Source organism: Misgurnus anguillicaudatus, chromosome 8 (assembly GCF_027580225.2).
Source record: "Misgurnus anguillicaudatus chromosome 8, ASM2758022v2, whole genome shotgun sequence".
Classification (NCBI taxonomy): Eukaryota; Metazoa; Chordata; class Actinopteri; order Cypriniformes; family Cobitidae; genus Misgurnus; species Misgurnus anguillicaudatus.
This window is the reverse complement of record NC_073344.2, coordinates 35344363-35612641: the sequence shown is the minus strand read 5'-3', so window position 1 is coordinate 35612641 and position 268279 is coordinate 35344363. Positions and strand designations below refer to the sequence as shown.

Here is a 268279-nt window from a genome sequence, read left to right as displayed (position 1 = left end):
TAAGGCATTTAAGCAACATACAGAACAATATATTTTGATCCTCACAATAAAATCTACCGTAATTTTAAGTTTAAACAAATGGCCATTTTAGTGAGAAATTTTAACAAAATAAATATTTATGCAATTCCCTTTAAAGGAAATATTTTCAATTTGGCCTTGACAATATGCCTAGTTAGCTTATTCATTATATCCAAACATAAGCAGGAAAGGAATGTGCATTTAACACTTTCATGTTAGTGTAGATGTGATCAATATGAGATGTGTCAGGATTTGAGTGAATGTACTGTAATTTGTAGGTTGACTGATCTCTATTCTCCAGTTCACCGGTCACAGTGACACGAACAGAAAACTGACTTGAATTTGAGCCAAAAATCTTTTTGCTGTCAAAGAGCAATGTTTGGATGAGATTTGTTTCTAATTTATGATCTCACCTCAGTCTTCACCTTCTGTAGGTGTTATTTTGAAATATTCCTGACCCTGTGATTTGTCCTTTCTTTCTGTCCTAAAGAGAAAATGGATGTCAGTGTTATGTTGTGTTAAAAAAAAATGTGATTATCCATTTGTGGAAAATGGTAAGTAGTCTACTTCTTATTTACTTGATACTGCACATGTGTAGTTACAGGTGGAGAGAACATATCATTATATGCAAAACACATTTGAAATAGCTAATAAGATGAGAGTATAAGATACATTTGATCACATATTCTAAATGAGTTTAGCAAATCTGGTTTCTTATTTAACCATTTTAACATTACATAACCTCTATAAATAGCTATACATCAATTTAATATTTAAAGTTATTTTTGAAGGTATGTTTAAAGGTATGGTGGTGTTTGTTGCAATTTATTGTTTTGGGAGACATAAAATGTAGAACATGAATAAAGGAGTAACCTGTTGCAATAGGCTATTGTGGACAGGGCCAATGTAGGGGACTTTGGCTGGGGACAGAGTTTATATTATAAAACTATGGATGCAGAAAATCCCACTATATTCATATCTTTTTCATAGCATTTGCACATTTACAGGTTATTACAAAAGATGGAAATCCTTTGGAATTCACCACACCCCCCCCTGCCCAAATTCACTCTATGGACTTAGTCACCTGAGTCCTCTCTGAAGAAACATGGAACTCCATCCATTATGAAAAGCTTACAGAAATGCCAATCATTCTGACAGACAGGTGGGCCTTTCCACACCAGTTTGCTTTCCCAATAGGACAGTATATGCAAATAAAATGTGAGAACAGCTGGTTATAAAATTTAGTGAGAATGCCAACAGTTTTCCTCATATTATTTGTGTTTTAAAGGGGCCATGGCACGATGTCAAATAAATCTTTGTTGTCCCCAGAGCACATATGTGAAGTTTTAGCTCAAAATACCATATAAATGTGGTATTTATTTTAGCATGTTAAAATTGCCACTTTGTAGGTGTGTGCAAAAATGTTCCGATTTTGGGTGTGTCCTTTAAAATGCAAATGAGCTGATAAAATTCAAACACTGATCACTATGATGGTGGTTTGTTGCAATTAAAACTCAATTGTGCTTTTCTCTGCACTAAATGGCAGTGCTGTGGTTGGCAGATTAAGGGGTGGTATTATAATAATAAGAGCTCCTTATGACATCATAAGGAGAGCCAAATTTCAACTACCTGTTTTTTCATGTGCTTGTAGAGAATGGTTTACCAAAACTAAGTTACTGGGTTGATCTTTTTCACATTTTCTAGGTTGATAGAAGCACTGGGGACCCAATCATAGCACTTAAACATGGAAAAGTCAGATTTTCATGCCATGGCCTCTTTAAGCGCTGAATTTTCTTAATAATGGTGGTTTGGACAAAGTGTCAAACTTTGGAGGTCTAACATTGCATTCTTTCAATGTTCATCGTGACATAATTAGGCCGTAATCAGGGACATAAGCAATAGCGTATAAGATCTTTTTAGTTAGGGTTAGAGTAAAACCATGCTAGATAGTAGTCTTCCACGAGTAGGATTGGGTAGGATAGATCCCAGCTGATAATGGGTTCCTATTAGGCAACAACCTAGCAAACCTGAATTAACGTAATATAGCAACAACCAACAAAGGACATATTCTAAAGAAAATATAAAAATCATATGCATACACTTAATAATCACCAGGGGGAGCTAAAGTGTTTGAACCTAAACTTCATTATGGGTCACCATGATGGGCAGTTGTAGCCTAGTGGTTAGAGAGTCAGGCTTGTAACTGGAGAGTTGCTGGTTTGAGTCTCACAGCCGGTGGGTTGCAAGGGAAAATGTGGTGCCCTTAAGCAAAGCACCTTATCCTAATTGCTCCCTGGTTGCCAGTTAAAATATGGGTTAAATGCACTTTCCAGTGTTGTTCTGGAGGTCACCTGTCCTGCATATTTTATTTCCATCACCTGCCTATAATTTGTTTGGCAGCCCTGAAAAACTTAATTCGCTCAAGTGTGTTTGTCTGGGGTTGGAACTGAAATCTGCAGGACAGGTGTCCTCCAGTAACAGGGTTGGAGACCCTTGAACTAAATCATATTAATTATATAATGCAATATGGAGTGTAAAATTCCTAAATTATTTTATTTGTTCCCCCTATAGTATGTCGTTTCATACAGTACATCATTGAGCAGATATTAACATCTATCTTAAAATTTCTCATATTCGCTATATCAGCAAAGTTCATAAAATCATGTCTGCTGAAAACTTTGTTCATGTAGGTTAGTTGGTAGAGCATTGCATTAACAGCACAAAAGGTTGTGGGTTCAATCCAAGGAACATATTGACCATATTATATAGTGAATGCAATGTAGTCACTTTAGACTCAAATGCATAATGATGGTAAAGTTAAATATTTGTTCGCTTCTACTTTTTAATTGACTTTATAAAAGCTAAATAATACGACTGTGATGGATTTCCATTATCCAATATAAATTGTGCTTTATGATGCAGAACAGAACTAATGATGTATAGTGTTGTACTGCAATCACTGTAAGCAAACCATTTATTCACCTTTTGTTTTGTAGTGATATTTTTTGTTATAAAGTATTCATGTCTCAATTTATTAACAAGACCTCATTTAAAGTTTAGAATGAATTCAAATGGATTTCTCAATGCTATTTGCTTTCTCCTTCTCCCTGCTATATATCAATCCCTCTTTAAAAGGCTGTTGTACAGGTCTTAACCATCTTGAGTTTGTCACCCTATTCGTTCAAAAGAATTGGCTGTATTACATTAAAGAAATTGAGCTTTAACAACAAGTAGAACTCTAGAAGTATTTTCAGAGTTCAGAAACCTGTGCAAAATTAAATAAATATTTTAATCTAAATTGAGAGATTTTGTTTAACTCTACCTTCATTATTCTGTTCAGAGAGCAAGAGAGACTCAACGTGTCATTCATGTGGTGAGTCATGGTGAACTTTCATCAAAAAAGACACAACTCTTGCTCTGTGCAAGAAACAGAATCATAGACAGGAAATGGCATCCCTGAAATATTTCTATGTTGATATGAGATGACAACGTCAAACAAACCCAGGAATAGATCCTAGATCCCATACTGCAAAGTCTCTGGGTACAGTGCTTATTCTTAGGGTCCCGGGCGATCAGCACACAGCATCGGTACAGAGATTTGGCAGAATTAACCCATTCAATTCACTGCAGTAAATCATATTTACATCATCATCATATCATCATCATCACTGCATATAATAAGCAAATTAACTTTTTTTGTTAAGGTTCAAAGTGCTTAAAATCCTTGACCTCTGCACAGTGCATTCATAAAATATTTAGACCCTTCAGTTTTGCAGGGATCCTGATAATACATTCGTTCAAATTATTCATTAATCTACACTCAGTACCTCATAAGGACAAAGTGATTTTTGAAAATTTTTACAAATGTACAGTTTATACAGTTCATGGAGATATGTGAGATCAAACTGAAGACCAATTTAAACCACCCAACATATCATTTTTTATTAGGGAAGGAAAACAAATGGAACTAAATTATTTGAAAACTTTTGTTATTGTTGTTTTGAACTGTGTGTTGCTAGTCTATAGTACGTTTGAGCCGGTAGAGACATGGGCCACCATATGCCGCGGTCCCAGATGTTTATTGATGCTCTATGGCTGCCGTATCCACAGGATATGAAGCAGCTGTTGTCAGGCACAATCAGCAAAGCATGTCAAGTCTCTGCAAACCCAGAATGAATACTACCGATCTGTCCTGCAGCAAAAAGTCATTTTAATGACTTCCCGAAAGCGCCGGAAAAGAGCTGGGATTTGGAGCGGCTTTAAAGGATAGTGGTACAGGAGGCCGTGTACGAAAAAGATCACTGATTTATTAAATGCTCCGTGGTCATGACAACAGCAAATCGGTAACAGCAGATGCAGATTTTTATTTCCAGTAGAGTAATTTAAGTAAAAAAAAATTGGCCTGTGCCTATGTGTAAAGTGTTAAGGGGGTCTCACACTGGAGACTAAAAAAATCGAACACATTGTTTTCTATGAGTATACACACACCGGCGCCGACAGGTGGCGCCTGTCCGCGGCGCCCAGCTTTGACTCAGGAAGTTGCTCAAATCCCTGTCGCGCCACAGAGCGCCACTCACATAGTTTAACATTAAATAACATCGTATTTGTCCCAAATTGTTAGCGATTAACATTGGCTGCTAACGTATAGTTTGCATTTTGAAGTAGACGCTAATAAGCTCGCACTATTTAATGTCCACTGCCGGTGTACGAAACCTCTGAGTTGTCCTAGACGCGACTTGACGAGGCGCTGTGCGGCACCCTTATATTTTTCTTTAAATTAAATACATTGGGCCCTATCTTGCACCCAGCGCAATTGACTTTGTCAGTGACGCATGTATCATTTCGTATTTTGCACTGGCGCACAGCGGGTTTTTCCCTCCACAGACGCACGTCGGCAAACTTGGGAATGAACTTGCGCTCCCTGGGCGGTTCAGCGCAAAACAGGAGGCGTGCTCCGGCGCAAACCATCTCTTATGCTATTTTGCAGTTTCAAAAAACAATTGCGCTACTAACCAAAAAAAACTAGTCTAAAGTCAGTGGCGCGTTGCGCGTGGTTCATTATGCTATTTTAAGGGCGCATGCTTGACCATAATGTATAGCGCGCACAACGCGCATTGCTTATCTAATCTACATAGATGCAACAGTTATTTTTGCAAATCATAAATTGTTACAATAAAAAATATAAGATAAGGGAAATCATTAAATCATAAATTGTTACAATAAAAAATATTAATACATGAGATAAGGGAAATCATTGTGGTGAGCATTGTGGTGATAGTTTTTATTTATTTTGTGTGGCAGCGTTAAACAATTATCATGCAAATAACCATTAAAATATTTTCATAAGTTTGTTGTGTGGCTGTATTACGTTTATTTTATCTAAATAATAATTAAAATGTTTTCATAAGAAACCTTCATGTATGTGAACTTGATTTGTAAGTGTACTTTGGGGTTGAACCTTGCTTGCGTTTCTTGTGTCCGATTTCAAAGCCCCCAAACCCTTTCAGCGGTGAGGGCGGACGCAGCGATGTCCTCCTGTGTGCCCGGCGTGCCCGATTTATGCTGGCAAGCTTGGGATCCCCCCGTCTCCTGACATCATTGTAGTGCTTGGCGCAGCTGATGAGACAATTTCGGCTATTTCCTCTCACGCCGGTTTAACCGACGCTGATTTGGGCGGGTTTCTCCCATCCCCATACAAAACAACTTCTCTCTCTTTGACTGCTCTTACAAGAACGTCGGTCTCCTCGGCTGTGAACCGCTCCTGGCGTGCGCCTGTCAAATCCGTCATAATAATAGCAACCCACCATGGAACTTGCGCCCTTGCGTTTAAAGGGAATGTTGGATAGCGTTCTGATTGGTTTATTTGACGTTACGCCCAAACCACACCTATGAATAATGAACCTACTTCAGACCAACCCCTTATTGATTTGCGCCCGGCGCAAGACTTATTTCTCCCGCCGGGAAAATAGCAACAGCGCCCAAGATCCGCCCACAAAGTCACTTGCGCTTTGCGCTTCGGACTTGCGTTTCAGATCGTTAAAATAGGGCCCATTAACTTTTGCATGCAAGAACACTTAATTCAATACACATATTATCAGCATGGTTGAGAATTTGTTGTGTTATTTGGGAAAATTATATGCACTGAAAAAATTATTAATTCAGTTTACTCAATTTTTTAAGTTATGTGGTCGCAATCAATTTATTTAAGCTACATTAAAAAAAAATTTTGTTTTGTTTTTATAATTTTTTTGTTTAAATGCAGCATAAATAAATTGATTCAGTGTGTTTAAATAGCTCTTGTTTATTGTTTAGACGCATAGTCAGAGTTTCGCGTTTGTGCTTGGGAGGTACTGCATGCTTTGAGATTAGTGAGAGAGTGCAGCTTAAAATTATTTTAGCCTTAAGTTACTCAGTCTACCCATTAAAATATTAAGATTAGAAAAATAAAATGTTAGTTATTTCTATTTCATTAATAGCTCAAGACAAAATACCAATTGGCTTTGGTGTGAGGGGGCAGTGCCCCCTGTCCCTCCAAACCCTGCCTATGTTTAGACAAAATCCAAACAATTTTAATGACTTGTTTGGCACAAAATTTGTATTGTAAACTCATGATTGCTCTGTTTCAGCTGCGTTTTGTCGAAGAAAAGCACAACAAATCAGCACAAGCAAGTCTGCACCAGTATGCATGTTTGGATTAAAATGTGAGGAAGAGAAAAATCTAATTTTCCTCTGAACAGCCCGGGATCGTTGCCCTGTCTTAGCTTCATGTGGCAGGTGTTGACGCTAGCTGAATGGATTTCTGCATGAGAATCATCGCAACAAGAACCGTGGGCCATCACAATAAAACCTCTGGAGACACCGACTGTCAGAAGTGCGGCATGCTGGGTATTTTTATCCACTTTCCCCGTTCCATGAATAATGGAATTTGGTAAAGTGCCCTCTTATATCACGTACCAGGCCACCTCTTATAGCAGAACTAACCATGGCAACGAGGCAAGGCACTTTGCATGTGCTCTGTTGATTATCATAATGAGAAAACACGGCACATTCGTAATCGGATGATTGGTTGTTGTCTGTTGCACCCTGATGAATTATTTATGAATGTGCATAGTGATGTCTCAGGCTTCATTATGGGTTCTCTATCTTATTTGCCTAAACAGTGTCTCTTGTCATGGTGCATCAGTTACATGGTTTAAAATCATGGTGGCGTGTAATTGGCAATAGCGGAAATGATTTGAAAATTAAGATTATTACTTTACACAATTAACTGTTTGTTAGTTTTTTCGTTTGTTTGTATTATGCTGTCTGCTGTGAATGTAATAAATATCAAGGCGTCTAAAATAAATATATCCTTCATTTACAGCTGGATTGTCAGGATTTTTCAGGCCAGTGGCTGTATTGTTTTATTGCAGCAACAGGCGCTGCCTGTTGTAAATTGATTCATGAATATTCATGTTTTGGAGATAACGAGGCGGAATGGGATTTGGGTATCCGAAGGCATGTGCTACAGAATTGATCTGTCTCTCAGAAAGACATGAGGTGACATACACACTGACTGTTGTAAAAACACAGGCTTTTGCTGTGCTGTCAAAAGGGAAAGCCTCCAATCCCCCGCACACCGTGTGACTGCGTACATTCTTTTTGAAGGCTGTGAAGGGTTTTTGAAAGCGAGTTAGAGAAAGTGTCATATCGCAAATACGACAAGAGAATATACATGACACAAATAAATATATGGATTTGGACCATCTTACTTTGTTGTATATGTGAGTGTTGGGGTGGTTTCAATTTTGTGGAAATGTGATCTTTTTCTTAAACACGAAACATGTTACTCTTGTTCTATAAATAACATAGCTAACTTACTGGTGAGTCTAACTTGAAAATGAAAAATTTTATATTCCAAATCTTCAGTTTAATGTTATGTATGATATCTGATCTGATATCTTGTTTTTGCAATGTGACCAGTTAAGGACAACTGGTCATCAAAGATTACACCAAGGTCTCTGGCAGTTTTAGATAAAGTAATGGTTGTGTTGTATCTTGGGTTGTGTCAGGAATACAGTACAGTAAGGTTCATCTGGAGGTGGTGTTTCTTCATCCAAGCTGAGATGTCTTCTATACAGGCTGTAGGATCATGTAGGATCATTTGGGTGAAATGAGAAGTAGGTCTGGTTGTAGGAGAAGCTATGCGCCTGTGTAACACAGTCTCACACCCATGGCGTCAATATTTGACGACACTTGACCATTCGTCAATATGTTGACGCGGAGGGTATACCTTTCGCGTCATTTTTTGACGAACTGGGGACTTCAATACTATTAGGTACGCGAAATTAAACAGTTGTCGCCTGGCATTGGGGTTAGGGTAAGGTTTGGGTAGGGATGTCATTATGTAAATCTAACCCTAAACCGACGCGAAAATGGTAGAAAATGGTAAGAAAATAGGAAAGGGAATGCAACGGAGTTAAAAGGATTGAAGTCCCCAGTTCGTCAAAAAATGACGCGAAAGGTATACCCTCCGCGTCAACATATCTATTGACGCCATGGGGTGAGACTGGGTTGGCCTGTATGATAGATGGAGTAGATGGAGAAAAGGAGTGGTCCAAGCACTGATCCCTGAGGGACCCCACTTTATTCTACAGTATACATGCACTTATACAGTGTATTAACAATGTATACCCAACAAAATACTGGTAAATCCATGTACTTAAAATGGGTTAGGTTCATCCCTAGTAATTACACAGTTACACAAAAGTAGGTAGTATGTACATGTTGAACTGGACTGTAAACTAAAGCACTACTGATTTTTATCTTTAAAGGCGGAGACCATGATGTTTGAAAGCCAATGTTGATATTTGAAATCACCCAAATAAACACGCCCCTACCCCAATAGAATCTGGACCTTCTGTTGATAGACCCGCCCCACACATACGCAACCCGGCATTTGATTTGATTTGATTGGCTATAAGTGTGTTTTGGTAGTCGGCCCGTCTCCTTTTCCAAAACGTTTTTCAAACATCGTGGACTCCGCCTTAAAGAATGTTACAATAAATGCATAAACTATTATAATACCAACCAACATCAATATAAACACAACAATTGGTCTGCACCAATTAATTTACAAATAAATGTAATTGCTATGGTTTGGCCATCCATTGACACTTTTGGAAAAGATTCTGGACCCCAAGCATCCACCTGGAAAGTTCTGATGATAATAATGTCACAGGAAATCAGTCACAGAAAGATACATTTTGTGATGGCTAAAATCTCCAAACTTTCAGAATAAAGGTACAAAAGCTGTCACAACCGAGTGGATGTTATTTACCTCAGAGGTACATATTGGTACTAAATGTATCTGTACGTAAATGGTACATAGTAGGACCTTTAGAAAGGGCACTGGCACAGCATTTTTTACCTTTTTACTAAGAGTGTACTTTCGGAGTTTCCGAACTGCTCCAAAACCTGAAGGCAAAACCTGAAATCATGGCCATAGCCAGCTATGAAGTCACCAAGGTCCGGACCTCGCCACATTATCATATTATAAAATAAATGTTGAAGCTTTTGGAATGACTAATTAAAGGCAGGGTCTATGATCTCTGAAAGCCAATGTTGACATTTGAAATCGCCTAAACAAACACGCCCCAACCCCAATAGAATCTGAACCTTCATTTGATAGACCCGACCCACACATACGCAACAAAGGCAACAATGTTGTTTAGTAGACACGGACCTTACTGCTGATTGGCTACAAGTGTGTTTTGGTAGTCGGCCCGACTCCCTTTTCCAAAGCATTATTCAGAAATCATGCACTCCGCCTTTAAGGGACGGTCACACTACACCTTTCGTTCCATTGACTTCCATTCATATTCATGTAAATGTGTCAGACGAAAAACGCAAGTTTGTGCAAAGATATTTTACTGCATACCAAAGGTCATGTCTGGTGAACTCTGACCTGCAAAGTTTTTTAAAGGGTACTAAACTTGGTACCATTTTTGGACCATTTTTTTTCCGGACATTGTAGGACTGTTGCACAGCTGGGTCAATATTCAGGGCATTAAAGACAGAACCAACCTTCCGAGATCCTGTTGAGTTACTACCCCAACTCCAGATTCATACTGGGATCATAAATTAAACAGAAGAACAGAATTTGAGTCAGGTTGTGTGAGTGGTTACTGTAGTAAATATTTTATGAACGTACTTTTTTTTACAATTCTGTGTTAACATAACCAGTGAGTCCAGTGTTCTCATTTGATTATTCCAACACAGACTAGAATGAAGATACTTGAGTTGAAATGTTGCCATTTGTAAAGAAAGGAGAAAGTCAGTTAACCTGAGATGCTGTACTGAGGTTTATGGTTTGATTATGGTTTGATTGTAACAGCAGCTGAGGCAAATGAATGCATCTAGGGCTAAAATTGTATCTTGAATTAGATTTTTCATTCTGGCAGCTCGAGATGGACTGGCGCTGAAAACAGCCTGGGATCTACGCCAGCCCATCACCACCAACTGCAGATTATCCCCATTTATATGTATAACATATGCATATAATATTGTTGCCTACTGCCGAGTTTGCCAAACTGGGATTTGTGAACTCACGATTTGCAGGGGGTTCGTAAGTTGATAAAAACAATTAATTTATTATAATGAATACAATTAATTCTAAAAATATTCAATTGAAAATCTTGGTAATGGTTGTTATTTGTTTGGTATCACACCCTGTGGCCCTGTGTCGCGCTCATATGCCAACCTAAAAGTCAAGTGTCATTCTTTTCGCCTCTCTTTTTGAGTGCAAGGCACTTGAACCTCTGCATTCACGAGTTCAAGAAGGATTTTCATAAACCGACGCACGTACGTACGCTGTCATCAAGATGACAGTGAACAACTGGATAAAGGCTACAATTTAGAAGTGATTACTCAGAAGGATCTGATGTATAATTGTGGTTTCAGGGCAATGGGAACGAATGGCAAAAGGTTAACACTACAGCGCTGATGTGGAAACCTGTGAAATTGTTCGAATAATTAGAGTCTTTCAATACTTACATAGACTTCCATTATAAACCACACAAAGTGTTGCTTTTTACAAAGCCTTTCAGTGCTACCAATTATGCCTGTATAGCTGCAGTCAAAAAAGAAAGTGAACCCAATAGGTTATTCAATAGTAGACCATATCACTGAGCTCACATTTAGTTCGTTACACTAAACTAAAAGCTAAGCTTTATATGAATAAAACAAAAGGCTCTTTTGTGCTATATCAGAAAGGGTTGCCATGAGTAAACTCTTTGATGCAACCCCTGTCTTGATTCACACTGTAAAAAGTTATATCAACTTAAAAAAATGGTAATGACTAAAAAACCTGTATGTTTAAGTGAAAAATACTTTAAGTGAAATATGTATGTTGAAACAACTTAAATATTGTTATTTTTTAGGTTGAATTTATTTTAAACTTTTCATTTTTTACAGTGCAGATGGCTCCGCCCCAACTGTAAATATGAAAGGGATATTCAACTTTTTTGTCAGCCAAACCCCCTTGACCTAAATCATTTCTTTTACCATTTCTTTGAAGTATCCCTGAGTAAATATTTGAATAATTTAATTTTACGTTTGCATGTTTAACATCCGTTTTAAAGTTTTTGTATTAGTTTTATTTAAAAGATTTATTGTTTCAACAATAAAAAAAGTTTTAAAAAGTAAGTTACCTGGTTGCATTAAAGTTTTGATTTAATTCAACTTCAAAATGTTAGTTAACAAATTTTTTTGTAAATATAATATTTGTATTAACTTTTGAGCTAAATTAACTCTAAATTTTAGAGGAAACCAGGTAACGTTTTTAAGTTTAACCAACTTAAACATGATGAAGTGCTGGGCACTAGTGACCAGTGGAAAAAATAGTTGAGGTGCTCATGAATCCTGTTTGAAAATGTAGCCCTAAGATGACATTGGAGTAAAAAATCTAAAGTTTCGTTTCGCATGCTCACATGAAACTTTGCGCCTGCATGTGAAACTTTCACGCGAACACGTGAAAGCGATACTTTCACGTGAACACGTGAAAGCGATACTTTCACGTGCACGCGCGATAGTTTTACGTGAGCACGCGATAGTTTAATGTGCGCACGCGAAACTAAACTCGATAGTTTCACGTGCGTCTGCGAAAGTTTCACTTTATTTAATTTTTGCTCCATGTCCCCATAGGGGCTCCATAATAATGGTCATTATTTTTGCATATTTTAAAATGTTAGTAGTTCTAAAATTATATCTCACTAAAACCTTCTCAAACCGGCACCTGGCAACTGCATAACCTTTCCTCGGGAGGGCCGTGATTGACAAGAAGGGTTATTGGTGAAGTGGGTGCAGAGGCACTAAAGCAGTAACTTTTCAAATGAAGACGACTTGTTGTGGTGTCAATGATGTGAACTTGCAACCTACATGATAATTGGCAGAAATCTATTCCAGACGAAAACTTCAGTGGCACATTTTGCGAAAACCAAATAGGACTTTCCAAGACACATTTAAACCCCACTGTGTCTGATTGGATTCCCTGCGTAGTCTAAAAACACCACAATCAATGACAAGCACCCACCTGCATAGACAGAAGCAATTTTGCCTTCTAATGGCCAGATCACACTGTCTGCATGGAGACATTATTGTTAGGCGACATGCCACATGCGAAGTTGGGTGAATGGGAGAAACGATTGCCAGACCATAAATCTGGAGGGCTACCTAGCGATTATTTTAAGAACACTGTGTGGACACCCAACCACAGTAGCACTTGTAGAGGTTCCAACATTGCAACAACCAATAACATTAACTTTTCACATGTTTTATCATTTGAACGACTAAAGGAAATATTCACATGCATGAAAGGTCAGTTTTTTATAAGAAATTTAATATGAGGAAAATAAATTCACGTTTTTCTCTTTAAAATTGTATTTTTGTTCAAATCATTTTTTTAATTTGAGATCAAACAATTATTGATGGATCTACTGTAGCACCGCTGTTAAAAACTCTGTTTGAAATGTTTTCAGAAGGCATTATAAAAAAAAATCACACATAATGCATCAAAACAATTGGCACCAGGACTCTAGCCTCCTGCTGTACATCTGAATGATGAATAATGTACGTTTGCTTTTGGTTTTGTTAAACGGCTGGCGGCTACGACAATGCAATCATATGGTTTATTGTTCACATGTGAATCTGAGAGAGGAACAGGGCAGAAGGATAAATTCTTATCACTCAGCGTTCAGCTTCACTGAACCCATATGTTATCACCACAGGGTGAGAAGACGACAAACAGGCATTTTTTGGGACTGTGGCACCAGGAGAAGAGAAAGAGAAATGGAAAAAAGAGAAATGATTTATAGCCAGAACTGTTGCATGCGGTCTGTAAGCCATTATGGCTCTTTCATAACAATTGCTAAGTGATTTTTGAATTGATTTTATTTTTGTAACAACGTTTTAGTGCCAAGATCATGGGTGTTACTACAAAAGCATGCTCAAAGCACTTACAGGTTTTTGAGGTACTAAAATTACAGGGTACATCTGCACACAATGCATTTACACAGATACATGAAAAGAACATTGACTGAACTTACTTTAGGTAAGACTGAACTTACTTTAGGATTTTGAGGTAAACGTCGTCCACCCAACACAACTAACAAATTGCTTATTGCATGCAGATAAAATTTTAACTTCATAATTGAGTGAAATAATAAAATGATTTTCTGGTCACTTAAATTTTGATGATCTTTTGTCATCTTGAAAAGTTACAATAAAGGCTTTCAAAGCTTGTAAAACATCATGTCCATGTTGGCATTTACATAATATGATGAGCTTCTACCATTTTATGAATAAGTTTTTGTAAATTGTGACAAAACCATTAAACACAGACACCAACAGCAAAGATGTGAGATATGTAAGTAATAATTGAGAACAGGCCGTTTAGTTATTCGGAAATAAGATGTTCTTATGCACAAAGCGTCTCTATACACTTGCCCAAGTTGTCTCAGCCACATGTCTCATATTATTCTGATGCCAAGATATGGCTGGCAGACACATGTGTACATTGTCTCAAGTCAAATCAGCTCAGACCCTTATATTCTGGTGCCTACTTTACACATGAAAACATTTTCCGGCCAATGACGCTTTCCTGATGAGTTTTTATGGTAATCTGTAATTCCGCTAGAGGGTATGCACGTGACGTCACTATCGGAGAAAGTGAATACGGTTATGCCCACTGAGTGGCAAAAGACAGAGCGGCAGCATTTGTGTACAGTGTGAAATCAGCGAAAACACCGGGAAAACATGTCTGAATGGGAAAAAGCTTTTGTACGATAGACTGTACTAACAGATTTAACAAGAATTCGGAGCTATCGTTTTACTGACTGCCAAAAACAACAAAAGGAGAAGTAAATTGATCGTTCATGCCAACGTCCACAGACCAAAGGTGGATTGACAAGTTTCTAGGGCCCCTAGCAGAGGTTTTACTTTCTATTTAAATTTTATTTTTTAGGTATTTGTATTTTATCTGTTTTTCTTTGGAAAACACATTCCAAAGCATATTATCATAATTTTTACTCCATTACATTTCATAAATACAAGTTTTTGTTTTACATTTAAAGGTGACATAGAATGATTGAACTGAGTATTTATCCTTGTTCTGTGATGTGACATGTAGACAAAACATTTTTTGTTTGGGTCTGTAATGCCTTAGAAGCTTTCTGAAAACCTCTCTCAGATTTTAAACAAGTGGTTTTGCAACTATTTGGCTCCCCCTACTGGCTTAACTTGCAATCTCATTACTGATTGGCTGACTTTGCTGCCACTCTGTAGCCAATTATTTTAAAGTGGAGGGGCAGTTAGATACCTGTGATGTCATAAGCATCAGTTTTTCAGATTGGGCTGTTTTCTGACTGACATTTCTAAAAGAGGAATTTCTATGAGACTGAGATGTTTAGCATGTTTAGCACTTTTTGTATGTTTGTGAATGCGGGTAGACTACCATTATTCAACAAAGACAAGGTAAAAATGGTTTTTCATTCTCTGTCCCCTTTAATATTTAAGTACATTTACATATTTTTACTCAAGTAAAATGACACAATTTTAATGTAATTAGGTATTAAATAAAGGTACTTGCATTTTTGCAGCAGTTGCTATGAAAACCAGCCATTTTGTTGAACGTTTGCCACTCAATAGGCCATGCTCCAGTCACAGTGTGGTCACGTGGAAAAGTGACCTCAATGCATAACCTCTATTATCCACTATTACCTAATTTATAAAAAACTGAAGCAATTCAAAATGCAATTATTTTAGCTTTTTGATCAAAAGATAGCATGAAACGTTGTTTTCCGCCATTTTGTTTGTTTGTTTGAAAGCAGAGAGTCTGTTCTTTCATTTGATATATTTGAAGAGTTTGGTTTCAAAACGCGATAAACTGCATTTTTGAAAAAAATGAGTTATTGCCAAAATCAGTATTATATCACGTCAGTATATTTAAAAGTAAATTCTTAATTTTACGCAAAATCCAATATCCACCGTGTTATTCTGTCATCTTTTCTCCCTTTTTCCCAAAATGCGATAAACGCCACTCTTCCTTTTTTACAGAATGCAATAAATCTTCTCCAGAAATTACAGCGCACCATTCCACGCAATGTAAACAAACAATGGCGGCGCGTTGAGTACACGGAATCCTAGTTTCCTCATCTACTTTGTACTTCGTGATCAACAAACAAAACAAAATAATACTTTAATTGCATTGATAAACCTGTGATGGTTTTCTGTGACGGGAAAGAAACGACATCAACATCCAATAACTTACGCGAGAGGCACTCGGGAGACGGGTTCTTGTTCTCCCGACAGCATCAAGCTTCTCATGCTAACACATTGACCCCAGGGGATCTTATGAAAAACTTTACATTATTTTACTCGAAGTCAACGAAAATCGAACAGGACCAAAACATTTTACAGCTGATCGCTGTGAAAAAAGCTAAGCGACGATGTCAAGTATAACCGCAACAATGACAGTGCTTTTAATATGACAAAGTAAGTGTTTTTATTAATGCCATTAATGTTTTTTTTTTTTTATCACTGTGTACAACTAGTCAACTAAATGAATATAAAATGGCAAAGAATGCACATTGATTGAATAGATTTCTAGCATTTTGAAAAAAAAACTGTCATGGATTTTTTGCATTTTGTGGAAAAAAAGAATTCGTTTTTATAATAAATCTTTGAAAATCAAGTTATGGATTTTAATTTTTATGTTTTTATAACCTAAAGATGCTATGTGAAAGTTTGTAACAGAAAATAGTGGTTTTCATCTTGTCACTTTCTTGGTATAAAAAAAAAGTTTTTACTGAAATTTGTCCAAATGGATTTATTGAGTTTTTGAACCAAACTCTTCATTTGTATGTTTATATATTTATAGACGGTTCCACAGTAGTAACAACATAAACAACATAACAGTAACAACATAAACAAGCGGCTTTCATGCAACACACGTAAGTTCCGGTAAACTCCCCTAAGAATAAATAACAACAAAGTCCTTTTAAAGTAGTTTATTTATATAACAAGCAAAATAAACAACACGTTTTACCTAGGAAACCAAAACACTTGTTATTTTCGACGAGGTATTTCTTCAAGAGTTCAGTTTAGCAACTAGTCAGACCATTAAAATAACAGAAACCGGAAGTAAAGTTCCGACTAGACCCGTAATCGCGTCACCGCACGATGAAAATTTTCCTGGAAGGCATTTTGTGAAACTTTAGGGAAAATCACAAAAAAAAAACCGCTGGCATGCAACTTAAAAGAAAAGGCTGGGGAATAAGTAAAAGGGACAGTTCACCCCCCCAAAAAACAGAATTTCATACAGGTTTGTAGCAACTTAAAGAGGAAATGAAATTCTCATTTTAAGTGAACTATCCCTTTAAAGGGCACCTATAATGCAAAACCCACTTTTTCAAGATGTTTGGACTAAAATATGTGTTGGCAGTGTGTGAACACAACCATCATACAGTAAAAATATCCACCCACTTCTTTTTCAATCCTGATTAAAGCAAACATCATAAGACATGTCGTCATTTTTATTCTTGTTAATGTGATGTCATAATACATGCCCCGCACACAGCCACTGACTGACAGTCCGGCATTACCAAAGTTTCTACCCTCATTTGATCGCTGTCCGCCAGAGAGAGAGAAAGAGAGAGAGAGAGAGACATCTGTTGATTTAGGGTTAGGTTAGGAATGCAAAGAAATCCACATGCACCCTTATATAATTCACCACCCCTAATAAATTACAAACATTGCAGATTAAAGCCATAATTCAGTTCAGTTGAAGAACAGCGATTTTGAGGTGGTGGCAGGCAGAGAAAAGCTGTGTTTTTGTGGAACAAGTAAATCTTACAAAGTAAGCTGAGATAAACACCAGTAAATACCAGTTTAAACCAAATACAGCCCACCTAACAGAAATTAAATTCTTCTATCTGGATATAAAGTATAAACAATTTCTTGCACATGTTTTTGCAATATCATTATCAGAAATTCATGTTTTTCAAAGCTTATTCAAAATGCCTCTGACTGAGTGCTCCAATAGACCTGTAGTGTCGGTTTTCACCTCCTGCTTCAGAGCACACTTTCAGATAAGTGTAAATGAAATGCCAAGATTTGAAGGATGCTTTTGAACGCCGAAATTGTTCTTGCACAACTAGGACAGAGTCCAAGGGACAACACTTCTAAACACATTGTTCTAAACAATAAATATGCACATGCACGTCAAAGAGATCAGATCTTAAATACGAAACAATTGATATGCAAAACAGTGCTTTGAGTTTATCTTCTTATTTTCTATGTGGCATTCTTTCTTTTGAAAGGGCAGCCCCGTCGAGAACAGGTCTCTTTTTTTTTACAAAAGCTCAGCTATTTATAGGAGAATGTGATAGAAAGGCTCAGGGCAAAATATTTGATTGCACTAACTGCTATCTGACGGGAGCCCATGATTGTGATCTGTCTTCCTGTGTGGCACTATAAGGGACAGAGGCCTGGCTGCTTTATCGTCCCTTTTGTCTCGTATCATTTCCCAGAAGCTCCGCTGAAACCGATACGGAAAAGGGGAGGAAGAGGATCGAGGGAAACAGAACTGAAGCTAATGATGTTCCACAGAGTTTAAATGGCATCATTAGCCATGCAATGTGATGCAATTTTCCGACACCCTGCTGCCTGACTCCTCTGTGGAGAACGAATCGATTTTAACCTGCCAGACTAAAGCTTTTTGTACCGCGTTGAGAGTTAGAGCCATAACAACTCAAAAAATAGATTGGAGTCGTGCTGTAATATGTCGTGGCTGGATTCAACCAACCTGCGATGGTGTAGTCAGCTATTTAATTCAGTTTTCAGTCCGACTGCTGTGAAGAGATAACTACAAGCTGGAGAAACATTTTCAAGAATTCTTGTGATGCATATTAATAAGATTAAAAAGTTTTTATATCAATTTGATATAAATATATAGCCTAGTATTCATCAGGTTGTGTACACTGCCATATGATGTAGAAGGAAAATACAGTTTAAATCAAGTGTATTTTAAATTACATTTCAGATTAAAATGTTAACAAGATATTTAAGTTTCATATAGTCTAAATATGAGATTAACTCTTTCCTCGCCATTGACGAGTTATCTCGCCAATTAAGAGAAAACATTTGCATGAAAAAAACATGTTCCTGGTAAGATTTTATGTTAATCTGTAATACCGCGTTTATCCACTAGATGGATAACCTAATTTATAAAAAACTAATTTTAAACTCTGTGTATGTTTTGATAATCGTTCTGAATCTGATCTCTAACAAAATTACTTCACAAAATGCTATTATTTCAGCTTTTTGCCAAAAATTATAAAAATACCAATATTTAAGAGTTTATAAGCAGAGAAACAATATAGATAGGGTGAAACGTTTTTTGTTTACTGTTTGTTTGAAAACAAAGCGTCTGTTCTTTCATTTTATATATTTGTAAGTTTATATATTTCTAGAAGAAAAATTTCCTGGAAGGCATTTTGTGAAACTTTTGTGAAAATCACAAACAATGCTGGCGGGCAACTTAAAAAAAAAGGCTGGTGGGGAATGAGTTAAAAGAATAGATCACCAAAAAAAAAAAAAACAATCTGTGATTATTTACTTCGCCTCACATTGTTCCAAACCTGTATACATTTTTTGTTCTGTTGAACACAAATGTAGCTATTTTGAACATTTTTATTAACCGAATATATAACTGCACTATTCACTTCCATGGTATTATTTTTTTCCAACAATGAAAGTCAGTGGTGCCCCAGATTTGCTTGGTTCCAAAAATTCTTCAAAAAATCTTCCTTTGTATTCAGCAGATAAAAAGTTTGTAACAAACTAATGGTTAGTAAATGATGACAAACTGTTACATTTTTAGTGTAACAGAAAACCCTTAAAGGTGCAATGTGTAATTTTTAGAAGGATCTCTTGACAGAAATGCAAAATAATATACAAAACTATATTATCAGGGGTGTATAAAGACCTTACATAATGAACCGTTATGTGTTTATTACCTTAGAATGAGACCTTTTTATCTACATACACAGAGGGTCCCCTTACATGGAAGTCGCCATTTTGTGCCGCCATTTTTTACAGAAGCCCTTAATTGGACAAATTTTTTTACTAAGTTGTCTCCGACGATGACATGTTTGTCCGGTAGTGGCTACCGTAGCTTTTCTATGTGTTTCAAAAAAAGGCGATGGGGTGAGCAGTGGACTGAGCCGTTGGTTGCAATTCGCAATCTCACCTCTAGATGCCGCTAAAATGTACACACTGCAACTTTAAGAGCAAAATTTGATTTCAGATTGATTTCAATTCTTGAAATTGCTTTACTCAGTCAATATTAAAAATATCAAGGTTATATTTTCACTAAATGTTCCTAACATTATTTTAAATGAATTTATATAGAAAACAGTAAAGCCAGGCACTTATTTAAAAACAGCTGAGCGCTTTGGTTGCTATGATCATTTGCTATGACTGTACTCCTCTATTGAACAGCTCAAAGCAGAATAAATGCAGAGCGCCTTAGCTCGCCTTGGGGTGCACTCATACACTCTTAATAATGCAGTTTTTTCTTCAAAAAGGTACAAGCCCAGCCCGTTGGGTTGTAATTCAACCTATGCTGGGTTGTTTTAACCCATTGTTGGGTCAAATGCAAACACCTTCTGGGTTAATTTAACCCAACAGCTGGACTCGTTGCTTTTTGACCCAACGCTGGGTTGAAAATAACCCAGCATTTTTTAGACTGTAGCTAGAAAATATCCTGGACACGAGACCTAAAGCACAAAAATGACTTTAAGTAGATTTTAGCATATTTATAAGGCTTTCTAATATCAATAGCAATAAATTATAGCTATGTTCATTAGGTTTTATCCATCCATAATGACTTCTGTCATTCCTGTCGGTTTCAATGATTATCAGCCTGATGTGTTTTTAAATGACAAGCAGTGGCAGAATAATGAACCAGACTCCTATTAGCGGACCGTTTTAATGGACTTCTTGTTTATGAGCTGTCTGATGCAAATGAATGAAGCTGGTAAATAGGGTTGCTCTAGGCGGATCTTTAAAGAGTTGTGACCGGAGAGAGACATTCCTTCTGATTAACTGCTGTCTTCCCATCGGCTAACATGAGCTCCTTTCGATTATGTACATCTGTGTTTAATGTGGGCTCATGCGAATCAATATGCAAGAGTGACAGCTATAGGCACATGTGGTGCTTAAATCCATTCTCACTTTAGACACCATATGATCTATTATAAACATGAGGATGTGGTTATTTTCACAAAATGCATTGCGCAGTCTAATTTACCCTCAAAATGTCATAATTTTCCCTTAAGCATCATCAAACTCGAATACATTTGGAAGACATAGTACATTTTATCAAATCTACACTTTTTTCCATCAGGATGTGTGTTCTGGGGATCAAACACATCTGTGTTGCTAATGCAATACACTAAAAATTGTGATGCATGACTTTTTAAATGAAATGCAGAATGAGGTGGTGGATGATAGTGACTGTCAGTGGCGGATGCAGAACGTGACATATGGGTGGGCATGGATTAAGTCCGGGTGGGCCTGAATCTATGGGTGTCACTTTTGAATAAGAAACTATAACAAGTCTATAAAATTCGTCAAAACTTCAGGAATCACAAGCGTATTGGTGTGAACACTAATTTAAACAGCATACACACACACCCGAACTGCACGTCACATTTTTTACATTATTGATATACTTTAAATTGTAATGCAACATGACATTAATTAAGCCTTTTTGGTAAAAAAAAATTTATTGGGCTGTCATAGCCTACAAAAAAAAGAACCTTCACACAGTGACAAGAAATATAAATGAACACAAAAAACCTAATACTTTTTAAAATAGCCTATTAAAACTGTTTAAATAAATTAAGCTACTAAATGCTTAAAATGAAGCTTCTAAAATCATATTCTCTTCATGCAAATCACTAAAAATATATTTTAGTTCTCACTAAAATAAGTTATTTAGTTAACTTACTAAATAAAGAAAGAAAAAATGAATTGCTAGAATAATGTTTGACTCTGAGGTTAAACGAAATGACAAATAAATAAACATTTAATATACTTTTGATGAGCATAAGAGCAAGCGGGTAGCCTACGCGTGAAGAGCGGAGCGCGCATATCAGACGTGAACACGAAAGGAAGAATGGGTTTAATTATGCTTTTACTTTGCTTCATTTCCTGACAGTTTTACTTGTTAGTGGGGATAGTAATGACTAACAAGATGACACCGAATTACATACAATATAATTACCTAACTAAATCTGAGAGAATGCAAACACATTACAATATTTTTTCCTCCGCCCGACGGGCAGGGCGCAGATACATTTTCGTAGAACGACAGGAATTCGCCATAGCCCCGGGACTTCGGGGTAGCGATTTTGCGAGCCCTGCATAGGTTTGTTTTGTAGAAAGACTTTCTTTAAAGTTAATTTCGTTTTGTAAAAATTGTATCTTAATATTAATCAATGTTTAATCAAACAATTGCCTCGATTTAATAAATAAGAAGCAAACCAAGAACGTCTGTGGTGTGGATTGAAGTGAACCCACTATATTTCCGCAGCCTACGTCTTTCTGCTTTTAATGCATTTCTTAAATTAATGTCTCAATTACACAGTAGGCTTATAGGTTGTTATGATAGGTTATTTGTTGCTTAAAAGCAATAGGCTATATTGTATAAAGTGTAGAAATAAACGTGGCGTGACTTATAGTGCTGAGTTAGAGAGCTGGTAGGGTATATCAAACAACATCACTGTGATCAGATCTTTTCTTTCTATTTTTTACCCCGCTGTCATATTTGTTGTGTGTTTATGTTATTGAGAGGAAAGCACGTAGCACATATTTATAACGTGTTGTTATTCAAAATACGTTTTCCACTTGCTTGCAAAAAAAGTTATCGGGAATATTTTTCTCATTAGAACCATAATGTAACGCAACATATAACTTCTTTATAATAGTTTTTAAATAGTTATCAGGCTTCAGTGCCGGCGCCAGCCGAGCGCTGATGAGGGGGCGTCTTAAATACCAGAGGGGGCGATCACACAAAATGCATTTTATTCCCCAAGCTAGAAAATACATATAGCTTTGGTACGTCCCTTAAGCTTTAACGTGTTATAAACAAACATCTCTGTAATACAACCACAAAAACTACAGCTATAGTGAGCAACGTACATGATCTGAACACTTTTACTATATACAACAACAAAAAAGCATACCTAATGTTACTTAACAGCACAACACTGCTCATTTGAAGTTCAGACCCAGACGTAGTCCGTAGTGCAAATAATTTTTACGTAATGGTGGGGGACAGTGTTTGCAAATGGTTTCTATCGCAAAAAACGGTCCAAACGCAACATTTTATCAAAATTTTGGTTCAATTTGATCATTTAACGTAGTTATTTTAACTGCCACAAGTAATGCACCATAAGCTAGCGATTAAACACCAGCAGATAGAGAACCACAATAGCAAAATGACAATAACTCGTTTACACATTTAGCTGCTTTAGGATAGACTAATTCAAATACCTATTCGTTAATTATAAATTCAATGTCTGTTTTTTATCTATTAATATTAATAATAATACACGTATTTTACTTCTGATAAACAGGTGTGTGTGAGAGAGAGATCGTATGCTTACCTTTAACGTTAAATGCAGAACAATAATAGGTTGTACTTTAACTTGCAAGGATGCTGAAGAACATAAACATCTGAACTTTTGTACAGTCTGGCTGAACTTCATGGTGCCAGAATTGACATGACAGCCGAACATTTGGTTCTGTGCACCTGAAATGCTCCGATAATAATCCACGCCACGGCATTTATTGATGTGTGATAATCCGGAGTCCGGTTTGCAGAATTTGCAGCGCTATTTTACATATATCCATTGCTACAGGGCAGGCCCGAGTCACTCTCCCACTCCTTTCTGTAACTTTTGATATACTTTCTTTCGCACTTCGACATCTTGATTTCCCGCTAAGACTGAGAACGCGGGCTCATTGTCGACGTGTGTCAAGCCGTCAACACAAAAGGCTTGTTAAACTCCATGCGGCGCTGCAAGAACCGACAGCCGGATGACGTCAAAGTACCGCGAGAACGATTCGAGAATCATGCAAAGTGTAATTTCGTCTCGCTCTCGCGGCGCTTTGACGTCATCGCATCACAGTTCTAGTGGCGCCGCTTGAAGTGTAACAAGCCATGGAGTGGGCGTGTGTTTATTAATGTCACGGTAGAATACATGCACACTTGATTTTTTTGTTTTGTTAAATAATTAGACCGTAAAATCCACTTTAGGAAGACAATACACAAGGCAAATGTGATTTTTAAATAAAATATTATCATTAAAATCCCATTCAACATTAATGGTGATCTGAGGGGGCGGGAGAGTGCCGATGAGGGGGCGACGCCCCCTTACGCCCCCTCGTGGCGCCGGCCCTGTCAGGCTTACTTATAATTTTACTGTTTTTAACATAACATGCAATAGATAAAATACACCATATGAAGTGTATCCATTTCTAACTATACAGAGTACTATTTTTTTTACATTTCTGATTGGGCGGGCCAGCTGTCAATCTGTTAATTATGAATAATGAATAATGAATAATGATTACCCTGAATCTAAACAGTAGATTAGTTATTGTGCTTCATTAACAGTCGTTGGGAAAAATACAAGCACAGAGCAACCAACACCTGATGCGTGCTAAAAATTCAAAGAGATCGGAGTAGTTAATGACAATTTAAGCTTTGTGGGATGTTAAACACAAAATTATAAGTTATAATTTCAAGGCTTAAGATATAATTATATATTACATGAATATGCATACTGTAAACAGAATACTAGGCCTACATAAAAAATAATATCATGTAGCTGGAAGGTTTATAGATTGTACACTGTCAGAAAAAATGGTACAAAAGCTGTCACTGGGACAGTGCCCTTTAAAAATGGTCCTATTATGTACCATTTAGGTACAGTACATACAGTGGCAAGAAAAAGTATGTGAACCCCTAGGAATGAACTGGTTTTCTACAATGATTTGCCATAAAATGTGATCTGATCCTCATCTAGGTCACAACAATAGACAAACACGATGTGCATAAGCTGACAAAACACAAATCATTCTAGTTTCTTTTGTCTTTAAAAAAACATTAAATGGACAATAAGTAGGATTTACCCCATCTAGTGGTGAAATTGTATTTTGCATTCAAACGAATAGTGCTCTCTAGCGCCTCGCTTTTCCAAATGTGTGTTGCAACTACGGTAGCCGTTATGAACTCACTGATCTCCTTGTCCGTTTCAGCTAGTTCACGTGTTCTGAATGAAAGCATGTTATGGAAACGCGTTGGTAGGCTAGTGCTTTTTGTCCCTCTCTGTTATTATAGTTTATCAGTATGGCGGAACGACATGGAAGCCTTCTTGGACTTACCCGTATAATGTAAATAAAGAGAAGAAATTCTTAGCTTACAAAGAAAGTCAGATCACTGGCAGAGGTCATTAGACACCAACGAGGACATATTTATGAACAAAGACATTGATTTTGACTAATAAATCACTTAAAACCCTACTTACTGTCCCTACTTACATTTACAGTGCTGGAGAAAAATGTAAGTCAGCCCATAGACTAATTACTTTATTGCAAGCTAATTTGCGTCAAAACTGGCTGCTTGTCGCTTGATGTATGTTATGCCAGGCATTATCGTCTTGCTGCCCCTCCCCGATCTGTGACTAGATGCCATTTATTGGGTGCTACGAATGTCTATCAAATCCGTCTGTACGTAGCTCATAGCCACTCGGTGTGTCACATAGACGTTGTCATCGTCTTGCTGCCCCCTTCCCATTCTGTGATTGGTTCTCTATTTCAGGCGAAAATTTGGGCCATGGTTTCCATGCTAAACCTGCAGTGTGAATAAATTTGCGCATGGGGAAACCCAGGCTACAGTAAAGGGGGTCGCACACTGGCTGCGCAGCTCAGCGTCGCGCCGAGTCGCGTCTAGGACAACTCAGAGGTATCATAAACCGGAAGTGCACATTAAATAGCAAGAGCTTCTTCAGATAATGTCTACTTCAAAATACAAAATACATTTTAGCAGCCAATGTTAATCGTTAATGATTTGTGACAAATATGATGTTATTTAATGTTAAACTATATGAGTGTAGCTGTGACAGGGATTTGAGCAGCTTCCTGAGTCAAAGTTGGGTGGCGCAGACAGGCGCCACCTGGCGGCGTCGGTGTGCGTATACTCACAGAAAACAATGTGTTCGATTTTCTTAGAACGGTGCGGCGCTGCGCTGGCTGAGCTGCGCATCCAGTGTGCGATCCCCTTAAGAGCCCTAACTTTACAAAATGATGTTACTTGGTGCCATGTAAAAAACTTTAATATAATTTAACTCTTTCCCCTGCCATTGATGAGTTATATCGTCAATTCGCAATACTGCTATTATCCACCAGGTGCACTTCCGCAACTTATAAAATGCGAAAATATCGCCCTAGGGCAAATAGCTGTATGTTGGGTGGCGCGGACAGGCGCCACCTGGCGGCGTCGGTGTGCGTATACTCATAGAATACAATGTGTTCGATTTTCTTAGAACAGTGCAGCGCTGGCTGAGCTGCGCATCCCGTGTGTGATCCCCTTAAGAGCCCTAACTTTACAAAATGATGTTAGTTGGTGCCATGATATAATTTAAATCTTTCCCCTGCCATTGATGAGTTATATCGTCAATCCGCAATACTGCACTTATAAAATGCGAAAATATCGCCCTAGGGCAAATAGCTGTATGTCCGTCTTTTTGAGAATCGCTCTTCATCTGATTTCTATCAAAAGTCCTTTACAAAAATGTAATTATCTCAGCTTTTTGCTCAAAATCATGAATAATGCTGGCGGGGAAAGAGTTAATGTCACTTCATGGTAAAAGCAAAAAGGCTAAGGTAATGTTTTCAGATCATCCACTTCTGTTGTCAGAATGTACTATTTGCTTAGATATATACATTTCTGATCATTTACAGCTATGACTATGAAACCCATGCAGAAAAAGGGTTAAGAAGCATCAGCTCACAAGAAGGAGCTCTCTAAAGATATCTGATCAAGAGTTGTTGCACTTCGTAAAGCTGAAAAGGGATACAAAACAATCTCAAAATCTTTAGACATCCATCAGTCGACAGTTAGACAAACTGTCTATAAATGGAGACTCAGAGTTTAATACTGTAGCTACCCTTCCTAGAAGTAGATAACTTCTATACTCTCAGAAATAAAGGTACAAATGTTGTCACTGGGACAGTACCCTTTTAAAAAGGTACATCTTTGTACCCAAAGAGTGCATATGAATTCTTCAAAGATACATATTGGCAGTTCAAAGATACATATTTGTACCTAAATGGCACAAATTAGGACCTTTTTTAAAGGGTACTGATCCAGTGACAGTATTGTACCTTAATTTTTGACAGTGTAAGGCACAATGCAAAATGCTCAATGAAGTAAAGAACCCACAAGTAACAGCTAAAGGCTTGAAGACATCATTTGAACTGGCACACATCTCTCTTCATGAGTCTACCATACGTCTTTCAACAGGAACAGTGTCTATGGCAAAACACCATGGAGGAAGCCGCAACTCTCCCGAAAAACATTGTGTTTGTCTATTGTGGTGACCTAGATGAGGATCAGATCACTTATGGCAAATCACTGTAGAAACCCAATTCATTCCTAGGGGTTCACATACTTGTCTTGCCACTGTATGTACCTTTGAGGTATCCATATGCACCCTTCAGGTACAAAGATGTACTTTTTAAAAGGGTAATGCCCCAGTGACACCTTTTGTACCTTTTCTTGAGGAGTGAATCAAACAAATCCACAGAAATCTGCTGTTTGCTATTGCATAAACATCACATTTACATAGTTCTTCAATTAGGCTGTCAATCATTAGTTTTCCAAACAGCATATTTTCTTCCATGCTGAATAAAGAAGCATTCTAAACACAATCAATCGAACACTTGAGACTGCTCTGCCTCAGTAAACATGTGCTTTTCTTTTGGCACTGAAAGTTAATTGATTACAAATATGTTGTGGCTGACAAATGACAAATGGAGTCCAGGTTTTGTATCATTCTGCCCAAATTGCAGACACCATTGATTAGGCACACAAGCTGTAATGGGGTTTGTAAAAGGAATAGGTCACCCAAAAAAGAAAATTGTTCTCATCATTTTCTCACCCTCATGCCATTCCAGATGTGTATTTCCCATTTTTGCTTCAGCTGAACACACACAATGTTTGTTTGTTTGTTTTTAAATCGCTTTATGTTCATATACAGTAGGTCCTAAAATGCTGATGATTCAAAAAGTGTTTGGATTTAATTGTGCAAAAAATCTAAATATTTTCACTCACGCACACCTACAGTATGATCTTACTACAGAAGACGTTTATTAACCATAAACTGTAAAAAATATGGACGTAGTGTCTGTGATGTCACCCATAGATTTGTGAATGAGCATTTTTTAAGCGTAAAGTAGGCGGTGCCTGCCGTCGCCATCTTGGCCACGCGTCACTGAGCATCACTCGCAGAAAACTGAAAATGGGTAAAGAGGCAAGACATGGGTGAAGCTAAGGTGGCAGTTCACCTGTCACTCAAGTGGCCACGCCGGTAATTATGCAGAACTGTAATGCTGCGTTTACACCCGCCGCGGTAGTGGCGGCAAGAATGCGATAATGCGGGTTTCACATAGGACGGGGTGTGCACTGTGCTGTGCAATAAAACCCATTAATTTCAATGGCTTGCGCCGCGCGAGGGCGGTTTGTTGTTGCATCGAGCAAAGTTTAAAATAGTTTAACTTTTGTGCTGCGCTCTGTGACAATTACCCACGTGGCCAATAGAAACGGGGCATCCAAACAAATTGGACGAAGAGCTTATACTCTAAATTTCCGGAGCTCCTACAGAGACATTGGAAGGAAAGCCGTGTCATGGAAACACGTAGCAATTCAAGTTGGCATGTCAGGTGTGTTTTAATTCAAGTAGTTTGTTGTAGGTAGGCAGCTTACAGTTACGTGAAATGGAGAGGGGCAACAGCAGTCTCTGTATTCCTCATCCACTATTTAACCCAAATATAAACACTTAGTCATTTATTGAAAACCCCGCTTACTTTAGTCTGGCCAGCAGAGCACAAATTGCTTAACTGCGCTGAACCTTGCAGCGAGCGCAGCGAGCGCAGCGCACACGGCTTCCTATGTGAAAGCGGCTTTAGGCATCCTGCGGCGCGATACGCATTCCGCGCGAATTGAGCTTTGCCGCGGGAAACGCGCGAGTTGAAAAATATGAACTTTGGCGGATTTCCGCGCCACGTTAACCAATCAGGACCTTGATGTAGTAGTGATGTGATTCCAGGAAGCGGAGTCTCAGCAGAGTCGCAGAAGCCCCTCCCATGACGCAGATTTCCACGTGAATGTCTCGAATAACTAGAATTTCACGCATGGCTTTCACACGCGAATGAAGCGAGTAAAGTCAAATGTTCAAGTGTCCAACTACGCGCGAATAATGTGTTTTTGCGGCGTCTACCGCGGCTGGTGTAAACACAACATAAGGCTTATCATTTAAACGGATGGGTTACAAAAAACTTTACCCTCCTGACAGTTGTCATGAAGGGTAAAATTAGCTATATAGACCAAAAACACTTTTTGTACCAGGCTGTAAACCTATTATTTTCTACTGTAAATTTGGGCATTATAACATAGGGGTCTATGGGAACTTACTTCCTTTTGGAGCCAGCCTCAAGCGGCCAGTCGATGAATTGCAGTTTAAGTCACATCCGTATTGGCTTCATCAGAGATCGGAAGGTTGCCCCTCGATATTAACCCATTGGAGTAATTTGGATTACTTTAATGATGGACTGGTAAGCAAACAGCTGCCATATCCATAGTAGGACAACAAATATTATGGAAGTATCGTGATAAATGATGAAGAAAATATTTTGACAAATGATGGTAAGCACACATTTGACGGTTAGGCTACCCATTGAATTTTATTGTTTTTGTTTATCTCACTATATGGTCGTTGATTACAATCAGCTGTGTGCTTACCATTATTTATCAAAATATCTTATTTTGTGTTCATCAGAAAAAAGAAATTCATACAGGTTTAGAACAACATGAAGAGGAGAAAATGATGACAGAATTTTCTTTTTTAACCATCCCTTTAACGAGAGATTATGCAACCACTGATCTAGTTTCGGATTTGCATGCAATCATTACACGTTTAAAATTGTGACAACAGGTAGATTCCCTTTAATGAGTTACAATGGATTTAATAGCCTCCATAGTGAGTCACAGAAATTAGGATAAATGATATCATTGACATTTCCAATACATGAAACTTGTTTAATCAAAGAGATACCTTAACAAGTGTACTTCTTTTAGGTGTGCAGAGACGAATATTTGCATTCCGCGGACCCTTTAAGACAGAGAGCATGTCGTGCAATCTTGTGAAGAGAGCGGCGTTTTAAATGCTGGAGTGACGTCACTCAACTTTCAGAGCGGCTGGAGTGCGCGCGGAGGGGAAGGACACATTCACGCGCGCTCAACCCGCGAGGAGCTGCAGATGCGCCTGGACAAGCTCACGCTTACCGGGATTAACTACAAAGCCCTCGTTCCTTGTAAGAGAACTTACATTTCTTTTCATATATGATTTTTGCTGCAAACAAATATCTTCTGTTTTACTTTTACACATTCTGACGCGTAAGTTACACTTATTGTGTTATCTGTTGCGCGTTGTTGGTGTGATATACTATGTTATCTTTATTCTGTAATACTACTACTATATATACACACACATACTTCATATCATATAGCCTACATAAATACCCCCAAAATGTGTTATATATATACTTTTTTACATTAAAACATCCCACATAAGTAGCCTACATTCTGTGAAAATGTAACCTTGATAGATCTGATATTGACCGAGAATGAGCAATAGATAGACAGCATGTTTTAAGTTAGTTGTGTTGAACTGTTGGTTTCTGCATTGTTGTGAATTAGCTAAATGCACTGACCCAAAGCTCAGCCACTGACCCCAGGTGTGACACAGACAAATAATGTACATAACGATATTGCTGACGCCGTGTCCCTTGCCGTTTGCTGCCCTTCAAAGAGGGAGAGCAACACAGCCACATACTGACATTGTCTGAGCAGCCCATGTTGTTATTGTTTAACTGATGCTGGCAGATTCTTTAATCAGACTTATAATTCAATCGCCTCTGGAAGTCATCTTGAAAATAATGTATGCACCTTTAAAATTCTGTCATTGTTTTTATGCATTGAAAACATATAGTGACTAGTGGTTGGACAGATTTAAAATGGTTTAAAATGGTCTTCTGAAACATATAATAGCTTTAACATAAAAATAAAACTTGTCACCTTAGATTTTTTTCACTACAGCAAGGTGAAAAGTTTTTGTTGTGAGTAATCATAAAAATTGTGTTTGAAGTTTGTAAACTGGGCTGCAAAAAGTAGTGACTATTTTTTCCCGTATCATGAGTGGTCACACTTTAGTGCATCTTTAGCTGTCAAATGGAGCAAATAGAGATTTGTTTTCTGCTTACACCAGTGCGTATATTGTGCAAAATATCTCCTGTCGTGTTACGCTGAAGAGAGAAAAGAATTTGGATTTCATACAACAAGAGGGTGAGGAAGTGGCCACCGAATTTTCATGCTTGGATGAACAATTCCTTAGATTTGCAAAGGTGTTCCGTGAGGCTGAATAAATTGTGGTCATATTCTTCAGGAGCCATGTTCCATTAGCATTGCCGAGAGATTTGCATAAGGCTTTGATAGCATTTCAATTGCTTGATTATAAGAAGGAAAGTAGTTTTTAATGTCACTAATCTGTAGATGTCACTCTGTCAAATAGTTCATAAAATCATATTATTGCTTGAACAGGAGATTATGTACTGTATGTGAATACTAAGAAACCTTATAGTGTCACATAGTTTCCTCCTCGACAGCGGATACATATCTGTTTCCAGATTTAAAAAATCTATACTGTAAAGACAACGTGATCCTCACCTTTCTCGGAGTACTTCCAAAGTAATTGAGCATGTTTAATTGTAGTTTGACCTTTGCTTTGGCCACCGGAATATAGCTAAATAAAATAGTCTTATACTGGACATGAGTGATGTGGTTTAGGTAATAGAGATTTGATTTTTTGATTTTGGGTGAGTCTAGACTAGGTCTAGTTTAGGATGGGGTTATTGAGTCTCTGGCCTTCATAGAATCCTCTCTGATTGGCATGCTGTTTGCCTGTGTCTTAGGAGAGTTGACATGGCCACAGGCTATTGATTATAGCCTGTAGATACAGACTAAAAGGAAGCGATAATACTCTCTGAAAAGTGCAGACATTTTAGAGAACATATTATTCTTGTATAAATAAGAGCCTTTTAAGCTTCTTATGGTGTTTCAATGATTTTATGAAGATAGACATGGAGCCAAAATAAATCAGGAATATTTAGCGTTCAGGAAAAGTTTGTGGAATTTGCTTAAAATGTAAAATACTTTTAAATTTAAGTTTAATATGCATGCAGAGACAACTATGCGTACAATAGCCATTTAAGACAAAATTAAGGGAATGAAAAATTAAAATAATGTTTCTTGTCATGCTGCAAAATCTTGTCAAATTCGCTTAGTGTGAAATGTTTACCGACTGTTTTTGGAGTGAATCGCAACACAAGCCTCTGATACGCTGTAAGAATTGTTGACAGTAAAGTATGGCTCAACATGATGACTGCAAAATATGGCTGAATATGGTGACTGCGAAGTATGGCTTAATGTGACAATGGTAAAGTATGGTTTAATATGAAGACCGTGAAGTATGGCTCCTTAAAGGTCACGTTCTTCGTGATACCATTTTTTAAACCCAAGTTAGTGTGTAATTTTGCTATACTAGCATAAATAATACCTGTAAAATGATAAAGCTCAAAGTTCACTGCCAAGCGATATATTTTCTTCAATAGAATTCCTCTTTAAAAGCCTACAACGAACGTCCGGTTTGGACTACAGCCCTCTATTTCCTGCTTTAATGACGTCAGTAAAACAGTTCGTTGACTAAACTCCGCCCACATGAATACGTCAGTCACCAGCTTTGGCTCAAACGGCTCTGCTATGCTAAGCTGCTATCAAATCACAGCACACTAAACAAACTACACATTCAGAACTTGTTACGTATTTCTGAAGGAGGGACTTCACATAACAAGGAAGACATCAGCCTGTTTTGAGGACGGTGAAAACAGCGCTATACAGATAAGTAAATTGTGTGAAAAATACTGTGTTTTTTTACACGTGAAACATGAACACATGTTATATTGCCCACTATAAACACAATCAAAGCTTCAAAGTCACAGACAGAACGGGAGCTTTAAGATAATTGTGAAGTAAAGCTGAATATGACTACTGCGAAGTATGGTTCAATGTGATAACTGTAAAGGATGGTTTTATATGGCGATTGTGAAGTACAGCTTCTTATGATGATTGTGAAGTATGGTTCAGTGTGAAGACTGTAAAGTTTGGCTCACTATGATGACTGCAAAGTATGGTTCAATGTGAAAACCATTGAATTATGGCTACCATGATGACTGTGAAGTATGGCTCAATATGCCGACTGCACAGTATGGCTCGATTTCACGAATGCAAAGTATGGCTTAATATGATGACTGTGAGGTATGGCTCAATATGATGAATGCAAAGCATTGCTTAATATGATGACTGAGGTATGTCTTAATGTGACAACTGTAAATTATGGTTCAATATGCTGACTGTGAGGTGACTCAATGTGACGACTGTAAAGCGTGACTCAATTAGGGCTGTGATGGTCGATGGCAGTATTTTAACACTGCGATGGTAATGCATGCACCACAATGCACCGTGGTGTATGTGCATACACACATTGATGCATATAGATCTTATATATAGTGCATACATATTTTTAAATATAAAAATGTAAGCGAGGAGATATACATTTCTTAATAAATGTCTGTGTTCATAGGCGCCAATTTCTTTTTCCGCTGGTGGGTGCTCGTCACAATGTCAAGCAATGACACTCTGGAGCGCCAAAACGCTTTGAATAGGAGGAAAGTGGCACAGTCACATTTTCTGCATTGTTTTAGATGCGAAGATCTGAAGTAAATGTGAAGCAACTGATAATATGTACTTTGTCATTTTGGTGGGTGCTTGAGCCTACCCCGGAGCACCCATGGGATTGGCGCCTATGTGCATGTTTATTGTAGCAAAACAAGTGAAACAAGTGAGGAACCTTTTTGGGGTTAAAATGTTTCCAGACGTGCTGAAAATGCATTTTGATGGTGTACTGGTAGCACAGATTAATACTTTTTCGCACCTTTGAGTGACCAAGAGAGAATATCATACCATAGTTCCGCCCCCAAGCCAGCGGGTCATCTCCTTGCAAATAGCGCACTAAGTGAGTCTGCTGGCTGTTGTGTTCACTTGAAGGGCAAGATTGTACTTTATATTTTTCATAGTTTGTGACGTGCACAGCACCGGTCGCACTTATGACAACCGTCACAGCCCTAGACTCAATGTGACAACTGTAAAGCGTTTCTCAATGTGAGGACTGTAAAGCTTGTCTCAATGTGATGACTGTAAAGAGTGACTCAATGTGACGTCTGTAAAGCCTGTCTCAATGTGACGACTGTAAAGCTTGACGTGACTCAATGTGACGACTGTAAAGCGTTTCTCATTGTAACGACTGTAAAGCTTGTCTCAATTTGATGACGGTAAAATGTGTCTTAATGTGACGACTGTAAAGCTTTTCTCAATGTGACGACTATAAAGCTTGTCTTAATGTGACGACAGTAAAGCATGTCTCAATGTGACGACTGGAAAGTGTTTCTCAATGTGACGACTGTAAAGCTGGTCTCAATGTGACGTCTGTAAAGCGTATCTCAATGTGACAACTGTAAAGTGTGAAGTGATTCAATGTGACGACTGTAAAGCTTGTCTCAATGTGACGACTGTAAAGCGTGTCTCAATATGACGACTGTAAAGTGTGACGTGACTTAATGTGACGACTGTAAAGCGTGTCTCAATGTGACGACTGTAAAGTGTGACGTGACTCAATGTGACGACTGTAAAGCGGGACTCAATGTGGCGACTGTAAAGTGTGTCTTAATATGACAACTGTAAAGTGTGTCTCTATGTGACGACTGTAAAGTGTGACTCAATTCGACGACTGTAAAGCTATGTCTCAATGTAACGACTGTAAAGCTTGGCTTAATGTGACGACTGTAAAGCCATGTCTCAATGTGATGACTGTAAAGCTATATCTCAAAGTGATGACTGTAAAGCATGACTCAAGCATGGATAAGTATGGCTAAATGAAGTTCGTGAGGTTCAGGCCTGTCAATCATCATTAGGAGCGTATATAAGGCAGCCTCCATGCCTCTGCGCCCAGTGGCCTTTTTTCCGGCATCCCTCCTCCTTACAATCTCCTACTTCACTTCTCTCTTTCTTCCTCTGTTCAGTTCCGTTGCAGGGGGGTTGAACTTGGGGGCCGAGCCTCAGGTTTGCTCTCTCTGAAGGTTCAGAGCTCCCTTGAGGACAGCAAGCAAAGTTTATTTACCATTAATCTTAAAGACTAAATGAACAGGCGAACTAGTGAAGTATGATTAGGATATAATAACTAATGATGCTCTCTGACATAAATACTGTTGTTGAGTCACACTGTTCCATTGCTTTTACCCAAGATCTCATGTCATACAGTCTGACAAAAAGACAAATAAAAACACTAAAAATTGTACAGTGTGTTCCAGGCCATTTATTTCTTGATTTCCTCGAAAGGTTTAAACACTTTGGCTCTATTAAAGCATAACTATCTCAACCATCTCGATCTAAAACTTAAACTTTGTCTCAGCCAATGATATTGAATTCCGGGTGAGTTTGTCTGCTTAAAAGCTTCAGGCAAACTGTTTGAATACATCAATCATTTTTGCAATAATATTTCTTGATAAATCACATTTCAGACAATAATGGAATGTATTTGAATAGAAAATAAGATACAATGTTTTGTTTAGAGTGAGCTGAACCACAGAATTGAGGTAATGTTACTTTTCCTTTTTTTCAAATGATGTCCTTACACGCAAGTTTTACCTTGAGCAAATTACTGATATGTCCTCATTTGCCCGATAGAAACCTAATTTTAAACCTAATTTTAGTAAAAGTTGAGTGTTCTTCCTCTGCTGATGTGTAGCTTTTATTGCCACACGTTTTGCAACTTGCATGCAAATTAAAGATATGAAAATTTTTTTGAAGCAATGACAGACCGAGACGTATTTAATCTAAACAGACATTTCTGGATACATGATCTCTAAGAAATATACAAAATGACATATTTCAAAGTCCCGCTTTATTGCAAGACAATGATTAGTAAATATCTGTTAGTTGGAATAAATAATATTTTTACACCCAGACAGAGAAAATGAACTCGACCGCATCTGATTCTTCGTTTCCTGTCAGTGAATCTGTGTCTGTATTTTATCACTTCCAAATTAGATTTCTGTTTTATTCACTATATTTGTAATTGACTGGGGCAGGTGCATTGTGAGTCTAATGGGTTGTCTATTTGATTTCACTGAAGCATAGAAACCAGCAGGCTTCCCTTTTAGCTGACAGTATGAATTTCATATGATAGCAACAGTTTTAAAGCTTTAATGTGAAGAACAGTCCCTTATCTATTAGATAAACACAGAAATGATTTGATCTGTTTCAAAGTTGGTTGCTCTGTTGTATCGATCTAATTATAAGTTGGCCACTTTATCATTTTTATTTGTCAGCTAAATACCGTTTTGTTATTTGAAGTGTTGTATTAATTCATCAGGGAAGTGCAGTGTGAAGTATACAGCACATTTGTTTGTGTGATGCGTGCATGCACCATTAATTGTGTATTTAGGTTGTGGAGAGGATGAGCTCAGGTTGAGAGCAAACAACCTGTGAAATAATTTGTATAGTGATGTTTGCATGGTAGGCCATTAAGGGAATGTACAGGGTTGGACACAAATGAAGCTACACCGACACCATCTGTGGCATGCTACCGATTACCACAGAACATAGTTTCGAAAGGCACTTGGTGCTTGTCCCAACAAACTTCCATTATAAGTGATCTTCTGTACACATTTTTTTCTGTGCTGGTGGATAGTTGTAATTGGAGCGAGATATGCCCATTTTTAGATAGCATTCTATTGGATAAAGATTTGTATGTGCCACTATGTACAAGATGAGTCATTATTATTTTTGGTTTGTTTATGTGGATAAGTATTTTTCATCATTAAGCCTTCAGAAAATGCTGTTGTACACAAGCAGAATGGACTAGTTTTATTTATAATACTTTAGTGGTATTTTTGGGTTATTCTAGTAGAAAAATTACTGTTGTGTTCTACAAAAGTTAAACAACAACAAACACGTTTTTAATGACATGACAGTATACATATATACATACTAAAAAGCAAAAATTTAGGTGAATTTTTTTTATTCAAACCTTTAAGGTGCAATACGTAACTTTTGTTACTTTTTTCAATAATGAAAATAGTGTTCAACGAATGTCATTATCGATTAGTTTGGTCTGTGATGTCACATCCCCACTGCCCCTTTGCAACCCAAGCGGTTATAAAGTCAGGTGCATGTACCGCAAACAAAAACGTCAAAAATCGCATACTGTGACAGATGAAGTACCTACTCATCGACCATAGAGACAGAGCGCAGTTATGCAAATTTGAAAAACACGCCCACCGGGGGGGAATTCAATCCAACCCTCTCCATTGACTTTGTATTGCGAGAGGCCGCCTCCTTGTCATTTCTGGCTTATAACAAAAAACAGATTAATGCCTAAAAGCTGCTCTGTGACAATATGTACAGCTAACAAGCCAAAGAACCCAGAAATACATTTTTATAAACTGTCGAGCCGTAAAACCCTGCCTTTGAGGAGAAAAAAGTGGGTCGCCGACTACGTTTCCCCCTAGTGGACGCAGTTCTACTAATATGAGTACTATGAAAAGTTGCATGTTTCCACTTTTCTGTCTGTAAACGCTAGTTTTTTGAGCTCGACAGCTTAAAAAAGCTTATTTCTGGGTTCTTTGGCTTGTTAGCTGTACATATTGTCACACAGCAGCTTTAAGGCATTATTCTATTTTTTGTTATAAGCCAGAAATGACAAGGAGGCGGCTTCTCTCAATACAAAGTCAATGGAGACGGTTGGATTGTTTTCCCCCGGTGGGCGTGGTTTTCAGGTTATGACGCGCTGCGCTCTGTCTCTATTAAGGGGGACATTTCACAAGACTTTTTTTAAGATGTAAAATAAATATTTTTTGTCCCTAGAGTACGTATGTGACGTTTTAGCTCAAAATACCATATAGATAATTTATTATAACATGTTAAAACTGCCACTTTTGTAGGGTTTTTGGGTGTGTCCCTTTAAATGCAAATGAGCTGATCTCCGCACTAAATGGCAGTGTCGTGGTTGGATACTGCAGATAAAGGGGCAGTATTATCCCCTTCTGACATCACAAGGGGAGCCAAATTTCAATGACCTATTTTTTCACATGCTTGCAGAGAATGGTTTACCAAAACTAAGTGACTGGGCTGTTCTTTTTCACATTTGATAGAAACACTGTGGACCCAATTATAGCACTGAAACATGGAAAAAAGTCAGATTTTCATGATATGTGTCCCCTTGAAAACAGTATGTTCTATATAGTATAAATATTGGATAGTATAAATAAAAATCGTCCGTACTACATCCACATAACAAGAAGTGTGTAGCAACCTTTAATGACGTTAAACAAGCACAATTTAACCACAAGGGACAGGGGTTTTCTATATTTATTTGCATTTGAAAAGAGCCTCATTAACGCATTGCGACTGTCCTTCTTTTCATTGGGTGACTCCTCTCCCGGGGACTCAGTAATGTCAGGAAAGTAAAGTCCAACGAATGCAGACTACAAAATCTTGCCAAACTTAGTAGGTCATCCGGGTACTTTTGGCATTATCGATTTCGGGCCGAAATAAAAAATCCAGCCGAAAATGTAAACCGAAAATGAACGTCAACCGCGCCCCTCCCATCTGTGCGCTAGCACTTGGGTTTCACTCACGGTGATCACTCGTCTCCCACCCCTCCCCTTTGTGCTCAAGCAGGTTTCATTCACGGTGTGGAGCGACTGTTGCGCTGTTTGGGATTCACCCTCAGTCTCTGTGTGTGCGCGCGTTTAAGTGCCCTCAGTAGTGCACATACGCGAGAAACGCGTTTAAAAAAAAACAAGCAAACATAAAATATCTCTGTTATTGACAGGGCACAAAACAAAATTATCTCCACAGTATTCTTTTTCTAAAAAAAACATTTGTTTATGTCTTAAGTATATGTATACATTACAGTCAGATTAACCTACTTAAGTCTGTGTCATTAATGTTAATCAAACAACCCATGAAAAAAAGACAAATAACTCTAAAAATTAATAATATATTTAATTTATTGTGTTATGATTCATTTAATTTGATTTCTGTACCTAATGCTAATTTCAGACCTTATTAATGTACAACTTTGTTCTTTTTTATAAATGTTTGCAATTTCTTTATTGTTTATTTTTTTATCCGTCACACACCCCTAGTAAAGTTAGTACACAGTGATAGCCATAAATGCAATTGTACTAATAATTGGCATAATAATTTCTTTCGGTGTTTCGGTTTCGGTTTTTCGGCCTTGGTTTCCTTTTTTTTGGGTTTTCGGTTTCGGCCAAGAATTTTCATTTCGGTGCATCCCTACCTACTATATAGTATGGAAGTTGTCGATTTCGAAAGCAGTGAAAGTCACTTATATTAAACAAAAAATTTAACTTTTATAAACAAACATTGCCCTTTTGGCTCCACCATAGTCCTATTAATCGCTGCGTTCACGTCATCATAACTCTCATTGCTCTGTGCTAATTGCTGTATAGTGCAGACATGCCTTTGCATAGCTTGCACTGTTGTCATCATGGGACAGAGGGCACGTGACTTCATAGACAAATCTTATCATTAAATCACATTCATTGGACACTATTTTCAATTATACCACGGGGCTGTTGAATGCTTAATTTGGACTGGTTGAGAAATGTCAAGTGTCTTAAAATAAACATCAGAACCATGTCTGCGATTACCAAATTATAAGCGAAATAATTGACGACGGACTGTTAAATTATTCAAAAATATTTGCATTGTGCATTGTTTTCTAATAATTCACAACTAATCGAATTCACAACTAATCAAACAACTAATTGAATATTCCTTAATATTCCTTACATATTCAATTAGTTGATGCAGCCCTAGTTACTTAACAAACTTATTTTTATGTGGATTGACTGCAGTAAAATGACGGCAAACTGACATTTTCTGCAAAATCATACCCGACAGCTCAAAATCATTGTTAAAAGCTTACTGTTGTGTTGTAATATAATGGAACCGTTTTGATCATTGTTTTTTACTTACTTTAAAGCTTACATAATAACACACTGCATGTCTGATGTTAATCTGGAGTACCTATAGAGTAGTATTACATCCTTTATATCTTCGAAGAGTTTTTAGTTTAATCAGATTTTTAAAAGAAAGATTAGCTTTACTGAATCTTTCCGATAACGTATGAAAAAATGAAGAAGGATGAGTTACTACCGCGGGAGGAGCGAGTATGAGTCATGCAACCCTATACAACACTGTTTAACTTATGATTCACTACATGTTCGTTTCATTTATATAATATGCACGCGCCTATTTCCAACATAACACAGAAATCTTACTTATCGCATGTAACTCATGACCCGGTTGGGACTTTTCAATGAAATCCAGCGCATCAATCACACATTCAAAACGCCGCTGCTACCCCGGATAATAAACTATATCCATTGTTTTCATAAGGCTGGCTTTCTTCTCCTTACATCCAAAAACACAGTTCTTCTTTCGTGCCATTGTTGAGTTTTGAAATTAAACAAAGTTGTGTCGCGTGATGTGATGTTTGCAAGTTCTAGCGTCTCCCGCTGATTGACGGGTGGGCGGGGTTTTCCGGGGGAAGTGCCCATAAAAAGAAGTGATACGTATAGAAACCTCTGAAACGTCAGCTGGACCCGTAATCTAAAAAAACTTTTCTTAACTTGTACGAACCTTGGCGAAGTGCATTCAGCACAGAAATACAGTAACACACCCAACTCCTTTTTTGACACTGTGCCTATGTTTAGCATGAGGAACAACTCTATAACTGTATTAAAAGGTCGAAATGCATGAAATACCATTGAACCACCCCTTTAATACATTTTTGTTTATTTATATCCAAAAAAATTACAGATTGCAGCTTTAATGTGTTGCCACACACAAAACATATTTATGATTATTGTATTATCTCAAACAATGGAAATTCTACTCACTGTTAATGGTTTTATATAATTTTGTTGAAGAGACAGAGTCTGTTATGGGCCATGATAGGATTCATTAAAGCTTGAATTCACACATCATTTAGCCACCGATTTAGGATTTTTATATGCTAATTAAGAGCCTTATAGCTCTTGCTAGTTTAACTGAAGTAAGAGAGAGATGCTGAAGGGATTTAATTGGATGCAAGTCATACGGCTTACGGAAGTAGAAGTGAGAGAGATTTCGGTGCATCTCATTGTGTGATTGGTTTTGGATTTTTTTTTCGTTGTCAGTGTTCGGTTTCCCTGTGACCTCTCGTATGGCAGTGAAGTGAACATCTGCTCTGGGTTGAATCTCATGCATTTTTTCTTGAAGAGAAAGTGCTGTGCCCCCGCTGTGAAATAACCTGATTTTTTGAGTCATGCAACTAGATATTGTGTCTGCGGTCTTGAATTGTCACCAGTTTCATCATAGACCTGTCATTATAACGTAATAATTCTGTCACAGACAACCTCAAAGTGAGTTATTAAAGGATAATTCCGGTATTTAACACTTTGAGTCTCATTTCTGGTTTGTTTTGGATGAACTACAGTGATGGACAATGGGTCGTGTCTTGACTTTTCGACTTATTTAGACGCGTCTCTTGACTGCTTCAGAATGGAAGTCAATGACCATGCACTAGGGTGACCACCTGCTAATAAGCCCAAGGAGGGACAAGGGGTGTGTTTCTGAGGTACAATGTGGGACACTCCCTGGCCCGGCGGTGCACCCGACCCACGGGCCGACTTATTGATAGTGGTTTACCCATTTCTAGCACATACCACCTTACACTGCAAAAAACTTATTTTCTAGAAAAAAAATCTTGTATTTTGTCTTCTAAAAATTCTTAAATGAAGGTGCTTTTTCTTGATGAGCAAAACGACCCAAGAAAATAAGTCTAGTTTTTAGACAAAGAATATCAAGTTTAAGTGATTTTGTGCACAAAACAAAAAAATCTGCCAATGGGGTAAGCAAAAAAATCTTGACATTTTTTCTAAAACACTAAATTCAAGATTTTTTCCTTGTTTTGTGCACAAAGTCACTTAAATTTGATATTTTGGTCTAGGGACTGGACTTGTTTTCTTGGGTCGTTTTGCTCCTTAAGATAAAGCATCTTAATTTAAGAATTTTTAGATATTTTTACTGAAAACCAGACAAAAATACTAAGACATTTTTTTCTTGAAAATCATTTTTTGCAGTGTACATGGCATATTAATAATGGCCTATTCCCCTAAACATGATGTATGCTCATGAATAGGCCAACCAATGTGTTTTTTTTTAAATAAAGATTCATAATATTTTGATCATTCAATGATTGACAGATGCACTTTCATTTACGATTTACTTTAGCTATTTAATTTATTTTTCATTATAATTTATTCACTTTAAATAAATTATAATATAAAATTATAGAATTAACATGAATTGAAGTTGCTCAACAACACAGAAACAGTTAAAAAAAGTCTTAACTCACAACTCCAGGGGTTCACGGAACGAGAAGAGGGAGGAAGGATGGTGAACTTGCATGTTAGTAAAGGCAGGCGCAGGAAAAAAAACTGTTCAGTGCTTTGGAGACACCTTTAGGACTTTCAGCGACAAATATTTATTTTCCCAGTCTTTCTTGTACCCACACCTTCTCTTTTTAATTGATGATGGCGGTGCAGAGTCAGACTCAGTCTCTTTCTCCATTTTTCGAATTGGAAAGCGCGCATCTGAAAGGGATGCACGTGCGTGGCTGCGTGCGGACTGCGCTGTCATGACAACAATGAAAAGTTGACAACAACCTAGTCAGCAGTTCAGATGAGGGGCAACAGTAGCGTGCGAGTAGCGAGTGGCGAGCGAGCCTGAACTGTCTAGTAATGTTCGTTTGGCTGCCTGGGGCTCAAGGATATAGAGCGACCAACTTTTAAGCAAGCATTGATTATGCGTGACACGGTCTCAGTTTGCGGGACGCATGAATTGGGCTTCAAACGCTGTGCGTTCACGCGCTATGCGGGACGGGTGGTCACCCTACCATGCACAAACATGTCATTAAAACAACACTTAACGTTCATTTTCAAAACTGTACTACTCACCGAGTGGTTCGTGGTGTTCATTGATTATTAAAAACAAATATATTGGCGCAATGTATGATTTCAATCCGTGTTATTTGCTATAGTGGAACTATTTTTTCAGATACCTCACAACCGCGTATATACTTCCGCTCTATATTTGAGTCTGAAGCATGAATGAACGTAGTCCAACAAACTGTAATAAAACGGTAGCATATTTTCAAAATCAAGTTTATTTATAACACTTACACCATCCAATATGTTTTTTTCATCAGCAGAACAATAAAGAAGATATTTTGCAGAAACCCCGGTGCTCCGCCATGCAAGTCAACAGATCCGCACACTTTAAGAGCTAAAGCATATATATCCAATACAACAGTAATCCCCCATAACTCCGTGTGACATATTGACGTCTTGTGAAGCAAATCAATCAGTTTTTGCAAGAAACTGAACATTATTTACAACACTATTAGCGTGAATGCCAAAGCAGCAAGCACGCTTTCCGTTCGAGGAGATCTCTTCCACTGGTGCCATTTGGTGGCTATTGGCTATGGATGTTGTTCTCTCTGCGCCATCTATAGAGTGGGAGCGTGAAGCGCACTTCCTGCTTGGCAAAAGCTCTGCATTAACGCTGTAAAATATTTATATATATATATATATTCGAATCTCAAAACTGAAAATCGAATGTCAACCCACGGAACGAATATATTCTGGTCCAGCCCTACAAATATGGGAAAAATTTCTTCTGAGAGAAACCGAGCGAAAAAACTACAACCACATGTAAATAGACCCTTTTCTGTTTCCCGGCGGCGGAGTGATATATCAGCGAGCAATGAGTCTTCCAAGAGAAGTCAATGTAATTTTACAAAATGCCAAATAAAACACGACAGAAACTGTATTTCGCTACACAACTTGTTTTTAATCATCAACGAACACCACGAACCACTCTGTGAGTAGCACAGTTTTGAAAATGAACGTTAAGTGTTGTTTTAATGACATGTTTGTGCATGGCCATTGACTTCCATTCTGAAGCAGTCAAGAGACGCTTCTAAACGAGTCAAAAACTCAAGACACGACCCATTGTCAAAATTTCTGTGTCCATCACTGTAGTTCATCCAAAACAAACCAGAAATGAGACTCAAAGTGTTAAATACCGGAATTATCCTTTAAGCTTTGTTTTTCATGTTCACAGCAAAATATATGTGATTTCTATACTGCTTCTGCGTCAGCGCTAATAAAGCATTTTTATGCTAGCTAAAAAAACTCAAAAATTGTTGTGGTCTCCTACTGTAGTGATGCATACATGTTAGGAAAATAACTATTGTTTGATTCATGATTTTACATTTCCGTTGGTGTAGGTGTGTATTAGTACTTGCAAACAGACAGATTGTAGGAAACAGTTTACTTCCTTGGCCTGTTGACGTAGACAAGACCGACATTATCCTAATTCCTCCTGCTTCGTACTCACAGCCTGTAAGTTAACTCCTGTTAGCATTGCATTGTTAGCAAATCTTTCAAACATGTTAAGGAGCATAACATTTCCGGCCAATCACAACGTACAGATTAGCTGGCCAATCAGGGACAGCACTTTTCAAATCGATGTGTTTTGTACAAAATCAATGCGTTTGAGGAAAGCAGTATATCTGGAGCTATAAAAATGTACGGTATGTGGAAAATAATATGTTTTTAACCGTAAACCACGCGAACACATTGCATTAAAACAAATACACAAAATAATATTTTTTTAGCAATGAAATAGGTGCACTTTAACTCTTTCCCCGCCATTGACGAGATATCTCGTCAATCAAGAGAAAACGCTTCCCCGCCAATGACGAGTATTTCCGTCTTTCCGCAATACTGCTATTATCCACTAGGTGGCACCCTTCCGCAATTTTTTAAACTTTAAAACCGGAAGTATTGCCCTATGGCAAGCTGCTGAATGTCCGTGTATGTTTTAAAGTTCGCTCTGAATGGGATCTCTATGAAAAGTCCGTCACAAAAATGGAATTATCTCTGCTTTTTGCTCAAAATGTGGTGTTTTGAGCTTTTGTGAAAATCATGAAAAACGCTGGCGCTGGCTGGCAACTTTTTTAAAAAACGCTGGCGGTGAAAGAGTTAACATTTCCTCATGATCACAAACTTGAGTCTTTTCGTCTTTGAGTTAATAAAGTCATGTCAGCATTACTAACTAGGTCTATGTAGAAATACTTTCTTAGGAAGTTTTTGTATGAATTTGCATCTTTAGAGTAACATCTCAGGTCATCAGATGGTGATGAGTTAGTGGATTTTTAAGATCTCAGAAAGAGGAAATATCAATAAGCTTGCATATCCCATGCCATGTTTTCAAAACATCCTAGTCTAAAATGGAGCCACGCAATGGGTGTGAGGTGCTTTAGAGGAACATAAGTTACAAGAGATGAAAGACGTATGGTATTGTAGTCTAAGGACCTATACAGGAAGAGATTCAGGGTGTTTTGTGAAGTGTCCGCCCTTAGACTTCCTGGGAGTGACTGTCTGGGTGCGGTCCAAATAAAATTGTCTCCCAGCCAAAGTCTATTTTGCTCTTGGAGACGCCCACCGTCTCCTTTAGAATGCACTCATTTCACCATTTCCTCTCAAGGGGAAAACAGGAAGAAGTAAGGGAATGAAGCTGAGATTAACAAATGTTTCATTCCTGCTGTGACATACATTTTGCATGACTAGAATTATCACATGACTTTAAAGGGTCAATGCACAGTTGCTTTTGATCACAGCAGGATAATATTCATTTGTGGAGGCAATGCAGTGTGGCCGAATTGCACTTAACACTTGAACTCATATTGAACTCTATTTATTCCGAGAGAAACTGCGCCTGACCTCATCTGTGCTGTTGCACGGAGATATTACACAGAATATTTTATGGATGAAGACTCTGGGGATGGATGATAAATCTATGGATATGCAAATGGTTGTGTTTGTGGCAAGCTTGGGCAATAGAGTATTGATTTATATTGCTTTGCTGTTGACTTTTAGTAATATTGTATTTGACTGTAGGCAAATAAAGCCTATCTGCCTGACATGTAAAAAACACACTGAAATTAAAGAAATTGAAAACAGGCAACATGGTCAGGGTACTGTATATATACTGTTGTTGACAAGACGGGGTTCAATTCAGATGAACCTTCTGTTCTTTACTGACTGTGGACATTGTTCAAATTAACAGCATTGAAAATGGAGTTGATTAATGGGGTGCAGTGAAATCATTAATAATACATATGAAATTTATTGTGTTTTGCCTTTACATTCCTAATTTTTAGATGCTGAAGTTGGCTTGTCAGGGTATTAAATTAGGATGTAAATTCTGGGCCAGCAGAGCAGTTTCAACGCCTTATGGGATTTCCTCCTCTCCATTGATTCATTTTTTTCTGGAATGGCTGTGAGTTTTCATTTTATGAGTAATCGATATTTAGACTGAGTGTTATCTGATTATGCTTTAAGAGGAAGTACACATGTGAGGGAAAAGCAAAGTACACAAAAAAATGTGATTATGTGCTTCCATATATAATTCATTGTTGAACGATTTCAACATTGCAGATATGTTGATTGTTTCCATGAAAATTAATTTTAGTCCTGTCACAAAAGGAGCAGCAGGACCGTCTCCTAAAGTTAATTAAAGGACACTCCACTTTTTTTGAAAATAGGCTCATTTTCCAGCTCCCCTAGAGTTAAACATTAGATTTTTACCATTTTTGAATCCATTCAGCCAATCTCCGGTTCTGAAACTAGGGCTGCAACTAACGATTATTTTAATAATCGATTAATTTGTCGATTATTATTATTATTTTTTCAATTAATCAATGAATTGGATAAAAAACAAGAAAAGCATTCATTTCCAACCCCTTATTCAAAACAGAACTAAAATCTTTAGAAATTGCACAAACATGTTGCTCCTTGAACATACCTGAGCTGTTACAATAATAATAAAATAAAATAAAAATGGACTAACACAAAAATTACACATCTCTACATGTTTATAAATATATAGATTATAGATTATAGAAATATATAGCCAAATATATAGACTTTTTTATGATGCATTTCTATCTTTTTGATCCAATCAAGAGAGGCTTCTTGATGGAAAAAGATAGTATACGAATACACTCTCAGAAATTAAGGTACAAAAGTTGTCGCTAGGACAGTACCCTTTTAAAAAGGTATACCTTTGTACCCAAAAAGTGCATATTAGTACTTTAAAAGTACATATTGGCAGTTCAAAGATACATATTTGTACCTAATTGGTACATATTAGGACCTTTTATAAAGGGTACTTCCCCAGTGACAGCTTTGTACCTTATATTTGACTTCATGTGTTTTCTCTGATCGGATAGCTATCTCATTTGTTAAAACTGTTCCATTTACATTTGGCCACATAAATGCGTCTTGTAAAAACGGAAAATGCGTCTTCTGCTCCCCAGCAAAATGCAAATACACCATTCATTATTTCGCCTTAAAAAATTTAAGACGATAAGTTTATGCAAGAAAGGCGGCACTTACTGTATGTTGTGTTAGGCCGGGCACGTACGTCTCCTTGCTCGCCATGAGCTGGAGCGCACAGTACAGGGCAGCAGGAGACTGGCGGTGCGATGATTTAGCGTACAGGTCCACGACGGGGAAAAGCGTTCATGCAACTCTCTCTCAAAGTTTTATTTCTTTGTTTAATATCATTGGAGTTTGTCATTGGACTTTTTATTGGTTCTAGAAACGCTGTCGTCACTCCATAAAGCATAAGCGTGTCGTCTTTGTTTGTTTACCTGTTCGCCGGCTAATTCCAGGTGACACGTTTACGTTTGGGAGGAGTAAAACACTGACATGTGGTTTTCCTCTACCTCCGCTGTTTTTTTAATCTTTTCTCCGCCCTGTCTATGATGCGCCGAACTCTGCAAGCAACAGTGCGCGAGAGAGACCGAGTGTGTTCACTCCGCTCCGCACTTAACTGAAGTTTTTCTCTTTTTTTAAATAATTAAACGTCTCTGCGTCATGCGACACAACGAATCGATAATGAAATTCGTTGCCAACTCTTTTAGTAATCGATTTTTATTTAATCGATTCGTTGTTGCAGCCTTATCTGGCACTACCACTTTTAGCATAGCTTAGCATAATCCATTGAATCTGATTAGACCATTAGCATCGCGCTCAAAAATAGCCAAAGAGCTTCAATATTTTTCCTATTTAAAACCTGACTCTTCTGTAGTGTAATAAGACCGACAGAAAATTAAAAGTTTCGATTTTCAAGGCCGATATATGGCTAAGAACTATAGACCGTTTCATTGGACGCACGTGCGGTGACGCGATAAGCATCTGGTCCGAATTCTACTTCCGGTTTCAGTTTTTTTAATGGTCTGAGTAGATGCTAAACTGCACCCTTGAACAAATACCTAGACGAAAATAACAAATGTTTTGGTTTCCTAGGTAATCTACGTGTTTTTTATTTTGCTTGTTAAAGTACTTCGTTGTTATTTATTCTTAGCGGAGTTTACCGAAAGTTACGTGTTGACCACGAAAGCCGCTTGTTTATTTTGTTACTGCTGAAACCGTCTATACTCTCATTCTGGCGTAATACTCAAGCTCTTTGCTGCTGTACCATGGCTGCAGCACGCGCAATGATATTACGCAGCGCCCGAAAACAGTCTCATTGGTAACTTTCAATAGCAGGGGACTATTTTCTGGCACTGCACTGCAAAATGTTTCATTATTACGGTGGAATGAGAGTATAGTTCCTAGCCATATCGGCCTAGAAAATCGCAACTTTTAATTTTCCATCGGTTTTAGTACACATGTAACTACAGAAGAGTCAAGTTTTAAATAGGAAAAATATTAAAACTCCTTGCTTATATTTGAGCGTGATGCTAATGGTCTAATCGGATTCAATGGATTATGCTAAGCTGAATAGATTCCAAAATGGTAAAAATTACATTTTTAACCCTTGGGGAGCTGGAAAATAAGCCTATTTTCAAAAAAGTGAAGTGTCCCTTTAAGCTGCGGGATCAAGGCACCACCAGCGCAGAGTTTGCTCAGGAATGGCAGCAGGCAGATGTAAGTGCATCTGCATACAGGCACACAGTGAGGCGAAGACTTGGAGGATGGCCTGGTGTCAAGATGGGCAGCAAAAAGGCCACTTCTCTCCAGAAAAAACATCAGGGACAGAGTGATAATCTGCAAAGGTACAGAGCATTTGTGTCAAAATTGCATTTTAATTAGGCTGCCCTTGAAAGCAGCTGCCTATGTAGACAATAGACACTATCTTTTGGAACACAGCCACAGTACGCTTTTTACAGATACAGCCTTTTTGCAGTAACCTGAAGATAAAACCTTTGTTAGAGGGCGCAGTGTTGACAGCTTATTGATCAGCCTAGAGTCTTCAGTTAAAGTATCAACCCATATCGGATCCACCATACCATCACCATAATGATCCTACCTACAGTAACTAATGATCCAGGTATAAAGCAGCCAGGTAAAGACCATCCTTTCTGTGGATTCAATGCAGTGCATGCTGCGTTTGTTGGTGTAACCACCTGCGTCTTTAGATAGATATATTGTTGCCCTCACTTTTTATGCAACCACAATCCATGGAAACAGATCACAGGGTGTCTTTACAGGTGTTTTGTGTTACCTGTGCAGAAGGGGAAGAGGCTTATCTCTGTACCAGACCAGCACCAGAAAGAAAGGGCCATAAATATGCCAAGCATCCCCTGTTTAGTTGCTCCATTCACTGTTTTCTATCAGCACTTCTCAGCTGGTTTACTCATAATCTATAGGAATTTATTGTCTATAATGATGATCTAAATGCAGTGTGATCTCTAGTAAAGTAAGGTGTGCTTGTTAATACAGAAACCTTTGGTTTTTTATAACCGCAATGTTTTTCCCCTGCAATTTTTCTTTGAATTAAATACAAAGATTATATGGTTGGTTAGACTTTATAATCTACTGGTTACATAGTTAATTTCTCCATTATTAAGAAGCGCTTTAGTATATCTGTATTAGCCAGTGAACAAAATTTAGAACTGGTGCTTTTGATGTATACAGCTGGACTGGTTCTGGTTCATTGTCCTAATGTCTTCTCTGTTTTTTTTATCTCAACACAATAGTCATACAGTATGTGTGTGCATGCATTCGACAGCCCTATCTGCGGCTGGAGATGCTCTGGTTTGTCTTTGGCATTGACTGCAGCCTGCTTTTCTTCCTCATCGAGAGGTTTGCAAATGCAGACACAAATTTATTCAACAGAATCTTAAACCTTATTAAATTGTTGCGTCCCTTTTTTTAGCTGTACAATAACCCAAATGAAATGGAAAAACCTGCATCGTTCGTAAAAATGTATTTTTTTTTGTATTTAATTATTTTTGCATTAGCATTATTTTTGCAGGGGAACTATTAGTTTCCCTTTCTAAAAATAGTTGGCACTCCCCATTATACACGTTTTATAAAAAAAAAATCTGCTGCTTGTACTACCAGACAGACATGACCCAGAATCAGACTTAATTTTCTTATTAAATCTTCTAAGTTCGCATCATTCATTTTTAATGCAAGAAAAATGGCATTCAAAGCCGTGCACAGTACTGCGCTGTGCTTTACCCTTTAAGTTGGTTATTTACATAACTCAAAATGCTTTGCGAGGTGTTAACACGGTATTTATTCCAAAGCCAGACTGCATTATATTTGCAGATAGAGCTTATTTTAGGGTCTTTTCATTATTCAAAAAGATGAATCATAAATTGTTGCAATTTGCTTTTTGACATTACGTTGATTTCGCTGCAAAGGGGATGTCGGCATGCAAAGAATCATCTGAAGTTGTTTGTTTATGTCACGGCGTTGTGACATTGTTAGTTTAAATTGGTGTTGGAAAAAAATTGCTCATTAATGATGTGTTTGTCTCTTTGTTCATGCCCTCGCCTCATCAAAAGGTGCATCAACATGACTGACTAAAATACAAACTAACAACACATTAGGACCAGGGATTAAAGTAAAGAAGCAAAATATTCTGCCTACAGGCTGTGGCTTGTTAGAAAATAAGAGAAACTCATTTACTGGAGCTAAACACATAGGGATAATGTGGCAATTCATTTGAAGGGATTTAGTATATTCAGTATATGTTTGCAGGCTTTTGGCTTTGTGGTTTCTTTTAGGAAATAAATATATACTGTATTTTCGAAAAAATCCAACCTGAATATGTCATTTGCATTTAGTCAGAGTTGTCAAGAAGAAACAGGGTGCATTTGCATATATGCAAGTCGTAGAAGTTGAAATGTAAACACACAGATTGTATTGATTTGTTTCAATATGGCAACCAAATTTTACACTCATTATTGGCGTCATTACCGGAAGCTAGTTGTTTTTGTTTGTAAAGTTTTAAACATTGATATTTTTCTTACAAAATTGCATTGATTACCCTCAGAAAACCTAACCCTAAACCTGGAGCCATGTGGATTGTTTTTGTGAAGGATGGATGCATTTTTTTGCCTTCAAAGTCAGAAGTTGTTTCCTGGCCCCTACTACACTTATAAATCTTGGAAGAGCAAGGACAAGTATTTCTAAAATAACTCCAATTGTTTTCGTCTGAAAGATGATGGACATGTGTATCTCGGATGGCTTGAGGGTGAGTAAATCATGGGGTCATTTTCATTTTTCACTGAACTATCCCTTCAAGGTTGGTTCAGAATATCTACTACAGTGCAAATACATTACCTCAGATGTGCATGTTTCGTGTTCAGCGGTCTGATGGTAAGAAGCAAATTGGAAATGCTCTGTTATTCAATTCAGACAATAATACAAATATAGGCTGGTCATGCTAGACTCACTTTTTCTCTTAGCTCTGTATCAACTCATTTGTAGGTATAAGTTAGGTATAAGTTTATGCATTTGCCAGACTATTTCATTCAGAGAACATTAAAGTGCATTCCATATACAGTACATTCATCTATTAGTTTACATGTTCCCTTAGAATCAGACGTCTGACTAATTTACCATGTAAAGGATGCACTCACTCACCCCAAAGGTTCCAGGTACTGTACTGTATGTTCCAGGGGGATGTATTTACAAAGATTTTAATTTAGCTTTTTCAAATATGAAGCTAAATGGAAGTGGATTAAAAGCTATTCATTCTAGTTTTCCAAAGATTCCCCTCATCTTACCGGTCGTGTAAACTGATATCCCCACCCCAAACTCACGCATTTAAGCAATGCTTTGACAGTTTCATAGATTCACAATGTTTACACTTTTTTAGGACAAGCAAACATTATCCTAGATTGCCTTAACCCTCATAACCCCCGATTTTCCTGTTTACATTAGAGGTCATTTAAATTGTTTTTAGATATTGATCTAGATGTTATGCGTTGAATTCGGTCATCTGGCGTTTAAAAAAAAACATAAAACAATTACAGTTTAGGAATTAAATAATTTTGACCAGCAGAGACCCATTTATTTCACTGGATGTGACCAACTGCTCACATCACTACTTTAGTGATTTTGTGAACTTTTTTGTAGTTTTTGATGCATTTTGAAATGTCTGTTTTTACAAAATGCCACAGAAATTTGACTGCGTGTGTGTGTGTGTGTGTTTGTGTGTGTTTGTGCGTGTGTGTGTGTGTGTGTGTGTGTGTGTGTGTGTGTGTGTGTGTGTGTGTGTGTGTGTGTGTGATTGAGCATGTCTATTCTATATTGCATTTGTGTTCTAGTACCAGGCCTTCTTTTCAGATTTATTCTAGACGCATTGTTTTGTTTGTTTTTTTGATTCATTTAAAAAAAATTGCATTTCCCATTCATTTTCAGTTGATCCCCAAGGGCCTCTGTTGTAAATTTTTACACATCTTCAGATCGACTGAATCAAGGGCAGTTTTTAATATGAATATTGACAGATAATCTAGAAAAGTCACAAAATCTTAATCCACTGAGATGAAGGGAACCATTATTTTAACTAAAGAAATGTGGCTTGGGGGTAATTTTGACCCCAAGGGACTTATAAGTGTTCAATCCATAGACTGTAAAAAAGATGGATGACGCAACGTCGCCTCCTTCCATTGTATTGAATTAAAGTTAAAAAAGTTCGACCATGGTCGCCGCCATGTTACGTAAAACATCAGTTTGGAGCCAAGGCATGCTCAGACGGAATCATACGTGGAGCAGGAGGCGGAGCCGCGGTATCAAACTTCCGCCCAATTCAACCACGCCAATCATAATGACGCACCCCGTTTCTATAGCATCAAATTACTAGCTAAAAAGAAACTTACACAAAAATGAACAATTGAACATATATCAGCGTGATAACAAGTACCTTAAAGTAACACTAAAGAGTTTTTTTTACCTTAAAATAACATTTCCAAAAAAGTTTCAGTCGTTCATCCATTCGAAACAGGGTGAACGGCACTTTCACATCCGCTTAGCAGCCCTCTATCGGCCAAAAGCGCACTAAAGAAGTTTCCAACCGCCGGGTCGCGGTCCTGTATTTCGAGTGAAAACTACAAAAACTTGCTTTATGGCAGACCTATAATCCAATCCGAGCCAGCTTTGCTGCAGTAGGTTAAATTATTTACGACATGTAACGAGTGGAGTAGTGCTACACCTTTAAGAACGTGTGACCCCTTTAAGAGCAATGTGCCTTTGCTTTGTTGTTGTGTATGTGAGGTGAATGTGCGCATGCGCTAAGGGTGAATTCTTCAGTTTTTAACACATGTATGTGGAAGTCTGATGCTATGTCCGTTGTTCCTATTACTTTTATTTTTGCTCATGCCAAATTAGTGTTTTGTTTAGTAACATGTCTTAACGGAGGTTTTACCTGTGTACGGAGAAATAAACCGGTTTTTGAGTGATGCGTTTGTGAGTTCTCCGTCATTGTTGCGCGCATAATATTGAACAGCTATCCTTAATCTCCATAAACGTGTTACAGACAGTGATAATGGACAATTTTGCTTCCAACCTGTAGGGGGAGCAAAAAGCAAAAATTCTTTAGTGTTGCTTTAAAAGACCAAAACAATCTTTTAGAAATTTTTATTGGAAGTGTAAATAATTTTTTTATTTAGAGCAGAGTCCCATTCGTTTGAATGGAGAGGGTGGGGTTTATGACTTATACTGCAGCCAGCCACCAGGGAGGGATCAAAAAGTCAGAGGCTTCACTTTTCAAGACATATGAGGCACACCCGGTTCAATCAATTAATGTTTATTCATAAAGCACTTTTAAAAACTGCCAAAGCAGACCAAAGTGCTATACAAAGCAAAAAGGTTTACACAAATAAAAATAATGAAAACATCCATAAAAATAGAGAAAACTCAAAAAATTAAACCCAATCATAAGATCAGGGAATGTTAAGAGCCATAGAAAATAAGAAAGTTTTAAGTTTAGTTTTAAAAACTGACATATCGCTTTCCTTTAAGCAGTGTAGCAGCAGCATCCTAATAGACCTCTAGGATTATAAAAAGAAAAAGAACAATGGATTAGACTGTCTACACCAGTTACTGTTTAATGTATTAATGTGAACTCCAATACGGTCATTGTATATTCAAGTAAACATTTGTTTCTTTAAGAGAACTTCAATAAGTCTCATTATCCGACATTCCTTTGGTAAATAAGAACAAGCTGTTATGCCATTGGTGGGAGTGTTTAGCTCGATCAGCCTTGACAGGAGCACTTGAACATCAGATGCAGACAGAGTTTGCCTTGGCTGCTCCTGCCTCTCACTCATTTAGATTCACTTGCAGAAAAACAAGCCAAATGATTGAAATTAGTTTAGTCCGTCCTTGAACTGCTGTACTGCTTCACATATGGGACATGAGGAAATGGCCGCTTGGAAATCAATCCCTAACAGTAAAATATGGGCATATTTTAAGCAACCGGAGTAGTTGCAGCATTTCACCAAGGGAAGTCCTTATCATGCAGAAACAGCCATGAAGATTAGAGCAAAATTATAAAAACTGGTTTAACTCATGCTCTAAGTCACAGCCTAGGATTTATAAAGCTGCCTCATTATTCCAAGTGCTTTGTCTTGTCAAAGTAGGCACTGCCCACGAGACCTGCTGCGGTGCTGCCTATCGTGTGTTTGGTTTGATGTTGAACCCAATATATGTGCCAGTGAAGTTCATTGATACACTGTAATGTAGATTTGCTGGGCCGCTGACTAATTCATTTCCCAATTCATTTACATTTATGCATTTGGCAGACGCTTTTTTTCAAAGCTCCTTTTCAGTGGTTTTAAGTTACATTTATCATTATGTGTTCCCTGTGGGGGATAGAAATTCAATTTGCACTTAAAGCATGATGGGCCCTATTTTAACGATCTACGTGCATGGTCTAAAGCGCATGGCGCCAGTACGCCAGTCCAAATCCACTTTTGCTTGTTTAACAATGGGAAAAATGGTTTGTGCGCCTGGCACACAGTCTAAAAGGGTTGTTCCCATTCTCGTAATGAGTAATGGGTGTGTTTTGGGTGTAATCCTCAATAAACCAATGAGAGTCTCATCTCTCATCCTCTTCAAAAGCCAGTTGCGCTCACCCCAAGCGGGATTGATTATTTACATAGCAGAGTTTGTAAGTGGAAAAATTGTAAGCAGAGGAAGAAGCCAACTAGTTTAAGATTGATGTTAAAAAACTGTGTTGTGTTTTATTTATTGAAATGGTTATTTTTGTAATTGGTTCTCTTTAACCGTCCTTAATTCAGTAATGGAGTAATAAGTAAAAAAAACTGTGTTTTAATTGCTGATATAGTATGATCACTGTAATCTAAAAAAAAATGTATAAGAATAAAAAGAGTAAAAAGACTTTATTTGTAACAAACAGAAGATAAAGAATTTATAAACGTGAAGAGAAGCATTTCGGCACTCTGACAATGCCGTGAGTGTTTTGAAAAATATTACTTAAAAATGTTTCTCATCTTACCATATCCAAAGGTACAAAATCATAATATACAATAAATCCGTGGGTTAGCATTAAGAAAAATGAAAATAGATGCAATATTAGCACTTTTTAAAAGCAAAAAAACCCTGCTTACTATTTTAATTCTTTAATTTTTAATATTTAAAAAGTTTTTGCGCTGCTGCACATCCATGCGTATAAAAGGCAAATGCATGTTTTCGTCCTATTTATAGACTCATGCTACTAACGCGCTCTTTGAATAATAAAATTAAAATTAAATAATATTGCACCATTGACTTTAGACCAGGTTTAAGTTGGTCAATGGCATAGTCTATTTTAGTTGCATCTAAATAGCAACACCTGGGTGCACAAATGGGCATAAATGCATTTGCTATTTAAACAACGTTATGCTAAACGTGAAAATGATAACTGCGCCGGGCTGATGTACTCCAGTCAATGGGTCTTGTTCACTAAGCATGCGTACGCACAATTTTTTCAGAAATTTAGCAGATTCGACAAAAAACTGTTGTACTAAAAATGTACGAAAAATGCAAGAGCAACTTATACCACATGTACGCAATAATCACGTAAGCTGTTATCAAATACTATAAGTAAAATATATATATATATTAATATAATATAATTATTTTCTACACACATGTAAAAATGCGTATAATGCCAATCCTTCAGGCTTTATCTGTGGACAAGCGCTACGTTGCGGAATTCAGAACAATCAAAACCCATGTAAGAACGAGAAACAAATCGGAAATCTTTTGTGAGAGGTACAAATGTGTGTATAAATAGGTAAAACTACTATTAGTCAATTGTTCTTAAAAAACTTGTAAAGAAAAGTGTTTACAACATGCCTTGTCTGTAAGAATTGAAGATGAATACTTAGTTGTTGTCATAAAATGTCGTATTGTATGACTATATAAGTGTTTTATTAAAGAAAAGTAATGTTAACGTGTACGTTAGAAACCAATTAGCCAACGGGCTAATAACTAAAACAGATTTATTGTACACAAATTTGGGGTGACCATACGTGCCATTCTTCCCGGACGCGTCATGGCCAGGATTTCGGTGCGTCTTCTGGAAGTCATATTTGTTGACCGCATACGCCATTCAGTTAAAAACATAAGACATACAATCGTAGTTTTATTGTTACCCTAAAATGTAACAGTTGCTTTTCTGTAATAATAATAATAATAATCCTCTATGACGTATGCGGTCGACAAATAGGACTTTTGGAAATTTAAGAACTAATATTTTTATGTTATTTATGTCTATTTTGTCTTAAAGTTTTGCTGAGACTTTGTTGCGATTATCTTGCAAGACGTCATGCTTCATATTCGAATGATTCTGTCTGCTGATTTACGGCTTAATTGGCTTTCTTAACTTTCCTGATAATGAGATTATGTGCTTCACAGAACATCATGTCCCTTTTGGTTCCCATATCTCTAATGCCAAACTTGTTTGGCTTATGAATAGCTCTGTAGCGGCATTGATGAATCTGAATATTGGAACCAGCTAAGACTGCTCATAACTGTTTACTCTTTAGAAGACATAAAATGAAGGCGGGTTTTTTAATTGTAAATATTGAAGCTTATATTGTAAATATTCAAGCTAACTATGTTTACTGGCTACAGATGCTTTTTATGGTGGCCAATAATTTTTCATAATGGTCTATAGTTAGTGCTATGGCATTTTAACAGGTGTACAAGTATTTACGTAGCTCATCAAACCAGCAATGTGTTTATGATGAAGCCCAGTAAAGTCCTGCTGGTTAAGCTACTTAAAAAACATCAGCATATCATTTTTCCATACAAGGGAGTGCAAACACAACACATGCTGGTTATTTCTTTTCAAAAAGCAAATTTTTTTTTCTTGACCAGCTTTTTCCTGAGTGGTTTTTTAACCTTCCCCCAGGTACTATGGATGACATTCAGTCCAACAGGAGCCTGCAGTGTATCTGTCATTGTGATAATGCATTTGTGGCTGATTGATTGCATAACTTCCAGTAAAATCAGTTTATGTCATTCAAAAAATGGAAGTGGTATAGTGGGTAAATACATTTTTCTTATGAAAATTAATAGGAAAACGTCCACAGATGAATTTGTGCACAGTAAGATTAAGAATGTGTATTGGAAAGCCAATAATATCAGTTTTGATATCACGACTGCCTGTCTAGTGCTAGAAAATGTAGCTTTGTTTGCTTTGATCGTTTCAAATAGTGGTCGCATTTTCTAGCACACAGGTGGTTAGATGGAAGGATTTGAAGCGTGTTTGGTTTTTTCCCTATCAGACTGACGTCATTGGAAAAATGAAAACGTTTCAAAGTTATTACGTTTTGATTAAAGATTACAAGACAAACAGTTTTGATGTATCAAGAGCATAGGTACAGCTTTGAGAGTACAGACCATTAAAACTTCATAAAGATTCAGAAGATCAGCTTCTGCTGCTCAAAATCTGATCCCTGTGACAAATACTTGCATGCAGGTGTGTGTGTGCGAACACATTGCACTTTGATCCTTGGGAGTCACTGAACTTATTTCCAGCACCGTTTAATATCTGCAGCTAAATGCGATTTGATGTGTATCCTGAAATGGAAGATGACTGGAATGAGATTGGTTTCTGTGCTCTCTCTCCTGGTTTGCACCTTAACTTTAAATGAGTTAGTCAAAAATGTTTCTCAGATACAGGCCACTGAGCCGTTTCTCATTTTAGAAATATAATTAAAGCCATTATCTCACCTTTTGTCAAAACTGTGCTTTTATTTAAATATATTAAAATACCTTACTGCTCTTTCTGTCATTGGTAACGTGATCTTTCACCTTTGTTAAGAAGCTAGCGTGAAGCTGAATGGCTTGAGAAGCTCATTTGAAGGCGGAAACGGAAAGTAAAAATTAATGGCCCTGAATTGGTTATGGCTGGTGGGTCTATGGGTCTTGTCATGAATGGTAATGCTCCTTAAAAGAAAAAACGTCATGATTTTATGTGAATAATAATCTCTTTTGTTAGCTTGTCACACTGGGTAAAAGCACCGTATTTAGTAGGCTGTCTGAACAGATCTTTAATGGCATTTACTACACATACCTGTATATCTTTATCGCAAAATATAAAGTCTTATTGCTGATCATCTTGGAATAGCATTTGTCTTCAGTGAGTTCAGTTAAAATCGAACTGTTATGCATCAGTGTCATATTTATACTCATTTTGAAGGTCATGCTTTGTGACTTTAGAGTGATCTTTTGTATTGTAGTAGGTTGACCTTTCAGCATTCAAAACATAAACATCAGTCTACTAAGACATTCAGCTTATCTTTCTTGATCTGGATTTTGCATACAGTGGCCCCACAAAGTGTTTGGAGCCTTTAAATATATGAATATCTTTTGGCGCTTTTCCATTGCATAGTACCCCAACCGAGGTGGTACGAAAAAAGTATCGGGTACTACGTACTGCACCCAATGGAAAAGCTCCCAAAAGTAAGCTGACCCGACCCAAACTAAACCAAATTTTGTATTTATATTGGGGTTAAAAAGGGACGAGCACAGCTCGTTGTGTTGAAATTTAACTGGGTTGTTTTAACTCATTGTTGATTTAAATGTAAAAACCATTTAAACCCATTTTCTGGGTTAATTTAACCCAATGGTTGGTCTGTCCCATTTTAATCTAATTTTGTGACTCTGTTTAAACTGGAAAAAATAAATCAAATAGACCTGTAAGTTATAGCAAGGAATACAAAACAAAAGATTTTTGGTTTTAACAAATAAACAATAGAAATTCTGAAAATGTTAAAGAGTACCAATTATCCGTTTCACAATTTTACATTTCCTTTGGTGTGTAAATGTGTATTAGTACATGTTAACGATATGCAAAAGGTACAAATCCCAAAGTAAACGATGACGCGAGTTAACATTTCCAGCGTAAATCTCTTTTCTTGGACTACAACAAACACGCGGATTGTAGGCTACAGTTTACTTCCTGGGCTGGTTGACGAGGACGTGACGGTCATTACCATAATTCCACCCGCTTCTGACTCATAGCCTGTAAGTCGTCTATGTTTTCATATTTAAACTCTTTACTACTGATTAAACCATGATGTGAGGGATTTAGACAAGAAACGAACTCAAATGCATACGTGACAATGAAAAGGATTTATTAACAAACAGGGAAAAATAAAACCCACGAGGGGGTAAAACAAGGCAGGGAAAACACGACACTAAACAAAACAAACAATAAACACTTCAGAACATTAAACGGATTACGACTGAGATATCAAACAAAACTTACAAGCAGAACAGCCGGGTATGTGACAAGACAAACGAGCACAAAACATCAAACACAAGGACAATAAACAGGGACAACTAATGAGGGACACAGCTGAAATCAATAACAAGTAAGGGAGCGGGTAAAAAGTGACGAGACCCGAGAAATGCGTGGTCAGAATAAACCAATACTAAAACCACGCATTTCCCACATAAAACATGGAACTGCCAGGACCCTGTCACAAAGACTAGATATAATAAGACCTGATTCCGACAGGATCCTGACAGTACCCCCCCCCCCCCCCTTAAGGAGAGGCTACCAGACCCTCCTCAGGGGGAACACTAAACATGGGACATAACAGACTGGATACAAGACAGGAACCACGAGAACATAACAAACACTAACAGGGGCAAACAGGCAATAACAATAATAGGATTGGGGTGGGACAATAAAAATAATAAACAAGAAAGGGGGGTGGGGGAACACAACAGTTCATAGGGGGTGGTTCAGGATGGGAGTGTGGGGAAGTAGTCCGGGTGAACTTCGTATAAGTCCTGGGAGGGGCATGACAGGAAGGGACAAAACCCGGCTGGGGTTGCGCTGGCTGCGCACACGGCTGGGGTTGCGCTGGCGGCTGCGTCGGAGGCTCCGGGCACGCTGGCGGCTGCGTCGGCGGCTCCGGGAGCGCTGGCGGCTGCTTCGAATCTGGCTGCGGCTGGTCAAGAGTACCCCTCCTCCTCTTCTTTCGCGGCCGCGGGGCAGAAAGTGGACGAGGTGCAACCAACTCCGAGGAGGACCCCCCCGACCAAGAAACCCAGGAGATCCTCCTCTCTCACTTTCCTCGAAGGGACACAGGTGGGGAGGAGCTCTCTGGAGATGGAGAAAACAGTTCTGAGTGGCCGAGCCCCAACATTCCCAAGACATGTCCCTCGGGAATAGATGACAGTGGAAGGGGCTCGGCGGTTCTGGTCGGGTTCCACCTGGAGTTAATCCCGGGTCCATACACAAGTGGATCGAACCAGATAGGACCCGGTTCACACTCCAGGCGATAACTCCGACCCCTCCGTGCAGGACGGCTGTGCATGTCTGCTGGGTTCAATTCTGGCTCGTTCGTAATTTGAGGGATTTAGACAAGAAACGAACCCAAATGCAGACGTGACAATGAAAAGGATTTATTAACAAACAGGGGAAAATAAAACCCACGAGGGGGTAAAACAAGGCAGGGAAAACACGACACTAAACAAAACAAACAATAAACACTTCAGAACATTAAACGGACTACGACTGAGATATCAAACAAAACTTACAAGCAGAACAACCGGGTATGTGACAAGACGAACGAGCACAGAACATCAAACACAAGGACAATAAATAGGGACAACTAATGAGAGACACAGCTGAAATCAATAACAAGTAAGGGAGCGGGTAAAAAGTGACAAGACCCGGGAAATGAGTTGGCAGAATAAACCAATACTAAAACACAGGATCCTGACACATGAATCAAACACGAATTTTGTGCAGTGTAGAGTAGCACTTGTTGTTTGATGTTTCTACGATCACAAATGCAGACATGGTTTTAATGTTTTAGTATCTTTACTTTACCAATCTGTTACAGTACCGTATATAACCGAATATAAGACAAGGTTTTTGTACTAAAAATAGACTGAAAAATTGGGGGGTCATCTTATATTCGCGATATAGACAAAATCACGGCTACATTTGAAATGTACAGCTGGCTTATTTGAAAAAACGCAGAGGTTCCACTGGAAACAATTGAAAACATGCGCCGGACGTGGGTGTAAAAACGTTGGTGTGCATGCCCCCTAAGAGTGTAGCTGCATGCTAAGGCTAACGTTGTTAGTTGTTTATATAAATTACTTGTTGGATTCACTGCGTTTGGATGCCAATGTAGGTACGCAAGGCATTGACTATTAATAATAATGCAGCATCCAACATCGTTGATGGTGTGTTTGTGTTTGCCGCTGCTGCGCTAACGTTACTGGGAAAGATGAGACGTATACAGTGACATAAGACTTGGCTCTGTGGTGGCTCTCTAGCACATGCAAAGGCAAACCGGTTCTTAGAAGGCTCGCCAGTCGAACCAACTCCGAACTAGCAAAAGCACTAGCTCTGAACTAGCACCTTGTTCTTGCTGGTGGGTTGAGAAGCTCCCTGGTTGAGAATCACTGCTATTGACACTTTCTGGTTGTTGCAATCCTTTTAAACCCAGTGCTTGGTTAAAAAGGCACAAACTGATCCTGTTGGGTTGTAATTTAACATATGCTTGGTTGTTTCAACCCAAAATGCTTGGTTGTTTTTACTCCTCGTTGGGTCAAATACTGTAAAATTGGCCTGGCACCGTCTTTCTTGTGCGCTCCCCCTCTATTTCTAATATGATCTACTTCTTATTCGTCATATACCCCTCCTGCATATTATGTTGAGGGCGAATCACGCTCCTCTCTCTCTCTCTCTCTCTCTCTTTCTCTCTCTCTCTCTCTCTCTCTCTCTGTCTCTCTCTCTGTCTCTCTCTCTCTGTCTCTCTCTCTCTCTCTCTCTCTCTCTCTCTCTCTCTCTCTCTCTCTCACTACTTCTTTTGTTGTAAGTGATTTAAGATTTATGATGTTCAGTTTTACATCCTGTCAGTGTGATCCTGCATATATACTGATATCCTTGATATAAGCTCTGGATTTGACACCATCTGCCATGAAATACTTATCTTTCGCCTTTCTTATGTCGGCATCACTGGGTGTGCTCTCTCCTGGCTCATTTTCTACATCAGCAGCAGAAATGATTACATACAAGGGTATAATAGCATATAATAGCAGACTATGCGTACAGTACCCAAAGTATTTAATATGTACTTTAACTAATGCTGGCTTTATGTGACCTCATGTAATGTGTGTTCTGATCAAATGTATTATGAAAATAACCATGTAAAGCAACCTTGAGCTGCGGATAGACGCTGTATAAATAAAACTTCTTCCATTTCTTTCTCTGAGGACTATTCTTGATTGACAGTCTGAAGTTCTGGCAAAGCAGGCAAAAGTGTTTCATGCACTCAGATCAGTCTGAGAGCAAGGCTTTGACTCTGAGAAGAGTCGTGCTTCCCTGTTGTTCAGTGCTTTTTAGAAGCCACTTGACTCTTGCTCCCATCATCGAAACTCAGTATCAAAAAATCAAGTGCAAAGATCTCAGTAAAAGACGGCATCGGAATAAATGAATTCCACCATTTGTATTTAAAATTGCACTGAACACTATATATGCCTCTACTGTTTAAAATTTTATATGTATATCTATATGGGTTTATATATATATTTGTATGTATTTATATATATATATATATATATATATATATATATATATATATATATATATATATATATATATATATATATATATATATATATATATATATATATATATATATATATATATATATATATATATATACATATATATACACATTTGCAATTGGCTAATTTAGTATTGTGTATGTTTCGTGTTACATTTTTACATTTTATGCTGCTAGAGGATTCACGGAGTAAGAATTTCATTGTATAGTGCAATAAAGTGTTTCCTGTAGGCTAAATATGATAATAAACTCTTTAATCTTTAAAAAAAAAACAGGAGACAATGTGCTTTGTATGGCAAGGAGGTGAAATGATTGCGAATTATTAAACACAAAAAAATGTATTTGTTGTGTTGGTGGTGAGTTTGTTCCAAGGCTTTGAACTGGTTCAGGGAACAAAAACGGAAACCAGAAACTTTTGATATTTTGCAAGGAACAGAAACGAAACCAGAAACTTTCAAAAAATATATTTTCCGGAACAGAATCGTTTATTTAAAATAAAGGTAATCGTTTAATACGTTATTTTTTTCATTCTTAGACAAGATTTCTGTGGATTACTCTGTGAAGTTCACTTTCGGTCGTCATTGACTCATCGGAGAAATAAGAAGCTTGCCACCAGCAAGTAGCCTACTCAAGCCCAAGTCTCTAATGCTCAATTATAAGAGGTAAAATTGTAGGCTACCAAGTATCTCAAAATGTTTGTTTTTTTAATACTAATTAGTGGTGTAACGGATCGTGCTTGCGATTCGCGGATTAATACGCAAATTAAAATAGGGTGAAAGTTGATCATTTGCATGTGTTTCAAAGACTTGCAAATGTTAACACTTTTTTAAACAATTTTACAGCAAAAAGGCGCTAAAGTGAGCAATTTTCTGTACGCACAGCCGCACATGCGGTTGAATGTGTCTGGTCCAACTCCAATCAAACATGATTATCCCTATGCACTTTAAAGATCTGAACTCTTGATGTATAAACTTGAGAGAGAGTTGCACTACTGTGTCTCATAATGTAGTCCATTAAAATACATTTGCCGATTAAAGCACTAAAAAACAACTTAATTTTCACTTTATGTGGAGCGACTGTTTATGCTGCACCTTCTTCCCGAAGCGCCATTTGGTATTCGTCCTCCGTCTGTGTGCGTGCGTGTGTTTAAGTGCACTCAACAAATGTAGGCATGTTAGAATTACAGTTATGCCGCTTACATAATGTAGCCTTTTTTAATGTTTGATGACAAGATAGAGACTTAAGGAAAATTATGTAGACTAATAAATTATGTTTAATGTCCTAATGATCAGCCTACTTATTTGTATGTAGCTGAAATGGAACATTATTAACCGGTTCAAGAACTTTATTTTTTTGGTTCTAACCAGTTCAGGAATGTCAATTTTACAGTTAAACTGAAAACCGGAAACATAAAATACGGTTTCTGTTCGGAACGAACCAATTGGGGAAAAAAATCTGGTTCAAAGCCCTGGTTTGTTCATGTGCAGGAGGATCGACCCCTAAATAAGTTCATTTTTGTTCTTGAAAATAGCAGGTTTAGTTCAGTTTGGCAGTCAGTTTTTCTTAAAGGCTTTGATCCCTCTTACTTCTGTGTCATTTCACTCACCATGTTCAACATCAACCGAACACTTCACGGCAAAAGTGGCGATTGACGTCACCCCATTGTCTGAGGAGGGATATGTTCTGATCCACAGAAATCCTTATTCTACATAGTACATACCGATGAATCTGTGCAAGGAAACACGTTTAAGTGGCTATAAAATATTAGTCGGCTTTGCACCGAATTGTCTTTCACACCGAAAGTGAAACTGACATACACTAAACTAATTGGCAGCACAGTCTAGCTGTAGCAAACTCCACACAAAGTCAAGCATCGTGCTCAGGGGTGCGATTCTGACTCCAGGATTGGATTGTAAACGTAGTAACTTGCAGCACGGGTCTACATAAGGTTAAATCTGTAATCACCTTCACCAGTAATCTAGTGACTCACAGTTCCCCAAAGGAAGATCTAGTTATCCATATTGGATTACATTTTATGGCAATTGGTAAATAAATTGTTTGGCTCTTTCAACAATTTTAATCATCTTTGATATTTTTCAGGTGGTGTCTCATCTGACTCTGTCTGCGCATCACAGGCACATCTTGAAAACTGCAGAATGAACAGAGCTTTTAATAGGAGAAAGGGTAAGATGTTACCTTGTCAATATTCCAATAATGGGTTTTGACTGATGGGGATGAGGGACCAGCAGGTGGTCCTCATCTATTGTACAGCTAGCATGGTCTTTCTTTTGAAGCTGATTGACAAAGGAGATCTTACTGGTTAAGCTAGTTAAAAAGCCTGTTTACGACAGTTACGTAAATACTTTAACCTCAAAAGGAAGATTAATAATGTTAATTCTGATATTTCCTAATACAACGGTTGTGTTTGTCCTTATTTTACCCAATTGTGGTTTGAAAAAACCACAATTCACAGATCAGTATTCACATTGTAGGTGACATAGTTCCCGTTCGCGGTAAACCTCCTACTTCCACTAAAAGTTTGCCTTCCAGGCTAATGCGTTATTAATGACGATGACCGGAGTGCTTCTGAACCCGCCGGTGTGGTCACAGCGCATGTTTGTCAAGTTTATCTCTGCCAGCAGATGCAGCAGTAAGTTGGCTTGAATATTTCATAGTCCTCAAGTGGAATTCACTCGTTGGCTGAAATTATTGCTAAGCTCAAACACACTCTTTTATACATGAGAGCTCTTCTTCAGACGGCGATTGTGCTGCTTAATGAACTAGAAGTTACGCGGGACTTCTCGTTCATTGACCTTTACGACTGCCGAGGGACACTTATCTCTGTGTAAACAGTATTTTTGCTGAATGCATTGGGTTGATGGCAAATGATTTAGGGGGAATATTAAGGTTATGAGGCATGAATAGATCAGCGAATTTGAATGATTCACGGGTCCCCATTCAAAAGTGGACATTTCACAAGACTTTTTTAAGATGTCAAATAAATCTTTGGTGTTCTCAGAGTATGTGAAGTTTTAGCTCAAATAAATACCATATAGATAATTTATTATAGCATGTTAAAATTGCCACTTTGTAGGTGTGGGCAAAAATGTGGCATTTTGAGTGTGTCCTTTTAAATGCAAATGAGTTGATCTTGGCACTAAATGTCAATGTCGTGGTTGGATAGTGCAGATTAAGGGGCGGTATTATCCCCTTCTGACGTCACAGTGAGTCCTTTGTGAGTTCTTGGATCTGAATACAACCCAATTGTGTCAGCCACATGCATCACAGCGCCCCCTAATTTCTTCATTTTTACATTCTGACTTTTATCACTTGCAGAGTTTCTAGTTGTATCTTTAGTGATTGATTTCGCAACTGTTTAATACGTCTTGTCCAAAGAAGTTGATTTTTTTAAGAAGTGGAGGTTTTTGCTAAAAAAACCTTGCATGCCCTTAGAGGGTTTTGCAGAGAAAAGGGACAATAAGTAGGATTTTAAGTATTTTATTAGTCAATGTCTTTATTCATAAATATGTCCTCGTTGGTGTCAAATGACCTCTGCCATTTATCTGACTTTTCTTTGTAAGCTTAGAATTTTTTCTCTTTACTTACATTGAAGGGTAAGTCCAAGGAGGTTTCCATGTCGTTCTGCCATATTGATAAACTATAATAGCAAAGAGGGACAAAAAGCACTAGCCTACCAATGCGTTTCCACAACGCGTCTTCATTCAGAACACGTGAACTAGCTAAATGGACAAGGAGATCAGTGAGTACATAACGGCTACCGTAGTTGCAACACGCATTTAGAAAAGCGAGGCGCTAGAGAGCACTATTCGTTTGAATGCAAAATACAATTTCACCACTAGATGGTGGAAAATCCTACTTATTGTCCCTTTAAAAACAATACCAATGAAATGACTAAAGCGACATTTATATAAAAAATAAGGCATTAAAATTACTGACTAAAGCTTTTTGATTGCAATTTAAGTGAAATTACTGAACCGAAACACAAGAGGCTGCTTAAAAAATAAATGCTCATTTACAAGAAAACATGTCAGACACACTTAAAGGGTTTTGCATCCAATCCTCATACGTCTTCTGCTAAGTGAAACGATAGAGGGTATGCATTGACGTTACTTTTCCACGTGACCATGCCGGAACTCACCCCGTCGAGTGGCAAGCGTTCAACAAAATGCCTGGTTTTTACAGCGGCTGCTGCGAAAATGCCAGTAAAGCTGACTATTATTAGCTTAAATAGAATTTAGTTGGACTTGATAGCAGAAGTGGACAAGACTTAGTTACATTAGTTACCTTTTTTAAGCATCTGTGCTTTATTAGGGTGTTTGTATTGGGAAAAATGTTACTTCACTACTTCTAAAGCATACAATCATACTGTGTATTCTTTAATATTGCATATTAAAATTGATTTAATACCTAATTACAATTAAAATTGTGTACATTTACTTGATTAAAAGTACGTTAATGTACTTAAATATTAAATGTAAAGTAAAAACTTTATGAAATGTAATAGAATAAAAATGATGATAATATGCTTTGGAATGTATGTTTTCCAAAGGAAAACATGGATAAAATACAAATACTTGACAAAATACTTTTAAGTAGAAAGTAAAACCTCTGCTTGATAGTGCATACTAGCAACTTGTCAACCCACCTGATGTCTGTGGACGTTGGCATGAATGATCTATTTACTTCTCCTTTCGTGTTTCTTGGCAATCTGTAAAACGATAGCTCCGAATACTTGTTAATCTGTTGTTAACAGCTTTTTCCCATTTAGACGCGTTTTCCCGCGTATTTTTGCTGATTTCACACTGTACCCAAATGCTGCCACTCTGTCTTTTGCCACTCAGTGGGCGTAACCCCTGTAAGAATTTATAGTCAGCCTTGACAAAGATTCTACTCCAATTTAGCTGTTGAATAAAGCTCATCCCTCCAAAAGGCTTGATAATCATAAATGGTAATCTCAGTTCAAGCAATACAATAATATAACCTGAAGTAATACTTCTTAATAGTAGTATGGGAGCAAATGTGAGACTTCTTGAACCAACACAGATCAAAGAGGGTTCATGATAATAAAAGACATCTATCTAAACATTATCTGACCACTTGGTTGAGCACACAGTTGGATACTACAATGACGGATTTGGGCACAGTGGGAGATATAGAGGTCATTTGTAGTATTAGTCTTAAATTACATTTAAAGGGATACTTCATTAGCATTAGGGGTGGGAAAACAGGTTTGAAACTATAAAGTGTTAAGACTGACTTTGCTCAGGGTTCAATCTGACTCCGCTGAACCCAAAGTATGACGTGCTTTGTAACTGCTACCACAATAAACTACTTTCATCAAGATTTTCTACGTCCTCCTCATTTTTTTCTTACACTGGCGAGCCAAGCAGCGAGGGATTTCCAAAAAAAAAAGCGGGGAAAGGTAAGAAAGACTTTTTCTTCTTTAATGCTGTTTTTTTGTTTTAGGGAACCCCCTTGTTTAAAAAAATCTAGAAAAGAAAATTGTAAGGAGAGGAAGGAATTTAGTTTGTTTAATTTAGCAGGAGGAGTTCTTAAGCCTATTCTATACAATTCTGTTTGAGATTCTAACGAAACTGAATTAACCCGACGCAGTGTGGTGGCAGAGTTGTATTGGAATTTTTGTTTCTAACGTAATTGAAGCAAAGTGTTTAAGTTTGTGTGTTTCTAAAGTAACTGAAACGTGGTGTTGTGTTGTTATAATTTCTGTTAAGATTCTAAAGTAACTGAATCAACCCGACGTAGTGTGGTGGCAGAATTATAACAAAAGAGTTTCTAAAGTAACTGAAACTTCTTGTAGTGAGAGCCCGACGCACGGTGGCTCTATGAAGTTTAAAACTAAAAACCCGAAGCAGTGTGGTTTTGCTCGACGTACTGTAGCAGAGTTTTAAACGTGATATATGGTGTTGTAAGCCCGAAGTACTGTGGCTAGATAGTTTTAAAATATAACACAGAAGCCCGACGTATGTGGTTTTGTCCGATGTTCTGTGACAGTGTTACATTTTAATCTATTTGTGAGGGTTGGCGTAGCAGAGGTTTAGGCCCGAAGAAGTGTGGCCTCCAAAGTAGTGAGACTTTCAAGTTAAAAGAAACTTGGTTTGGAATTGTTATAATTTCTGTTAAGATTCTAAAGTAATTGAATTAACCAAACGTAGTGTGGTTGCAGAATTATAACAAAAGAATTCCTAAAGTAACTAAAATTGTTGTGTAGAGAGCCCAATGCACCGTGGCTCTGTGAAGTTTAAAACAAAAACCTGAACCAGTTTGGGTTTGCTCGAGGTATTGCAGCTGTGTTTTAAACTTGATAACTGTTGTTACCCCTGAAGTGCTACAGACTGTTGTAAAATATAATACAGTGTGGTGTGTCCGACGTATTGTGACAGTGTTATATTTTAAACTGCTTGTGAGCATTTGTGTAGATGAACTTAAGGCCCGACGGACTGTGGCCATGTCTGAAGCAGGAACCTTCAGGTTCAGAGGCCTGACATATTGTGTTGTTAATTCATAAGTGTCCGACGTACAGGAACTATGAACAAACAGACTAATGAATATCTTAAAGCAACTAGATAACGTGTAGTCATTGTAAGAGTAAGTTGTAAATACCTATTGAATTATTGCACATAATTCAGTAAGATGTTTGAAATGGAAAAGCTGATTGTTAAATACATTACCAAGCACGGTTCACAGGGATTATTTGATGGAATAGAAGACGTTGTTGATAAGCCATATGAATGGGCTATCTCTAAGTTTGAAACTTATCCTAAAATGCCTAAAAATGAAAAAGGAAAGATTGCCAATGCGCTTCAAGCGGTTTTTGCCTCATACAACGTAATTAGGAAGAGAGTAGATGAGTTAAAAGCTGAAAATGAGCGGCTCAGTGTTGAGGTGATTTCTACCAAAAATTACCAGGCCATTGAAACTATTTGGAAAGAAGAAAAGGTCAAGATGCAGAATGAAATTGCACTGCTTAGAACTAACAAAGACATGCTCAAATCATCTGTGGAAATTTTGGCCAACAGTTTGGAGGAAGCACAGACAGCTTGTCAATGTATGATAATGAATGGCACAACTGAGAAAAATGCTAGTAAGACATTGTTAGATGTTACAGTGTGTAGTCCAGTTTCAGAAATGCCAGATTTGCAGGAAAAAAGTTCTGAGGGTTGGGAAAGAGATTCTGAGTCATTTAGAAGTCAGTACTCTGACTCTACAGTTAGATTTCCAGTGGCACCAGTTCATGTGACTACAACAATGCGTGCTAGTGAAGGAAGGGAAGAGCATATGACCTCTACCATGGTCAGAGCATTTAATCCATCTGAACTAGAAATTGTGATCAAGAACATTGGGAAATTTGACCCTGCCAAGCAGGATCCATTAGATTTTCTAAAGAATCTTGAACGATATGCAGATCTGTATAATTTTACTGATGGTGATGCATGTGTTGTGCTAAAAATGTGTTTGCCTGATACTTTGTCTGGAGCCTTAACTCAGAAAGTAAAGAACAGAATATTCTAGATTAACTGATGGCTTCCATCACAGACAAAGGAGATTTGCAGGAATAAATTCAGGTGTTATTCTTTGCTATGCATGTGGAAACGCCGGTCACATTGCTAGGCATTGTCAAGACAAAGAGAGATATCGAAACTTTGTCTGTCATGCATGTGGAAAAGATGGTCACATTGCTAGGCATTGTTCAGAGAAAAGATGGAAAGATCAGGAAGTTGTTTGCTTTAGATGTGGAAAGACAGGACACAAGGCAAGACAGTGTCATTTTTCACATAAAAGACAGATGGGCTTTTGTGATTTGCTTAAGAAAATAGACAATTTAGAAACCCAGTTAGCACTGTTGAATGGAAAGAAGGAAGAAACCTTGCCAGACACATCACCGTGTGAACAACATGACTGTAGTCACAAGCAGATGTTGATGTGAACTAGAGAATTGTTTTATGATAGTAGCACATTTTAGAAAAAAAAATGTTTACTATCAAAAGGGGGGTGATTCTTGAAGATTCATGAAAAATTATTTAATTGAAGATTCATGAAAAATGATTTAATGTGATTGATATGTAAATTTATTTAGAAGAAATGTTTTAATGCCAATAATTAAAAAATATATATTTTTTAAAACATTACTGATGTTTGATGTTCTGTGCTTAAACATATGTGACTTTGATGTTTTGAATGTGAAAAGTTCTTGTGGGGGAAAAGGGGGGCAACCTCTTCTATTCTTCTTGTTTCAGGTGTAAGCATGGAGATGTCTAAAATGTGTAACCTTAGGGAGAAAGACGATTTGGACCAGAAGGCCAACAGGACAAGTGATGCCAGGGTACTTCCTCAAGAAAGAGGAACCAGGACGTCTCTAGAGTTACTACTGGAATAGGAAATCCAGACATTTCCAAACCTGCTAAGATCCAGAACGACAGGTCTAAAAGATCCTGTGACATACGAATCGGAACAATAGCTATGAAAGATTCATCTAAGGAACTGTTTTCAAAATTGAAAAAGATTGGACAATCGATAGGAGAAGCACAAATAAATCAAACTATTTCTAGAGAGTATGGACAGCAGTCTTTCTACCAAGGTGGAAAACCATATTATGAAGACTCACTACACATGACACTAGAATGAATGTATGCTATGCTTTAAACAATTTTCCAGGAGCAAGGAAATTTTGAGTTTGAGAAAATTCTAAAGGTGGACAATCTTGGAACATTACAGGAACATACTCTTAAAAGAAATGAAGAACCTTCCTAGATTTGCTGCAAAGTTGTCATCAGAAGAATGGCAGGGAATAAACACAGACTGTTGTGACAAAACCCCATTTGGTTTCATGTGTGAGTGTGACATGGTGGAAAAACAACTATTGAAGCACCAGAAACAGACTTTGATGCTTGTAAAGTTAAACTCACTCATATGCAGAATCATTTCTCAAGGATAATAGTCACAGATGAGAGAAATTGTGTTACTACACCTTGTATATGTGAATGTGACCCGACAAATACTATCCTATTTTAAGAAAATATTCCAGAATTGATTTTAAATTGCTAGTATTAGACAATGTGTTAATGTCATTGATCTTAATGAGAAAGATAGGGTAATGGGGACTTAGCTATTACATATTCAGATTTACTTTGGGATGTAACCTTCAAAACAGTGTGCATATCTTACTCATTGTTTGTCAATGTATTATGCTATGCTGTATGTGTTCTCTATTAAGACGCCAGATTGCAGATACTTCAATGATCACCTTAGGACGTTCCCGTTGGCTGTGATGGTTCTTGAATATTTCTCTCCCAAACCAAAGAAATGTTTGTTTCATATTGCCAAATTTTAGGAGAGACCTTATGATAATCTTGCCTAATGGGATGGAGTGATAACCAGTGTGCATGAGGTGATGACCCAATGACGGGTAAGATTCTCCAGTGGCCAGATGGGGGACAACCTAAGCCAGGGTATTGCCGCCACTGGGCACCTGCCCTAATATTAATGGGAGGTGTAATCTTTATGAATGGAGTGGATGTGATGCTTCTCTGCCAAGAGCATCAAACGGGGGACTGTAAGAATTTATAGTCAGCCTTGACAAAGATTCCACTTCAATTTAGCTGTTGAATAAAGCTCATCCCTCCAAAAGGCTTGATAATCATAAATGGTAATCTCAGTTCAAGCAATACAATAATATAACCTGAAGTAATACTTCTTAATAGTAGTATGGGAGCAAATGTGAGACTTCTTGAACCATCACAGGTCAAGACATCTATCTAAACATTATCTGACCACTTGGTTGAGCACACAGTTGGATACTACAATGACGGATTTGGGCACAGTGGGAGATATAGAGGTCATTTGTAGTATTAGTCTTAAATTACATTTAAAGGGATACTTCATTAGCATTAGGGGTGGGAAAACAGGTTTGAAACTATAAAGTGTTAAGACTGACTTTGCTCAGGGTTCAATCTGACTCCGCTGAACCCAAAGTACGACGTGCTTTGTAACTGGTACCACAATAAACTACTTTCATCAAGATTTTCTACGTCCTCCTCATTTTTTTCTTACACCCCAGTCATTTTCGCCGAAGGTGACGTCACGTGCATACCCTCTATATGCTTGTGAGATAAAACAATTATATATATTTTAATTGAAATCTATAAACAAATACGTTCAAATATGGCTACACGTTGAAACATTAAATCTCTTTGGTTCTTGCACATCGTGTGACTAGCTGTCTAGCATGTGACTAGCATGTTTCATTTGTGTTCAATTTTGGTTTAGTGCATTGTGTCCCAACCAGGGGGCCAGCGCCCACGGGAGGCTCTACAGAGTTCCAGGGGGGCCTTAAGATGGCTTAAAGTTATTCAAAAAATAAACATTAACCCCTTAGCATTTCTGAAAAAAATGCCATTTAAAGGACACTAATTGTACCCGCTGTGTTAATTGTATCTTAAAAGGGTTTACATCATTCGAATCACAAAAATCTCAGCTTTCCAAAGATATGTTTACCTTTTTGTTTTTGTCAAATAATGCAGTGTTCCTCCCATGTATACATTGAAATTTTAGGGGTTAAAATAAGCTTAAACAACCAAAAATACATTTGCTTCTTATTTGTTTGTTTTTTGTAATGAACATACATCTATCTAGTCATGCCAAGTTCTAGAACATTTCTTTGGTAGAAGTAGAGTGTGTGTGTGGGGGGGTCTTCAAATGTTGTTTTGGGGAATAGGGGGGCCTTGAAGTGAAAAGGGTTTAGAATGTTAGTGTAAGGGCTTTAAGATGTAAAAGCAATGTCTCTACGGATGTTAAAAGCATAAAATGGACTTAAAAATAGACTTTATTTGAACTACATCCTAGTCTACTCCCCTCCTGCTGTGTTGGAGCAAAATGAGAAATGCTGTGTTTGAGCACTAAATTAAACTATACTGTATTGCATGGTAATAATAATCACCTTGACAGAGGTTGTTTTTAACACCTAATTTAATGCATATTAAGTGACCTTGCCTATGGTCTTGTTTTCTGGATGTTTACCCTTTATGACTGTTAGCTTATAAACTGACAGCCAATGGGTCGAAGCATAACAAAATGACCTTTTATCCTAAGCTGTGGACGAAGACTTCCAGCGGTGCAGTAACCTTTTTGTAACTCAGTGAGGTAAAGGGTAATGCTAAAGATGGATCTGTTTCCTCTTTGCCACCTTTATTATTTTATAGTTCAAAGACCAATGAGCTATATGGATCTGTTAATTTGGAGCATTTTAATATTTCAAAAGTTGAATGACCTACAGTAGTAGTAAATCACATTTATTTATTGCACAAGTCTGCATTTCCTGTAAACTAAGGACTGCAAGCTCATCTGTATTTTGTGAAGTATTGCTTCCTTTCAACAGTCGCATACGGCAGCATTAGATTACAGACCCCTAAGCATTACCTCATATCTTGCCGGTTGTTAAGGATACTTGTCTATGTCCCTTAACACTTTAAGACTTATGTTTTGGTCTGCTGGTCAAAAAAAATCTCACAGACTTAAAGTATGCCTAATTTGCACATTTTTACAAGATGTAATTCTCAGGTGTGCCTAGAATGGGTCTGTGAAGTTTCAGCTCAAAATACCCCACAGATAATTTATTATAGCATGTCCGAAATGCACCTATTTGGGTGGGAGCAAAAACTGTGTTTGTACCTTTAAATGCAAATGAGCTACTGCTCCTCACTCCCTTACTAAAAGAGACATTGAGCGCTTTCAGTTAAAATAGATCTGATTCCTTTGAAAACAGTCTGAGACCATATAGTATCTGGCAGACAGGGTAAAACTCGCTGAGGGTGGAAGCTATGGTAACAGCACTGTCAGTCAATGGCCGTGGGCAGGGCTTTATCAGTATAGAGACAGAGCGCAGCGCGTCATAACCGAGGGGCAACCTTCCGATCTCTCTAATGAAGCCAACACGGAAGTGACTTAAACTGCAATTCATCGACTGGCCGCTTGAGGCTGGCTCCAAAAGGGAGTCAATTCTCATAGACTCCCATGTTAAAAATGGTCAACTTTACAGTAGAAAATAATATGTTTACAGCCTGGTACAAAAAGTGTTTTTGGCCTGTATAGCTAATTTTGCCCTTCATGACAACTGTGAGGGGGGTGAATTTTTTTGTAACTCATCCGTTTAAATTATATTAAGCCTTAAACTTCAGCATAATTAAGGGCGTGGCCGCTTGAGTGTCGGTTGAACAGCCACTGCTGTTACTAGACTCGCGCTAGGCGGGGAGTGGTTTCACCTCAGCTTCACCCATGTCCCGCCTCTTTACCCATTTTCGGTTTTCCGTGAGTAATTCGCGGGGACGCGCGGCCAAGATGGCGACGGCAGGCAACGCCTACTTTAAGCTTCAAAAGCGATCATCACAAACCAATGGGTGACGTCACGGACACTACGGCTTGTTAGCTGTACACCCTGTCACACAGCAGCTTTTAGGCATTATTCTGTCTTTTTGTTATAAGCCAGAAACGACAAGGAGGCGGCCCCCCGCAACACAAAGTCAATGAAGACGGACGGACCGTTCCCCCCCTGGTGGGCGTGGCTTTCAGGTTATGACGCGTTACGCTTTGTCTCTATGACATCACATTAATGAGAATAAAAATGGAATGTCTATTAAGACTGTTTTGCTTTAATCAGGAGTAAAAACGGAGTGGATGGATTTTTTTCACTATAGGAGAGGTTATAACACGCTACGAAAAATATTTTTGTCCAAACATCTTGTAAAAGTGAATTTTGCAATATAGGTGCCCTTTAAAGGGATAGTTCACTAAAAAAATAGAATTCTGTCATCGTTTACTCTTTAAGTTGCTGCAAACCTGTATGAAATTCTGTTTAGAGTTTGCTTTTTGGGGTGAACTATCCCTTTTAAGGGGACATATCATGACTTTTTCCATGTTTAAGTTCTATAATTGGGTCCCCAGTGCTTCTATCCAACCTAGAAAATGTGAAAAAGAACAAGCCAGTAACTTAGTTTTGGTCAATCATTCTCTGCAAACATGTAAAATTTGGCTCCCCTGTGATGTCAGAAGGGGATAATACCGCCCCTTAAAGGGATAGTTTGGCCAAAACGATATTAAACCCATTATTTACTCACCCCCAAGCTGTCCAAGTTGCATATGTCCATCGTTTTTCAGACAAACACATTTTCGGATATTTTAGAAAATATTTTAGATCTTTCTGTTGATTAAATGTAATGTTACGGGGTCCAGCAATAGTCCACGACCTTCAAGTCCAAAAAAAGTGCGTCCATCCTTCACAAATTAAATCCAAACGGCTCCAGGATGATAAACAAAGGTCTTCTGAGGGTAATCCGTGCAGTGTTGTTGTAGAAATATCCATATTTAAAATGTTATTAACTTTATTAACTACCTTCCGGTAGCGCCGCCATCTTAGACTCAGGAGAGAGTATTAGCGTAGTGTACGCAATTTTCTTAGTGACGTATGACAAATTCGGAGGGCGGGGGACAGAGCAGCAACAGAGAAACCGCTGTATGCTGCGTAAGCGCTCATCCTGAATGCGGATGGCTCTAAAATGGCGGCGCTACCGGAAGGTAGCCAATAAAGCTAACAACATTCTAAACATGGACACCTCCACAACAACACCGCACGGATTACCCTCAGAAGACCTTTGTTTATCATCCTGGAGCCGTTTGGATTTAATTTGTGAAGGATGGACGCACTTTTTTTGGACTTGAAGGTCGTGGACTATTGCTGGACCCCGTAACATTACATTTAATCAACAGAAAGATCTAAAATATTTTCTAAAATATCCGAAAATGCGCTTGTCCGAAAAACGACGGACACACGCAACTCGGACAGCTTGGGGGTGAGTAAATCATGGGTTTAATATCGTTTTTGGCCGAACTATCCCTTTAATCAGCACTATCCAACCATGACACTGCCATTTAGTGCAGCTCATTTGCATTTAACAGGACACACCCAAAACAGCACATTTTTCCTCACACCTACAAAGTGGCAATTTAAACATGCTATAATACATTTTCTACATGGTATTTTGAGCTAGAACTTCACATATGTACTCTGGGAACACCAAAGATTTATTTCACATCCTAAAAGGTCTTGTGAAATGTCCCCTTTAAAGGTTGTGTGCAGTCCCAGTCATGTATATAGTAGGCACCAGAATATAATAGAGTAAAGGGTGTGTGCTGATTTGACTTGAGACAATGTACACAGGCCCCGTCGGGGCCCAGAGTCTGCCAGCCATATCTTGGCATCTGAATAATATAGAGATATGTGGCTGAGCCAACTTGGGCAAGTGTATAGAGATCCTTTGTGCCTAAGAATATTTTGGGAATCAGGGGTTACATTTTCAAACCAACTCAATGGTTGTACAGCGGCAAGTTTAGTGTTTTATTCTGAAACCGTAAGAAATACAGAACTTTCATATTTAAAGAACTTTGTGACATTCAAAACTAAAACTAGCTGTCTTTGAATGTTCTTCAACCATTATTGCGGCAGGGTCTCTCTCTCTCTCTCTCTCTCTCTCTCTCTCTCTCTCTCTCTCTCTCTCTCTCTCTCTCGTCATGCATTAATTGGTGTGCAGTAGGAGCGTTTGGCTGATTAAAGTGTGTTTGTGTGTGTGTGTGTACCCGCGTACGGCACTGAATGCTGAAGAGTCCGTGTTATGGAGGTGCTGTGAGGAAGGTGTCAAATAAACATTGAGAGAGCTGTCTCCTACTTGGCAATGGATTGGATGGCTTGTCAGCTTCATTATGTTATTGGTTTTTGTTCTTATATTCTAAGGACCATCTCTCTTACTCGCTATCTCTTGGGCCCTTCATCTTCTTTTATTCTCTCACTTTCTCTGTCACTCATCCTTTCACCATTGTTTTTCCCTGTTCTTTTTCATTTTTGGTGTAAGCTTGACCTGCTGAGTCAGATCTACATCAGCGTGCCCTGACTACAGAGGTCTCCTCCTGCCAATTCATCAACACACATCACCCTCAGTCTGTACATAACAATACAGAGGAGTTGTTCATCAACACCTACACGGCCAATGGCAAATAAAGTACCGCCAACACAATCTCATGGCAATACGTGACTATTTTACGAGGTGGCTAATTTGTATGAAATTGCTTGATCTAATTTTTTACGTTTTATTTACATTACAGAAAATTATTACATTATTTTCTGTTACATAAAATGACATCCTTACTGTGGGTTCACACCAGCCGCGTTTGAGGTGTCAAATTCGCATCTACCGTGTCTAGTTTGGCGCTTTAACATTTTGAGTTTACTCGCTTCATTTACGTGTGAAAGCCGCACGTGAAATTCTAGTCATCGAGACATTCACGCGGAAATTTGCGTCATGAGAGGGGCTTTTCTGCAAAGTTCAAATTTTTCAATTCACTTGTTTCCCGCGGCAACGCTCAATTCGTTTTGAGGTGGAATGACGCCCTTACCATGGCTGGTGTAGACGCAGCATTACCCAAACCTAACTCTAAAGGGGGTCGCAAACCGGACACGTAGCTCAGCTCCATTTTTAAAAAATCTAACACGTTGTTTTCTAGGAGTGTACACAAACTGGCGCCGACAGGTGGTGCTACGAATCAGGAAGTTACTCAAATCCCTGTCACACCACAGAGTGGCACTCACATAGTTTAACATTAAATAACATCATATTTGTCCCAAATCATTAACGATTAACATTGGCTGTTAATGTATATTTTGCATTTTGACGAATCTTGCGCTATTTAAAGGTGCTCTAAGCGAATTCACGCGTTTTAGAACATAAACATTTTTGTTACATACAGCAAACATCTCCTCACTATCTGCTTGCTGCCTGACCGCTGATCAAACTTTAAAAAAACGCGATCTCTATAGACAGCCCAGGCTCCACAAACTGCAATAAAAACACAGTGGCCAAACCTACCATCACGAAACATAACAAAGTGTTCCAGTCAATAAAAGACAAGAAGGGTGGGGGTTGGGCGCATTCATGAAAGCACGTAAGGGAGGGGGAGGAGTTAGCTACGCTCCGTTTGTTTGAAAACAGTTCAAACATCAACAAAAAGTGATGTTAAACAGATTCGCTTAGAGCGCCTTTAATTACGATACCTCAGAGTTGTCCTAGACGCGACTTGACGCGGCGCTGAGCTGTGCGTCTGGTGTGCGACCCCCTTGACCCTAACATCAGGCGACAATGGTATAAAATAGTATAAACCAATACTTAAAGTAACATCCTAACGCAAACAGCAAATCTAACCCTAAACCGAAGCGACAGCGGTTTAAAAATAGGAAAAACAGTTGAGTAACCAATACGTGAAACTAACACGAAAAGAAAGGTGGAAATGGCGGAAATACGTGACAATGACAGAAAAATTAGCAAAATATTTTGTGATTATTTCACGCAATATGTGAGATCAGGTTGATAAAGTACTTTGTAACATTATGCTCTCAACGCTGCAGGAAAGACACGAAATTAAGTCAGAACAGGATCTGAAACATTATCACTTTTACTGGAAACACACCTATCAGCTGTCCGTTTACTTACTACCTGAATTCATTTGCTTTTTCTCTGCTTTATTCCAGATAAACCGAGCCTGCACACACCTGAGGCCTTGGTGCGAAGTCACGTTGTGTATAATGCAAAGGTACAGATACAGTTTGTTTCTTTGGTCATCTAATCCACCCTTCAGGTAGATATATACTGCAAATTCCTACCACTCCAGCCTGCAGCGAGTATTACAAACAGTACAGCATGCTTTGACTTTGAGGTGTCAGAGATAACCTGACCCACGGCTGGAATGATGGATGTGCATGAGTTGTAGCCTACATAATGCACTTGGGAGTGTTTGATTGTGTGTGTGTGTGTGTGTGTGTGTGTGTGTGTGTGTGTGTGTTTGTGTGTGTGTGTTTGTGTGTGTGTGTGTGTGTGTGTGTCTGTGTGTGTGTGTGTGTGTGTGTGTGTGTGTGTGTGTGTGTGTGTTTTGGAGCTTACTGTACTTTCTTTGACCTTCATCATTAGGGGAGAACCGGGTCAAAAGTAACACGGGACGAAAGTAACAGAGCGATTTTCTCTGAGCCCTGATAACATTTACACCCCAAACTATGACAACATCTTTAGCACACAAACACGTTATGTACTCACCGTTTTCTGCGTGTAGATCCAGAAAGGTGTTTTCAACCATGATAAGTAAATTCTTAAAGCGGTCATTATTTTCATATAATGCGTTGTGTTTTTCGTTTCATGTCTTAAAGTACAGATCAATCTACAGGTTATTTAGTGATGTAACACATCCTGAAGTTTGACTTCTCAGAGTTTTAAAAAAAAAAAGTACATCGCATTTAAATGTGAGGAGATCCTGTTGGGACGAAAGTAACACTTGTTACTTTTGTCCCGCTGCTAATACTGTATATGTTGAAAATGTATTTTACTCTAATTTGATTTGATTTAATTTTATAGTGTTCAAACTGTTAAAACATGTTTTATTCTCAACAATTTAAGTTTTTGTACTGTTGGTTGCTTTTGAAACATTTTATAAAACTGAAATTAAAAATTAGAATGTAATTTCATTATTTTTTACAAAGATAAATTACAAAATATGTTTGCAGTTACATATTAACAAGGCCGTAGTCATGTATATTTAATAAAAACACGTGTCAATCTTGTTTTGTTGTGTTACTTTTGACCCACCTGTGAGTTACTTTCGTCCCTGCAGGTGGGGTCGAAAGTAACAATTCACTACTTATGTTTAAAGTGAAATTATACTGAAGTCGTTTTACTTTTTTTTTTAATTCCACCTGGTATTGATAGACCACACTTGTGAGTTATTGACCACAGCAAAAATATATTGCTGTCTATAACATTATCTTTTAAAATAAAGTTTTTCTGAAAAATTTTACTTTCGCCCCTGCTCTCCCCTATACTTCATCATTATACTTCTTCATAATTATACGTATTTCTAAACCCAAATGGAGCGTGTGTTATAGACCATTTCAAATGATGTAAACAACACTGGTCCAGAAACACTTCCTGTTACAGTTTGTGACAGTTATTTTTTTATTCCACATATATCATTATCTTTAAGATGTTTGTTAATTCAGGTTTATATGTTCTGTTGGTTTATTTTATCCCAACGTTTATCTAGTGTTAAAAAACGGAAACAGGAAGTGCTTCTGGACCAGTGTTGTTTACATCTTTTGAAATGGTCTACATGGAGCTGTGAGTACTACCCACTTTTTGGTAGTTGAAATATGTGTAGTATATAAAATGAAGAAGATAAAAATATGTGCCTCTAGTGTACCTATCTAGTAGATCATGACTCTAGTATAACACTGGGTTCAATTCCAAACAAACTAATAAAATGTATTACCTTAGATGCTCTGTAAGCTGCTTTTGGATAAAAGCACCAAGAACCTAAATGTAAATATGATGTTAAAAATGACTAGAAATTGTAAAACTGTAAATAAGACTTTGTGTCCACTGTTTGCAGTTCTTGGGAATCACAGAAGTGGATCAGCCTAAAGGGACAGACATGGTCCGTGTGGCCGTCAGGAAGCTGAAGGTATTTGTCTCCGCAGCGTTCCGCTATTCTAAGCATTTATGAGCTATAAAATGTGCTCACAGTCCCCTCATTCCCTGTTTATGGACCAGAAACGACTTGTGTTAATTAAATGTCAATCTACAGACATTTTAATAGGAACAAAGTTTCCTTTCAAAGTCTATATAAGAGACTCGAGTTGAATATAAATTAAATGAGATTGTCAGTAAACACAAGGTGAACACTGGTAGGATAAACAACTATGTGATTCAAACAAATCATCTGTATTTTATCCTTGTAATTTATGAGAACAAAAGAGATTTATTTAAATATGAAAAGAATGCACTCCTGCTGTTATTCATATTATGGATTCAAACTTTATATAAATAATATTATTTACAGCACAACTCACTTAAACTGTGCACCTTTTTGGTTGGAGGTGTACTTTAAAAAGTAATTGGAATTATGATTTTCACTTAACAAAAAATCTCATAGATGTTGAAAAATAGGCTCAAGACCACAATATTATACTTGAGAGTGACCAGCCAATTTCTGTAGAATACCAAAGAAACCACACAGCAATGAGTTAAAAACCATATAAGCTACATACCCTGTGAGTAAATATGTACCCAGCTGTCACCCTTTTAAAAAGTACAGCTTTGCACCTAAAGAGTTCATACTAGTACCTCAGAGGTACATATTACCAAAGAGTGCATATTAGTACCTCAGAGGTACATATTGGTACCAAAGAGTGCATATTAGTACCTCAGAGGTACATATTGGTACCAAAGAGGGCATATTAGTACCTCAGAGGAACATATTTGTACCAAAAGCCCTATTCGGACGGGATAAGTTTTACAGGGGGACCTCTGAGAAAAACGTGCTTCTCAGAGGTCCTTTGTGTTTTTTATCCCGTCCAAATCGGCCATGTCTGTGTTTTTCTCTGACAACCTCCGTAAGAATTACAGAGCAATTTACCTACTGTTTTTCGCCGAACTCAGAGGTCCTCTGAGAAATTTAATCCCGTCTGGATGCAAATGTCTGTGTTTGCCTGCAATATCTTTTGAAAATGTGGTTCATTTCGTGTTTTGGCCAACGTGATCTGCCGTAAGATTTTACTAATGTGCGTATATTGTATTTCCCGAGTCCTATTCATTCAGATATGGATATTTTTTCCCATTCGGTGGAAAAAAATAATTAAATCAAGACGCATGAAACAGACACTACCATCTCTGGAATAGACTGTGAATTTTAATCCCGTCCGAATCGGTACATAAAATCACAGACGTCCTGGGGGACACGTTGTTTGGAAAACTAATCCCGTCCGAATAGTGGTAAAGAGTGTATTATAGTACCTCAGACTGACATTTTGGTACGAAAGAGTGCCTATTAGTACCTCAGAGGGACATATTTGTACCAAAGGTGTATAATAGTGCCTTAGAGGGACATTTTGTTACCAAAGAGTGCATATTAGTACCTCAGCAGGACATATTAGTACCAAAGAGTGCATATTAGTACCTTAGCCGGACATATTGGTACCAAAAAGTGCATGGTTGTACCTCAAAGGTACATTTTGGTAACAAGAAGTGCATATTAGTACCTCAGAGGGACATATTTGTACATAAGACTGTATAATAGTACCTTAGAGTCCGGTTTCACCGAACTTTACTTCCGGTTTCGTTTTTTTAATGGTCTGACTAGTTGCTAAACTGATCTCTTGAACAAATGCCTCGACAAAAATAACAAATGTTTTGGTTTCCTAGGTAATCTATGTGGGGTATATATACATGTAAACGGATAATGAGATTAATCGGGTTCTGTCGGTGGTCATTGGTCAGGCATTAGCTGGGCAACACGTTGAAGGACGGCCAGTAGATCAGAGGTGTGCCGACTTTCACATTTACCGGAACTGGGTCTCTTGGTCTCATTGTCCTCGGGGTCGGGGACGAGACAGGGAGAGAGAAACAAAATCATATTAGCGTAGGGGCCGTTCACATGTAATGCAAGTGTCACACAGTGATGTGGTTTAAATCAGCTTGGTTCCAGACAGGCTAACTACTGCGGCATAAATATGTTACCCACAGTTGAAGATTTAGCAAATTGGGGGCCCAATGCGAAGGTACAGTATCTATGGTAACTAAGGGTCACCTTCCGATCTTTAAAAGAAAATGAAAGAGTACGAAAGAGTGCCTATTAGTAGGGGTGTGCATTGGCGAATTTGGCCCTGCCCTCACAATTCAATTCAATTACGATTCACCAGGTAATGATTCAATTAGATTCTACGATGAATTGCGATGCATCAGAATTACACAACAAGGCAAATTTTTTATCAGTCAAGTAGTAAAGTCAAGTGCAACTATTCTCAACAAAAACGGAAGCTTAGCAGCTTTAAGACAATGACAATTATATACCTGAGATGAGAATTTTACACACAGCGTAAGTCTTTTCTTGTTTCCCATAAACTTTATAGAATCAGAAATGTGCCCATATGTCCACTTTCCATGGAAAAGGGTGCGTTTTTATTTACCCGTCTATCACGGTCATCTCTCTCCGCCTCAGCCATCTTGATTGTTGTTGTTATGCCCCCGGAAGTAATTGAAACTTCACAACTTTATTGTCCGCTCGAGGCCAGAAAATAAACAGTGACATAATCGATTATGGCGCTTTGCTACATCGATGCTGAATCGTGCATGCGCACATTGCAATGCATTGCCGAATCGATTATTGTTGACACCCCTACCTATTAGTACCTCAGAGGGACATATTTGTACCAAAGGTGTATAATAGTACCTTAGAGGGACATTTTGGTACCAAAGAATGCATATTAGTACCTCAGTGGGACATATTGGTACCAAAGAGTGTATAGTAGTATCTCAGAGGGACATTTTCGTACCAAAGAGTGCATGGTAGTACCTCAGAGGTACATTTTGGTACCAAAGAGTGCCTATTAGTACCTCAGAGGGACATATTTGTACCAAAGAGTGTATAATAGTACCTCAGAGGTACATTTTGGTACCAAAAGTGCATATTAGTACGTCAAAGGAACATTTTGGAACCAAGAAGTGCATTTTAGTACCTCAGCGGGACATATTGGTACCAAAGAGTGTATAATAGTACCTCAGAGGGACATTTTGGAGCCAAAGAGTGCATGGTTGTACCTCAGAGGTAAATATTGGTACTAAAGAGTGCATATTAGTACCTCAGCGGGACATATTGGTACCAAAGAGTGTATAATAGTATCTCAGAGGGACATTTTGGAACCTAAGAGTGCATAGTACCTCAGAGGTACATTTTGGTACCAAAGAGTGCATATTAGTACCTCAGCGGGACATTTTGGTACCAAAGAGTGCCTATTAGTACCTCAGAGGGACATACAGTATATGTACCAAAAAGTGTATAATAGTACCCCAGAGGGACATTTTGGTACCAAATAGTGCCAATTAAAGTGTATAATGGCACATTTAGTATTAGGAACATTTTAAAGGGTACTACCCCAGTGACAGCTGGGGTTCAAATTTTGACAATTTTTTCTAACAGTGTAGCAACTGGCAACCATTGACCACATCCTGCATCAGGCAATGAAATTTGCACAGGCTTTGATTTAATAACTAAACTGGACACTTATTTAAAAAGTTGACAAAAAACTGTGCTTTGTAAGTGAAACTGTGAGAATAAAATAATACGCTGACTCCTTCACAGCATGGGGATTTTTAGAGGAAAGATTAATGTAGCAATGTTTTCTTCCTGAGCGATTTTCTCTTGCCCAATTTCTGTCCAGTTTTTCGACTTTCCACAGGTGATTTGCTCTTGAGGCGTGTTTGGTAACATCTCATTTGATCCGAAGCACTACCGTTCTCAGTGTTTTTAAAAAAAATCAACACCTCTGCCTGCAATTCTCTTGATAGTGTGTACTTGTGGTGAATCATCTTTGTTGTTCTCAGTTTCAAAGGCACATCAAAAAGTCAGAAGGACAGAAAACACCTAAAGTGGAACTTCACATCTCGATATACGGCGTAAAGATACTGGACCCAAAAACAAAGGTGCTCTTAAAGTCTTTTGTTTAGTCGTAGAAAGTTTTATTTGAAAAATAAAAGACGCTGATGAGATTTCATGCATGGCAAACCTAATTTAGACTTTAAATATACAGCCTGTGAAGTACCCCATTATCCACCTTACACCTGGTCTGACAGAACAATGAAATGCAATTTAGGAGAAAATTAAATGTGTTGCCTTATCTTTCATTTACTGTTTAATGGCGTACCAATTAAGTGTTTAAAGCACGACTGACAGAGTTATTTCATTCTAATACTGAGCTAATTGAACTAATTTACAGTTAAAGTAACCAGTTAGGACTTGATTAATGCCATTAGATGTGTTTGTTCAAAACAAAACAGTCTTGTCAATAGTTCTGCCTGGAGCTGAATAGATTGTTTGTGAGCCATAATTGATCAATTTCCATAACAAAGAAAAATGATTTTTTTTATAGTGTACTAGACAGAAATGTAATTAAAAATCAGATGCAGACTTGGGTCTTTTGTTTTTCAGATTTTTCACCTGATAAACAAAACTAAAAATCTCATGTGATGCAAATTTAACACAGTTTTTTATTTGTTTTTTTCCAAAGTTTGCTTTACGTAAAATAGATCAGTCAAAGCAGTGAACTTTTCATCTCAGACCTGCTCTCCTTTTTCCTGTTTCCAGGAGATGCAACATAACTGCCAGCTCCATCGAATGTCCTTCTGCGCAGACGACAAAACGGATAAAAGGATATTTACGTTTATTTGTACAGAACCCGAGACAAAGAAACACCTGTGTTATGTGTTTGACAGTGAAAAATGTGTAAGTTGCATTGACAACAGTAATATTCGACAGATGTCACAATGAGCCCTGGTCCGCAACATGTGCCAATTTCTTCCAGGCAGAAGAGATCACTCTTGCTATCGGACAAGCCTTTGATCTGGCCTACAAAAAATTCCTGGAGTCCGGTGGAAAAGATGTGGAAACGAGGAGGCAGATTGGAAATCTTCAGAAACGAGTAGGGTCATGACCGTGGGATGCTATAAATGATATATGATGTAGACTGTTTTCACACATTTGATTTGATGCCAACCTGAGTTGTCTAAAGCCTCACTCACAGGAAGTGATGTCAGATAAAAGCAGTGGTGCTGATGGAAATGCATGGGAGATCTCACCCTCTCTTTGATGTTTTCTTTTTGTAATGCTTTTTCATTCTCCGATGAGATGGATTTTATCTGTCATGTAAAAAGGTTTATTATACGGTACTTTGGAGTGCTTGATTCTTATTGGCCAGTGCAGACATTTTGAGGTTTGTATAACAACCGCCTGTAACTAATAACAGCCTCTACTGCGAGTCATCCTGACAGGTGAAATTTAATACTTAATCAAACAATTAGAGATTTTAAAGAGATTTACAAATGATTAAACCAAATTAGTCTTGTTTGAACTTGTTTAAATGCATCTTGATTTAAAGCAACACCAAAGTGTTTTTTTTACCTTAAAATAACGTTTCCAAAAAAGTTTCAGTTGTTCATCCACTCAAAACAGGGTGAACGGCACTTTCAAATTCGCTTTGCAGCCCTCTATCGGCCAAAACCGCACTAAAGAAGTTTCCAACCGTTGGGTAGTGGTCCTGTAGTTCAAGTGAAAACTACAAAAACTTGCTTTATGACAGACCTACAATCCAATCAGAGCCAGCTATGCCGCAGTATTTACGACAGTGGTAATGAACAATTACGCTTCTAACCTGTAGGGGGAGCAAAGAGCAATAAGTCTTTAGTGTTGCTTTAAAGCTGCGAGGAAATGGTTTTCGTCGTGGACAGTATTCAAGGTTTACAAATAAGCTATTAAAATATCAAATCAATATTTTGTGTACGTATATTTACATATATGAGAAGTAACCGTGTATTAATTTGGGGTCCTGATCAACCTGTTTGAGGCAAATAGTGCGTGTTCGCGGCAATCACTCTGCCCAATTTGCATTATTCGCATCACCCCAGGCGGATTCACGTATAAGCATTGACTTTGTATGTAATCTACTTGTGTAAATAGTAAAATTCACTTTGGGCATACACACCAAACACAAATCGGGTATTCGCATTGCGTTAGTTACTGGATTTAATGTTGAGGCAGGCTATTTTTTGGAAGATGCGTTTAAGGCAAATAGCAAGTGTTTGCGGCAATCGTGCTGCCCAATTTGCATCATTCGCATACACTAAAAAAATAATTCATTCAATTTACTAAATTTTTTTAAGGTAAGTGGTTGCAATCAATTTATTTAAGCTACATTTAAACAAAAAGAAAAAACTTTTGTTTAAATGTAGCTTAAATAAATTGATTGCAACCACTTGCCTTGGGAAATTGGTAGATTGAGTAAATTTTTTTCAGTGTAGCCTCGCGTGAATTTGCATCTATTCACATCTTGCATTGACTTGTATGTAATCTACTCGTGCAAATTGTTAAATTTTGAATTTGCCAAATTATGCTGCGTACATACCAAGCACAAAGCATCGCATTCCTTGCTCTATGTTACTTATTATCAACTTGCACGAAGATGCGTTTTAAGTGAATAGCACGTGTTTGAGGCAATCACACAGCCCAATTTTCGTCATTCGCATTGCCCCGTGCGAGTTCGCGTCTATTCGCATTGCGTTCCCTGCTCAATATAACTCGCTGGATTTAATGTTGGGTCAGGCGAATTTTTCACTCAGGTTAAATTTTTTCAACTTGTGTGGAAGAGGTGTTTTAAGCAAATAGCGAGTGTTCGCGCAATCGCGCTGCCCAATTTGCATCATTAACATAGCCCCGCGCAAATTTGCATCTATTCACATTTTGCATTGACTTCGTATGTAATCTACTTGTGCAAATTGTTGAATTTGCGTTTAGTATGTACACCGCATTATGCTGCGTACACACCAAACACGAAGCATCACATTCCTTGCTCCAGGTTACTTGCGGAATTTAATTTCGTGTCATGTGATTTTTTTTGCTCAAGTTGTATATTTTTAACTTGCAAGGAAATGCGTTTTAAGTGAAAAGCGCATGTGTTCGCGGCAATCACACCGGCCAATTTACGTGATCTGCATCACCACCCGCGAGTTTGTGTCTATTCCCATCGCGTTCCTCACTCAATATTACTTGCTGGATTTAATGTTGGGTCAGGCAAATTTTTTGCTCAAATGTAATTTTTTTAACTTACATGGAAGATGCGATTGAGACGAATAGCGTATGTTTGCGGCAATCACGGCACCCAATTGGAGTCATTCACATTACCCAGCGCAAATTTTCATCTATTCACGTTGTTGCATTGACTTGTATGTAATATACTCACATAACTTGTTGAATTCGTGTTTGGTCCCATTAGACTTTTACCATTATTTCTTACCCTCATATAATTCAAGTGAAATATCATTTATCAATCCTCAACACATAGTAATTCTATATTATTATATGAAAGTGTTTTCATTGGATGTGTTTTTCAATAAAAGATTCAGGATTTGGAGTTGGAGAACTCAAAATTGAAGAAGAAACTTAAAGAACTGGAAAATCAGCTGATGGATTCTAGCTGTTCATCGGTATGTTCAGTATAGGAAGTGAGATTTGTGTATTTCTGTGCTCCGCAAATTATAGTGATCATGTTTGCTTTACTCTTATATTAATTCTTTCAATAACTCTTCTCTAAAAAATAAAGGGTTCTTAAAAGGGCTCATCACAGTGATGCTATAGACAAACCCCAAATATATATATATAGTTACAGCTATTAACCTAATATATACACTCACATAAAGGATTATTAGGAACACCTGTTCAATTTTTCATTAATGCAATTATCTAATCGACCAATCACATGGCAGTTGCTTCAATGCATTTAGGTGTGTGGTCCTGGTCAAGACAATCTCCTGAACTCCAAACTGAATGTCAGAATGGAAAAGAAAGGTGATTTAAGCAATTTTGAGCGTGGCATGGTTGTTGGTGCCAGACTGGCCGGTCTGAGTATTTCACAATCTGCTCAGTTACTGGAAGTCTCACGCACAACCATTTCTAGGGTTTACAAAGAATGGTGTGAAAAGGGAAAAACATCCAGTATGTGGCAGTCCTGTGGGTGAAAATGCCTTGTTGATGCTAGAGGTTTAGAGGAGAATGGGCCGACAGATTCAAGCTGATAGAAGAGCAACTTTGACTGAAATAACCACTTGTTACAACCGAGGTATGCAGGAAAGCATTTGTGAAGCCACAACGCGCACAACCTTGAGGCGGATGGACTACAACAGCAGAAGACCCCACCGGGTACCACTCATCTCCACTACAAATAGGAAAAAGAGGCTACAATTTGCACGAGCTCACCAAAATTGGACAGTTGAAGACTGGAATAATGTTGCCTGGTCTAATGAGTCTCGATTTCTGTTGAGACATTCAGATGGTAGAGTCAGAATTTGGTGTAAACAGAATGAGAACATGGATCCATCATGCCTTGTTACCACTGTGCAGGCTGGTGGTGGTTGTGTAATGGCTGGGGGATGTTTTCTTGGCACACTTTAGGCCCCTTATTGCCAATTGGGCATTGTTTAAATGCCACGGCCTATTTGAGCATTATTTCTGACCATGTTCATCCCTTTATGCCCACCATGTACACATCCTCTGATGGCTACTTCCAGCAGGATAATGCACCATGTCACAAAGCTCGAATCATTTCAAATTGGTTTCTTGAACATGACAATGAGTCACCAGATCTCAACCCAATAGAACATCTTTGGGATTGGTGGAACGGGAGCTTCGTGCCCTGGAAGTGCATCCTACAAATCTCATCAACTGCAAGATGCTATCCTATCAATATGTGCCAACATTTCTAAAGAATGCTTTCAGCACCTTGTTGAATCAATGCCACATGAATTAAGGCAGTTCTGAAGGCGAAAGGGGGTCAAACACAGTATTAGTATGGTGTTCCTAATAATCCTTTTAGGTGAGTGTATATAGGGTTGGGGAGTAAAGATTGTAACTATTCTAGATATTTATATGAAACATTTGGTCATCTTTATTTAACCTTGAAGCATATTAGTACCGCCTGACCTAGGAACTTTTATCCACTACAGAGACATTTTCTGCAACAAAAAGGTTTTGTGGATGTTAAAGTTACAGCATGACAAAGAACCTTTTGGGAACCTACATTTTTAAGAGTGAACCTACCTACCAACTTATCTGTATACCAATTTATCTCTATTTCAGCACTCGCATATTAATGTCTCTAACAAGCTGTGCACTTTGCAGAGAGAGTCTGTGTTGTCCTGGTGTGGTGATGATGTCACATCACTGTCCAGCCTTGAGATCTCCTCTGTCACTCTAACACCTGACAGCTCACCCGATTCCAGCCAATCAGCGAGCCTCCTCACTCCGTCTCCTGATAAGCTCACCCACTCACAGCCCACAAGTGGCTACATCGTCCCACAACCTAGTGTAAACATCTCAACACGAAATATAATAATGTGCACTTTGCATGTGATTCAGTTACAGCTATTAACCTAATCTAACACCATAACATTGGAATTTCTTATAAATAAAAGGATATCATGCTTTTTTATCCTTTACAAACACTTTCCACAAAAATGGGTAAAACACTATGAATAACAGACAGAAACAAGTTTGCTATTGTACATTTTTTGAAGGCACAGTTGTGTGAGCAACATACAAAATGGTACAAGTTTCAAACCTTATTATGTTAATACTGAAAATATTGTCATTATATGACATTTTCATTTGCATATGCTTAAATAAGTCACATTGAGATGCGCCACACCAACTTTAACATCTCTGATCCTGAACAGCACGTGTTCAACCAATTATGACTCTCCAAATTTGAATATGCAGACGCGTGAATGACATTTTAAAGCAGTGGTTTTCAAACTGGGGGCCGTGAGATGGTGCCAGGGGGGCCCAAGTTTTATGACATTTTATGAAATACATTAATTTATCATGAATTCTGTGTAATTAAACCTAAAAAAATAGTCTACTAACCAAAAGCACTACTTTTTTGTATAATTTAATGTTTTTTTTATTAAAATGTTGAGTTTTAGAACAGTTTTTGTCACAATTTTTTTTTTGGGGGGGCTGCGAAGGAATGCACTGTACACAAGGGGGGCCGAACTCTGAAAAAGTTTGGGAACCACTGTTTTAAAGCACTCTTGGAAATAAAGGTTCAAAAGCAGTCGGACATACCCTTTCAAAAAGGACACCTAAATTGGTACTTCAATGATACGTATTGGTACTTCAAAGGTGCTTGTACTTAAATGGTACATATTAGGATCTTTTTAAATGACACTGTGACAGCTTTCGTACCTTTATTTAAGTGTAAAGGTTAAAAACAACATAAACAGGTTTGAAACAACTTAAATAATGAAAGTATTTTAATAGTCAGATGCAAAGGTATGACTTTACTCTGTGTTTTATTAATAACTTCTTCATTTTGGTCCGGACCGGTACTCACCACTCACTGACTGATTTGTGTCCATTCATCAGGCTGGAAGCTTACAAGCTAAGGCGCCCTCTACTGACATATTTGACATGGTTCCATTCACCTCTCAGTCTCCAATATCAAGACGAGTGAACTGTAACGGGAACTCATCTCCATACCACCGAAACGAAAGAGGTGAGAAATTGTTTCTCTCTGCCGTCTCGCTCAAATAAATTTCATACATTTTTAAAAAGGGCATATCATGAAAATTTTCCATGTTTAAGTGCTATAATTGGGTCCCCGGTGCTTCTATCAACTTGGAAAATGTGAAAAAGAACAAGCCAGTAACTTAGTTTTAGTAAACCATTCTCTGCAAGCATGTGAAAAAATAGGTCATTGAAATTTGGCTCCCCTTGTGATGTCTTAATCTGCGCTATCCAACCACGGCAATGCCATTTAGTGCAGAGATCAGCTCATTTGTATTTTAAAGGACACACCCCAAAACGGCACGTTTTTGCTCACACCTACAAAGTGGCAATTTTAGCAGGCTATGGGGGTACTTTGAGCTAGAACTTCACAAAGGCACTCTGAGGACACCAAAGATATATTTGACATCTTAAAAAGTCTTGTGAAATGTCTCCTTTAAAAGCAAATTAACTTCAATGTGTGAAAGGAGTGCGATAGGAGTGATAATTTTGACCCATACAATGTATTGTTGGTTATCAACCAGCTGTGTGTCGCCCGTCTCTTTCAATGAGGCGTGTTTAAATCTGGTTGTCATAGACAAATGAGTACCATCCACGCCAGTAACTGACGAGAGAAGGATGATGTAAACTCTACTGCTTCTTTCTCATTGGTAATCACTCCCGAAATTCGCTCAACATTTGCATAAAGTTATACTTTTCTTAACTTTCTCGCGTCGCTTGACACGCCCATACGGTCGCCAACGGTCACTTTCGCTCGTGTCGCCGGAAGTCGCCAGGTTGAACCAGGTGTTTTTTCCAGTAATAAGCTATGAGTACAGTGTCTGCCAGAAGACAAATAAGTAATTAGCTTGTTTGGCTGTTGTAGATATAGACTTGTTTGGAGCAGAACCATTCGACCCATTCATCTGTGGACCTGCGGTCTTCACCCCAGACATCCAGTCCAAATTAGATGAGATGCAGGTGAGCCCATCATACATTTTATACATTTCAATTAAATTAAGTTTGTCGTGAAGCTGCTGAAATCTATTTAAGTTTTTTAATGCCACACACAAATTGTCTTATCATAGCTATCACTGTCAGACTCATGTTAGCCAATCAGTGAATTTTAAAGAAGCTCTCTGATGTGCATTAGGGCGGGGCTACTTATACTTCTAAATTTAGTCTGCATGATGCATTAGTTGGGATCGTTTATAGTCCTTTGAAACTCCATTGAAAAATACTGTTGCGTGTTGAGTTAGGTGTTAAGTGTTGGTGTCCATTGAAATGAGAATCCTGCGATGTTTTCCTCAAAAAACATAATTTCTTCTCGACTGAACAAAGAAAGACATCAACATTTTGGATGACATGGTGGTGAGTAAATTATCTGGATTTTTCTTTTAAGAAAATGGAATATTCCCATAAATGCGACATCAGGTTGTCGCAACCTCCGAAATGAGCTGATGAGCAGATTGAGTTTTTAAAAATCCAAACGAGCGTGTTTGTCATTTGCAGACAACAAAAAAAACATTGTAATAATCAGCAGATAAACTTATGCTTTTCATCATCAGTTGCGCTCCTGTACAGAATATGTCTGGCAACCCCAGAGAGGGGCAGGGAATAAAACGTCTCCAGTATTTTAAATTTAGACTGCAGTTCAACCCCTAGAAGTCAATTTTACATACAGCTCCTTTAAGAGCACAGATAAATCATTTATAAAAAGCACTACAGTATTACATAAAAATAGTCAATTTCAATGTGACTTTAAATGGTGCAACAAATAAATATTTTGTTAATACTATATAATGTTTCTGGATGCTGTTCACACATGGGAAAAGAAATACTGTATTTTGTATGTGTCATTAAAAAACAGCCGAGTCTGCCAGCATGACTGTCAGACAGTATTATTAGATCAAAGAAATTGTACATGCATGCAGCATTTGGCTGGTAGGATTTGTCTCAATGCGTCTTAATTCTGATTTCAATCATTTCAAAAGTTTATTATTTCTGAGAACATTTAACCTTGGACACATGTATTAAGTATTATACTTTTGTGTCTATAAAACCTGTAATCCTGGATGATTCAATTATCTCCATCTCTCCTTTTATCCTCAATGCCTCCCTCAACCTTTCAGCGACAGCGATGGTTTGTAATTTTCATTGGTGATTCACCTCGCATACAAATTCTTTAGTATTTTCAAATGCTTTTTGACGTTCATATTTGTGTGCATGAATTGTGTACTTGTAGTTAATTTATTTATTTAGTATGACTTTCTTTGTTCTGTGGAACATAAAAGATGTTGGATGTTCATGCTGGTTTTTACTGTAGTAAACTGTGAAATGTAAGTTTATGAAAAATCCTGTAGCTATCTAATGTCATTTGTGTTATTGAAATATATTCAAAATCAAATTCAGCACATTGCAATAAGTTATGATTCAATTGGTGTTATTGATGTCAAACCCTAAGTGGCACATTTTGTCTCACCATATCGAAAAGTGAATGATATTTGAGATCTATAAATTTTTGTGGTTTTAGAATCTTGACAGCCCCATGTCACCGTTCACTTTAATTGTATTGAAATGATCAGCATGTATTTGTGTTTTATTATTATTTGCAACTTTTTGCCTCCCACCTCACAGTGTAGCCCATTTGTCATGTCTGTTTGTTATTATTGCATGCAATATACATTAAAGCTGCAATTTGTAACTTTTTAGGTTCAAATTTGATGAAAAGAAATGAAATTATTAATTCATTTGACTGGAAGAAAATAGGTGTTTGACTTTCAGCGCCACAAAAGCCAATAGGCGGATGACATCATAGTACTGAAAAAACGACTCCTGCGTATTATTTATTGAATCGTTCTAGCAGGTTCTTGTGGCGCCTCACAAAAACGAACACACGTAATATCTCCTTAATAAGTAACTCGACATTTTATGGCTGAAGAATTGTCAATTATTTACACATATGCGAGGGTCCACATACAGGGGGCGTGTCACAATATTCGTTATCAAAAGAGTGCATGTGTACTGTACACGCACCGCCGATCTCTCTGGCTGTATCTCAATTCCAAGAACACAAAGAATGGACTTGTGTTCTCATGGAGATCGGTCTTGCCAGGTGACCTTGGAAGAACGAACTCAAAAGGTCATGAGAACACAGAACGCACTTGAAAGAATTGAGATGTGTGCGATCTTCCTGTTGGTCACCTGACCTCCGCCATTGTTTTGCCGCAATGACTTCTGGGGCGTAAATCGATTTCAGCGCGCAAGTCTGCACTCAATGCATCCTCGATATCAAGAGCACATCTGGGTATGAACACAAGGACGCAAGATCGCTGAAGAACGCATATTGAGAAACAGCCTTTGATGAAGCCAATACGGAAGTGACTTAAACTACAATTCATTGACTGGCCTCCATGTTAAAATGCCCAACTTTACAGCAGAAAATAATGTGTTTACAGCCTGGTACAAAAAGTGTTTTTGGTCTATATAGCTAAGTTTGCCCTTCATGACAACTGTGAGGGGTGAATTTTTTTTGTAACTCATCCGTTTAAGTTATATTAAGCCTTAAAGTTCTGCATAATTAAGGGCGTGGTCACTTGAGTGACGGTTGAACAGCCACTACAGTCACTAGAGTCGAGCTAGGTGGGCGTGGTTTCAGCAACCAGCCACCTCAGCTTTACCTACGTCCCCCCTCTTTACCATTTTTGGATATCCGCGAGTGATGCACGGTGACGCATGGCCAATGCTATTGGTTTAAAAAATGATCTTTAGAAACCTATGAGTGACGTCACAGACACTACGTCCATCTTTTTTATAGTCTATGCGCAATTTTTTTTTAAAAATCTCGCATACATTGTACACGTAGGTCGCGCATACAGTATGAAGTATGTAGGCCACGAGAGGAATTGCAGTTTGTCAAACATCAGCGTACGTTTATGAGTCAAATTAACTATGCTTTGCAAGGCTGTCCACGTACGCTCGCGTATGTGTAAAGATACATTTTATAAAACGGGCAGTTCTGGTTCTTCATTATGATTGGTTGAAACGCGTTCTAAGCCGTGATAAAATACCCCGGTAAACCCGCGGTTCAGACCGCATCACATAAGTATCACTGCGCCACTGTTGCTGCGTACTGATTTATGAAAATAAACACCACAGTCTTTAATCATATTTTAATTTGTCTACAATTGCACAATTAATGGCGATATCCAGATAAATGTCAATATGTTGAGTCATCTCGTCAATAAAGAGAAAACATTCCTGGAGGAGTTTCTACCTTAAATTCATACGTCCGCTATCCACTGGGGGGCAATCTTATCCAACTTAAACACTGACACATTCACTCAACACTAAAAAGACCGTTGTGTAAGTTTTGATCGTGGCTCGGAATCTGATCTCTTACAAAAGTTCTTCACAAAAATGGAATTTTCTCCGCTTTTAGCTGAAAATTTGAGAAGTGATAAGAGAACAAATGAAGGTATGATGAAACGGGGTGTTTTCAAGCGGAGAGTCTGTTCTTTCATTTGATATTTTATGTTTATTTAAAGTAGATCATTTTTCTGTAAGGTATTAAACTAAAACTGGGTGGCAACTTAAAAAAGTCGTGCCTAACAACGCCCCTTAGCTGATATAAAATGCACTGGTAACCCACTGCTTCTTGGGGCTTATTGCTTTAATACCCATGGTCTTGGTTTCAAACAGAGATGGCGCTAGAGAGGCAAAAGTTACCAATTGCTGCTTTGAAGGATCTCATTTTGTGTGGAATGACATGACGGCGTTTTTACATTTACATTCACTTATTTCGCAGATGCTGTTACATTAAGCTACTTACAAATGAGGACACATCAAATGCCTTTGTTGTAAGAGTAAAGAATAAATGTACTTCACATTGACAAGTTTATAATACAAGCTGGAATAATACACAGTCTATAGCACAAGCATAAAAGCAGCAAGAAATCTTTTTTTTTTCGGAGATGGCTTAAGATGCTTATGTTCATGGATTAGTCAAGTATAGACAAAATTGGTTCGACCCTAGCGGTTCATTTTTGCACATTTTCAAGGTTTTATTTTGATGTTTTGCTGTTTTTGGCAGGAGGGGTTCCAAATGGGACTGACTCTAGAAGGAGCAGCGTTCACTGCGGATCAGACGGATAGCCGGTGCTGACCCTGGATCAGACGGAGAGCAGGTTCTGGTTCTGGAAAGACATTTTTTGTATATACTGCGATTGTTGACCTCAAAGCTTTCAATGAAATGATCACAATTTTTATTCATGTTTTGGATTGAATATGAAGGAATGACAAAAGGCCACTTCTATTTTTATATAACAAAGCATATGTTTGATTTATGTATTTTAACTTCTAAATCTTACTAAAATTGTTCAAACTTTTCTAGACGTTTGCTAGAATTTAGACCAAATTTTTCAAATCAAAAAAAATGCATTTATTCACAGCTGAAAGTTATAGTTTGAATCCTTTGATACTGATGTTTAGACTAAAGGAAGAGCTCATGTTCAATACTGATGTAAACTATAAGGTTGTCTTATAATATTTAAGATATTTTACACCTCGACCTTAAATGATATATACAGTGATAAGTGGCTACAGTAAATTACAAACAGGCTTTAGATAATCTACTGTACACATTGTGGGTCTCTCACATGGTTAGAAAGAATTTTCCCATTTCTGACATTCACATTCACATTACTGTCATTGATGGATGTTTTGTTTTCATGTTAAATGCTCTGTTAAATCACTGTCGCTCTTTAATGATAAATAAATGAAACAATAGCACACTACATTAGCTTTGTGCTTCTTCACTCAAAAGCAATACGTTTGAAAATGTTTCATTTGGATCATTGTAAGATATCGGTGGGAGGGTTTGTTGAAATACTGATTCATAGCCAACATGCTTTTTCTGTCAAACCTTAGATAAACACTTGAAAGTTAACCCTGGGTTATTCTTTTTTTTTTTAGTTCTATTTTTCGTCCATTTTTGCCTTTATTTGACAGTGATTAAGGAGAGGACCAGAAAGTACAGGTAGGAGAGAGGGGTATGGGATTGGCAAATGACCACGAGCCAGGAATCGAACTTAGGTCGCCGAAAGTCTGAAAGCACCACATGTCAGAGCGCTGCCCACTACACCGTCAGCTTCGACTACCCGGGTGATTCTCACGAAAACTTGGTTTTAAAAATGTCAAGCATGAAAATGTAAAAATTGCTTAAATTTACTTTTTTTCCCACCAGACATTGAAAAACAAAGTCTGGAGTAAATGGGAACATTAATTTAAAAACTTTTACTTATCATTTAACACTTTTTGTAACATAATTTAAAAAATTAGTCCTAAAAAATCTCATTACCGCAACAGTCAGAAAACATCAACACTGACATATTTTCAAAATGACATGACAAACCTGAAAGAACATAATTTGGAGATTCTGCATATGCATTTAAAATCAAAGTATTATGCTTCTATTAATTAATTTAACATTTAATAAGCATCTGTTGCGGTAATGATAATCAAAATGTCGTGTAAGCATTCTGACAAGACAATATTTCAAATTAACTGTAAAAAAATGATCTTACCTGGTAGCCATCTTGAAGTAACTGGTCCATGTGCTTGGTCACTCAAAATCAAACTTTATTAAAATTCTGTATGTGTGCTTAAACTGTTCTCAAAAAGTGTTGCGGAGGATGAGAACATCAGGCATGGACACATCATTTTCCTAATTTTTCTTCATTATTATTATACATGAATATTCAGTAAATATTTTTTCTGTCATCTAAAGTAGTCTAGCAAAACATCCATTTATTTTTTTTCTTCATATTTTTGTGTTAATTTGATTAAATTACAACATAACGCATGTTCAAACACAGCCGGACACATTGCGGTAATGAGAATTTCAGCAGAAAATAAGATAAAATTTCCAATTATAAATTCTTATGTTGAAATCACACATTGTGCAAGGTAGAACACAGTATTGTGTTAATTCTGATGCTTTTTAATGTTACTATATTACACATTTTAAAGCTAAAATCATTAGTGCCGTGGTGTTTCAATGGTTTCGTGAGAATCACCCACCCAGGGTTATTCTTAATTAAATCCTGGGTTATCTGTTTTACACTGTTCGTACTAAACCAGGGTTTAGGAGAAATCATATCATGAAAACCTGAGTTTTTTCATGCATAAGTGCTATATTGGGTCCCAGTGCTTGTATCAACCTAGAAAATGTGAAAAAGATCAAACCAGTAACTTAGTTTTGGTAAACCATTCTCATGCATGTGAAAAAATAGGTAATTGAAATTTGGCACCCCCTGTGTTGTCAGAAGTGGATAATACCACCCCTTAATCTGCACTATCCAACCACGACACTGCCATTTAGTGCAGAGATCAGCTTATTTTCATTTAAAAGGACACACCTGAAAGTCACACCTACAAAGTGGCAATTTTAACATGCTATAATAAAATATCCATATGATATTTTCAGCTAAAACTTCACATATGTACTCTGGAGACACCAAAGATTTATTTTAAATCTTAATAAAGTCTTGTGAAATGTCCGCTTTAAAATCAAACCACAGGGGGACAGTTTGGGAATTGAACGCCAAGTCGCCAGCATTTTCCCAGAATGAGATCCCACTTTAATACAACACAAACAAACCTTCATCGCTGGCACCCAGATCCACTTAACCTTTAAAATCCATTTCATATTACAATAAGACTTGAGGGGAAATGTGACAAAACGAACAACATCGACAAAACATCATACAGATTAGACAGGCACAGTCATAACTTTTTCAATTAAAAAACAACGTTTCCCATTCTTTTAATAACATGTGGCGTATTACGTATAAATTAAAGGGTCCGTACAGCGTCTCTCATGCACTCAAACCAAATCCTTCATTATGAAATAAAGGTCAGAGATTCCCCAAGGCCCTTAAAAACCGTCTTGAACAATAAATACTGCATTGGCAAAGCGCTGAAGTCCCAATGGTGATGTTTCAATCTGGTTTCATGAGAAGCACACTGGGCCGATATCAATGCCAAACTCTTGATCTTTGCCGCCGACGTCCAACGGAGCCAAATCCACGATCGGCAGTCGTGACAGTGTCTGCGTGCGGTACTCCAAGACGGCCTTACCCCATTCACCGGTATGTTTCTGGAGAAAGACGAACAACGAGTATAACATCACAAGGTTTCTATTTCATGCAAATAACACAGAATGAAAGTGAACATACAGAGCAGCTGTCCTCTGTCACGGTGTACTTGAGACGGTTGCTGCTGTACGCTTTGATCTCCTGTCCATCGGAAGCCTTCAGGACCAAAGCTTTCTTCAGATTGCTGCTCTTCTCATCTTTATAGGCCACGCTGTTTTTGCAGTGGTACGTGATGTTCTGCGCCGCTTCTTTCGACAGGAGGCGGAGGAACCTCAGCTGCACCGATACGGTGTTAACAGATGCCTCCTTGCTTCCGTAGGTAAACTGAAGTGGAGAATTAAAAGATCAATGTTTTGTTTATTTATTTTGATAGAAGTGGCGTTTATTTTTTACTGTTATTAACCTTGGTTCCTCGGTTAATGGTTGTTCCGAACCAAACTGGTTTAGGCATGCTGGACCGTGAACTCCACCAGTTCTTGCGTGGGATGCTGGCAGGGTTGGCGTGTATACAGGTCTCTCCCATTTCCATGTTACAGTAAACCTGAATGGCATCTCTAATGCTTCCCTCATTCGGATCTATCCAGTACTCACCTGCAAAACATAAAATGAGTGACATCCTCGCAAATCTATTCAGTCTTTAGTTGCCCAGGGATAAAGAGTGAGATGAAAAAAGCAAGTTTGCCCTTCCCCACATCCTCTTTTATTGCATATATATCACGATGGATTATTCCGAGTCTCGTTTAGTTTTATTTGTTTTGCATTATAGATTTCGGATATTGCAATCTTCCCATACTCCTCTTCATCGGAGCTGTGGATGTCTTCGAGACAGCATCTTACACAGCCCATTCCTTTTTATTACTTTTCTCAAACAGTACAAACACTTTTACAGTGGCACGCTTGGTTTGTTTTATGCCAGACTTGAGATCTTGTTTGGCTTGTCTGTCTGACTCCTATTCTGAGAAGTTGGCGGGAGATGACTATTTCCTCTCGGCTAGCAGTGATTTCTGCCTCCCTGCTCTCCAATTGAGCCGAATTTAGTTTGTTTTCTGGTCGTGAAACATTGAGCTTAATGGGTTGAATCTCTCTTGTCGTTTCAAACCAATTTAAAGAGGTAATTACTTACATGATGCCAGCTGGTGTCGCACTAGTTTGTCAATGAAGTTGGTTAAAAGGAATTCTTTTTTGGTTGAAGCATTCGGTGCAAATCTTTTTAAATTATCAATTAAGTTTTGCTTTTTTGTTATTAAAAATGCAAAAAAAATTGCTATGTTTTATCCAGGCTAAAGTCTCATAATCTTATGCTGCCCTATAAAGGCAAAGTGCAGTAACTATGCAAATACTGAAACTGAGAGAAATGTCTTTAAAGTAGGGATGTTGAATATAATTGTTCATATTAGCATTGCAATGCATTTTAAAAACTATTACTGCATTGATGCGTAAAAACTTAAAATCGATTATTAAAAAAGCAGGCTTGTGCACGTCGCTCTCGCGTTTCTCTTGCACGCCTCTCTCGATGAGGTGAGTGTGCATGCAGGTGACGGTGTAAGGGCCCGATCACACCAAATGTGATTTGCTTTTTTATTTTGCATTTTTTATTTGGGAGGTTTTGCTGTCGCTGGAGGAAGCCAGTGCTGTCCAATGACCGGAGTAACATTAAATAAGTATTGGAAGCGTTAACAAATATGCCCCTTAATATGACAGAGACGCGCATTTGTATCTAAAATAAAACGGACAGGAGATCAAGTGATTGAGGTTTGGACTTCTCATTACATTTACATGATGTTTACATTAGGCATCAAGCAGATGCTTTCATATAGAGATTTAAAAAGTGAGGAAGGAAAGCGTGAAGATTTGTCATTACGTGGATCTTCTTTATATGTGTAGAAAAAATAAGTAGGCTATAATAATTTATAATATATAATGTATATAATAATAATAGAGATCATGTATAATATATATAAGACATAATTATATTTTATATTTTATATTTTATATTTATTATAAACATTATAATTCTATCCTAGTATTTGATTATAGCGTACGTGATTCTTGTGTTCAAGTGGTTTTAGGGTTTCTTGAATTTTTGCATACATTTACATTAAGATATTTTGATTTTTTTGTTGAATTACAATTTGTTTGTGAAAACATCCGTACGCACATCTCATGCACAAATTTGGGCATACGCATGCTTAATGAATGAGACCCAGTGTTCGCTACGCCAGAATGTTTTGGCAAATGCATTTCCATCTCCTATTATTCGCATTTACTCTTTTTCAAAAACCATAAAAACTTTTTTGAGAATTAAATTTTTTATTCAAAATTTGCAGTTTCCATCACACGTATGCTATCAAAATGTGCATAAAATCAATGGGATGCAAACCCACCTACTGAAGCGCATATTGGGCTCTATCATACACCCAGCGCAATGCACGACGCATGTGTCTTTTGCTAGTTTCAACCCAGCGCAATGATAATTTTCTCGTTCAGCGCAAGGTTGTTTAAATTGCAAATGCACTTGTGCCCAATTTTGCGCCCATGGGCGTTGTGGTCTGAAAACGAGGTGTGTTCAGGCGCATTGTTGGCACGTTGCTATTTTGAGGCAACTAAAATAGACTACGCCATTGACCAACTAAAACCTGGTCTAAAGTCAATGGTGCAATATGTTTTTTGTTATTTAAAGAGCGCGTTAGTAATATGCGCCTATAAACCGGACGACAACGCGGGTTTGCTTATCACATACATGGATGCGCTGTAGCACAAAAACACTTGTAAATATGAAAAATGAAATAATTAAAATGTAAAAGATTATTATTGAGTCTCTTGGACATAAATGAGGACCGATAATGAGACGTTAGAAGGCGTAAAGAGCTGCTTCACCTGTAGCCTGGTAAGTAAATAAATGTTTTGCTTTAAACAAATGCAACTATTTATAAATGTTTTTAAAATGCTACCCCACAGATTTATTGTATATGATGACTCTTATTTTTAAGTAATTGCTTTTTAAACAACCCATGGTGCTGCCCGAGTGCAGAAACGGCTCTCTGCACGTTTGTAAATTCTTTATCTTTTGTTTGTTACAAATAAAGTGTTTTTTAGAGTACAAACCTTTTCTTGCATACTTGCAAACTATTTTATGAGATTACAATGATTATGTAGGATATCAATATATTTACAGCAATTAAAAGCCTGCTATTTTTACTTCTATGACTGAAAGAAAACAGCTTTTAAAGGTTTCAATCCAAAAAATAACAATTTCAATAAAAATGAAAACAACACAATTTTTTAACATTATTCTTAAACTGGTGGTCTTTTCCCTTCACTTAGTTTTCATTTATATAGGGATTAGGCATGGCGCCAGGTGCAACTGGCTTTTAAAGGGGATGAGAGCTGAGACTCTCATTGGTTTTTTGTACGTACGCCCAAAAAACACCCATTACTCATTAGGAATTTAGGAACAACCCTTTTAGGCAGTGCGCTTGGTGCATAAACCATTTTTTTTATCATTAAATTAGCAAAAGTGGAATCGGACATGCCCATTTAGACCATGTCCGGGCGCTTTAGAACGTTAAAATAGGGCCCTATATATTTTTGAACTTGGACCGCTGTTAAAGCAACACTATGTAGTTTTTTTACCTTTAAATAATGTCTCTAAAATTATTTCAGTGATAGAACAACTTTAACTGGACAAATTGTACTGTTACTGCAACCTGAGCAGCCTCCTAGCTGCTACAAGCACACTCTGAAAGTGACGGTGGAGGGTAGGAAACACCGCCCCGCCCCTCCCCCTGCCTTCAGAAGAGTGTCTGATACCAGGCACTGTTGTGCTTTTCAACCACATGGGGGAGCTGTAAGTCATTTTACATGGAAACTACATAGTGTTGCTTTAAGGATAACATGAAAAAGATGTTGGATTACTTCAAGACACTAGGTTGTATACAGAGATCACTTTAAAAGTTTTTTAGTATGTAAAGCACTCAATCAACACGTTAAAGATGTCACATTACTTCTTATAGTTATACAAAGTGATACTCAAAGTGATACTAAAACTCTGGAGCAAAGTTTTAATGCAGGACTTTGACAAGAAAGACGACAACGAGCCGCAACAGTAAAAGTGTGAGGGAGACAGACTTGTGTAGTAATATTAAAAAGTGAGGAGGCATGCATTGGGATATCGGATCGAATCATAATCAAATAGAATCGTGAGACGATCACAGCCCTACCTTAAAGTTTTTACACCAGCCAGTCATGGCTGCAATGTTACTGCAATTTTGACACTAACTTCTCTGAAATGGGACAAAATTTAACCATGAGACAGAAAGGAAACATCAAGCCTTAACTCAATTAAGACCAAATATGTAGTTACTGCGCTTTGTCTTTGGGGGCAGTATAGATGTCCTGTGATCTTAAAGTCCCTCGCAAAGTTATTTTTCAAATTTAAGTGACATCACAGCAAATAGGTTCCTGTAAGCTTGCCTGCTTTCTGTAAGCTATCAAGGCATTTTCCAAAATTGCAGCTGGACGCTATAACGGCATTATTATATGAATATGAATGTGAACCTACATCATTTGTTTGGACTTTAAACATCACCTGATATCTGTCTCTGATCTGTATTTAAGTACTGAGTAACTTTTGAGCTTATTGTGTCTCTTAATCTCACTCACCGCTCTTCTTGAGAGGATAGCACTGTTTTAGGTCCTGACAGTTGCGAGCAGGATATTGGCGGCTGCCATCCGGACTACGCATGTTGTCTAACTGACTTCCCAAGTTCTTGAGAGACAAATGAACCTCGCTGTCAGCCTGCGCCACTTCAGAACCTTTATTGGGCTTTGCCTCATCCTCATTGAACTCTGGCGGGGGAGGCGGGGGGGCCTCAGGCTCCGATTCGCCATCGGATTCGAAGTTTGCACCGAAAAGGTCATCGACAGCAGCGACAGGTGGACCGGGGGGTCCAGGCGGTCCAGGTGGGCCGGGTTCCCCTTGGGGTCCCTGTAGACGAAACACTGATTGAATGCTGTTTATCTGAGCGTGTAATGTTTGTAGGTTTAATCACATTAGCAACATCTGGTAATTAATCATCATTATGAGTAATAAAGGACAAATTTATCATCCGATTAGATTGGAAAATTGGCATTTGACAATCACATTGGGGTTAATTGAGCATGAATTAACTGAGCCCGCTGTTATTGCAACTTATTTGCTTGTGTCGACTGCATGGTACAATTCCCACTCTACAATAAAGTGACCTTTAAACTCATGCCTCACCTCAGGTCCAAAATCTCCATTAGCGCCCCGAGTTCCAGGAGCTCCAATTGCTCCAGGTGGACCCATATCACCTTCTTTTCCTGGCGGTCCAACGGGTCCAGGGGGTCCCTAGAAATGGCATGCTTGGTATTACATTCAAGTATGCATGTTTGTCACCACTAGCGTTTTAAAATATAGATTTATTCATATACTGTATAAGTGTGTAACTTACTCTTTGCCCGCTGGGTCCAACAATTCCTATTGCACCATCATCTCCTGGAGCTCCCTTAAAACAATGACATGTTATTAAAAAGATGAAGGAACAGTGCATTTAACGGATGACTCATGACCGGTTACACTTACTGCCGCTCCAGGTAGCCCATGAAGTCCAGTGAAGCCACGGTGACCCTTCTGACCTCTTTCACCTGTGTCGCCTTTGTCACCATGGTCTCCCAAAGGTCCTTGTGGTCCCTAAGATTAATTTGGAGATGTCTGGTAACCTTAACTATTACTTTACGTGTTGTGTACTAATATGGGAATATGCAGACTTACTTTTTTCCCTCTGGTTCCTGCTGGACCATCGGGACCAGGTTGCCCTCTTCCACCCTGTGAGGAAAATCAACCAAAGAGGAAATAAAATGAAAATGTGGTAGCTAAACTACGGTGAAATACATATTAAATTTCATTTCATGAATGAAAGTATATAAACGTCTAACTAATTACATTAATGATCAAAAAGTTTTTTTGCTTGGGAAATGGTTCACAATAGGCAATACTTCAAAAGATTATAGCACTTTAAACAGCTTTTGGATCCTCTATTCTTCAGAAATGTCAGTCTCTACATAGTTATTTTTTAACAAGAATGAATTTGATATTCATTAATGTCACTGTAAATGATTGAAAAATGGAGAACAAACCTGATCTCCTCGCTGTCCTGGATCTCCTGGAGCTCCGACGGGTCCTGGTGTTCCTGGTGATCCTTGGCCACCTGCCAGACCCTCTGGTCCTGGGTTTCCTCTTTCACCTCTGAGATAAACCACATATAAATGAATGATTATTATCTATAATGGAAAAATTATTTTTCATTTAAAAAAATTTAATTCAGGCTTGTGGGTCCTTACTCTGACTCCAATGATGCCATCGGCTCCTGATATGCCATCAGCTCCAGGCAAACCCTAATTTGAAAAAGAATCAAGATAAATGTTTTAATAAATTGATATTTAATATTAGTAAATATGAAAATCACATACAACTATTGAACAATTTAGGATAACTTATTCTTAATAATTTTTCTACATTATTGAATAACAATGAACTCATCAACTATGGACTAACACAAATGTAACTATGAGTCATGTTGTGGTGATGATCTTTTATATGTTGTTATAAAAAGAAAAAAATCAATATATCGCCATCTTCAAAGTAGCCATCTTTCACCTTGAATTTGCAAAATTGTCCTTCTTGAGGCCTGTTCTTTAACAGCATTAGTGTTACTATCTATTCAAGGCTCCTATTCGCTACTTTCTATTCGCCTTTTTGTCCAAGTCATTGATTTAAAAAAAAGTATATATATATATATATATATATATATATATATATATATATATATATATATATATATATATATATATATATATATATATATATATATATATATATATAGGAGCCGTTATACTCTTCTCCACATTATTAAATTTAAACATTTGGACATACGCCTTCAGATAAAAAGGTTTTTAAGATCATAAAAAAAAAGAGTACAGTCAAGTAACCCTAAACGTTTCAATAGTCCATTTATTTCCAGAATAAAATCCACACCTCTGGACCAGCATCTCCTCGGGGTCCAGGTGCTCCTGGTAAACCAACAGGTCCGGCAGAACCTTTGGTTCCCTGGAAACCTGGTGTGCCATCCTTTCCTGGTGGACCCTAGAGAAACAAAACATTTATATGTTTTCTACATGAAATAATGCTACATAATGTAAAGAATATTGTAATACTGACTGAGTGAGCTCATGTCAGAGATTGAAATCAATGTGAAATCAAACTTTGATGCTGGTAATCTCATTATTAGATTACACTGAAAAAAATGATTCATTGAATTTAATCAATTTTTTTAAGGTAAATGGTTGCAATCAATTTAATTAAGCCACATTTAAACAAACGTTTTATATTTTATTTTACTTTACTAATCTTTTTTGTTTAAATGTAGCTTAAACAAACTGACTGCAACCACCCACCCCAAAAAAATTGCTTAAATTCAACGAATCATTTTCTTCAGTGTATGGGATTTTAGCCTGGAGTTCACAGAGCGGGTCACATATACTGTATAATATTCACTTTCAAGATAAGAGGGTAGAAGTGGTTATTTACCGCAGGTCCAGGAAGACCACCCATACCACGTTCTCCTCTCATTCCAGGAAGACCCACAAGCCCCCTCTGTCCTGGAGTTCCAGCAGGGCCTGGTGGTCCAACTGGGCCCTGAGAAATTAAAAAAAAAGTTATGGGGTAAAGCATTGAGGTGTCACATTTATTCTGTAGTACTACATTTGTATTTAATTAAATAATAAAGCAGTTAGTGTTTAATTGTATTAATATTTTACTTCAATTTTGTTTTTTTTTAGAATTCACAAAAGTAAAAAAATTACATAATTTGATACTGTACACTGTATATAATCTGACATTTTTATTAAAGGAAACGACCACTGTTTTTTAGTGTTTTACTATGTTCTTACCTCAACTTAGACGAATTAATACATCCCTATCTTTTTTCAATGTGTACACTTAATCTTTGTACAGTGCGTTGTGAATGTGTTAGCATTTAGCCTAGCCCCATTCATTCCTTAGGATCCAAACAGGGATGAATTTAGAAGCCACCAAACACTTCCATGTTTTCCCTAATTAAAGCAACACTATGTAGTTTCCATGTAAAAATGACTTACAGCTTCCCCATGTGGTTGAAAAGTGTAACAGTGCCTAGTATCAGACACTCTTCTGCAGGCAGGGGGAGGGGCGGGGCTGTGTGCTCTACCCTCCACCGCCACTTTCAGAGTGTGCTTGTAGCAGCTAGGAGGCTGCTCAGGTTGCAGCAACAGTACAATTTGTCCAGTTAAAAGTTATTCTTTCACTGAAATAATTTTAGAGACATTATATAAAAGGTAAAAAAAAACTACACAGTGTTGCTTTAAAAACTGTTACATGAGTAGTTACACGAGTAAGTATGGTGGCACAAAATAAAAGAGGCGATTTTTTAGGCGGCCATTTTTAGCACTTTGACCTCGGTGCACAGTAACATCATCACTCCTGACTACTCCCCCTCTCTCGCTCAAACTTCCGTCAATATTACTGCGCCCGAGGATGAAGTGCTACAAACTAAGTGCTCTTTCGCCATACAAAATACTTCTAATTTAGAATTTATGAGAACTCACTGGTAGTCCATCCTCTCCAGGTTCAGCTTTGTCTCCAGGACTACCGGCAGGTCCAGGGTTTCCTTGCTCCCCTTGTCGTCCAGGGCCCCCAGGTTCTCCGCGAATGCCAGGTGGGCCCCGTTTACCCGGGGCACCTATAGGACCTGCCTCGCCCACTGGACCCTGGAAAAATATTAATGTAAACCAGTTAATCCAGAGTCCAAATAATGTATTAAAATCGAACACATTAACAATTCAAACTTCTTGGAGGTCTAGCTGTTAAGCTCTTCTTTGTGGGATAAACCCTGATTAAGGAATTACTTACAGCGGAGCCTGCTGGGCCGACACCTCCTGGTAAACCTGGGAATCCGCTGGCACCCTTTTAGTAGGAAGATAAAACCAAATAGGATTCAGCACCAGTAATTGAGCTTTTCTGGGAATTTTTAAGCTGAGGTTATGATAGTATAATTTTGGATATCACTTACGGCAGCTCCCTGACTTCCTCTTGCACCCTTAAGACCAGTAATTCCAGCTAATCCCTAAAAAGAAGTACTATGCCATGTTTATACACATTTCAAAAGGACTCCATATGCTAAATTCACATTAGGGTCAATAACGTCTACATACATGTACTTTCATGTAAATACTTTTTCCTTCTTTCGACTCTCTTACCTGAGAACCAGGTTTTCCTGCCGTTCCCTGAGGTCCTGGAGACCCCGCCTCTCCCTTCGCACCTTCTTCTCCAGTTTCACCTTTAACTCCAGGTTGACCATCAGGACCCTAAAAATATGACCATATATACTTTCATTAGACTGAAACATATAAGAGCAAAAATATGCTCTTGATAGGAATGAGAAAGGATGGATGGATAAATGGTTAGGTAGATAGATGGAGTGATGGATGGAAAGACTTACAGGAGGTCCAGCAAATCCAACAGGACCAGTTGGACCTGGCTCACCAGGTGATCCCTGAAAGATAATACAGTATGTATCATATCATGTCATGTTCCTGCTAAATTGTATACAGAATGCAGATACTGTACTCACAGCCATTGCTCTTGATCCTGGAGATCCAGATGGACCTCTTGGGCCTTGTTCTCCCTGCCAATAAACAATTGTTTTAGAGGGCATCTACGCGAGCAAATTTACTGAAAATTTAAAAACATCAAAGTCTAAGCATGGCTAAATAAACCATCATGGGGCGGATGACTCAGAGGATCAAATTAGCACTTTTAAAAAATTTGGAAACATCATCTAACCTTCTCCCCAGACGGCCCAGCTGGTCCATGGGGTCCAATAGGACCAGGCAATCCCTACAACACAGCAGAAAAACGTATCTTAGCTGTCTTCAGTGTTCAAAAGCATGAAAACAAATATCAAAACAGAAATGTAGACTGTTGAAATTTGGGCTTTTTAATACAAAATGATTGACTGGTAGGTTCAGTTAGACCTGTTGAGTATGTAACCCCATTCACACAGACCTTTGGTCCCAGAAAATACCCGTAAAATTGACAGACTAGCGTCTGTGTAAACACAAACACTTCTTGTAAATCTTCTGAGATCGTTGCCGGAAAGAGGACCTAGTAAGATACACGGAAAACCCTCTGTGTGAACAAGAAGCCGAAACAATGCCGTAATGGGCGTGTCGTAGTGAGGACGCGACCGTCATCACAACAAAAGATATGTTTCAGCTCTTTAAAATGAGAGATTTACATGTATATCAACATACACCACGAGAAATGTTGCAAACTAGATTGAAGCAGTTATCAGGAAATGATAAATGAGACACATAAACAATGACGCGCGTGCCGTAGTGTGGACGCGCGTGTCATGGCAACATGAAGTTGGTTCAACTCTTTAAAATGAGGGATTTACAACATTCACGACGAGAAATGTCAGCAAACTGGACTAAAGCAGATATCAGGTAAGTTAGCTCGTCACTTACTGCGCTGAAGCGGAGTTCATTCAGCAGCATAAAAGAATATCGTGTCACGTGCTCATTTGAGCTTATAATAAACAAAAATGCCCGTGCTTATCCCAACAAGATATATCGTTCAGCTCCTCAAAACAGGGTTTTTTAAATGCATATTAACAATCATGGTGAGAAATGTCTGAAAACTGGATTAAAGCAGAGATCAGGGAGCTCGTCAAATATCCACTCTTAAGCTGAGATCATTCACCAGCATAGAACGAAGCGTCACGCGCTTCTTTTATAGTCTTATCATAAACAATAATGTACGCGAGTGGTTTCTGGAGAGAGAAATAATAAACAATATGCAAACGTCAGACGCTGCGTAGAAGATAGGGCAGGACTTTAAACAGGTCACGTGTTTTTCCGGGACCTTGCAGATGCCGGTAAATCATTGGCAGTCTGAATGAACAAAAAATCTAACGATCCCAGAAAAATCCAGGATGCATTTTTCGTGTATTTTTCGTGTATTTTCCGGAATGTCTGTGTGAAAAGGGCTTGTGTTACTCACTCGAGCTCCATCGCTGCCGGCCGCTCCTTCAGCCCCTCTGTCACCCACTGCACCCTGAGAAAATTAAGAGCATCTAAAACATCTGCATAAAGTTTCTGGAAGATCAACAAAAAAATTAATTTAGCCTTTTATATAAAAATGTTTTTATAAAATAAGTTTTTTATGCATGTGGCAGACACTTTTATACAAATGACTGAATACGTTGTGTACATGTGTGTTCCTGTATTCAAATCTATGACATTTGTAATACTTTGCCAGCATAGGTGGAGTTTGGCGTTCGTGCGTGTGGGGCACCAATCAGCAAACAAGGGTACTGATATTTTGAGTTTAAGTTTTTTAAAAATGGTTTAAATAAATTAAAACTATTTTAGCTTTAAGTTAATCGGTCTACCTATTTAATATTAAGATTAGACAAATAAAATATTATATTTATTAAAAGCTCAGACAAAATCAAAATTGGCTCTGGTCTGGGGGGGCAGTGCCCCCTGCCCCCCCCCCTCCAAACTCCACCTATGTCTGCCAGCTCAACATAGATGAAAATTTTTCATCTTCAATTATTATGACAAATCAATTGTTTAATTATTTTATATTACTTAATCGTTTCTAATAGAGAAAATGAATGGGTGATATCCAGTGGCGGTCTGTGACTTTTTATTTTCGAGGGCGCACAATGTGAAGTTCGTCACAACATGTATGTAGCTCGTCATGTGTGTGGTTCGTCATTTAAAAATATGTGTTCAGCGCATCGAGTGAGTCCATGTGCATCATGTGTCCCGTCAAAATAAGTGCCTGCTGCATATGCGTCTAAAGGGTTTATGATAAAAAGACGCTTACATTTGCTAGATACTCACATAATCTCATGCATAATCAAAGCCTAATTTACTGTTAAGGGAGTGTCTTGCGTGTATTTTGTGAACGTGAGCGTCTTTTTTATCATAAACGGTTTTGACGCGTGTGCAGCAGGCACTTATTTTGACAAAACACGTGATGCACATGGTTCACATGACCCAACAAAGACATATTTTGGAAACACAAGCAACACACATGACACTCCGAACACTTATTTTGAATTTGCGCCCCTCGGAAGAGCCGCCCCTGGTAATATCTTGTGCTTTTCCGTGGATGCTCGCCCATTCAATTGATCTTGGCCCGTGTGTTCAAATGTGGCTCCCTTTGTTTCGCACTGGCACAATTTTTTGGCTGATAATCTCTTGCGTCTTTTATCAAAGAATATTAACTCCCTGCCAGAAAATATTAGCAAGTTGTCTAGATTATGAAAGCCATCGTGCCTCGCAGGACCTGAGTCACAAGGCATTTAATATATGCAATATTGTTGCAAGGACGGCAATAGCATGAAAGTAAAATTGTAACTGCACTTTTTATGCAAAGTTTCAACATATTATGCCAAAGTCTTTGATCAAGCAGACCCATTTTCTCTTATCTCGCACAAGCACACGTACACTTTCTCCTTTAGGCCCGACCAGTCCAGTTATTCCTCTCTCTCCTGGCATGCCCTGTAGGCCTGGCGGTCCTGGTTCTCCTACACTTCCAGCTGGACCTGCTTTTCCCTGCACAGGAAAAAACATATAAAAGAAATTACCATCAATACTATTTCATCCAAACTGGGTGTGACATTACAAGTTTACATCCTTATTATATCAGAAATGAATACACGATCACGCGCTAACTCAAAAATCATTTTTATCATCAAGACGCTGTGTAAGTGAGGAAATTTCTGTTTCTAACCTTGGGACCATCAGGTCCAGGGCTTCCTGGGCTTCCTTTGGCTCCTGGCAACCCGTTGGGTCCTACTTCACCTCTCTCTCCAGGGGTTCCACGCTCACCCTACAAGAATCAAGATATATTGGGTTACTGTTTATGTGCACTTCAGACATGTGCTGCATTATAAGTTGAGTAATAAACTCACCCTTGGTCCAGTTAGCCCAGGGCCACCAGCCTCACCATGGACACCCTGAGGTGATCAGATAAAATACATGAATTCCCATTCTATGTGTTAAAGACACGTAAATGAGCTCAAAGAAATTCCACTTACCTCATCACCTGGTTTTCCTGACTCTCCTGGTGGGCCTGGTGGTCCAGGCAAACCCTATAGGTTTATCACAATGAATAATGCATTTAAGCCTTATAGGGATAAATCATCAAACGCTGTCAAAATTTGTGACATCATGTGCTTGGCTATGTTGTTATTGTATGAAAATTAATCAATGAACAACTATGCTGTTAAAGGAATATTCCATTTTCTTAAAAGAAAAATCCAGATAATTTACTCACCACCATGTCATCCAAAATGTTGATGTCTTTCTTTGTTCAGTCGAGAAGAAATTATGTTTTTTGAGGAAAACATTGCGGGATTTTTCTCGTTTTGATGGACTTTAATGGGGCCCAACATTTGATACTTAACTCAACACGTAACAGTTTTTTTCAACGGAGTTTCAAGGGTATATAAACGATCCCAAATGAGACATAGGGGTCTTATCTGGCGAAGCGATTGTCATTTTTGACAGGAAAAATAACAAATGTGCTCTTTTTTGAACCACAACTTTTCGTCTGGGTCCGGTCCAGCGCGACCTAACGTAAATGCGTGGTGACGTAGGGAGGTCACGTGTTACATATATAAAACGCACATTTGCGGACCATTGTAAACAATAAACTGACACAAAGACATTAATTAGTATCAGTTGACATACAACAACGTAGGAACGGTCCTCTTTCAACACATTTGTAAACACTGGGGCGAAGTTTTGCGTTCGTCCTCTGTGACCTCTTGACGTCATGGCGTATTGCGTGGGGTCATGCTGGCGCATCACGACCGGACTTAGACGAGAAGTTGTGGTTTAAGTGGACATTTTCCATTTTTCCTGTCAAAAACCACAATCGTTTTGCTAGATAAGACCCTTATGCCTCGTTTGGGATCATTTATAGTCATTTGAAACTCTGTTGAAAAAAACTGTTAAGTGTTGAGTTAAGTATTAAATGTTGGGCTCTATTAAAGTCCATTAAAATGATAAATCCTGCAGTGTTTTCCTCAGGAAACATGGTTTCTTCTCGACTGAACAAAGAAAAACATCAACATTTTGGATGACATGGTGGCGAGTAAATTATCTGGATTTTTCTTTTAAGAAAATGGAATATTCCTTTAATGTCTTTTTTGATTGAAAGCAGAACTTCGACATACTTGAAAGCCATTAAGTCCAGGAGGTCCCTGCTCTCCTCTCTTCCCAGCTATTCCCTAAAAAGTCATAAAATATTTTTTATTATATAAAATAATTGTTTATTAATTATTTTAAAATGTCTGTGTAACACAAATTTCTAGATGGCAAACTAGCTTATAAAACATACAGGTGGTCCTGTTGTTCCTGCAGGACCTTCTTCTCCATCTTTTCCATTGGGTCCCTAAAAATGTGTAATACATCATATCAAATTATTATCATGTTGTCTTTAAATCACAATGCTACACATAACACATAAATGCTTTATTCAATCAGTACTATATAAGTCATAACTACAACACATTGCACATAATTTTGGTTAGACTTCTTTTTAACTTAGTAATAAATACAGGAAGCTTTCTAAGTAAATCCCTCTGTGTTTATTGTGATCATAAAAATGATCAGGCTGAGCTTACTTCAATGCAACATAAGTTGAATGGCAGGACTTACTCTTTGTCCTGAAGCCCCTGATGATCCGATTTCTCCGGGTTTTCCTGGATCACCACTGGATGTTGAGAAAAAAAGTATAACTTAAATGCACAAGCTGATCACATTAGTACACCGCATACCCAAGAAAGTCAATATAAAACATATTTTTTATATACACTACAATATGCATACACTCATCAGTACAATATGACACACAACTGTAATATTAACTATTATCTTCTTGCTCTTTTATAAATATGTATATATTGGTAAATTACACTGAAGCCTTTAGGTCCGGGCAGACCCATAGGTCCTGATCCTCCTCTGGTACCAGTTGACCCAGCCGGACCTGGATTACCGTCATCTCCTGGTGCTCCCTAGAGAAAAGTTTAGTGGACACCAAAAATGTTAAAATTTTAACCATTGCTATTAGTGACAAATGTCTTTTGGAGGTGATTTCTTGTTTTTTAACAACGAAAAACATGGGTTCATGGTGTCTGCCACAATACATATGAGGGTGCTATGGCATGTAAACCATTGTGTTCTTGATCCCTAGTATTTTACCTGTGGTCCGATCTTTCCTTCTGCTCCTTGCATTCCCAGCACACCAGTCAGGCCCTAAAGAGACATGACATATAACAAACACGACTCAATATTATGAGATGTCCCCATTTTGATAAATGAACTTTAACCTTTGTTTGCAAAATAAGGATGGATAGCCTTTCAGCAAAATATTTACTACTCATTGAACCACAACATAAAACTGCACCGTGAACTGTGTGATGCGTAACATCATATGACTATTGAGAAAGAATATATATAACCTACAGTATTTAAATATATATAAAATAAAATAAAATATTCTAACCCTGGCTCCTGGAATTCCTGCTTCTCCTGTTCGACCAGGATCTCCATTTGCACCTTTAGGTCCTGGTGTGCCTGGGCCACCACGTTCACCTTGAGATCCCTGGATGCATTAGGGATTAGATTCAGAAAATATGAGGAATGTATATATCTACACTACATAGGCATTGTAAATATCAGCACGTACTGTACAAAGCACATTGGTTGATCACTATTTGTATGTTACAAACCTTTTGACCTGGCAAGCCATCAGCCCCTGGAAAGCCGCGGTTACCTGGAGCTCCCTTGAAAAATGAGTGTAAAGAATAAAAAAGTAAAACAGACACAAAACACACATCTATGAATGTTTTACAAGGCCACAATAATGAAATGGCACTCACCTGTTCTCCAGGTGGGCCCTGGGATCCAAGTGCCCCTGCGTCTCCTCTCGGACCTCGCTTTCCTTCCTCTCCCATCTGCCCCATTTCTCCCTGAGCTCCAGGTGGGCCCTAATAATAACAACAGGTATACCACAATATCTGTCTCACGGGACAGTTCTTACTGCTAACAATTAAAAATAAATCTGAAAACTTACAGGCTCTCCTTTAATTCCAGATTCTCCTTTAAATCCAGGGGACCCCAAATCTCCCTGTGAAGTACAAATAAATTACAGTATTTACATCTGGCATACATCATTCCTGATTCACATTTTATCAGTATGAGGATTATCTAGCAATCAAACCAATGACTTAAATTATGCCATTGCAATTTTAAAGGTCCACTGTGTAGATTTTTAGTGACTCTCATGTAAGCGGACCCGCGGCGTATGTAGATAAAAACGGCTCATTCTAAGGTAATAAAAACAATACAGTTAATTATGTATGGTCTTTATACACCACTGATAATATGGTTATGAATATTATATTGCATTTTTGTCACTTACACAATGCACCTTTAAAGTTTCAATATTCTGTATGTTAATAAAGTGCAATATATTTATCACAGATTGTAACTTTAGAAATAGCCAAATATTAACCAATCGGCATCCAGCATTTGATCTGTTTTTAAATATTATAGAATTTGTCACATTACTTATCATTTTATTACCAATTGGCCTTTAGGTCCCGGAAGTCCAGTTGATCCTTGAGGTCCAGGTGGACCAGGCTGTCCAATCTGTCCAACAGCGCCCTGCACACCTGGAATGCCCTATAAAAATTACAAATGATAATATAACCCATAAGTAATACCCAATAAACAATACCTGGCTTTTTACATCATAAAATTACAATCTTGGATAAGGGTTTTAAAAACGTACAGATGGTCCTTTGGATCCGGGAGCACCATCTGTTCCTGGTGGTCCCTGAAAACGACATTAATGTTAAAAAAACAATAATATTGTAAATATCAAAGCACAAACTTTTTAAGCCTGTACCTGGTTGCCCTGTGCTCCTTGAGAGCCCTGTCGGCCTGATTCTCCTCTAGGGCCTTGGGGTCCACTGGTACCTCGAGGGCCCGTGGCTCCTGCTTGGCCCTTCACAATGTTGATAAAAATAGTACATTTCATCCCTCATTCCTGTTTGCCATTGAAGAGGCACTCCACTTTTTTGAAAATATGCTCATTGTTCAGCTCCCCTAGAGTTAAACATAGCCATATCTGCCGAGAAATTGGCAACTTTTTATTTTCTGTAGGTCTTAGTACACGATGTAACTACAGAAGAGTCAAGATTTAAATAGGAACAATATCAAAACTCTTTGGTTATTTTTTTTGCGCAATGCTAATGGTCTAATCAGATTCAATGGATTGTGCTAAGCTATGCTAAAAGTGGTACCGCCAGACCAAGAGAACAGCTGAATGGATTCCAAAACAGTAAAAATCAAATGTTTAACTCCAGGGGAAAATTAGCATATTTTCAACAAAAAAAAAGTAGAGTGTTCCTTTAACAACTTATTCTAACTAAATACTAATTATGTATCCAATGTCACAAATTACTGTTCGTACACTCTGGGTTATTTTTAACCCAGCGTTGGGTCAAAAATGGGACGAGCCCATCCGTTGGGTTAAATTAACCCAGAAAATGTTTATATTTGACCCAACATTTTGGGTTAAAGCAACTCAGCATTTTGAGTTGAAACAACCCAGCATTGGTTAAATTACAACCCAACGGGCTGGGCTCGTCCCTTTTTGACCCAACGTAGAGTGTATACAGTCACCATAAATCAGGCTTACCTTCATGCCTGGGCCACCAGGAAATCCCGGGGCTCCATGAATTCCCATTGGTCCCTGTGAAGAATATAAGTTTCCTGTTAGATATTACATCAGTGTTTAACTGATACAAAAGTGCTCCACATCTTTGACCTTAAAGGCAAATATCTATCTATTATAATTTTTTCTGAGAAGCAACCCAGCAAGCATTAACCGAGACAGTTAAATGACGGCTAACTATAGACCCAATATAGTCCGGCTATGCATAACCCACTTCTACCCTAAATTACCTTAAATTTGGTTGCATGCCAGTTTTTTTATATATTTTGCGAGATGAATGATATTTTATCAAGTAGGGAAAGTCAACAGGTGTTTCACTGACAGCCCAAATTTTGCCTTGTTTTAGCCAAGATTGCTTGCTGGGAATACTTTCACACAAGCAGAATAAAAAATAGGGGCTAAAACTATTTCTCGTCAACACACGCTTGATAAAAATGTCATTTTGTGAATCAAATTCAATTTCCGCTGGTTTATTTGAATTTTCTAGAGTTTGCAAATGTAACCGTTATGAAATACAGTTTAAAAATAAATTAACCTTGTATAATTAAATTGGAAAAATAATACAATACAAAAAAAAACATGCCAGAATGGGTAAAAAAAAAGGTTACAAGTAACAGGGTTGCAAAGAAGCTTACATGTTGTAAGGGCTAGCTAGTTTGGGACCTAATGCTGGTTTGTAGTTTTGGTTTTGCTAAATGGTTTATAAATGACAAGCATCCTTGTCTGCTTATTTTTTTATTCAACTTGGGTTACATGGTTGAAGGCATAGACTGTAAAAAAAAGATGGACAACGCCCGTTTGCTCTCTTCCATTGGTGAAAAGTGAAGCCGCCAGTGTCCCGATACGACGCTGACATCTTGGGTCTTGAGTCTGCACAGCAGCGTTTTCAGGACCCGTCCTGCGCACTAGTGAGCAGGAAGTGAAGCCGCCAAAATCAAGACCCCGCCCTCGCAGAATGCGCATATCACACAATATCACAGCTGTCAATCATGACGTGACACCGTTTTTATATCATTAAATAACTAACTAAACACAAACTTATTTTAAAAACAAACATTTTAATTTACCTCAGCATGATAAGAACTACAGTAAATGACAGAAACCAGCTTCGGAAAAAAGATAATTGAAGTGTAAATACATTTTTTAGTTGGTCTCAAGTCCCATTGAATAACATGGGGAGGCAGGGTTTATAACCTATACTGGGACCAGTCACTGGGGGCGATCGAGACGTTTTGGCTTCACTTTTCAGGGCTTTTGCGGCACGCTTGGTTAAAGAACTGAGCTGGAGCAAAACAACTACACAAAAAAACTAAATAATAGGAACTAGATATTTACTCGCCTTGTCCCTGTGATAGTTTAGAAACCAAACAGAATTAAAGATGAATTTTACTTAATAGATTTCAAGATAACATCACTTTAGTGAAAATTAAATATTGTGACAGTCATATTATTCAGTAATTAATTTGTGAATAAAAATCCATTTATTCCTTCTCCAAACCCGCTTGACCCTACGCAACGTTGCAGAAGGCTTGGAGCCTTTCTGGGAATGTAGGTAACATTTAGGGACCACATGTTTCATTTTCATGGAATGTGGTGCTGGGAGTAGTTTTCTTTACTTACCAATGGACCTGGTTTTCCCACGTTTCCTGAAATACCACGTTTTCCCTACAAGCAAAAAACAAATATTAATAATCAAAATTCATTTTTTAACAAGCCAAATTTGCACAAAAAAAGTCTGTACTCTTACCACAGGTCCTCCTGGACCAATGCGTCCTCTCTCTCCAGGCATGCCGATAGGACCCTACCACCAAAAAATATTATTAGTAAAAAGTAATGTAATCGTAATAAAGCGTCAACATTTAAAATCAGAAAGTACACCATACCGGTGGACCCACAGGACCCATGGTACCAGGAGATCCTGATCCTCCCTTTGAAAACAAAACAAAAACATTTACCAAAAAAATCTAAACACAGATATGGTTATAAATTTGTTAGAACTATCATGTCATTTTATTGGTCTCAAATATGACCTCTGACCTTTAATCCCACAGCACCTATCTCTCCTTTCACACCCAGCACACCTGCATGACCCTACAATAGATATGGGATATGTACACCTCAAAGTGGTAAACAAATGAATGTAGGTATATGTATCATTTTTTAGCATTAGTTATCAGATGCCTTTATCTAACTCACCTTTTCACCTTTCATTCCAGGCTGACCTGGTAACCCTGGAAACCCTCTGGAACCCTAGAAACCAAAAATAAGGATGCAGATAAATACACATACATCTTATATACATTGAATGTGCAGAAAAAATGGTAGAGATCTTTAACATTTTTTCAGTTTTTTTTTTTTTTTGTGATTGCCTATATAAGAATCAGATAATACCTGATTAATAATCGAAATGTACAAATAACAAAAAAACTGCAGCACTTTTAGGAGCTACAAATGCATGTATGCACCTGCAAGTACGATTATTCTCCGCTGTTCTGCAATCTTGTCAGGTAATAATAACTTTGACTTACCGGAGAGCCAGGGAATCCTTTTTCTCCCATATTTCCAGGGGCTCCTGGGTCACCCTGTTACAGAGATAAGAGGAACAGGTTTGTGTTAACATAAGTTATTTTCTCATAACTCATGAACGACTGTTTAATGTAAATCATGAAATGCGAGTCACTGGGTGAATTTCTGAAGTACTTACATCAGGGCCTGGTTTTCCTGGAGGTCCATCTGGTCCCCTTGGACCATAAGAGCCCTTCAGAGAAGAAAAAATAAAGTACTCTTTACTGCACTGTAAGTGACACTTTTAACTTTCCCAACCTAAATGTATATTTTTCTGTAATGGATTTTTTATCAAGCACTTAATATGTTTCTACATTTTTGGTCTTACCATAGGTCCAGGTTCACCCATGTCTCCTGGGGCACCCTGTGCTCCTGTTGGTCCCTGAGTGGCAAAGATTTAAATATATACTTAAAATAGTTTTCAGCTGTTATTAAATAGTGGGCATAATAAAGTGAACTTACAGATGGACCTGGTGGACCTTGAGGACCTCTTGATCCGGCTTCACCCTGATCACAAAATAAATACAGTTGATCTATTCCTTACATTTCTTAATTAATGGCTTTTATTCAATATGGCTATGGAGCTAAATATACATCATAAAGTAATTTCTGGGCATGAAAAGATCCTTACTGGTGCTCCACTGAGCATCCCTGACGGTCCATGTTTTCCATCCTGGAATCCAGATGCCATCTGAGATGCAAACTGACTCTGTAAAATATTGATGTAGTTGCATCAAACAATTTTACAAATTTCTAGGTTCATGACTGATGAACTTATTTGAACTTTGCCATATTAGGTGACCTTTAAAGGAAAACACCGCCATTTTTAATATTTTACTATTTCCTTACCTCAACATAGACAAATTAATACATACCTATCTTTCTTTTGCGAACACTTAATTTTTGTACAGCGCATCGTGAATGTATTAGCATTTAGCCTAGCCCCATTCATTCTTTAGGATCCAAACAGGGATGAATGTAGAAGCCACCAAATACTTCCATGTTTTCCCTATTTAAAGACTGTTACATAAGTAGTTACATGAGTAAATATGGTGGCACAAAATAAAAAGTGATTTTTTTAAAGGGAAACTTCACCCATTTGCATTAAGCTTTGTATCGTTAGAACCCCAGTCATGTTTTTGAATGGTTGTGCATCATTCCCTCAGTTTCCCCTGAGACGGGAAAAATACTAGTTTCAGTAAAGGGCACTTCCTTCTTTCAATGATGTAAAAATCATAATTTTGCGTCATTGAAAGAAGGAAATCCTGTATGTTTTTTGAATGTGAAAGACTACAGACACTCATTCCTCATTTTTCCAAGTTGGGGGCTATGGGTGGGACCCACTCACGCTACAGACCTATTACAGATCAGTGGGTGGGACTTACGAAAATATACGAACACAGACGGGGAAAAAAAACGATCTGCCGCCATCTTTATGCTAAGTTAAGCTAAACAGAAGTTGTGGAGCGAGCCAGAATTCATGTTACAATAACAGTGGAAGTTAATCAATATTATATGGAAGAGGGTGATTTCGCAAGTGTGATGATCTAATCCGCTGTTCATTGCACCTTTATGAGCCACAATGCAGCAAAGCGCTCAGGCAGACGGAGGAACAGAAGCCCGAGGAGTAGGCCGGAGCCTGGGCTTCGGCTGAGTAGAGGAGCCCAGGGAAGACGCCGCAACCATCGGCCTCTGCTGCGTAGAGAAGCTTGGACAGACTACTGCCTGTATTCTCGCTGTGTGCTTGCTTTATTACATTTCTGCATCAGATAAGGATATGGACGTTTGTTTGGTGGATGTTTCCAGCCAGGCAAGAGAGCAACTTTGCGAGTGTTTGGACATGTTTATTTCACAGACGTGTGTCGGCTTACGAGCAGACGCGCTGCGGAGCATATGAGCTTGGGCGGACTCTCGCTGTGTGCTTTCTTTTTAACATTTCTGGATCAGATAAGGATATGAACGTTTGTTTTGTGAATGTTTCCAGGCGCGTGCTTAATTTAAAGACGTGTTTCGGCTTACGAGCACAAGCTCCAAGAGCTGAGGCAGCGTGTCTGTGGAGATATTGTGCAGGGGACGCGTTTGTGTGGAGGATGCAGGGATAAACGGACATCTGACTAAAGTGAGTGTTTCTATTTTCTTTGTTATACTAACGTGGCATTTATGTACACAATAGCATATCTGAGCGGTGTTTTATATGTCTATATTGTGAAAGCAATGAGGCTGATATAACACAGATGTAATTACAGTAAACAAGAGACAAAAAGAAAATTGGTAAAACTCATTGAACATTTAAAATGCATACCCTTTTTTAAGTACTTGAAAAGACATTTGTACTGCAGATCTGACACCTCACATTACTGTTTGAATAAGACTTTGCTACACACCAGACCAGAGTGTTATTGTGTGTAACACACTTAACATCACGTTTATAAGTAAGTCATGATTTTGGCATTTAACTTGGCATTTATGTACACAATAGCATATCTGAGCGGTGTTCCGATTAATGGGAGTGGCTTGCAGAGGTGCATAGTGGGAGTTGTAGTTTTTCATACAAATGTGCTCTAAAGTCACGTTCTGTCTTTTCTCGGTCAAATAGGCACATAATTCTAAATTTATGTTACATTTCGACTACAAATATGACCAACTTTCCATAAAGATTAATGTTCCTATCGATGAAATGGCCCTTTAAGCGGATACAAAATAAGAACTATATTGTATGGCGCAAGAGCGCTTAGTTTGCAGCACGCTGTAATATTGACGGAAGTTTGAGCGAACTAAGTTCTCTACTGCCATACTTACTCATGTAACTAACTACTCATGTAACAGTCTTTAAGTATGGAAAATAAATATGGTTGCTTCTAAATTCAGTTTGGATCCATAGGAATGAATGGGGCTAGGCTAAATGCTAAAACATTCACAACATGATGTACAAAGTGCACGCATTGAATAAAGATAGGTATGTATTAATTTGTCTAATTTGAGGTAAGAACATAGTAAAATATTGAAAACCGATGGTTTTCCTTTAAAAATGCCAGAACTTTTTTAAAGAAATCAAATTTTTCGATTGCATGTATTTGTTTCAAACCCAGCGTTTGTTTTTTCCCATGAACACACATTACCCTTATACGGTATATAATTATTGGTGTAATACTGACACTTAAGAAAAAAATCAAGAATACTACATAAAGGTAATATTACTCACCCCTGGAAGTCCAGTGCCTAGAGGACCAGGGTCACCTGGCATGCCTGGGATACCTGGTTCCCCATCAAAACCTGGTGGACCTGAGACACCCTTCACACAAAACAGCTTGCGTCAGTTTCGATTTTACTTTGATTCCCAAATTATGAGATCCATTAGCTCAGATTAACAAAGCAATTACTGTAGCATTGATGAGACATAATTTGTATTTGATAAATAAAAACGGCCTCTATTTATACATAACTTTGGTCTGTTGCTACAGTCAGATAGCCATGTAACAGAATTTAAAGGTGCAGTGTGTAAATTTTAGCGGCATCTAGTGGTGAGGTTGCGAATTGCAACCAACGGCTCAATCCACTGCTCACCCCTCGCTTGTGAAACGCATAGAAGCTATGGTAGCCACCACCGGAAAAACATGTAATTGACAGACAACTTAGTTTGTCCGTTAAGGGCTTTTGTAGAAACATGGCGGCACAAAATGGGACCCTCTTTGTATGTAGATAAAAACGTCTCATTCTAAGGTAATAAAAACATAACAGTTCATTATAAATAGGTCTTTATAAAAATAAAAATTACACACTGCACCTTTAAACTACTACCATATATTATTTTGTATAGTTAAAGTTATTTTTTCAAATACTTTTCTTCCTTTGCTTCCTTGATATCCTGGTCGGCCATCTGCTCCTGTGGGACCCTGTATGATATGACGTGAAATATAATGGATCCACTTTCATTTGTATTACAATGTTATTAGGAGTATAAATATTAGAACTGCATCTATACTGTTTGTATATGCATGTGACACAAAAAACTGTTTTCTTACCATTGGTCCAGGACGTCCAGGTAGGCCTACAATCTGGATATAAAACACCAGACAAAATATTAAAATAGTTTCTGTATAAGCTACAGTATAGCACAATTACTATAACTGTTACCAGGAATAATTCATTTCATAGACTCACATAAGGAATGTCACCAGGTTCCCCTTTTTGTCCCTGAAAAAACAAGCAAACTTAAACTAAACAATTAAATGTTATAATGCAATCCATATGAATAAATAATTTATGTACTGCATTGCATATGCATGTTAATTTATATGCCATAATAAATAACATAACATTATTTTAGCATTCACATACCTTCAATGCATATGTTTCTGAAAACACAAAAGAATCACAAAATTTAGTTGAAATTTTTCGTATTCATACTACATACCAGTTTATATAATAAACCTGACAGTGACAATCTTTTAAAATTGAGGGTAATTCACGTCTGACCTCTAGCGGTCACTGTGGGTATTACTCACCGATTTCCCCTCGGGCACTGGCGAATGTTTGGCACACGGGACAGCATTCTCCCTCTGGGATCACAAACTCCTCGCATGCTTTCAGGTCCTCACAGCGGATCTCCTCACAGATCACTCGTCCATTATCACATACACACATTCTGCATGGCTCTGGCTTCCAGATCTCATTCTCTGAATAAACCTGATCACCTTCTTTACAGTCTTTCGTGTTCTCTGTTCAGAGATGGATAAAGACAAACACATTTTTGTTTGCTGCTTTGAGTGCTTTCTATAATTATTATATTCTCTTATTTTCCCTGCCTATATAAAATAAAATAAAAAAACACATCTGTAAAGAAAATTCTGTAAATATATAACCATGATGATATCTACTGACTGAGTAAAGAAATCAAACTTTGATGGTGCGCATGTCCTAAAAACTTTAGCATGGATTTCTGTAGGAAACACATTGCCGAGATTTGTATGGTCAAAAATTATACACAAAAACACACACGAAGAAAGTATGTACTAGAATAGGCTACTTCAGTATTTACTATACTAAACTAAAATTCCTATGTTACAGTGTTTTTGAACCTTAAATACTAAAGTAAACTGCAGCTTTGCAGTTTAACAATTTATTATAGATAAACGATAGTAAACTATGGTATTAACGCGTGTAGTAATTACTATAATACCCAGTATACTACAATAGTAGCCTAAATACTACAGTATACTATACTAACTTATTCAAATTTCATGTAAGAAACTCGCCAGCAGAGGTCAGTCTCTGGTTAGAGCAATGTAACATCATGTTCCCAGTAGGCCTAAACAATCTAGATTTATAATATTTTTTTAAGCTTACTACTACCAGGATTACGTTAAAAATGTTTGTTTTTTGGGAATGGAGCTTTTAAAAACGCTAACCTTTTACCATAGTAACCCACTAAAATATTATAATTACTACAGACAGCAGTGTAACTGTGATAAGTTGGTATTAAACACAAAACCCGAAATCTTACAGTATTTGTAGTAGATGTCATATTAACGTTCCGAAGCGATGTAGCCTATCAGGGATTCAATTTAAATGAAATAAATGATGATGATGATGATGATGATGACCGTTAAAAACACTACACTAGTTTTGTTCCCGCCCCAAACGCATGCCATTGGCTGAAAGGCGATTCAGAGTTTTTTAATTGGTTAGGCTGTCAAGGACGCGGACAGAATTTTTTATTGTCATGTACATTTAGCAGACGCTTTTATCTAAGGCTGGGTCTTCAACAGGGGTCCCTGGTGGTATCCTCGAAATATTATTTAAATTTAAAATGTTTTTAATAATGTATTAATTGGCTAGTAACAAAATTAAAGTTTGATTAAAGTAAAAGTATCACATTAAAATATATTCCGAAAATTTAAAATGTTATGTGAAACGTGTGACTGTGTAAAACAAAATTATTATTTTAATGTCTTTGTAATGTAACTATCCATCCCAAAATATGTAAATCCAGTCTTAATTTGATGCATGTATTGGGGCTCCTCCTTCATTAAGGGGTCCTTCGCCTGAAAAGGACCTGAAGACATCTCCAAAATGTGCGTAAAAATAGGTGGATGGAAACATAGCTATTGTTAAAGCTGAGCCTCAGTCTAAGGCTAAAGATAAAAGTTTGATTAAACTGTAGTTACTATAGTATGTTAAACTATAATTAACATCGTACTGTATTTTACCTTTTCTACTGTGGACTGGCTCCATATAGAGCTGAAGGTCCCTGGTACTGTAAGTAACATAACTAATATACTGTAGTAACATTGAACATTGAACATTTTAGACTCTGAGAACTACAGTAGACCATGGTCACCATGCATTCTGTTTGCCTTCAATTGACTGGTAATTACATCATACGCCACACCCTATAATTGAGGTCTGCAGGCAGCTAGAGACCTTCAGCCAATTTTCTCTCAGCCCATTGAGAATGCACCCTCAGTCCAACATTTACTGTACCACATCAAGGCTTCTTTCAAAAGTACTAATCTGAGAAAATGGGAAGGTCTCATTCGCTCTACACTTTTCTAATGTTGTTTTTAAAGTTACAGCTTATTCCCCTTGTATTCATGCCTGAAACAAAAAATATATGCAACATAAGCATCTCTGCCGACGTATCAGTAGGTAGGCTACTACTAAATTTAGCAAACCTAGTATGTGCAAACCAGTTTATATAAGGAACACTTGAGCTCGTTCTATTCAGAAGATTTATTTTAATTTCTGTAAATTTCCGTATTTGGCTATTGAACCTTTTCCATCAAAAGGATGTTTATAAACACATTAATATGTTATTGGGGCATGTTGTCACATTTTATAAGGTTGTCGCAATTAAACAGCCTGTCAGGCTTATATTATGCAATACAAAAAATGTATAAAACAATTAAAAAGATAAATGTAAACATAAAAAATTATCGCAAACAAACAAGGTTTTTATTAAAGGGAGCCCATTAAAGGGCACATATTATGCGAAATGACAACGTGACCATAAATTTGTTGGTATTGTGTGAACACAACAACCCTACAATATAATTATCTTGTTAATGTGATGTCACACAAACAAAGCCCTGCCCACGGCCACTGATTGACTGGTTAATCTTACCCAAAAGCGTTTTTATATGTGTTTGTTAGCATTGTCTCAGACTGTATTTACAGGAATAAGATCTATTTTTATCCAAAAGCGCTCACTGTCTGTTGGTAAGGGAGTGAGTAGCTCATTTGCATTTAAAGGTACACAGTAGGGTTGAGCCGATAAACGATAGTATTGTGTATCAACAATCGTCAGACATATTGCTAATAGCGGGCTTTCATGGCGATAGTTGGCGAAAGTTATTATTATTATTATCAAAGTTTCACATTAACATGCACATTGCATTCTTTTCCTTGCATGAGAGGGTTTGTGGGCTTCACTTTGCGTGAAAGAACATACTTGTAATGCGCGCAGATTCCTTATCACATGCACGTGGTTTCAATGCGCGTGTCTTGGACTTTTGCCCGGACCTGAATGCGCGCGACATGGACTCCTCCTAGCACCTGAACTTGTAATACGCGCGGCTTTGACATTTCCTTGCAGGTTGTTAGGCACGCAGAGGGTTAAAACCGGCGAGTTTGTTGTTCCCACTCCCTGGCACGCAGGAAATTTTAGAGCGCTTGGACTTAATGACGCGGATGAATTAATGGCATCAGTATTGAGAAGGTTGCAGTCATAACAGTGTTGCCCTTGCTTCTTTTTTGTCCACCAATCAAGTGACTTGGAAAAAAAATGAATAAATTACTGCCGATACCGATACTATTGTGTATCGGCGACCTCAAAGGCAGACGATAGGACAATCTCTAAATGGGGCATATCACCCAACACTAGTACACACACAGCGCTTTTCGCTCTCACCCAAATATATGCATTTTGGACATCCTTTAACAAATGATCTGTGGGGTATTTTGAGCTAAAACTTTACAGAGACATTCATACCTGAAACTTTTACTACATCTTCTAAAAATTGGCATAATAGGTGCCATTTAAGGTCTCTTATGGTAAAGCCTAGTCAGTATACTAGGCTTTACCATAAGAGACCTTAAAGGGCACCTATTATGCCAATTTTTCAAAGGAGATTGGACACAATTTTAAAAATTTTGAATTTTGCTCATGGCCTTACAAGCAAATATTGTAATTCATACAGCCCTTTGTGACAACTAGCCCCAGTTCCCCTTTACTGATGACCCTGTGACCCTGACCAGTAAAGACGAGGATCGTTTTTAAAACGTTTTATAATGGAAATGCTCTCTAATGTAAACAGGGCCTATGAGACCTACTGTGAGATCAGCAGTGAGTCTATAGCTCACAGTTTTATGACAAACACACCCAGTTCAACATTCTGCTTTCCTTCATGTCTCTTTCAGGCAGTGATAATACTTGATTAGATGCTGTAGCTCGACAGACAGAATAAATATTGTTTTTCATTCTGAAAGCCTTTCGCATCAAAGACTAGGTGTCTCTGTGGTGCTATTATAACATCAAGTGATAATGTGCATGACTCTATGAAAGACCTTTAATGTTGTGTTAAGAGTTATGAGAGTGCAGACAGCTTTATTCAAGGTTACCATTTTTGGAGACATTTTTTAGCCCTTATTTAATCAAAGTGGCTGTGATTGTTTGATAAAGCCTAAAATAATGTCTATAAGTGAAATTCCTCTATAATTAAACTTTGACTGAAACATATACATGTATAAAAAATATACATGTGTAAAAAACATCTTTTAAAAAGTTTATTTTTTCTCACAGTGACAAAAAATAAAATAAAATGTGTTCCATGCATGTGGCTCAATGGGTAATGGGTACTTTTCTAGATTTTGATCCCAGAAAACACTATTAAACAAATAACTGTATATAAAATGCACTATAAGACTCTATAAATTAAAGCATTTGCCAAATGTAAAAATGTAATGTAAAATTGGTATTATTAATAACAACAAAAATTTGATTTCTTATAATTTAAGGTCCAAAAGAACATATAGCTAAATAAGATAGCTAAAGAGGGGTATCACTAACTAATGATGAATAACTAACTGATTGTTAAACAAAAAAAATGTAAATGAACACAAATATAATCTGTGAAATTCAGCTCAAAGCATGGCCTATGTGGATTGTGAATTATGATTTAGTTTTGTTCTGTACACTCTCAAAAAAACAAAAACAAGTAAACAAGCTGTTACTGAGAGGCGTTACCTTTTTAAAAAACGCATTTACATGTTTGTACTAAAAGAGTGTAAGTAAACGTAATACAATAATAAAGGTATTGGGTAGCTCACATGTACATATTTTTTAAAGGGTACCATCCCAATTGGCATTACTTTTTAACACACAGGGTACCGTCTGGCATTGTTTTTTTAAAGCACAGAGAGTTTGGCTTATCCGTCAGATCAACACACCAACACTTTTGAACCTGAGAGTGTATCATCTTAAATTTCAAGTAGGTTATAGTAATTCCTCAGAATTGATCTTTCAACAATTAATGTTCTGAATGATCACTTTCAATCATGACAAGAAACTAAAATAAAAAAAATTCTAAATTGACTATGGTATTTGAGCAGTGAATCTACAACCAGCAGTACAACCAGCACAGTTCAGAAAAGCAAGTAAGTGCCAATTTAGTGCAAAAGCACAGTATTTTAAGGAAACCACAGCCGCCTCTATTACAGGTTTTGCTTAACTTTAGCCTGCGGGCAATTTTATTTCTGTCAAAGCGTATAAAGACACACCCTCTGTCTGAAGTTAATGTAGAATTATTTCTTTGTCGTATATTAGAGGTCTATGTATAGAATGAACTTTGTATTTGTCATAATGGTACAGACGATGTTTCTCTGCAAGAAGTTATGTTCAGTAATGCAGAACCTATTTACTTATTGACAAATCATCTAACCCCACATAAAACATTACACTTTCTAATAAGTGTCATGGCGTGTTGCCATATTAGAAAATTACTGGGATAAGGTCACACAATTCAAAATTTTCAAATTCTAGAGTTTACAATGTAAAACAGTGGTTCTTAATTTTTTTCAGCCTGCGGCCCCCATTGTGTATGATGCATCCCTTCATGCCACCCCCCCCCAAAAAAAAAAAATGACATAAAACATTTTAAAACATAAAATTTGAATTAAAAAAAAATATTCAAATATACAATGTAGTGCTGTTAGTTAGTAGCCTTATTTCTCTGAGGTTTAATAACAGAATTTATGATAAATTTAAATATTTTATAAAATGACAAAAAATTGGGGCCGCTGCTGTAAGTGAAAGTTGGATTAACTTAAAACATTACTCAAATTGGTAACACCTTAAAATTTCTCACTTTAAGTGAAAAAAAAAATGTTAAAAAGCTTTTTTAACGTGTTACCAATTAAATTTTTTCACCTTAAATTTTTCACTTAAAATGAGAAAATTTAAGTTTGTCAAAACAACACTTTTAAGTGTTTCCAATTTTTTTAAGTCAATCCAACTAAATTTATGTAAAATTCTAAATAAATTATTGTTGAACCATACTGAACAATATCATCACCTGAATGATTACCATACCTTAAATAAATGTGATTTAGCTTTTTATTTTTGGAATTTTAAAGAAAACATTTGGCATATGATTGGGTGTGCCTAAGCGTTTGGGAAGAGTTTTAACCACAATTGGTGGCCTGCTTTGGTCCATGACAACCTCATATCATTACATGCAAGGCCATGAAAATATGTACCCAGCTCAGACAGAGCTGACAAAGCAGCGAGATAAATTTTAAACCATTATTATTTTTAATAATTTCATAAATAATAAAGATACATTTACGGATTTGGCATGCTTTTTACTAAAAGCGACCATTAGTGCATTCAAGCTATACGTTTTTCATCAGTATACAAGTTTCCTGAGAATCGAAAACACAACCTTAGCATTTCTAATAATAAAAACTCTATCAATTGAGGTACAGGAACACCCTTTAAAAAGGTCCTATTATAAACCATTTAAGGTTTATACCTTTAAGGTACAAATATGCACTCTTTACGTAAAATTAAATAATATAAATATTACAGTGTATACATATATTACACAATTTATCCATATATTAAGCTATAATAATGCATTTATATAGATCATAATGCATTTATGTCTAGATGAGCCACCATTAGACACCAGCTTACACAAATTTGTATTTTCAGTTTAAATCAAATGTTTAGTATTTTTAAAATCTTCCAGAGCTTTAGATGAACTCACAGGTACCTACAATAATCATCACAAGTTTTTAAGCATAGTTTCACAAACAAATAGACTGTCGATCTGCACCTGTCCTGCCAGTTTAGTGAAGTATGCAGGTTACTCACCAGTCTTCGCATCTTGGCACGTGATCAATAACACCTGGGCTAAACAGATTCCCAGCCATACAGATATCCTGAGGTGAGGAACCGCAGTCATTTCTTCAACAGGCAGCTCGGGCCTTGCCCGTGCCTTTCAGAGGAGGTAGAGAGTTTAAAAATCACAGCTTAGCATTCAGTCCCCAAGATGCCCACTCTACCCAAGAGCACAGCTGCCAGCCTCTGCACACACCGTATGAAAACTCAAGGGAGCATGTGAACCTCCGCCCTGTGGTTCTTCCTTCCAGCCTCTCATCTAGCTACACCAAAAATAACTATAGTCTCTAGTCTTGTTTAACATGATGGAGAACGTGAAGGTGAATGTTTTATGGATCACTGGAATAACTACAAAGATTAATAAAAAGAAATCATGGACTTAAATGACAGTACAACTTTATATAAAGCATTTTTACTAATATTACCAAAATATTTTTCAGCAATCATTTTGTTATTAAAGCCAAAACAGTTAACATGACAAATGACAAGTAAAAATAGAGCAGGTCAAATTGGCCAACAGATACAATACAACAATATAGGCTGTTACAACAATATAGCATTTTTGAATTTTTATTTTAGAAAAAGATTCTGTAATTCTGAGTGCTTGGAAGATGAAACTCACAAAAAATGTAGTTCGGATTTATACTTTGCTAAAGACAGATAACAAAACATTCAATTCAGATATTATGAGATTTAACCATTCATCATGTGACAACTACCCCTCTTTACCTCTCTTTGTATGTTCACCACCTGATATGTACACATAGAGGATATGTTACAAATGAATGCATAAATTGACATGGCCATTTGTTAAGCTGGAAAACATAAATTAGTCATCACCCTCATTAAAATTCATGAGTTGAAAACTCAATATCAGATAATCCTAATGGTTTTTTGCATGTAATGAAGATAATGGAGATGAAGGTCATTATCACATTAATATTAAAGTCTATGTAAATTATTTTCAAGAGAATTGTTTCTAAACAATTATACATTTTAGAAATGTATTGATGAAACACATTACAAAGACACCGTTTTTCTGCATTTCTAAGTTTAGGATTATTTGGGCGGGGCTAAAACGGTTGCTTGATGATGCACTGGAGCCACCGAGCATGGCCCCGCCCCTAACACTATTGCGAGCATCAGTGTTTTAAAAGTAGAGAGAGATGGCGGCTTTCCTGCGAGTGGGCGTGGTTTAAGCGCTGACAGCGGACACGCCCCCAGCGTTTGAGAACACAGAATGCTGCCTTTCCCCACCTAGATTTTGATAACTTATTTTATTTACTTGTCGTTTTTTAACCTCAAATTTGGCTGGATGTTTAATAACTCATTTTTCTGTGGTGTGACAAACTGAGAAAATATTTTTAATACCACTCACAGCCTTTAATATTAATGTGTCAAAGTAAATTACTAAAAATGTTAACTGTACTGTATATCCAAAAATGTATATATAAAAGAAATAGTATGTAAACTATAAAGGAACCTGCAAAGCATCTGACTGGTCACCCACAATCTCATACTCAAAATCTTTCAACCATCCGAGTCGACAAGGCAAATTACTTCAACATAAGGTTGTAAGTCTTGTTTCCCTTTTATTCATGTTCACTTCTCTAACAGTAGTTTCTTCTGTTCTAAATAAGCAAACAATTTCCCACCTTATCGTCATAATTGCCTGACTAACACAGTTTCCTCAGGGATGTTCTTGGCTCGCATCACAAAGTATGACTGTACATGTGTACAGACTGTTTTTTGCTCACTATAAACAACTTTTCACAAAAAGCTCTTTTTTACTATTAATGTTTTACCGGTGTCTTCAACAGTAGCCAACTGACCTCATTTCTCTCCACCCTTCAGTGAATATAAGGGGGGCTACATGAGGTCACGACTGAGTGAGTCGTTCCGTAAATATATTTAGCCGAAAGAACCTTGTAGACTGAAGAATAAACAAATTCTTAGTAAACGGCACCGCGGCAGAGAATACCTACATGTGCTTTATTAGTCTGACCCTCTTGGTTTCATTATAAAGTCAGAAACAACGTTAATAGTAATAATAATAATAATAACAATAATTATATAAAAAATATTAGTTAACACATAATTTTCACATAATTTTTTTACTTAACTAATTTTTTTAATTTATTTGTTTATTTATTACCTCAAAATTTTAAGGGAACTAGCTAACTTAAATTTTTAAGTTGAACTAGCAAAAGTTTTTTACACTGTATAAACTTGTGACTGCAGTAGGCTAATATTACATCTTGGCCAGAGTTATATATAACATATATGTAATGGTGTCAGTCCTCAACTCGAAAAGAAACAGCACCACTACAACAACATTACCCATAGAGAACACCCTGATCAGCTTACAGCCGCTTCATTATTTATGAACAGCATGGACAAACCTGAGCAGGTAGCACCTTTGCAATCTCATTTGGCTTGGAATAGGCCAGGATGTTGCCACGGCCAAAGGCGTCTGGAATTCAAACAAACTGTGAGGTTGCATTAATCTGCAGTAATGTTTGCAGCAGCGACTAAGAATTTTGTGAAGCAGGTGGGGGACACAGGTCGACTAATCTCTGTTCCGAGCCTGAGTGAGGCGGACCGATACCAACCCCTCAGTCTGGTGACGAGAAAGAAAAGACGACATTTTTGGAAGAAGACAAAATATGCCTCGACCCCTTTCTCACTTAAAGACATACTCGTGGGAGAGAAGGAGATCACCGCAGGTGAGTTCGAAACTTGACAAAAGAAAGAGCACTTTAAGGGACGTGTAAATCATACTGGGAAATGACTATATAGGGATGCACCAATATATCGGCCAAGGGGCTGTTGAATGCTTTATTCTGATTGGTTTAGAAATGTTCTATGGGTGTAAATTATTTTACTGTAAAACGCACAACTAATCTGTCAAATGTCTTCAAATAACCACCAGAGCAATTTCTTTGGTAACCGTAACATACAGTGCCGGTCCTAGATGCTGGGGGGCCCTAAGCAAACCTTTGTTAGGGGCCCTCGGTCAGTGCATTCATAAAACCCATTCAATGTTGCTGTTAGTTAGTTGTTAACTAACCACATGTGTGTATTATCTTACAGCTGTACATTATTCCCATATGCGCATTACTTTGAAACCCTGACTGATAAAGTTGCTGATTATAACATGAAACATGTATTTGCTGTAAAGCTGTTTTGATTTAAAATGTGTTCCTTTATTCTCCTCCAGACGGATAGCTTCGTTTTAAAGCAATGGTGGGCATATAATTTGCGCATTGTCAGCATCACTCTCCTGCGTCATGCACGCGGCCAAATGCGAAGACTGCAACCTCTGGAGGTCGCATATTCGCACTGCACTTCATCAAGCTTGGTTTATTTCAAATAAATAAGCATTTCATTTGCAAATCATAAGCACATTATAACAATTAACCATTAACTAAGAAAATTAGTCAACTTTATAATTGTTAATATTCTGAAATACGTTTATGATGCATGATGCAGCCTACAATTGTGACTTCTGAAGGTTGCAGCCTTCGGATTGAGAAACAGCCTGCATGTTATCCGAGTACATATCAGTGATTAAAGACATCATTAAGTATTTTTAAAAACCTGCATAAATCTACATTTTTGCTAATTATTTAAATGATAGTGTCTTGTTTTCATTAAACATAATAATATTTTTTAATTTTGATTTGGTATAATGGTTTTAAATTATTTTTAAGGGGGCCCCCTAGTGGTGCGGGGCCCTGTGCAAATTGCGTAATTTGTGTATAGGAAAGACTGGCACTGATGGCATATGTGGAATAATTGACCCCGGTCCTTTGAATTATTGAATTATTTGAATAATGCACACCCAAGGTGGTAATGTGGTTACACCGTGGGTGTGCATTATTTTCTAATAATTCAATGGCCCATCTTACATAATCGATTTCTTACATAATCGATATCGGAAATCAACCGATTGTTTAAAAACAGCCGACAATATGCAATTTGTACACTGTTCTGCACTTCTAAGATTTTGCACATAATACTTTGAAACAAGGAGTAAAAAGCAAAACTCGGTAGATGTCATTCCAAAAAAATCGAATGTCGGTATCAGCACAGAAATTATGTAATGGTGCTTTCCTAGAAATTGTATTACCTTTTCATTTTTTGACAGGGGTCTCCTCTTATCAGCTCCTTAACTATGAAGACAAGTCTGATGTGGCACTAAATGGTCGTCTGGGTAATCATTTGATGCACGACGTGGGCGTCAACGTGAGTGGTTCAGATTCAGTGGCAGTAAAAGCTTCCTTTGGAATCGTGACCAAGCATGAGGTCGAGGTTCCCACTTTACTGAGGGAACTCAACTCAAGGTGAAGAAAACTGAATATATGGTTAGATGTAGATTTAGAGAAACAGATCTTATGAATGTCTGTAAACTCTTACTTCTATCAGGAAAGTTGACCTGGATCACTGCTTGATCCGTCAATCCAAAGAAAGTGGGCGGACTATCCTGTGTGTCGTCATGGAGAGCATCCGCACTACACGACAATGCTCTCTAACGGTCCACGCTGGAATGCGTGGAACCACCATGAGGGTAAACAAAAGAGGCTATTTGTGACCCTATACTGTAAAAAAGATTTGTTGGTTCAACTTAAAAAAGTAAGTTACCTGGTTGCCTTAATTTTTTGAGTTAATTCAACTTAAAAATATTAGTTGACAACTTTTTTGAATCTACTTATATTTAAATTGAATGAACTCAAAATTTTAAGGCAACTTTACCTTTTTAAGTCAAACCAACAAATCTTTTTTTTATGGTTTGTGGCTAAATAAACTTTGATTTTAATCGTTGACACGGTCTTGCTTCTTTACGTAGGATTTGTTTATATAACAGTAAATTAGACTGTGATTTTTTTTTGCACTTATCTTATACTCTCTATTATACCACGCAGTTTCAGATAGATGACGGTCGAAATCCAAAGGGTCGAGATAAAGCCATTGTTATTCCAGCCCACACAACCCTAGCATTCAGTGTGTTTGAGCTCTATGTTCGTCTAGATGGACGACTTGGTAAGTACTATCTTGTTACTTGTAAATATTGATATTTTTTATCATAACTGTCTTATTTGCACTATACTAAACTGCTTTTATTGCCTTATCTCATGGGCTTTGGTACATCTTGAACCAGACATATGTGTAGCACCGGAGTCAGTGGGAGGGTTCGAGAGGGAACAAATACGTGAGCAGCTGGGAGGATTCATTGGGCGCTTTTCCGTGGGAAGACTCAGGAGATTCCTGTCAGGAATCATCTATGGGAATCCTTTCAGAGCAGGTGAGATCATGATAGTGACATCTCATCTTCATTTAAATCACAATTAAAAACAATGAGCAATTGTGTAAAGTAATAAAATTGAATTAAACCGTCTAGTGTTTTGCGGCTTAGTTATTGTTTATGTTATTATGGTCAAACTCTTGATTTTTGTAATTGCTGTAGATGACAGAACATTTGAGGAGCTCACACATTCTGACATGTACATGGATGACGTCATGACCCTACGAGATGACTACTACGAGAAGGCCGCCAGCATGACTGACCTGTCCACCTCTTACCTGAGGGAGGAAAAGCACACGCGTGTGAACCTTCTCAACCATAACATACCAAAAGGGCCATGCGCCCTGTGTGGCATGGGGCAACAGAAGCGTGAAACTGTCTATGGCTGTCTTGAGTGTTCCTCAGGAGGAAACAAATACGTTCGTCTACACGCCGTACCATGTTTTGACCTCTGGCACAAAACCGTGAGGTGATGAATGGCTTGAAGGAACTTCTAGAAAAATATTATAAGGGACATGCTCATGTTTAATTCCTGCCATCGAGGAAAGCAAGAATTTGATTGGTTAATATCATGGCATTATAACAAACAACTTCACTACTCAAAAATGAGGAATTTGGTTTAAAATTATTGGTTTTATTGATTTAGATTTTTCTTACTTTGGCATTATGAGAGTTCATCTTGTTTGCTGACTATATTAGTTGGAAAATGGCAATAATGCACATACATATATAGGCTAGTAAAATACATACATGCAGAGATTTAGACGCTAAACATGACTATCAATGGTGCTAAACTGTTCAATGTTTACATGTTATCCATATTTTTACATTTTAATCCTAATGTCAATTTATTTAAGTTTTTATTAGGACTCGTGCACTTAGATGGGCAAGATAGTAAAGTAGCAAGAACTGATACTCTTTTACATTATATGAGGACCAGCTGCTAAGTTCTCAAACGCACACAACCTGAATAATTCAGGGATATCAATAAATGATCCTGTGGGTCACATGATAACAGAACAGGAAGTGCAGAATGGACAGGTGTCCACTGTGAAACATACACCACGTTTCTGTTTTCAAGGTTACAATTGTGCGTTTATTTGAAACCAGTAGTCACAGCCGTGTTATAGATGGAAAAAGTACATTACTTAAATGTAGGCCTATCGCATTTAGGTCAAGAGTACCGATTAAATGATGTCTCTACAAACGTGTGATGTCTGCTTTGGTTTGTCTGGTCTACCATCAGTTTTATATTTACATTTTACGTGTCTAATAAAAAAAGACTGTGAAATTTGTGATTACTGATCAAAAACAAGTCAGGACTTTAAAGTATATGAGATGTTGTAATCGTAAACTGTGGGCATTACTTTACAATCTTTATGCGTGATCGACTTCATGTGACAAGCAGATGACATCAAAGTACCGCGAGAGCGATTCGAAAGCAGACTCTTCTACGATTTCTCGAATCGCTCTCGCAGTACTTAAATGTCATCCATCAATTGGTCATGCATAGCCACGTGAAGTCGAACAAAAAATATTCTACAGATGTGATTCTTAAACTGTGGGCCGTAGCGTTACTGCAAGGGATCCGTGGCCTAGGCTAAATATAGAAAATAAATTAATTACAAACGTAGTTATGAATTTAATTGCATTAAAGTGCACCTATTTCATTGCTAAAAAACAATGATATTTTGTTTGTTTGGTATAATACAATTTATGGTTCAAAAAACACATTATTTTCCACATACCATACATTTTTGTAGCTCCCGATTTCACTCTCTTCCTGAAATGCACGGATTTGGTATAAAACTCATTGTTTTGAAAAGCGACGTGTCCATGATTCACCAGCTAATCAGTACATTGTGATTGGCCTGCCGTCAGCTGGAAATGTGACGCTCCTTACCATGTTTGAACGATTTGCGCACAATGCAATGCTAACAGGAGTTAACTTACAGGCTTAGTCCAAGCGAGGAATTATGATAATGACGGTCTTACATCACCAATCCCAGGAAGTAAACTATTGCCTACAATCTGTGTGTTTGTTGTAGTCCAAGAAAAGAGATTTCCATTGGAAACATACTAACATACTAATACTGTGTTTGACCCCCTTTCGCCTTCAGAACTGCCTTAATTCTCTGTGGCATTGATTCAACAAGGTGCTGAAAGCATTCTTTAGAAATGTTGGCCCATATTGATAAGCTAGGATCTTGCAGGTTGATGGAGATTTGTGGGATGCACATCCAGGGCATGAAGCTCCCATTCCACCACATCCCAAAAATGCTCTATTGGTGTTGAGATCTGGTGACTGTGGGGGCCATTTTAGTACAGTGAACTCATTGTCATGTTCAAGAAACCAATTTGAAATGATTCGAGCTTTGTGCATTATCCTGCTGGAAGTAGTCATCAGAGGATGGGTACATGGGGTCATAAAGGGATGGACATGGTCAGAAACAATGCTCAGGTAGGCCATGGCATTTAAACAATGCACAATTGGCACTAAGGGACCTAAAGTGTGCCAAGAAAACATCCCCCACATCATTACACCACCACCACCACCAGCCTGCACAGTGGTAAAGAGGCATGATGGATCCATGTTCTCATTCTGTTTATGCCAAATTCTGACTCTACCATCTGAATGTCTCAACAGAAATCAAGACTCAGAAACATTTTTCCAGTCTTCAACTGTCCAATTTTGGTGAGCTCATGCAAATTGTAGCCTCTTTTTCCTCTTTGTAGTGAAGATGAATGGTACACGGTGGGGTCTTCTGCTGTTGTAGCGCATCTGCCTCCAGGATTGTGGGGCTCATGGGGAGCGATGCAGAGCGGGGACCATCTTCCGCTGAGACGAGAGAATTCTGTTGTCGCTAGAAGGGATGCAGCTACGACAAAATCACATGAAATCTCACCAGATGAGCGCTGTTTTAAACCTAACCCTAAACCCAACATCTCACAAGATTTGGTCATAACTTTATCCTGAGCCCGAGATTCATTCTGCATGAACCGTAGGCTGTGTCCAAATACCCACTCTTGCTGCCTTTGCACTTGACCACTTGACTACTTACGTGACACATTTCCTGTATTCTGCCAAAGTGTTCTATATCCCATGTGTCCATGTAGAATTATTCACCCAATGGGACACACTTGATTGTAGTGTACAAATGTCAGTCCAGGTAGTGGCAGCAATTTGCACCAAAACTTATTCGTTTTTATTTAGGCTACTTAAAATATATACTTTTAATTTTGAATAAAACACTCTGAAAGCATCATGCTGGAAATAGAAAGAGAAGTTGCCATCAGTGTGAACTACTCCCATCCATCGTCAGATTCATCTGTTTGCTCTTTCGCAAGGACTTATGGGTTGGTAAAGTGCCTGAAGATTGCAGCAATGGTGCAAAGGGGGCGCTGATGAGCACACTTCGGAGTGTAAAAATGACACCGTATACTGACTCATAGACTAAGCGTGCATTCGCAATTTAAGGCCACGAGACCGAATGTCCACATGAAGTGACCCATTTGGGACAGGGCACACTCTGGACTTGTGAACTTCCTCAGAGTCCACACTTTGATGACATCATGTAGACTTTAGGGACCCTTGACCCGAGGGTGCATCGGAGTCGTATTTTGGGACAGACTCGAGCGTAACGCCGGAAATAGGAAGAGAAGTTGCACATCAGTGTGAACTCCTCCCATCTGTCTTCTGATTGCTCTTTCGCAAGGACTTTTGGGTTGGTAGAGTGCATGGAGCCTGCAGCAGTGCGGGCTTACCATAGTATTTTTATGTCCTACTATGAAAAGTCGATGGACCCCATCTTTAAAGTGGACTAATCCTGTAAGACCACAAGACTGAAAGTGCGCCATTTGGCACAGGGCCCATCTCGATTAGCGCTACGGAGTGGTTTTCAAAGCATCATGAGACTTTTGCCCAAACCTCGCGAGATGTCCCGGAAAGTTAATAAATGGATATTACAGATTTTGGTAATAAAACAGAAATTTGTTCTGTATTTTGTAAAACATCTGCAACTGCAACATTAAATTTGTAATTTATTCAGGGACCACTGAATAAACAATGAACTTTAATAAAGCCGCACACACAGAGTTTTTTACAGATGCAAGAATTCTGCTTGTGAACGTTTCAGATAAGTTTAGATAATAATCTTTTAGTTCAGCAAATGTGCATTTTTAGAGTGTTTATTTAAAGAAAAAACTAACATAAAATATATATTTGAAGTAGCCAAAACAAAAACAAATACATTTAGGTTTTGGTGCAAATTGCTGCCACTACCTGTACTGAAATTTTTATACTTGCTAAGTGTGTCCCATCGGGTCTATAACTTCTATAACGCTTGGGATCTTCGCCCAAACACAGAAAATACGTCATGTTAGTATTTAGGTGGTTAAGTGCAAAGACCGCAAGTGTGAGCATTTTGACGCAGCCTGACTAGCTTAAAGTGACCAAAACACAGCTAAACCAGCCTAAACCAAGCTGGGAGACCAGCAAAAAACAGCTCACAATCTTGTTTTCATTAGAATATTTAAAGGTATATTTTAGACACAACCTCAGTTTACATTATTTTATCTTTTCCAGGATATGATTTACATATTTTAATAAAACGGCGCCATCTATTGGAGATGTTTGTTAATAACATGCTAAAGTATATCTGTAGGGATGGTTTTTCACTGGAAAAAAGGACAGATAATTTTTCTTTTCGCATCTTTATTACTTACAAAAATAATGACCATAAACATTCTGCATTAATGACAAAAACGGCACGTATGCAGTAGGCCTTTTCATTTCAATATTAAAGCTCACATCAGTTCCTCTCATCCACTGCCAGTTACATAACACTCTTCACTCTTACATTTCCCACTCTCCAAATCTCACATGAACTCGAACAAAATAAAGCCACATACAGACAAATAAATATAAACCCTTAACTTCTCTTCACTTCAAGTTAGATTTAAAGCACTTTTTGATCCTATATTACTGAATTAGAGGAATATTGCAGAAATGAACAACTGAAATGTATGTTTGGCACAACATCACTGCTTTCCATTTCCAGTTCAATTAAAAGTACGTCTAATACAGCCACTGGGATTTTTAAATAATATAGCATTTAGTATCTAAATGAAGACAGACCAATGCATTCTGTTACCGATCCTCCAAATACGGTTTTACTTGCAGTTAGCTCTGTTGAACTATAAAACAAGCATGCTGGATGCGGCAGTAACATTAGGTTTAAAGCCGTAAAATTCATCGTCAACAATGAACTTCTACCCGGCTTTAAAAACACACAAGCCGTTCCAAGATCAAGGCACTTGCGGCCAGGTCTATATATAGATAGACACAAAAGACTAATTAGCTCCACTGAATACTGTTGCTGTCAATGCAAGTACCTTCAACGCCATGCACATTTAACCATGCCTTTGTTCAAGAGGTGCTGAGAGAGAGATACGGGCAAAATAGGTGCTTGTAAAACACACCTGAAATACCAAGTTAACACATCACTGCATCTTATTCAAGCTAAATATTGTCATTCCTCAAATATGATGTAAAAAGAATTAATGCTAAAAACACAGCAATGTTTACTGTAAATAAGGTCCATCTTGCAACTTAACAAGGTAATATCTTCAGCTACTTTCGTGAACAGGAACGGTTCACAGTATAATCAAAAGGGGGCGATAAGACTACATTCCTGGAATGAATGATGCCAACCTCACAAAAAATACCAATGAGGGTTCCACCTGTGGCATCTATTCACACCTCAGTCCAGTGTTCCACTTACAGCCTCATGTTTGTATTTGTAGTGTTTGGATTTGTGCCGCAGCGACGAGTAACTTGTGCAAAAATTAGCAATCCATCGTCCTGTTTAAAGAATTGGGCAGATGAGGCAAAAAACTAAGCCAAATGTCTCTGGAGCAGGTTGTGGTCCTGTGCTTTGGTCAGTCAGATTCAGTTAGTACGACACTGTCAATACTCTTACTGCAGCAGCTTCTGGTTGAGAATCTCCCAGATCATAGCTTTTCTGAAATATGGCATGTGATTCTAAGGACAAATACAAAGATGATTTAGTTATTCAGATGAAGACCTGTAATATATTTATATATACATACATATAAGCATTTGGGTGATTATATTATTGCAGGTACATTTGGTGTCCAAAGTCATTTTTCTTGTCAAACTATTACATTTTGTATTACTTTAATAAATTGGTACTCATTGTCATGGATCACAAAATGTTACGGGCCATAACAATGTATTTTTTAAGTATAAAAGACACACATTGAGTTCTACTAATATAATCTTTAATTTTGATATTTTATACCTTGAATAGAAAGTTGCACCAGCTTTTAAATAGTAAAACGAAGAAAAAGCGCCTGACTCTATAAGTGCACAGCTCATGCTGTATAAAGCACATAGTGGTACTGGATAATGACATCCGTTGACAACTATTTTCATAACCTATTATTAGCGATTCATTATTGTAGCCCTAACCAAAATTTAAAGGGGCAGTGAATTAAACAATCAGTTTTAACTTTATATTTGGTTATATAAGAGGTCATCATACTTAAACGAACATCCTGCAAGCTTCAGAACTGAAAACGTCCTCTTTACTGAAATAAAATTTTTTTTGGCACCAAGCAAAGAAAATGTTGATTCAGGAATGTGCTGAAATATGACAGGAGATTAGAATTTAAACACCTCCTCCAAACACAAATACAACGACCACTTTTGCAGCCCCGCCAACAGCTTCGCATGACACATGTGGGCCAGGGGCAAAGCAAACCATTCAGTGTCTCAACAATCAGTAAACTTCTTAAATGTCTTTAAAGATTGCCAAATTTAACCAAAATTACTTTTAAATACATTTTTCCTGAGAGACTTTTATTTTGACGCGGTGATCTGTTATGAGTACCCATGAAAACAGAGTGTTCGGTTGTGGAAGAACAGTCTGGGAAGAACGCAGACTAGGGCTGCACGATTTGGGTAATATTTCACCCATTTTTATTCCAAACATGGCGATATGAGCAAGCTGGAGTCTGCAGTCATTCACACTCAGTTTGTTTCATTCAAACGTGAAGCCGGAGGGCGCTAAAGTCAGAAAGTATCAATATGAAACTTTCATAGAATAAGACGTCAGAGCTCAGCTCAGCTGTCAGTCAGGCGTGAACTTGAACAGTGACGTGCAACGATCGATCGCTGTTTTTATAATAACATGCAAATAAAGATGTTTTGATGTTTTAAAACCATGGAGACAATAAACACGATTAAGATTATATATGGTTTGTCTGTATTTTTAACGCTATGTCTGGTATTCTCATAACAGTACTGTATATTATAATGCTATGCTAATCGAGCAAAGCTAACAGCATAAATAGCATAAAATTGTTTATTTTCGGTCTTATTTTATGATCCAAAGCCACATCAGATCACGCATGATTGTTTAAGCACACGACTTTTCATGTTATAATGTGAGTTTTATTATAAATGCTTTTATTTGTAGTGTTTTGATGGCATGCTAAGCTAACATACTAGCTGTTCTGTAAACATCTGCTGTCTGGAGATATGAGATATATGTTTCTAGGAATAATTTTGACTGGTAAAGCTTCTTTAAGGAAAGTTTCTTTTTGTAAGAAAGGAATTTAATAAAAAGAAAGTGAATTGAGACAAAAGGAGGAAATAAAACACTAAATAGAATGTATGAGTAATTATTAATAATAATAATAAAATAAACATTTAGACAGCCATATCCCGGATTAAAAGTTGTTAATGACTCATCCAGATGCCTATTTAATGAGTCTGTTTAAAATCCGGAGCAATAGGACAATAAACTGAAAGGATGTTGTGAGATATAAATAAACAAACATTAGCTTTGCATTTTTGCTGTTTTCTCTAAATAAATGTACATGACATGGGTCTAAAAAACATTTCATAAAATACAGAGTTTTAGAGGTATCATCTTCAGATTTAAAACAGAACATGGTCAGACCTGTGGCTTTATCTGCAGAGCATTTCTAGATTGCTCCAAGGCCAGTTTCATTTAGATTTTCATAACAATATTTCATACAGGTTTGGTGGAGTTAATAAAAAAGTATAATTTAAGCTCTCTATAACAACTTTTTTCATTATGACAGTAACTAATTTTTACCTCTTAATAAACTTCCAAGTGTCTGCTTTCAAATGAGACCAAACTTATGATTTTAGTGCAAAGACTTCATAAACTGTATCTATTTTAGTTTGGCTATGACAGTTTTGTGGGAGGGGGTTCAGAAAATGGAAAGAGGGTTAACAGGTTAATAGAATTACGTCAGTAAAACAGTTCGTTGACTAAACTCCGCCCACAGGAATACATCAATCACCAGCTTTGGCTCAAATGGCTCTGCTAAGCTAAGCTGTGCGAATCACAACACATTAAACAAACTACACAATCAGAACTCGATACGTATTTCTGAAGGAGGGACTTCAAAGAACAAGGAAGACATCAGCCTGTTTTGAGAACAGCGAAACAGCGCTATACAGATAAGTCAATTGTGTGAACAATACCACGTTTTTTTTACACGCAAAACATGAACACGTTATATTGCCCACTATAAACACAATCAAAGCTTCAAAAACACAGAAAGAACATGAGCTTTAAAGAAGTTCCATCTGGCGTGGGGAGTGTTTGCTTACTTTGTGTACCGCGGATTCATTTTTAAAGACGCCACAAGTCAATGCTGGATTTGCAGAGAGACTACAATTAAAAGCACCCCTAATATTGGATCTGACAAAAATGACACAGCAGTATACACAGTGAGTAAAACATTTTACTTTATTTAAGTTACTGCGTTTCACTATTGCTTTGTTAGAAGAGATCGCTTGATATGTCCTGTTGTAACATCCGTGTAATAACAAAACATTAAAAAAATTACTAAAAACATTAAACGATTAATAAAGGTGCAACACTTAACAATACGACTGTAATATAACGACAGAAATATACAAAGTTAGTGATAAGGAAGGACTTACCAGCCCCAATTTAGATTCTGATGCGCGCTTACTGTGTTGTATACGGTAATTTAGTCACTTCGAGTTTAAAGTTTTGTTTCTACTTTACCATACGTATTGTCATATGTATTTCATCTTTAGCACACAGAAACTGTTGTGGCTCAAACATAAATGTGTTCAGCTACTATTTTTACACAATAATGTTTTTAAAACATTTCCCCACATGTAATGACGGGGAATGAAGCCATCCAATCATAGCAGTGGGCATTTACGTCCAGGTCTTCAATGCGGCCCTTCAAACAAACCATTTCTCCGAGAGCCACTAATCCATTATACAAAATAGCCTATTACTTATTGGTTTTGATGTTTTTGATTGTAAAAATCATGTGAACATCAAAAGTAGACCTCAGACAACGGTATAAAACAATAAAATCGACAGATTCATTGCCCCTTTAAAAATATAACCATTTGAAAATAGCAGAAAAAAATGACATTGGACACCCAATGTAGCCGCAATTATATAATCATCCATGTTAGATAAAGCAGTACCTGTCTGAATGTGAGGCTGTGCCCTCTGGCAATATAATCGGCATATTTGCATACGAACACACCACAGTCACTTCCGTTCTTCTGCTGAGGAATCTCCTGCAAATGTTGAGATGATTTGAGCTTAACAAATCCACAACAAACTTATAAAAGTTAGCAAACATTAAGCAGCTGCTTACAGTGGGTCGTAAACTGCAGGTTGTCCATTTTGAGACATCCAGATCTTTTCCCTTCTTTACCTTGAACTCCTCTTTCAAATAAAGCCTATTAAACAAAGTCATCCCGTAAATGTGAGGGTGTGGTATCTTCTGATCAAACTATGTTTTCACATTGATATATAAAAACAATGATTGCTATTAATACATCTTGGCTCACTTAGTAAGTGTTTACATCATTGGACCTAGTATACTAACACAGCATCATAAAAAGTAACAGTTTGAGTTACTCATTTTATAAATAGATGGGTACACATATAAAGTAAGAAATATTTGTCTGGTCTCACGATCTTAACATGTTAGCCCAAAACAGCTTTTTTAAGACTACTGATAAAACTGATATAAGTTTTCATCTCCTGCATGTGTACATTATTTAAAACACGTTAAACAATGTTTTCTTTTTTAATTTCTTGCATAATTAAACCAAACCTATATTTTATTTGCTAAATGTTTCTTACAGTATTTACAATCAGCAAGTACAGTAAAGTAAGTACAATCATACTTACAGTATCATGTTGCATATGTCATCATGCCTTTGTCCCATGGAGTCGTATGATCGTACAGACTTTGATTTAAAGTCCACAACCTAGGACAAAGAAAATGAAGACAATTTACACAACCTATACTTTCTCAGGCAGAAAGAAATACAATTATAGACCATCCCCTCAAAGTAATCAGGACAGATGCAGTCATAAGTGGACAAAAGTGACAGATTAAAACACCAGGTGCAAACGGCCATGTGTTGCTCTCATTCACTGGTGATCCGATTGACCAAAACGCATCTTGATACCAGGTATAAACAGGGCCTAATGATTTCCAATTTACATAAAATATCCCAACATAATGTAAAGAACATTCTGTGACACTTAAATCTTGATATCTTTAAAGGCGGGGTGCACGATTTCTGAGAAACACTTTGGAAAAGGGAGTCAGGCCAAGTACCAAAACACACTTGCAGCCAATCAGCAGAAAGGGGCGTGTCTACTAACTGACATCGTTGCCTGGGTGGTGTATGTGTGGGGCGGGTCTATCAAAAGAAGGTCCAGATTATATTGGGGTAGGGGCGTGCTTGTTTAATATTCACTGAGTAAGGTTGTGTCAAAGACTGATATAAATGTGAAAACTATGACTAAAATCAAATTTGATGCTCCTAATCTCATAATTACATTACAAGACTTTAGCCTGAATTTCACAGAGAGGGTCACAATATTATATTAAAAGTGGATTACTCACAGCAAGGGCCCAATGAACACCCAGGTGAAGGGGGACCAGAATGATGTCATAGAGGAAAAGGTCTACAGCCTTAGTCCAGCGCCTTACTGCAGCATGTCCACCACCGTGCAACTTGGGAAAGAGGAAGGTACTGAAAGAAAAGACCTTTCTGCACCCTACTTCCTGTTCACTGCGTGACATCACGAGATTCATGTAGAAATTGATCACCTGAGAACAACAAGAATAAAATGTTAAGAATGGCTTATTAGGATGTTTTTCCAGAACATTTAGATCATCACTATCACAATTGACTAAACTATCTGTTTTTTGTTTTTTTTGAAAACTTTTTGTTTGTCAGATTAAGAAAGATTAGAATGAACATCTCACCTACACACTAATGTATGAAATACAACACAAATCTTTTGTGAAATGAAACTTTTAGGCATTGCCTCATCATTCAGCCAGTTGCACTCTTGCAGGGTTGCCAGATCCCTCTGTGTGATTCGCAGTTTGAAAGCACTACACAGAACCAGGTTTGGATCCCTCTGGGAAAGAGCAGCACTCACTTCCTGCATCATCTCCTGTTACAAAACATGCAAACAAAATTTTGACTTGAATTCCAGATAAAAGGGACCAAATGTGAGACGATAAATAGGTAGAAAATTTAACCCTTTACATGATCATCATTTACAAACTAAAGTACATATTAAACATTTATTAAAATACATTTTATTACTGCCATTTATTACTATGCATGTTATAGGAATTTTTCACAGTAACTGAATTCAACATGATGGAACTTCAAGTATAGTTCCACAAAAAATTGGCAAATCTGTCATCATTTACTCATTCTCAACGTGCTCCAAACCTGTATAAATGGCTTTGTTCCACTAAACGCAGATATTTGTTATAAAGAAAGAAGCAGGAGCACCACTGACTTCTACAGTAGAAAAAATACTATGGAAGTCAATGGTGCCCCAAAACTGTTTAGTAAATGATGACAGAGTTATTTTTTGCTTGTACTATCCCTTTAATTACAATTTGTCTAAAAGAGCCACACAGATCCAAAATTGAAAATGACCCATGTTGCAGTATCATGTAGCTGTCCATCAATGTAAACAATGTGCAAAGTAGTTGAACCAAAAAGTGCATGATTAATAAAGTTATTGGCTTCTAAAGTAGGAAGTCGACTCTGAATTGCTGAAACGAGTCGTCATATGGATTGAATCTCCTGCCTGACTTGATGCACTTAATACCAACAATTTGCATAATAATCTCCACCTACAGCCTTGCCCGCGGGACAAACAAAAACTATGACCTGCCCACAGCTAGTTAGTGTGTAAACATCATATCACGCAGTGTTTTCAGTTTGTGTTGTTTTCACTACCAAAGGATGAAGATACAGTCTTGTTCAAAATAATAGCAGTACAATGTGACTAACCAGAATAATCAAGGTTTTTAGTATATTTTTTATTGCTACGTGGCAAACAAGTTACCAGTAGGTTCAGTAGATTCTCAGAAAACAAACAAGACCCAGCATTCATGATATGCACGCTCTTAAGGCTGTGCAATTGGGCAATTAGTTGAAAGGGGTGTGTTCAAAAAAATAGCAGTGTCTACCTTTGACTGTACAAACTCAAAACTATTTTGTACAAACATTTTTTTTTTTTTGGGATTTAGCAATCCTGTGAATCACTAAACTAATATTTAGTTGTATGACCACAGTTTTTTAAAACTGCTTGACATCTGTGTGGCATGGAGTCAACCAACTTGTTGCGTCTCTCAGCTGTTATTCCACTCCATGATTCTTTAACAACATTCCACAATTCATTCACATTTCTTGGTTTTACAGCATTTTTGATATCACCCCACAAGTTCTCAATTGGATTAAGGTCTGGAGATTGGGCTGGCCACTCCATAACATTAATTTTGTTGGTTTGGAACCAAGACTTTGACCGTTTACTAGTGTGTTTTGGGTGATTGTCTTATTGAAACAACCATTTCAAGGGCATGTCCTCTTCAGTATAGGGCAACATGACCTCTTCAAGTATTTTAACATATGCAAACTGATCCATGATCCCTGGTATGCGATAAATAGGCCCAACACCATAGTAGGAGAAACATGCCCATATCATGATGCTTGCACCTCCATGCTTCACTGTCTTCACTGTGTACTGTGGATTGAATTCAGAGTTTGGGGGTCGTCTCACAAACTGCCTGTGGCCCTTGGACCCAAAAAGAACAATTTTACTCTCATCAGTCCACAAAATGTTCCTCCATTTCTCTTTAGGCCAGTTGATGTGTTCTTTGGCAAATTGTAACTTCTTCTGCACATGCCTTTTTTTTAACAGAGGGACTTTGCGGGGGATTCTTGAAAATAGATTAGCTTCACACAGACGTCTTCTAACTGTCACAGTACTTACAGGTAACTCCAGACTGTCTTTGATCATCCTGGAGGTGATCATTGGCTGAGCCTTTGCCATTCTGGTTATTCTTCTATCCATTTTGATGGTTGTCTTCCGTTTTCTTCCACGTCTCTCTGGTTTTGCTCTCCATTTTAAGGCATTGGAGATCATTTTAGCTGAACAGCCTATCATTTTTTGCACCTCTTTATAGGTTTTCCCCTCTCCAATCAACTTTTTAATCAAAGTACGCTGTTCTTCTGAACAATGTCTTGAACGACCCATTTTCCTCAGCTTGTAAATGCATGTTCAACAAGTGTTGGCTTCATCCTCAAATAGGGGCCACCTGATTCACACCTGTTTCTTCACAAAATTGATGACCTCAGTGATTGAATGCCACACTGCTATTTTTTTGAAAACACCCCTTTCAACTAATTCAACTAATTGCCCAATTGCACAGCCTTAAGAGCGTGCATATCATGAATGCTGGGTCTCATTTGTTTTCTGAGAATCTACTGAACCTACTGGTAACTTGTTTGCCACGTAGCAATAAAAAAATATACTTAAAACCTTGATTATTCTGGTTAGTCACATTGTACTGCTATTATTTTGAACAAGACTGTATATGAAGAATCTGTGGTTAAAATTACTTTTTCAAGGAGGGATATACTAAACGTTTGGCTGTGAAGAATCTGTGGTTAAAATTACTTTTTTACTAGACGTTTGGCAATGAAAGATGGTTTAGTACCCACTTTATTTGGAACAACATGTGTCTCCTAACCATAACCTTTAAGTATGATTATAGCTACATCCTTGCTTAAATGAGTGTAAAAATGTTACTGTCTGTTGTCGTTTTTATAATCTGGACTAATGATGAATGATGTTGTTTTTTAAACTCTTAATATACTGTCATAGAGTCACGTTAGCAAGCGACTAACCCATGCTGCACTTACGGTTTTGCTATGGCCCAGTTAGCTTACATAAATGCGTAAATGAGTGTAAAATTTTAGTTTTTATCATCATTTTTATTGCTTGGATTAATGATGAATGATGTGTATTGATGTCGATAATGTCTTCTCAGTAAATCATGTTAGCACTAGGTCAATACATGTTGCACTACTGTTGGTCTGTGCCACTGATCTGTGCGGAGACTCTGTCAGTTGACCAATCAGAGCAGAGTAGGCTACTGAAAGGTGGGGTTTAGTTCGGTATTTTACACTTAAAGCCCTGTTTTCAGATTGTTTATGATGAAATAGAACGGTTTTGACTGAAATTTCGACATATGCGGCTGGCCAGAGAATTTTTGGGTGTTTGTGTTTCAGCTCCTACCTTTACAATGGGTTTAATGGTGCACTGGAACAATCCTTCTTAAAATGCATTAAACTTTCGTTTACAAAGACGTGAAACTCACCGAGTGGTCAGGGGTGTTCACTGGTGTGCTCGCGCAGAAATCGCTGCAAAATACGCATTCCAACAGGTTTTATCGTAGTTTTTGCCAACTTCATTGACTTGTATTAGTTGTGCTGTGAGGTATTACTCCGCCGCCGGGAACTTTGTTTCTATTCTTGCAATTGGCAATGGCGGATTAGCGCCACCACCTGGGCTGGAGTGTCTATTATTCAAGCTCTAAGCGGAAGAATGTACGGGTGTGAGGCGTTTGGAAAAATAGGTCCACAAGTTAACAACGAATGCTAAAACAGCTGTTGGAAAGCATCTTTTAACGCGATTTTTGTGTGAGCATATCATTGAACACCCCTGACCACTCGATAAGTTTCACGTCTTTGTAAACGAAAGTTTAATGCATTTTAGAAAGGATTGTTCCAGTGCACCATTAAACCCATTTTAAAGGTAGGAGCTGAAACACAAACACCCAAAAATTCTCGGGGCAGCCGCAAATGTCGAAATTTCAGTCAAAACCGTTCTATTTCATCATAAACAATCTGAAAACAGAGCTTTAAGTATAAAATACCGAACTTGTCCTTTAAATGTATATTTTGAGAAAAATTGCGTTTTTTGACCTTGCATGCATTTAAACCTGTTGTCCGGGACTTATAAACAGTGAAAGGACGCTTAAAATTGGCATCTTACTGGCTCTTTAAAAAAATAATAATTAAAAAATAAATGCAATTTGAATCTAGCTATTCTTGTAGAAGAATAACGTTTGTTTGGACGAGCATTGCTATCTTCCATGCTATGGTGTTTTGTTTGACTCATGATGGCAAGCACTGGTAATTCATTCAGGGTTTAGATTTCATAGAAACTAACCTTGCTGAGTCTTGGAAACTCCTCTCCAGCATGCCTTACTATATCAGTAAGAGGTTCAGGTCTGGAGGTTAACAAAGGTCCTGCTGCTACATCTTTCTCCTTAAGATTTAATCTGGCTTCAACCTCAGCTGACAAATCCACATCTACAGGCTAAAGAGACAGCAAGAAAACACAAATAAATAATTACAGCCCAGTTTTAATAACTTCAAATAATAAAGTACATGTCTAGGGTCAGTCAGCACTTACAATTTTTCTTAAAGTTTGCCCATCCAGGCCCGTATCCCTTACATCACATCCCGAAGTTCTCCGACTGATATCTATTGTTCTGTAGTAGAGCAAGAGAAATAAATAAACAACTTAAAAGTATACAAATGCAGGTGGGCTGATAAAAAGTCACGACAACAAACGAAAAAACTAGTATATATATATAAAAACAGTATTACCTGTCTTTATTATGTGCCAATGATTTTGGATCCCTCCACACAGATATGTTAGGGATAGCTGATGTCAAACAAACACAAAATGTGGTTTAAAAAATAGCTTTTCATCAAGGATTTGAACAATGCTAAGAAGGAATGAAAAATAAAAACATCTGTAACTCACCCCTCAATGGGACAGGTCTACTTATGTCAGTAGTGCGACTAAAGGAGGTGGACTTGTGTCCATCAAGGGGAAACGCTGAGCTGAATAATATTGGAAATATTGTTAAAGTCCTCTTTTATAATTAAATCCAGCATGCACTTATTAAAAGAAAAATTTAAAACTTGCATGTACATACATTGGAGACTTCATGCGTCCAAACGGCAATGGTTTACTATTCGAGTATTTCTCCGAAGCCATTTCTACAAGTCTCCTGTAATGCTCTCGATCACTTTCTCTCAATGCCTAAATCAAACATCACAGAGACATCACAAGGACATCAGTCTCACAAGCCTCTTTGTTTATAAAAAGCAAACTAAATCAACACTGATGATACGATACAATTCAATGACACTTTTCCTACCTCCTCCACAGTCAGGCACGGTTTGTGCGTGCGGCTGGTGTGCTCCATCTCAGACGGCCTTGTGCTCAGGCCTTGAGTGGTGCAAGACGGCACCAGTTTTAAGGATCTGCGCTGGGGCATCTCCCTGCCTCTGTCCTGGCTTCCTTTGTACAGCATTGCTCCACTGCTTAGCAGATTAACACAGACAATGTTAAGGGAAACTAAACTTCCTCTAAACGGTGTTTCTATAATAAATTAAATATTACTTACTCAAGCTTTCTTAAAGCCTGTGGGTTATGGTGGACATTGGGTGCTGTTCTCTCTTTATTCTTGAGCCCAATATCTATATGTTTATCTGAGTGAAAAAAAAACATTATTGACACTACAATGGTGACATGCAGACGTATTCACAGACACGTTTATCCAAAGCGACTTACAGTGAACTACGATGAATCATTTTTTTTGGGGAACTGAACGATCACTCACCCATTTCGCCGTTTTCCATCCATGTACTTAGGCTGTTGCTGTTTATGTCATCAATCCCCATAAAGGTAACCCTGTTAACCTGAGCCAACAGGAAGCAAAACAAGACAACATGCAAAACACGTAAACCCAAAGCTGCCGTGAACAATGAAGCATTTGTCATCGAATTGCTGGTGGATTATGCATTCATACCTGTGTGAAGGATCTCTGCTTTGCATGTTCGCCATTTCTGTGGTGTCTCGAACGAAACAACCCTGCGATCCCAGCGAAGGTCTTCTTGACAACCCTGATGATCACATCTGTAAACAACATGGGCACAAATTGTAAACATGTTTTTGACCTCTCTAGAATCGCAAACATGTGTGATCTAAACTAAGGTGACCAGACGTCCCCGTTTTCCGGGGACAGTCCCGGTTTTTGGTGTTCTGTCCCCTACTGAAGCTGTCCCCGGAAATGTCCCCGTTTTACAGCATGTCCAAAACAATCAGTAAATACACTGAAAAACCCGATCAACATAGCGTTTGTAGTACCAGACCGGAGCAATCATGTAATGATTATTTTCACCAGCAGAGGGGGCCGCGAGCTACTTATTACTTGCGCACGCCACTGATTTAGCGATGAAGAATTTACAACGAGACACGAGAAAGCATCATTATCATCAATCAAGTTATCATAAGATATGAAAACAGTTAAAGTTATGGGGGCTTAAGGTACTAACTACTCATGTTAAATTAAAATAATAAACCAATGAAGTGAACTGATCACAGTATGTTACGGAGCATTTGTTTTGTGTAGGCTAAATATGTTTACATTTTGCATTATTCCTTCTGTTCTTCACATTTACAATGTTATGAAATCAGCTGAAGTAGTACCTTAGAAGTCATTTTTGATGAGGTATGACGGGAGAAAATTAATTTTTAGGCTACAGAAATTGTTCAATTAATTGAATTAGAAACACTGCAAAAATAACTTTCTTATTAATATTTTTCTCTTGTTTTCAGTACAAATACAAAAATTCTTAAGTAAAGATGCATTTTCTTGATGGGCAAAATGACCTAAGAATATACGTCTAATTTTTAGACCAAAATATCAAATTTGTGCTTAAAACAAGCAAAAAAACCTACCACTACTTAATTCAGAAAAATATGTTTTGCATGTTTTAAGCACAAATTAAATTTTTTTTTTTTTGTCTTTAAGCTAGATTTTTCTTAGGGGATTTTGCTTATCAAGAAAATGCATCTTGTTTAGAGATTTTTTAGATATTTGGACTGAAAACAAGACAAAAACACTATTAAGTAAGAAGAAAGTAATTTTTTGCAGTGAACCCACAACAATAAAAAAAAAACTTAAAAAAAACATTTTGTCCCCATTTTTTAATTCATAGATAACAAAAAATGAGATTTTAATGATATTTTCACCATTTAACTAGGAAATGTCCCCGGTTTTCATTTTAAAAATCTGGTCACCTTAATCTAAACATGAAAGATTATCTATATATTTACCGTGTCTTGCTCTTTTGGTCTCTGGATATTCACCCACACCATCAGCAGAGTACACACTGCAACACATAATAAATGAACACAAATTACTATGAATTCATTTGATAGTAAATCAGATAAATTAAAATAAAAGGTCTGCAATACAATCCAAATAGTACTAAGCGGTAGCAATTGTGATTTAAAAAAGATCCAGTTTTGGTATTTTTTAAGTGTTTGCTACACAACACTAATGAATACACAACAGGATCATGTAGTAAAGATTATGTGGTAAAAAGGTCTTTAGTTGGGTTTTCACAGACTGTGTCAAAAATATTATGAACGTGTATAATAACTGTCCACAATGTAAACATTGAACTGTACGCTGCGCATAATGACAAATATAACGTTAGTTGAAACTGGACACCCACCAAAAATATAGTATTTGTAACTTACTTCATTAATATCGAAACAAAAATCTGAAGAAATTCACAAATAGACGAGAAAACAAAATACTAATACGTCACACTTTGATAGTTCCGTTTGGCGGGCCTGCTGCTTTCCTGCCGCTGTGCGTCTGTGCCCGCGGCTCGCGCTTCTTTATCGTTGCCGTGCTCGCTAGGCCACGCTGCGGGTTTTCCACCAGAAAAAGGGACGAAGAGCGACGATAATCCGTCAACAATCCATTCATACATCACAAACCACCACGATGAATAAGACTCCCTTTCGTTTGTTAGTGCCAGGTCTATACTAAAAAGTCTGTCATCAAAAAACGGATGAGTTCATGGTTTCAATAGCCTTCCGTAGCTAACCGAAAGCGCGTTTAATGCGTCATTGACTTGTCATCTGATTTACATCTTATGATATGCTAGCCCTCCCACTATCCACTGTTGCGCTGAGGTCTTAAAAACAAACAGTAATGGCAATAATTTCTAGCAGTAATGGTGTTTTTTTCTGAAAGAATAACACCGCTTAATTTACAATTTTTTGTATGAGTTCCGTCTGTTGTTTAAACCGTTTAATGAGGAGTTAAAATGAAGCTATTTATCTAGTGAGCTGAATCGACTACCCAATGAGAAGTATCACTGAACATCACATGGCTCAAAGTGGAAGTAAACTCGTGTGGATGTGCTTGTTGCGTTTTAAATGTGCCGCGTTCGTCTACAGACATGACTAAACTATTTTCACAAATGTCAGTACATTGTGTGAACATTAAAGCCTGTTGTCATGCTACATTTGAGGTTTTAAATGTAGCTTTACAACAACTAGTCGAATACATTGTTCTTATTTTAATATTCTTTAAAAATAATTAACGTGGCCCTAAATAATGTTTTGTCTGGCCAAAAGAGAAGGCTATCAATTTAGTAATCTTTTGTTATGCATATGAAATTAACGCTCGGAGTACAATCGTACAGTCAGACACCTATTTTTACTCTTAGTACTGCTAGACATAACGTTATATCCAAAATTATACAGAATAACGGTATCATACGGTAGCCTAATGGTATGGCTGTGCTTTTGTTTTGCAGTAATACCATTTATTCTATATTTTAATTATTTGAATAGATTTTACATTTTATAAGCCTATATATATATATATATATATATATATATATATATATATATATATATATATATATATATATATATATATATATATATATATATCCAATTCAAAATTGCAAAAGGCACTGGAAACATAGAAAGGGTACAGGACTATGATATAAATCTAAACCTATATGTTTGCTGGGTGATAATAGAACAATCCCTTAAAAGTTAAACACCAGTCACTTTATTAACAATTGAGCAAGACAATTAATATATATAAGAATAATATAACAAAACTGTTATATAAAGTATTCACTTTAAAAAAGATGTGTTTGGTTCAACTTAAATATGTAAGCGAACTTGTTGCCATAAAATTTGGAGTTAATTCAACTTGTTATTTTTTTTAAACTCTTTTTTTAGTTGAATTAACCAACCAGGTTAAGTTAAGGCAACCAGGTAACTTGCTTTTTTAAGTTGAGCCAGTTTTTTTTACAGTGCCATGCAACGATTTAATAAGTACAATGTAACGTATTTAACAACATATAACATTAAAAATAAATCAAAACTACATCAACATTTTTTTTTACTCATTGTACATTTATTACAAAATTAAAGTACCAGATAATACAAAACATTTAATGTCGAATTTGTCTTTGAAGGTGAAGAAGGATTTTTCAGCTCGATTTGCACTTTCAATTTGGCTATAGACAAAGGAACGAAGGAAAACACATATTAGGTCTATTGCTTGGACAAAATTTGATAAAATGTTAGAAATGTTAAATAAAGAAAGAACCTCAGAGGCCAAGTGGAGCCCTGGCGTTCACATCATTAACCGTCATCCTAGAAGGTCAACATGGAATATAGTTAAAATGACTATGAAACATAACTGTCAGGCAATGTTTCAAACCACTATACATTTACATAATTAAAAATCCTATGATGAATTGAGGGCATTAGCTTCACTTATGTTTGACATCTGACAGCAAATATATCAATGTACAGTTAAACAAGGCCAGTTTTTTAAAGGGGACATTTCACAAGACTTTTTAAAGATGTCAAATAAATCTTTGGTGTCTGCAGAATATGTCTGTGAAGTTCTAGCTCAAAATACCAAATTGATAATTTAATAGCATGTGTGAGCAAAAATGTGCCATTTTTAAATGCAAATAAGCTGATCTCTTCACTAATGGCAGGGCCGTGGTTGGATAGTGCAGATTAAGGGGCGGTATTATCCCCTTCTGACATCACAATGGGAGACAGATTTTAATTAACTTTTTTCTCACATGCTTGCAGAGAATGGTTTACCAAAACTGGGTTGTTCTTTTAATTTAATGATATGTTCCCTTTAAAACATTTGAATTTAGGGTCTTGCTTTATTTTAGAGACAAGAATTAGTAAGCGCCTCTCATTAGTAAGTTTTAATTTTGAGTTAAATCTAAATTAGTTACACTGTTAACTCTTACGTGTTTAAAGGGGGCAGAGTTACTGGACCAATTACATGCTGCACCGATGGCTGATAAGCCCCGCTTTGCCCACCTGGCATCAAAGGGGGCCAAACAGAGTAGCCAATTGGAGGAAGAGGTGGCCCATGGGAACCGTAGTGATGGTGGTGATGGACGGCCCCTCCTTTCACATTTGAATGAAGTTGCTATATAACATCAACAACATTGTAACTTACAGTACATCTTAAAGAAATCACAACAAAAGAGTTGTAGACAACATCCCTAGATGAATACCTGCCCTGAAAGGTTTGAAGGTGTGACTTGGCTGGCACCCCATCCTGATGGAATGGCCTTCAGCATCATATTGTGCATGATGATCTGGTGCATTTGAGCATTCTGCATGAGCATTAACTCCACCATGTCTGTTATCATAACAAGAAATAAAAAGAATATCTCTTATCTTAAACTAATGAGATCTATTAGATAGATACAGTTGTTCTGTATGCTAACTGTTGTTATAAGTTTCTGTAAGATTCTAAATCTACCTTCTTTTATACTTCCTGATCTGTAGGGGGAGGTCTGTGGGGGCGGGATTTGAGCTATGAGAGGCTGTTGCTGTGGTAACTGCTGAATTATGGTAGCTGGCTGTTGTGGAACCTTAGGAAGGGATAAATCTGTTTTGATTTCAGCAATACGTTCATATCTTAACGTTCTTAAAGTTTACAAAAGTAAGAAAAAAACAGCTGAAAGGTGAGTTTTCATACAGTGTGTTGAATGATTCTAGGGGGTTGAGGGGCTGGAGGAAGGGGCGCAGGAATCTGGTGGATGTGAATAGGAGGCACTTGCTGGGGAGGCCAAGGCAGAGGTTTATAATTATAAGGCTTGTGAGCTCCAGCCCACGTGTGTGGCCTTTCTAGATCTTCCATCATATGTTGTTCCTGTTGAATGCACACACATATTTGTTTTTGTATCTTATATTGAACTAATGTTATTTTTATCCCTAAACCTCACAGAAAACATTTTTTAGATATTAATTTAGTTTTTTTGTACTTTTTTGTGATTTATACGATTAAAAATGTAATTGTTACTATTTATAAGACACAAACAAATCTATACATATCAATAAACTAAACTTTAGCCAAACAAACTATTTTGGTGTTAAAATGATCAATACCCTCAGTCTCTGCAGTAGGTTCCTCTTGCGCCTCATAGCACTGTGTAATGCATATCCCTGCCCATCATAACTTCCTGTGATTAAATAAACAAGGAATCACTCATTGACCATATGTTGTACTTTTAATATCCTCATCTGCTTTTGTTTTCAGTACCTTTGGTGAAGTAAACTATAAACAAACCTGCGGTAATGCGTGCTGCTCTAAAAGCCAGTGTAGCTAAAGCATTTTTTAACATCAGTGCATTTCTCAAACACCTATAATTTTACCCCAATGATTATAGACTAAGTGGTGACAAAAAGGAAAGCTCATTGTTACCAGAAATTGGCATCTAAATGCTGAATAGATTAGATCGGAATCTGAGGCTGGAACTCAAAGAAACACATTCAAGAAAAACAAAAAGTAAAGTCAAATTTCTTTAAAAATTCTTAGCTGAGCACTACATAAAAAATATCTGAAATGACTTTCAAAAGTATCTTTCTCACTTGTGGAAAATGCTGAACCTTCTCGTTCACTGTTGTCATTTCTCTCATTTTCCAGTCTCTAAAGATAAAGAAACAAATCATATAAAACAAATTTTATAGTCTCTTCATTGACAAGCAGCACGGATGAATGTTAATTTCAGGTTAAGTCAGCTCACCTTTTCCAGCATTTTCAGTCTCAGTCTTGTCATGTGGTCAACCATTGGATCTGCCATTTTATAGGCACCTTTTTGTTGCGCTTGGTCAGTTGGTATAACAGCTGTTAGTTTATTGTTCTTGTTAAAAAGTTATTCTTGAGGTACTAGCCGCATTCTTATCTCTATGTCATTTGTCATTTCTATGTCTGTTCTCTACACATTGTTACAATTCCTCCTTGTCCATGTGTGATAACTAAAAGTGTCTTTGTTACCAAAAACATATCTATGTTCACAAGTTGCTAAGTTACATCAAGGCTGTTTTGTTTATTTGTAACATGGCAGACCCATCTTTTGTACACTTATAAAAAAAAAACATACAGCGGCATATTGGAGACATATGGTGTATATTTTACAGAAAACATTTTCTCAACTTTTTGTTGTTATTTAATAATTTATATTTTGTTAATATACATTATATATTATTTTTATACATATTTTTGTATTATTATTAATTGCAAAATCATGCAAACGTCTTTTTCTTTGAGCATCAGCAAATTATATTAATTATTCTGGTTCCTTACAAAAATGTTTTTTAATTGTTTACCACGTTAACATACATTTTCAACCATATTTAATATAACTACAAACTCTTATATTACAAAAAGCTAAAATTACTTAAACGTTGCTAAGGAGGACAAACATGAGTAGTTCAGTTTTTACAGATCGAATCTTATTCACCCGGGCTTTTACCCGCGTCTTTCATGAATCATTTGTCAATCACAACAACTCAAACTATCGGAAACAAGAGTGCCACAACAAATACACACTCCGCAGAGGATGTCGTTTCTTTCTATCTGCCCCATAATAGGTTCAAACAGTTGTCAATCAAAGTTTCACGGTTTATACGTTTCGTAATTGGCCAGTCCGTCCAGTTGCGTTTAAAAGAGGGAGTTTCCAAGGGCAGGTGCTTTTTTGCCACTGTAAATCTCATTGGCTGAAACGTTCCCGTACTTCGTTCTAATAGGTTCTCACAGACTGTCAATCCGATAAGGGCGGGGATTACAGACTTCGCGGCCATGTTGAAATTTCAGTGACAGTTACTCCTTAGGAAATCTCTAAACTTACAAAACATTGCGAAAAATATAATTTCAGGAGTATCTACAGAAGCGTAGCTTTCTTATACGCGGCGCCCACTCGATATTTTCCCTCCCTCACATGAAAATCCTTGATCCGGGAGATGGATCAGGATGAAAAACAGAGGAAAATAGCGGCCGGACGAGCAAAGGTGGGCGCTAACATTAGCACCATTACTTTACATAGGCTAGTTGAGGATTTGAATATGTATTTGGAATTCTTTTAAATCTGTATTTGTTTCAGGCAATTTTATTTAACTGGGTGTTTTTCCAAGCTTTAATTTCACTGCCACTTCAGCTGGGCACAGATTTCAGTCACTCCTATTGTTCATGGTGCAGGTCTCATAAACTTATTTAAATGCCTCACTTTTGAATTCAAAATAAAAAATGTTTACCTTCTAAATGTCCAATTATATATCTTACTAACATGTTCATTATATTAACGAGTTGCGTAAGTCAATAGCATGCCGTTAGCAAGCATTGTTATCTGATTATAGACAAAAGTTAGAAGCTGGGTGAACTAACGTTACGTTTGTTTGCAATGGGTCACCAACGTCTGAATGATCTTTCACAATTGGAGTATTCTTTATTTTTAATATATAACTTTGTAAATGTAACGTTATTTGGATTAAACGCATGTCTGTGGCGTAACAGTCAAAGAGTGGTATGAAAAAATATTTTGCCTTGCAGAGAATAACGTAACTTTACTGTAGATTTTAGATTTATGTCTGCCAATGGTAATGATGTGGACGACAGTGTCGTTCATGATACGACCTGAAGGAGGCACACTGAGATTAAAATGCAAATTAAAATGCATGATGGCATGAATACAATCATTTTCATGATAAACAAATCGTTATGTTTTAGATGTTAATATTAGTACATTTTAATTAATTAGTAGTGCATTTAAATTCAGTGTAGCCAAAGTTAACCTCACGGTAAAGACATCATTGGCCAGCAGTTAGTTGCATAACACAGTTTTAATATTTTATTAAAAATCTTTTGCAGACACGAACACTATAATGCACTCCATAAAAGTGTTTACTTGACAATATGTAAGTTATTATGTAGGCAGATGTCTTAGTATTGTATTTAAACGTCCTGTTGCTGCTTATGTTTTCTCTTCACATCACCATCTTATGTGATTTGACACTCAGGCAAACACGCTTTTAAATCAACGAATGTTTTAAAGCAGGACAAGTGTAATCCAGTCGAATTGTTTGTTTGTGTATTTTCAACTCTTTTATACTTGCATCTGGGTTAAAGGATTAGTCCAGAGGGAAGCTTCAGTTTGGTCACAGTGGTGTACTGTATGCACGTTTGCCCAGTGGTCTGCTTGTATTTGCTCCTCCTTTTCCTCTTGGTTTTCTAGGATATTGGTTTTAGATCTGATCAGAAATCACGTGGCATTCTGATTGTGGTCACGTGATAGATTTTAAAGCGGTCTCATTTAACAGCTGCTGGTTTTATGCTTGTGTTTGCTTATTGATGCAGCGCTGTCATATTTTTCGAGCAATGCTCTTTTGAGCTCGCTTTAGGCTTTTTAAAGCAGCTGTGTTTTTAAAGTCATCATGCTTATCAAGATGAAGAGCCTGTCATGAGATTTGTTTTTCATATATTGAGAGACATCATCTGTTTGGATATCATCTTTTTAATTTGGTTTTCGTTCATGTTATGGACTAAACAACCCCTTGTCATCTTGCCTTATTGGACATTGCATTTTTCTCAATGTGAATTTGGTATACCATGTGAGGCCATGCTGGATTTTTTTATAATGCTGTTTAGAGGATTTGTTTGACATTTGCTCATCTTTAATGTTCAGTAGCATGTGCATTCTATGTTCTTGCTACCTCATCCTGACGTACATTTCCCTCTACCTGTCCCTCAACCTGTGGCGCAGCTTGCTGACTTTAGACAGCGTCGGGCGAAAAGCGAAAGTTCGGGGACGCAGAAAAAGACGCAGAAGAGGAAGGGCCAGACTGTCCAGACGAATGACCAGTCAGCACAAGAGTGCCACCTAGAGGAACCACACACTGACCACCATCATGTAGAGATTAGCAAGGAGCTCTCAGAGGTTTGTTCCTTTTTATTTAAAGTGGACATTTCAAGATGTAAGACTTTTTAAGATGTAAAATAAATCTTTGGTGTCCCCAGAGTCCCCTGTAAAGTTCTAACTCAAAATACCCCATAGATAATTTTTTATAGCATGTTAAAATTGACACTTTGTAGGTGTGAGCAAAAATGTGCCGTTTTTAGGTGTGTCCCTTTAACATGGAAATGAGCTAATCTCTGCACTAAATGGCAGTACTGTGGTTGGATAGTGCAGATTAAGGGGTGGTATTATCCCTGTCTGACATCACAAGGGGAACTTACTATATTTCAATAACCTATTTTTTTTCAAATGCTTGCAGAGAGTGGTTTACCAAAACTAAGTTACTGGGTTGATCTTTTTCACATTTTCTAAATTGATAGAAGGACTGGGGACCCAATTATAGCACTTAAACATGGAAAAAGTAAAATATTTATGATATGTCCCCTTTAAAATGAACTTTCTTACATTCACAGTTCACCACAAAAACCAGTATACATCAAAGAAGCTTTCTAATTGATATATAGTTTGTTAGGATATGACGCATTTGGCCGAGATATAGCTATTTGAAAATCAACAGATTACTAATGATAAATACATATTTGATATTTATGGTAGGAAATGTACAAAATATCTTCATGGGGCATATCTTTACTTAATATCCTAATGATTTTTGACATTAAAAGGATGCTCCCCTAGAGTTAAACATTTGATTTTACTGTTTTGAAATCCATTCAGCCGATTTCCGGTTTGGCGATACCACTTTTAGCATAGCTTAGCATAATCCATTGAATCTGATTAGACCATTAGCAAAAAGTGGTGTGTCCCTTTAAAAAATCTGTAAGGGGCTGTTTACACTTGGTATTAAGATGTGTTTTCGTCGATCGGATCACAAGTGGACGAGAAAGACACATCACGTTTACACCTGGTATTTAAATCCGTCTCTTTTGTCCACTTTCGACCGCTTCTGTCCTGAATACTTTGAGGGGGTGGTCTGTCGAGACAGTGGGCGAGTCTCTCTGTTGTCCTTTAAACGCAAGTGGGAGTAATTGAGTTTATATGGACGTGAACTAATAATATGTCAGAGTCCGCTGCTTGTTTAGCAAGTAAACATGCTGCACATAGTTTTGTACATGTATATGTTAGAACTTTCTCTGATATTTCAGCGCATGTTGATTAAATAGGATCGTGCAACTTTCACACGCTTCCAAAATGAAACTGCGGAGATCAGGCGCTTCAGTTTTATCAATGAAAGGCTAAAAGTAGCGCATATCATCGTGTGTTCGAGCCAGAAGTCAGAAAAGACATAAAACTTTGTTTTTAGTATCTCAGATTAGATAAATGAGCGGAGAGAAGGCGGTCGCGTGTGGCTGTTCGAACACATTCAACCACATGTGCATTTACACTACAAAAGCAATCCGATTGAAAGGGGTTTCGACTACCTTTGAATGTGGTTGAAAGTGGACGAGCTCAAAACGCTTTGAACACCGTTTACACCTGGCATTAACATCGTCCACTTGTGATCCGATCGACGAAAACGCCTGTCAACGCCAAGTGCAAACAGCCCCTAATTTTGACCCATAGAATGAATTGTTGGATATCGCCACAAATATACCCGTGCGACTTATGACTGGTTTTGTTAATCACTAGGTTTGTATTGTCTTAAATAAATCTGAGCAAGAGTATTAATGCTATAATTCCTTTACTGTATAGTCCCTGCATATTGCATAGTTTGGCGATTGAGGAGCTAACATGCAAAAGCCACTTAATGCCACCTCCTTTAAAACATTAAATTATGATAACCGAATGTTCTCAGCATTTATTATGTTTATTAAATACTTTCGCTTCAAATTTGCTTTAATCCCAGGCTCGGGCCATTCAGAAATACTGCTTTGTTGTCAGAATCCATTAAGAGTCTGATTAAAAAATATAATTTACAAGAAAGCATTTAGAGGGTTTTGCATCTGAGCTCATTAATTTTACATCGATAGTGTTTGTAACTTGCATTTGTTTTCCCTCCCCATTTGAAAAGAAATGGGTCAGCTGGCATAACATTGCCAGGGGCAGTGTAGTCATGGTAACGTGAACTGGAAATAAATGCATATTTGTCTAAACCTTTAGGCATCATTCACACATTTTGGTGCAGACGGCAGTATTACAGAGATCCATCAGTTCAGCATGGAGACCATTGAAGTTAATGCCCAGGAATGCAGCTCTTCCTCCGGGTCAGAGGTGCCTGATCAGACAGACGGTGCACTTGCAGAAATAACTGAAGTTGCACACGGTGGCAAAGAACAACTGAAGGTAAAACTTGTCATCGACCCTGTAAGGTGCATTACTTTTGTGGCTTTGTTTTCCTGGGATGTAACTAGGTTACATCTGTCCATGTGAATGGATTAATTTGTGATCATGGTTACACACAGATATAAAAACCCGAGGCAGAATTTAGCTGTCTGGAGCATATTATTTACAATATTTGGTTTGCTAATGGCATTTTGATGTGTAAGGGGAAAAGGAAGCAGAAATTAGATTTAATTTGTGGATCCTTTATAAGGCACCAATAAATATAATTTAATAGGTGCATCCTCATTTCACATAATTAGAAATATCATGGGATCATGATTTCTCCTTAAGTGTTGACTTATGAGTGAGAAAGCCCAGTTGTGAAGTGCCAAAATGTGTTTTTCCATAAAACGGTAATTTAAACTATTCAAGTAATGCCAGACCTTTTGGTAGTATCAAAAATATCTTTGCTTTTAAAAGATATTTGACCAGTCTTGCCATACAAGGGAATAATCCAGATGTATGTTGTCAACTGTATTGTGTAATGGCGCTTCTCCATTGCATAGCACCCCACGGCTTAGCTCAGTTTGAGTCGGGTCAGCTCACCTCACTTTGGCATGGTTAGCTTTTCCATCGAGTTTGGTATCACTTTGCAGTGGGAGGGTTATAGGCGTGTCGTTATAGTTGCGCTGCCTAGTGCTGTGACATCATACAAGTGAGAGCGTCGTTGTACATTCCCATACATTTATTTATTTATCAGTCTGCCACAAAATTAAAATTGGCCACCACAAATAGATGTTTGCACATCGCGTTTATAACGTAACATCTATATCTGATGACAGTTTCTGTTTAAACACCTGTGGCGTCAGTAGTTGACGGGCTCCGCTGAGCCTCATTGAAGTTGCATTTAAGCATATACAATGCTGAGGTGCTCGTCGCAAATGTTCTGCCACAAACTGCAAGTTTGGAAAAAACTGGTATGGTGTTCCTGATTCTCTACCTGTGGATGTTTTCATCGCTAAAAGGGAGTTTGGGAACTTATAGCAGAGCACAGATGACAACATGTTTGCTCGAGACAGTGCATGCTAGCACTAAAGGTAAAGCTAATCTCACATTATAGCGATGACGCTAGAAGTGACGATTCTCTCAGACCAATCAGTGATCTACTGTGTTTTCGCGTCACGTTTGGTATCAGCTCGGGTGGCTTGGAACCCCAACTGAGGTGGTACGAATAAAAGTATTGGGTACTACGTACTGCACCCAGTGGAAAAGCTCCCAAAAGTAAGCTGACCCAAACTAAACCAAACCAAACCGTGGGGTGCTATGCAATGGAAAAGCGCCATACTTGACTTGACGATACTTTACACAGCAATTGCAGACAGCGGTGGAAAAGCGTAATGAGATCATTTACCAGCTGAGTACAAACCTGCAGGTGGCGCTGCAAAGCAGAGACCAGGTACAGCTGGAGGCACAGCAGCTCACGAGTCAGATTCAGGCCCTACAACAGCAGCTGCAGCAGGTGAAGTTCATCAAGTGTTAAAGGCATTGACACATCAGTCACTATGTTTACATACGCATGCAATAATGTGAGTATTTCCAGTAATCTGATTAAGGACTTCAGGGTTTCCTGCAGAAGATTTGCTAGTTAAGGTGGTAGGGTTGTGCGGGGCCAGGGGCGTGGCAATCAAAGGGGCGGGACGTACGCCTCATGATGAAAATTAAAATATTTGTATTTAAAACACTCAAATAAAACTTAATTTTAAAGAAACTATGACAGAAAATGAACACATACTAGATTATTAATGAATGAAATGTTTTTAACAGATGCCTCTAATGGGAATAGCTGCGTGTTGAAGTGAAACTAAAGGGTTAATAAACACAAACTTAAGCAGATGTTGTAGAACATCTGGCGAACGATGATAGATAGCGTGAAGATTGTAACAACTGATTATTTCCCATTATTACATTATTCTAAAGGAGTGTAACTACTGTAGCATATAAATAATGCAAGAGCGCTCAACAATTATATTGAATCAACAGGCACGTGCAACCTAGCTAGCAGGTTGCTCAAACAACAAAATCACCAGCTAACTTACTTTAAATTTGCAAGAACTATAGACTAATACAATAACAGGCGTTTTATTAACTGGCTATCCTCCAGACAGTGACGGACCAAGTGTGGCACGCGTGCACGCTCGCGGTGTGAAGCGCGGACATGCTATTCTCCAAGATGTTTTATCAACTGGCTAGTTATCCTTCAGACAGTGACGGACAACATCTTTCTCTCATTTCGGCAGCGTGTGGCGTGCGTGCCCGCTCGCGGTGTGAAGCGCGTCCATGCTATTCTCCGTGATGCACTTGACGGCCTTATGTGCAGCGAATTTTTTTTACGAGTTCGGTAAGGCATTAGGGTTTCCCAGCTTAGGCGGGCCGCCCGAACTGAAAAGTGCTGAGGGAATCGCAGCCCTGGACTTAGGGCCAATCTCATTTCTCTGTCTTCCCCTTTTGTCTTCGTCTTCCCCTTGCCCCTCGAAACCAAGTGAAGGGGAAGGGGTAAGACTGATCGTTCGTCTTAAAAAATGTGACACCACTCGATTACCGTTTGCGTCACCTTCCCTTGACGCTAACTGGCTGCTACGTAAACAGACAAGCGTTGACATAAACAAAGAAGATGCCGTCGTCTCAGGTGTGGTACCGATTGCCTGAGCTGAGCTCAACAAATAGCGCATAACTTAGCTGCTAGCTAGCACCTTAACTAGCGATTCAAAACAAAAACATTACAATTAAAACCGCTTGAACATTTTATTAAAAGTATCATAAAACGTGTGTCATAATATAATCTCAATTAAACTGCCAAAAATAACGTTTCTTTCATTTGTGCGACTCCTTGACATTTCAACGTTCAGCCATAAAACACATTAATGCCAGCTCTCCTGAGAAATTCCTACGTTTACGTTTACCCCTCTCTTTCAAGTGTGGTCCTTATCACACTTCATTTCAAGGGCTATGTATCCCAACGCCTTGGCCCTAGCCCTCGATCAAATGGAGAATTGAGACGCCACTTCGCCTCACATGAACGCGCAATACCGAGGGGTATGGGTAAGGGGAAGCGGTAAGACAGAGAAATGAGACGCACCCTTAATCTCAGTAAGATGTACGTGACTCCAGCAAACCTCTTTAAGCCTGCCATTTTTATTTTTCTAATTGTTTGCTAACAATTGTGTTGTTTATTATTCACATACCCTAATGCACTGCACATATGATGACCTTGAATACAGTAGGTGTGTTGGTGGGCACTGTTTTAATATTTATGTCAAATGCCACAGACATTACTGTTGGCTCATTTTCTTATTCGGCACTGTGATGATGAATACAGATACAGTATGATCGCAATGGTTGTATATGTTGCTGTCGCGTTTTTGCACGCAAAAAAATGCTTGCACCTTCATCTAGTGGAGAATAGATGAAACTGAAGTGTTTACAAGCATGTTTATTGCGTGTTAAAATCTGCATACTCCAAATGTCTCATCCTGTATACCGTTGGGGAAAATTCCAAAAACTCGATTTACCGCCCTGCCCTACTGTATATTATGAATCCTTAAGACATGACGAAGGCATGTTTTGTATAGCTGTGGTTGGTTTTCCTACAGTAATGTTGTACGGTAAAGACGGTAATGTTGTCTCTTGGTTCATATATTCATACTGACTTACAAGTCGCACCTGACTAAGTCGCAGGACCAGCCAAACTATAAAAAAAATTGTGACTAGTAGTCTGGAAAATACGGTATATGAACAAAATATTTTGGAATTTCCTCCAGTGTGCATGAATAAATATGAATGTGTTGCTTCTACAGACTAAAGAATATCTGCGTAGTAAAAGTCTAGGAAGTGTGGATTTGACCCAGACTGCTCAGAGTCATCTGCATCTACAGTTGGAGGAGTCACAACAGGTCAGGCAACCACTTTGTCATACCCAATCAATATGGTACTGAACCATTACAAATCAGTCTATTTAAAAAAGATGTGAAAATTATTTTTGCAACATTGTTTTTTCTTTTATAGACAACTAAAGAGCAACAGCGTCTCCTGGCCCAAAAGGAAAGTGAGATTACAGACCTACTGCAGAAACTTACTGTCATGGAGAGGTCCCTCTCTCAACTTGCTTTTACTCAAAGAAATATTGATCAATCCGAACCAACCAATGACCAACATAGTGGTTTAGATGTAAGCAGTGTGTTTCCAGAGAACAGTATTCATTCGAATGCTGATGCTGTATTGCAAAGGCTGAGAGCCGAACTGGAAGAAGAACGCAACAACACCCGACAAGCTCAAGAACAAGTGGATGCTTTTCAGGAGAGGATACACGTTATGGAGAACCAGAGGATGGAGTTGGAAGCCAATCTGGCTGAGGTGCAAGTACAGCTTAAGATTGCTGAAGCTCAAGCCAGTGAGGCCCAGCAATATAAAGCAGAGAAAGATGTACTTAACCAAGAGATGGCCAAACTGGGGCACCTTGTTAAAGAGCTTCAGAATCGGCTTCAGGAGGAAGAGGAAGCGGAGCACAATTTACGCTCCAAATATGAAGCTGATATTTCCAATTATGATCTCAGGCTTCGGGCTCTGGAGGAGGAAAGGGAGTTAAATGTGGCTCAGCTTATTGAAGCTCACGAGACTGCCCTCAAGCGTCTGCAGGAGGAGCACTTGCAAGAAATTGGTCGCGTTCAGGAGCTTCTACACCGGGTCCAACAGCAGCATGACTCTCCTCAACAAAGCCTATCTGAGGTTGTCCAAATAAACTGGAATGAAATCTCCAAAAAGCACTCTAATGAAGACCATGCTGTCAAGAAAGACTATAGTTTTGACATTTCTGTAAGTGGCTTTCAGGATGTGCTTATGGAGCGCTACCTGGCCTCTGATGGGCCTCAAGAAAGCTCATTATTTGAAGAGAGTATGGTCGATGACTCTGAGACATCTAAGTTTGAACTAGACAGTGAGGTCATATTTCATGGATCTGATCTTCATATCGATGTGACATGCAATGGTGACACTTCAGAGCCAGGACTGTCTGTTGTTCCTGATACTGAAGAGAACAAACATGGGGAAATGTCTTTCACCGATGCCCATTGGGAAAACTCAACCTCAGTCATTGAAGAGCTGAATGAGAGCGCAGATAATGTGGACCTGGCTAAAGAGCTGCTGATTCAGCAATGCAGAGACCTCTCGGAACAACTAGAAGAACAGGAACGACAGCTTGATATACTTAAAGAAGAGGTTAAACATTCTGCAGAAGAGGTCGAGGAGGCACGGGAGCGCTGGAGCAAAGCGTCTGAGGAGCTTGAGGAAGCCAAATGGGAGCTCGAGGTTGAACGGGAGAAAAGGATTCATTGCGAGGAGATTATCAGTCAGAAAGTGCATGAGGAAGACAACCTCAAGAACCTACTGAGCCACCTACGAAACCAACAACATGTTCTGGTTCAGGACAATGAACAGATTATAACTGACAACGCGGATGATGAGAACTCTATCGCTGCATCTGTGGAGGAATTGATAAAGGAAATGAGAGCGGAAAAGGCCCAACTGGTCCAAAAGCTTAAACATCAGGAGGAGCTAGTGAAGGATGTCCACATACAGAAAGCAGCGGGTGACTCTGTGAGTAATGATGTACATGCAGTGTTTGACAGGCAGCTGTCCTCTTTGCAAGCTCAGAGCGATGAATTTCTTACTCAGCTTGAGGAACAAAAAGAAAATAATCAGTCTACCTCAGTGCTCCTTGGTCAAAAGAGCATGCAGTTGGAGCAAGCAAATAAGGAGCTTCAGCAGCTCAAAGCCGAAGTAGAGGAGAAGGTTGGAAAGTTGCAGGAATTGGAAAAAGACAAGACAGATCTTGAGTCTAAACTTGCGTGCCTTAAAGAGAACCTCTCAAACATGGAAGAGGAGAAAGCCGCCCTGGAGAGAAGTCTTCAAGCTTTGGAGAACCAAGCAAAGAGCATGGAGAAGATTCTGGAATCAGAACTGAAAGACTTTGAGGTTTGAATCTTGATCATCTTGCTCCCACACAATATAATAGTGGTGTTAACAGTTGATAAGACCTATTGTTCAAAGTATAGGTTTTTAGCATGTGTGAGTAATCTTAGCAGTGCAGAAAACACAGTTTACAACTATCCAGAATGAGTTTAACCTAAGATCCACACAGTAATGCACTGATATATTGGTATTGGTCGATAAAAGCAATTGTACACACTATTGTACAAATAACTATATACATATCTTACAAACAGGATATACATGTCTGGTATAAAAATTAAGAAACACACCGGCTCTGACAAAAATGCATTTAAACATTTTTTTTATTCTGACTAAATGAAAATGTTAATTCTAATCTTCATATTAATAATAACAAAAAAGCAGGAAGCACCCAGCAGAATTCTGCCTCTTTCGATTTTCTTATGTAAAGATGCTTGGAAACAATACACATTGTAAAAATGTATTATTTTCTGATGACTTAAACGTTGCATACAATAGCAGGGTTTCCGCGGGGTTGTAAAAGGTAGTAAAAGGTAGTAAATTAAATTATGCCAAATTAAGGCCAGTAAAAAGTAGTAAAAAGTAGTAAGCGTCATCTGACGAGGTAGTAAATTTTCGATTGCCTTTTGTAATGTTATGATGCCTGGAAATTAGTTCAAATCACCTGCATATCTGGGCAAATAATCAAAGATCTTTCGTCTCTGGGATGTGATCAAAGCCTGGAGTGGAGCCGAATCACGTTCCTCTCTCCGCTGTAAGCGTTCTGTAATCACTACGGACCGGATCCACTCCGGGTTTTCTAACTGTATCACGTTAAGCTGAGGTAAAAGTTTATTTTAGCTAGCATGGTCAAACTTATAATGCAGAAAGGCTCCGATGTTTTGAAGATCGATAAAGGTGTAAAAGACGATTGACTTGGCTTAGCGAAATGATGAAGATTGGCAAGCCTTTCAGTTCGTGGGCTAAGAAAACCAAACAGGTAATTGCGTGTCTTTGCACAGTATGACTAACGTAAAGGGTCCCGTATTTTGGGGGTAAATGATTTCTCACGTTACTGATCATCCGCGGCACGCTTTTTAATGCTATGCTGATATAGCCAGTGGCTGGTACAACGGGTTTGTTTAACTCGTGGGTAAACTTCATGTGGCGCCACAACAACCAAAAGGCAGATGACATCCAAATCCCTTGAGAGCGATTGACGAGGAATCATAGGAGGAAACTGCTTCCGAAATGCTCTCGTGGTACTTTGATGTCATCCACATGTCGGTTCTTGCAGTTGCATTTGCATGTGGTCACAAAAACGTAACATTGTACATATATTTAAGCACAGCCGTTTAAAAATAAGCGATTTTAAGCCATTCAAACACAAACAACAGTGCGTCCGCTGTTTCTGTGTCGCAGGAGGGCTCACGCTAGCCGCGCATTCGTTTCTCATTGAGCTTGTGTTGTAACGTACGTATTTTTGCCGCTTTATTGGCCTTAAATAACACATATGCCTCAAAAATCCCGTCTTTGCAAACATCCTCATATAAACACGACCATTTAGGTCTTAGGAGAAAGTAAACAGCAGAAACATTGCGCATAAACTAGCACATCAGCGCTGCCTCTATTGTAACATAATAATTTGTTGATAAAGGTACAGTCATTCAATTTACAACTGTCACTATGGTTACAGACATCCTGTGTGAATTCTACACGAGTTTGACTCGAGTTACTCGTTCAGGGTTTATATTCATACATAACATTACTGTATAGCTGTGACTGTAAGCTGTTGTGTGAACAGAACAGACCCTGGATTATTCGTTTATGTGTACTAAATAATATGATATGAAAAAGTTGTATTTGCTCACATTAGTAAATGCATTATATAACATAAACAAACAATGAAAAATATAGAGTATATAATCATTAATTAATTCTTGTTTATGTCATTACAGTAATTGACGGTGGTTCATGGTGCATTAACAGTTTCAACTTTGATTAAAAAATTATTAGTAAATGCTAAAATAAATACATTTACAATTAATAAATAATTAATAAAAGATTCATTAAAGGTGGTGATATTCATGTTTTCTTTTTATACAGTATAGTGAGTTATTTAGCTGTTTCGCCTTAATCTGAAATGCCCTGCAAACTACAGCCACATGAGACTTCAATATGGAATTTATGGCAAAAAAATCTCCCCTTAAAATGCTATTGGTCTCTCCTACATAAAGTGTTAGGTAAAGGAATATGACTTGGCCTGAAAAATATTTCAGTCAGAAGAATTTTTTTCACTTTAATTCTTTTTTGTATGTTATATATGTCAAAATCTGTGTAAATAATAGAAAGGTCGCTGATTAACACTTGCAATTCAGTGTCGTGATGGTTTTAAAAAATATTCTGAAGGTAGTAAAAAAGGTAGTAAAAAGTAGTAAATTTAACTTAAGGATTCCTGTATAAACCCTGAATAGTAGAACTATTCAATTAAAGGCGGAGTCCACGATGTTTGAAAAACGCTTTGGAAAAGGAGACGGGCCGACTACCAAAACACACTTATAGCCAATCAGCAGTAAGGAGCTTGTCTACTAACCAACATTCTTGCCGGGTTGCGTATGTGTGGGGCGGGTCTTTTAAAAGAAGGTCCAGATTCTATTGGGGTAGGGGCGTGTTTGTTTAGGTTATTTCAAATATCAACATTGGCTTTCAAACATCGTGGACTCCGCCTTTAATCAAATTGCACATCAATGGATTAACTAGCACAATTTGAATTTATACAATAAGTGGAAATAATTGAATTGCCTTCATAGCTTCATTGTGTATGTTGTTGACTGCAAACTGCATGAAACATAAATACCATATTATAGGCACACTTAGTTAGTTCAGTAGCCTGTTGCTTAGGTATATTGTCACCAAGACAGGCATTTAACCCTTGCACATTGTTCTGTAACGGCTGTAAAAATGTATCAGATTAATATTTTTTTTCACATTTTTTGCATAAATCTGTTAATCAACCTCAGTACTGATCAAAACTACCAAATGTTTTCAAAAATTTAATGATTTTAACTCTTTAATTGTCAAGCTCATAAGTAATGCCAATGATTTAAGGGAAAAAAAACACACAGAATGTAAGCTCTTTTTTTGCACAGGCCTACTAAAGGGTTAATGGTGCCACATGGTGATCAACAGTAAAAATGACACATTTTTGCAAAAGGTAAAACCACATAGAATCAAAAATGCATGATAATAAGGTGTCATGGCTCTGCAATCAAGGAATGTTGTTATGGTGGAAGTCAATGGGGCAAAAATGGCCACAAACAACAAATGAGGGAGAAAAAAATAAAATCTGATGTTGTACAAAAACTAAAAATTCATCAAAGCCAATGTTTTTACTAATCTTTGGCATGCCCAAGACTGTGAAAAAGGTAACAGAAAATCCAGTCCACAATCACTTTTTATATTGAAAATCTGTCATTTTGTGTGTTTTTGTAAACATTTGGTAGTTTTGATCAGTACTGAGGTTGATTACCAGATTTATGCCAAAAAATTGGGGAAAAAATTATCTGATACATTTATTTAATGGACACTAACAACACGTAAGGGTAGTAAATTTGCCCACGGTATATTGTTAAGTTTTATAAAATTTTCTTAAAATATGTGTAAATATAAGATTTGTCACCAAAAATCATTCCATTTGCTCAAACGCAGAGAAAGTTGTGGCCAAATTAAGACTAAAAAATTACAAAAATGGCCCCAACAACACGTAAGTGTTAAGCATACCTGTGTGTGTGTGTGTACTGAACATTTATGTGTAATAAATAAGTCACAAAAAAACTCGATCTGAAACTTGTTGCGAGCATCTTGAGAGGCGGTGTGTGCGTGCATGAGATTGCACTGTCTGAAGACCGAAGTGCTCAAGTTCTTTATGCTTTAAAATGGCTTGTATTTTTGAAATGGCATGACTTGACATAACATACAAATGCCAGCTCGGTCAACTTCCCGAAACGCATGCTGAAGTCTTCTATTGCAGTGTACAGCTCGCTTGCAGAGTGAAATCATTGTGTACTATTGAAGTGAATTGGATTCAGTCTCCATGCTAAGGGCCGATTCACACCGGCTGCATGGCGTATCTGTTGCATGTCAGTTGCGTGGCGGCTGCGCAGCGTTTTCTGTGTCTGTACATACCAGAAGCGTGCCTGACGCGCTGCTGTTGCTATAGGCGACATATATTTTGCCTGGAAACGCTTCCAAGACGCTTGCGTGTGGTGTGAAAAATAGGCGTCGGTCCTATTCCTAGCATGCACGCGTTTCGAGACGTGCGAGTCATGCAGGCGGTGTGAACTGTCAAACCTGCTAACATGGAAGCCTAAATAAAAACGGACACGCCACGCAGCCGGTGTGAATCGGCCGTAATAATGCATAAATCCTGCGAAGCGTGGCCAACAGCCAATCACAGTGGCCACAACACATTTTCCGGTCTTGGATAAACGTAATTGGCTGACTCACACTAGTTTATTTGCATAAGGCGTAAGGTGATCTGATTGGCTGACGCACGCGTTGAGAAATGTTCAACTTCTGCCGCGAGCAACGGCAGTGACGCGACGTTGACGGATGCACAATTCAGTTTGGCGATGCATGACACCACACATTAAAAATAAATGAGAAGCGTTAACGCTTTCAACCCGTGTGAATGTACCCTAAATCCTTGGCTGCATCAGAGCCAAATAGCGCATTTTATATTTAAATGACTTTATCTGCAAATCTGCTTTTAACATTGCAGATGGCCATAATCAGAAAAACGTAATATCGACGATGATAATCGTCCAGGTCGATAAATGGTCAACCCCTAGCCGATATATTCTGTCAATCAAAAGAGAACCGAAAAATGCAATTAATGAAAACTTTGTGTGTATAGAAAATGTAAAAAAATCATAGTTTAATGTTTAATATTAATGCTCATTAGATAAATGAGTAACATTCAGAAAATGTAATCTTCAGAATTTAGTTAATTCAAGTTAATATATCGATGCATCTTTAATTAAAACATTACAATAAAATAAAGTTATTTTCCTCGGTTTTGTAATGCTGTATTGAACAAATTAAGTTGATACTTGGAGAAATATGGCAAATTTAAGTGTATTAAAATATTAATATGAAAATATTTTTTTAAACCAATCATTTAATTTTTTTTTTTTAAATGATTTTATTTTCTAAATTTTTCATCATTAAAATAACCCTACATCTATGAATGCACAACTTTCTCTTCAGCACCATCTTGAGGCTAAGGATGCAGAGCTTAAAGAAGTTAAGGAAGCACACGAGAAGGCAGAGGAAGAGTACATGGAAAAGGAGCGTGCCTTGCAGGAAGAGCTCCTAGCAGTCAAACACAATCTGGAGGATTGTCAGAAACGACATGAGGACCAGCAGAAAAAACTGGAGGAGAAACACAACAGAGAGGTGAGTAGAAAATCCATTGAAGAACAAGATCCTTGATCAAAGAGCTATCATATACAAACAACTTACAAGTGGTACATTTAGTATAAGTGACAGATACATCAATTGTCCTACAAAATTAACTTTTTACTCGCATTGTCACCCAACCTCCAGATTGAAGAGTTGAATTTGCGCTCTGAAAGGGAACTTACCGAGCTGCGTTCTCACCTTGAAGAAGAACAGAAGAAACAGATCAGCTTGATCAAACAGGTTAAACAACCTGTTGTTTATACAACCTATTGTGAGTCTTAAACTCTTTGCACCAGCCATACGCATTTGTGTCTCTCTACTGTACCAGGTGCATGAGCGAGAAAACGAGAGGGAGTTGACACAGCTGGCAGATCAACAGAGTGAGGAAATCGAGAGACTTAAGGATGAGATCTCCAGAGAGCTGCGAGACGGCCTGGAGGCTGCACACCAGGCTGAGCTCCTTCAAACACAAGTACATACTTGTCCTTAATTGGCTTTTTGTGGTATCAGGGTTTATTTTGAATGTAATGCTAACAAACTGCATACTACACAACATATGGAATTTAAATCAGTAGTTTATATAAAAAGTTTGGTTCCAAAACGCAATCAATCCATTTTGACTAATTTCTGAAAACCACTTTTTTCTGTTACAAACTTTCACATGGCATCTTTAGGTTATGAAAAAATAAAAAATTCAAATCTATAATTTGATTTTCAAAGATTTATTATAAAAACTGATTTTTCCCTTACAAAATGCAATAAATCCACAATTTTTTTTTTCACAAAATGCAATATATCTATTTAATCAATGTATAAATGTGCATTCATCTTTGCCATGTTATATTCATTTAGTTGACTAGTGGTATACACTGATTAAAAAAATAAACATTAAAGGAATAGTGTACTCATTTTCAATATTAAAATATGTTATTACCTTAACTAAGAATTGTTGATACATCCCTCTATCATCCGTGTGCGTGCACGCAAGCGCCGGAGCGCGCTGCGACGCTTCGATAGCATTTAGCTTAGCCCCATTCATTCAATGGTACCATTTAGAGATAAAGTTAGAAGTGACCAAACACATCAACGTTTTTCCTATTTAAGACGAGTAGTTATACGAGCAAGTTTGGTGGTACAAAATAAAATGTAGCGCTTTTCCAAGCGGATTCAAAAGAGGAGCTACATTCCACGGCGCAATAGCACCTATGGGAGTACTTCGACTCGGCGCAGTAACACCCTCCCTCTCCCATTATGAGAGTGAGAAGGGGAGCGGACTTTTCAGGCGAGTCGAACCACTCCCAAAAGTGCTAATACGCCATAAAATATAGTTCCTCTTTTAAATCCGCTTAGAAAAGCGCTACGTTTTATTTTGTATGTATCAACAATTCTTAGTTAAGGTAATAACATATTTTAATATTGAAAATGAGTAGACTATTCCTTTAATGGCATTAATCAAAACACTTACTTTGTCATATTAAAGGCGGAGTCCACGATGTTTGAAAACGCGTTGGAAAAGGAGACGGGCCAACTACCAAAACACACTTATAGCCAATCAAATCAAATCAAATGCCGGGTTGCGTATGTGTGGGGCGGGTCTATCAACAGAAGGTCCAGATTCTATTGGGGTAGGGGCGTGTTTGTTTGGGTGATTTCAAATATCAACATTGGCTTTCAAACATCGTGGACTCCGCCTTTAATAACACTGTCATTGCTGCTGTCGTCTTTGGGACGTCGTCGCTGAACTGTTTGGATGGCGATCAGCTGTAAAATATTTTGGTCCTGCTCGATTTTCATTGGCTTCAAGTAAAATAATGGAAAGTTTTTCATAAGATCTCCTGGGGTCAGAGGTGTAAAGTACTTGAGTAATTTTACTTAAAGGTATAGCGGAGGATTTTCTTGAATTTTAGAAAAGAACCGCGTTCTCCACTTTTTAAAAAAATGCAATTGCGCAACACTTCTGATTGACAACTAGGAGGACCAATAGGCTTGATGATCCACCCGGAAAAAGAAAATCCTCCGCAATACCTTTTAAGTATTATTTTTGGAGATTCAGTACTTTTACTTTTACTTAATTACATTTTTTTTAAAAGAAAAAGTACTTTTTACTACTTACAATTTTATTTACAGTCAAAAAGTACTTAATTTTTAGAGATCACTTTATTCTATTTTCCCTTACTCTTACCAAACCAATTGAATTATGCTGACGGCCAGTTTAATTTAAATGTTATTAATTTCCTTGGCCGAGATACAGCATGCCACTCCCTGAAATTCATACGGCCGTAACTCGGGCACCTTAGTCCCTGGCGTTTGCCCTTTGGGTCCCTTATCCTACCCGAGAGGGCCTTTTCAACGACCCAACCCCTGACTCTCTAACTCTTTCTGTGGCTGACAGTCTCCTGAATTTCCAAAGTCCGTGGCTTGGTCGCCTTGGGTCTGGGGCATTCGCCCTTCGCGACCCTTGTTCTGCCTGAGAGGGCCTTTCCAACGAGCCAACCCTGATGGTCTAACCCTTTCCCCGGCTGAGATGCGGCGGTCATTCCCCTGGTTTTCCCACGACCGTAGCTTGGATGCCTTTGGGTCGCTTATACCAGAGGGGACCTAATGGGCCCGGGCTGCGGCCGTGGGAGAATCGGGGAAAAGACCACCGTATCTCGGCCGGGTAAAGGGTTAGACCATCAGGGTTGGCTCGTTGGAAAGGCCTTCTTGGGTAGGATAAGGGACCCGAAGGGCGAACGCCCCGGACTTAAGGTGCCCAAGCTGAGGCCAAGGGAAGATCATGGACGGGTTGGCCGTATCTCAGCCCGGGAAAGGGCTAGAGACTCGCGAGTGGGCTCGTCGGATTAAGATTTTTTTGAAACCGACAACACATTAAGCCAGCAAAGAGTTGGATGGATATCTGGCCTGAGTTTCAGACACCAGGAAGTCTCTGCTCACATTCCCTGCTATTTGCAGCCTCTCTATCAAGACTAAGACGCTGTCAGTCCAAATCTGATTTTTTTTGCATGTCTGACTGGACAGACTCACTGTCCACATTGTGTATCACAACTGTTTAGATCCGATTTGTGCGTCCTGTAGGGTTTTGCCATTTTCTGGATTATCTGCACTGTTTCTATGGCAATGACGTCACACTGGCACAACAATCGTGTTTACATTTTACATGACGCGACAGCATGATGTAACTGAAAAGCTACACAAATGCGATCAGAGCGGTCAGACTTAAATGTATTTCTGGAAATGTGATTTGAAAAGTATTTCAAACCACCTCTGGATATAGCTTGAAACGCACATGAGTAACATTTTTGAGTACTTTTTACACCTCTGCCTGGGGTCAATGTGTTAGCATGACAGAAGCTTGATGCTGTCGAGAGAACAAGCAACAGCCGGCATTTTTCAGCGTGCCTCTCGCGTAAATTATTCGATTTTGATGGCTTACGTTTCTTCCCTGTCACAGAAAACCACCAATTTATCAATTTTTGTTTGTTGATCACAAATTACAAAGTAGTTGAGGAAAACTAGGATTCCGGGTACTCAACGTGCCGCCATTGTTGTTTACAATGCGTGGAATGGTGCGCTGTGATTTGAAGATTTATCGCATTCTGCAGAGGAGGAGTGGCGTTTATCATGTTTTGGGAAAAAAGGAAAAAAGATGACAGAATAACATGGCGGATACTGGATTAAAAAAAAAAATGCAGTTTATCGCGTTTTGGAACCAAACTCCTCATATATTCAGTTTAGAGCATTTTAAATGGAATCTAGTATGTAATAACTATTAGTCACATAACTATTTAGTCAGTGATTTTTGGTTTCATTCGAAACAACAAATCATTTATTTTGACCAAGTTTCATACATTTTGGGATACTGTCACAAAACGCACACATCTTATTGTATACTGAAGGTTTGACATTTGCTTTCCATCATAATTGCATTTAAATGAAATCAACTAAGTGTTGTTTTTTATTTGTGTGTGATCAGAGCCACCACAATCTAGAGTTTGAAGCCTTGCGGCTGAGTCTGACTAACTTGCATGAAGCTCAGCTGGAGCATATTCAAGACAACATGCAAAAAGAGAAGGAGGCGGCCCTTACCGAACTGCAGACCGCGTTGCGGGAGAAATGGTCGCAGGAGAGCGCCATGCTGCAGACACGGCAGCAGTTCGAGCTGGAAAGAATCCGGGAGCAGAGCCGAGAGCAGGAGGAACGAATCCGGCGACTGCACCAGCAGGAGATCGGTGAGTGGAGGGAACAGCGCCGCATCGGCATCCACATGCACCAAGCTTGCAGTTATAGTATAAAGTTAGAGTTGATGACTTAGTATGTGTGTTATGTATGTATATCAGTGATGCGCGGGTCAATGTATAAACAACCCGCACCCGACCAACGTTTTCAACTAACCCGCCTGCATTTTTTAAAAGTAGTAATTGTTTAAAATGGTTAATTGGCATCTTTATTTCAAATGACCTGACTGACCGCGACCTGAATATCATTAAAAATATTTTTGGATGACTCATAATCGCGGGTGACCGCAGGCACCCGCTCATTTTGGATCAACCCACGCTTCACTGATGTATATGCTGTCACTGTATAGGTAATCTGAATGAGGAGTGGGAGAGGAGAGTTTTGGAAGAGAGGAACTCTGTGGACCAGTTGCAGGCCAGTAAACTGGAGGTGAAAATTCTCAACAGTTTTTTTTTTTAAATTAAAATCTTGGCACATCAAATACTTGCCATTTGATGTGCATATCTTAATTCACCCAAGTTTTATTTTATTCTCTCTGGAGGATCTAAAAGCTGAGGCTGAAAAAGCCAAAATCGATCTCCAGGGTCAATTAAGGAATGCCCATCAGCGACTAAGCAAGACCCAAATGGACCTCAGTGAGGCTCAGGCTTTACTGGCTGAGACGCAACATAGACTAGAAGAGCTGCAGCGTTCCAGAGACGAGGACGTGAAGAATCTGGAGGAAGAACTCAAGCAAGCCTTGGCTGATAGAGATGCTGCTGCTCGTGAGTGTCACAACACTAAACCACATTGTGAACCAAGCGCACAGCTAAAATTTAAATGTTGATATGTTTGCCGATTTTGTCTATCCAGGTGCAGTTGAGGAGCTGGTTGCATGTCACAAGTTGGCGCTCCATGAGCAAAAGGACCGTGCCCGAGCCTTAGAACAGAGAGAAAAAGAGCTGAAGCAAGAGGTACTTAGCAGGCCACCTTGCTTATGGGCTGCACATACTGTTATAATCCAAATACTTTCGATTTTATACTGAAGCAAATTCTTTACGTAAGGTTGAGCGTCTTCAGTCGGAAAGGGATGAACAGAAGGCAAGTTTAGAACAGGAGATCTCAAACCTCTGGTCACAGCTGGAGTGCATGAGAACCAACAGACAAGAGCTTGGAGGCAAGTTGGACTATACCTCACGAAAGAGTCATTTCCTGCCTTTTGGTGGGTTTGGAGTCCAGTTTTAAACTGTAACTTGTTTGTATAGAGCTGAAGGAGCAGTTGCTAGCGCGGTCATCGCGGGTTGATGACATTGAGCGGTTAAAGCAGGAGTTTGCTCAGCAGCGTCAGGAAATCAAAGAACAGAACGAAACTGAGCTTGAAAACCTGCGCACCTACTTCGAACAGAGACTCCGGGCCACTGAAGAGAGCCATCGGGAGGAGATCGCACTGCTGCAGCACCGCCTCCTAGAGGAAGCCCTGGAGGACTCTGTGCTCAAGACTGGGGATGCAAGGTTTAGAATTTCTTATCATTTTATTCAAAGCTACTTTTAAGTCAACAATAGCACATCGAAAGTGGCACTTTGAAATGTGAAACTTTCAAAGTTATGGTCTTTTTAAGAATCAAAGTCAGCTGGAAGTGTACAGTGTGGTATGGACAACAATAAACAGACAATAAACTATACAATTGGAAAGCATAATAATATGTTATGTTTTGTAGCCTCTCTGAAGATAATGACGAGAGGAGTGATACTATGGCAGAAATCACACAACAGCTGGAGAAACACAAGGTGAATTTTATACATATTTTGAGTGATAAGCACAAACAAATTTAAAGTCAACAAAACATTGTCTTGCTCTTAATGTTCGTGATTCATTACTTCACCTTTTTCCAAAGAGAAGGTGATTGTACTGTAACTGTATGTGTGTGTGTTTGGTACAGGAGGAGCTGGACTCTCTACGGCTGAAGTTGGAGGACAGACACCAACAGGAACTGGAGCATCTGAGGTCCACCATGGCCCTGGCTTACAAGGAAGACTTGTTGCAGGCTCGCACCGAGCTCACTGACCGATACTACAAAGACATCGACCAGCTCAACACTAAACACGCACATGAACTGGAGCAGCTCCGGGCCAAACTCTCAGATAATCATATCAAAGGTGAACTTAAAAATAAAAAAATAACTTTAGCAGGGTTTTCACACACTTGGTCACATATTAATGCATTTTAAAGTCCCCCTGTGGTGAAAGTCAAGTTTTTATTGTTGTTTATATATGATATTTGTGGTGTTTAATATACTATAAGACAAACCATGTGCAAATTCATCATTCAACACCATTGCTAAGTATTTTCTCCATATAACTGGAGTTTTTTAAAGACAGTCTCGTTTGTATACATTTTTTGTTAAAAAATTGTTATTTTTATTATTTGGTATAAAATAGCCGTGGTTTCACATGTAACCAATCACATCATCACAGTTGAGCGAGAGGATCAGTAGCTCGAGCAATAGATATTATGTGTGGATGTTGCATAGACTTGATTGAACTTGTTAACATTAGCACAAAAAAATGAGTGCTGCAACGCGCTGTTTACATATGCATTGTGTGAAACCGGACTTAGCTGTTATGTGTCTTATAACTGTCAAATGAAGCATATATTTACATGTACATCTATGCTCTGGGTTCACACCAGCCGCTTTTGAGGCGTCAAAATCGCGTCTACTGCGTCTAGTTTGTCGCTTGAACATTTTGAATGCATTTACGCATCTAGAGAGAAGTAGACGCACGGAAAAAGCAAGCATTTGATGCGCGTCAGAGGCGAAATCTGCTTCAAGTGCTTTGCGGTTGTCTGTTTGCAAGATGGCTGATGTTGATCGTGCATTCATCAAGAGAGTTACCGGTTTGTATTTGGTCACCTTACTATGGAGGAAAATTGTTTAAAAAACTGTGGGAATGCCGCGGGTCGATAAATGTAACATGACTCAAAAGTGAAATGTGTATTTACAACTTACCAGGTTGCCCAATGTCCTCACTGACACTCTTCCAAGATAGAAATAAGAACTTGTCGTATAGCTCCGGGTGACTGCTCATGGACAATATCAAGCATTCCTCCATGTTTAATGAGTGACTTCGGGTAGGGCTGCCGCCACAGCAGCAAGCAGGCTCCTGATTGGTTAACACGGCGCCAAAGTTCAACTTTTTAAACTCGAGCGTCAGCCGCAAATTCGCGTCAAACGCAAATTGCACAAAAAGCACCATTTGCGTGTACCGCGCCAGATGCTCAATTTGTGGCATTCACGCGAACGAGGCGGAATGCGTCTGCCGCGCTAAACACCTCATTTGCGCCACAAGACCTCCAGAAGCGCGTCAACGCATCTTCACATTGACTTAACATTGAAATCTCTCGCACTTGACGCCTTTCCCACGGCTGGTGTGAACGCAGCGTAAGAGTGGAGGCAGAGACTTTTTCACACATTTATATCCATGGTCCAAGCTTTGAGATTGAGTTGAGGTGTTGACTAATTTGCATATTCATAGATCCGTGTATACTAAATGAGGGTGTCGAGTCACATTAAAGCTGTTTTAAAGCATGAAGAAATTACTTTAACAGGAAAACACTTTTACATGTGCTATAATAATGCTCAAAGATGAGTTTTAACTGCCTACGGGGGACTTTAATTGTCTAGTGCTTTTCTGAATGGACCTTACAAGTTCAATTTTTAAACACTGAAACATCACATTTTAGTTTATATGTCCTCACTTTGAGACCTTTGAGAAAATTATGCCCCAAGTGTATTTGACTGGAAGAACTTGGTAAAAAATACCTAAAACAACCAAATTTTTCTTTCTCTCATCAGAAATAACCAAGTTACGACTACAGTCAACACACGAAGTGGCTAAACAGGTGGAGGCGGAGGTGAAGGAGAGGACTCAACAGCACCAGGTCACTATGACCCAGCTGGAGAGCCAGCTTTCTCTTAAACACTCTAAAGATCTGGAAAGAACTTCTGAACAACACAGAGAGAGGCTCAGACAGATGGAAGAGACAGTAAGTGTGCACACACAAGCAGGTCTTTATTATTTGGCTATTTCAGCCTAAAACCTTTTTGTACATTGAGCAGTCATAAGGCTCATGCAAGCATTGCTTAGACCTTTTGGCAATATTATAACATTTTCAGTATGTTGTTTAATTTCTTCAAGCAATCTTTGAATACACACAGTTTTTGTTGAGTGCTATTTTTATTTTCCTGTTTAAAGCATCAGAAAGATCTTGAGAAGGCACAAACAACAGAGAGGAGTCTCGTGACTGAGGAATTCACCCAAAAGAGCGCTGAAGAGCAGGCCCGGCTGAAGGAGCAGCTTCAGGCCCAAGCTGATGAGCGTCTGGCCGTCCAGACAGAAGAGCTTAGGAGAGCCGCCCTAGAAGAGAGAATAAAGCTCGAGCAAAAGCTTGAAGAGGTACAGAAGCTCCTTGATTCAGAAAGTGAGAGGCTTCAAGCACTGCAGATGAGTCTGGATTGTGAAGAAAATCCTCAGCTGATGGCACTGAAGCAGAAACTTCAGGCGCAGTACGACAGGGAGATGAGCACTGCAAAGACCGCCATGGCAGCAGAGGTGAAGGAGTTAAATGCGCTACTTCAGGATCAGATGGAGAGCAAGCTACAGGATGCCCTCAGCAGGTCAGCGACACTTATTACACCATAAATGCATAACGCATAAATGATACTTTAAGTTTAAAGGTCTCCTCAACAAACTACACAATGCACCATAGCAAATATTTTTAAGCAAACACTGCTCACTCACTTTGTTTCAGAAAATGACAATCTTTTCTATAGAAGGTATATGCTTACCTATGTCATGTGTTTAGGCATCTAGAAGAGCAAAAGCAACTGGAAGAGAAGTTGAGCCATCAAAGAGATGCTATGCTGGATCAACAGAATGAAAAGCATGCTGTAGAGATACAGGCCCAGAAAGCTCTTTTGGACCAGTATGCTTCACAGTTAGAGCATCTTAAAATGGAGTGTCAGGAACTTAAAGTACACCACCAAGAGGAACTGGAATCCCTAAGGACCAATCACAAAAAAGCCCTGGAGAATTTAGAGATGGAGCTTACAAAAAAACACAAGGTGGAGCTCGACAAACTGGATGCTGTATTTCAGGAGACCAACCTGGCTCAGCTCGAAGCTCAAGAGGCGGAGCTTAAGGCACAACACAAACAAGAGAGGGAGGAGCTTGAGGAACGATTGTTGGCAAACATGGATACACTAGAGAACACTTACCTGAAAGAGATCCAGGCTGTACGGGATGAGAAGGAGGGAGAACTGCGTGAACTTCGGGCCTTGCTAGAACAACGCTTGATTGGAGAGATTGAGAGGGTGAGGAGAGAAGAGCAAACCATCAGAGAGGAGCTCAGAAGCGAGCTAGCAAAAGTCCATATGGATAAGTTCACTGCAATGGCGATGGAATTACGGCAAGCTCATCAGGTGAGTGCCATGATGGATAAATTGTGTTTGGATTTTGGGTGGAAACAAGTGTTTTGTTTGCCATGCAGAGTTTAGTCCAGAAACCCTATTTGTAGGTGCAACTTTACATTGTATTGTAGATAAAGTGAATAATAAAACATAATTTTATGTTCCTGTTGTATTCTCTCCTCCCCATCATGGCCTAGGGGCACAATGTTAGATCTGCAAAATATGCATATTATTTTAAAGCTGTACGATTTGTAGGTTGTATGATCTATTAGTTGGTCCTAAATAAACCTCACTAACCCTCAGTGAGATACATTTTTAAAAAGATATTTATACAGGATGCATGCAAAAATATACTTTGTGTTTTTTGTCTGTCTTCTAACATATATTTACAACACATTTATTTGCCCATGCAGGAGGAGATGTCGGAAGTCCTCTCTTCTCAGAGGGCAGCTCTTGAGGATGAGCATCATTCTGCTCTGGAAACCCTTCAGCAGCAGGTAATTGCTCTTGAGAATCAGCATAGTGCCGCTCTGTTGGAGATTACTAATATTGCCACTGAAGAAAAACTAAGGCAACAGCAACAAATGGACGCGCTGGCCACACAGCATCAGCAACAGCTACAGGTATGTGTTGCATAAAGATTACAAAAAGGTTAAAGACCCTGTTTTTCCGTTTTAGATGTTTTCAGCATGAATTGCTGTAAGTCTTATGTGAAAAAAATAGGTTCTTTCATGAAATAACCCCCTAATTTATTTGCCTCTCATACCTCAGGAGTTGAGGGAAGTATCCACCAGGGAGCTGGAAGCTCTGCGCAGGGAGTTGGAGGAACAGGCGTCAAGGCAACGACTTCAATCTCAGGATGAGGCAGAGCTTCTTAAGTGTCAATCTGTAGCACAGCTACAACAGAAAATTGAAGAGTTAAAGGTGAGGTTGGGGGTGTGATGAGAGCCATATTCTGCACAACCATTTTCTTCCCAAAACTGGACATATTAATTGTCGTTTGCAGTAAAAATTGATCATAATATGGTGAAATCTGAATGTTTACATCAAAGTTAGGCTAAAAACAAGCCTATGTTTCAAGCTCTCTAGTTTGTATTACTGAAATATATCTAACATTATTTGGTCACTTTTACCTGAGCACATAATTTTCTTGCTTTAAATTTGAACAACGTGCACAAACTTTAAGCCAAAAGATTTTTTCTAATTTAAAGTCACATAACACAACACTGTTGCTGCTAATCTCATGTTAATCTTAAAGGGATAGTTCACCCAAAAATGAAAATAAAGTCTAATTTATTTATTTATCTAAATCAGAGGTTCCCAAACTTTTTTTTCCTGCGCACCCCCTTCTATGCCCCAACCGGGTTGGCGCACCCCCAATCCACACTTGAAAAAAAAAAGCTAAAAAGATTTGTTTTTAAAGACTCATGTTTAATCTTGCGCAAATAACCAGGGGCCGGTTGCAACTACGTCTGACATTGTGAAAAATATTTACGTGTGTTGCACCATCTGAAACTATCCAGATAGCAATGAGTCGGCGGACCACCGGCGGTGCTCTGGCGGCAGTAAGCGTCATAAGGGCGTAATCGCAAACAGGTCTGACGGCGGACCGCCACTGCAGCCGCTTTTGCATAAATTAAGCAGTCGGTGGCATCTCGCAACAAATGAGAGTGACGTATTCGGCGGCAAAAGTTTCATCCCCGCCAGTGGGACGCACCTATAGCCGACAGCTTGGGGCTGGCGACATAAAGAAGCCATGCGGATATTTTTTGCTATCTGGGATTTATGCTCAGCGTAGATGCGCGCCCCCGTGTATGCATTTAACCACTGTGATATTTAGATGCCATTCGAGTTTCCTATGGTAAAAAATTTACACTTACTGCCATCAGCTAATAGAAGATATATGAGAGTTTCCTCATGTTTAGCAGTGCGCTCTCCTTCTAGATGCGTGCGTAACGTGCAGACCCATCATTCACGAAAGCCTTTACTGTTCGCACAAAAGGTGTATAATAGTTTGCAGATTCATTATAACAGCTCAAGTTTAAAACAAAATTAAATGAAAGCTTTTAATAAGTTCTCTACAGTGTCTTTGTAAGTATTTATGTATTTTATTATATAATTCATTGGCGGTCTCTTTACCATGCATGAAAACACATTGCTCGCGTATCCCGTGCATTAGACGTGCCCATGTCTCGTCACATTTCATTATTTCTATTTTTGCCATAAAAACGTCTCTCTCTCTTGGTCCCTCTCCTCCTTCGTGACTAACAACTTTATCATAAGACGTCCCACACTTGACAGTTTCCCTGATTTCAGCCAGTTAAGCATATTTATAATATATACGGAATGAATGAAATGAGTTGGCACGCATATGGTGGCTGCAGTGCATAACAGAAGAGCAGTGCGTAGAATAAGACAGCAGCTGTCTTCTACGTTTCTATCAAAAACTAATTTATTATAGTTTTTTATTTAAAATAAAAGCGATTACAAAGGAAATGTTTACTGTTCATTTTTTATTTTTTTATTGTATGGAAAATTCCATTTAAAGAAACAGACCGCCATTACATTTTTCCTCTCGCGCACCCCCTGGTGGCAGCTCGCGTACCCCTGGGGGTGCGTGCACCAAACTTTGGGAATCCCTGATCTAAATTAATGACTCACCCAGATGTCGTTCCAATCTCGGAAGACCTCCGTTCATCTTCAGAACACAGTTTAAGATGTTTTGGGTTTGGTCCGAGAGCTTGCTGACCCTCCATTAAAAATCTATGTACAATATAACTGATGATGTTTTTCTTACCTTTCTGGACATGGACAAAGTAGTCCATGTGACATCAGTGGGTCACTTAGAATGTGTTGAAGCATTGTCTTCTCTTCCAGTTCTATTGTGAACTGCGTGCACGTGAATGCAGTGACGCGGCTGACGTGTTATCTGGTGCGCCCCAGGTTTTTCTTATTTGTGCGCCTGAGCTTTGTTTACAGTCTGAGGGAGACGCACGCTGTAAGGTTAAAAACACACATTTGCCCCATTGTTAATTCTTGGTCTTAACCCAAATGACAAATATTTCAAGTGCAACGCTGTTGATGACTTTTACTCGATTGAGGTGCGCTATTGGCCGTTCTCTCTGGTTGACCCGTGGGTGTGCTTTTTCTGAGGAGATAGCCCTTAAAAGTAATAAAGGAAAATTATTAGAATGAATCTGTTATGTTTGAAAAAACATTGAGAAACTTGTATAAATCCTGGGCGAAGTGCATTACGCACAGAAATACTCTGTCATACGTCCAACTGCTTTTTGACATTTTGCCTATATATTTAGGATGAGAAAGTCAGGATGCATGAAATGGCTTAAGACCCCCCCCCCCCCCCCCTTAACATTTACTTAATAGTTTCTAAAATCTTTCACATGAGCTGGATTGGCTTTCTTTTACACCCCTGCTGTATAAAATTTATTGGGTCATAGAAAGTGTGTTTGTGTATCACACAGTAATCAACGTGGCTAAGCCTATTGCAGTGTTGGGGGAGGGAACATTTACACTGGGGGGGGGGTCTGCTCTAAGCTTAAATTAATCTAAACTAATTCCAGCCTGTACTGTACACTATCGCTTCCATTATTCATGGTAAAACAAAGAGGTCTTTTTGAATGCTTTCAAAAACGAGCTTAAAGGGAGACGGCTAAAATCGTAGTATTTCGGGCATTACACCATGCTTGTTTTGATAGTTGGCCACTTTCCCATTGGAGAATTAGAACGGTCCTCTCTGTATTAATCCTACAGATGGGAGGAAATGTAGGGACATGTGTGAGATGACTGAGGATTTGAGGTCGGTGTGGGTTTTTGGTGCATGTTACAGTTTTTGTTCTATATAGAGAACATTTGGGGAGCTTGAGGTAATGACATGGCAGTAGAAAGCTTTTGTTGCAACTACATGTTTTTTTATTAATTTTTTGTGTGTGTGTTTCAAGGGTGAGTTGGAAAATGAAAAGGCTGTTGCTATCGAGGAGCTGGAGAAAACTTTAAAACAGCAGCATGAACAAACTGAACTCGCCTACAGAGAGAAGATGAGTGAACTCACAGCACAACTACAGCAACTGGAAACCGTAGTGTCACAGGTACAGCAGACACGTGTACAGTTAAAGGTGCATTGTGTAACTTAAGAAGGATCTCTTGACTGAAATGCAATGTAATATACATAACTTTATTATCAGTGGTGTATAAAACCTTACAAAATGCACTTTATTGTTTTTAGTACCTTAAATTGAGCCGTTTTTATCTACATACACCGCAGATCCCCTTACATGTAATTCCTCACCATGTTTGGACAAACTGCTCTATAGACCCCTTCACGTTCAAGTCACAGGCGGTTCCCATTGCGCATGTCGGGGTCAGAAAAGTCATTACAGCAGATTGAGTTGCGTATTATTCGGTATCGTCAAAAATGCCTACTTGCGTCGTGGGCTGTGAAAATCACACCAGGTCTTTTGTTAAGTTTTCGCGATTCATGCAGAATCTCAAAAACAAAAAAATACAACATCTGCGTCTGCAAGCAATTAATGTGCAGACTGGGACGATGCAAATATCAAAGAGGCTTGTGTTTGTAGTGCTCACTTCATTTGAGGCAAGTCGTCATTTTTCAGTCCTGTTAGATTAAATTATAAAGCCTTAATGGTATGAACAGTTTGACCCCATGCTGCGCGCGCACCCGATAGTCATTCAATGTTTACAAACCTTGAAGGGTTCTATAGAGCACATCTTTGTAATTACGTTGTCCCTTTTTTCCCAAACGGAATACTTAGCTTGCCGTAAGCTTAGATGGCGACTGACGTATTCCTGTGGGCAGAGTTTAGTCAAAAAACGTGACCTTTAACACTGTATTTCTATGAGTTAAATTATTTTGACACTTTTCAGAAACCTCACAACTTTATTCTCACAGTGTTGCCTTTATTCTCAATATTATGACTTTATCCCCGTAATTGTATTTATTTTGAAAAAACGACAACTCTCATTATAATGACTTAAATCTCAAGATGTTTTAATTTAATGAGAAATCGCGGCACCAATCAGAAACGTCGGGGCGGGCTTTACAAGATGACGACGGTGCAGTGACGGTGAAGGAGATTTTGTACATTACAAAGATGGATGCTGCCGCGGAACATCACTCATTTGAATCAGTTATCGCGTCTGTTTTAAGCAATTTAAAACTTTTATTATCGTTAAAACCCGAGCAAAGAACAACACTCAAAGCCTTCATATCTAAAAAAAAGTTATCATTGTCTTACCGACTGGATCCGGCAAAAGTCTGATATAGCTCTGCATACGTCATCTTCATCAATGTGATTGGTTTTAGGTCTATCCAATTGGACACAGAGACATTTGAGAGACATCCATTGGTGATGCCCCTTTGGAAATGTTTGTCTATGAAGCTTTGCCAGATGATAACTCGGTTACTACTGAGAATGGTCTGGTTTTAACCAGGTTACCTTATTCTCCTTGGTAGATGTGAAATCACAGACAGTTGGATTGATATTTTATGGGGGTGTTAGGGATTCTGCTACACAACTTACAATGAATGCATCAGAAGTTGTGGGTGGAAAATTACACCAGAGGGCTTTGTAAGAAATTATAGTCTGCCTTGACACAGATTTCACTCCAACTCCAACAAGCTCCTTTTTCTTTTCTCATAATTTTTTTCTTATAGCTTAGTAAAGCTCTGGTAGAGGTGGTTGTTATAGTTACATCTTCTAATGCTTTTCTTTTAGGCTTGTGTAACACGCCACACACCCTTATAGCAGCCTTATTTATATGCATGCTACATTCACAGTTGCTGCTGTTGTCCCTTCTTTTTGGCTTTGCCCTGTTTGAGCCTAAAGTGTCCTAACTTTGTTCGACTACTACTGCAATACGCCACAAGATAAAAAATAATAAGTCTAGATGTTTTCAGTATGCATGACCACTTCCTCAAACGTTAGCGATTGGTTTACACCTCTCTGACAAACGCTTACGCAGTTCCTGTCTGCGTCATGACTGGTTTCCTGTCTCTGACGTCTTTTCTACCTTTTACTCAGCTGCGTGCGGAGGTCAGTGGGCTGCAGGTGGAGCTGGAGGGCAAGCGCGCAGAGATGGACACGCTGGAAACGCTTCTGCAGCGCAGAGACAGGGAGAACCAGGAGGGAGACACTTTGCTGGCCATGCTTCGAGCAGATCTTAACACAGCCACACAGCAAAGGTCAGCTGACCCGCAGGGATGTTGAAGGAACGGGGGAACTGTAATGTTTGATGAGGGTGATTTAAATGAAAGTAATGGTTATTCCAAGAGTTTACCAATCCCCCATGTATGCTAGATTGTAGGTGTGCACCTGCCTAGATATTTTTTAAAATTTTACACAAAGTTTTAGTAAAACATTGCTTGTATGTTATCATCAGACAAGACCTGCAGACAGCACGTGACAAACTCCAAAGGATGCTGATCGAGATGCTTCGAATAACTATTGCAACCGAGGAGCACGTCAACCGCAAGTTAGGGGTCTGTGTATCACATGGTCGCTCTGGAGATGAAACGCCCAACTCTAGGACAGCCAAGACTAGCAGTAATCCACATGAATCTGGTGCGTTACTAATGCTTCCTCTCAAAATACTCCTCTTTTGCAATTTTGATATGTTTATCACCACCAGCAATGGAAGCGTCTTACCATCTGTCTTCCTTTCAGGAGACGTGACTGGTGTGGAGGGAGATCCTGATTGCAGTGTGTGGTCTTCGGCAGTGGATGAAGGTCTGGAGTTATCTCAGAGGCTTTGTGAGAGTATGTTCTCTGGGCCCGAGGGAGAGATGGAGGCAGAAGGTGAAGAGCTCATGCTAGGAGCCTGCACACGATTGCGTACCGCTGTGGATAAACTACTGGAGCTGGTATCCGAATCTTCACAGCAGGTGCCTCAAACCCTATACCATGTTGTATTTGTGATGGGGAAATAGTTTTAATGAGAGATTTTAATGTTAAGTAATCATTCCCTCCAGGATTTAGCAATTTATTTTTGTGATTTTCCAGAAATGTGAGCAACTTTTTCCCCCTCTAATTAGGATTCCAATGCTTATCTAATATTAAATTATTATTAAGACGTTCTAAAGTAATGGAAAAATAAAGTAAACAGTCAGTGATATAATAAAAGCAAGCAATGGTTTATATTAATAAGACCATAAACTAATCCTTATCTCTAACACTAAGAGAGGTGCGTCACACAATCTTTTTTTTGGGGGGGGTTGCTTTTTAAAAAGTTTGAAAAGTCCAAAACTATCTTAAACTGTGTGTTTGCATGTGTTTAAACATTGTTGTTATTATGCATGTATATGACCGTTTAAGTGCAAACCTGAAAGGAGAACTGTTCGGTAGTCACGTGCTGACAGGTGGGATGAGCACATGTTTGCTAACGCTGAGATGAGGTTATAGTGGACAGATGCCTTTCTTTTGTGTCCCTAGTTCCCAACAACTTGCATTTCAATTTGTTTTATAGTCCTTCAGGGCTCGACATTAAGGCTTGTCCGGGACAACTGGATTTTTTGAAGGACAAGTGTAAGAGAAAATTAGTTGTCCGACGTTACTTAACGTTATGTTCCGTTAACGACAGAGCAGAACGCGTAGCGCAAACACCGAGCGGAATATTGAACAGAGAGCACAGCGCGTCAACACGCACACGCACACGCACACGCACACGCACACACACACACACACACACACACACACACACACACACACACACACACACACACACACACACACACACACACACACACACACACAAACGTTTACACCTTACTGTTTATTGTTACTAAACAAGCTGCAAGCGCATGAAACCTGATCGCCAAAACATGGAGGGGCGGGACGGCATGGAGTGGAGTGGAGAGTGATGTTTCTTCAGGCTCCGGCGTGAATATATAAATGACTGGCACTTCAACCGAGTTTTCATCCCTGTGTGTCAAAAAAGCCGATTTAAGTCCGTATTTTTTCTCTTCTAAAGTTCGGTAAAACACATAATGGGCTTAAAATCGTGTTTAAGAATCTATTTGATATTGAGAATCTCTCTTTCAGCGCGCCTATATGTGTGTGCGCAGCACGACAGCCGTTTGAATCTGACAGTTCGTCAAACATTACAGCGTAAATGCTAGGATTTAGATTGATTTGATATATAACAGATAATCTAGATACATTTACCCTAATAAGTTTTTTAAAGCATGGTGATGTTTTAATGTTTTGCTTCAGTGTTTTAATGTCAGACAATCAATGTGGGAAAAATGAAGAGAAAGGCAGCAGATATAGCATCCTTCTTCAGAAAGAATAGCAAGCAGCAGCCAAATGAATCTTAGTAAAATACATTTCAGTGGCCTACAAAATTCACATGATTTTCTGGTCTCTATAGTTTTTCAGCAATGGGAGATATAAATTCTGGTTTCAAAGTAAACTTCAAAAGTTTTATTTCGTTAAATAGTTAAAAAAAAAAACCATAAGGTTGAATTATGACTATAAATGGTATGTTAATCTCAATTCATTTTAATTAAAATTAAAGTATTGTAGCAATTGTATGTTAAACATCATTGTGATTAACGCAATACTATAATACTTAATAGTATTTTAAGGTTGGATGATAGAGATTTTATGTGCCACCCCAGAGTAACTGCTGGCCCCTGACTGGCCACCCCTATGAAAAATCCCTGGCTCCACCACTGATTAGCAAAACACAAAAAATACATGTAAGGGATAATCCACGGCTAGCCATGCATTAAAGGGTTTTAATGCACGACGTAGAGGGGAAGAACCACCCGACGCGTTTATAGTAGCAGATTATTTCTAACTGTAATTAAACTGACTGGAACTACCTGTGCATTAAACAGTTTTACTGCACACCTTCCAGCCAATCAGAATCGAGTATTTAAACAGACCATGGTATAATATATTATAAATCTTTACCCGGACAAGTGACTTTTGTGCATGGACAAGTGAAACATAAATGTACTTGTCCGAAAGACAACTTCCTCAAAAAGTTAATGTCAAGCCCTGGTCCTTATATTATGACATTTCTTCACCCAGTTTTTGGCATTTATGTGAGACAGCAGGTGAACCACGCAGATCTTTAACGTATGTATACTCATGAAAATATTGTATTATACTAGCTTGCAATTCAAAAATTTAGAATTAAAGAAGAGATAATGTAATGATGATATGCTCAGGAGATTGCGATTGGCTGTTAATTGTGGGGCGCGCGGTTTCTGGTAGTGGGGTGCAGCGTGCTTGAAAGAGAGATTGTTCATGGGCGTTAGTAAAATAAGCCAGAAATGTTAACAAAGTTGTCTACTCTGTATATTAGACTTTTTAATTTTGTGATTATTTTGTTATGAAATAACAAATTATGCAGGATTGCAAAAAAACGTAACATTTTGTTGATTGTGTTCTGTGATCGTGGAGTCGCGAAAAACTTGAAGGATTAAACCATTTGTAACCTGATGAGCCTTAAAGCTGGTAATCTGAATCAATAAAATGGCCAAATCGTACGCACATGTTTAATACACACATTTCTCTGGTCTAGTTGGAGCAGATGTGTGGTCTGCAGGTTGCGCTGGATGAGCGATTCAGAGACGGAGGTGAGGCCAGAGAATCTCTTCTTCTCCAAAACACTCAGCTCCTGGAGCAGCTTGACCATGAGGCCAGTTTGAAGAGCCAACTCCAGCTGGAGCTCCACAAGGCAGAAGGTCAGCACTACACTGATCACCTTTAGTCAACTACATTGGTGTCATTTGTATTTTTTTTTTCTTTAGAAGTATTAGCAGTTTTGTAAGTATGTTTGCTTTTGTGTGTTGGTAAAAATTTTGGAGGACAGTCTTTGTTTTGCATACATAATGGCAGATTTGTTGTTATGATCAGAGGAGGTTAGGAGGGCTGTTTCATCGCAGTGTCAAATTTGGGCTGTTGTTCTCCTATTGGTTCTTCTTTAGATGTGGTCACATAACATCTGCCGAAAATACTTGCTGTTATGTTTCCTGTAGGTTGTCATTTTGTACAGTTGCAAAATCAAAATTCTCAGACCATTCTCTGTATGGTCTGTTCAAATATTCACTTCTCATTTGCTCACCATGTGCGTTTTGCGTTTCTCCAGGTTTGATGGAAGGTTATGTAGCAGAGAAGGCCATTCTGGAGGAGACACTGCAGCAGAAGGAGACTCAGCAGCAGCGCCTAGCAGAGGAGCTGGAGGGTACCAGGATCCAGCTGGAACAGCTCAGCGAGAATCACTCCCTCTTATTGCGTCAGAGAGAAGCCCTCGCGGCCGGCCTCGGAGATACGGAAAAGGGTGAGAGGGCAGTGATGTTATTAATGGAAATCTGTGTTTGGATTACATAGGAAATTGTTACATAACCACAAGTTTTTTCATTGCATAGTTGCAGTTACCATTTGAAGATGCATCTGTTGTTTTACACACACACGCAGTGTATTTGTGATAAAGTGTTTGGTTATATCCTACAAATTCTTTTTGCTTCGTAGGCTTCCTCGATGCAGAGGAAGAGACAGGTTTGTGCTAACATTCCGAGACTTTTGAGTTTTAAAGCAAAAACTTTGGATACTAAATGCATTTTTGCACTTTTTGGACGGTCTGGCTTTTTATTTATGTGATCTGTTTGTTTGCAGTGTACCTTTTAAAATTTTGGTTTGAGAGTATACCGCATACCTTTTTATCCCTAAATGATTCTTCCTTTGCCAGTTTCTCTCCATTTGCTGTGCTTTGTATTTGTGCATCAATGATGCACAAATGATTCGGAGCTGCCGTGCATGTTTGCATCCTAATTTGCGGCTTGGGAGCTTGTCGTCGTCGCTGTTACGCATGTTATTTACTAGTTCTGCTGGTTTTGGTGCAGCTCTGCTGGCAGAGGCCGAACGTCTGGGGCAGGAGTGCGTGGAGGTGCAGCGTCAGGCGGAGAAGGACTGCGGTGGGATGGCGTCCCGTCTGAGGATGCTGGAGCAAGCCCTGGAGGAGCAGGAGAGCCAGACTCATCAGCTGGAGGAGCAGCACCGCTTGCAGACTGAAGACCTGCAGCAGCATATTGACGCTCTGGAGAAACAACTCAAACATAACCGCCAGTTTATAGATGTAAGCGTTTTCTGAAGTGGCCCATATGATGGTTTTCTGCATGTAAAATTTAGGTTTAAGTTTTTTAATCTAAGGTTAGGAGCATCAAAGTTTGATGTCACTCTTTGTCTTTGACATGGACTCAAAATTCTGTGAAAAAATAACCTTAATATCTTTTAATATTGACTATGTATGATGCTTTTATGTAGAAACCCCAAATCTGTGTAAAGCTGGGTTTTCACAGACTGTGTTACATTTGTTTACACTAACAAGTACCTATCTGGTGTTTAGGAACAAGCGGTAGAACGGGAGCATGAGAGGGATGAATTCCAGCAGGAAATCAAGAATCTGGAGGCTCAGTTGAGACAGCCGTCTAAAGGTCATGCTGGAGACAGCAAAGGTCAAAGGGTGAGAGTCAACATCTGGAACTATAGCTGTGTGAATGTCCTAACATTTGAGTATTTTGAATAATTTTTGGTGAGTGAAAATTGTCAGAATTAACCAGAATGGCTTTGATATATCAGTGAATGATTTGACGTTTTGATCTGGCTTTATTTCCTAACTGAATGTTATAGATTGAGGACTTGGTGCTTCAGGTATGTTATCTGCTGTATATTTAGGTACTGGTCCAATAGCAGCTTGTGCATGGCTTATGCGACATCTTCTGCATTCGTAGTCTCCCTCCATTTTTCCAAACACATACATTCCCCTGTCCAATGTCTTTAAAGTAAAATGTCTTGGCTTACTATTGTAGTAGCTGCATGATGAAATTCTTTATAGCCTAGAACAGTGCATCTCCGATTATCTGTGTCTATTCTTTTAAAGGTGACATAGAATGATTGAACGGGGTATTTATCCTTGTTCTGTGATGTGACATGTAGACAAAAATGTTTTTGTTTGGGTCTGTAATGCCTTAGAAGCTTCCTAAAAACCTGTCTCAGATAGCTCTATTAGGGTGGGGGATTTTAAACAAGTGGTTTTGCACCTATTTGGCTTGCCCTACTGGCTTAATTGCAATCTCATTACTGATTGGCTGACTTTGCTGCCACTGAAAAATGTAGCCAATTATTTTAAAGTGGAGGGGCAGTTAGATGCCTGTGATGTCATAAGCATCAGTTTTTCAGATTTGGCCGTTTTCTGGCTGACATTTCTAAAAGAGGAATTTCTGTGAGACTGAGAGGTTTAGCATGTCTAGCACTTTTTGTATGTTCGTGAATGTGGGTAGACTACCATTATTCAACAAAGACAAGGTAAAAATGGGTTTTCATTCTCTGTCCCCTTTAAGATGTCATGTGTACGATTAGATTTCTTGTCTTTTCTTGTTGCATTTATACTATGAAATCAGCTATGATTATTTTTGTCTCACGTGCATGTTTATTTTGCTCACGCACTTGCTTTCCTTAGACCCGTTGTGCGCTCTTGTTCTGGACGCATGTGATTCTTGGTGTTTTTGCAGGTGGAGAGTCTTCAGGCTCTTATCAGAGATAAGATGGAAGACTACAGCGTGCTTCTGGCGGCTAAGGAGCAGTGTCAGCTCGACGTAGAGGAGCGCAACGAGGAAATTGAAAAACTGGCGACTCATATCCGTGAGCTGGAGCAGGCACTGCTGAGCAGTGCAGAGGCCAGCCGGACCGTCACGCAGCTGGAGCAAGAACTCCAGAAAGCACGCAAGAGCATTCAGGAGCTCACACAGGTACACACACAAGCACTGGGTGAACCCATCTTTGCACATGCATGCAATTAGGTTCATGCAAAAGTAGCGTTTTGTCTTATTTTCCCCGTCGTGATGTATATCTGAGTAATGCTTTTGAAATGAGAAGACAGGTTGGGTGGGACTTGATTTCGTCTATCGAGAACTAATTTGATTGTTTAATTAATTTGGGGCAAGTTGTTACTTGCTAATTGCTATGATCTTTGAAGCTCGCAGATAAATTGTTTAAAAAACAACAATATTCTAATTAAACTTTTTTATTTTATTTTGTGTTGACTTCAACAATGTCATAGTTAAGTTTTGAGGTTTGTGTGTCTGTCTCTATCTTTTAGGATAAAGAAGCTTTGCAGCAGCAACAGTATGCTAATAAGCTCCAGATCTCTGCCCTGCAGTCTAAACTGGATGAGACCAGACACCGCTTCCCTGACGTGACCCATGACTCTAATCTCCAAGAGCAGCTGGAAGCCACACAGCAAGATCTGCAGACCAAAGAACAACAGGTGCGTGGGTATACATATATAAGCATGTTTTAAAGGGACACTCCACTTTTTTTGAAAATATGCTCATTTTTTCAGCTCCCCTAGAGTTAAACATTTGATTTTTACCGTTTTGGAATCCATTTAGCTGATCTCCGGGTCTGGCACTACCACTTTTAGCATAGCTTAGCATAATCCATTGAATCTGATTAGACCATTAGCATCACATGAAAAATATCAAAACTCTTTGGTTATTTTTTGTATTTAAAACTCGACTCTTCTGCAGTGACATCATGCACCAAGATCGACGGAAAATAAAAAGTTGCGATTTTTTTCTAGGCAGATATGGCTAATCAAGGACTTTGCTGCTGTAACATAGCTGCAGCAGGCGTAGGGATATTACACAATGCCCGAAAACAGTCTCCTTGGTTACTTTCAATAGCCAGGGACTATTTTCGGGTACTGCGTAATATGGCTGCAGCAGGCGCAATGATGTTACAGCACCAAAGTCCTTGATTATTACGTCAGAATGAGAGTATAGTTCCTAGCCATACCTGCTTAGAAAATCACAACTTTTAGTTTTCGTTCAGTCTTGATACACAATTTAACTACAGAAGAGTCAAGTTTTAAATTGGAAAAAATTTAGAAACTCTTTGGTTATTTTTAGCACGATGCTAATGGTCTCATCAGATTCAATGAATTGCTAAGCTATGCTAAAAATGGTACCGCCAGACTCGGAGATCAGCTGAATGAATTCTAAAATGCTAAAAATCAAATGTTTAACTCTATGGGAGCTGGAAAATGAGCATATTTTGAAAAAAGTGGAGTATCCCTTTCAGTACATTTCTGTAAATTGCTGTTTGGAGCGATGGCTCAAGTCAGAACATTTTTGGTCAAAATCCTACCACATATAGATAAGTTTTTTTTTTTTTTGCTTGGTTGCTTTACTTTATAACACATCTGTAAAACACTTAAATTAAGGCTTTGTCTTTTCCAGCTGGAATTGCTGTCAGATCGTGTAGGGGAGCTTGAGAAAGATGTAGATGTGAGAGTGGAAGAAATCCGACAGCTCACACTACAACTTGAGCTCAAAAGCAGAGAGAGCAGAGCTACAGAAGATCAACTTCACACTCGCATTACACAATTGCAGGTTAGTGTTAGTGATGCATGCCCAGATGTTCATGAGGATGTGAACGGAGGGTGTGGTGAATGTGTCTTCATTGTGTCTTTAGGAGACGGTGGAAGCACTGACTAGACGGCTAGAGGAGGGCAGCGATGACTCGATCCTTCAGCTGCCTTCCGCCCTTCTGGAGGAGAAAAATCTGGAGATCGACCACTTAAACCAACAGATCCTCCAGCTACAGCAGGAGCTCGACTTGACCAGCGATAATAAGGTAAGTGCATCGAGGATGCATTCTGAGATATTCTGGAAGAGATGCCATAAGTACTAGAGCCCGACCGATAAAAGATTTTGAAGGCCCATACCGATACAAATGTTTGCTGGTTTTAAAATCCGATATTCTGATATATCGGCCGATATTGTTTTATTATTTCAGAAACACGCAACAAAACATTAACAGATTTCCCTAACAGTAGTTATTTATGAGTTTTAACCAAATAATATGATAATGCATTTTAAAAAGAAACTTGTTTCTTTTATTGTCTCGTGACCAACTCGCCATGAACTCACGTAACCGTTGTTCTCTCTGCACAACTCTGGCTGGATCAGCAGGTTGCAGGATGTGTGACGCATTGCCAACAGGGAGGTTGTAGAGTGCCCTCTGGTGGACAAACTATACAACAGGAACACTCCTGAAATGGTTGAAGGCTGTTTCATCCGGGTTTTTTTTAAATATTCATTTATCGGCCATTATGAATGCCGATACCGATAGTTTGGAAAATGCCTAATATCGGCCGATATATCCGTCGGGCTCTAATAAGTACTTGTTTCTTACAGAATGCTTTTTACAGTATATAATACTTTTTTGTAACGTATGCTTTTACTAAAGTCTACTAAAAATGTAAATTCCTAGAATACAGCCTAAGACGATCATTAGACACAACAAAAGCTTTTGGATAAAAGTAACCAGTCAGTCAGTGGCCATGGGTGGAGCTTTGTTTGTGTGATGTCATATTAACAAGAGAATCAAAACAGCATGTCTAATGAGACAGCTTTGGTTTAATAGGGATTAAAAATTATCTTTTTGTAAAGTTGTTATAATCCACCTTTTAACGTTCCCAGATTATAGAGGAAAAGCAGACTGAGATCGACGAGCTGCGTTCTCTGGTTGAACGTCTTCGCTGCGACCAGGAACGTTTGCGACACGCCAAGGAAGAGGAGGTGGAGCAACTCCACGAGGTCATCAACAAGCTTCAAGAGGAGTTAAGCCAGCTTGATCCTAACCATCATGAAGTCAGCGACCCCAACACCGATAGCCCCGAGTCCTCCGATTTCCCCTGGTCCCCTCATCCTTCCCAGCAGAGGGCGTCAGAAGAAAGTCTATGTCAGGAACTCAACAGCCACACTCTGCAGTCATCTCGCGCCCGCTTGAAGGAGTTACAGATCGAGCTGGAGCATGCTGCTGGAGAGAGGGAGGCTCTTCAGAGACTGCTGCTCTCACAGGAGGAACAGTATGGAGGTCAGGTGGAGGCACTCGGCCGGAGTCTCGGAGAGGAAAGGGAAAAGGTGACCATGCTGGAACAGGAGGCTGAAAACCTGAAACTCCAACTAGAGGAGAAACGGGCAGAAGTTGAGAGGTTGACCGGCCGTGTGGCAGAGTTGGAAGATAAAGAGCAGTCTTACCAGACCAGTCTAAAAGAGTCTGAGCTCCAGCTAAAAAGGGCAGAGGAAAAAAGAGAGGAGGTGCAGAGGGAGCTTAGCATGCTTCAGGAGGAGGTGGAGAGGCAGAGAGTAGAAAAGGAACAGCTGGAAAGCCACTTCTCCAAGCTACAGTACGAAGAGGAGGAGCGGCAGAATGAGCTCATTGCTTTACAGTCAAAACATGAAGAACTTGAGGAACAGGTCGAAGCAGGCAGAGCTGACATCATTGCATTGGAGACAGGAAAAAGAGAACTGTTTTTGGAAAGAGAGGCTTTGAGGAAACGGGAGAGATGTCTTCAGGAGGAAATAGAGCTTATGAAGCAGGAAGTGACATCAAAGACAAACTACATAGCACAGCTGCAGGAGCAGCAGGAGGAGACTGTGGCAAGGCAAGGGGAAGCGCAGAAAGAAGTACTGGTGAGATATTCAGACTTGAAAAAATTATTTTCATGAGCATTTTGTTGTCAACAAACAGGATTGTTTTTTTGGCATATGATGCATGGTTTTCTCCACAGTGCTCTATTGCTGAATTCCACCAACAAAGCATCATTTATATGGACATAGAGTTTAGACTTCCCTAAAACTAACGGTTCACTTACAAAATAAGACAAGAGTGAAGTCGCCACACATTGGTAGCTTTGCGGCCTGTTTAATTGGTCACAGATTCATCACATGCACAGTCTGGGTAACGCCTGAATGCAGCAAAAATGGGTGGAGCAATACCAGACAGATTTAGTCCAACCTCAGCTGTCTCGCATGGGAAGTACATTTACAGAAAGAGGAAGTCAGAGTCTTTAAACTTTTAAAGTTTGCTTTAGATTTCAGTTCAGTTAGCCATACGGCAGTAAATCGAATTCAACTGTTTATTTTAAGTGTGCTTTGCGAATAGGAATAGGAAGTTATTTTGAAGAAGAAAGTAGTATGCAAAGACATGATTAACCTTAACTGCTTGCAAAAGCTGGACGTTTTCCTTTGGATTGTTTTATGTTTGACAGCTTGGGAATAGTTTGCAGGTATAGTCATTTATCTTTGCTTCACACATGCAGCAAATCTTAAAAAGATTGCATAGCAGGACACACCCATTCAAAAATAACTTCAGCTGTGACATTTGAAAACGATTATGGTTTGTGTTTATGTATGCAGACATGTGCTGAAGAGACCCTGGCCAAGGCGGAGACTGCTCTGCGTGAGCGAGAAGAACAGCTGATCCACCTGAGGGCGGAGCATGATGCTCTGAGGGCGGAGCTAGCTGCCGTAAAGGAAGGCCTTAGCACCAGCACAGAGAGGGCAGAGAAGCTACGGGAAGAGGGACAGGTATGTGTGACCGCATTAATGCATGTTGTTGTCTTCTTTTTAACTTCTTAAAGTTAGTTAAAGGCGGGGTGCACGATTTTTGAAAAACTGGGATTTGGGCCATCAGCAGGAAGGGGCGTGTCTACTCACCGACATCGTTGCGTATGTGTGGGCGGGTCTATCAAAAGAAGGTCCAGATTCTATTGGGGTAGGGGTGTGTTTGTTTAGGTGATTTCAAATGTCAACATTGGCTTTCAGAGCTCGTGCACCCCGCCTTTAAGGAACCAACTCCCAAAAATATTGGAATTCTACACTTTAACCACTGTTACTTATGCATGGGTCAGATATTTTCTGCTTGAACACCGTATTTACTTAAGATATAAAGATATAAGCACAATCCACCCAAACTTTAAAGGAATAAAACACAATCCATAACTCTAACTTTGATCTTAAATAGTTTGACCTGTGTGATCAGACCTAAGATTTTTTTTTCTGGTGGGTGGGGAAAAAATCTTACCAACATTCATTGAATGATCTCGGCTGTAGGAACCAATTAGTCAGAGATTTGGCTAGTAAGCAACATTGTGGGGCTAGCAAAACCACTTCTGTAATCTAAAAATGTATTTCTCGTTCTAGACCAAAGATCGTGCTTTGGCTGATCTGGAGGTCCATAACCAACATCTGAAGGCGGAGCTGCGAAATCTGCAGGACGACCTGGCCGTGCAGGAGGAGGAGTTGGCCTACCAGCAGAGGGAGCTAGAGCAGCTCCAACAGCGCTGTAGTTTGCAGGACCACCATCCCAAACAAGACCACCAGTTTCTGGACGGCCTTTCCCGTGACCCATCTGCCTCCCTCTTCTCCCCAGAGGTGTTGCGGAGACTGGAATACAGCGAAGAGCATCCCTCTCGTCTGCATGTGTCTCACCTTTCGGAGCTAAGCACGCTACGCAACGCCAGCCTGGAGATCCACAGCAAACATTCGCCCATGGAGCGGGACAGAGAGATGCCACACGGCAGACAATCGTTCGTCCCACCTGCAGAGACGGACCCACCAAGCACACACTCTCCATCCCCGTGCTCGCTAACGGTGTCTGAACACCTGTCTGCACTTGACTCAATAGATGCAGACAAGGTAAATAAATCATATTTTTGTCAAAAGAGGTCACTTATTGTTAAAGCTGAAAGTTTATTCCAAATGTGTGGATCAAAACAGTAGCTAAACCACAGATAAACAAACTATTGGCGATTTTCCATTGCGTAGTACCCCACGGTCCGGTCCGGGCCGGGTCAGGTCAGCCCACCTCTAGGGGGGTTTTCCACTGAGTGCAGTACGTAGTACCCGATACTTTTTTTTTTTAGTACCACCTCGGTTGGGGTTCTAAGCCACCTGAGCTGATACCAAAACGTGATGTGAAAACACTGTAGATCACGTCATCTCTATAATGTAAAAGATTAGCTTTACCTTCATGCTAGCTTATGCTGTCTCAAGCAAACATGTTGTCATCTGTGCTCTGCTATAAGTTCCCAAACTCTCTTTTAGCAATGAAACATCCACAGGTGAAGAATCAGGAACACCACACAAGTTTTTTCCAGACTTACAGTTTGTGGCAGCACATTCGCAACACGCACGTCCACATATATGCTTAAAGGCAACCCTAAATGAGGCTCAGCGGAGCGCGTCGACTGACGTCACCAGTGTTTGTACAGAAACTGTCATGATGTGTGATTACACGCGATGTGTAAACATCTATTTGTGGTGGTCAATTTTTATTTTGTGGCGGACTGAGAAGTAACATTAAATGAATGTATGGAATGTGTTTCAACGACGCTCTCACTTGTATGATGTCACAGCAGTAGGCAGCGCAAATGTAACTATATGCCTATAATCCCTCTCACTCTGAAAGTTACTAAACTAAATGGAAAAGCTAACCAAGCCAAAGTGAGGTGAGCTGACCTGACCTGTCCCAAACCAAACCGTGGGGTACTATGCAATGGAAAAGCGCCATATATCTATTGTTTCCATAAGGTTGTGTTCTTGGGAAGCTGAACAAGCTTTAATTTCCATCACAAACGACAACACACTTCTTGGTGACGTTGATTTTGTATCAGCTCTTGGTTGGTGTGTGCATGCTATACTGGTTGAAATTGCCCATATAAGGACTTCCACTGTACTTCCTGCCCTGAAATTGCCTATGAAAGAAAAAAGCAAGATTCTTACTAATGAATCTTTCATGTTCGAAACGAACTTTTTCTTAAACTTGTACGAACCCTGGTGAAGAGCATTTGACATAGAAATACTTCCAACTGCTTTTTTGACCCTTTGATTGTTTAGCAATTGCTTTTAACCTTCTTTAAGTTGTCATTCATTAATAATCTTTAGTCTGCTGCTTAATGAAGAACCTCCATTTCTAATTTTTTGCCTAATTATATTATGTTATTGTAATGTAATGTTATGTGTCAATATTCAGGTTGATGATTTGGAGAATTTGGATGGTACTCTTTCACGGTCTCCAGTTGGTTCCACCTCTCCTGTGTCTGTGCCGGAGTGGGTCAGCGATGGATACGGCAGCAGTGAGTCATGTTTGTGTTACGCATGCACACATGGTCTTCACTAATGCACACACAAAGTTTAAGTTGTTAAATCACCGCCTTCGAGTTGTCTGAAGTGTGTTTTTGTGTGTAGATGTGAGCTCAGAGTTGGAGGCCATGCTGAAGCACGAGTTGGAGAATACGGAGCGTTTGGACGCTCATTTTGTGGAGTATCTGCGCTGTAGAGGAATATCACCGGCTGACGTAACTGATAGCGCTGCGGGCAGCATGCACGAGAGTCATGAGCGCCTTGCACCTGAGCTGCAGGTAAATTCACAATTCAGTGATTTCTCAATTGTAAAAGGTTGCATTAAGTGTACAGGGTTTCCACGGGTCCTTGAAATCCTTGAAAGTTTGTGGGGATTCAAGGCCCTGGGAAGTTTTTGAAAATGTACATACATGGGTACAGATCATTGAAAGTGCTTGAATTTGTTTTATGCAAGAATTTTTTTGAAAAAAAAACCATATTATTCCCTGTGTAGTGTAGGATAATATCATAACAAATTCTACACTTTAAGCACGCATGCTAAACTGTTCACTTTAAATGCTTATGTCTTCTGTATGTGAGTGTTGATTCATACCAAAATGCTTTTTTGCATAGTTGTGTTTGACACATAAAATTGTCTTGGGTTGTGTATGTAACTGTTGTTCCCTGAGAACAACGCTGCGTCTCCCTTGCCATACTTCCTGCATTCCTGTAACGCCGTCTTTGGCAATATTTCAGATAGCGATATACTTCCTAGCTCTCTGTCTTTGTCGTTAAGCCTCACCATTGGTTGAATTTAATATACACATTCAGACGCACTTACCACTGGAGGCGTCCTCAAAGTGTCACCGCAGTGACGCAGCGTGAGTTCCCTTGAAAGGGAACTGTAATAATTTATCTTAAAAGGTAACACAATGTAACCTTGTAATTGTTTGTTTGTCGTACAGGCCATGTTAAAGCGTGTCTACCAGGAGAGCTGCAGAATATTGTCCTTGTCACATCGCCCCACCCCATCTGGACAGTCCCGCCCAGATTCTGAACCTGCCCCACCCCCCTCCTGGCAGAGGGAGAGGCGGGCTTTACAGGAGACCATCCTGTCACTCAGAGAACTGCTGTGCCGGATGGCTGACAGGGAACCTATAGTGAGTCTTATGCATTAATAATCTTTAATAGGCTCACCTATAAGATCATTCATTATGTAGCATAACTATAGACTTGACTGTGGCTAAAGGTTGTGTCATATGGCAGTTGATAAATGCTTACTAGGTTAAGATTGTTCATCAGTTTTGTATGTTCATTCATTTAGCCTGACAGTGGAGACGTGGACTGGAAGCGTGAGCTGTTGCAGGCAGTCCGTAGCGTGTTCGACAGCGAAAGAGAATGGCTTCACTTGGAGCTTCAGGCTGTCATGACCACCATGACTCAGATAGACCACACCCCTTTGCTTGACCAGTTGCATAAACTGTTTCAGAAACAGGTAACAAGCAACCAGTTGTATAAACTATGTACCCACCTGTAAAAATTACTTCATTCAAGAGCTGTTTTCACAATTTCAGGAGGAGCAGCAAAGGAGGTCTCTCGAGCAGTTGTTCAGTGCAGACCGTCACAGTCTATTGGCTGAGGTGCGCAGCCTGCATGAGCAGCTGCATGCGAGCACCCAGCACAGCCAAGAACAGCTGCAGAAGTTGCAGGATTCCCTGCACAGTGCAAAAGAACAGGGCACGCAAACGCAACACCAGCTGCATATAGAAAGTAAGTTCTGCATATGTTGTTTTTTTTTGTCTGTACAAAGGTTGGGGTTTAACTATATGCATGTCTGTTTAGTTGAAGATCTGGAGATGCAGCTGCAGAAGGAACGAATGATGTCACATGAGCTGCGCTCCTCTCTGGAAGCGGAGAAGAGTCGGGCGGTGGAGCAGCTGAGGCAGCTAGAGGCGGAGCTTAAGACGTTCTCAGAGCTGAAGGCGGAGCTTGAGGAGACTAGACAGCAGTTGCAGTCAGCATCCATAAATCAAGAAGAACTAAAGAGCCAGATTAACAAACTCTGGTAATGTGGAGCATACATACGTGTGACGTATTCTGTGAATTAGGTTTTAACTCCAAATAAACATGTTTGTGTTTCTTTAGGATGAAGCTGGAAAGCGTGGAGGCTGAACGTCAGGCCTGTTTAAAGGCAGTGGAAAAGGAACAGATAAGAGTTCAGGAACTGCAGGAGGAACTTCAACAGCAAAGACTCAATGACCAGCAGACAATTGAGCGAAACCACCAAACACAGGAGGTAAAATGTTTTTTACCTTTGATATTTACATCAGAAAGTTATTCTTTAATACATGTCTATGTTGTTGCACATCTTTTATCTTGTATATTAAACCTAAATTTAGGGCTGGGCGATATGACCCAAAAAATTATCGAGAAAATGTTTTCCATATCAGTCGATATCGATAATTATCATGATAATTAACAAATCTTTATTCCTGTCAAATTTAAAGGCAGATTTTTGCTCCTGAATGAAAGTTGTAAAAACCAGACAGTTAATAATGGGTTTAAACTACTTTTTATGGAGAACATGACAAATACAAATACTAAAATCTTGTTTTAATGTTCATGCATCTGTATTAAATGTAAATCTATTTTTTATGAAATCAACACATTTCTGACACAAAAGCAGCAGACTACTGTCACTCTAAGAACCAAGACAGACTGTTTTAAGTTTCTATATACTGAGTAACAGCTGTTTATGTTCACTTAAACAAGAAAGAAAACTTAGTTCAGTGATCACGCGTGTGTTATACATATACGAGCTATACACGCTGATAAATGGATGTCAAGAGTGTCACGTTGCTGTGGGAGCGCACATACGCATACACAATAGTCACTGCAGTGGTGGATCTGCTGTTTTTCCTCAGTTTCCTGAATTAGTGAATGTCCTGTTAATATACTTTTAAAGCTGTGCGGACGTGTGCGTGCGCAAAGCGGACGTTGAATGAAAGTACAGTATACTGCACCTATTGTGTCTGCTGTGTTTGACGAACCCTGTTTGCGCATCCAATATTACACAAAAGAAAAATCTTTCCGCGCATTTGGATTCCGTGATTCCGTCCGCGTTATCCGCATCGCGAAAATCATAGGGCTCTACTAATAAATTAATAACTTGCCTCATCTTCCACTCCTTCAAGTCTAACTGACACTGTGATTGTAAACCAGGAGGGCGTGCCGCTCCCGGAAGTGCTTGTGGAACATTACGCACAGTGCGTAAACATTACCGATCACTTATCGAACTGTCGTTATCATTTTATCGAAAAAGTTTATATCGGTAAAATTATCGTTATCGAATTATCGCCCAGCACTACCTAAATTAAACAATATGCTACCTGCGCTTTTCTACAAACTTAATAAAAACTTGGGGTTAAGCTCCAATTTATGCCCAAAGTACACCTAGTGTTAAACATTTTGTTTGTTACCGTTTTATAATCCATTTAGCCGATCTCCGTGTCTGGCGCTTCCGCTTTTAGCATAGCTTGGCACAATCCATTGAATCTGATTAGACCATTAGCATCACGCTCAAAAATAACCAAAGAGTTTCGATATTTTTCCTATTTAAAACTTGACTCTTCTGTAGTTACATTGTTTACCTAGCCTAGAAATCTAGACGCACCCTAGCGGCAGCAAAATATATTTGCTGCCAGGGTTTAGTCTAGGCACTCACAATACACTTAACAGCTCCAAAACCCAAAATTTGGTCAGGCCAATCACATCGTGGGTAGCGTCTGAGGGGCGGGCTTAACATGATGACGACAGAGCTGCCTGCGACGGTTCCTACTTGAAAACAAAGAATGGCTGCTGCTGCTGGCGAACAGCTTTCTTTTAAAGCGGCTTTGGCCGCGACTCTGGAGGACTTAGACTTATGTTTTTCTTTGAGAGAAGAGCAAATAACCCTACTGAAGTCCTTTTTAAGCAAGAAAGATGTGTTTGGAGTTTTGCCGACTGGTTACGGTAAAAGTTTGATATACCAATTAGCTCCACTGGTGGGGAAACGCAGGGGACTCATACGTCACCTTCTTCGTTGCTCTGATTGGTCATAGCGCTATCCTATTGCGTACAGAGGCATTTTGAGGGACAACCTTATATCCCGCCCCTTGCATTGAGCCGTTTGTGTGAAGAGTTGCCAGACCTTACATCTTGATGTAGGTCTGGCTAACCAGGCTATTGTTTACCAAGACCGGCCGAAAATGAACTATATTCTCATTCTGGTGTAATAATCAAGGACTTTGCTGCCGCTGCATGAGGCACAATGATATTACGTAGTGCCCGAAAATAGTCCCCTGCTATTGAAAGATACTATGGGAACAATTTTCGGCTGCTGCTTATACTGCACCTATTGTGTCTGCTGTGTTTGACGAACCCTGTTTGCGCGTCCAACATTACACACAAGAAAATGTTTCCGCGCATTTGGATTCCGTGATTCCGTCCGCGTTGTCCGCATCGCGAAAATCATAGGTCTCTACTAATAAATGAATAACTTGCCTCATCTTCCACTCCTTCAAGTCTAACTGACACTGTGATTGTAAAGCAAGAGCGCGTGCCGCATCCGGAAGTGCTCCCGCAACATTACGCACAGTGCGTAAACATTATCGATCACTTATCGAACTGTCCTTATCGTTTTATCGAAAAAGTTTATATCGGTAAAATTATCGTTATCGAATTATCGCCCAGCACTACCTAAATTAAACAATATGCTACCTGCGCTTTTCTACAAACTTAATAAAAACTTGGGGTTAAGCTCCAATTTATGCCCAAAGTACACCTAGTGTTAAACATTTTGTTTGTTACCGTTTTATAATCCATTTAGCCGATCTCCGTGTCTGGCGCTTCCGCTTTTAGCATAGCTTGGCACAATCCATTGAATCTGATTGGACCATTAGCATCACGCTATAAATAACCAAAGAGTTTCGATTTTTTTCTATTTAAAACTTGACTCTTCTGTAGTTACATTGTTTACCTAGCCTAGAAATCTAGACGCACCCTAGCGGCCGCAAAATATATTTGCTGCCAGGGTTTAGTCTAGGCACTCACAATACACTTAACAGCTCCAAAACCCAAAATTTGGTCAGGCCAATCACATCGTGGGTAGCGTCTGAGGGGCGGGCTTAACATGATGACGACAGAGCTGCCTGCGACGGTTCCTACTTGAAAACAAAGAATGGCTGCTGCTGCTAGCGAACAGCTTTCTTTTAAAGCGGCTTTGGCCGCGGCTCTGGAGGACTTAGACTTATGTTTTTCTTTGAGAGAAGAGCAAATAACCCTACTGAAGTCCTTTTTAAGCAAGAAAGATGTGTTTGGAGTTTTGCCGACTGGTTACGGTAAAAGTTTGATATACCAATTAGCTCCACTGGTGGGGAAACGCAGGGGACTCATACGTCACCTTCTTCGTTGCTCTGATTGGTCATAGCGCTATCCTATTGCGTGCAGAGGCATTTTGAGGGACAACCTTATATCCCGCCCCTTGCATTGAGCCGTTTGTGTGAAGAGTTGCCAGACCTTACATCTTGATGTAGGTCTGGCTAACCAGGCTATTGTTTACCAAGACCGGCCGAAAATGAACTATATTCTCATTCTGGTGTAATAATCAAGGACTTTGCTGCCGCTGCATGAGGCACAATGATATTACGTAGTGCCCGAAAATAGTCCCCTGCTATTGAAAGATACTATGGGAACAATTTTCGGCTGCTGCTTAATATCATATTTTTCAGCTCCCCTATTTAAAAAAAGTGTCCCTTTTTAATTAAAAAAAAATGTGTTTGATGGAAAATCAATAATACTTTTTTGTCTTTTTTTAGTCTTTGCGTTTGACTTTGAACGAACAAGCATCACAGCTCAGTCAGCTTAACTCTGCTCTGAACCAGGAGCATGTCACAGTCAGCAACCTGCGCTCGGAGCTCCAGATTGAGCAGTCTCGATGTGAGGCCTTGATCGCCCAGGAGCGCGAACGCACCGAACTCGCCATCTCCCGCCTGGAGGAAGAGCGTTCTCGATCGTCTGAGCTCTCTGATACGCTTTCCCGTCAAGCCCAGGAGCACGCGCGCCGTTTAGAGGAGGAAGCCCGCCGGCAAGAAGCAGCCAGTGCCCATGACAGAAAGTTCATTCAGGACCTACGGATGCAGTTAGAACAGGAGAGGCGTCAGGGTGAGGACCTGGCGGCCATGTTGGAACGTCTGCAAGGCCAGGTTCTGGAGGGGAAGCGCAGGCAAGCGGAGGAGGCGGAGCAGGAAGCACGCAAGGAGCAGGAAGATGCGACAAGGCTCCGCACTGCTCTGGAGGGCCTACAGGCTCAGAAAACTGAGGTCGGGCGTACCCTGGAGGTGGAGCGGGAAAGAGCCAGACGGTTACAAACGGAGTTAGATGGGATGAAGGAGAAAATGAAAGCGGTGAAGGAGAGGGAAAGGGTGAGGGAGGAGCAGATGGAGAGGCAGAGGAGGAAGGAGAAGCAGGAGCAGGTGGAACAGGAGCGACGACATGAGCACACAAACGAGAAACTGGTGAGAGACAAAAAGGTTTTCTTTGATGCTTTGATATAGAATCAAAGTTAGCATTTGACCAATGGGGACCCCCTCCCTAGATTTAAAGGAAAACGCCCCGATTTATCAATATTTTACTATGTTCTTACCTCAACTTAGACGAATTAATACATATCTATCTTTTTTCAATGCATGCACTTTTAATCTTTGTACAGTGCCCCGTAAACGTGCCAGCACCCAGCCCAGCCCCACTCATTCCTATGGCTCCAAAAAGGGATGAATTTGGAAGCCACCAAACACTTCCATGTTTTTCCTATTTAAAGACCGTAACATGAGTAGTTACACGAGTAAGTATGGTGGCACAAAATAAAACTTGTGTTTGGAGCCATAGGAATGAATGCGGCTAGGCTAAATGCTAACACATTCAAGAAACGCTGTACAAAGAATAAAAGTGCACGCTTTGAAAAGACCTTAAAAAATTTACTGTATTGTTTTTAATACCTTAGGATGAGCCTTTTTATGTACCGTACTTACCGGACTATAAGCCGCACTGGAGTATAAGCCACATCATTAAAAAATGCGTCATTAAGACGAAATAACATATATAAGTCACAGTGGACTATACGTCGCGTTTATTTAGAAAGTTATTTCACAAAATTCAAGCCGAAGAACAGACATTTAATCTGGAAAGGCAAGTTATTCAACTAATTAAAACCAGACATAACAGCAGGCTGAATAGATGTCTGTACATTAAATTAATATTATCAGTTATTTAAACGATAAACCATAGCATACAGAACTTACCTGGAAGGTTGAATAGTCTAAATTAACCGAACAAGCCAACTAGCGTGAAGTTCGCATACTAGTCATTCCATATTACTGAATCCATTGAATTACATAAATACAGAAGCAGCATATGGCAGACTCTCACGGCTGTAGACCGTAAAGATGTCTCTTGCCTCATAAATGTCAAAATTAATTCATACTGACTTATACGGCGCACCATACTATAAGACGCAGCACCAGCCAAGTTATGAAAAAAAACGTGGCTTATAGACCGAAAAATACGGTACATATACCGCGGGTTCCCTCAATTGGAAGACGCCATTTCACACCATGTTTCTACAGTAGCCCTAAAGGGACAAACTGTTCTATAGAGCACATTTTGTCACTACATTGTTTCAGACAATGACATGTTTGTCTTGTGGCAGCTACCACAGGTTCTTTATGCGTTTCGAAAGGGAGGGTTGAGCTGTGGACTGAGCCATTGGTTGCAATTTACAATCTCACCACTAAATGCGCTAAAAATCTACACGGGGGTCCTTTAAAACCGATTTAATATAAAGCCTGTTGGGATTTTATCACCTCTCCACACAGTTGCAGCTTGAATTGTTGCGTCAGAAAGATCAGCAGAGATTGAAGCAGCTCCAGCAAACGGTGGCTGACCTGGAGCAGGAGGAGAAACGGCTCACATCAGAACGCTTGAAGAGAGACACACTGCAGAGTAACACGCACACAAACACACAGGTAACACTCACTCATTGTTTAGGCAAAGCTCATTTGCATAATATTTAGGGCTGACAAAACATTAATCACGATTAATTGCATCCAAAATAAAGTTTGTGTTTACATAACGTGTGTGTGTGTGTACTGTGTGTAAATATTATGTATATATAAATACACACACATTCAAGTATATATTTAAGAAAAATTTGCATATAAATACTGTATATACGTTTCTATAATTTATTTATATATATATATAACACGTCTGATTCTACCACATTACAATATTATTAGGGCTGTCAAAAGATTAATCACGATTAATCGCATCCAAAATAAAAGTTTGTGTTTACATAAATATATATATATAACCAATTTTTCTGAAATATATACATGATTGGGTGTGTTTTTATATATAAATGATAATTATACACAGTACACACACATATGTTATGTAAACACAAACTTTTATTTTGGATGCGATTAATCGTGATTAATCTTTTGACAGCCCTAATAATATTGTAATGTGGTAGAATCAGACGTGTTAAACCCTAAACATATTTGTGTTTTGTAGGACTCTACCTCATCAACTTCCTCTCTAATTGAACGATTGCTGAAGGAGAACTCTGAGTTTTCCGAGTGTCTCGCTGCTCTCAGCGAGGAGAAGATCTCTCTCAAGCACACTATCTCCTGTTTGGAGAAAGAACTGCAAAACTTGAAACGCTTTGAGCAGGTAATAAACTCTCATCTTGCTCTCCCTTCCTATCTGATTTGAAGATTATTTTAAAGATTTTTATGGTGCTATAAGTAGCAATGTGGACAACAAAAGTTTTCATCATGCAAAAATTGAAATGTTTGATATGAACGTGTTATTTTTTACATTGAGTCTCCCTGTCTGTGTTTGTTTCAGGAGAGGTCTACTGCTCACACAGAGCAGTGTGTTGTAACCGAGAAAATGGCCTGGCAGAAGGAGAAAGCAGCTCTTCAGACTGCATTACGAAAGGCAGAAGCTGATCTGTCAAGGATCACGGCAGGCAATGAAAACAGACCTGTTTTGGATCTCTCGAACAGCAAGGTAAAAAAAAACTCAACAGGGTTTCACAACGTCAAATTGTACCCGTGTAAAGCATTGCTCTACAGCAGGGCTATTCAATTAGTTTGTCGTGGGGGCCAGTTCATGAAAAGCTTGTCGTGGGGGCCAGTTCATGAAAAGCATCACATATGAGGGGCCGGAGATATAACAGTGATGTAACGGAGATATACATTTTCCTACATTTAAACCTACTAATGTTATATTTTGAAACTACATAAAAACAAAATCAGTGCATTGTACAATAGGCTTTTTCTACAAACATGTATTTTAAGACTGCATTCAACAACATTAGTGCATTGTTAGTCCAAGTAGGCTTTTTCTACATCCAGACATGTTCATGTGTTATTAATAAATATTTTAAATTTATTAAATATTCTTAAAATTGCATAACAACATAAGTGCATTATAAGATGCCCAAGTAAGCTTTATTCTACATTTAAATAGGTAAATAAGATCCATATCGAACTCATTGAGAATTTAACTTATTTACTCACGATGTTTAGTCCACGATGTTTGAAAAACGCTTTGGAAAAGGAGTCGGGCCGACTACCAAAACACACTTATAGCCAATCAGCAGTAAGGAGCGTGTCTACTAACCGACATCCTTGCCGGGTTGCGTATGTGTGGGGCGGGTCTATCAACAGAAGGTCCAGATTCTATTGGGGTAGGGGCGTGTTTGTTTAGGTGATTTCAAATATCAACATTGGCTTTCAAACATCGTGGACTCCGCCTTTAAGTACACATAACAAAACTGTTTTTTGTCAAAGCTAATTATTACAGTAGCCCTATTTAAACTACAACAGCCATCTTAATAATTGGCAAACATTAGGCTAGCTTCTAATAAGACAGAATATGTTTTTAGATTGGCCAAGAGCAGTAAAATCAGGTGTATGTTTTGCTGCGTCCGAAACCGCCTACTTTATACTATATAGTACGCGAAAAGCAGTAGGCGAGTAGTATGTCCGAATACATAGTATTCGAAAAACAGTATGCGAAAAGTACCCGGATGACCTACTACTTCCGGTTAGATTTTGCAGTGTGCATACGATGGATGCTTCACTATCCCATGATGCCCCGGGAGAGGAGTTATCCAACGAAGACGAAGAGGCATGCGGCTGTTTTCGCGCTGAAATGACATGACGTGATGACGAATGTAGCAACATGGTGGATGTAGTACGTCTGAATCTCATTCATACTACCAGAATTCATACTATACAGCAGGGGCGTAGGCAGAAATTGTATTTTGGGTGGGCCGGGGCAAAAGTGAGTGGGCCAATAGTTTTTCCTAGAATAGAATGACTTAAATAATAATTATACCTTAGAGTAGAAAAAAGAATAGACAATCTGCAAAAACAGTGACGTCTTTCCTTTGCAATTTTCGGCTAAGGCAATAATAAAACACTGTCTAAACATGTTCAACCAACACATAGCTCAATAAAGGCTGGACAAACCATTTATTTAGGCTAGTCAGTAGTGCAAAAACAGTTCACCTGAAAAAAAGTAGGCTAAAAGTAACAGGAAATTGAAATAATGAAAACTCTTAGCAGAGCACGGGTTTAAATAAATAACAACACACTGCCTAATTTATATTAAATCAACCATATACAGTGCAATCAGCCTGGTGGAAATTAAGCTTTTGTGCCAAAAAAATAGCAACTCATTTAAATTAAACAATGTAACTTAACCTATAAGGCATACATCTATACACAACACACCACTTAGTTAAATCACTTCCCGAGCAAAAATTAAGGAAATGAGTTAAACAACAGGCTTACCTTTGTTGTTTTCCTTCTACAAAACAAGACGCAAACGCCTGGGTTTAATGTTGAAAACAGAAATGATCTCATTATAGTCCAAAGAGTCACAGAGTTATTTTTCAAAAAACAAAAGGCACAGGTTTTTGAGGCGAGTACTCGTGGATTTAAATTGGGTTGTACGTGGTTCATCAATTGCGTTTGGATCGGCGGGTCAACCTGTGTCAGGCTGACCGGGAGAGCGCACTGGAACTGCCGCCAGGGAGCAAGCGGCAACCGGCGCCACCAGCGCCTGACTAGCCGCCTTGTGGGTTGATGAGTCTGAAGAACTGGGCTGGTAGGACTCGGCAGATGGAGGCAGTGGCGTATCGTCTTCCTCAACTCTTGCTTTTTTAAATAACACATTAAAGAAACTTTAGCCATTATATGTGGCAATTTTAATATTAGCTAAAAAAGCAGTTAGCAAAGTTAGCTGGCTGGCTGCCGGGAGCCCGCCGCTCCCCACAGAGTCTACCTGTCAGAACCCCCTAGCAACCAATTGCGTTCCGGAGGCTTCCTACAGCTTGCTTTAACAACTCCATTTTATTTGGAAGGAAATTATACACACACCGGTCAACAATAAATCTGGTTTATATTAATATATTTTCTTAAATACATTTGAATAATAAAAATAAACAAAAAATGCATTTTGATTAAACTTGCCTGGGCGGGCCAGGGAGTTATGTGGGCGGGCCAGTGCCGCCCTGGCCCATTACTGGCTACGCCCCTGCTATACAGTACCTACTGTTTTAACGCCAAGTAAGTAGGTACTTCATCTAATTCAGTTCCTACTATACAGTATGCGGTTTCGGACGCAGCCTTGTCAGCACGATACGCATAAAGTGGTGCAGGTGCTGGGCTGTAAGCGATCGGCGATTAACTCGTTTTAATTGCATTCTTGTGTGAGAACGATGACTCGCATAATATTTGAGCATTTAGTCTGCTTTGAATTTTGGAGAAACTTTTTGTGTAGTTCACGAAATCGTTTCAACGAGTTTCCTTTATTAAGATATCTAACTTAAATGCCATTGTGGATAAGCAAGTCATCATTGAGCTGACATATCAGACAACAATTGTCGGAAAAGGCAGCATTTTTAAGCTGGAAATACAACAAATAAAGTTAAAACAGCCATAGAGTCCCGTCTCTTAACTCACCACTGTCAGCTATTGCATCTTGAGACGCGGGGGAGGCGATCGCGTCGAACTTGTGGACCAAAGCGCGAATATAAACACGTGACTCGCGCTCTGCAGCTCATGCTGTATGAAACAGACGCACGTGCATCAACTCGAACTGTAGGGCCCGTTGTCTAATTTACTAAATTTATTCTAGAGATGTCTTTTTTTACAGACTACATAAAGGGCAGGATCAAATTACCTGGGGGGCTGGGTTTGGCCCGCGGGCTGCAAATTGAATAGCCCTGCTCTACAGCCACTAGCTGTGTTTCCATTACCCTTCAAATTGCACCAATCGAAATAGTAAATTGAAAGTGCACCCAATGGAAATTAGTAAAAATCACATGATCATTCTTTAAATATGGTGCAGTATGTTTGGTTGGAGGACAAGACAGAAGAGGTTTTTCTGCTTCACAATGAGCTCGTTTACATGCACACCAATAATGCGATTATAATGGGATTTTGGCAATACTGCGATTATACCTTACCTCATGTAAACACAATAATTCGATAAAAATAATGCGATTTTATATCGTTTTAATGTGAACGCCCTTTACAGGCACTGTCATATTTATATCTTCATCACGGCACCGGATAATGAAATGCGTTAAATGACAAACACGTTGTTATAGATGTAAGTAAATTAAAACAGTGGACCATATATGTGAGTTCATCATTTGTGCTGCATTGGGCTATGTGTGAATAATCCGAAAATAAAACTGCATGTAAACCGGAGGGAAGAGGTTAGCTCCAGTCATGTAAACATCTTACTGCGATTAAGACCTTATTCGTATTATTGGAAATAATCGCATTATTGGTGTGCATGTAAACGAGCTGAATAACCAACAAGCGTATGGCATCAAACTACTGCAAGAGCAATTTGGGAGTCGACTGCTTTGTATGCTTTCGAGTCGCTCTTGTGGTATCTGATGTCATGGGCTTGAGAGTCTGTGTGGCACCATATGAAGTCGATACGCACCTGATGCCATGTTTTTCGAATAACTTATCGCCTGACAACATTATTATGTTTTATTTGCATAACATCGGTTAATGGAAAGGCCGTCATTTCGCAATACTTCATCAACATTTAGGGGCCGTATACACCAAAGCATTTAAAAACGGCCAGGCAGAGGCCATGCGTGGGCCCTTGCCAGCATTTATTCCGAGGGGCAACCTTCCGATCTTTCTGATGAAGCCAATACGGAAGTGATTTAAAAAACTGCAATTCATCGACTGGCTGCTAGAAGCTGACTCCAAAAGGGAGTCAGTTCCCAAAGACCTCCATGTTAAAATGCCCAAATTTACAGTAGAAAATAATATGCTTACAGCCTGGTACAAAAAGTGTTTTTGGTCTATATAGTTAATTTTGCCCTTCATGACAACTGTGAGGGGGTCATCCATTTAAACTATATTAAGTGTTAAAGTTCTGCATAATTAAGGGCGTGGCCACTTGAGTGACGGTTGAACAGCCACTGCTGTCACTGGAGCTAGGCGGGCGTGGTTTCAGCAACCAGTCACATCAGCTTCACCCACGTCTCACCTCTTTACCCATTTTCGGATATCCACGAGTGATGCGCGGTGACAAGCGGCCAAGATGGCGATGGCAGACTCCGCCTACTCTAAGCTTCAAAAACGATCTTCAGAAATCTATGGGTGACGTCACACTACGTCCATCTTTTTTTCAGTCTATAGGGTTGTGTACACCTAAACTTTTAAACGCGGCTGAAAATGCCTGGACAACCCTGAATGCCAGCTGTTTTTCAGCTGAGTGCCAGCTTTCTTCAGCTAAGCGCTTTGGTAGCTCTGATACGTCAGCTGTGAGACGGTTGGTTGCTGTGATGCTTGTCCCGCCCCACCTCCACTGTGATTGGACGGCCGCGTGAGAACTGACATTGGAAGAAAGGCTCCGCTCGTCAAAGTTGAACATTTTTCAACTCTCGGTGCTTAGCGCTGAGCGTGGAAAAACCGCCGGGATCCGGTTTTAGGCGCGGAAGAAAACCGCTAGCTGCTGGCTTATTTGAAAAACGCTGAGTTTCCATTGAAATGAATGGAAAACATGCGCTGGCCGCGGGCGTGAAAGCGTTGGTGTGCACGCCCCCTATGGTTTTTTCAGCTAAGTGCTTTGGTTGCTATGAACCTTCTGTTTGTTTATCAGTCGTTGAACAATGCGCCAGTTGGTTTTTGTAATATTTGTCCCACCCTTTCTCCACTGTGATTGGACGGCCGAGTGAAAAGTGACATTGACGAAAATTTTTTTGCTGCCGGCGCTCAACGCGGACAAAACCTGCCGCCTGCTGCTGTTTTTGAAAAGCACGTCCACTTCCATTGGAAACGATTACAAACAACGCTTTGGTGTACACACCTCCTTAATAACGCTAAAGTTTTGTGTAAATCTTTAATTGAAAAGCAGCTAGTGGCTTTCATTGGTCCAGCTAAAGGTCACAGATCACAAGTCCATATTAGCAAGTGTCCCAAATGCTCCTGTAGATATAGTGTACATGCATGTTTTTTTTACATGTGGTGTTTTTATATTGACACTTGCTCTTGAAAAGTTTAGCCTGATAATGTTTCCTGCTTATTTGTGAAGGGTTTGGTTGAGTCTAAAGTCTATCATTGTTCTTCTGCAGATTCAGCGGCTCTATGAGAGATACCTGCGAGCGGAGAGTTACAGGAAGTCGCTGGTGTATCAGAAGCGTTATCTGCTCCTGCTGCTGGGAGGATTCCAAGACTGCGAGCAGGCCACGCTCGCGCTAATCGCTCGTATGGGCGCGCAACCGTCGTTGAGCCAAACGCAGGTCTCCAAGCCCCTGAACCGATTCAGAACATCCGTCAGAGTCGTCATCGCTATCTCAAGGTAGGAAAAACGGCTATACAGATCTTCAACACTGTGTGCCTGCCAGGTTTTGTACAGAGTTTTGTAAAATGCTTTTTGGCTGTTTTATATGTGACCCTGGACCACAAAACCAATCAGAAGTAGCAGACAGCAATAGCCAAAAATACATTGTATGTGTCTGATATTAAGTAAAGATCATGTTCCATTAAGATGTTTTGTACATTTTCTACCATAAATATATAAAAAATGTATTTTGAAATGTGTTTGTACAACGATAGTGTAGTGGGCAGTGCTTTGACATACGGGTGCTGGTCATATAATTAGAATATCATCAAAAAGTTGATTTATTTCACTAATTCCATTCAAAAAGTGAAACTTGTATTATATGATATTATTACACACAGACTTATATATTTCAAATGTTTATTTCTTTTAATTTTGAGGATTATAACTGACAACTAAGGAACTCTTAGTGTCACACTCTAATCAGCGAATTAACTCAAAACACATGCAAACCCTTTAAATGGTCTCTCAGTCTATATCTGTAGGCTAGGCTTGACAATTGTCCAAAAGACGACCATTAACACCTTGCACAAGGAGGGCAAGACACAAAAGGTCATTGCAAAAGAGGCTGGCTGTTCACAGAGCTCTGTGTCCAAGCACATTAATAGAGAGGCGAAGGGAAGGAAAAGATGTGGTAGAAAAAAGTGTAAAAGCAATAGAAATAACCGCACCCTGGAGAGGATTGTGAAACAAAACCCATTCAAAAATGGCCAAAAATTATAAAGTATTTAAAATTAGTTATTTGTGTGGCTAGGGATTTCATTGGACAACTTTAAAGGTGATTTTTTTTCACCCTCAGATTCCAGATTTTCAAATAATAGTTAAATATCGGTCAAATATTGTCCTATCCCAACAAACTATACACCAATGGTCAGCTAATTTTTTCAGCTTTCAGATAATGTATAAATCTCAATTAAAAAAAAAAGGTTCTTATGACTGGTTTTGTGGTCCAGGGTCACACGAGGTCAAGTGCAAGTGTAAATTTTGCATATAAGTTTGGGGATTACATATTCAGTTTTGTACCTCTCTTAAATCGCATGCCTATGAGATTGAATGTATTTATTGTTGTTTTCTGTCCTTTTGTAGACTAAAGTTCCTTACCAGGAAATGGCAAAAAGCTACAAGAAAAGTCTCAATAGGCACTACTACAGTTAATGGACATGGAGCAAGACAGAGCACAGGTGAGTCTTGGTTTACAGTGTCACAATTACACCTTTATAGCTGAAATACACAAGACCGAAATCTGCCATTCACTTCAGCATGCAATTAATCAATTAATCAAATTCATGTTTTTGTTACTATTTTCAAAGCTCCTGTTTTGAGGACCGAAGTGTTGAAACCACAGCAGACTGCAGCCGCATTCAAATCTCCTCCCACCCGTGATCATGCTTTCACCCAACGGGGTGTGGTCTCATCTCTGGTTCCACCAATCAAATCACCATTCAGATTGAATAATAGGTGAAATGTCTTGGGGTTTATTGACACCATTGGTAAAGAACTAAATGTGACCCTGTCTGTAAATCCAGGATAAAGTCTCAGATGCATAAATTACAAATAATTAGACTTTGACATGACCTCACTAAGTCAGAATGTTCTTTACATTGTTTTAAATCACAAACATGACTTTAGTTGGGTTTTCACAGAATGGGTCACTTGTTATGCACCAAACTGACAAGATGCGCTGCAAAAAATGACTTTCTTACTTAGTATTTTTGTCTTATTTTCACCCAACTATCTAAAAAATTCTTAAATAAGATGCATTTTCTTGCCGTGCAAAATGCCTAAGAAAATAAGTTAGATTTAAAGGACAAGTTCGGTATTTAAAGCCCTGTTTTCAGATTGTTTATGATGAAATAGAACGGTTTTGACTGAAATTTGGACATATGATGCTGGCACGAGAATTTTCGGGTGTTTGTTGTATCGCCTCCCACCTGCATAGGTGCACTGGAACAATCCTTCCTAAAATGCATTAAACTTTCGTTTACAAAGACGTGAAACTCACCAAGTGGTCAGGGGTGTTCACTGATATGCTCACACAAAAATCGCTGCAAAAGATGCTTTCCAACAGGTTTTATCGTAGTTTTTGTCCAACTCCATTGACTGGTATTAGTTGTGCTGTGATGTACGGTATTACTCTGCGCCAGGAACGTTGTTTGTATTCTTGCAATTGGCAAAGGCGGATTATCGCCACCAACTGGGCTGGAGTGTCTATTATTCAAGCTCTCAGCGGAAAAATATACGGGTGCGAGTAGGGTGGCCATTCGAGCCAGTTCCGCCGGACACGTCCCGAACATGTTTTCGGGTGTGTTCTCTGGAAGTCGCGTTGGTCGACCGCATACGTCATCAAGGTTTAATATTTCGGGTTCAATTTCAGAAAAGCAACCGTTACATTTCAAGGTAAGAATGAAACTACAATGATTGTATGTCTTAAAGAAATAAATCTTAATTTTCTAAAGTATTTTAACTGAAATGTGAGAACCTCAATGACGTATGCGGTTGAGCAACGCGACTTCCGGAGAGCGCACCCGAAAACATGTTCGGGACGTGTCCGGCGGAACTGGCACGAATGGCCACCCTAGGTGCGAGGCGTTTGGAAAAATAAGTCCACAAGTTTACAAGGAATGGTAAAACACATGTTGGAAAGCATCTTTTGCAGCGATTTTTGTGTGGGCGTGTCAGTGAGCACCCCTGGCCCCTTGGTGGGTTTCGCGTCTTTGTGGGCGAGGGTTTAATGAATTTTGTGAGGGATTGTTCCGGTGCACCTATACAGCCATTATAGAGGTAGGGGGTAATACAACAGAAACCGAAAATTCTGGGGCCAGCATCATATGTCGAAATTTCAGTCAAAAGCGTTCTATTTCATCATAAACAATCTGAAAACACGGCTTTAAGTGTAAAATACCAAACTTGTCCTTTAAGTGAAAATTTGCCAATGGGGTAAGAAAAAAAACGTAGAACTTTACTTTTTTTCTTAAACACTTAATTTAAGAAGATTTCAAGAAAAAATTTCTTCCCCCATTGGCAGATTGTTTTGCTTGTTTTAAGCATTTCATTTGTATATTTTTATGTCTAAAAACTAGACTAGAATTTTTTTAGGTAATTTTGCTCATCAAGAAAATGCCTCTAAAATACTAAGAAGGTCTTTTTTGCAGTGTGTATTGTGATTTTAAGTAATTCTCTTTCTTTTAAACATCAAACGTTTGAAAGATATTTTCTTCACTATCCAAGAATGTACCCAGGTCCTGTACTGGGACCGGCTGACCGCTCCTTCGGCTCGTCGCAAGATCAGGAACGCTCTCTGACCGAGTATATCCAACATCTGGAGAATGTACAGCAGCGTCTGGGAGCTGTTTGTCCAGGTAAGATGAGGACAGAAGGAAATGCGCCTAAAATAAAATCTGGCCTTTTAATCATACCTGCAAAATACAGAGAGGCTAATGACTTATGATGAGGTCTACATTTTAAAGCACTATATAATCACTCCTTGCATTTAACTACTTCACATATTCACCTTCTTATAAAAGTATGAAATGCACACTACTTCACTAGGGAACTTGTTTGTGTAATCATGCACCAGTTTTGCTTGATTCAAGTACTACTACAGAAAAAAAACGTAGTTTTGTCAACAATTAAATTAAAACGTATGTAACTGATTACACAAGATGTCTCTTCAGGCTACAAGGATCCCTATTAACACAAGGGGTTAGGGGACGGGTTCTGTGTTTTGCACTTGGGGCCCTGTTTTCAGATTGTTTGTGATGAGGCGGAACGGTTTTGACTGAAGTTTGCACATGTGATGCTTTACCGACAATTTTTGGGTGTTGTATCACCTCCCACCTCTACAATGGCTGGATAGGTGCACTGAAAGAATCCTTCCTAAAATGCATTAAACTTTAATTTACAAAGACGTGAAACTCACCGTGTGGTCAGGGGTGTTCACTGATATGCTCACACAAAAATCGCTGCAAAAGATGCTTTCGTAGTTCTTGTCCAACTCCATTGACTTGTATTAGATGTGCTGTGAGGTACGGTATTACTCCGCGCCGGGAACGTTGTTTGTATTCTTGCAATTAGCAAAGGTGGATTATCGCCACCATCTGGGCTGGAGTGTCTATTATTCAAGCTCTCAGCGGAAGAATATACGTGTGTGAGGCGTTTGGAAAAATAGGTCCACTCGGTGAGTTTCACGTCTTTGTAAACGAACGTTTAATGCATTTTAGGAAGGATTGTTCCAGTGCACCTATATAGCCATTGTAGATGTGGGAGGTGAAACACAAACACCCAAAAATTCTCCGGGCAGCATCGTGTGTCCAAGTTTCGGTCAAGACCGTTTTATTTCATCGTGAACAATCTGAAAACAGGGCTTTGCGTGTAAAATACCGAACTTGTCCTTTAAAGGTGAAATTTTAGTTATGGCCATTTATGACCTCTGACCTTACCGTCTTACAGTCCCCAGACAGAACAGGAGGTATAGCCTTCCTGATACGATGAGCAATCAACAGAAGTGGTTTCTAGAAAATAAAACCTGGCTGTATTTGAGTTGTTTGGCACCTGGTGGGCTAGGTGAGTGAAGGTCTGGCCTTGTCTCAATGTTAAGCAGTCACAGACGAAATCAATGAGGAATCTTGTGTGATCAGTCACATTCTGTTTGGTATTGTTTCACAAAGGTGTTTTCAAAATGAGTATGTGTGTTCGTCTCTATCTGCAGTTCTGATTAAGTTATTGTGATGGATTTTTTTATTTGATTTTTTTCAGGTGCACCATCGGCTCTCCCTTATTCCAGGAAGTCTGACAGATGAATGAACCATATCATTGGTGCCAGTTGATTTTAAATTATTTTAAGTGTTTTTTTTTTGTTGTCATTCTTTGTTATTTTAGTTGAAACGACTGAAATGATGCCAATTTAAATGTTATTTTTTGTAACAAACGTTTTTCACATTTTTGTTTCATTTTGAATGATCTGTAAATGTTCACAGTGTATATTTTTACATATTTTGTCCACATTTAGTAAGCCATTTGCACTTGTGATTTATGTCACTGTTTAAATGCACATGTTTGGACAAGTTTTGTAAAGGGTTTTATATTCGGATTTTTATGATCAGTATTTCTATAGAAGTCAATAAATATTTTAATCTAGGTTCTGTTAATTGTGGTCATTTTTTTTTTCAGTACACAACTCTACAACAATAGGAATCTTACTACACATTTACAGGACAATGTATACTTACTAGAATGTAGTTATTTCATAAAGTAACAATTAAGAATTCTGTACTGATTTGAAGTATTTTTACAGCAATTATGGTTGTTCATTGGCAAGTTCGAAATTATCTAAAGTATTTTGGTTAAGTTTAGGATATAGCCATTGTCACAAGCACTTTGCACGTCACCATTTCTCACGTGCTAGCACAAGCTTGTGTTTTCACTAGTATGATTACCAGGCTTGTTTGGCTTCATGCGGCGCCTCGTGAATCAACAGGTGGATGACGGAGAAGTGCTGTACTACCCATATTAGTGGATTTTATTTGTCAAAAAACATTGTTGATAGAACTAACGTTACGGATGGATGGATATATTGTAATCAATGCATGTCTTTAACTATTAAGATCTTTGCCTTTAACTCAAGTATTTCAATGGCTCCATGAATGGCCATGCACTTTGGACTTCTGTTGTCGGAACTCTCTGGGCTGGGCTCTAGCAGACATGGGCTGCGTTCCACTCTAGTTTTAGACCCTTCCCTAAACACTTCCCAGCAATCTACAGTGACTGAGCGCTTTCTTTAGTGGGTTTATCGGCGGGCTGCAGAGTGCCTCCTACTGTACTGGAGAGAGAAGACGCTCAATAATAGACTGTAAAAATAGATGGACAACGCCTGTTCGCTCTCTTCCATTGGTGAAAAGTGAAGCCGCCAGTGTCCCTATAACAGATATGTACACTAATTGTCGCCTTGGCTACGGCAGTTCATTGGAATGAATGCGTCAAATAGAGCCGCCATCTTGAAACGGGAGCCTTGCATCAGCGTCATTATAGACAATGGTGTACCGGAACTAAAATCACCCTAAATCGTCATGAATGCGATTTTCTAGGGTCTTTTTTTTTCGTTCCAACGGTCAGACATGTATTTAGCATTGAGTCCAGAGAAAATATAAAGTTTTGATATGAAAATCTACTTTTTCTAACTACAATGCCTAGTGCTAGTAGGCCTAACAGCCATACGCAGCACAAAAGTCCGGCATCGTCCATAAATTCAAAGTACATGCGGAGATAGCAGCGTTACCTAGCTACTTCCTATGACAAGCCCCCTGTTCCAAGATGGCGTCGTTTTGACGAATGCTTAGAACCCCAAGGCGTACATATCTGTAGCCGTTTCTCAATGTCAAGGATACTTCCTTGGCAGGACTAGTCTTTACAAGTCACTTCCTTCAGAGGCTAGGCGAGGCTCCTTTTAAGCATTCGGAGCACACTTTAAATGGAACAGGGTAGCAAGTGCACGTCATTGCGTGATTGAAAGGTGTGCTTTCGGTGCTGCGCGCATAGGATTGTGGGTGATTTCAGCACGTGAAGAGCGCGAAGGATACAAATTTGCATCCTTTTCTGTATATGGTATATTTCTCGAACGAAGGACTCAGTCCTTGGCTGAAATTTCGAGGATCCTCGACATTGGAACAGTCCTTCGACGGACGTCGATGACGTAGCATCCTCAAAATTCTAGCTTCCGAGGATCCTTCCTTGACATTGAGAAACGGCTTATGGCTGTTTCTCAATTCCAAGAGCGCAGAGAACGGACTTGCGTTCTTGTGAAGACTGGTCTTGCCAGGCAACCTTGGAAGAACGAACTCAGTAGGTCGCGAGAACACAGAACGCAAATGTGAGAATTGAGATGTGTGTGATCTTCCTGTTGGTCAAGTCTGCACTCGATGTATCCTCGATACCAAGAACACATCCGGGTATTTTCATGCGTCCTCTGTACTTGCGTTCTTGAGAATTGGAATTGAACTTCGCCGGTTAATGATGACGTATAGCGAGGACACAAGGACGCAAGATCGCTGAAGAACGCATATTGAGAAACAGCCTATAGCCGTTTCTCAATATGCGTTCTTGTCTGTACTTGCGTTCTTGTGGACTTGTGAAACGTCATCAGTCGCGGCCCAAGTACTGTTCCAATTCAAAGTTCGCATCAAGCCCAAGTTCACATAAAATCCCCGGATGTGTTCTTGATCCGCCCATTTTATCGAGGATGCATCAAAGGAGACTTGTGTGGACTTATGACAGCGAAGTTTCCCAGAATGCATTTCGCGTCAGGAGTTCGTTCTTCCGAGTTTGGCGTACTTGGTATTGAGAAACGGCTTATGTGTCCCGATACGGTGCTGACATCTTTGGCCTTGAGTCTCCGCAGTAGCGATTTCGGGACCAGTCATGTACAGTAGTGAGCAGGAAGTAAAGCCGCGAAATCAAGGCCCCGCCAGAATGCGCATATCACAGCTGCCAATCATGACGTGACACAGCCGTTTTTATAGCATTAAATAACTAACTAAAAACAAACTTATTTTAAAAACAAACACTTGAATTTACATCAGCGCGATAAAAACTACAGTAAATGACAGAAACCAGCCTCGGAAAAAAGATAATTGAAGTGTAATTAAATTGTTTAGTTAGACTCAAATCCCATCGGAAAAACATGGGGGAGGTGGAGTTTATGACCTATACTGGGACCAGTCACTGGGGGGGCGATCGAGACGTTTTCAGGGCTTGTGCGGCACGCTTGCACTATATGTACACTAGAGGTCGCCTTGGGGTTCTAAGCATGCGTCAAAACCGCCGCCATCTTGGAAAAGGGGTCTTGTCATAGGAAGATGTCATAAAAATGGCTGGGTTATTTTTGACCCATAATGGGTAAATATTGGACAGAACACGTGCTCGGTTAAAAATGTACCCAATGCTGGGTTATTTTAACCCAACTGCTGAGTTATTTTATACATGGTTGCATAACAACAACCCAACATTGGGTCATTTTTAACCCAGCACGTGTTCTGTATAATATTTACACATTATGGGTCAAAAATAACGCAGCCATTTTTAGAGTGAAGTTGTTGTGAAAACATTATTGAACAAGATTATGAACGTGATTCTTTATTGAAACAGAAGAATAAATCACTATAAAGGAATAAGGACTTGAGTGATAAATACAAAATAAGAAGATTCATGTCAAAACTTGTGGAATAACAAGAAAGAATATTCACATGTCCATACACTCAGTTAAATAAATTTTTTTGTGACTTACTGTTTTCTTCATAAAATAAACCCACATAATGTTAAGAACATTTTGTAAAAATTTAACCTTGATATCTTTCGATATCTCAGAATTTGATTTTGAGACGTTAGTCTGGTTTTCACGGGCAGGATCACAAATAGTGGTTTACTCACTCAGTAAATTTATATTCATGCATTGCATTTAATATTTAGTCTTTATTCTAATGCAATATTAACAAAAATAATAAAAACAAAAATTGCTGCATATTTTTCCAAAATTTTATATACAATATTTTAGAGGTAGACCAAACCGATTAATCGGCATTCGGCACCGATAGTTCATTGGTGGAACAATTGGCTATCTGCAAAAAATGCATACCGATAGCTTTTCCGAGTTGCGTATGTTGCTTCATATCATTATAAAGTAATTAATTTGTAAAATAGATGCTGCATTAGCAGAGAAACAACAGTGGAACCTAAGTTTTTCGTCAAGGCTGACAGGACACTATTATTATTGGTACCTCAAACAGTTACACAAAAAAACACACAGAACTAACACAATGTTTTATGTCATGATTATTATCATAGATTTGCATTGGTTTATATTCAGCTGGTTACGTTTATCCATAATTTATCCATATTTGAAGTTAATAATGAGAGAAACTGAACTATATGCAGCTGTCGGCTACATAACATATTCAACGAATCAAAATCTGAAATCAATTCTTTTTTTATCGTTACTGCAATACATCTTTTGATATTTTGATTAGATAATCATAAAATGTTAAACCAGAAGCAAATAAAGTACAAGACTACACACTAGTGATGCACCGATGTATCGGCCGCCGATATTAAATCGGCCGATATTTGATGAATTTGAAACCATCGGCATATCGGCAATAGCATGAGAAATAAATGTTGTTAATAAAATTAATGCTGAATAGCAAAAAGCACCTTTGAGGGTTGTCATGCTGCCTTATTATATTTGTTTTAGCTTAATTTGTGCCTCTCTTATTATGTTGGTCAGTTGAATGTTAATTAGATCCAATCCATGTTCAGTAAAAATAATTTGATGCAGAAATAAACTAGCTAATAGACCAACTGTATTGCATACAAGTGTTTAGTATCGGTATCGGTATCGGCAAGAAGTTGTCTGTTTAAATCGGTATCGGCCCAAAAAAATTCTATCGGTGCATCCCTACTACACACATAATGTACATTTTTGTAATTGGGATCGTTTAGAGCCATTTGAATCTGCGAGGTCCAATAAAGTCCACTATGTAGAGAAAAATCCTGGAATGCAGATGTACGGTTGCTCTCCAGTATGAATTAACCCAAATGAGCAAATGATTCAAAGGGCGTTTCACTTGTATGAGTTCTCTGGTGCTTTATAAAGTTTGATGGTTGACTAAAACTCTTTCCACAGACACTACAGTGATAAGGTTTCTCTCCAGTATGAACTCTCTGATGGACTTTTAAGTAATCTGACTGAGCAAACGTCCTATCACACTCAGAGCATTTGAATGGTTTCTCACCTGTATGAAGTCTCTGGTGCTTTAGAAAGTTTGACTGCTGACTAAAACACTTTCCACAAACACTACATTGATAAGGTTTCTCTCCAGTATGAATTCTCTGATGGGCTTTTAAGTTACCTAAATGAGTAAACGTCTTGTCGCACTGAAAGCATTTGTAAGGTTTTTCCCCTTTATGAATTATCTGGTGTGCCACTAAATGTTCATGATGATTAAAACTCTTCCCACAAACACTACAGTCATGAGATGTTTCTTCAGTATGAACTTTCTCATGGGCTATCAGCTGATATTCATGATAGAAATGTGTATCACAGTGTGAACATTGATAGAGTTTCTCTTTAGAGTGAATATTCTGGTGTGATTTTAACGAACCTGAATCCCTAAAGGCTTTGTCACATTTTCTGCACTGATACGGTCTCTCATTGGTGTGTATAAACATGTGTGTCTTAAGACATTGGTTATGGCTAAATCTCTTCTCACAGTGAGGACACGCGTATGGTTTTTCTCCTGTGTGAATTCTCTTATGAGTATTAAGATTTTCTTTGGTGCTGAAGTATTTTCCACATTCAGCGCAGCAGAAAGGCTTTTCACCAGTATGTGTCCTCAAGTGAACTTTTAGATTAAAGGAAGAGCCACAAATCTTCCCACAATGCTCACAGAGAAACTGCTGCTTCTTCTCTCTGTGTTCTTCTGAATGAAGTTTCTTCTCTTGTATTGTAGTAATGCTGATCTCAGATCTGGTGCAGGTGAAGAGGTTCTGTTCTGTGTGTTTTCTCGCATGTCTCTCTAAATGTATTTGTGAGCTGAATGTCTTTCCACAGGTAATGCATGAAAGAGTTTGTGCTGTCAGTCGCTCTTTTGATGTTGAGGATGTAATTTCTTCATCCAAACATGATTCACTCTTTACATCTGAAAGAAACATGAAACAATTAAATTATCTTTACACTCTTATTTACATAAAGAAGGATGAATTGAGATTCTTTATCTTTTTATATATTTACACATATAGGGGCCAGTCACACCAAAAGCGTTTATGGCAGTTGCAGGCGCCTTTTTTGAATGATATTCTTTGCGGTTTTTTGCCGCCTGCCGCGCACGCGTTTTTGAAGGAGCGCTGAGAGCGGAGAAGCGCCCGACGTCATTCGCGCCTTTGCATTGTCCAATCGAATGAGGGGAGAGGCGGGCCTTACGTTGTGGTGAGGGAAGTTACAGTTGCTTTGAAGAACCGGACACCACTCGCTCACCCTCTCCTGTGTGTTTGTGCACCTCTCACCCTCAAACAAGGTCAGAGCAATCGTCCTCTTTTTAAAGTTTCTGTTAATATGACAGTTAACAGCAAAATAGCGCTCACGGTTCAATATTTGATTGACAAGACAGCTGACTCGGTGGTTGCTTAGCAATATGAAAAGCCGCGTCGCACTGCTCTTTTTTTAAAAAAGGCAGTGCGTCGCGCCTTGCGTTTGCAAGCGTTTAGTGTGACTGGCCCCATAGACAGCTGTTAGTCATGTTTTTATAGTCCTTACATTTTGTTTGATAATTTTGTTAATATTTTAGCAGAATAAAGACAACATAACTAGTTGACAAAAGACAAAATATTAAATGTAATGCATGAATATTTAATGAGTGAGTAACCAGGTGAAAAATTAGTACACTTCTATAGTGTTCATAAAGTGCTTTATTTTTGCACACTAATTTTGTACTTAATATACTAAAAATTCATCTTTAGCACTTCTTAAGATGATCTAAGTGTACTTCACAGAGACACTATGAATATGAACTAAAATGCACTTTTAACATACTATCTCTGTGTTAAAAAATGTATTTAGTTAACACTTTTAAACTTGAACTCAACTTTCGTACAAAGATGGGTTCAAGTTTACTACAAGTGGTACCCCAATACATTTTTAAATACATTTTTAGCACATTTTAGTTCATATTTATGGTGTCTCAAAATAGCACAGTAAAGTACACTTAGATGTTCTTATAAGATTATCTCAAGAAGTACTAAAGATGAAATTTTAGTATATTAAGTACAAAATTAGTGTGCGAAAATAAAGCGCTTTAAGTAAACTAGTATGGAAGTGTATTACTTTTTCACCTGGGTAATCAACTATATTGTAGAGGAAGTTACAGTATTATAATTTACAGTTTTACTGGGGGGTTTGAAGTTGTAGATATTAAATTAAAAAACAGTTATACCAGTTTAAATTTATTTTAAATAATAAAAATAATGCAATAAAGTATGTATATTTTAAAATCACAAAAATTAAAAATTTGTACTCCAAAAAAACCACATCAATAAAGACACAAGTCTCAACTAGTTCTGAACCAAATTTCAGAGAAATCACAAAAATATTGAGTTTCTGTCACACTTTTAGTGGTTTTACCAACCAAGGCTACTAGGTGTCAACGGTTAGCTGCATTATCTTATCACAAGTTGATAAATTACTGTCTCTGCTTTGTTTAAAATGCAAAAGGGTTTCAAAACATGAGAACTACGTTCTTACCGTGGGAGGGGGAGGGGCTTCTGCGACTCAAAAGTTCACATTTTTCAACTTGTGCGTAAACGCCTCATTCCCACCGCAAGACCTCCAGACACGCGTCTTCACATTGACTTAACATTGAAATCACTCGCGATTGACGCCTCTACCGTGGCTGGTCTGAACGCAGCATTATGGTACATTTACATTCACACGGGGCGAAAGCCTTAACGCTTGACGGAAGGCTCGTCTGAAGCATGGCCAACAGCCAATCACAGTGGCCGCTACACATAATCCGCTCTTCCATAAACATAAATGGCTGGCTCTGACTAAGTTATTTGCATAGGGCATATCTGATTGGCTGAGGCACGCGTTGCTGCTTGAAAAGTTAAGAAATGTCCAACTTCTGCCGCGAGCAACGGCACTGACACTGTGCCGACGGATCCACAATTCAGTTCGGCAATGCATGACGTCACCCATTAAAAGTGAATGGGAAGCGTTAAAGGAACAGTATGTAGGATTGTGGCCAAAACTGGTACTGCAATCACAAAACTGGTGGCCAATACACAACATGACAACATAAACATCAGTTAAGGGCTGCAACTCCACTTTTTAAATGACAATATCCTGGCCGGATCACTGTTGTCAGTGATATAAGTATTTGAAATGAAAATGATTTCATCATGTCTAGTGACATATCAGGGCCATTTTATGATTCATTGATATAAATTTCTTACATACTGTCCTTTAAATATGTAATGCCAAACCTGTGGGACGGTGATAGTTAAAGCCTACATGCCTGTTGCTCAATATAAGTATTAAAGATATCTCAAACTCCTTTTAGATTTTAGTCTTTTTGGTTAATACGTTTGTGACCTGAAAACCCCCTTTTATAAAACAGGTGTTCGCGTGGGTTAAAAATGTAAAAAATACAACAATTAAGGAGACATACCTGACGAAATAAAAGCATCACCTTCGTCTTCTGTGGGTTCAGTTTTTGTTTCTGTGGGTTCGATTTTTATTTCTGTGGGTTCCGTTTTAATCTTCATCATCGGGTTCCTGCAGTCGATGAGTTTGACTGAACACATTTTCGGGATCTGCTGCTGTTCTCCAGCGTTACAGACAGAATCCAGAGACTCTGTGGTGGTTTGCTCATCCTGTAAGCTCTGTTTACTGTCACACACTGTAGGGTCCTGAGAGTCTGTGGGCTTTGACTCAGTATAACAGAGTAAAGTCAGACTGAGCTCTGAGTCCTGTGTGTGTCTGGATTTCTCTTCAGAGAGTTTAGAGTCCAGCAGTGACTGTGGTGTGCGGCTCTGATCTCTGCTCATCCACACTGAATCCAGACATTCTGTGGAGCCCCCAACAGTCACATAAACTGACGATTCACAACAATCCACATCCATCTCAACATCAACTTCTTAACACTTAAGTACATACAGATAAGACTCTCTTTACACTCAATGAAACACAGAAGAGAAAACAAAACAAAACAAACAAACACACGCGATCGAGCGCTTTCTTTCTTTAGTGGGTTTATCGGCGGATTGCAAAGCTGCAGAGCGCCCCCTACTGTACTGGAGAGAGAAGACGCTCAACACTTCTTCTTCTTCTGGTAGTGTTTAATGGCGGTTGACAAGCCAACTTATGGTGTATTACCGCCACCAACTGGACTGGAGTATAGAGCATTATAAAGAAAGGAGTACTACCAAATAAAAATAAATGATAATAATAATTATATTATACCGTCCAATCTTGGGTTTTTGAGATAGGTAAGACATTCCCTTTGTACTACAGATTGTCATACTGTACAAGTCAGCAAATCTGAAAGAATGACATTGGTTTTACCATTTTATGTACTATTTAACATTGGTTTTACCATTCTCTTTCTATTATATTTGGAGTGTTACTGCAGAGTTGGTCACAACTGCATGTGTCACTCTCATCAATTTCAGCCAGAATACTTGAATATTTGAAATAATATTTATTTTTAATGTCCTTTCTAATGTTTATATAAACATAAATTCACAAAATGTATCAATAAAGTCGTGTTGTTGAACAGTTGGCCACATACAGTGAAATGAATGGGTCTCTATGGGCCTCTGCTGGTCGAAATGATTTATTTATTAAACTGTAACCATAAAACTGTTTTTTCCTAAACACCAAATGGCTGAAATCAACACATAACCTCTAGATCAATATCTAAAAACAATTTAAATCAAATTTAGATGTGAATTTTTCATAAAAATTGATATTTTTCAGGCAAGCTAATGGTGTAGTTGAGGAATTGAGTGGTAAATGGGTATAAAAGTACTTTAAAAGTACATATCTCCCAAAACACAGCATTAATGTATAGATGGGAAGTAAATGGAAAAAATGATATATTGTTTGTATCATTAAAAATGATCTCTTTTAATCTCTGGGGTCATTTTTACCCCCAAGGGACTATAACCTATACAGGAAAATAGGGTCGTAAGCATTGTAATACAGATGTGTGCAGTTCTGTTAATGCTTATTGTGATAGTGGTGTGCTGTATGATTTTACTTATCAACACTGTGCCGTGGCAGTATAAAGGTTGTGAAACACTGATTTAAGCCACAGTGTCCTATTCGGAGTCAAGTGATAATAGTATCATCTTTCCTGTTATTAAAAACTATTATTCGTTTACCAGTGTGTCTTTGAATATTGTAAAGGTGTCTGCCCTTTGTTTCTCTATCCCAAATCTCTTGCCACTTGATGTTCATGAGTTCCCTAATTGTTCCTTTTACTTCCGTTGTACTTAGTGAAATTATAAAGTCAATATCCATATGTTCCAATGCATATTTAGCATATTTAGATTTTTAAAATGAAAACCGGGGACATTTCCTAGTTCAATGGTCAAAATATCATTAAAATATATTTTGTTGTTATCTATGAATTAAAAAATGGGGACAACCCGTTTTTTGAAAGTTTGCTTCTTTTTATTTGTTGTGGGTTCACTGCAAAAAATTATTGACTGACTGACTTACTTCTTACTTAATAGTATTTTTGTCTTGTTTTTAGTACAAATATCTAAAAATTATTAAATCAAGATGCATTTTCTTGATAAGCGAAATCCCCTAACAAAAAATCTAGCTTTAAGACAAAAAATAATAAATTAGCGAATTTGTGCTTAAAACATGCAAAAAATCCACCAATGGTAAGACATTTTTTTCTTGAATTAAGTGTTGGCAGATTTTATTGCTTGTTTTAAGCACAAATTTTATATTTTTGGTCTAAAAGCTAGACTTATTTTCTTGGGTAGTTTTGCTCGTCAGGGGGGTGCATCCTGATTTAAGAATTTTTAATATTTCTACTGAAAACAAAAAAAAATTTTTATACAAGGCACAGAGACATACTTCATCAAACATTACACTACTTCAGCTGAGTTCATAGCATTGTAAACGTGAAGAACAGATGAAATAATGCAAAATGTAAAATATTTATTGTTAGTGAATCATAGTAAATTCTTCTTCGCTAAAGCAGCTCGCGGCCCCCTCTGCTGGTGAAAATAATCATTACATGATTGCTCCGATCTGGTACTACAAAGGCTAAATGTTAATCGGGTTTTCAGTGTATTTGCTGGTTGTTTTGGACATGCTGTAAAACGGGGACATTTACTGGGACAGCTCCAGTCAGGGACAGAACACCAAAAAACGGGACTGTCCCCAGAAAACGGGGACGTCTGTTATTCTACACCTACATGTGCAGGTACCCAAAGAAATTTCAAGACTAATGCTGCCTTCACGTGCTATGGAAAAGATGATATTTTCCATTTGTGGACTGGTATTTACTAGTGTGTTGTGTTCAAGTGCTTTTGTTGTCATACTGTAGGGAAAATACATTCACGTGAGTAAATTGTCTGATTGCTCATTACTAGGAGGCTCTTATTGACTGCTAGCTAGCATCTGCTCTGGGCAGGTAACACCAAACCATAACGGTATTTTTAAAAGGGACACTGAGTGTTAATGCATTATATTACATATACCACATATGCAACACGATTGTGATGTCACTTCATCGGTAGGGCATTCCATTTGAACCCACTTCGGGGGTGCGTTAGACACGCACTCGCGAACTTCCCTAAACACTTCCCCTCGGGGAATCCCTGTCGCCATTTTGAAGTGCGTTCCACTTCGTCAAGTGGACGAGGAAAGTTTGTATGGACAGACCCTCGCTCCCTCGATGTTGACTGAGGGAGCGAGTCTACTTCATATGTACACTTCAGGCAGCTCCATAACCCACAATGCACCACGATTGTGACGTCACTTCAGCAACTCGCGCTTTGCACATGGAGGGGGCGGTCTCCACTTTCCATGTGATCAAGGGCTTAGGGCGATCCATTGGAACCCACTTCAAGTGTTCTAGCAGAAGTGGGCACTCGTACAACGTAAGCAATGACGTACATCCGAGTGAACGAGACTGAGGGAAGTTAGCGAGGGAAGGTCATAAAAAACGAACTGGAACGCAGGGCAAGTGTTCCGCCAGTAGAACATCCTAGTGAACAATGTACTGCACTGGCAATGTCCGTCCAGGGCTGCATTCTGGTTCATTTTTATGACCTTCCCTTGCTCGCCCTAGGGAACCACGAAAGGGTAGAGTACATCCCTAGAATAAAATAGAGGCGAGTCGGAAGGGGAAACTGTCAGCTGCGCGCCACGCCCCCAAAATTTTTCACGGCCAATCGAACGCCACCCACGGTCCCCGTGTGACCTCCTGGTCGAGGTGGGTCGGTTCTCCCGGCGGTGGGCTGTTGCGAGACAGCATGTCTGCACCCATGTCAGCATGTCTGCTATGCCCCGCACATGGATTGCTCGTTCACGTTTCGGTGAGCCCATAGCCAGTCTATAAAAGGGGCGAGACCTCAAACCTTCTTGGTGATTTATGAAAGAAACCACCATCATGCTAGTAGTTGTATCAGATACTGTTTGTCAAATATGATTTATGACCCCTAGATTTAAGGCCCCCTGTCAATCAATACACTTTTTATAGTTAAGGCTCCTCCCCTCAAATTCAAACATACCAATGGCAGGGCTCTTTCAGTTACAATCTGCATAGCTTATTTATGAGATCATATTTAACATCAACATTCAAATATGAATATTAGCATTTTCTTTATCCAGCTCCATTTTCACTCTGAAAACCAACGAGATTCTTAAAAGACATGTATTCAATGTAATATCATTCAACCTTCTCAATGCTTGAGCTCCTCCTCCTTTGGGATAGTATAAGTAAAGCTTCCTGTTTGCGGGCCCCTCCTCTTAGGAAGTTCCAGGAAGAAGGTAAGTAAGGAATAATTGACGACGGGCCGTTGAATTTTAAGAAAATAATGCACACCCACAAAGTAGGTGTGCATTATTTTCAAATAATTCAAAGGACCAGAGTCAATTATTTTACTTATACCAAGGTTACCACAAACATTGCTCTGGTGCCTATTTTTAAGACATTTGACAAGTCAGGTGTGCGGATTATAGAAAAATAATCAACCCCCAAGGAACATTTCTCATCCAATCAGAATAAAGCATTCAACAGCCCCTGTGGTCTAAGACAAAGAGAATCACTATTAACAAACAAATCATTATTTTTCTAATTTTCATTCATCTTTTCTTATTTACAGGCACATTATCAGGAAACATAACATACGTTTTCACTGCTATGCGGATGATACCCAGCTTTACATCTCATCACATCCCAGCGAAACACACCCGTTTTCTAAGCTAACAGACTGCATTAGCGATGTTAGTGACTGGATGGCACATAACTTTCTTGAGCTCAACTCCAATAAGACAGAGATACTTATTATTGAACCGAATCGCTACAAACATAATGGGCCATAAATTTTACCGATCTAAGTGCATTGTCTAAAGCGCACAGCGCAACGTCTAAATGAGTGTGTCCGAATCCACTTTTGCTAATTTAACGACGGGAAAAATGATTTGTGCGCCGAGCGCATGGTCGAAAAGGGTTGGTCCTATTTTTTTAATGATTAATGGGAGTATTTTGGGCGTAACGTGCAGTAAACCAATGAGAGTCTCAGCTCTCATCCCCTTTAAAAGCCAGTTGCGCTGGCGCTATGTCTAATCCCTATTTAGATGACGGACTATGTAAACTGAAAAACTAAGCGGAGGAAGAAGATCCCCAATTTAAGATTAATGTTAAATAATTGTGTTGTTTTACACTTGTATTGAAATTGTTATTTTTTCATTAAAACCTTTAAAACCCGTTTTCTTTTAGTCATGGAAGTAAAAAAGCAGGCTTTTAGTTGCTTTAAATGTATGGCTATCCAATATCATCAAAAAATAATTTACAAGTATGTAAGAAAAGGTTTGTACTCTAAAAATACTTTATTTGTAACAAACAGGAGATAAAGAATTTACAAACGGCTCTCGGCAAGGTTCAGAACTTGGACAGCGTCAGTTTTTTTAAGCATTTCTTAAAAATGTTTCTCATCTCACCATATGCACGGGTACAAAGTCATCATATCAATCCGTGAGGTAGCACTTAAAAAAATTTTTTTTTAAAACAGATGCATTTGTTTAAAGCAAAGCATTTATTTACTTACCAGGCTGCAGGTTAAGCAGCTCTTTGTGTCTTCTAACGTCTCATAATTAGTCCTCATTTATGTCCAAGAGACTCAATAATAATCTTTTACATTCAATCCTATAATCTTTCATATTTAAAAGCCTTTTTGTGCTGCTGCTGCGCATTCATGTATGTGATAAGCAAACCCACGTTGTCGTCCCGTTTAGGGGCATATTACTAATGCGCTCTTTAAATAACAAATAACATATTGCGCCATTGACTTTAGACCAGGTTTTTGTTGGTCAATGGTGTAGTCTATTTTAGTTGCCTCAAAATAGCAACGTGCCAACAATGCGCCTGAACAAACCTAATTTTCAGACCAGCAAGCCCATGGGCGCAAAAGGGGGAGCAAATGCATTTGCTATTTAAACAATGTGGCGCTAAACGTGAAAATTATAATTGCGCAATTTGCGCAGGGTGGAAACTAGCAAAAGACACTTGCGTCACGCATTGCGCTGCATTGCGCCGGGTGTAAGATAGAGCCCAATATGTCTGATTACAAGTTGCACATCGATGGCTGCACTGTGGTGCCATCTTCCATGGTTATGAACTTAGGCGTGATTTTCGACAGCAATTTATTCTTCGATAGTCATATCGCCAACGTCTGCCGCACAGCATTCTTCCATCTTAGAAATATCTAAAAAATATGTCATATGCTGTCTGCATCAGATGCAGAGAAGCTTATCTACGCTTTTATGACCTCTAGAATAGACTATTGTAACTTGTTACTCGGGGGATGCCATGCAAATCAGGTAAACAAGCTTCAGCTAGTTCAAAACGCTTCTGCAAGGGTGCTTACTCGATCTAAGAAGTATGACCACATAAGCCCAATTCTGGCATCTTTACACTGGCTACCAGTTAAATATCGCATACAATTTAAAATATCACCTACAAAGCCTTAAATGGCCTAGCACCCTCATATCTTAGAGAATTACTATCAGAATACAATCCATCACACTACGGTCACTAAATTCTGGTCACTTGATTATCCCTAGAATATCAAAAGTGTCTAAAGGTGGAAGATCCTTTTCCTACTTAGCATCTAAGCTCTGGAATGATTTACCAACCGATGTGCGAGAATCAGACACAGTCGATAACTTTAAATCTAGACTTAAAACTTTTCTCTTCAACAAAGCATTCACATAATTTGTCTAGTAAAGGTACTTATCTCACCATAGTCATTTTTTATGGAACAAAGCACTTACGGTCTTTAGATAGACCAACCTAATAAATAAATAAATAAAAACCTTATCAGCATGAACACTTCAAAATGAACTGAGGTAAATAGTTTGCCACCGTTTGCCACTGAACCTGCATTAACGACGACAGTGGGGCCTCCGGCCTTAGTCAAACAGGTTGGCACGTATGATCGGTTTGCGATTTTGGCGCTTTCTTGTGGTCTTGTGAATAGTATGCCATACAGACCCGTTTGCCACCGAACCTGCATTAATGACGACAGTGGGGCTTCTGGCCTTAGTCAAACGTGTCGGCATGTTTCCTTTTCTTTTAAATATCGGATGGGGACCCATAGATACCATAGATACCTTCGCATTGGGCCCCCAATTTGCTAAATCCTCAACTGTGGGTAACATACTTATGCCGCAATAGTTAGCCTGTCTGGAACCTAGCTGATTTAAACCACATCACTGTGTGACACTTGCATTACATGTGAACGGCCCCTACGCTAATAGGATTTTGTTTCTCTCTCCTGTCTCGTCCTCGACCCTGAGGACAATGAGACAAACAGACCCAGTTCCGGTAAATGTGAAGGTCGGCACACCTCTGATCTACTGGCCGTCCTTCAACGTGATGCCCAGCTGATGCCTGATCAAAAAATGACCACCGGCAGAACCTGCTTAATCTCCTTATCCGTTTACATGTGCATATATATATATATCTATCTCCCAAGGGTTTTTCCCTTCTAGGACTTTTATTCCCTGCAAAAAAAGTCTGGTTTTTTTCTCCTAGGGGGTTTTTCAACCTGGGGAGGCAACCTTCTTTGGCTTAACTTAGCACCCTCTTCTATACGTTACATTAATAATATGCTCGCTTATACTTTTGATTCATAGCCGCAGCTGCTTATGCTATCATGTATTATGTTTTGCTATCTGTCGATTTTCTGTGCTTTTCACTGCTTCTATTAATGTAAAGCTGCTTTGAAACAATTACCAATTTTGAAAAGCGCTATATAAATAAAATTTAATTGAAAAAAAAGAGTCTAAGACCGACAAACATTAATCACAATGGAATGTGCACCTCACATTTGACACGTGTACAACAAAAAAGTGAATAAACTTATCTTGGTTCTTTGTATTGAGAGTTACATACCTCACCTTATCACAATGATAAATTACATGTTGCATGTTTTAAGAAAGACATTCACACAATATTGTTTTAAATGTTTATTGAAAGAGTTATTATAACATGTATTAGAAAGAATAATGCATTTAACCTGTAAAAGATAGACAAAGGAACAGAGTGAGTTACCATCAGATGGGATGTCTTGCTGATACGTCAGAGAAGAATACAGCAAAGGCGAGCCTGAAGACAGAAAACAAAGGAATACTGTTGTATTTATGCATTTCTTTTGAAGGCATTCCCCTTCTGTGACGTTACCGAGGAAGAATTCGCAACTTGTCAACTGTTTTGAGTCCAACAGAAACTGGACGTGACCTCCGTTTTTCCAGTGTCTGAAAGTCTGAAGCATTTTACTTTGATATAGGGTATTAGACTTTGTACTTTTATTTTTTAATGGAAAAACAATTTTTTGTACTATCACAAACTTGTATTAATAAAACATATAAAAGACAAGAAAAGGCTGCTTGCTTCTATTTGAACCTTAGCTGTAATGAATGACCCATGGAGGAAGTCTATGGAGTCCTGACCAATTGATGTTTAGTGTAATTTATCACTAGCTTGCCAGATAGATGGCGGTATAGTGATTACAGTATAGACAGAAATTGGTAGGTTCCACTATCCTAGCCTACCCTGAATAAATAATGAGGCTAAAGGAGTTTTTAACCCACACCGTAAAACAGGACCAACACAATATTAAGCAGGTGGTCATAATGTTATGGCTGATCGATATATATTGATAAAATTACATTTAGACAATGATTGCTATTAGGATGTAAGGAAACTTTTAACCAGCATAACTAAAATATTTATGGATCAAATCAATATATTATAGGCTACCATAAGTATAAGATATAAGTTGGTGAGATCCTTTCTTTAAAACCTACTAAAAAAGTAACTTAGTAAAGTAAAAGACTTTTCTTTTATTTTTAACCAGATGAAGAAGCTTAGGGGAGAGACAAGGTAAACACATTATTTGAAGATACATTAATCCGAAAGGTATTAACAAAATCAGTATGATCATAAAGATCACCTGGGTAATTTTCTTTGTAAATGGATTACGCAGTTACCTGGAATGGATTATTGAAGATTTTGCTTGATCTTGGATTATATGGATGCTTCTGTGTTTTAAAAGCAGGGCATTTCCTGTTTCCATTCAGGCCTTGCTACCCTGGGGTGAACTGCAGCCCAGGCCCGCCCTGCACCGGAATCCATGTGGGGTACAGGGCACAGCAAACAGGGCGCTGCATCCCGAGCTAGGAAACAAGCAAATCTAATGGCAGCACCTTGGAGCGACCTAAACCTGAGGGCCTTCAGGGCACAACAGTGTAAAGAGTGCTTGACCACCAAAACAGTTTAAGGATATGTACATTTAGGCATTTAGCAGATGCTTTTGTCCAAAGCGACTTACAAAAATTGGGAAGCAATAAAAGCGATTTGTCATAGGGAGGCAAAAGTACAAAAGGTGCTTTTAAAAAGATACAAGTTTTCACTATTTTGAAACAATACCTGTTGAGAGAAAAAGAAAGAGTTGCGGTAGCATCGACTATCATTGATGGTATTGTCTATTAGCACAACCTCTCATGATTAGCAAAACAAAAGCCTGAATAATGTCACTGGTACACATATTGAAACTGCAATATAGTCACTACGTGACTTAAGTGCACATCTAATAGAGTGCATAAAACTTTTTAGCTAGAGCACATGACTAAACAAACAAATCAGTTGCTTACAAACACTCTAACAGTAGCTAAAAAACACAAACAGAGCAAAACAATAACACTTAAAAGTTAATCAATGAGTATATTAACTAAACAAGCAAGCAAGTATTTCTTTAATCACAACAGATAGGAAATAGAAAAACAAGGTAAATATAACAAACTCACGTACTACTATGTTCCCTTCAAGACAAGCTGCTTTCAAGGTAAGATATTTAAAAACATACATTTTCATGAATTTATGCCCATCTCTTGTACACTGATGAATTAAAACTGAAATTACTCACAGCGGGCGAAAACGTCCTCAGTGTCATCACTTGGTCCTGGCAGGCCAAGGACTCCTGCGGGCATCTTTGTTTTTCAGATCCTCCGAGGACATGTGACATTGAGAAAGAAACGAGGCGCTGCGTCATGGTGTTGATGGATCGACACCACAACGCAGTGGTATGTCCAGAGATGGGCAACATTTTAAATGGCCAAAATGCCCACCCATCATCAAACGTGTCAGCGTTTCATTCTTAAGACAAAGACTGAGGCCTAGTGGGTATTACTTCAGGTGCTCCTTGACAAATTATAACAATCTCTAACGAAAAACAAATGCCGCTTCGCCACAGTAGTAGTGAAAGCGGCGATGTTGTAATTACACGCTTCTGCAGTGGTATGTCCAGAGATGGGTAACATTTCAAAGACACGTATGGCCAAACCAAATATCATAAAAACATGTCAATGTTTCATTCTTAAGACAAAGACTGAGGCCAAGTGGGTATTATTACTTCCCGGGTGCCCCTTAGACAAAGTATAACAATCTCTAATGAAAAACCCATGCCGTTTCACCATAGTAGTAGTGAAAGCGCCCATGTTATAAACCAAGGTGGTTGCCATTACACGCTTCTGCATTTCAAAAGCAGGGCCCTTCCTGTTTCCCGACCGCGCCCGCCTTACACTGCAGGCTCTGCTTCTAACTCTAAAATGAGACCCTGGGGTTGACTACGGCCCGCGCCCACCCCCCACTACAATTCCGGGTGCGGCGAAGGGCGTAGCGAACACGAACAGCGCACACCGGGTGCGCATCAAACGGCCGGCACGAAGCCGGGTCCGCGATGCTGGGGGCGCCAAGCCGCTAGTCCCGCCCAGGGTGCTGCATCCAGAGCTAGGAAACAAGCGAATCTAATGGAAGCACCTGGGAGCGACCTAAACCTGAGTGTAAAAAAGGCTAATCTTCCCTCTACACTGCCGAAGCAGTTTTAGGATACTCAAAAAGGGGCCACGCTTCTTATGAAACTATGCCCATCCCCCGTATGCTCACGACTTAAAAGTGGAGCTACTCACGGCGTGCGGTGGCGTCTTCGGCGTCATCACTGGGTCCTGGCAGGCGAGGTGTCCGCAGGCGGGAATCGGAGTCGCCTGTCGGGTCCTCCGCCGCGCAGCGTCTCAGCCGCGTAAGCCGGCTCCCTGTGAAAGAAACGAGGAGCTGCGTCATGGTGTCGACGGATCGACACCACGACGCAGTGGTATGTCCAGAGATGGGCAACATTTCAAAGACACGTATGGCCAAACCAAATATCATAAAAACGTGTCAACGTTTCATTCTTAAGACAAAGACTGAGGCCTAGTGGGTATTATTACTTCCCGGGTGCCCCTTAGACAAAGTATAACAATCTCAAATGAAAAACCCATGCCGCTTCACCACAGTAGTAGTGAAAGCCAAGGCCTAGTGGGTATTATTACTCGCCGGGTGCCCCTTAGACAAAGTATAACAATCTCTAATGAAAAACCCATGCCGCTTCACCACAGTAGTAGTGAAAGCCTAGGCCTAGTGGGTATTATTACTTCCCGGGTGCCCCTTAGACAAAGTATAACAATCTCTAATGAAAAACCCATGCCGCTTCACCACAGTAGTAGTGAAAGCGCCCATGTTATAAACCAAGGTGCTTGCCATTACACGCTTCTGCGTTTCAAAAGCAGGGCCCTTCCTGTTTCCCGACCGCGCCCGCCTTACAGTGCAGGCCCTGCTTCTAACTCTAAAATGAGACCCTGGGGTTGACTGCGGCCCGCGCCCACCCCCCACTACAATTCCGGGTGCGGCGAAGGGCGTAGCGAACACGAACAGCGCACACCGGGTGCGCATCAAACGGCCGGCACGAAGCCGGGTCCGCGATGCTGGGGGCGCCAAGCCGCTAGTCCCGCCCAGGGCGCTGCATCCAGAGCTAGGAAACAAGCGAATCTAATGGAAGCACCTGGGAGCGACCTAAACCTGAGTGTAAAAAAGGCTAATCTTCCCTCTAGACTGCCGAAGCAGTTTTAGGATACTCAAAAACGGGCCACGCTTCTTATGAAACTATGCCCATCCCCCGTACGCCCACGACTTAAAAGTGGAGCTACTCACGGCGTGCGGTGGCGTCTTCGGCGTCATCACTGGGTCCTGGCAGGCGAGGTGTCCGCAGGCGGGAGTCGGAGTCGCCTGTCGGGTCCTCCGCCGCGCAGCGTCTCAGCCGCGTAAGCCGGCTCCCTGTGAAAGAAACGAGGAGCTGCGTCATGGTGTCGACGGATCGACACCACGACGCAGTGGTATGTCCAGAGATGGGCAACATTTCAAAGACACGTATGGCCAAACCAAATATCATAAAAACGTGTCAACGTTTCATTCTTAAGACAAAGACTGAGGCCTAGTGGGTATTATTACTTCCCGGGTGCCCCTTAGACAAAGTATAACAATCTCAAATGAAAAACCCATGCCGCTTCACCACAGTAGTAGTGAAAGCCAAGGCCTAATGGGTATTATTACTCGCCGGGTGCCCCTTAGACAAAGTATAACAATCTCTAATGAAAAACCCATGCCGCTTCACCACAGTAGTAGTGAAAGCCTAGGCCTAGTGGGTATTATTACTTCCCGGGTGCCCCTTAGACAAAGTATAACAATCTCTAATGAAAAACCCATGCCGCTTCACCACAGTAGTAGTGAAAGCGCCCATGTTATAAACCAAGGTGCTTGCCATTACACGCTTCTGCGTTTCAAAAGCAGGGCCCTTCCTGTTTCCCGACCGCGCCCGCCTTACAGTGCAGGCCCTGCTTCTAACTCTAAAATGAGACCCTGGGGTTGACTGCGGCCCGCGCCCACCCCCCACTACAATTCCGGGTGCGGCGAAGGGCGTAGCGAACACGAACAGCGCACACCGGGTGCGCATCAAACGGCCGGCACGAAGCCGGGTCCGCGATGCTGGGGGCGCCAAGCCGCTAGTCCCGCCCAGGGCGCTGCATCCAGAGCTAGGAAACAAGCGAATCTAATGGAAGCACCTGGGAGCGACCTAAACCTGAGTGTAAAAAAGGCTAATCTTCCCTCTAGACTGCCGAAGCAGTTTTAGGATACTCAAAAACGGGCCACGCTTCTTATGAAACTATGCCCATCCCCCGTACGCCCACGACTTAAAAGTGGAGCTACTCACGGCGTGCGGTGGCGTCTTCGGCGTCATCACTGGGTCCTGGCAGGCGAGGTGTCCGCAGGCGGGAGTCGGAGTCGCCTGTCGGGTCCTCCGCCGCGCAGCGTCTCAGCCGCGTAAGCCGGCTCCCTGTGAAAGAAACGAGGAGCTGCGTCATGGTGTCGACGGATCGACACCACGACGCAGTGGTATGTCCAGAGATGGGCAACATTTCAAAGACACGTATGGCCAAACCAAATATCATAAAAACGTGTCAACGTTTCATTCTTAAGACAAAGACTGAGGCCTAGTGGGTATTATTACTTCCCGGGTGCCCCTTAGACAAAGTATAACAATCTCAAATGAAAAACCCATGCCGCTTCACCACAGTAGTAGTGAAAGCCAAGGCCTAGTGGGTATTATTACTCGCCGGGTGCCCCTTAGACAAAGTATAACAATCTCTAATGAAAAACCCATGCCGCTTCACCACAGTAGTAGTGAAAGCCTAGGCCTAGTGGGTATTATTACTTCCCGGGTGCCCCTTAGACAAAGTATAACAATCTCTAATGAAAAACCCATGCCGCTTCACCACAGTAGTAGTGAAAGCGCCCATGTTATAAACCAAGGTGCTTGCCATTACACGCTTCTGCGTTTCAAAAGCAGGGCCCTTCCTGTTTCCCGACCGCGCCCGCCTTACAGTGCAGGCCCTGCTTCTAACTCTAAAATGAGACCCTGGGGTTGACTGCGGCCCGCGCCCACCCCCCACTACAATTCCGGGTGCGGCGAAGGGCGTAGCGAACACGAACAGCGCACACCGGGTGCGCATCAAACGGCCGGCACGAAGCCGGGTCCGCGATGCTGGGGGCGCCAAGCCGCTAGTCCCGCCCAGGGCGCTGCATCCAGAGCTAGGAAACAAGCGAATCTAATGGAAGCACCTGGGAGCGACCTAAACCTGAGTGTAAAAAAGGCTAATCTTCCCTCTAGACTGCCGAAGCAGTTTTAGGATACTCAAAAACGGGCCACGCTTATGAAACTATGCCCATCCCCCGTACGCCCACGACTTAAAAGTGGAGCTACTCACGGCGTGCGGTGGCGTCTTCGGCGTCATCACTGGGTCCTGGCAGGCGAGGTGTCCGCAGGCGGGAGTCGGAGTCGCCTGTCGGGTCCTCCGCCGCGCAGCGTCTCAGCCGCGTAAGCCGGCTCCCTGTGAAAGAAACGAGGAGCTGCGTCATGGTGTCGACGGATCGACACCACGACGCAGTGGTATGTCCAGAGATGGGCAACATTTCAAAGACACGTATGGCCAAACCAAATATCATAAAAACGTGTCAACGTTTCATTCTTAAGACAAAGACTGAGGCCTAGTGGGTATTATTACTTCCCGGGTGCCCCTTAGACAAAGTATAACAATCTCAAATGAAAAACCCATGCCGCTTCACCACAGTAGTAGTGAAAGCCAAGGCCTAGTGGGTATTATTACTCGCCGGGTGCCCCTTAGACAAAGTATAACAATCTCTAATGAAAAACCCATGCCGCTTCACCACAGTAGTAGTGAAAGCCTAGGCCTAGTGGGTATTATTACTTCCCGGGTGCCCCTTAGACAAAGTATAACAATCTCTAATGAAAAACCCATGCCGCTTCACCACAGTAGTAGTGAAAGCGCCCATGTTATAAACCAAGGTGCTTGCCATTACACGCTTCTGCGTTTCAAAAGCAGGGCCCTTCCTGTTTCCCGACCGCGCCCGCCTTACAGTGCAGGCCCTGCTTCTAACTCTAAAATGAGACCCTGGGGTTGACTGCGGCCCGCGCCCACCCCCCACTACAATTCCGGGTGCGGCGAAGGGCGTAGCGAACACGAACAGCGCACACCGGGTGCGCATCAAACGGCCGGCACGAAGCCGGGTCCGCGATGCTGGGGGCGCCAAGCCGCTAGTCCCGCCCAGGGCGCTGCATCCAGAGCTAGGAAACAAGCGAATCTAATGGAAGCACCTGGGAGCGACCTAAACCTGAGTGTAAAAAAGGCTAATCTTCCCTCTAGACTGCCGAAGCAGTTTTAGGATACTCAAAAACGGGCCACGCTTATGAAACTATGCCCATCCCCCGTACGCCCACGACTTAAAAGTGGAGCTACTCACGGCGTGCGGTGGCGTCTTCAACGTCATCACTGGGTCCTGGCAGGCGAGGTGTCCGCAGGCGGGAGTCGGAGTCGCCTGTCGGGTCCTCCGCCGCGCAGCGTCTCAGCCGCGTAAGCCGGCTCCCTGTGAAAGAAACGAGGAGCTGCGTCATGGTGTCGACGGATCGACACCACGACGCAGTGGTATGTCCAGAGATGGGCAACATTTCAAAGACACGTATGGCCAAACCAAATATCATAAAAACGTGTCAACGTTTCATTCTTAAGACAAAGACTGAGGCCTAGTGGGTATTATTACTTCCCGGGTGCCCCTTAGACAAAGTATAACAATCTCAAATGAAAAACCCATGCCGCTTCACCACAGTAGTAGTGAAAGCCAAGGCCTAATGTGTATTATTACTCGCCGGTTGACCCTTAGACAAAGTATAACAATCTCTAATGAAAAACCCATGCCGCTTCACCACAGTAGTAGTGAAAGCCTAGGCCTAGTGGGTATTATTACTTCCCGGGTGCCCCTTAGACAAAGTATAACAATCTCTAATGAAAAACCCATGCCGCTTCACCACAGTAGTAGTGAAAGCGCCCATGTTATAAACCAAGGTGCTTGCCATTACACGCTTCTGCGTTTCAAAAGCAGGGCCCTTCCTGTTTCCCGACCGCGCCCGCCTTACAGTGCAGGCCCTGCTTCTAACTCTAAAATGAGACCCTGGGGTTGACTGCGGCCCGCGCCCACCCCCCACTACAATTCCGGGTGCGGCGAAGGGCGTAGCGAACACGAACAGCGCACACCGGGTGCGCATCAAACGGCCGGCACGAAGCCGGGTCCGCGATGCTGGGGGCGCCAAGCCGCTAGTCCCGCCCAGGGCGCTGCATCCAGAGCTAGGAAACAAGCGAATCTAATGGAAGCACCTGGGAGCGACCTAAACCTGAGTGTAAAAAAGGCTAATCTTCCCTCTAGACTGCCGAAGCAGTTTTAGGATACTCAAAAACGGGCCACGCTTATGAAACTATGCCCATCCCCCGTACGCCCACGACTTAAAAGTGGAGCTACTCACGGCGTGCGGTGGCGTCTTCGGCGTCATCACTGGGTCCTGGCAGGCGAGGTGTCCGCAGGCGGGAGTCGGAGTCGCCTGTCGGGTCCTCCGCCGCGCAGCGTCTCAGCCGCGTAAGCCGGCTCCCTGTGAAAGAAACGAGGAGCTGCGTCATGGTGTCGACGGATCGACACCACGACGCAGTGGTATGTCCAGAGATGGGCAACATTTCAAAGACACGTATGGCCAAACCAAATATCATAAAAACGTGTCAACGTTTCATTCTTAAGACAAAGACTGAGGCCTAGTGGGTATTATTACTTCCCGGGTGCCCCTTAGACAAAGTATAACAATCTCAAATGAAAAACCCATGCCGCTTCACCACAGTAGTAGTGAAAGCCAAGGCCTAGTGGGTATTATTACTCGCCGGGTGCCCCTTAGACAAAGTATAACAATCTCTAATGAAAAACCCATGCCGCTTCACCACAGTAGTAGTGAAAGCCTAGGCCTAGTGGGTATTATTACTTCCCGGGTGCCCCTTAGACAAAGTATAACAATCTCTAATGAAAAACCCATGCCGCTTCACCACAGTAGTAGTGAAAGCGCCCATGTTATAAACCAAGGTGCTTGCCATTACACGCTTCTGCGTTTCAAAAGCAGGGCCCTTCCTGTTTCCCGACCGCGCCCGCCTTACAGTGCAGGCCCTGCTTCTAACTCTAAAATGAGACCCTGGGGTTGACTGCGGCCCGCGCCCACCCCCCACTACAATTCCGGGTGCGGCGAAGGGCGTAGCGAACACGAACAGCGCACACCGGGTGCGCATCAAACGGCCGGCACGAAGCCGGGTCCGCGATGCTGGGGGCGCCAAGCCGCTAGTCCCGCCCAGGGCGCTGCATCCAGAGCTAGGAAACAAGCGAATCTAATGGAAGCACCTGGGAGCGACCTAAACCTGAGTGTAAAAAAGGCTAATCTTCCCTCTAGACTGCCGAAGCAGTTTTAGGATACTCAAAAACGGGCCACGCTTATGAAACTATGCCCATCCCCCGTACGCCCACGACTTAAAAGTGGAGCTACTCACGGCGTGCGGTGGCGTCTTCGGCGTCATCACTGGGTCCTGGCAGGCGAGGTGTCCGCAGGCGGGAGTCGGAGTCGCCTGTCGGGTCCTCCGCCGCGCAGCGTCTCAGCCGCGTAAGCCGGCTCCCTGTGAAAGAAACGAGGAGCTGCGTCATGGTGTCGACGGATCGACACCACGACGCAGTGGTATGTCCAGAGATGGGCAACATTTCAAAGACACGTATGGCCAAACCAAATATCATAAAAACGTGTCAACGTTTCATTCTTAAGACAAAGACTGAGGCCTAGTGGGTATTATTACTTCCCGGGTGCCCCTTAGACAAAGTATAACAATCTCAAATGAAAAACCCATGCCGCTTCACCACAGTAGTAGTGAAAGCCAAGGCCTAGTGGGTATTATTACTCGCCGGGTGCCCCTTAGACAAAGTATAACAATCTCTAATGAAAAACCCATGCCGCTTCACCACAGTAGTAGTGAAAGCCTAGGCCTAGTGGGTATTATTACTTCCCGGGTGCCCCTTAGACAAAGTATAACAATCTCTAATGAAAAACCCATGCCGCTTCACCACAGTAGTAGTGAAAGCGCCCATGTTATAAACCAAGGTGCTTGCCATTACACGCTTCTGCGTTTCAAAAGCAGGGCCCTTCCTGTTTCCCGACCGCGCCCGCCTTACAGTGCAGGCCCTGCTTCTAACTCTAAAATGAGACCCTGGGGTTGACTGCGGCCCGCGCCCACCCCCCACTACAATTCCGGGTGCGGCGAAGGGCGTAGCGAACACGAACAGCGCACACCGGGTGCGCATCAAACGGCCGGCACGAAGCCGGGTCCGCGATGCTGGGGGCGCCAAGCCGCTAGTCCCGCCCAGGGCGCTGCATCCAGAGCTAGGAAACAAGCGAATCTAATGGAAGCACCTGGGAGCGACCTAAACCTGAGTGTAAAAAAGGCTAATCTTCCCTCTAGACTGCCGAAGCAGTTTTAGGATACTCAAAAACGGGCCACGCTTATGAAACTATGCCCATCCCCCGTACGCCCACGACTTAAAAGTGGAGCTACTCACGGCGTGCGGTGGCGTCTTCGGCGTCATCACTGGGTCCTGGCAGGCGAGGTGTCCGCAGGCGGGAGTCGGAGTCGCCTGTCGGGTCCTCCGCCGCGCAGCGTCTCAGCCGCGTAAGCCGGCTCCCTGTGAAAGAAACGAGGAGCTGCGTCATGGTGTCGACGGATCGACACCACGACGCAGTGGTATGTCCAGAGATGGGCAACATTTCAAAGACACGTATGGCCAAACCAAATATCATAAAAACGTGTCAACGTTTCATTCTTAAGACAAAGACTGAGGCCTAGTGGGTATTATTACTTCCCGGGTGCCCCTTAGACAAAGTATAACAATCTCAAATGAAAAACCCATGCCGCTTCACCACAGTAGTAGTGAAAGCCAAGGCCTAGTGGGTATTATTACTCGCCGGGTGCCCCTTAGACAAAGTATAACAATCTCTAATGAAAAACCCATGCCGCTTCACCACAGTAGTAGTGAAAGCCTAGGCCTAGTGGGTATTATTACTTCCCGGGTGCCCCTTAGACAAAGTATAACAATCTCTAATGAAAAACCCATGCCGCTTCACCACAGTAGTAGTGAAAGCGCCCATGTTATAAACCAAGGTGCTTGCCATTACACGCTTCTGCGTTTCAAAAGCAGGGCCCTTCCTGTTTCCCGACCGCGCCCGCCTTACAGTGCAGGCCCTGCTTCTAACTCTAAAATGAGACCCTGGGGTTGACTGCGGCCCGCGCCCACCCCCCACTACAATTCCGGGTGCGGCGAAGGGCGTAGCGAACACGAACAGCGCACACCGGGTGCGCATCAAACGGCCGGCACGAAGCCGGGTCCGCGATGCTGGGGGCGCCAAGCCGCTAGTCCCGCCCAGGGCGCTGCATCCAGAGCTAGGAAACAAGCGAATCTAATGGAAGCACCTGGGAGCGACCTAAACCTGAGTGTAAAAAAGGCTAATCTTCCCTCTAGACTGCCGAAGCAGTTTTAGGATACTCAAAAACGGGCCACGCTTCTTATGAAACTATGCCCATCCCCCGTACGCCCACGACTTAAAAGTGGAGCTACTCACGGCGTGCGGTGGCGTCTTCGGCGTCATCACTGGGTCCTGGCAGGCGAGGTGTCCGCAGGCGGGAGTCGGAGTCGCCTGTCGGGTCCTCCGCCGCGCAGCGTCTCAGCCGCGTAAGCCGGCTCCCTGTGAAAGAAACGAGGAGCTGCGTCATGGTGTCGACGGATCGACACCACGACGCAGTGGTATGTCCAGAGATGGGCAACATTTCAAAGACACGTATGGCCAAACCAAATATCATAAAAACGTGTCAACGTTTCATTCTTAAGACAAAGACTGAGGCCTAGTGGGTATTATTACTTCCCGGGTGCCCCTTAGACAAAGTATAACAATCTCAAATGAAAAACCCATGCCGCTTCACCACAGTAGTAGTGAAAGCCAAGGCCTAGTGGGTATTATTACTCGCCGGGTGCCCCTTAGACAAAGTATAACAATCTCTAATGAAAAACCCATGCCGCTTCACCACAGTAGTAGTGAAAGCCTAGGCCTAGTGGGTATTATTACTTCCCGGGTGCCCCTTAGACAAAGTATAACAATCTCTAATGAAAAACCCATGCCGCTTCACCACAGTAGTAGTGAAAGCGCCCATGTTATAAACCAAGGTGCTTGCCATTACACGCTTCTGCGTTTCAAAAGCAGGGCCCTTCCTGTTTCCCGACCGCGCCCGCCTTACAGTGCAGGCCCTGCTTCTAACTCTAAAATGAGACCCTGGGGTTGACTGCGGCCCGCGCCCACCCCCCACTACAATTCCGGGTGCGGCGAAGGGCGTAGCGAACACGAACAGCGCACACCGGGTGCGCATCAAACGGCCGGCACGAAGCCGGGTCCGCGATGCTGGGGGCGCCAAGCCGCTAGTCCCGCCCAGGGCGCTGCATCCAGAGCTAGGAAACAAGCGAATCTAATGGAAGCACCTGGGAGCGACCTAAACCTGAGTGTAAAAAAGGCTAATCTTCCCTCTAGACTGCCGAAGCAGTTTTAGGATACTCAAAAACGGGCCACGCTTCTTATGAAACTATGCCCATCCCCCGTACGCCCACGACTTAAAAGTGGAGCTACTCACGGCGTGCGGTGGCGTCTTCGGCGTCATCACTGGGTCCTGGCAGGCGAGGTGTCCGCAGGCGGGAGTCGGAGTCGCCTGTCGGGTCCTCCGCCGCGCAGCGTCTCAGCCGCGTAAGCCGGCTCCCTGTGAAAGAAACGAGGAGCTGCGTCATGGTGTCGACGGATCGACACCACGACGCAGTGGTATGTCCAGAGATGGGCAACATTTCAAAGACACGTATGGCCAAACCAAATATCATAAAAACGTGTCAACGTTTCATTCTTAAGACAAAGACTGAGGCCTAGTGGGTATTATTACTTCCCGGGTGCCCCTTAGACAAAGTATAACAATCTCAAATGAAAAACCCATGCCGCTTCACCACAGTAGTAGTGAAAGCCAAGGCCTAGTGGGTATTATTACTCGCCGGGTGCCCCTTAGACAAAGTATAACAATCTCTAATGAAAAACCCATGCCGCTTCACCACAGTAGTAGTGAAAGCCTAGGCCTAGTGGGTATTATTACTTCCCGGGTGCCCCTTAGACAAAGTATAACAATCTCTAATGAAAAACCCATGCCGCTTCACCACAGTAGTAGTGAAAGCGCCCATGTTATAAACCAAGGTGCTTGCCATTACACGCTTCTGCGTTTCAAAAGCAGGGCCCTTCCTGTTTCCCGACCGCGCCCGCCTTACAGTGCAGGCCCTGCTTCTAACTCTAAAATGAGACCCTGGGGTTGACTGCGGCCCGCGCCCACCCCCCACTACAATTCCGGGTGCGGCGAAGGGCGTAGCGAACACGAACAGCGCACACCGGGTGCGCATCAAACGGCCGGCACGAAGCCGGGTCCGCGATGCTGGGGGCGCCAAGCCGCTAGTCCCGCCCAGGGCGCTGCATCCAGAGCTAGGAAACAAGCGAATCTAATGGAAGCACCTGGGAGCGACCTAAACCTGAGTGTAAAAAAGGCTAATCTTCCCTCTAGACTGCCGAAGCAGTTTTAGGATACTCAAAAACGGGCCACGCTTATGAAACTATGCCCATCCCCCGTACGCCCACGAATTAAAAGTGGAGCTACTCACGGCGTGCGGTGGCGTCTTCGGCGTCATCACTGGGTCCTGGCAGGCGAGGTGTCCGCAGGCGGGAGTCGGAGTCGCCTGTCGGGTCCTCCGCCGCGCAGCGTCTCAGCCGCGTAAGCCGGCTCCCTGTGAAAGAAACGAGGAGCTGCGTCATGGTGTCGACGGATCGACACCACGACGCAGTGGTATGTCCAGAGATGGGCAACATTTCAAAGACACGTATGGCCAAACCAAATATCATAAAAACGTGTCAACGTTTCATTCTTAAGACAAAGACTGAGGCCTAGTGGGTATTATTACTTCCCGGGTGCCCCTTAGACAAAGTATAACAATCTCAAATGAAAAACCCATGCCGCTTCACCACAGTAGTAGTGAAAGCCAAGGCCTAGTGGGTATTATTACTCGCCGGGTGCCCCTTAGACAAAGTATAACAATCTCTAATGAAAAACCCATGCCGCTTCACCACAGTAGTAGTGAAAGCCTAGGCCTAGTGGGTATTATTACTTCCCGGGTGCCCCTTAGACAAAGTATAACAATCTCTAATGAAAAACCCATGCCGCTTCACCACAGTAGTAGTGAAAGCGCCCATGTTATAAACCAAGGTGCTTGCCATTACACGCTTCTGCGTTTCAAAAGCAGGGCCCTTCCTGTTTCCCGACCGCGCCCGCCTTACAGTGCAGGCCCTGCTTCTAACTCTAAAATGAGACCCTGGGGTTGACTGCGGCCCGCGCCCACCCCCCACTACAATTCCGGGTGCGGCGAAGGGCGTAGCGAACACGAACAGCGCACACCGGGTGCGCATCAAACGGCCGGCACGAAGCCGGGTCCGCGATGCTGGGGGCGCCAAGCCGCTAGTCCCGCCCAGGGCGCTGCATCCAGAGCTAGGAAACAAGCGAATCTAATGGAAGCACCTGGGAGCGACCTAAACCTGAGTGTAAAAAAGGCTAATCTTCCCTCTAGACTGCCGAAGCAGTTTTAGGATACTCAAAAACGGGCCACGCTTCTTATGAAACTATGCCCATCCCCCGTACGCCCACGACTTAAAAGTGGAGCTACTCACGGCGTGCGGTGGCGTCTTCGGCGTCATCACTGGGTCCTGGCAGGCGAGGTGTCCGCAGGCGGGAGTCGGAGTCGCCTGTCGGGTCCTCCGCCGCGCAGCGTCTCAGCCGCGTAAGCCGGCTCCCTGTGAAAGAAACGAGGAGCTGCGTCATGGTGTCGACGGATCGACACCACGACGCAGTGGTATGTCCAGAGATGGGCAACATTTCAAAGACACGTATGGCCAAACCAAATATCATAAAAACGTGTCAACGTTTCATTCTTAAGACAAAGACTGAGGCCTAGTGGGTATTATTACTTCCCGGGTGCCCCTTAGACAAAGTATAACAATCTCAAATGAAAAACCCATGCCGCTTCACCACAGTAGTAGTGAAAGCCAAGGCCTAGTGGGTATTATTACTCGCCGGGTGCCCCTTAGACAAAGTATAACAATCTCTAATGAAAAACCCATGCCGCTTCACCACAGTAGTAGTGAAAGCCTAGGCCTAGTGGGTATTATTACTTCCCGGGTGCCCCTTAGACAAAGTATAACAATCTCTAATGAAAAACCCATGCCGCTTCACCACAGTAGTAGTGAAAGCGCCCATGTTATAAACCAAGGTGCTTGCCATTACACGCTTCTGCGTTTCAAAAGCAGGGCCCTTCCTGTTTCCCGACCGCGCCCGCCTTACAGTGCAGGCCCTGCTTCTAACTCTAAAATGAGACCCTGGGGTTGACTGCGGCCCGCGCCCACCCCCCACTACAATTCCGGGTGCGGCGAAGGGCGTAGCGAACACGAACAGCGCACACCGGGTGCGCATCAAACGGCCGGCACGAAGCCGGGTCCGCGATGCTGGGGGCGCCAAGCCGCTAGTCCCGCCCAGGGCGCTGCATCCAGAGCTAGGAAACAAGCGAATCTAATGGAAGCACCTGGGAGCGACCTAAACCTGAGTGTAAAAAAGGCTAATCTTCCCTCTAGACTGCCGAAGCAGTTTTAGGATACTCAAAAACGGGCCACGCTTCTTATGAAACTATGCCCATCCCCCGTACGCCCACGACTTAAAAGTGGAGCTACTCACGGCGTGCGGTGGCGTCTTCGGCGTCATCACTGGGTCCTGGCAGGCGAGGTGTCCGGAGGCGGGAGTCGGAGTCGCCTGTCGGGTCCTCCGCCGCGCAGCGTCTCAGCCGCGTAAGCCGGCTCCCTGTGAAAGAAACGAGGAGCTGCGTCATGGTGTCGACGGATCGACACCACGACGCAGTGGTATGTCCAGAGATGGGCAACATTTCAAAGACACGTATGGCCAAACCAAATATCATAAAAACGTGTCAACGTTTCATTCTTAAGACAAAGACTGAGGCCTAGTGGGTATTATTACTTCCCGGGTGCCCCTTAGACAAAGTATAACAATCTCAAATGAAAAACCCATGCCGCTTCACCACAGTAGTAGTGAAAGCCAAGGCCTAGTGGGTATTATTACTCGCCGGGTGCCCCTTAGACAAAGTATAACAATCTCTAATGAAAAACCCATGCCGCTTCACCACAGTAGTAGTGAAAGCCTAGGCCTAGTGGGTATTATTACTTCCCGGGTGCCCCTTAGACAAAGTATAACAATCTCTAATGAAAAACCCATGCCGCTTCACCACAGTAGTAGTGAAAGCGCCCATGTTATAAACCAAGGTGCTTGCCATTACACGCTTCTGCGTTTCAAAAGCAGGGCCCTTCCTGTTTCCCGACCGCGCCCGCCTTACAGTGCAGGCCCTGCTTCTAACTCTAAAATGAGACCCTGGGGTTGACTGCGGCCCGCGCCCACCCCCCACTACAATTCCGGGTGCGGCGAAGGGCGTAGCGAACACGAACAGCGCACACCGGGTGCGCATCAAACGGCCGGCACGAAGCCGGGTCCGCGATGCTGGGGGCGCCAAGCCGCTAGTCCCGCCCAGGGCGCTGCATCCAGAGCTAGGAAACAAGCGAATCTAATGGAAGCACCTGGGAGCGACCTAAACCTGAGTGTAAAAAAGGCTAATCTTCCCTCTAGACTGCCGAAGCAGTTTTAGGATACTCAAAAACGGGCCACGCTTCTTATGAAACTATGCCCATCCCCCGTACGCCCACGACTTAAAAGTGGAGCTACTCACGGCGTGCGGTGGCGTCTTCGGCGTCATCACTGGGTCCTGGCAGGCGAGGTGTCCGCAGGCGGGAGTCGGAGTCGCCTGTCGGGTCCTCCGCCGCGCAGCGTCTCAGCCGCGTAAGCCGGCTCCCTGTGAAAGAAACGAGGAGCTGCGTCATGGTGTCGACGGATCGACACCACGACGCAGTGGTATGTCCAGAGATGGGCAACATTTCAAAGACACGTATGGCCAAACCAAATATCATAAAAACGTGTCAACGTTTCATTCTTAAGACAAAGACTGAGGCCTAGTGGGTATTATTACTTCCCGGGTGCCCCTTAGACAAAGTATAACAATCTCAAATGAAAAACCCATGCCGCTTCACCACAGTAGTAGTGAAAGCCAAGGCCTAGTGGGTATTATTACTTCCCGGGTGCCCCTTAGACAAAGTATAACAATCTCTAATGAAAAACCCATGCCGCTTCACCACAGTAGTAGTGAAAGCGCCCATGTTATAAACCAAGGTGCTTGCCATTACACGCTTCTGCGTTTCAAAAGCAGGGCCCTTCCTGTTTCCCGACCGCGCCCGCCTTACAGTGCAGGCCCTGCTTCTAACTCTAAAATGAGACCCTGGGGTTGACTGCGGCCCGCGCCCACCCCCCACTACAATTCCGGGTGCGGCGAAGGGCGTAGCGAACACGAACAGCGCACACCGGGTGCGCATCAAACGGCCGGCACGAAGCCGGGTCCGCGATGCTGGGGGCGCCAAGCCGCTAGTCCCGCCCAGGGCGCTGCATCCAGAGCTAGGAAACAAGCGAATCTAATGGAAGCACCTGGGAGCGACCTAAACCTGAGTGTAAAAAAGGCTAATCTTCCCTCTAGACTGCCGAAGCAGTTTTAGGATACTCAAAAACGGGCCACGCTTCTTATGAAACTATGCCCATCCCCCGTACGCCCACGACTTAAAAGTGGAGCTACTCACGGCATGCGGTGGCGTCTTCGGCGTCATCACTGGGTCCTGGCAGGCGAGGTGTCCGCAGGCGGGAGTCGTCGTCGCCTGTCGGGTCCTCTGCCGTGCAGCGTCTCAGCCGCGTAAGCCGGCTCCCTGTGAAAGAAACGAGGAGCTGCGTCATGGTGTCGACGGATCGACACCACGACGCAGTGGTATGTCCAGAGATGGGCAACATTTCAAAGACACGTATGGCCAAACCAAATATCATAAAAAAGTGTCAACGTTTCATTCTTCAGACAAAGACTGAGGCCTAGTGGGTATTATTACTTCCCAGGTGCCCCTTAGACAAAGTATAACAATCTCTAATGAAAAACCCATGTCGCTTCACCACAGTAGTAGTGAAAGCGGCCATGTTATAAACCAAGGTGCTTGCCATTACACGCCTCTGCGTTTCAAAAGCAGGGCCCTTCCTGTTTCCCGACCGCGCCCGCCTTACAGTGCAGGCCCTGCTTCTAACTCTAAAATGAGACCCTGGGGATGACTGCGGCCCGCGCCCACCCTCCACTACAATTCCGGGTGCGGCGAAGGGCGTAGCAAACACAAACAGCGCACAAAGGGTGCGCATCAAACGGCCGGCACGAAGCCGGGTCCGCGATGCTGGGGGCGCTAAGCTGCTAGTCCCGCCCAGGGCGCTGCATCCAGAGCTAGGAAACAAGCGAATCTAATGGAAGCACCTGGGAGCCACCTAAACCTGAGTGTAAAAAAGGCTAATCTTCCCTCTAGACTGCCGAAGCAGTTTTAGGATACTTAAAAACGGGCCACGTTTCTTATGAAACTATGCCCATCCCCCGTATGCCGACGACTTAAAGGTGGAGCTACTCACGGCGTGCGGTGGTTCCTTCGGCGTCATCGCTGGGTCCTGGCAGGCGAGGGGTCCGCAGGCGGGAGTCGTTGCTTGCAGGGTCCTCCGCCGTGCAGCGTCTCAGCCGCGTGAGCCGGCTCCCTGTGAAAGAAACGAGGAGCTGCGTCATGGTGTCGAGGGATCAACACCACGACGCAGTGGTATGTCCAGAGATGGGCAACATTTCAAAGACACGTATGGCCAAACCACCCGCCCACCCGCCCTATCATAAAAACGTGTCAACGTTTCATTCTTAAGACAAAGACTGAGGCCTAGTGGGTATTATTACTTCCCGGGTGCCCCTTTGAGAAAGTATAACAATCTCTAATGAAAAACCCATGCCGCTTCAACACAGTAGTAGTGAAAGCGGCCATGTTATAAACCAAGGTGCTTGCCATTACACGCCTCTGCGTTTCAAAAGCAGGGCCCTTCCTGTTTCCCGACCGCGCCCGCCTTACAGTGCAGGCCCTGCTTCTAACTCTAAAATGAGACCCTGGGGTTGACTGCGGCCCGCGCCCACCCCCCACTACAATTCCGGGTGCGGCGAAGGGCGTAGCAAACACGAACAGCGCACACTGGGTGCGCATCAAACGGCCGGCACGAAGCCGGGTCCGCGACGCTGGGGGCGCCAAGCAGCTAGTCCCGCCCAGGGCGCTGCATCCAGAGCTAGGAAACAAGCGAATCTAATGGAAGCACCTGGGAGCCACCTAAACCTGAGTCTAAAAAAGGCTAATCTTCCCTCTAGACTGCCGAAGCAGTTTTAGGATACTTAAAAAAGGGCCACGCTTCTTATGAAACTATGCCCATCCCCTGTACGCCGACGACTTAAAGGTGGAGCTACTCACGGCGTGCGGTGAGGTCTTCAGCATCATCACTGGGTCCTGGCAGGGCAAGGGGTCCAGCAGGAGTTGTTGTAAGCAAAGTCCAAGGACCTGGGGCCCCCATGCCCCAACATTTGAGTTGTACAACAGTAATATTTGAAATATAATTAAGTTAGACATATTAACTTGATTAATTTTTATTGAACAGCTTAACATTATACAAAAGTGTTACAGTTTGGTATAAGACAAAAAATTCTTGGTTCAAAAAATACAACTAGTGCCTGTGTCTTATTCAAAATGGTCTTGGTTTTACCTTAAGCCAGTGGTTTCCAAACCTTTTTTTTTACCAAGATTACGATTCAGACTGATCTAACAAACTAGTTGGTTATTGCCTGGATTTATAATGTTAATTACATAGCTCTGATTTTCATATTGCAGAAACAAACTTACTGTAAGATACAACAAGCATATAGACTAGACAAACACTTTTTTTGCAGTCGCGAGAACATAGAGAGTCGAGCGAGCGCTCATCCCAGCACTTGCATGTGTGACTGTGACTGCATTTGTGTGCACTGAGCAGAGGTGCACTTTTGTGTGGCAGAGTCTTCGTTTTGTCCATTTGTGTTTTTCTATGTATCTGGGGCAATATCATTATCCGCTTGTGGCCAGTAGGGGCCAATTGAGTGGTTTGCGTGGTGGATAAACACTGTGTTTAAGTATTGTGCATTATTTTTTATATTTCTTTTATTATAATGTAATCAGAATCAAAACTGGGAATCGTTAGGCAGAACTGGAACTTGAAAATTTCTTACAATACCTAACCCTGCCTGTAGGTTTGTGCACATAATAATTTTACATATTGCCTATTTTTAATGTTCTGTATGCATAAATACAAAATACAGGGCATACAGTAGGCTACACTTGGATAAATGTATTGTGTTTACACAATAGAGTTTGGGTTGCGCTGCGGAGAATGTGTGTATGGTATTTTATTTTAGCGGAGATGTTTAGTTTCTGGAGATCGACTGTGTTTAACATTATAAAGAAATTCTGCACCACGGTTTGCAATTTTGAATAAATGTAAAATGACTTCAGTATAATTTCACTTTGAACATAAGTAGCAAATTGTTACTTTCGACCCTGTCAGCTGGTACGAAAGTAACACACATGTGGGTCAAAATTAACACAACAGAAATAGGTAAGTTCTTTGTATCATGGGCACCTTAAGTTTATGGTACTTACATAACATAAACAGAAACAATTGCTAAATAATAATTAATAAAAGAAAGTCATAAACATATTTTACATTAATAACCCATAATAAATATAATATATATATAATACAGTACTCAGTATTTAATGACATTTGTTAGAGTTATTAAAATTGTTGGCCTTAACATTGCTTTTTGGGTCCATTTAAATCAAATTTTGTGGATATCCAAGTGATGTAACATCATATGATATGTTGAAAAGTGTTATATACATAGTATATACTACAGTATTCATTATTATTAATTAGCATTTCGAAAAATGGTTGGCCTTTAAATCTACTGTTTGGGTCAATTTACATAAACTCAGACAAAATCATTTTAATGAATTATATGATGCTTTATAAGGTTTCCTTTTTTTACCTTACTGATATTTCATGTATATAAAAGTGAAGTAACAGCATGTGACATGTTAAGACACTGTAAAATTAAGCATTACAGAATGAGAATATAAAGGTACTTACATACCATAAACAGAAACAATTGCTAAATAATAATTAATAAATTCATAAACATATTTTACATTAATAACCCAGCTCCCAATGCACTCAGTTACTTGATTAATTGTTCTAAGAATTTATGCAACTTTTATTTCCTCTCCAGAATTTTCCACAATTTGTAACATTTTAAATCTATATACAAAATATACAAGTACAATAATACTTTCAATTTATGACTATAAAACTTGCCAATCAATAATAGTGCGCCACCCTCAGGCTGAATTACACAAAGACACCAAACCTCTGCCATCTGTTTTGTACAGTATGTGTTCAGTTCTGTATGTAAAACTTAAGACTTTCCCCCCACCCCCCAAAAAGACTATTAAGCACCAGCCTCTACAATATACTGTGTGTATATATATATATATATATATATATATATATATATATATATATATATATATATATATAACAGTACTTAGTATTTCTAATGACATTTGTTAGTTATTAAAAATGTATGTGACGTCACGCATTATAATATAGTGTCTGGTTCATAGCGACAGAAAAAAAAGGGAAAATAAGAAAAAAAACTGGTTCAAAGCGGTCAGCATAATAAAAAATAATGAATAATATGTGTTTTTACATTTAGATTTGCATGGTATTTGTTTGTCTATGAGAAAACTATTTCACCGATTGTATTATTGTTTCTTTATTATAATTATTATTTATATTAATAAATAATATAATATAATTTTTTAACAAGTAGCCTACCATGATGCTGCAGTACAGGAAAACCTGCAAACTTTCGGGAGTGTCAACCGCATTTAAATGCGTGAGTGATTCCGCCAAATGATCGTTTCGTGTCTGTGCCGGAAAAAACTAGTTCTAGACCAAACAAAGCGGTAACCATAGCAACGTTCTGCCTTCTCGCGTGGCTAATATTTACTGCTTTGACCAAAATAATATTACAGCGTTATGTTTTGCAATAAACCCCCATCTTGGCGTTGTGTGTTGTACACATTGCAGCGCTGTTTTGCAATGCTGCCAGGTTCACGTCTTTATTATTATTATTATTATTTTTTTGCTTAACGTTAGTTACCGTTTTGGCGCTCGACCGTTTATGGCTTTGGCTCATGAAGCGATCAAGTTTTTGGTATTAATTAAATGGGAAGGTGTCGATGGTAATTTTTTTATATTTGAGGTAAAACAATTTGATATCGCAACTCTATTAAGCGCTCGTGCCTAATTTATGCACCGTGCATATAGAAAACGTTTTCCCCTTTTAGGCATTTTATTTTCAAAAGAGAGACCTGTTAATGTCCGTGATGCATTTACATACTTCATCAACAACTATTCTTCAGTTCGGTTATGTACACACTATGCAGTTTCTGCAATGTTACAGTGTAATTGTTTCAAATCATACAGTAGGCCCTACAGTGTCACGCCCACTGAGTGGCAAAAGACAGAGCGGCAGCATTTGTATACAGTGTGAAATCAGCAAAAACACTAAATTGGAAAAAGCTGTTGTGCGATAGAGTGATTAAACAGATTTAACAAGAAAAGTATTTTTTTCAGTACTTGTATTTTATCCGTGTTTTTCTTTGGAAAACATACATCCCAACGGATATTATCATAATTTTTACTCTATTACACTTCATAAATACAAGTTTTTGTTTTCCATTTAATATTTAATTACATGAACGTACTTTTACTCAAGAAAAAGTACACAATTTTAATATAATTAGATATTTAATACATTTTAATATGCAATATTAAAGAATACACTTGATTCTATGCTTTAGAATGTAGTGAAGTTAAAATTTTACCAAGACAAACACCCTAATAAAGCACATAGGCTTGGAAAATGTAACTAATGTAACTAAGTATTGTCCACCTCTGCTATCAAGTCCAACTAAATTCAATTTAAGCTGATAATAGTTGGTTTTACCGGCATTTTCGCAGCTGCCGCTATGAAAACCAGTCATTTTGTTGAACGTTTGCCACTCAACAGTGCGAGTTCCGGTGTGATCATGTGGAAAAAGACGTCAATACCCTTTATAGACGCATCGTGTGCTCAACACATAGTGAACCGTCCAACAGCTTAGGCTACTGAGATTTTATAAAATCAGATCTTTAAAATAGCCTACAGTTATCGTCTGTGTCTGCGCGTGTGTAAATGACACGTTTCATCCGTCCGCTTCACTAGTGGATTAACCCAGTTACAGTGTTTCTGTGAACTTAAATATCATTAAATGTGCGCTTGTTCCTTCACATGAAGCTATTGAGTGTATTAAAAGACTTTGAATATAGTGCCAAAAAAAGTTTATGGTGCTTTTATAATACTTTTATTAATAGCTTGTCAGTAACAACCACGGCTAATGCACATATCGGAATTGGATCGGTCATATTGTCAGTCCTCGATCAGATATCCGATCCAGCCAAAAAGCCTGAATCGGCCCCAATACCGATCCAGCATATTGGATCGGGACATCCCTTCTTCCTTTTAATAGATAATCTATCTATAAATAAGTATGAATGTGTATAAGCATGCCTGTATGAAATATGGATCCAGAAAGAGTGCTGTCTACCAATTCAGCACCATCACCATTGACCGCAGCTGCTAATGTCGTATGTGAAAAAGGTATTAGTCTTCAAAGCACTAATATGTTCAATTAGAAACAACGCTATTGAGAAACGCAGCCCTGAGTATAAATGTAATCGTTTTAGTGAGAGGTGTTGCAAATATCTATATTATTAAAAAATAATGTGTTTTTTAACTTTCATTCAAACAACAGTATTCTGGCAGACCCCAACAATAAATATATACACTTTTTTGTGCTCAAATTAGTGCCTCTTTAATACTGAGAGTTGAGAACATCCATAAAAGTTA

The 268279-nt window shown here is 39.5% G+C and overlaps 8 protein-coding genes across 23 annotated transcripts; 3 read left to right on the top strand and 5 right to left on the bottom strand.

The window, feature by feature from the left end:
• The first annotated feature begins 30013 nt into the window (after positions 1-30013).
• Positions 30014-98581, top strand: gulp1b (GULP PTB domain containing engulfment adaptor 1b). Of its 8 annotated transcripts, none has more exons than XM_055213722.2 (13): positions 30036-30219; positions 65682-65765; positions 80188-80249; positions 82092-82163; positions 86081-86179; positions 86841-86978; positions 87058-87174; positions 89645-89731; positions 91422-91607; positions 92667-92796; positions 93673-93767; positions 94919-94929; positions 97879-98581. In XM_055213722.2, exons 1-13 carry the CDS (start codon positions 30165-30167, stop codon positions 97898-97900), a joined length of 1158 nt encoding a protein of 385 aa, XP_055069697.2. In that variant the 5' UTR covers positions 30036-30164; the 3' UTR covers positions 97901-98581. The 8 variants fall into 8 exon arrangements, with proteins under 8 accessions (XP_055069698.2, XP_055069697.2, XP_055069700.1 ...); XM_055213720.2 differs by having other exon boundaries at positions 30044-30219; positions 94919-94946; XM_073870793.1 differs by lacking the exon at positions 30036-30219 and adding an exon at positions 30265-30301 and having other exon boundaries at positions 94919-94946.
• Positions 98582-100294: 1713 nt separating this feature from the next.
• On the bottom strand, positions 100295-133217 carry col5a2b (collagen, type V, alpha 2b). Of its 2 annotated transcripts, none has more exons than XM_073870791.1 (54): positions 132769-133217; positions 125900-126112; positions 125733-125749; positions 125556-125588; positions 125417-125449; positions 125234-125287; positions 124597-124686; positions 122026-122103; positions 121857-121901; positions 121723-121776; positions 121534-121587; positions 121358-121411; positions 121026-121079; positions 120867-120920; positions 120713-120757; positions 120577-120630; positions 120450-120494; positions 118794-118847; positions 117999-118097; positions 117882-117926; positions 117674-117772; positions 117162-117215; positions 116968-117075; positions 116818-116871; positions 116592-116690; positions 116288-116341; positions 116006-116100; positions 115745-115802; positions 115425-115478; positions 115261-115314; positions 114118-114171; positions 113992-114036; positions 113811-113909; positions 113525-113632; positions 112065-112118; positions 110844-110897; positions 110632-110685; positions 110500-110553; positions 110258-110365; positions 110071-110124; positions 109911-109964; positions 109607-109768; positions 108552-108659; positions 108000-108107; positions 107311-107359; positions 107102-107214; positions 106737-106790; positions 106548-106655; positions 106417-106470; positions 106206-106313; positions 105605-105929; positions 101346-101533; positions 101024-101266; positions 100295-100944 (listed from the first exon to the last, which is right to left on the bottom strand). In XM_073870791.1, exons 1-54 carry the CDS (start codon positions 132857-132859, stop codon positions 100798-100800), a joined length of 4500 nt encoding a protein of 1499 aa, XP_073726892.1. In that variant the 5' UTR covers positions 132860-133217; the 3' UTR covers positions 100295-100797. The 2 variants fall into 2 exon arrangements, with proteins under 2 accessions (XP_073726892.1, XP_073726893.1); XM_073870792.1 differs by lacking the exon at positions 132769-133217 and adding an exon at positions 126898-127028.
• A 1722-nt stretch (positions 133218-134939) lies between these two features.
• pjvk (pejvakin) lies at positions 134940-139432 on the top strand. The gene is made up of 6 exons (XM_055213850.2): positions 134940-135521; positions 136946-137141; positions 137224-137365; positions 137721-137838; positions 137957-138100; positions 138263-139432. The coding sequence occupies exons 1-6, from the start codon at positions 135311-135313 to the stop codon at positions 138571-138573; spliced, it is 1122 nt and encodes a 373-aa protein (XP_055069825.2). The 5' UTR covers positions 134940-135310; the 3' UTR covers positions 138574-139432.
• A 3365-nt stretch (positions 139433-142797) lies between these two features.
• On the bottom strand, positions 142798-157659 carry senp2 (SUMO specific peptidase 2). Of its 2 annotated transcripts, none has more exons than XM_073870789.1 (17): positions 157197-157659; positions 156694-156751; positions 155384-155490; positions 155195-155273; positions 154979-155063; positions 154730-154895; positions 154505-154611; positions 154330-154409; positions 154170-154227; positions 153973-154051; positions 153727-153876; positions 149509-149640; positions 149081-149287; positions 148354-148433; positions 147812-147896; positions 147636-147731; positions 142798-144143 (listed from the first exon to the last, which is right to left on the bottom strand). In XM_073870789.1, the coding sequence occupies exons 1-17, from the start codon at positions 157359-157361 to the stop codon at positions 144078-144080; spliced, it is 1800 nt and encodes a 599-aa protein (XP_073726890.1). In that variant the 5' UTR covers positions 157362-157659; the 3' UTR covers positions 142798-144077. The 2 variants fall into 2 exon arrangements, with proteins under 2 accessions (XP_073726890.1, XP_073726891.1); XM_073870790.1 differs by having other exon boundaries at positions 154730-154892; positions 157197-157657.
• A 776-nt stretch (positions 157660-158435) lies between these two features.
• c8h21orf58 (chromosome 8 C21orf58 homolog) lies at positions 158436-162403 on the bottom strand. 2 transcript variants are annotated; one of them, XM_055212442.2, is made up of 9 exons: positions 161469-162403; positions 161314-161371; positions 160831-160904; positions 160421-160594; positions 160202-160313; positions 159951-160078; positions 159678-159862; positions 159008-159054; positions 158436-158915 (listed from the first exon to the last, which is right to left on the bottom strand). In XM_055212442.2, the coding sequence occupies exons 1-8, from the start codon at positions 161523-161525 to the stop codon at positions 159009-159011; spliced, it is 834 nt and encodes a 277-aa protein (XP_055068417.2). In that variant the 5' UTR covers positions 161526-162403; the 3' UTR covers positions 158436-158915; position 159008. The 2 variants fall into 2 exon arrangements, with proteins under 2 accessions (XP_055068417.2, XP_055068418.2); XM_055212443.2 differs by having other exon boundaries at positions 159751-159862.
• Positions 162404-162533: 130 nt separating this feature from the next.
• pcnt (pericentrin) lies at positions 162534-228186 on the top strand. Of its 6 annotated transcripts, none has more exons than XM_055212439.2 (55): positions 162534-162732; positions 164481-164654; positions 166791-166973; positions 168385-168471; positions 170807-170902; positions 171015-172979; positions 178224-178412; positions 178563-178658; positions 178747-178890; positions 182392-182647; positions 183004-183083; positions 183196-183418; positions 183507-183607; positions 183699-183810; positions 183899-184145; positions 184352-184421; positions 184574-184790; positions 186488-186678; positions 186888-187309; positions 187498-188113; positions 188515-188724; positions 188873-189025; positions 192061-192207; positions 194161-194321; positions 194519-194700; positions 194803-195020; positions 197669-197831; positions 198236-198427; positions 198619-198645; positions 198990-199222; positions 199493-199609; positions 199777-199797; positions 200658-200894; positions 201245-201412; positions 202386-202538; positions 202621-202782; positions 203631-204626; positions 205353-205523; positions 206139-206633; positions 207970-208072; positions 208185-208357; positions 209024-209218; positions 209383-209553; positions 209633-209828; positions 209901-210123; positions 210204-210354; positions 213914-214612; positions 215969-216118; positions 216669-216827; positions 217005-217169; positions 222781-223007; positions 224136-224230; positions 224360-224507; positions 226278-226408; positions 227805-228186. In XM_055212439.2, the coding sequence occupies exons 1-55, from the start codon at positions 162685-162687 to the stop codon at positions 227846-227848; spliced, it is 12753 nt and encodes a 4250-aa protein (XP_055068414.2). In that variant the 5' UTR covers positions 162534-162684; the 3' UTR covers positions 227849-228186. The 6 variants fall into 6 exon arrangements, with proteins under 6 accessions (XP_055068414.2, XP_055068410.2, XP_055068415.2 ...); XM_055212435.2 differs by having other exon boundaries at positions 168322-168471; XM_055212440.2 differs by lacking the exon at positions 168385-168471.
• Positions 228187-231849: 3663 nt separating this feature from the next.
• Positions 231850-236872, bottom strand: LOC129451098 (uncharacterized). Its single transcript, XM_055214154.2, has 2 exons — positions 236261-236872; positions 231850-233737 (listed from the first exon to the last, which is right to left on the bottom strand). The coding sequence occupies exons 1-2, from the start codon at positions 236712-236714 to the stop codon at positions 232626-232628; spliced, it is 1566 nt and encodes a 521-aa protein (XP_055070129.2). The 5' UTR covers positions 236715-236872; the 3' UTR covers positions 231850-232625.
• Positions 236873-247303: 10431 nt separating this feature from the next.
• Positions 247304-262005, bottom strand: LOC141365608 (uncharacterized). The gene is made up of 14 exons (XM_073870088.1): positions 261035-262005; positions 259978-260100; positions 258921-259043; positions 257864-257986; positions 256810-256932; positions 255753-255875; positions 254696-254818; positions 253642-253764; positions 252588-252710; positions 251534-251656; positions 250480-250602; positions 249426-249548; positions 248369-248491; positions 247304-247434 (listed from the first exon to the last, which is right to left on the bottom strand). The coding sequence occupies exons 1-14, from the start codon at positions 261270-261272 to the stop codon at positions 247304-247306; spliced, it is 1845 nt and encodes a 614-aa protein (XP_073726189.1). The 5' UTR covers positions 261273-262005.
• Between the last annotated feature and the right edge of the window lie 6274 nt (positions 262006-268279).

What these genes read in the sequence shown, in the direction of transcription:
- gulp1b (XM_055213720.2), top strand. Translation starts at nt 30,165, where the DNA reads ATGCGCCTGGACAAGCTCACGCTTACCGGGATTAACTACAAAGCCCTC. An exon ending in TGGCCGTCAGGAAGCTGAAG is followed by an intron (nt 82,164 to 86,080) that starts GTATTTGTCTCC and finishes TGTTGTTCTCAG; the next exon opens with TTTCAAAGGCACATCAAAAA. An exon ending in ACATCGTCCCACAACCTAGT is followed by an intron (nt 91,608 to 92,666) that starts GTAAACATCTCA and finishes TCCATTCATCAG; the next exon opens with GCTGGAAGCTTACAAGCTAA.
- pjvk (XM_055213850.2), top strand. Translation starts at nt 135,311, where the DNA reads ATGTTTGCAGCAGCGACTAAGAATTTTGTGAAGCAGGTGGGGGACACA. An exon ending in TCGTCTAGATGGACGACTTG is followed by an intron (nt 137,839 to 137,956) that starts GTAAGTACTATC and finishes ATCTTGAACCAG; the next exon opens with ACATATGTGTAGCACCGGAG. An exon ending in TGGGAATCCTTTCAGAGCAG is followed by an intron (nt 138,101 to 138,262) that starts GTGAGATCATGA and finishes TAATTGCTGTAG; the next exon opens with ATGACAGAACATTTGAGGAG.
- pcnt (XM_055212435.2), top strand. Translation starts at nt 162,685, where the DNA reads ATGGATCAGGATGAAAAACAGAGGAAAATAGCGGCCGGACGAGCAAAG. An exon ending in AGTTGGAGGAGTCACAACAG is followed by an intron (nt 170,903 to 171,014) that starts GTCAGGCAACCA and finishes TTTCTTTTATAG; the next exon opens with ACAACTAAAGAGCAACAGCG. An exon ending in GGAGCTCCACAAGGCAGAAG is followed by an intron (nt 197,832 to 198,235) that starts GTCAGCACTACA and finishes GCGTTTCTCCAG; the next exon opens with GTTTGATGGAAGGTTATGTA.
- senp2 (XM_073870789.1), bottom strand. Translation starts at nt 157,361, where the DNA reads ATGTATGAATGGATTGTTGACGGATTATCGTCGCTCTTCGTCCCTTTT. An exon ending in GGCAAACTTTAAGAAAAATT is followed by an intron (nt 153,877 to 153,972) that starts GTAAGTGCTGAC and finishes CTGTCTCTTTAG; the next exon opens with CCTGTAGATGTGGATTTGTC. An exon ending in CCTGCAGTTTACGACCCACT is followed by an intron (nt 147,732 to 147,811) that starts GTAAGCAGCTGC and finishes CAACATTTGCAG; the next exon opens with GAGATTCCTCAGCAGAAGAA.
- LOC141365608 (XM_073870088.1), bottom strand. Translation starts at nt 261,272, where the DNA reads ATGATATTTGGTTTGGCCATACGTGTCTTTGAAATGTTGCCCATCTCT. An exon ending in CGAAGACGCCACCGCACGCC is followed by an intron (nt 257,987 to 258,920) that starts GTGAGTAGCTCC and finishes TTTCTTTCACAG; the next exon opens with GGAGCCGGCTTACGCGGCTG. An exon ending in CGAAGACGCCACCGCACGCC is followed by an intron (nt 251,657 to 252,587) that starts GTGAGTAGCTCC and finishes TTTCTTTCACAG; the next exon opens with GGAGCCGGCTTACGCGGCTG.
- col5a2b (XM_073870791.1), bottom strand. Translation starts at nt 132,859, where the DNA reads ATGACTGCGGTTCCTCACCTCAGGATATCTGTATGGCTGGGAATCTGT. An exon ending in TAGGCACTGGACTTCCAGGG is followed by an intron (nt 122,104 to 124,596) that starts GTGAGTAATATT and finishes AATATTTTACAG; the next exon opens with AGTCAGTTTGCATCTCAGAT. An exon ending in CTGGACCTGATGGTCCCAAG is followed by an intron (nt 113,633 to 113,810) that starts GTTAGAAACAGA and finishes TTTCCTGTGCAG; the next exon opens with GGAAAAGCAGGTCCAGCTGG.
- LOC129451098 (XM_055214154.2), bottom strand. Translation starts at nt 236,714, where the DNA reads ATGGATGTGGATTGTTGTGAATCGTCAGTTTATGTGACTGTTGGGGGC. An exon ending in TGATGCTTTTATTTCGTCAG is followed by an intron (nt 233,738 to 236,260) that starts GTATGTCTCCTT and finishes TGTTTCTTTCAG; the next exon opens with ATGTAAAGAGTGAATCATGT.
- c8h21orf58 (XM_055212442.2), bottom strand. Translation starts at nt 161,525, where the DNA reads ATGGCAGATCCAATGGTTGACCACATGACAAGACTGAGACTGAAAATG. An exon ending in GACTGAAAATGCTGGAAAAG is followed by an intron (nt 161,372 to 161,468) that starts GTGAGCTGACTT and finishes CTTTATCTTTAG; the next exon opens with AGACTGGAAAATGAGAGAAA. An exon ending in ACTCTGCCCCCTTTAAACAC is followed by an intron (nt 159,055 to 159,677) that starts GTAAGAGTTAAC and finishes TTGACCTTCTAG; the next exon opens with GATGACGGTTAATGATGTGA.